The sequence below is a fragment of the Balaenoptera musculus genome, chromosome 3, assembly GCF_009873245.2.
Source record: "Balaenoptera musculus isolate JJ_BM4_2016_0621 chromosome 3, mBalMus1.pri.v3, whole genome shotgun sequence".
NCBI classification, from domain to species: Eukaryota; Metazoa; Chordata; class Mammalia; order Artiodactyla; family Balaenopteridae; genus Balaenoptera; species Balaenoptera musculus.
The window spans coordinates 150061792-150311843 of record NC_045787.1 but is presented as its reverse complement, the minus strand read 5'-3'; the positions used below and the strand labels follow the sequence as shown (position 1 = coordinate 150311843).

Sequence of the window (250052 nt, the reverse complement as noted above, 5' to 3'; positions counted from 1 at the left end):
ACTTTTCTTCTATTTTCTTTCTTTTTATAATTGAGATATTGTTGACATACAGGCTGTACAAGTTTAAGGTGTATAGCATAATGATTTGACTTAAATATATCATGAAATAGTTACCACAATAAGTCTAGTAAACATCCATCATCTCATATAGATAAAAATTTAAGATAAAGAAAACAATTTTTTTCCTTGTGTTGAGAACCCTTAGGATATACTCTTAACAACTTTCATTTGTAACATATAGTAGTGTTATATTTATCATATCGCACATTACATCCCTAGTACTTACTTCTGTTATAACTGGAAGTTTGTACCTTTTGACTGCCTTCATCCAGTTCCTCCTCCCTGCATCCTCCACCTCTGGTAACCACAAAGCCAATCTCTTTTTCTCTGAGACTTAGAAAAAAAATTATTTTATTGAAGTATAGTTGATTTACAATGTTGTGTTAATTTCTACTGTACAGCAAAGTGATTCAGTTATACATATATATACATTCTTTTTCATGTTCTTTTCCATTATGTTTTATCACAGGATATTGAGTACAGTTCCCTGTGCTATACAATAGGACCTTGTTGTTTATCCATTCTCTATATAATAGTTTGCATCTGCTAATCCCATACTCCCAATCCGTCCCTCCCCATCTCCCCCTTGGCAACCACAAGTCTGTTCTTTATGTCTGTGAGTCTGTTTCTGTCTTGAAGATAAGTTCATTTGTGTCATATTTTAGATTCCACATATAGGTGATATCATATGGTATTTATCTTTCTCTTTCTGACTTACTTCACTTAGTATGATAATCTCTAGGTCTGTCTATCCATGTTGCTGCAAATGGCACTATTTCATTCATTTTTTTATGGCTGATTAGTATTCCATTGTATATATGTACCATATCTTCTTTATCCATTCATCTATTGATGGACATTTAAGTTGTTTCCATGTCTTGGCTATCGTAAATAGTATATTTACGATAGCCAACACATGGCTATTGTTAAGACATAGCCAATAGTATAATTGACCTATAGCACTATATTAGTTCCCAGTATATAACATAGTGATTTGATATTTGGTATATATTTCAAAATGATCACCATGATAAGTCTAGTTACCATCTGTCACCATTTCTTCTATTCTCTTGAACATTTTAATAATAGTTATTTTAAAGTCCCTTTCTGACAATTCTCAATATCTGACTCACTTGGTGTTTGTTTTTGGTTGTACCGCTCGGCTTGCAGGATCTTAGTTCCCCGACCAGGGATTGAACCTGGGTCCTCGGCAGTGAAAGCATGGAGTCCTAGCCACTGGACTGCCTGGGAATTCCCTATCTGACTCACTTGTTGAATAGAAATGTATTTCTAGTGTTTGTTTTATTCTTTTTTTTTTAGCATGTCTCATAAGTTTTCATTGTACGGGACATTGTGGGGGAAAAAAATGTGAGATGTTTTTGTTTATATTATCTTACTCCCAAGAGGGTTTAGATTTTTTCCTGGCAAGAAGATAAGATATTGGCATGTTACCTTGATGCTGTGGATTCTTGGTTTTACTGTGTATTAGGACTGGTCTTCTTCAGTTTTGCCCTTTCTCCTAGGAAAATGCTGTTTAAAATATGGATTGGTGGGGACTTCCCTGGCAGTCCAGTGGTTAAGACTCCATGCTTCCAATGAAAGGGGCGTGGGTTTGATCCCTGGTTGGGGAACTAGGATCCCATATGCCGTGTGGCCAAAAAAAAAAAAAAAAAGGATTGGTAATCTCTTTATTTTCTGCTCAATCCTTCAGTGACTCTAAACTGTTCTAAAAAACAGTCTATCTAAAAATATGGTTTGTGAGGGAGTTCCCTGGTGGTCTAGTGGTTAGGATTCTGCACTTTCACTGCTGTGGCCCGGGTTCAATCCCTGGGCAGGGAACTGAGATCCCACAAGCCAACGTGGTGCATGGGCCAAAAAAAAAAAAAAATCAATATATATGGTTTGTGGTGTGGTGATGGTCCATGAGCTCTTCTTAACAATCTATACTAAGGTAGTAAGTACAGAAATTGAGGGGAAGCATCTACAAGATTTTTTTAGCAAATTTGCTGTTGCCACAGTATCCAGTGGCACAATCAGTGGGTTGTCAGGATATAGTCCATTTCACATGTTGTTGGACTTTTGTGGTGAAGTACATGTGGTACAAGCTGCATACTAGTCATGCACACTAAGACCAAGCTGTAAGGGTTGGAAATTAACAAACAAAACAAATCTTGTCCTCTGTCACAGATAGTTTGAGATGCATTGGTGGCTTTTTTGTGGTGATGTGTAGCTTTTATCTCTATTGGCTCTGTTTTCCTTTAACTGTAAGTTATATCTAAACACTTGGCGTATTTAAGTTAAACGTGCTGACTAGACTACATCTAAGGAAATGTTGTATGATTCATGTTGAATCACATCTGAAAAATGTAATAACATAATATCTGGTTATTTCACCAATAGTGAAGCTAAGATTGACCACTGGATTATGGTGGTAGCAGTTTGATCTCTCCATTATGTACTTTTTTCCTCCCTTGTGATCAGAAAGTATCTTTGTGGTGTTTTTTGGCATTCAATGCTTATACAATTCTCTAGCAACCATTCACATAATGGTTTAAACATCAGTTGATAAGCCTTGTGAGTCAATAATTTAATTAGGATTTGTAAAGTTATATTTTATTCCTTCTGTGCTTTATTAGCTGGCATACTACTGTGTGGTACAGCTTTCCTTCATGAACTGGGACTATTAAGTTACCCTGAAATGTATTTCCTACTGTGAAAGGGGTATAAATGCTTAACTCTTTACTTTTAATTACTAATTTTTAAAGTAAGAACTTCTTTAAACATCTACTTTGGGCAGAAATGGGTTTTTTTCTGTTTTTTGAAAAGTATTGTTAGAGAATAATTGATTTTTTTCATTGATTCAAGGTGTTTTAATCTTTAATTAACAGAATCCTTGATTTAATCCCCTCCCGCTTCTGATACAATCCGAAACGTGTAGGAAAGTTGTAAGCATGGTACAAAGAACCTTTCCTGAACCATTGAGAGGAGTTGCTGATCTGATGTCTCATCCTTCTCAAAACCTTGGTGGTATTTCATACAAACAAGGATATTCTCCCAAATAACCAAAATACAACCATCAGAATCAGGAAATTAGCTATTTGAATTTTGCCAAATGTCCTCATAATGTCCTTTGTAGCAAAAGGATCCAGTTTAGAATCATGTGTTGCTTTTAGTTGTCATATGTTTCATTTCTTTCCCTCTGAAACAGTTCCTTAGACTTTCATTATGTTTCATCACCCTGACACTTTTGAAGATTACAGGCCAGTTATTTTATGGAATGTTCTTCAGTTTTAGTTTGGTATTTTCTCAGATTATGCATCTCTGGTAGAAATATTAGAAAAGTGATGCTGTGTTATCATTGTATCCTTTCACATAGTATACAACCTTGATATATCTTATTACTGATGATGCAAAATTAGTCTTGTAATTTATAATCAATAAGTGTATTGCTTGTAATCAATAAGTATATTGTGGGAAATTACTTCGAAGCCATGTATAAATATCCTGTTCTTCATCAAACTTTCCATTTATTCATTTATATGCAAATGGGCTCATGGTTTCCTATTTTATTCAGTGAGTTATAATCAGTTACTATTATTTATTTTGATGCTCAGATTTTCCCAGATTTGGCCAGTAGGAGTCCCTTTGAGCTGGCTCCTTTGTCCTTTTCACAGTTTCCTCATTATGTTTTGCTTTTTGGCATAACAAGATGCTTCAGGCTCATCTCATACCCTACCTGTTCCAGCCATATAATGGAATGGAGTCAGCCATTTCTCCAAAGAATCTTAGATCATTTTCGTGGAGAATGGTATTTAGTAGCCACAGACTGGGCACTGGGAGTGCTCATTGTCATTGGGGTGTTGGTGCTCCCTGGCCTTCTCAGTAAACAGAGCTAGGGCACTAACACATCCCATGTTGTATCGCCTTTTCTTACCCTGCTGAGACTCTGTATCCCCAAATGGGCTGCCCCTCTTTGGGGGAAACTTCCTCACTCCAGTCAGGCTCTGACATCTCAAGCTGGGCTGGCCCCCTGTGTGGACAAACTGCTCATACTGGTCAGGCTCTGATACTTTGCTCTAGGCTGCTGTTCTGCCAGGATGTTCTTTTTACCCCATTATGGATTCTCCTCTCCTCACCTGGCAACTCTCTCACATGGACGCTCTCCTTACCCCTTCAAAGGCTCCATCATTACATTCTTGGTTAGTGTAGCTCTTCCCATCCCAGGTACAACTGCCTATCTTGTTTTGTACCAACTAATTGCTTTGGAACTGAATTGTTCAGGAAAGGAGGGGAAAGATGGTGGATGGAATGGAAAAGGGTGAAGGGAAAAGGTATTATTCTTTTTGAGCCTCAAACATTCATAAATCTGGCCTCTGATTGATCATCATTCCAACAGTTTTTTTTTTCTTTTGCTCCAGATTCATCTTGTGCTTTTCCATGTACCAGACTTTGATTCAGACATTTTTTTAAGGAGCCCTGTGTTGTTTGTTTGTTTGTTCAGTTTTAGTGGGGAATGATATTACACACCACAATCTGGATGATAGAAAACCTTTTGTTAATGTGGAGACATTGCTTCTAGTCCATTTTGGTGGATAGAATTTAAAGATACACATTAAAAATAATTAGTTCATATTGGTATTATCCATTCAATTTTAACATTAGGGTATTTTTATTTGGTTTCCTTATTTATTATTTTTATTTATTTTTAAAAATTTATTTATTTATTTTTGGCTGCATTGGGTCTTTTTTGTTGTGTGCGGGCTTTCTCTCATTGCGGCGAGTGGGAGCTACTCTTCATTGCGGTGTGCAGGCTTCTTATTGTGGTGGCTTCTCTTGTTGCGGAGCACAGGCTCTAGGCACGCGGGCTTGGTGCTTGTGGCTCATGGGCTCTAGAGTGCAGGCTCAGTAGTTGTGGCACACAGGCTTAGTTCCTCCGCAGCATGTGGGATCTTCCTGGACCAGGGCTCAAACCCATGTCCCTTGCATTGGCAGGCGGATTCTTAACCACTCCGCCACCAGGGAAGTCCCTGATTTTTAAATTATATATATTACATATAATTTAAATAGTATATTTCTCTCATTGAAAATGTTGATTCCTAATATCATTAACATAATTATTTCTTTGCTTTAACCTACAATATAAAGACAGTCGAAAGTGATAAATCTGAAATTACTACAAACAATAAAACTGCTGAGGGGAGTATAAAATTTCTTTGTAGATCTTTTTGTTCTTGGATTGTGTCCCACTTAGGATGTGCAGTCAAAATACTGTGTTGTAAAGTCTTTGAAGTAATCCTTTCTTTATGTAGTTACCAATTTAAAACTCAGTTTATTTTATTAAATTTTATTTATTTTCAATTTAAGAAATTTTTAAAAATTAGGCTTTTTCCCCCAGGGGATGGAATTTTAAAAATTGAGATATAGTTGATATACAATATTATATAAGTTACAGGTGTACAACATAGTGATTCACAATTTTTAAAGGTTATACTCCATTTATAGTTATTATAAAATATTGGCTATATTCCCTGTGTTGTACAATATATCCTTGTAGCTTATTTATTTATTTATTTCCCATTATGGTTTATTACAGGATATTGAATATAGTTCCCTGTGCTATACAGGAGGACCTTGTTGTTTATCTGTTTTATTTTTTAAAATTTTATTTATTTATTTAAGTAAATTAAATTAATTAATTTATTTATTGGCTGAGTTGGGTCTTCGTTGCTGCGTGCAGGCTTTCTCTAGTTGCGGTGAGCGGGGGCTACTCTTCGTTGCAGTGTGCAGGCTTCTCATTGCTGTGGCTTCTCTTGTTGCAGAGCACAGGCTCTAGGCGCACAGGCTTCAGTAGTTATGGCATGCGGGCTTCAGTAGTTGTGGCTCGCAAGCTCTAGAGCACAGGCTCAGTAGTTGTGGTGCACGGGCTTAGTTGCTCCGTGGCACGTGGGATCTTCCCAGACCAGGGCTCAAACCCGTGTCCCCTACATTGGCAGGCAGATTCTAACCACTGCGCCACCAGGGCAGCCCCTGTTTATCTATTTTACACATAGTAGTTTGTGTCTGTTGATCCCAAACTCCTAAAAAACCTAAGTTTTTCTTTGACTAGGTGAAGCGTATAAATAATGCAAAGGTCAAAACTGCCTTTTGTCCGTTCCTGCCTCCTTCCAACCCCTTTGTCCTATTCTTTAAATGTATTTTTGTTTATTTATCCTTTCATCATTTTTTGCAAACACAAGCAAACATATATATTCTAACTCTCTCCTACTTTTTCTTATATATAAAATGTAGCAAACTATGTATATCTGATCTTTTAAAAAAGCTTTATTGAGGCATAATTTACATACCTTAACATTTACCACTTAAAGTATACACTTCAATGATTATTAGTATATTCACAGAATTGTGCAACCATCACTGCAGTATAATTTTAGAACATTTCTATCACCCCAAGAAGAAACCTTGCATACTTTTATGTCACTCCCACTCCACTCCCAGCTCTAGGCAACCACGGATCTATTCTGTGTCTCTCTTGACTTGCATTTGGCCTTTTCTACTTAGCAGTATATCCTGGGAGGCCCCTATATATGTCTGTTTTAAAAAAATGTATACCTGTTTTACTCATTTAAGTAAATTTTTATCGAATTATGACATACATACAGAAAAGTGCACAAATCATAAATGTATGACGATTAATTTTCACAGAGTGAACACTCTTGTGTAACCAGAACCCAGATCCAGAAACAGAACATTACCAGCACGAAAGAAGCCCTTCTTGGGTCACCTTCTCATACTTCCCTCACCACCCTAGGGTAATGACCATCGTGATTTCTAACACCATAGATTAATTTTGCCTGTTTTGAACTTTATGTAAATGGAATCATACAGTATGTTTGTATGTGTATGTCTGCTTTCTCTTTCCCAATATTATATTTGTGAGAATAATCAGTATTATTGCATACAGTTGTAGTTTGTTCATTCTCATTACTATATAGTATTCTGTTGTATAATATTCCACAAATAAATTACGCATTATACCACAAATGGATATTTGATTTGTTTCCAGTTTTTGGTTATTATGTATACTGCTCCTATGAATATTCTTGTATGTGTCTTTTGGTGAACTTTTGTGCTCATTCGCCTAGGAGTGGAATCACTGGGTCATATGGTATGCATATGTTCAACTTCAGTAGAAACTGCCAAATAGTTTCCCAAAGTAGTTCTTCCAATTTACAGTCTTAGCAGCAATTGTTCTACATCCCCATCAACACTTGATATTGTCTGTCTTTTTCATTTTAGTCATGATGGTGGGTATGTAATAAAATTACCTGTGGTGGAGTATTTGCATACATAGTGACTAATGCAGCTGACTACCCTTTCATAGGTTTATTTGCCATTTGGTATCCTGTTTTGTGAAGCACATGTTTAACTCTTTTGTCCATTTTTCTATTGGATTATCTGCCTTTTTCTTTCTCCCAAGGAGAAGGACACTGTGAACAAATACTTTGTGGGCGAATATATATATATATATTTTCACAGTAAAATATCTTTTCCCAGTCTGCTGCTTGACTTTTCACTGTCCTATTATGTATTTTGATGAATAGCAGTTTTTGTCTTCCAGCTTTGTTGAGATATAATTGACATGCAGCACTGTATTAGTTTAAGGTATGCAGCATAATGGTTTGACTTACATGCATCATGAAATGATTAGCACAGTAAGTTTTGTGAACATCTGTCATCTCATATAGATACAAAATTAAAGAAATAAAAAAAAATTTTTTCCCTTTATTGAGAACTCTTGGATTTTACTCTCTTAACAACTTTGACATATAGCATCCAGCAGTGTTAATTCCATTTATCATGTTGTACATCACATCCCTACTACTTATTTGTCTTATAATTGGAAGTTTGTACCTTTTGACTGCCTTCATCCAATTCCCCCTCTCCCAACCCCCGCCTCTGGTAACCACAAATCTGATCTCTTTTTCTATAAGTTTGTTTGTTTGTTTTTGAAGTATAATTGACCTACAAATAAAAGTTCTTAATTTTAATATAGTCCATTTTTCTATTTTTTTATGGCTCTCGCTTTGTGTCCTATTTAAGAAATATTTGCTTACTCTGAAGTTTTGAAAATATTATCCTATGTTTTCTTCTAAAAATGTATTATTTTACCTTTCACAGATTAAAAACCACCTGGAATTGATTTTTGGGTATGGTGTGAGGTAGGAAGGAAGATTCACTTTTTTTCCCATGTGGATATTAATCTGATCCTGCACCATTTATTGAAAAGACTGTTCTTTCTCCACTGCATTGAGGTATCAACTTCGTCATATATCAGGTGTCCATAGATATGTGGGTATGTTTCCAGATTCTCTGTTCTGTACCAATATTCTGCTTGTCTACCTTTGTGCCAAAACCACACTGTCTTTTTTTTTTTTTTTTGGTCATGCCGCAAGGCTTGCGGGGATCTTAGTTTCCCAACCAGGGATTGAACTTGGGCCCTAGCAGTGAAAGCACTGAGTCCTAACCACTGGACTGCCAGGGAATTCCCCACACTGTCTTAATTATTATAGCTTTATAATACATCCTAATGTCTGGTAGCATATTTCCTAAAGCTTTGTTTTTCTTCTTCGAGATTGCCTTAGCAATTATATTCACCATGTAAAATTGGAATCAGCTTGACAGTAATCTTATGCAAGGACTTGTGTATTGTTCATATTTTATTCTTACCACTTGACATAGTGCCTGACGGTGTATGCTCCATAGAAATTTGTTGAGTAAATGAATGAAGGAATTAGAATGTAATCAATGAAATACAAGCACTAGGAAGGCAGGGAATTTTGATTCTTGATCCTTGATATGTCCAAAGCATCTGGCCCATAGTAGACACTCAATATAATTAATTGGGTAAATGATGATGAGTAAGAACTGATGTTTGGCTCTAGGTTCCTGATTATCTTTCAGCTTAAAGCTTAAATATATTTCCTCAGGGAAACCTTCCCTAATAGCTTCTGACAAAGTTCTCTGCTTATATTCCATAGTTTCCCATAATTTGCCTTCATAGCATTTAACAGGCTTGTAATTTTTTTTTGTACTATTTTTTATTCCCTACTAGACTGTTAGGGCCTGGGTCTGTCTTGTTTACTGTAACCTTAGTACCTTGTATTAGGGCACATAGTTGGCCTTCAATTATTATTGACTGACTGATAGAAGAAGTAACCAAGTGTCTTAGAATGGGAATCAGGGAGGTTCTGTAAGAGGAGGAGATGTTGATTCTGAGCTTTGGAGGATGATTAAGAATTCTTTATATGGAGGAGAGAAAGTTAATTTTAGATAATGGGAAAACTATGTGTAACAGATGGTAAGGCGTCAGTATGTGTGACACTGTGGAACGGCAGCTGGAGCCTAGTGTAGGAATTGATAGGAGCTAAACCTGGAAAGTTAGGCTGGGCAAACTTTGAGAGAGCTGTGCTTATTCTGTGGGCAATGATGAGTTATTAAAGGTTTTTATGCAGAAAAATGATAGGATCGGATTAGTGTTTTGAACATAACGCTGGTGATAGTGCATAAGCTATTGCAGTATTCCAGGTATGTGACAGGAGAGGGACCTGAACCAAGGCAGAGGCAAAGGAGGGAGTGGATCTAAGTGTCTTTCTAAAGTCAAGATTCTATGACCCATAGAATGTGCCCAGGGTGGTGGCCCAGGAGGCTTATAGTTTGAGGGAATAGGTAGATAGTATGTAAAGCCATTAACAGAGATAAGGAATATATTAGGAATATATTACAGGTTTAGAGGTGAAGACAATGAATTTTTGGTTTTTTCCCAACTTTTTTTTATTGTGGGAAAATACACAGAACATAAAATTTCCTATCTTAACCATTAAAAAAAATATTTTTATTTATTTATTTTGGCCATGCCATGAGGCTTGTGGGATCTTAGTTCCCAACCAGGGATTGAACCTGGGCCCTTGGCAGTGAACATGGAGTCCTAACCACTGGACTGCCAGAGAATTCCCCTATCTTTTTAAGTGTCCAGTTCAGTGGTATTGAGAACATTCATACTGTGTAATCATTATCACCATCATTTCTAGATCTTTTTTCATCTTGTAAAATTGAAACCCATTAAACAATAACCTCCCATTTTCCCCTCTCCTGGCAATCACCATTATACTTTCTGTGTTTATGATTTTGACTACTTTAAGTACCTCATATAAGTGGAATCATATAGTATTTGTCTTTTTGTATCTGGCTTATTTAACTCAGCATAATGTCCTCAAGGTTTATCCGTGTTGTGGCGTATGTCAGGATTCCCTTCCTTTTTAAGGGTGAATAATACTCCATTGTATGTATACACTACATTTTACTTATCCATTCATCTGTCAATGGACACTTGGGTTGCTTTCATGTTTTAGCTATTGTAAATAATGCTGCCTATGAACATGGGTTTACAAATATCACTTTGAGACCTTGCTTTCAATTCTTTTGGGTATATACCTAGAAGTGGAATTGCTGGATCATATGGTAATACTATTTTTAATTTTTTAAGGAATCTTGATACTATTTTCCACAGTGGTTATACCATTTTACATTCCCACCAACAGTACACCAGGGCTCCAATATATCCACATCCTCACCAACACTTATCACTTGTCTTTTTGATAAGAGCCATTTTAACAGATGTGAGGTGATCTCTCATTGTGGGTTTGATTTACATTTCCCTGATGATTAGTGATATTGAGCACCTTTTCAAGTACTTGCTGGCCATATGTCTTCTTTGGAAAAATGTTTTTTCAGATATTCTGACCATTTTTTAAATTGGATTGTTTGCTTTTTTCCTACTGAGTTGTGTGAGTTCTTTATATATTTTGGATATCATGAGTCCCTGCTTTCAATTCTTTGGGTTATACACCAAGGAGTGGAATTGCTAGATTGTATGGTAATTCTGTGTTTGTCTTTTTGAGGGACTACCAAGCTGTTTTCCACAGTGGCTATACCATTTTACATTCCCACTAGCAATGTAGTAGGGCTCCAATTTCTCCACATATCCTGGATAACATTTGTTATTTTCCATTTTTTTTATAACAACCATCCTAATGGATGTGAAGTGGTATTTCACTGTGGTTTTGATTTGACTAGTAATGTTGAATATGTTTCCATGTGCATATTAGGCATTTGTACATCATCGTTGGTGAAATGTCTATTCAAGACTTTCGTCTATTTTTGGATTGGGTTGTTTGTGTGTGTTGTCATCGTTGAGATGTAAGAGTTTAAATTATATATGTATTCTGGACATTAATCCCTTATCAGATTGCAAAATTTTTTCCCCATTCTGTGGGTTGTTTTCTTACTCTCTTGATGGTGTCCTTTCATGCACAAAAGTTTTTAATTTTGATGAAGTCAGTTTATTTTTTGTTGCCTGTGCTTTCGATGTCATATTCAAGGTATCCTTGCCAAATCTAGGATCATGAGGATTCCCCCCTGTGTTGTCTTCCAAGAGTTTTATAGTTTTAGCTCTTAAGTTTGGATCTTTGATCAGTTTTGAGTTAATTTTTGTATATTGTGTGAAGTAAGTGTCCAACACCAGTTGTCCCTACACCATTTATTGAAAATACTGTTCTTTTCCCAGTGATCTTCTTTGGACCATCCAATTTTGGTCCCAAGGCTGGGTTGAAATAAATTGCTCATAGAGGGACTTCCTTGGTGGCACCGTGGTTAAGAATCTGCCTGCCAATGCAGGGGACACGGGTTTGAGCCCTGGTCCGGGAAGATCCCACACGCCGCGGAGCAACTAAGCCTGTGTGCCACAACTACTGAACCTGCGTGCCACAGCTACTGAAGCCCATGTGCCTAGAGCCCGTGCTCCGTAACAAAAGAAGCCACCGCAATAAGAAGCCTGCGCACCACAACGAAGAGTAGCCCCTGCTTGCCGCAACTAAAGCCCACGTGCAGCAACAAAGACCCAACGCTGCCAAAAATAGATAAATAAGTAAATAAATTTATTAAAAAAAATTGATCATAGATATATGGTTTTATTTTTGGCTTCTCAATTCTATTCCATTGATCTGTGTGTCTGTTCTTTTCCCAGTACCACACTGTCTTGATTATCATTGCTGTGTAATAAGTTTGAAATAAGAAGGTGTGTTGTTTTGGCCATTTTTGGTTCTCTATATGAATTTTAGCATTAGCTTGTCAATTTCTACAAAGAAGTCCACTGGGATTCTGATAGAGATGGTGTTGAATCTGTAGATCAATTTAGGAGCATTGCCATATTAAGTGTTAAGTCTTCTGATCATGAACATGGGATGTTTTTCTAATTATTTAGATCTTCTTTAATTTCTTTCAACAACATTTTACAGTTTTCAGAGTATAAGTTCTACATGTCTTTTGTTAAAGTTATGCCTAAGTATCTTATTCCTTATGATGCTATTGTAAATGGAATTGTTTTCTTAATTTCATTTTCAGATTGTTCATTGCAAATGTACAGAAGTATAGTTTATCTTTGTTTACCGAACTTTTACAACTTTGCTGAACTTATTTATTAGTTCTAATATTTTTTTAGTGGATCCCTTAGGAATTTCTATATTCAAGTTCATTGCATCTGCAAATGGAGATCATTTTACTTCTTCCTTTCCAATCTGGATGGCTTTTCTTTCTTTCTTTTCTTTTTCATTTTTTAAAATAAATTTATTTATTTATTTTTGGCTGCGTTGGGTCTTCACTGCTGCGCATGGGCTTTCTCTAGTTGCGGCAAGCGGGGTGTACTCTTCATTGCAGTGTGCGGGCTTCTCAGTGAGGTGGCTTCTCTTGTTGCAGAGCACAGGCTCTAGGCGCGCAGGCTTCAGTAGTTGTGGCATGCGGGCTCAGTAGTTGTGGCTCACGGGCTGTAGAGCACAGGCTCAGTAGTTGTGGTGCACTGGCTTAGCTGCTCTGCAGCATGTGGGATCTTCCTGGACCAGGGCTCGAACCCGTGTCCCCTGCATTGGCAGGCAGATTCTTAACCACTGCACTACCAGGGAAGTCCCTTTTATTTCTTTCTAATTGTCTTGGCTAGAACCTCCAATGTAATTTTGAATAGAGGTAGCAAGAGTGAACATTCTTGTCTTGTTCCAAATCTTAGTGGGAAAGCATCTAGTTTTTTACTATTAAGTACGATGTTAGCTGTGGATTTTTCATAAATGTCCTTCATGAGGTTGAGTTAATTCCTTTATATTCCAAGTTTGTTGAGTTTTTTTTTTTTATCATGAAACAGATGTGGTGTATTATATTATTGATGTGATGTATTATATTAATTGGTTTTCAGATACTAAACCAACCTTGCATTAACATAATAAATCCCAGTTGGTAATGGTGAACAAATCTTTTTATAAAATGCTGTATTTTGTTTGCTAGTATTTTGTTGAGGATTATTGCAATCATATACATAAGAGATATTGGTTTGTAGTTTCCTTTTCTTATGATGTCTTTGTTTTTGGCATAAGCGTTATATTGGCCCCATGAAATGACTTGGGAAATATTCTCTCGTTTTCCATTTTTAATTTTTTTAATTTAAAAAATTATTTTATTTATTTTTAAAATTTTTTGGCCGTGCCACGCAGCACACGGGATCTTAGTTCCCTGACCAGGGATTGAACCCATGCCCCCTGCAGTGGAAGCGCAGAACCCTAACCACTGGATCGCCAGGGAATTCCCCCCCTCCCTTTTTTTGTTCTGTTTTTTAGAATAATTTTTGAAGAATTGTTATGAATTCTTTAAATGTGTGGTAGAATTCAGTGATGAAGCCATCTGGGCCTGGACTTTTCTCTCTGGGAAGTTTTTTGATTACTATTTCAATCTCTTCACTTACTGTAGATAAACTCAGATTGTGTATTTCTTCTGGAGCCAGTTTTGATAGTTTGTGTCTTTCTAGGAATTTGTCCATTTCATCTAATTTATCAAAATTTTGGCCTACAGTTGTTCATAGAATTCTTTTATTTATTTATTATTATTATTATTTTTAAAATATTTTTTATTTTTGGCTGTGTTGGGTCTTCTTTTCTGTGCGAGGGCTTTCTCTAGTTGTGGCAAGTGGGGGCCACTCTTCATCGCAGTGCGCGGGCCTCTCACCATCGCGGCCTCTCTTGTTGCGGAGCACAGGCTCCAGACGCGCAGGCTCAGTAGTTGTGGCTCACAGGCCTAGTTGCTCCACGGCATGTGGGAATCTTCCCAGACCAGGGCTTGAACCTGTGTCCCCTGCATTGGCAGGCAGATTCTCAACCACTGTGCCACCAGGGAAGCCCCACAGAATTCTTTTATGATCTTTTTTTATTTCTGTAAGGTCAATAGTAATGTCCTTCTTTTATTTCTGATTCTGGTAATTTTTTTTAATATTTATTTATTGTATTTATTTATTTTCCTTATTTTTTTGGCTGCATCAGGTCTTAGTTGTGGCACAAGGGATCTTTGTTATGGCGCACAGTCTTTTCGTTGCAGTGCTTGGGCTTCTCTAGTTGTGGCATGCGGGTTTTCTCTCTCTAGTTGTGGCGCGCGGGCTGCAGAGCACGTGGGCTCTGTAGTTTGCGGCACGCAGGCTCTCTCATTGAGGCAGGCGAGCTCAGTAGTTGTGGCATGTGGGCTTAGTTGCCTCGCGGCATGTGGGATCTTAGTTCCCCGACCAGGGATCAAACCCAAGTCCCCAGCACTGGAAGGCGGATTCTTTACCACTGGACCACCAGGGAAGTCCCATGATTCTGGTAATTTAAGAATTTTTTAAAATCTTGATTAGTATTGCTAAATGTTTGTCAACTGTGTAGATCTTTTCAAAGAACAAGCATTTGGTTTTTACTGCTTTTCTCTGTTGTTTTTATATCCTCTATTTTATTAATTTTCTGCTGTATTCTTTTATTATTTTCTCTTTCTGCTTGCTCTAGGTTTACTGTACTCATCTTCTTCCAGTGTGTTGAGGTGGAAGTTTAGATTATTGATTTGTGATCTCTCTCCTTTCTTAATAGCACCATTAGAGCTGTAAGTTTCCCTCTAAGTACTGCTTTAGTTGCATTTCATAAGTTTTGGTATTTGTGTCTTGATTTTCATTCATCTCAAATTATTTCCTGATTCCCCTTTTGATTTCTTCTTTGACCCATTATTGTTTGGGAGTGCATTGCTTGATTTCTATGTATTTGTGAATTTCCCAAAGTTTTTCCTGCAGTTGATTTCTAATTTCTTTCCATTGTAGTGGAGAACATATTTTGAATTATTTCTAACCTTTTAAATTTATTGAGGTTTATTTTTAACGGCCTAGTATAAGATCTATTCTGGTGACTGTCCCTTGTTCCCTTGAGAAGGGCGTGTATTCCGTTGTTGTTGGGTGGAGTGTTTTATAGTTGTTTGTAAGGTCTAGTTGCCTTATAGTGTTGTTCAAGTCTTATTTTACGTCATCATATGAGTGTTGTTTTATCTGTTGTTGAAAGTGGGGTATTGGATTCTCCAAATTTGATTGTTTAGTTGTGTATTTCTCCTTTCATTTCTGTCAGTTTTTTTGCTTTATGTATTTTAGTGGTCTGTTATTAGATGCATTTATGTTTGTAACTGTTATCTTCTGATGTATTGATATTTAATCATGATAATATCCCTCTGTGTCTCTAGTAACCTCTTTTTGTTTTAAAGTCTATTTTGTATGATATTATTATAGCCATTCCAGCTTTCTTGTAGTTGCTGTTTATATGATATGTCTTTTTACATCCTTTACTTTCAGTTTTTTTGTATGTTTGAATATAAAGTGTGTCTCCTAGAGTCAGCATATAGTTGAATCATGCTTTTTTTATCCAGTCTGACAATCTCTGACTTTTGATTGGATTTTTTTAGCCCATTCATATATAATATTATTGATTGTCATGTATTTTTTGTTCCTTTATTCTTCCTTTATTGTTTTTTTTTGTTTTTAAGTATTTTCTAATGTAGCATTTTAATTTCTTTACTGATTTCCAGTATATTAAAAATTTTTTTTCAATAATTGCTCTAGGGATTGCCATATACCTCTTATCAGAATCAGCTTCACATTCTGATACTAGCTTATTCTAGTGATAATAAGCGTTATTATCTAGAAGCGTTATTCCTGTATAGCTCTATTCCCCTTTTCTCCTTTTTGTGGTGTTATTGTTATACGTATTACACAATCAATGTTGTAAACCCAACAATACATTGTTACTTTACCGTATATAGTCATTTCCTTATCTCAATACAGCTTTCCTCCCACCCATTTTTTTGTGCTCTTATTAGCAAATATATAACATGTATATTACATTTCTATATGTTATAGTACCAACAGTACATTATATCATATTATACTATACAATATTTTTATATCAGTTAAGAAAAAGAAAGGAGAAAAAAGAGACATTTACAGGCATATCTTGGCAATATCTCAGATTTGGTTCCAGACTACCACAATAAAAGCAAATATTGCAATAATACAAGTCATACAAATTTTTTGGTTTCCCAGTGCATATAGAAGTTATGTTTACACTATACTGTAGTCTGTTAAGTGTGCAGTAGCATATGTCTAAAAAAACAATGTATGTACCTTAATTAAAAAACACTGTTGCTAAAAAATGCTAATTATCATTTGAACCTTCGCATGCCATAGTGTTTTTGCTGGTGGAGGGTGTTGCCTCCATGTTGATGGCTGCTAACTGATCAGGGTGGTGGTTGCTGAAGGTAGTGGTGCCTGTGGTAATTTCTTAAAATAAGACAGCAATGAAGTTTGCTGCATCAATTGACTCTTCTTTTCACTTAAACACTTAGAGGCCATTGTAGGGTTATTAAATGGCCTATTTCAATATTGTTGTCTCTCAGGGAATAGGGAGGCTGGAAGAGAGGGAGAGAGACAGGGAAATCGCTGGTAGGTGGAGCAGTCAGAGCATACCCAGCATTTATTGATTGAGTTCACCATCTTATATGGGTGTGGTTTGTGGCACTCCAAAACAATTACAATAGCAACATCAAAGATCACTGATCACAGATCACTATAACAAACATAATAATAATGAAAAAGTTTAAAATATTATGAAAATTACCAAATGTGATACAGAAACACAAAGTGAGCAAATGCTATTGGAAAAATGGCACCAATAAACTTTCTCAACACAGGTTTGCCACAAACCTTCAATCTGTAAAAAATGCAGTATCTGTGAAGTGCAGTAAAGCAAAGAGCAATAAAATGAGGTATGCCTGTACACTGTCAAATAATTACATAATTGCCTTTACCAATTCTTTTTTCATGTAGTCTCGCATTCCCATCCGGAGTCACTTACCTTCAGCCTGAACAACTTCCTTTAATATTTCCTGTAAGGTGGGTCTGCTAGCAACAGTTCTCTGTTTTGTTTATTTGTTTGTTTGTATTTTTAATCTGGGAAAGTCTTTATTTCACCTTCTTTGTTGGAAGATAGCTTTGCTGGGTATAAGATTTCTGGTTGACAGGTTGTTTTCTTTGTGTGCTTTGAATATGTTATCCCAGTGCCTTCTGGCTTCCATTGATTCTGCTGAGAAGTTGCCTGTTAATCTTATTAGGATTCCCATGTATGTAAAGCATCATTTTTTCTTGCTTTTTTCAAAAATTTTCTCCTTGACTTGCAGCATTTCTATTATGAAGTGTCTGTGGATCTTTTTGTGTTTATCCTACTTGGATTTGTTGTGCTTCCTGGTTGTATAGGTTATTATTTTAAAATAAATTTGGGATGTTTTCAGCCATTAATTTCTTCAAATACTTATTCCTTTCTTTTCTCTCCCTCCTCCCCTTCTGGTACTCTAATTATATGTTTGTTAGTGTGCTTAATGGTGTCCCACATTTCTCTCAGGTTCTGTTTATTTTTCTTCATTCTTTTTTTCTCCTTTTTCATTTTGAATAGTTTCTATTGATCTATCTTCAGATTTGCTTTATTCTTCTTCTCATGATTCATATCTACTGTTGTGTCCCTCTAGGGAATTTTTAATTTCAGTTATTATACTTTCAGCTCCAGAATTTCCAGCTGGTTCTTGTTTTATAATTTCTATCTCTTTATTGCTATTCTCTGTTTGATGGGACAGTGTCATCATATCTTCTTTTATTCTTTAATCGTTATCTTCTTTGGTTCTGTGAATATGTACATAATGGCTTCTTTAAAGTTTTTTTTTTTTCATATATATCTGACATCTGGTTGTGCTCACAGTTTCTGTTGCCAGTTTTTGTTGGTTGTGTGGATCATACTCTCCTGTTTCTTTGCATGCCTTGTAATTTTTTTGTTGGAAACTGGATGTTTTAGATTATTTCTTATAGCAACTATTATGGTTAATTTTATGTGTCAACTTGACTGGGCCATGGAATGTTCAGATGTTCATCATACATTATTCTGAATGTTTCTGTGAGGGTGTTTTTATTTGAGATTAACATTTATTATTGGTAGACTGAGTAAAGCAGATTGCTCTTCCTAACGTGATTTGACCTCATCCAGTCAGTTGAAGGCCTGAGTAGAACAAAAAGGCTGACTCTTCCTGAGTAAGAGGGAATTCTTCATATATGACTGCCATCAAACAGGGACATTGGCTTTTCTCCTGCTTTCAAACTCAAACCAAAACATTGGCTCTTCATGGATCTCAAGTCTGCTGGTCTTTGGATGAGAACTACACCATTGACTCTCCTGGTTCTCAGCCCTTTGGGCTTGACTTGGAACTAAGCCGTCAGCTCTCCTAGGTCTCCAGCTTGCTGACTCACCCTTGAGATCTTAGGACTTGTCTGCTTTCTTAATTGTGTGAGCCAATTCCTTAAAATAAATGAATCTATCTATCTATCTATCTATTATCTATCTATCTATCTATCCATCCATCTATCACCTATCTACACCTTATTGTAGATAGAAACTGAAGATAGAAACAATGGCAAGCTTCTCTCTGAGTGAACCCCCACTTTAGGATCTGAGGACTTGGTGTTGAGGGAGAACAGCAGCCTGAGGACCTCTTGGCTTACCTATACTGATGTGGAGTTACATGTCTGATCACTGCGGTGTGGGTGATCCAGGGCCTTAGTATTCTCAGTGTGATGTACCCAAAGTTAGAGCCTCAATTCCATGAGCAGGAGCTGGGTGGAAGAAGGGAGCCTCAACTTCTCAACTCTGTTTGCCTGGGACTTAGCCTCGGCAACAGGGGCAGAACGAGAAACACGGATGTCCTGTTTCTCATTGTAAGACAGCCCTTCAACTGGGAGCTGTGTTCTTGGCTGTAGCAGTCTGGAGGGGAATCTGTACCTCACTGAGCTGGGAGGGTGGGGAGAGGGAGTGGTCATGGTTCTAATACCATAGACTCTCACTTTTCTTACCTAATTTTTTTTTTTTTTTCCCGCACCACGCAGCATTCAGGGATCTTAGTTCTCTGACTAGGGAATAGAACCTGTGCCCCCTGCAGTGGAAGTGTGGAGTCTTAACCACTGGACCGCCAGGGAGGCCCCCTTTCTTACCTTATTTTTGTAGAATTTTTTGGAGTAGGTATTTCTTTCTTTATTCTTTGCCCTTTGGATTCTTTCCAGAGGCTTGAAATGGTTGCTTTTAAAATAATTTTCACCAGTTTTGCTGGGGGTGCAGGTCAGTGGAGCTCTTCACACTGTCTTGCTATGAGTTGATCCTCTAAGTAGGTGAATTTTATGAAGTTGTTAATTACATCTCAATGAAGTTGTTTTAAAAAAGAAAGTGGAAACATGACACAATGTTCTGTCAGAATTGAGGGGTTGTAGTCACTGGCTTCTGGCCATGGTCACCCCTCCCGATTCTCCTTTACATGGGTTTCATTATATAATAAAAGTCATATTTTTTTAAAAAAGATTCCCCCACAAAAGATTTCAACTTCAAATCATCTACTAGTTATAAGTAGATGTTCCTTTGATACCTACATACAAATTTTCTAATAGCTGTCAGCACTGTGTATGGGTTTCTTGGGATTCCATTATGTTTAGCCTAACCTTACTTGACAGGGTATTTGCCTCATTTCTACAAGGTCCTATTGTTGCTATTTCTGGTGGTAATGTAATAATCTGTTACTGTATTGCTCTACCATGGCCCGTTTCAAGTTAGCCTTTCTCCCATGGGTGAGCATTTGTATTGTTTCTAGTTTTTAGCTGTAACATACTGTTTGGCTATAATCATCTTTGTTCAAATCTGTTCTTCTCTCTTTTGAATCATCTCCTTGAGATGCATTTCCCAATGTGGTTGACAGTATGATCATTTTTATGACTCTTGACAGTTATTGCCAAATTTCTCTCTGGAAAGATTATACTTGTTTATAGTGCATTCTCAGTGCAGAAATATACTTTTTTCTCACAGTTCTGTTAGCATTGAGTTTTGTCTGTTTTATTTGTTTTTGCTAATTTAGCAAATGTGCTGTGGGACTTTTATTTTGTATTTGTTTAATTATTAGTGATGCTGTAATTTTTTTCCTAGTGCTTCTTTATTGTTAACATTTTTCTTATGGTTAACTCTGTGTGTTTGACAGTCCCAACATTGTTTATAACTGTGTGACTTTGGCAAGTCACTAGTCACCTTTCCTCCTTGTGATTCAGTTTCTCAAACAGTAAATTGGAAAAGTTGAGTAGATCAGTAGTAGAACTCTTTTTCAAACATGAACCTATATAGATTTCTAATGTTTGAAAGGGATAAAAGTGGTAACTTATTAATAACAGTTATTTTATAAGTTTAAAATTATAACAGTTATTTATAAAATCAATTAATTAGAATAATGAGGTAGTCTAGATAAAGGCAAAATTTTGAACTTGGGTATTATAGGTGGCAAATGAAGTCTTTTAATCAGAATAATTATTTAGTATACTCCCATTCTTTTTTTTTTGGCTGCATTGGGTCTTCGTTGATGTGCACAGGCTTTCTCTAGCTGCGGCGAGCTGGGACTACTCTTCGTTGTGGTGCGCGGGCTTCTTATTGTGGTGGCTTCTCATTGCGGAGCATGGGCTCTAGGTGTGCGGGCTTCAGTAGTTGCAGCACGCAGGCTCGGTAGTTGCAGCACTTGGACCCTAGAATGCACGGGCTTCAGTAGTTGTGGCACGCGGGCTCAGTAGTTGTGGCTTGTGGGCTCTAGTAGTTGCAAGCTCAGTAGTTGTGGTGCATGGGCTTAGTTGTGCCATGGCATGTGGGATCTTCCCGGACCAGAGATCAAACCCTTGTCCCCTGCATTGGCTGATGGATTCTTAACCACTGGTGCCACCAGGGAAGTCCTACTCCCATTCTTTTAACTTCAGAGTTATAGAAAAGTTGATTGAATAGTACAAAGAATTTCTATATACTCTTCATCCAGATTTCCCAGATGTTAGCAGTTTATTATTTTACTTCTATCCTTTTCTCTACATTTGCTTTAGAACCATTTGAGATCAAGTTGCAGAAATGATGCCAGTTTACTCTACATCAGTGTAAAAACAAGGACATTTTCGTACATAATCACAGTACAGTTCTCATTAAAAATTACATTGACACAACAGTATTATCTAATCTATAAACCTTATTAAGATGTCACTAATTGGCTCAATAATTTCTTTTATAGCAAAAGAAAATTCCAGATCATAAGTTCTATTCAGTTGTCATGTCTCTTTAGTTTCCTTTAGTCTGGAAGAATACCTCAGCTTTTGTCTTTCATGCCATTGATATATTTGAAGAGTACAGACCAGTTATTTTGTAGAATGTCCCTCGGTTTCGGTTTATCTCTGTTTCTCCATGATTAGTTTCAAGTTTATGCATTTTTGGCAGTGTTACCATAGGCATCATATCAGGTTTACATGATGTTGATGTGTCTTACTACTAGTGATAGTATCTCTGATCACTCAGTTAAGGTGCTGCCCATCAGTTTTCTCCATTGTAAAGTTAGTTTTCCCTTTGTAATTAATAAATATCTTGTGAGGAAATTCTTTGAGAGTATATAAATATCCTGTTAGTCAACCTTGCAGCCACTAGTTCTAGCATTTATTGATGGCACTTGCCTTAATTATTACTCTGATGGTTGCCAAATGGTGCTTTTCTAATTTCATCATTCCTTCTACATTTAATAGTTACCATTCTGGGACTTCCCTGGTGGTCCAGTGGCTAAGACTCTGCACTCCTAATGCAGGGGGCCTGGGTTCAATCTCTGGTCAAGGAACTAGATCCCACATGCCGCAACTAAGAGTTCCCATGCCACAACTAAAGATCCTGCATGCCACAACTAAAGATCCCAGGCCGCAATGAAGACCTGGCGCAGCCAAATAAATAAATAAGTAAATATTAAAAAAAATAGTTACCATTCTACTTAATGGAAGAGCTGTTCCTTCTTATTTATTTATTTATTTATAAATATAGACTCAAGAATTATTATTTTATTCAATGAGTTATAATCCATGGCTATCATTATTTATTTTGATGTTTATGTTGTCCCATATTTGACCCTTAAATTTGGCTTCTATGTATGTTTGACATGTCCTCATCCTTCTTTGAATACTTCTTTACTTTCTTGCACAATAAGATGATCTAGGGGGACTTCCCTGGTGGCGCAGTGCTTAAGAATCCGCCTGCCAATGCAGGGTTCATGGGTTCGAGCCCTGGTCCGGGAATATCCCACATGCCACAGAGCAACTAAGCCTGTGTGCTACAACTACTGAGCCTGTGCTCTAGAGCCTGTGAGCCACATCTACTGAAGCCTGCGTGCCTAGAGCCCATGCTCCGCAACAAGAGAAGCCACTGCAATGAGAAGCCCGTGCACCGCAATGAAGAGTAGCCCCCATTCACTGCAGCTAGAAAAAGACCTTGTGCAGCAATGAAGGCCCAACGCAGCCAAAAAAAAAAAAATGATGATCCAGGTTCATCTTGTACTTTTCCTGGAGTCAGCCTTTCTTCTGAGGAGCCCTACTTCTACATAGTAGGAAATAGTTTTTTATTTTTGTTTTTATTTATTTATTTTTTGAAATTTTTATTGGAGTATAGTTGATTTACAATGTTGTGTTAGTTTCAGGTGTACAGCAAAGTGAATCAATTGTACATATACATATATCCACTCTTTTTTAGATTCTTTCCCTTATAGTCCATTACAGAGTATTGAGTAGAGTTCCCTGTGCTATACAGTAGGTCCTTATTAGTTATCTATTTTATATGTAGTAGTGTGTATATATCAATCCCAGTCTCCCAATTTATCCCTCCCCCCCATTACCCCTGGCGACCATAAGTTTGTTACATCTGTAACCCTATTTCTGTTTTGTAAATAAGTTCGTTTGTACCCTTTTTTTAGATTCCACATCTAAGTGATAGCATATGATATTTGTCTTTCTCTGTCTGACTTACTTCCCTCAGTATGACAATCTCTAGGTCGATCCATGTTGCTGCAAATGGCATTATTTTGTTCTTTTTTTATGGCTGAGTAATATTCCATTGTATATATGTACCACATCTTCTTTATCTATTCCTCTGTTGATGGACATTTAGGTTGCTTCCATGTCCCGGCTATTGTAAATAGTGCTGCAGTGAACACTGGCGTGCATGTATTTTTTTTTTTTAATTAAAAAAATTTAATTTATTTATTTTTGGCTGCGTTGGGTCTTCGTTGCTGCGTGTGGGCTTTCGCTAGTTGTGGCGAGCGGGGGGCTACTCTTTGTTGCGGTGTGTGGGCATCTCATTGTGGTGGCTTCTCGTTGCGGAGCACGGGCTCTAGCTGCACGGGCTCCAGTAGTTGTGGCACGCGGGCTCAGTAGTTGTGGCGCAGGGGCTTAGTTGCTTCGCATCATGTGGGATCTTCCCAGACCAGGGCTTGAACCTGTGTCCCCTGCATTGGCAGGCAGATTCTTAACCACTGTGCCACCAGGGAAGCCCCTCACCCAAGATTTTAAAACCTAGCCATCCAATTCTATTGTTATGGAAATGTTCTCCAGCTATAAACCCAACTCTTCCATCCATGTCTGTCCTGCTATCTGCTTCTCCCGTGTGGATCCTTCTTCCTTCAGGTAGTGAGTTAGGGTTTGAGCACAAATAGGTAGCTGGAATTCTGGCTTAGGAGGGACCATTACAAAGTGCTGGGGTGCTTTAATGCCAATTCTTCATCCTCCCAGTTTGAGTTCACACTCTCCTTCTGTTGCTAAGGAGAGGGTTAGGCAAGAGACATTAGAATTTTCTTCAGTAGGAAAATGAACAATTCTGACTCTGTACATTACCGTGCTGCTGAGCCTTGGGTCTCTGGTAGAAGGCCATTTTCCATCAGGAACTTGGCTAAAATTCCTTATGGGATGGACAAAGGGGTTGCTGTGGTCCATGATGGACTTAGCTTGGGGTAAATAAATCCAGCACTCTGTCAACTGAGTGGAGGAAGCAAGAGTTTGTGCAATGCGAGCCAGGGAGTTGTCTGTCCATCCTGTGGATAAGGGAAGTAGGCATAGAAAAGCTAAGACAATTAGTAGCTTCATAGACATATCAGTCAGGGTCATATTTAAATCACCCAGCATGGGCAGAGAAGTTCAGTGAATTCTGAAAGCAAGGGTGAGAGCAAAGAAGACAATAGTTATCAAAATCTACCAGAGCATATCAATTATTCTGTAAGTGGATTGGAGTGCTGGAAGGGAAAAGGAAGATAGTGGCTATGGGTACTTAGCCTAGGGTCTAAGAAATCTTTCTGTCCTTTTTTTTTGTTTGTTTGTTTTAAACATCTTTATTGAAGTATAATTGCCTTACAATGGTGTGTTAGCTTCTGCTTTATAACAAAGTGAATCAGTTATACATATACAATATGTTCCCATATTTCTGTCCTTTTTGAATAAGAGCTTCAGGTCTTGGAGTGGCTCACTCATCCACCTGGAATTTTCAGGCTGTCCTGGGTCCTCTGGATCCTGTGGAGACTCTGAGGAAGGGGTGGATCCACAGGGATAGCTGGAATGTGGGTCTTCAGGTTCCTGTAACATTATCGGTGGAGACAGGTTTAATCCTGGACAGATGAACCCAGCTGGTGACCCCCTGGAGTTTAACTGCTGTAGGAGTGCTCAGCAGGCCTTGGTAAGGACCCTTCCATTTCGGGAGTAGCTGGTCACCAGGGGACTCATTTTTCCAGGTCTTTAAAAGTACCCAGTCTCCAGGGTTTACAACATGGCGATTGGGACTGTCATCTGGGGAGGGCGGTACTCTGTTGCCATGCTCTTGTATAGCCTCTGGACCTGGCCTAGGTTTATAATGTATCTAAGATGAGCCTGGGTTTCTGGGTCAGTTAGCATGTCCAGAGTAAGGAATGGCCTTCCATATGTCATTTTGAAAGGGTTTAACTTAGTGATTGCTTTAGGGGCTGCTCTGACCCTTAAGAGGGCTATTGGCAACAGGCAATACCACGACTCTGACGTTTCCTGACTGAGTTTGCCTAAGGTTTTCTTTAGAGTATGATTAGCCTGTTCTACTTTTCCTGAGGACTGAGGTCCCCCAGATGAATGGAGGTAGTATTTAATTCCTGAAGCTTGTGAAAGCTGTTGTGTGACCTTTGCTACAAACGAAGGTCCATTGTCACTCTGAAGATGACGGGGCAACCCAAATCTAGGAATAATTTCCTTTAGGAGTGCCTCAGCTACTTCAGTTGCCTTCTCTGTTCTGATAGGGAAGGCCTCTATCCATCCAGTAAAAGTATCTATAAAGACTAGTAAGTATTTGAAGCCCTGGAAAGAGGGCATCTGAGTGAACTCTATTTGCCAGTCCTCTCCTGGGTAAGTCCCACGTTGCTGGACTGGGCTAACGAGAGGGGGAGGCTTGAGGTTGCTTCCTGGATTATGAGTGCCACAAACAGCACAGGCTTGAGTAACTCTTTTAACTGTCTCCAGGAGCCCTTTTCCTGTAAAAAGTCGGAAAACAATTGTAGACATCGCGGACTTCCCTGGTGGTGCAGTGGTTAAGAATCTGCCGGCCAATGCAGGGGACACGGGTTCATGCCCTGGTCCGGGAAGATCCCACATGCCGCGGAGCAACTAAGCCCGTATGCCACAACTACTGAGCCTGCACTCTAGACCCCGCGAGCCACAGTTACTGAAGCCTGTGCGCCTAGAGCCCGTGCTCCGCAACAAGAGAAGCAACCACAATGAGAAGCCTGTGCACCGCAACAAAGAGTAGCCCCCACTCACCGTAACTAAAGAAAGCCTGTGCGCAGCAATGAAGACCCAACGCAGCCCAAAATAAATAAATAAATAAATTTATTAAAAAAAAAATTGTAGACATTGCATCTTTCCCCAGATGGAGAGAATCATATAGCCCTTTAATAATTGTCCATTGGTCAGAGAGAGGTATGAGCAATTTCTGATCTATGTGCCACCAGCCATCTGTTCCCTTAGTTCCCCCTCTGTCTCGTGCCCAGTTCTCTTCGGAAGTCGAGTACCTGGGTATAACGTTGGAAGGGGTAAGGGATGGGATTAATGCCATTTCTGTTATGGGCATCAGGGCTGCTTTCTTTGCTTCCCTATCTGCCCTGTTGTTTCCTTGGGAAATTTGAGGAGTTCCCTTTTGGTGCCCACGGCAGTGAATGACTGCTACCTTTTGCGGTTTTTTGAACTGCTTCCATGAGATGTAAAATCTCAGCCCCATATTTTATAGGGGAGTTTCTTGCATTTAGAAGTCCTCTCTCTTTCCATATAGCTGTGTGGGCATGCAAAACAAGGAAGGCAACCTTGAGATCGAGTACAGTAAACCATTTGGCGTCCTCAGGGATTTGGATTAATAGGTTATAAGGATGGCCATGAGGGGATGTATAGGGACCACTGTGTCGTTTACTGCTCTAAGGTCTTCTACATCCTATATTCCCCATTTGGCTTAACAACTGGCAGAACAGGAGCACTGCACGGAGACTGGCAGGACACCAAGAGACCATGCCTTAAGAATTTATCTATGAGGGGTTGTAAACCCTTATTCGCTTCCAGCTTTATGGTAGATTGTCTTTTGTTAGGATAGGCAATTTCTGGCCTAAGGCTAATTCTTACAGGTTGGGCATTATGGCCCTTCCAGGGATTCCTTTGTCCCATGCTGAGGGGTCCACTGCCTGTAGAATATGGCTGGGAATAGGACCTTGCTCTTCTGGCTGGTCCGTCTTAGTCAGAGTTAAGATAAGGGGCGGCTCGGGGCCTCCTAATCGGAGTATGGCCCCACGGGAGCTCAGAAGGTCTCTCCCCAGTAGTGGGGTTGGACACGCAGGTACAACTAAAAGGCATGTGAAATTAACAGCTGCTCAAATTGGCAAGTGAGAGGCCCAGTAAAGTAATGGGTGACACCAGTCACGGTACAGCTTTTGGAGGAAGGAGGTCCAGTGTGAGAAATTAAGACAGAGTAAGTGGCTCCCATATCAATTAAAAAATTGATTTTCTTACCTGCCACATCAAGGACTACCCGGGGCTCCTTGACAGAGATAGATATCTTGTTGGGGGGAGGTGCCAGAATCCCCGGGCTGCCTCAGTCGTCCAGCATGGCAATCTCGGGAGTGGGCCTTCCTCTTCGGGACTGAGGGCAGTCCCTCTTCCAATGACCTGTTTGTTTACACACTGGGCACGGCCCGGGGGGCTCTTTCTGGCAACCTCAGGCCCAGTGGCCAGTTGACTTGCATTTGTAGCACTCCCCCTTGTTGGTCTTACCCCCAGACCGATAGTTCGACTTTTCTTGGCCCCCTTGGGTTATCCTGAGGTCGCAAGCCATGGCTGACAGCAACAGCTATCAGTTTTGCATGAGCCCTGACCTGTCTTTTCTCATGTTGGGTTCTCTCTTCTTCCCCAGCTTGATCTCAGTTATTAAGTACCCCAAAGGCCACATCTAGGAGTTGGGGCATGGGGGCTTGTGGGCCAAATTGTAACTTCTGGAGTTTCTGTCTAATATTAGGTGCGGACTGGCTGATGAAGTGTTGTCCCAGAAGGGACTGACATTCAGAAGTGGAGGAATCTATGTTGGTATACTTTTTTTTTTTTAATTTCTTTATTTTATATATTTATTTATTTGGCTGTGTTGAGTCTTTGCTGCTGCACGTGAGCTTTCTCTAGCTGCGGCGAGCGGGGGCTACTCTTCGTTGCGGTGCATGGGCTTCTCATTGGGATGACCTCTCTTGTTGTGGAGCACTGGCTCTAGGTGTGTGGGTTTCAGTAGTTGTGGCACGTGGGCTCAGTAGTTGTGGCTCACGGGCTCTAGAGCACAGGCTCAGTAGTTGTAGAGCACGGGCTTAGTTGCTCCGCAGCATGTGGGATCCACCTGGACCAGGGCTCGAACCCGTGTCCCCTGCATTGGCCACTGTGCCACCAGGGAAGTCCCCAAATTTCCAATTCTTAAGGATACACTCCAGAGGTGTCTCTTCTGGCTTGGAGGGGGATCCTCCCATGCTGAGTAACCTGCAACCGAGAACATGAGAGTACTCCTAGAATGGAATCCGGTGTCCCGGAAACATTTACCAGGAGGCTTTAACCTGAAGGGGTTCAGGGTGTCCCCCAAATTCCCTTCGAACCTGATGGGGTTTCAAGCGACCTCTACTCTCCCATCAATTTTTGACCAGACGTCTCTGGCCTTCCTTTGTACCTTGTGCAAGGCATCTCCCCCAGCACGGCCAGAGAAGGGCTTTTGAATCAGTGCAGACCGGTTGCCAGGGCTTTCCTTAAGAGGGATCCCTTGTCTACAGAGCTTATGTCCTATGATAAGTCTTCCAACGCTGGGCTGTATTCCTCGCGACTGAGCATCTACAAAGTTTGTAATTCGGGCTTCTGGGTAGCGGCCAGCCCGATAGGCTGTCTGTAGCAGTGTGTAGTCTGTCAAGGCCTGGAGTGATGGGGCTGATAGATGCAAAGACAAACCCTTGGAAAAATTGGAGTTGGGCGCTATGGAAGATGGCATGGGTTTCAAGGCTCGAGGGCCGGGAGGTATAGAAATTCTCATAGTAAATCTCTGGGCATTGAGTGAGGTGAGAGACTAGACAACAGAAGAATCCAAAATCCTTTGCCCTATCTGTCTGGCAGCTAAGATAGAATTGGGAATTGTCTGACAATGTTGTCTGACACAGGCAGCACTGGGTTTGGCAGGGGCAGGGATGCAGTTTAGGAATAATATCCAGGAAATCCTTCTCTAAAAGGGCGCGGAGATACGAAGTGAGAAAGAGATCTTGTTGTGCGAGTAAGGTGGGAAGGAAAGGCGTAGTGGAGGGTTCCTTACGGGACAGAGAAAGGGAGAACAAGAGAGAGAGAGACCCCTGGGGCTCCTGCACGGTCGGAAATCACGTTTCCACCATGTCCCAAAGGACAGTGTCACCTGTCACCCAAGCGTTATTTGAATCTGCATGGCCTGGGAAATTCCCCTGCCACCCCCTATGTTGTTGCGGGGAGCCACGAGGCTGTGAGCGGACAGAGCAAGAGTGAGTCAGGGGCCTCAAGCCATAGCTGGGCGAAGCCCGCGGTTTACCTTGACTTCCCGAATTCCTGGGTTTCGGCACCAAATATGATCACGTGTGGCCTTGGCCTGCAGTGGCTTGAAGCAGGATTTCAGTTCCTGGCCAGTGATTGAGGTCGGGTCCCGGCAGTGAGAGCACCGGATTCTAGCCACTAGACCGGTGGTCAGTGACAAAGCCCTGGCCGTACGGCTTTGCAGAAAAAGAATTCCCACAAAGACAGAAAGTAGTGAAACAAGTAAAGTATTTATTAAGAGAAAAAAAGAGTACAGTATGTGTGGATAGACACATGGACGGGCTCAGAGAGAGAGTCGCACCCTCATGGCAGCTTGAATCACATTTATGGGGCATTTCTTCCATGTTTCCTTTGACCAATCATTTTGATTTGCCTGGTTTAGGGTCCATATTTGGTGTATCTCAGGATTTTCCCATGTGTGCATGCACATCTCTTAGCCAAGATGGATTCTACTGAAGAGGCCTATGGGTAGTGAGCATTAGTTGCCATCACTTAGCATCACTCCCCTTTTGACCTCCAAGGAGCCTTTCTGTGCACGTATAGTTGGGGAGGTCTCCTGACTTCAAGAATGAGGAATATAGGGACTTCCCTGGTGGCACAGTGGTTTGGAGTCCACCTGCCAATGCAGGGGACATGGGTTTGATCCCTGTTCCGGGAAGATCCCACATGCCGCGGAGCAACTAAGCCCATGTGCCACAACTACTGAGCCTGTGTGCCACAACTACTGGAGCCCACATGCCTAGAGCCTGTGCTCCGGAACAAGAGAAGCCACTGCAACGAGAAGCCCACGCACCGCAACGAAGAGTAGCCCCCGCTCGCCGCAACTAGAGAAAGCCTGCGCGCAGCAAGCAACAAGACCCAATGCAGCCAAAACTAACTAACTAAATAAATTTATTAAAAAAAAAAAAGAATGAGGAGTATGTGGTCTCTTATCGTCTATCCCAGGAGGGCCTAGCCTCCTCTCTCAATTTTTCTGTTATTTCCGTCTTGGAGTATCGGTCCACAAGGAACGAACTCAAACCATTTGCCCTGGGGGCCCATGTGTCTCCTGCCTCAAACTGGGGTTAGAGGAAGCAGAGGAAGAATTGACTGAGCTGGATTTTGGCGGATCAATTGGAGGTAGATGAGTTGAGGGAATAGGAAAAGGGCATTCCAGAATAAAATGTTACAAAAAAAGTACTAAGAATAATGTACCTATAGTTCAGCTACCCAACTGTTAACATTTTGTTTAGTTTTCTTCTTTTTTTTAAAGAAATCATGACAGACCTGTCAGAAGTGCTCTTTATTCCTCCTTTCCATTTATCCTGGCTTCCACCCCTCCCCACTCTCCTGCCGTCATATTATCACAGCGTGTATTCATATATTCATCTAGTTCATTTTCTATACTTTACACACATATATTTTCCATAATCAGTATGTACTGTCATTCTATGTATTTTAAAATTTACATAAATCATTTCACATGTACACGTAACAGAGCCACAAGGCTAAAACTAACGAATGATTTCTAAAACTGTTTTTCCCATTCTCTGCCTCCTTTGCTGGGAACTAAAACTTAAATTCTTTGTTACTGTGCGTTCTTTGTTACTGATTAACATGGGCGGGCATTCTTGCTGTTTTTGCTTGTTCCTCTGATCTTAACCCCAGCCCCAAGACTTTGCTTTAAATACACCAGCTTTCTCCCCAGAAGGCAGGTCATAGTTTTCAAGGCGCTAGTCTGCTACCCTCCTCATTTGCTGGCAAATCAATACATTTCTCTTTCCTTTATCCTCAAAACCTTGTCCTCATTATTCTCATTTGGCGAGGGGACAAGGACGGAATTTTTGGTAACATATTCGTTGGCACGTTGCTATTTCAACAACTCTTAGAGCTGTCAAATGTTGATACTTATAGGACTCATTTATTAGTTTTATTTGTTGTAATATTTTATTGTAGGAACATACCACATTTTATTCATTCATGTCTTATTGTACATTTCCTTTGTTTTCATTTTTCACAGGGAAGTGGGCTTGAACATGAACATTTCTTCTGCACACCTGTATACATGAAATTGCTGGGTCATAAAATGCACATTTTAAATTTCACCAAAAGTGGCTATTCTAATTTTATGCTTCCACCTGGCATCTCTAAGAGTTTCCGTTTCTCAGATTTCCTTCTTCCCCTGAAATGGTCAGACTTTAACATTTACCATCCGGAGATAGTTTTCAAGTGGTCTTGTCAGATAATTTCAGTCTAACTTTATTTATTTATATAAATTTATTTATTTAGTTTTGGCAGCATTGGGTCTTCTTTGCTGTGCACAGGCTTTCTCTAGCTGCGGCGAGCCGGGACCACTCTTCATTGGGTTGCACGGGCTCTAGGCGCCCGCAGCCTTCAGTAGTTGTGGCACACAGGCTCAGTAGTTGTGGCACGTGGGCTTAGTTGCTCTGCGACATGTGGCATCTTCCCGGACCAGGGCTTGAACCCGTGTGCCCTGCGTTGGCAGGCGGATTCTTAACCACTGCGCCACCAGGGAAGTCCTCCGTCTAACTTTAGATACATGCAAAGACAGGGCCAGAGGAGGCTTGATGTGGCAGAGAAGCCTTTGAAGGTTTCACTGTAGGGTTTCGGGGACCCTGTTACTACTCTTTGGTTTCTCTCAAAGCACTAGCAAATGATAAAGCAAACGAACAAACTGCGAGACCACCGGGAGGTGCCCAGTCTGCCCTTGGAGATGGAATCCACCTCGCGCTGATGGCGCCCCCCACCTCACACGGTTGGTATGTCCTGGCGGCAGTCTCCCCCCGCAGTGCGGGTTGGTTCCGTCCCCGGACGCCCGCGCATGCGCCTGCCCCGAGAGCTCGTCTCCCCGCGGTACCTCAACCTCGCGTGCGCTCGCCCGCAGCTAGTTCCTAACGTGCTGCGGACGCTCGTGACCCGCGGCACCCGAGAGGAGGGGCTCAGCGAAGCGGCGGGGACCAGTCGGTGAGTACTTGCCGCTTCGGTACACCTCCCGCCCGCCTGCTTCCCGCCTCCTTCTCTCCCTCAGGGGGGCCGCGGCCCGCTCCTCTCCCGGATGGGCGCCTCTGACTTGGGGTTAGGGCCCTCTCGACGGTGAGGCGGGTCTCTCCGGACGCCGAGGTGGGCGCCTCCTGAAGGGACGGTCCTTTGGGACGGCGGGGTAGGCCCCTTGGAAAACCGGGGATGGCCCCTCAGGGTACTGGGCGCCTCCCGACGCCGGGTGGGCCCCTGGTGACCCCGGATGGGCTTCCGCCCTCGGGTCCCCGGACCGCGCCCCTCACACAGAGGGTGCGGCCTTCATTCTCCCCGGGGTCCCCCGGCGAAGGGCTCTGGTTTTCGCCAGCCCCTCGAAGGCGTCTTCCTCACCCTGAGCACCCCGCGAGCGGCCTCCGGCCGTGCCGCCTCCTTCCGCGGGGTCTCACAGCCAGGACTTCTCGTGGAGTCAGGGCGACTGGGCCCCTCCGCTCCTTTCTCCTCACGCTCCCTCCCTCCTCCAGGCTACTGTTTTGTTGGTGAGTGATCTAGTTTTTTTGCCCAGATATAAAGATGTTCCTTGGGAATCCTTACCATCATTTACCACTTTCCTTCCAACAGAACTAGTATGTTTCCGCGCTGTACGGTGATAGTGTTTCAGGCCTTTTACATGTACACATTTGTTGAATCTTCACGACAATCTTGTGAGATAGGTACTGTTATCCTCCTCACTTTACATATTAGATAACTGAGGATCGAAGACACACATGGCGTAAGTCGTTGAGCTGGTTTTGAATCCAGCCAGACTGACTCCAATGTTCTTGTTCTTGTTCTTGTATTTAGTCACTGAGAATGATAACACACAGGAAAAAGTGAAAGTTTATGCAACTGTCTTTATTTTTTCCTGTTAGAGGCAGTGCCTTTTCGTTGAATCCAAAAATGTGTCTCTTTGGAATCAGACACATCGCGCTTCAATTCCCAACTTGCCCTTTTACGAACTTAAGAAATTACCAGCTGTTTGATTTTGAATGTTTCCTAAGGTGTAAAATCGTGATAAAAATAACGTAAAATAATGATGCCTACCCCATAGAGTTATTGGGAGGAGTAACCTCTATAATGCATGTGAGGTACCTAAAATAGTGTCCAAGGACTCAGTAAATAACTAATTATTTCTCAGTGTGTTTGGATTCTGTTTTTACACACTTGTGCTAAACTGAGGCTGAGTATACACTGGAATATAGAGCATCAGGTGTGTGTGTGTGTAGATGTCCGTTTACCTTTTTTTAAATTGGAGAAACAGTCAAGCTGATCAGTTGATGAAGAGCTTGGTACCAAGTTTCTTGAATGGCGACTTATTTAGGCGTAAGAGTCAGTCATTCATAGAGGACTGTTAAGGTCGCTATGCCCCCAAGCTTTCAGAGCAATTTTGACAGGTTTGGTAGGGAGAATGTCAAGATTTTAAATTATCTTGTCAGTGATTGTTCTTCAGATAGATCAAGATGGTGGAAGTGCTGAACAAAAAAGAAAAATAATATCTTCCAAATTGGAGATTTTTCAAGGACACTACCAACCTGTGATGTAACAAGTCTCATTTTGGGGTCACCTTTCCTGCTTGTGCATTCTGTAGAGACATTTTGTTTCTAACTGTCGTGATTAAGAAGAGACTGTTGGCATCTAGACACTGTTCCTTCTTTGCAGACACAGTGGTAATTCATTCTGTAGCCTCTGTTCAAGTAATTGAAGATAAGCCATTATTTTAGTGATTTTTATTTTTTTTTTCATTTTGAAGGGTAGCAACTTAAATAGCAGTTGAAGTATATGTTAGGTTGTTCGTTTAAATTGGCTGAGCAGTGACCTTTTTACTCTTAGAATTTCTGTGGAAATAGTGTGGCTAAATCTCATGAAGCACTGGAATTTTGAAATCTGTGGGGTGCCTCTACTTAACACTTCTTACTGATCCCTTATCTGCTGTGATTCTTTGAAAACCCATTTTGAGCCTGAAGGTGGTTCTGTGCTAGCAAGAAGAGTTTTTACTTATTTAAATATCTTTAAGGAATTACATGTATTTGGTGGTGTAGCTACCACTGGTTTAAATAACTAAATGTACAGGAAACACTTAAAAAGATGAAAACTATTCCTTACAGGATGTTTTCCTAGGGCACTATGATTCCTCCAGTCTTCCCCCATACTTATCCCTACCTATTCATGATATTCTCTTAGATTCAAGGATCACCTTAAGTCTTATTATTCTCCATATAGCTTCCTACAGCATATAATAATTTTAGCCTTCTGTGCCTTTATATAGCGTTTAATAATTTAAATATATATAATTTAAATGTATATTTTATTGAATTATATTTAATAATTTAAATATATAAATTATATGCTATAATTTAAATATAAGCATAAAGTATAATTCATCGAATATTTATGTGTGCATACCTTACATTAGGCAGCAGTTCTAGTTGGAAGAAATCCAAAGATTAAGTCATGGAGTATTGGAGTCAGGATTTGGAGTTGAGAGACAGATGTGCAAGTGCCTGCTTTGTGGCTTTGGGCAAGTTACTTTTCTGAACCTGTGTTTCCTCATAATAATTATATATACTTCTTAGGTTTTTATGAGGATTAATTAAAATATTCATTCACTCACAAATATTTATTATTAAAAAAAGCCGTTCTTAAAAAAGTATTGTTGACATACAATGAAATGAACCAACCTTAATTGTATAGCTCAGTACATACATCCATGTAACTGCCACCCAAATAAAGATATGGAACATTTCCAGCACCTCACTCAGAAGGGTCGCCTGTGCCCTTTCCCAGTCAGTACCCTCCAGAGATAACTAGTGTTCTAACTCGGTCACAGTAGGTTAATTTTTTTTAAACAGCTTTATTGAGATACAATTCATATACCATACAATTTACCCACTTAAATGTACAATTCAGTGGCTTTTAGTATTTTCACAGAGTTGTGTAACCATCACAACAGCCAATTTTAGAGCATTTCTTCACCCCAAAGAGAAACTCTGTACCCCTAAGCCATCAGTACCAATCCCCCTGAGCCCTAAGCAATCACTGATCTACTCTCTGTCTATATAGATTTACCAATATGGATATTTCATGTAAATGGAGTCATACAGTATGTGGTCCTTCTGGCTTCTTTTTACTTAGCATGATGTTTTCAAGCTTTATGTATGTTGTTACATGTATCAGGCTTCATTCCTTTTTATTGCTGGATAATTTTCCATTGTATGGATGTGACATTATTCCTTCATCTGTTGATGGACATTTGGGTTGTTTCCATTGTGGGGCTCTCATGAGTAATGCTGCTTTGTGAACATTTATGTACAAGATTTTGTGTGGACATAAATTTTAATTTCTTTTGGCTATTTACCTAGGAGTGGAATTGCTGAGTCGTATGGTAACTCTAATTTTAACATTTTGAGGAACTGCTAGACTGTTTTCCAAAGAGGCTTCACTATTTTACATATCCACCAGAAGTGTATGAGGGTTCAATTTCTCCATATCCTTGCCTACACTTGTTATTGTATGTCTTTTTTTATTTTATTTTAAAATTTTTAATAAGTTTTAAAAAATGTTTTATTTATTTTATTTTATTTTATTTTTATTTATTTTTGGCTGCGTTGGGTCTTCGTTGCTGCGTGCGGGCTTTCTCTAGTTGCGGCGAGCAGGGGTTACTCTTCGTTGCGGTGCATGGGCTTCTCATTGCGGTGGCTTCTCTTGTTGCGGAGCATGGGGTCTAGTCGCATGAGCTTCAGTAGTTGTGGCTCTCGGGCTCTAGAGCGCAGGCTCAGTAGTTGTGGCGCACGGGCTTAGTTGCTCCGCGGCATGTGGGATCTTCCCGGAACAGGGCTCAAACCCATGTCCCCTGCATTGGCAGGCGGATTCTTAACCACTGCGCCACCAGGGAAGCCTTATTGTATGTCTTTTTGATCATACACCCATTCTGGTGGGTGTAAAGTGGTATCACATCGTGGTTTTGATTTGCATTTCCCTGATGGCTATTCGTATTGAGCATCTTTTCACGCATTTCCTTGCCATCTGTAAATAATCTTTGGAGAAATGTGTACTTCGATTCTTTGGCTAATTTTTTTTTTTTTTGATTGTGGAAATCGTCCATGTTTTATTCAGTATGAGAGAAAAAGCAACAGGAAAGAGATTACATTCATTGTGATTTTCAGCATCCTAGAAACACCATTATTTATGTAGAGCAGAGATAAAGTTGTAAGCAGATAATGTGGCAATGGATTTCACCTTATTCTGGCACAACCTAATTTTGACTGCCTTACCAGGTGAATCCAGTAAACAGAGACCCTCTTTTCAAACCAGTTTTAGGGGACGTGCTACCATTCTTACTACTGTTAACCTCTTCTCATCAGGTCACCCTTTATTCCTGTAGCCCTATCTACTCACTAGTGTTTCAGTTTTCTGCTCTCTGAAGGTTCCAAAAGAGTCTGTCTATTGATTTCATCACCCAAAACCGAGGTATATGGATGAGTCAGTGTGTGTGTGTGTGTGTGTGTGTATGTGTGCGTGTTCATGAAAGAGAGATAGAGCAAAGACATAGCAGAGGGAGAGAGAAAGAGAGAGAGGGAAAGTTATAAAAATAATCCCTTTTACTTTTCCCCTTTTCCGGTTTTGTTTTTCAAGTATGGGACTATGTTTTTTTTTTTTTTTTAGTTTGTTTATTTAATTAATTTATTTTTTTGGCTGCATTGGGTCTTCATTGCTGCATGCAGGCTTTCTCTAGTTGTGGCGAGCGGGGGCTACTCTTCATTGCGGTGTGCGGGCTTCTCATTGCGGTGGCTTCTCTTGTTGCAGAGCACGGGCTCTAGGCGCGCGGGCTTCAGTAGTTGCAGCACATGGGCTCAGTAGTTGTGGCATGTGGGCCCTAGAGCACGTGGGCTTCAGTAGTTGCCGTGCATGGGCTCAGTAGTTGTAGCTCGCGGGCTCTAGAGCACAGGCTCAGTATTTACGGCGCACGGGCTTAGTTGCTGTGTGGCATGTGGGATCTTCCTGGACCAGGGATCGAACCCATGTTCCCTGCATTGGCAGGCGGTTTCTTAACCACTGCGCCACCAAGGGAGTCCCCGGGACTATGGTTTTGGATCAGCATAGTCTCTCTGGATTTTTTCAACCAAAATATTTTCTAATAAAACTCCTCCAAATTTTGCATATTTGGCATGGGATCACTTCTCTAGTCGTTAGTGATGATTTGAAAATTCCTGTTTTTTTTAAAATTAATTTTTATTGAAATATAGTTACTTTACAATGTTGTGTTAGTTTCTGCTGTACAGCAAAGTGAATCAGCTATATGTATACATATAGCCCCTCTTTTTTGGATTTCCTTCCCATTTAGGTCACCACAGAGCATTGAGTAGAGTTCCCTGTGCTGTACAGTAGGTTCTCATTAGTTATCTATTTTATACATAGTAGTGTATGTATGTCAGTCCCGGTCTCCCAATTCATCCCACTCCCTCCTTCCCCCCCTGGTATCCATACATCCATTCTCTGCATCTGTGTCTCTATTTCAGCTTTGCAGATAAGTTTATCTGTATCATTTTTCTGGATTCCACATATAAGCGATATTATATGATATTTTTCTCTTTCTGATTTACTTCACTCTGTATGACAGTCTCTGGGTCCATCCACGTCTCTGCAGATCGCACAGTTTCATTCCTTTTTATGGCTAATATTCCACTGTGTATATGTACCACATCTTCTTTATCCATTTTTCTGTTGATGGACATTTAGGTTTGCTCCATGTCCTGGCTATTGTAAATAGTGCTGCAGTGAACATTGGGGTGCATGTATCTTTTTGAATTATGGTTTTCTCCAGGTATATGCCCAGGAGTGGGATTGCTGGGTCATATGGCAGTTCGGTTTTTAGTTTCTTAAGGAACCTCCATGCTGTTCTCCATAGTGTCTGTATCAATTTACATTCCCACCAACAGTGCAAGAGGGTTTCCTTTTCTCCACACCCTCTCCAGTATTTATTGTTTGTAGATTTTTTTGATGATGGCCCTTCTGACCGGTGTGAGGTGATACCTCATTGTAGTTTTGATTTGCATTTCTCTAATAATTAATAATGTTGGGCATCTTTTCATGTGTTTATTGGCCACCTGTATGTCTTCTTTGGAGAAATGTCTATTTAGGTCTTCGTCCATGTTTTGATTGGGTTGTTTGTATTTTTGATATTGAGCTGCATGTGCTCTTTGTATATTTTGGAGATTAATTCCTTGTCAATTGCTTCGTTGGCAAATATTTTCTCTCATTCTGAGGGTTGGCTTTTCATTTTGTTATAGTTTCCTTTTATGTGCAAAAGCTTTTAAGTTTAATTAGGTCCCATTGTTTATTTTTGTTTTTATTTTCATTAGTCTAGGAGGTGGGTCTTTTAAAAAAGATCTTGCTGTGATTTATGTCAGAGATTGTTCTGCCTATGTTTTCCTCTAAGAGCTTTATAGTGTCCAGCCTTAAATTTAGGTCTTCAATCCATTTTGAGTTTTATTTTTGTGTATGGTGTTAGGGAGTGTTCTAATTTCATTCTTTTACATGTAGCTGTCCAGTTTTCCCAGCACCACTCTGGCTAATTTTTATTGCGTTATTTGTCTTTTTATTTTTGAGTTATAAAAGTTTAAAAAAATATATGTTCTAAGTACAAGTCCCTTATCACATATGTGATTTGTAAGAATTGTCTCCAGTTCTGGGGGCTGTCCCTTTGCTTTCTTGATAGTGTCTTGAAGCACAAAAGTTCTTAATTTTTGATGTCCAGTTTATCTAGTTTTTCTTTTGTTGCTTGTGCTTTTGATGTCATATCTAAGAAACCATTATCTAATTCAAGCTCATAAAAATTTATGCATATGTTTTCTTCTATGAGTTTTATAGTTCTAGCTCCTACAGTTAAGTCTTTGATCTATTTTGAGTTAATTTTTGTATAGTGTGAGATAGGGGTCAAGTTTCATTCTTTTGCATCTGGCTGTACAGTTTTCCCAGCACCATGTGTTGGAAAGACGATTCTTTGCCTATTGAATGGTCTTGGCACTGTTGTTGAAAATCAGTTGAGTGTAAACGTGACTATATATTTCTGGACTCTCAATTCTGTTCCATTAATCTATATGTTCATTCTTATGCCAGTGCCACACTATCTTGATTACTGTAGCTGTGTAGTAGATTTTGGAATCAGGAAGTGTTAGTCCTCCAACTTTTTTTTTTCTAAGATAGTTTTGATTATTTTGGGACCCTTGGATTTCCATGTGAATTTTAGGATCAGCTTGTCAATTTTCACCAAAAAATCAACCAGGATTTTATTAGGGATTGCTTTGAATCTGTATGTCAATTTGAGGAGTATTGCCATTTTAATATTGTCTTTCGGTCCTTGAACATGGAATGTCTGTCCATTCATTTATTTATTAAAATATTTATTTATTTGGCTGTGCTGGGTCTAAGTTGCAGAATGTGGGATCTTTAGTTGCAGCGTGCGAACTCTTAGTTGTGGCATGTGGGATCTAGTTCCCTAAACCCGGGCCCCCTGCATTGGGAGTGCGGAGTCTTAGGCACTGGACCATGAAGGAAGTCCCTCTCTCCATTTATTTAGATCATCTTTATTTTCTCTCAAAAATGTTTTGTAGTTTTTAGAGTATAAGTTTTGCATGTCTTTTGTTTAAGTTATGTCTAAGTATTTTATTCCTTGCGATGCTTTCGTAAATAGAATTTTAAAAAAATTTTATTTTCAGATTGTTCAGATGAATGTATAGAAATACAATTTATTTTTGCTTATTGATCTTGTATTCTGTAACCTTGCTGAACTTTATTAGTTTGATAGTTTTTTAGTGGATTCCTTAGAATTTTCTACTTAAAAGATCATTGCATCTTAAGATATAGTTTTATATCTTTCTTTCTAATCTGGTTGCCTTGTCTTTTTCTTGCCTAGTTGCCCTGACTAGAACCTCTAGCACAATGTTGAATAGAAGTGCTGAGAGTGGACATCCTTGTCTTGTACCTGATCTAAGGGGAGAACTTCCATTCTTTTACCATCAAGTCTAATATTAACTGTGGATTTTTTCTGTAGATACCTTTTATCAGGTTGAGGAAGTTCCCATCTATTCCTAGTTTATTGAGTGTTTTTATTATGAAGTGGTGTTGAATTTTGTCAAATGCTCTTTCTGTGTATAAATTATGTTGTGTTTGCCCTTTAATCTATTGATATGGTATAATTAATTGATTTTCAGATCTTAAACCAACCTTGCATTCTTTCGATGCATCTTACTTGGTCATGGAGTATGATCCTTGTTATACTGGTTTTGGTTTGCTAGTATTTTGTTGAGGATTTTTACATCTATATTCATATGAGATATTGGTTTCTTTTTTTCTTCAGTTGTCCATGTCTGGTTTTGGTATCAAGGTAGTACTGATCACATAGAATGAACTGGAAAGTATTCCCCCTCTTCTATTTTTTTGAAGAGTTTGTGAAAGATTGATAATTCTTCAAATGTTTAGTAGAATTTCACAGCAAATTAGAAATGGTAGGACTAGAGATGAGCTGAAAGGTGTAGGTGCAGTTGTACATCCTGTAGTCATTTGAATTGAGTTTGTAATTGAAAGCCCAAGAGTGAATGCCATTGCAAAGTGACAGAGTAGAGACAGAAAGAGATGAGTACAGAATACTGGTAAATACTTTTATTTAGGTGAGAGGAATGGAAAGAAGAGGCAGAAAAGGAGAGGTCAGAACTAGGAGGAAAACTCAGTTGAGCAGTGTCACAAACACTAAGTTACAGTATCATAAAGAAGGGGTTCACCAAAATGGCTAGTGGAATGAAAGCTGAGGAGAGGCATGTCAATTTGGTGGCGAGGAGATCTTTCATGATCTTAAAGGGAAGGCAGATTCAGAATATATAGCATATGAAAGAGAGAAGAGGGTGATAAGTGGAGGCAGTGGATATGGAATATGCTCTTTAGAATTAATGTCAAAACTTCAAATTATTTCCAGAGTGTACAAGTTTGCTAAAGAAAAACGAAAGTAATATTTGCACATGGTTCAAAATCCAAACAGTAGAGAAAATCTCTTTCCCTATTCTGTCCTTCAAATTCCCTCTCACATTCTTGGCAGTTTCTTGTATATTCTACCAGATGAATTTTAAAGCAGAAAGCTGTGTGTGTGTTTTACTTTATACAAATAATATCATTCCAAACATGTGGTTCTGAATCTTGTGTTTTAAATTAATAATTGGTTTGGAAATTATTCTGTGTCAATGTATAGAGACCTGAATAAAAAATTTGATGATAAAGCAGAGTAGAGGTAATTTTATTGTTACTAGGATTGGTTATTTTTAGGCTTACGAAGTCTTGATAATGCTTGTAGCAAGGGAATAGAGTGGATCTTGAAAGAACTTAAATATTGATGTAAGAATGTTTGGGAGGAGCTTATTGGGAAAGAGTTGAAGGCAGAAGTGCCTTAGAAAGGATCAGTGAAAAAGTAGTTGGCTTGATATTTGAGTTTCTCCAGGAATCTTATCTTTTAAAAATTTATTAATATTAAAATTTGAATTTATTTATTGTTTTCATTCAGGTGTGATTGATTTACAAAATTATATTACTTTCAGGTGTACAAAACAGTGATACAAAATTTTTGTAGATTATACTCCATTTACAGTTATTACAAACTATTGGCTGTATTCCCTGTGCTGTACAATATGTCCTTGTAGCTTATTTATTTTCTAAATAGTAGTTTGTACCTCTTAATCCCGTACCCCTGTCTTGCCCCTCCCCCTTCCCTCTCCCCACTGGTAACCACTAGTTTGTTCACTGTCTGTGAGTCTGTTTCTTTTTTGTTATATTCACTAGTTTTATTTTTTAGATTCCACATATAAGTGATAACATGCAGTATTTGTCTTTCTCTGTTTGACTTACTTAACTTAGTATAATATTTTCCCAGGTCCATTCGTGTTGTTGCAAATGTTAAAATTTCTTTTTTTTTTATGGCTGAATAGTGTTCTATTGTATATGTATGCCACATCTTCTTTATACATTAGCCTGTCAGTGAACCTTTTAGGTTGCTTCCATATCTTGGCTATTGTAAATAATGCCGCTGTGAGCATTGCAGTGCATGTATCTTTTTGAATTAGTGTTTTTGTTTTCTTCAGATATACGTGCAGGAGTGGGATTGCTGGATCATATGGCGGTTCTATTTTTAGTTTTCTGAGAAACCTCCATACTGATTTCCACAGTGGCTGCACCAATTTACAGCCTCATCAACAGTGTACGAGGGTTCCCTTTTCTCCACTTTCTTGCCAACATTTGTTATTTGTGGTCTTTTTGATGATAGCCATTCTGTCAGGTATGAGGTCAGGAATCTTACCATGATAGCTGGGAGCAAGAAGTATTTTCCCAGGGTTAGGGGTTTTTAGAGATTCCTCTCGAAATGGCTGACTATGGGACCCAGGAGAGGTAGCAAGTTATGAGAGGCAAAATTGTGGTTTCTTCTTTAGTGTTGAGTACAATGCTGACTATCATTTGGTTTCCTTAATATAAATCCTGCTTCTTTTTCTTAAGGTGGAAAAGTACTTAGAAAAATTATTAAACCTTAAGCTACTTGAACAAATTACATAAGAAAGACTTTTTAAATTCAGTTTTTTAGTTAACAGAAAATTTTTCCTAAAAATTACTTTTGGACTAGAGTCATGGTTGAAGGTTGTAAACTGAATTATTTCTATTTTTGATGGCCTGATAAAAATTTATCAATGCCATTTCTTTTTTTTCTTTTACACAAAAGATATCATGCTTTATTTACTGTTCTGTTTCTTTTTTTCATTTATTGATATGTGTCTTGGAGATTTTTCAATGAGGGTATGTAAATATAAGCTTTTGCTTTAAAAAAAATTGTGATAAAATATACATAACACAAAATTTACCATTTTAACCATTTTAAGTGTACAGTTCATTGGTATTAAGTACATTCACATTCTTGTGCAACCATTACCACCATCCATCTCTAGAACATTCTTCATCTTCCCAAAGTGAAATGCTGTACCATTAAACAATAACTCCCCCCATCTCTCTCTCTCCCAAGCCCCTGGCAACTCCATCTACTTAATTATTCTTGCCAGGACTTTAATGTTGAATAAAAGTGGTAAGAGTTGGCATCCTTGTCTTGGTCCTGATCTTAGAAGAAAAGCTTTCACGTTTTCACTGTTGAGTATGATGTTGGCTGTGGACTTGTCGTATATGTTCTTTATTATTCTGAGATATGTTTCCTCATTACCTACTTTGTTGAGAGTTTTTATCATAAATGGATGTTGAATTTTGTCACATGCATTTTCTGCATCTTTCGAGATGATCATATGATTTTTATCCTTCATTTTGCTAATGTGGTTTATCACGTTGACTTGCAGATGTTGAATCATCCTTGCATGCCTGGACTAAACCCTATTTCATCATGGTGTATGATCCTTTCAGTGTATTGAATTCAGTTTGCTAATATTTGGTTGAAGATTTTTGCATCTATATTCATCAGGGATATAGGCCTGTAATTTTCTTTTCTTGTGGGATCCTTGTCTGGTTTTGTTATCAGGGTAATGCTGGCCTTGTAAAATGAGTTTGGAAGTGTTCCCTCCTCTTCTGGTTTTTGGAAGATGTTGAGAAGGATTGGTGTTGAGTTCCCCTTTAAATGTTTGGTAGGATTCACCAGTGAAGCCATCTATCTGGCCCTGGACTTTTGTTTGTTGGGAGGTTTTTGATTAGTGATTGAATTGCCTTACTAGTAATTGGTCTGTTCAGATTTTGTATTGTTTTTTTAATAAATACTTTTTCCTTTTCTTTTTTTTAATATTTTTAAATTTTATTTACTGTTTATTCTGGCTGTGCCGGGTCTTAGTTGTGGCACTCGGGATCTTCACTGCGGCATGTTTAGCTTTGGCCTGCAGGATCTTTAGTTGCGGCATGCAGGATCTTGGTTGTGGCATGTGAACTCTTAGTTGTGGCAGGCATGTGGGATCTAGTTCCCTGACCAGGGATCGAACCCAGGCCCCCTGCATTGGGAGCATGGAGTCTTACCCACTGGACCACCAGGGAAGTCCCTAGATTTTGTATTTCTTAATGATTCAATCTGGTATGTTGTATGTTTCTAGGAATTTATCCATTTCTTTGATGATGTCCAAGTTGTTGGCATATAGTTAGCAGTCTTTTATGACCCTTTGTATTTCTGTGGTATCAGTTGTAATGCCTCCTCTATCATTTCTGATTTTATTTGAGCCCTCTCATTTTCTTAGTGAGTCTAGCTAAAAGTTTGTCAGTTTTGTTTATCTTTTAAAGAACCAGCTCTTACTTCCACTGATTTTTTTCCCTTGTGTTTTTAGTCCTTGCTTCATTTCTTTCTGCTGTGAACTTTGTCTCTTATTACAGTCTTTGTCTTATAAAGTCTATTTTGTCTGCTATAACCATAGCTGCCCCAGCTTTCTTTTGGTTTCCATTTGCATGGAATATCTTTTTCTCCATACCTTCACTTTCAGTCTGTGGGTGTCCTTACATCTGAAGTGAATCTCTTGTAGGCAGTATATAGATGGGTCTTTTTTTTTTTTTTTTTTAAACCATTCAGCCACTCTCAGTCTTTTGATTGGATAATTTAGTCCATTTACATTTAAAGTAATTATTGATAGCTGTGTACTTATGGCCGTTTTGTTAGTTGTTTTCTGGCTGTTTTATAATTCCTCCGTTCCTTTCTTCTCTTGCTCTTTTCTTTTGTGATTTGATGATTTGCTATAGTGGTATGCCTAGATTCCCTTCTCTTTATTTTTTGTGTGTCTTCTATAGATTTTTGCTTTGTGGTTATCATGAGGCTTACATAAAATAACTTAGGGGAGTCTGTTTTAAGTTGATAACAACTTAAGTTTGAACACTTTATAAAGCTTTATATTTTTCCTCCTCCCCACGACACTCCCTGTCTCACTTCTTGGAATTTCCTGATAAAACTTTGACTCGTTCTTTGGTTTGTTGCTTGCCTCATATAGGACCCAGCCACAGGCTATTGACCAGTAAGATAGACTAAAAATGTTCCAACCTAGTGAGTTCCCTCCAGCTGTGAGAGTGAAATTGTTGATAGGCATGTCTTGCCCTTCCTGGGTTCATAGATCTAGGGGAGGAGGGTATATGGGAGAAGCTCTTGGTATGAATTGCAGAGACTCATGGTATTCTTACCCAAAGTTAAACAGTTTTCGTGAATAAATATTTTTAATTTTGTTGTATGCTTTTGGTCAGTTTCCAAGCTGAAATAGTTGTTTTTGACTATTTTGTCAGCTTTTTAAGTTTATTCTTGAGAAAAGATTTATTAACCTCTTTATTTGTCATGACAAGTAAGTGGAAGTCCATGGTTGAATTTTAGTCAAGGTATCCACCTGTGTAACCACCACCATAATCAAGATACAGAACACTTATCTCAGGAGGTACCCTTGTGCTCGTTATCAGTCATTTCTCTCTCTCCCCCAGTCTGCCCTGAGGCAATTACTTGTTTGTTTTCTTTTCACTATTGATTATATTAGTCTTTTCTAGAATTTCATATACAGGCATACCTCAGATCTTGTGGTTCCTCACGCTGGTCAGAATGACTATCAAAAAGTCTACAAATAACAAATGCTGGAGAGAGTGTGGAGAAAAGGGAACCCTTTTACACTGTTGGTGGGAATGTAAATTGATGCAGCCACTATGGAAAACAGTATGGAGGTTCCTTAAAAAAGTAAAAGTAGAGATACCATATGATCCAGTAATCCTACTCCTAGGCATATATCCAGAAAAGATGAAAAGTCTAATTTGACCTGCTATATAAAACAAAAAACAAAAAACAAAACCTCTAATTTGAGAAGATACAGACACCCCAATGTTCATAACAGCACTATTTACAATAGCCAAGACATGGAAACAACCTAGATGCCCATCAATAGATGATTGGTTTAAGAAGATGTGGTGTGTGTGTGTGTGTGTGTGTGTGTGTGTGTGTGTGTGTGTGTGTGTGTGTGTGTGTAGAATGGAATATTACTCAGCCATGAAAATGAATGAAATAATGCCATTTGCAGCAACATGGATGGCCCTAGAGATTATCATACTAAGTGAAGTCAGACAGAAAGACAGTATATTAATACTTATATGTGGAATCTAAAAAATAATACAGATGCATCTGTATATAAAACAGAAACAGGCTCACAGACATAGAAAACAAACTTATGGTTACCAATGGGGAAAGGGAAGGGTGGGGAGGGATAAATTAGGAGTAGGGGATTAACAGATACAAACTACTACACATAAAATGGATAAGCAGCAAGGATTTACTGTATAACACAGGGAACAACAATATTTGGTATCTTATAATAACCTGTAAGGGAAAGTAATCTGAAAAAAAAAACTGAATCACCTTGCTGTACACCTGGAACCAACACAGTATTGTAAATCATCTATACTACAGTAAAAAATTTATCTATTAGCTTAATATTTTCTTTTCTGTGTGATTTCTTCTATTTCTTCAAGACTTAAGTCATTTAAAAATATGCATTAAGAATAGAAATTTGTTTGTGTTTAGCTTCCATTCTTTTTTTTTTAAATTAATTAATTAATTAATTTATTTATGGCTGTGTTGGGTCTTCGTTTCTGTGCAAGGGCTTTCTCTAGTTGCGGCAAGCGGGGGCCACTCTTCATCGCGGTGCGCGGGCCTCTCACTGTCGCGGCCTCTCCCTTTGAGGAGCACAGGCTCCAGACGCGCAGGCTCAGTAATTGTGGCTCACGGGCTTAGTTGCTCCGCGGCATGTGGGATCTTCCCGGACCAGGGCTCGAACCCGTGTGCCCTGCATTGGCAGGCAGATTCTTAACCACTGCGCCACCAGGGAAGCCCTAGCTTCCATTCTTATGATAGGGAATGATTTTGTGAATGACTCTGGATTGGAAGTGTTTGGGTGTACATTTTATTACCATCCTTCCTTAATACTAGGATTGTACAGACTTTTTTTGATAATAAGATGTAACATTTCCCTTAGGAGTAATTGGATGATTAAACAATTTGAGAAGTTTGTAACACAGTTAAGGTTTTTCTTTTTATTTATTTTTTTAAAAATTGCTTTGCCTTAAAAAAAAATAATTAATTTGGTTGCGTTGGGTCTTAGTTGCGGCAGGCGGGCTCCTTAGTTGCGGCATGCAAACTCTTAGTTGCAGCATGCATGTGGGACCTAGTTTCCTGACCAGGGATCAAACCCGGGCCCGCTGCATTGGGAGCATGGAGTCATATCCACTACATCACCAGGGAAGTCCCTAAGGTGGTTCTTTTTTTTTTTTAAAATAAATAAATTTATTTATTTATTTATTGGCTGTGTTGGGTCTTCGTTGCTGTGCACGGGCTTTCTCTAGTTGTGGCGAATGGGGGCAACTCTTCGTTGTGGTGCATGGGCTTCTCATTGCGGTGGCTTCTCTTGTTGCGGAGCATGGGCTCTAGGCCCGCGGGCTTCAGTAGTTGTGGTACTCAGGCTCAGTAGTTGTGGCACACGGGCTTAGTTGCTCTGTGGCATGTGGGTCTTCCCGGACCAGGGCTCGAACCCGTGTCCCCTGCGTTGGCAGGTGGATTCTTAACCACTGTGCCACCAGGGAAGTCCTAAGGTTGTTCTTTTTAAATCAGTGACTATTTAAGTTATTGAGTCTCTGCTTTGGTTATAATGTAAAATCATCTGGGGAGGTTTTTTTTTTAATTTAGGTAGAATTCATAGAACATAAAATCCAACATTTTAGTCATTTTCAGGTGTATAATTTAATAGCTTTTCGTACATTCAAAATGTTGTGCAGCTATCACCAGTTTCTAATTTTAAACATTTTCATCACCCCAAAAAGAAACCCTATAGTCACTAAGTAGTCACTCTATATTTCTCTTTCCTCCAACTTCTAGCAGTCTTAATCTGCTTTCTGTCTCTGTAGATTTGTCTATTCAGGATGTTTCATATAGACAGAATCATACAATATGTGGGCTTTTGTGTCTGGCTGCTTTCATTTAACATTGTTTTCAAGGTTTATCCATGTTGTAGCATGTATCAGTACTTTATTCCTTTTTAAGGCTGACCAGTATTCCATTTTATGGATGTCCCACATTTTGTGTATCCATTCCTCATTTGGGTTATTTACATTTTTTGGCTATTACGATTAAGGCTGTTATGAACATTTAAGTACAAGTTTTTTTCTGAATACTTTTCAATTTTCTTGGGTGTTTACCTGGGAGTAGAATTGCTAAGTGTATTTTAACTTTTTGAGGAATTGCCAAGCTATTTTCCACAGCAGCTGCAGAATTTTATATTCTCACAGTGGATGAAAGTTTTAATTTCTCTGCATCCTTGGGACTTCCCTGGTGGTGCAGTGGTTAAGAATCTGCCTGCCAACGCAGGGGACACGGGTTTGAGCCCTGGTCCGGGAAAATCCCACATGCCGCGGAGCAACCTAGCCCATGTGCCACAACTACTGAGCCTGTGCTCTAGAGCCTGTGAGCCACAGCTCCTGAGCCTGTGTGCCACAACTACTGAAGCCCACATGCCTAGAGCCGGTGCTCCGCAACAAGAGAAGCCGCCACAATGAGAAGCCCGTGCACTGCAATGAAGAGTAGCCCCTGCTTGCTGCAACTAGAGAAAGCCCTCACGCAGCAACAAAGACCCAACACAGCCAATAAATAAATAAATAAATAAATAAATTTATAAAAATTCTCCACATCCTTGACAACATTTGCTGTTTTCTTAAAATAAAAAAAAAAAACCACAACTTTGAGATATGATTCACTTACCATATAATCCACCCACTTAAACTATACAATTGAAATTAAAAAACAGAACTGCCATATGATCCAGCAATTTCACTTCCGAGTATTTACCCGAAGAAAACAAAAACACTAATTTGAAAAGATATATGCACACTAGTGTTAATTGAAGCATTAGTTACAGTAACCAAGATATGGAAGCAACCTAAATGTCCATTGATAGGTTAGTGGATAAAGAAGTCGTACACACACACACACACACACACACACACAGTGAAATATTACTGAGCCATAAAAAAATGAAATGTTGCCATTTGGAACAGCATAGATAGATCTAGAGAGTATTATGCTAAGTGAAATAAGTCTGACAGAAAAAGACAAGTACAGATGTGTGATCTCACTTATATGTGGAATCTAAAAAACAAAACAGACTCATAGATATAGAGAATAAACTGGTGGTTGCCAAAGGGGAGGGGGATTGGAGATGGGGCAAAATGGATGAAAGGGATTGAGGTACAAATCTCTAGTTATAAAATAAATAAGCCATGAGGATGTAATAGCATAAGGAATATGGTCAGTAATATTTTAATAGTTTTGTATGGGGGCAGATGAGTTACTAGACTTATTATGGTGATCATTTCATAATGTATGCAAATGTCAAATCACTATCTAATATACCTGAAAATAACATAATATTGTACATCAATTATATTTTCAATTAAAAAATATACAGTTGAAAAGTATAGAATTTTAAAACGTTTTATCACCTCAAAAAAGAAATCTCTCTGTCCCTTAGTGGTTACTCTTCAACTCTTCCAATCCCCCCGTCCTTGACAACCAGTAATCTACTTTCTATGTTTATAGATTTGCTCTTCTGGATGTTTCATATAAGTGAAATCATATAATATGTGGGATTTTGTGACTGCCTTCTTTGACTAAACGTGTTTTCAAGGTTTATTCATGTTGTAGCCTGTATCAATACTTCATTCCTTCTTTTTTTCCCCCACAGTGACTGCACCATTTTACATTCTCATCAACAATATACTAGGATTCCAATTTCTCCGTATCCTCGTCAGCACTTGTTATTTTCCATTATTTTTTTTTTATAGTGATCATTAGTGGGCTTTGCATTTGCCTGATGACTAATTATGTTGACCACCTTTTCATGTGCTTACTGGTCATTTATATATCTTCTTTGGAGAAATGTGTGTTCATATTCTTTGCCCATTTTATAGTTGGTTTATTTGCCCTTTTACTGTTGAGTTGCAAGAGTTCCTTATATATTCTGTATACAGTTTCTTTATTACATAGATGTTTTGCAAATATTTTCCCCATTCTTTATTATTTTTTTAAACTTTTCTTAAAATTATGGTTTGGAGCACAAAGGGTTTTTAAAAAATTTTTTAAAAAAATTAATTAATTTATTTTTGGCTGTGTTGGGTCTTCGTTTCTGTGCGAGGGCTTTCTCTAGTTGCGGCAAGCGGGGGCCACTTTTCATCGCGGTGCGCGGGCCTCTCACTATCGCGGCCTCTCTTGTTGCGGAGCACAGGCTCCAGATGCGCAGGCTCACTAGTTGTGGCTCACGGACCTAGTTGCTCCGCGGCATGTGGGATCTTCCCAGACCAGGGCTCGAACCCGTGTCCCCTGCATTGGCAGGCAGATTCTCAACCACTGCGCCACCAGGGAAGCCCCCACAAAGGTTTTTAATAAGATGAAGCCCAGTTTATCTGTTCTTTCTTTTGTTGCTTATGCCTTTTTAAAAAATACATTTGTTTATTTTATTTATCTATTTTTGGCTGCATTGGGTCTTTGTTGCTGCACACAGGCTTTCTTTAGTTGTGGCAAGCGGGGGCTGCTCTTCATTGCGGTGCGTGTGCTTCATTGCGATGGCTCCTCTTTTGCAGAGCATGGGTTCTAGGCATGCAGGCTTCAGTAGTTGTTGCACGTGCACTCAGTAGTTGTGGATCACGGGCTCTAGAGTGCAGGCTCAGTAGTTGTGGCGTGTGGGCTTAGTTGCTGTGTGGCATGTAGGATCTTCCCGGACCAGGGCTTGAACCCATGTCCCATGCATTGGCAGGTGGATTCTTAACCACTGCGCCACCAGGGAAGTCCCATTGTTGCTTATGCTTTTGATGTCAAGTTTAACAAACTATTGCCTGTCGAAGATGACAAAACTTTATGTATATGTTTTGCTTAAGAATTTTATAGGTTTTGCTCTTTCATTCAGGTCTTTGATCCATTTATTTCGTGCAGTTCTTTATTATGTGAGGTAGAGGTCCAGTTTCATTCTTTTGCATTTGGATATCTGGTTGTCCCAGTTCCATTTGTTGAAGAGACTTATATTTTGTCCATTGAATTATCTTGGTACTTTTGTCGAAAGCAATTGATAGCAAATGTGTGGGTGTTTTCTTGACTCTCACATAATGAATAGTTCTTCTATTCCATTTATCTTTATTTCTATTCTTGTGCCAGTGCCACACGGTCTTGATGATGTAGCTTTGTAGTAAGTTTTGAAATTGAGATGTGTGAGTCCTTCAGCTTTGTTCCTTTTTTTCAAGATTGTTTTGGCTATTCTGGGACCTCTGTTTTTCCATGTGAATTTTAAGATCAACTTGTCTATGTCTACAAAAAAGCCAATAGGAATTGTATTAGGGATTATGTTGTATCTGTAGAGCAATTTGGGGAATATTGCTGTTTTAACAATGTCAAGTCTTCCAATTCATGAACATGGGATGTCTTTGCATTTACTTAGAACTTTTATATCTTTCAACAATATCTTAAAGTTTTCAGTTGCAGGTCTTGCACTTTTGTTAAATTTTGTTAAGAATTTTATTATCATTATTATTTAAGAATTTTATTATTCTTGATGGTATTAAAAATGGAATTAAAAAATTTCATTTTTGGATTATTTATTGCCAGTAGATAGCAGTATAATTGATTTTTGTATATTTACCTTGTATCCAGCAATCTTGCTGAACTTGTTCATTAGTTATAACAGTTTTTTAGTGGATTTCTTAGTTCTTTTTTTTAAAATACAAGATCATGCCATCTACAAAAGGCAGTAGTTTTACTTCTTCCTTTCCTATTTGGATGTCTTTTATTTCTTCTTCTTGCTTAATTGACCTGTCTAGAGCCTCCAGTATAATGTTCAATAGAAATGATGAAAGCAGACATTCTTGTCTTGTTCCTGTCCTAAGAGGAAAGCATTTTGTCTTTCACCTTTAAGTATGATATTAGCAGTGGGTATTTTGAAGATGTCCTTTATTGGGTTGAGGCATTGGTATTAAAAAAAAACTTTTAAATAAATAATAATATACAGTCAAGAGAACCAGTTATTTAAGTTAATGTTTAAAGAACTAGGATAAATTATTGTATTTTTCCTATTGAAATATTGCTGAAGAGATGAGATTTATATATTTATATATGTATTTTTTCCTTTATAGAAAAAATACAAATCTTAATGAGTAGTAGAAGAGTTCAGAAATCCAGTTTTACTTCTGTTAGATGCGTATCTTTTTTTTTTACATGACCAAATTACAAATAGCATCTAAAAAACTTATACTTTAAGTAAATTATTTTTCCTTGTATTTCAGACAAAAAGATGCCACGGAGAAGGAAAAAAGTTAAAGAAGTCTCTGAAGCTCAGAACCTGGAGAAGAAAGATATAGAAACTACCAGTTCTGTCAATGTGAAGAAGAAGCGTAGACTTGAGGATGCATTCATTGTGATATCTGATAGTGATGGAGAGGTCAGTATTATGAAGAGTAGAGCTCCAGGTCTCAAACTAGGCCTCCTTATCTATGACTAGTTTGTTTTGTGAGACTATACCTTAATGACACCATGCAGTTTTTTTTTTTTTTTTTTTAATTTTAAAAAAAATTTTAATTTTTTTTAAGGTTTGTTTTTTTTTTTTTTGATGTGGACCATTTTAAAGTCTTTATTGGATTTGTTACAATATTGCTTCTGTTTTATGTTTTGGTTTCTTGGCTGTGAGGCATGTGAGATCTTAGCTCCCCGACCAGGGATCAAGCCCACACCCCCTGCATTGGAAAGCGAAGTTTTAACCACTGGACCGCCAGGGAAGTCCTGACCATGCAGTTTTTACTTAGCTTCATTTTGATTTGTAAATGGAATTAAGAATTACTTAAAAGAAAGAAATCATACTGTTTGGCTGAGGATGGATCATAGTTCCTCAGTTTTATATTAACTGAAGGTGATATTTTAAAACTATTTGAATAAATTAGATGTGAATCTTAATTTTCATATGTCTGGAAAATGAGAGAAAGACAGTGGAAATGCCTTTTAAGTCTCTAGATGTACTCTGTCCAATGTGGTAGCAACTAGTCACCTGTAGCTATTTAAATTTAAATTAATTAAAATTAAATACAAGGAAAAATCAGTTCCTCTCTTGCACTAGTCACCTCTAGTACCTGCTGTGTTAGCGCAGGTATACAACATTTCCTTCATTGTAGAAAGCTTTGTTGGACAGTGCTGTAATAGATCTTAACATCTTTCCTTTGTTCCCTATTTCCATTTGTTAATTGGAGATTTGTACCTGTCTATAGGTCACATCCAGTAAGGCAGTGAAGTAAGTCATAGTTTTTTCCTCTAAGTTTACCTCTCGCTCTTTATCTGCTATCTCATTTGATGGTAGAACCACTCATTTACCTCAAGTTATAAAGCTCAGAATTATCCCTAACTCTTTCCTCTATCTCATGTTTTATACCTAATCATTCACCACAACCTTTAGCTTTTTTAATATGATTTTTCTTTTTTTTTTAAAATTTAATTTATTTTTATTTTTGGCTGTGTCGGGTCTTTGTTGCGGCATGCGGGATCTTCGTTGTGGCGCTCAGGCTTCTCTCTAGTTGTGGTGTGAGGGTTTTCTCTCTCTGATTGTGACGCATGGGCTCCAGAGCATGTTGGTCTTTGTAGTTGTGGCTCTCGGGCTCCAGAGCACGTGGGCTCTGTAGTTTGAGGCACACGGTTCTCTAGTTGAGGTGTGCAGGCTCAGTAGTTGCCCTGTGGCATGTGGGATCTTAGTTCCCGGACCAGGGATCAAACCCGCATCCCCTGCATTGGGAGGCAGATTCTTTACCACTGGACCAGCAGGGAAGTCCCACATCCTTTAGCGTTTAACCTTTTAAATGACACTCAAATCTGTCCTTCCTGTTCCATTTTTCATTTCTTTTCTTGATCATTTGTTATTTGAGTTCTTATAGCAGACTCTTAACTTGCTTCTCTGCCTTCAGTTTTTTCTCTCTAAATTTCACGTAGCTTACTCCAGCTTTCTTCTAAGAATTTAAATTTTAGATCTTTGTACTTGCTTGCTTAGAAATCCTTGACTCCATAATCCCCACAAAATCAGTTTAGAATTTTAATGTGGTATACTCTATCAGAACCTTTACAGTCTGAATAGTCTCATTTATATTCTTATCAGCAGTGTGTTAATTTCCTTGTTCCCTGCAAAGACTATTATGACATTTTTTATTTTTCCCAACTTGATAATCAGAAGTATGTTTTTAATAATAAGCAAGGTGGAACATTTTTTCATATTTCTGTTGGATATTTGTTTTTTTTGGTGGGAACTTTCTTGTAGTCTGATTTTTAATTAGGATTTTGTCTAAATAGTTCTTTTTTAAAGTATAAAAGTATAAAGAAGAGAACAATCCATTGATTCTACTATTTGGATAACTAAACTTAATATTGACAAGAATAAAATAGTTATACACATACAGATATATTAAAAAGTTATATACATACCTGTTAAAAAATCAAAACAGAATAAAAACAGTTCAAAAGTGTTTGAAAATAAAACAGTATAGAAAGGTATAAAATGAGGATGTACACCTGAGTCAGTGTACATTTAATGAAAGGTAACAGTTTCTTCTGTATTTTTCCAGAAAAAAAAAATCTTTATACAGAATACCATCAATAAAAACTTTTACAGGAAAGGAATCATGTGACACATAATGTTTTGCTTTTTCACTTAATATTACTTGTAGATCTTTCTATAACAGCACATACAGATTTATCTCATTAAATTTTTAAAAATTGTCAAATATATTGTATGTACAGGAGAGTGCATAATATGTAAATGCATAGTCTAAAAAAAAGAATCTGAACACCTATAGTCACCATATTTGAAACCCTCTTGACTTAGTGTGGACCCTCCCCAAATGCATCTCTTTCCACACATACAGAGGTAACTACTATATTTATCTTTCCATTCTTTTCTTTACATTGCTACCACATTTACATGTATCTCTAAACAGTGTACATATATATTGAAAAACTTGAGTCTCAGTGGTTAGGCACTTCTACCAATGTTTTTCAGCAATCTGTCCTTTCTCCAAAGATTTGAAATTTCACCTTTATTGTAAACTAAAATCTTGTCTGTAAATAGGTTAGTTTTTGGATTTTCTATTTTGTTCCATTGATCTATAACATATTTTTGAAATAAATATTCAGTTGATTATCTTATGTTTTTTAGGTAGGCACTTATATCTGCTAATAATGATAATTTTTCTCTTTTCCTTTCTAGTGTTTACAGTTAACTTTTTTGCTTGTTTTATTGCATTGACTATAGACTCCACAATAATGTTGATTGATAATCAGTGATAGAGTACATCTTTATCTTGATCTTGAATTTAATTGTGGAAGTATTCTGATGTTTTGCTATTCGTTTCATATTTCTGTTCTTACGTTTCAGAAATATTCTTTAACTGCTTATTTACTATTAGTATTTTTAGAAATGTATGTTTAATCAAATGTATAATCAAATTTCATTATTTAGCAAGATGATGATACAGTTTTTCTCCTATTATCAGTTAATATTATATGTTAATACATTTTTAGATTTTGGAACATCTTCGCATTTCTGGAGTAAATCTTACTTGGTCATGATGTATTACATTAACATAATATTGAATTTTCTTTCTCGGTATATCATTTATGAGTTTGCATCTGTATTTCTAGTGGCGTTTGTTTTATGTAATTGTCTTTTTTTGGTATTGTTTTCATCAGATTTTAGGATTAGGTTTATGGTATAAAATAGAGGAAGCTTTTCATTATTTTAATGTTCTACCAGTTTAAATAGTAAAGGAATTTTCTGTTCTTTAAGGTTTACTAGGATTTGTTCATAAAACTGGTCTACCAACTAACTTTTAATATTACTTTATGTTCTTTTAGTATCTCGGTATTTTTGTGCATTTTTAAAAAAGACTTTGTCTTACAATGCAAAAAAGTAGTTGGTAGAGTCATTCTTTTGGCCTGTGAGTTTAAAATTAAATGAATTACTTGATATTTCTTCTGCTCTTTGCACTGCTGACAGCACTAACTTTAATTTATTCTTCAGCTTAGTTGTCAATTTCTGGGGGGGGGGTGGTCCTTGCAGATCTTCCAAGACTGGGGTCAGTTGGCCATCTCTTGTGCTTTCATAGAACCTATATTTCTGTAGTATTGATTGTCACACTGTTTTGAAACTGCCGCTGTGTTTTTCTGCCTTTAACACTAGACCATGATTTCCTAGAGGTTAGGAATTTTGTATCTTAAATACCTAACAATAGTGCTTGGCCTATATTAGTAGATGTTATCAAAAAATACCTGTATTAAGTTTTACTTGTTGGTGCTGCTGTTTTATTTATTTCAATATTTCTTCAAGAAAACGTTCTAGTTCTCTGGTGCAAAAGAAGCCAGGAAATGTCTTACTTTTTCCTTCCTTCCTTCCTCCCTCCCTCCCTTTCTTTTTTAAATTGAAGTATAATTGATTTACAATGTTGTGTTAATTACTGCTGTACAGAAAAGTGATTCAGTTTTTTATATATGTATGTATATATACATTCTTTTTAAAAAATATTCTTTTCCATTGTGGTTTATCGTAGGATACCAGATATAGTTCTCTGTGCTATACAGTAGGAGCTTGTTGTTTATCCACTCTATATATAAAGTTTACATCTGCTAACCCCAACCTCCCACTCCATCCCTCCCCCAACCCCCTCCCCCTTTGGCAACCACCAGTCTGTTCTCTATGTCCGTGATTTTGTTTCTGTTTCATAGATAGGTTCCTGTTGTATTTTAGATTCCACATGTAAGTGATATCATATGGTATTTGTCTTTCTCTTTCTGACTTACTTCACTCAGTATGATAATCTTTAGTTGCATCCATGTTGCTGCAAACGGCATTATTTCGTTCTTTTTTATGGCTGAGTAGTAGTCCATTGTATATATGTATCACATCTCCTTTCTCCACTCATCTGTTGATGGACATTTAGGTTGTTTCCATGTCTTGGCTATTGTGAATAGTGCTGCTATGAACATGGGGGTGCATGTATCTTCTTTTTAATAAATTTATTTATTTTATTTTGTCTGCGTTGGGTCTTCGTTGCTTCACATGGGCTTTCTGTAGTTGCGGCGAGCGGGGGCTACTCTTCGTTGTGGTGTACAGGCCTCTCATTGCGGTGGCTTCTCTTGTTGTGGAGCACAGACTCTAAGTGCGTGGGCTTTAGTAGTTGTGGCATGTGGGCTCAGTAGTTGTGGCTCGCGGGCTCTAGAGCACAGGCTCAGTAGTTGTGGTGTATGGGCTTAGTTGCTCCGTGGCATATGGGATCTTCCGGCCCAGGGATCGAACCCATGTCCCCTGCATTGGCAGGGGGATTCTTTTTTTTTTTTTTTAAAGTTTAATTTTTTAAATTTATTTATGGCTGTGTTGGGTCTTCGTTTCTGTGCGAGGGCTTTCTCTAGTTGTGGCAAGTGGGGGCCACTGTTCATCGCGGTGCGCGGGCCTCTCACTATCGCGGCCTCTCTTGTTGCGGAGCACAGGCTCCAGATGCGCAGGCTCAGTAATTGTGGCTCACGGCCCTAGTTGCTCCGCAGCATGTGGGATCTTCCCAGACCAGGGCTCGAACCTGTGTCCCCTGTACTGGCAGGCAGACTCTCAACCACTGTGCCACCAGGGAAGCCCCTGGCAGGCGGATTCTTAACCACTGTGCCACCAGGGAAGTCCTCACAAGAATTTTGAGAGAAATTAAATGAGGTGATGTATTTAAAGTACCTGACACATAATAAGTCTGCAGTACATAGTAACTGTTTATTAAAAGCTTCTATTTTATGATATAAGCGGTAGACATATTGTAAGAAACACATTTATATAAGAGAGTACAAAAAGCGTGCTACATCATGAAATCACTTCTTTGATACCAGTTGGATCATGTGCCTCACTGCCTGAAGAAAGATGCACATAAGGGTCAGTAACCAGTTGGATTCTGTTGGTCCCAAAACGATCCATGGGGCCAGTTAATGAATTGGATCTACAGTTGATCCTTGAACAACACAGGTTTGAACTGCGTAAGTCCACTTATACATGGATTTTTTTCAATAGTAAATATTACTGTATTACGTGATCTGTGGTTGGTTGAACCTGCAGATGCAGAAACGCAGTTACGGAGGATTTGCAGATATGGAGGAACCGTGTATATAAAGGGTGCCGCCTGTAAGTTATACACAGATTTTTGACTCTGCGGAGGGTCGGTACCCATAACCCCCCTCGTTGTTCAGGGTCCAACTGTATTTATTCTTGTCTTCTTCAGTCTTCAATTCCCCATTTTCAAGATTCTCAGTTGTAAATTTGAAGTATTTCAGTTGGATAAGTTTTAGCTTTCCTGGAAATGGAAAGATAAATTCCTGTCTGCCATTTTTTCTCCATCTTTTAGAGAATAGTTTTTTGAATCTCGTAGCATTTGTTTTGTTGTTAGTATCTGTTCAACCCTTTATGAAAGAGAGCTTAGGCATCACTATGTGCTCTAAAAGTAAAACCATCTGAGAGTTTTTTTTTTTTTTTTTCATCTGAGAGTTTTAATCAGGAATGGGTATTGGATTTTGTCAAATGTTTTTTTTTTAACATCTTTATTGGAGTATAATTGCTTTACAATGGTGTGTTAGTTTCTGCTTTATAACAGAGTGAATCAGCTATACATATACATATATCCCCTCCCTCTTGCGTCTCCCTCCCACCCTCCCTATCCCACCCCTCTAGGTGGTCACAAAGCACCAAGCTGATCTCCCTGTGCTATGTGGCTGCTTCCCACTAGCTATCTATTTTACATTTGGTAGTGTATATATGTCCATGGCACTCTCTCACTTCGTCCCAGCTTACCCTTCCCCCTCTCCGTTTCCTCAAGTCCATTCTCTATGTCTGCGTCTTTATTCCTGTCCTGCCCCTAGGTTGTTAAGAACCATTTTTTTATATTCCATATATATGTGTTAGCATACAGTATTTGTTTTTCAAATGTTTTTTCTTAGTGTATGACATGAAGTTATAATTTTTCTTCTTCAGTCTGGCAGAGTGCTGAATTACATTGATCTTTGAATATTAAATCAATCCAGCATTCTTGGGATAAACTTCCCTTGCTCCTGATGTTGGATTTGATTTGCTAAAATTTCATTTAGGATTTTTACACGTATCTTCATGAGGATTATTGGTTTGTAGTTTTCTTATAATGTCTTTATCTGGTTTTGATGTCAGGGTAATTTTGGCTTTATAGAATGAGTTAGGAAATGTGTCCTCTTCAGTTTTTTAGAAGAGTTTATATTATTTCTAACTTAAATGTTTGATAGAATTTGCCAGTAAAATCATCTGGGCTTGAAGTTTTGTTGTGAAAGGATTTTAACTACAATTTCAACTTCATTAATACATATAATGCTATTAAAGTTATCTCTTTTCTTGAGTAAGCTTTGATTGTATCTTTCAAGGAATTTGTCCATTTCAACTACATTGTTGAATTTCTTGTTATAAATAGTTGTTTATAATATTTCGTTGTTATACCTTTTGAAATCTGTAGAATGTATGGTGATAACACCTCTCTTATTCCTGATACAGCTCTTTCTTCTTCATCTTGATCGGCCTGGTTTATCACTTTTGCCTTCACTGATTTTCTGTTTAATTTTTCTGTTTTCAGTTTAATTGATTTCTACTTTGATCTTTATTTCCTTTCTTCTGCTTATTTTATTTTTAATTTTTATTATTTATTTATAAAAATATTTGTTTATTTTGGCTGCACCGGGTCTTAGTTGCAGCATGCGGGATCTTTAGTTGTGGCATGCAGACTTCTTAGTTGCGACATGCGGACTTCTTAGTTGTGGCATGCAGACTGTTAGTTGCAGCATGCATGCGGGATCTAGTTCCCCGACCAGGGATCAAACCCGGGCCCCCTGCATTGGGAGCGCAGAGTCTTACCCACTGGACCACCAGGGAAGTCCCTCTTCTGCTTAGTTTAGTTTTCTCTTTTGATTCTACTTTCTTAAGTGGAAGCTAAGGTCAAGCTAAGCAAGAGACCTTCTTTTCTAATATAGGTGTTTAATGCTGTAATTTTTGCTTAAGAACTACTAAAGCATCCCACAAATTCTTTACATGTTGTGTTTTCATTTTCATTTAATTCAAAATACTTTCTAATTTCCCTTTGATTTCTTCTTTGATCCATGGGTTATTTAGAGGTGCAACATTTAGTTTTTAAATACTTGGAAATTTTTCTAGGTTTTTCTGTTAGTTATTTCTGATTAAATTACATTGGTCATATATACTTTGTACATTTGAATCCTTTTTAAATTGATTGAAACTTGTTTTATGACCTAGAATATCATTTATCTTGGTAAATATTCTGTGTGTACTTGAGAAGAATGTGTATTTTGGGTGATGTTTTCTATAAATGTCAATCTGGTCAAGTTGGTTGATAATGTTGTCAAATTTACTATATCCTTATTGTTTTTCTGCAAATATTCTACAAATATTTTGAGGGAAGTATTATAGCCTTTGACTATAATTGTGGATTTGCCTATTTCTCTTTTCAGTTCTGTCAATTTTTGTTTCATGTACTTTGAAGTTTTGTTATTAGGTGTGTGAACATTTAGGTTTTTTGTCTCTTCTTGATTGAGCCCGTTATTGTTATGAAATAACCTTTTTTTAATCACTGGTGATAATCTTTGCTCTGATATTTACTTCTTATGACAGTAATATAGCTTCTCCTGTTTTTTTTTTTTTTCTTTCTTTTTTTTTTTTTTTTTTTTTGGCTGCGCTGTGTGACTTGCGAGATTTTGCTTCCCCGATCAGGGATTGAATCCGTGTCCTCAGCAGTGGAAGCGTGGAGTCCTAACCACTGGACTGCTGGGGAGTTCCCTTCTTTTTTATTGATAGGGGAATTTTTTTTTTTTTTTGCCGTGCCGTGCGGCATGCAGGATCTTAGTTCCCTGACCAGGGATCGAACCCATGGCCCTGCAGTTGAAGCACGGAGTCTTAACCACTGGACTGCCAGGGAAGTCCCCATAGGAAAATTCTTTAATAAAAACAAGTTTACATGTTACCATTTGTGGCTTAGCTGGAATAAATCTGTCCAAGTTAAAATTTTATTAAGGACCAAACATAGAATGACTGGTTTTTGTATAAAGTAATGGAATTCCCTCAAAACAATGGGTCTACTTCCATTTTAAGACCTCTGAAAAGCAAAATATCTAGTTATTAAAATAATTAAAACTTTTCACCTGTAGATGAAAATAGTTATCTATGAGGTTAAAGCATACAATGCATGTCACATGCAAATACCCTTTTTCTGGAACTTACAAACTGCAGGCCTAAAATTATAATTAAGCCATTTCCCCACATTTATTTAGTTTCAAAACATGAGAAATATCTTTTAACTATAGAAAATTACCAAATGACCTAATGTTCAAAATAATATTTTAGAAATGCTATCTTGTGTTAATATTGGTTCATCCTGATATGTAGTGCATATATGTTAATATTACAGACTATTAAATACTAGTCACTCTTACTTTTTCTGCTGCCTAGAAGAAATAAATATTTCCATTCTTTGCAATTCTGTCACATATATAATATAGGACTGAGAATAAAATTCCCTTCTAATATAGCCATGTTTTGAACTAGCTTAGTTTCTTTATATGGTATTTACCTAGATTTACTGTACAGGCATCATGGATTGATTTTTTCCAGTTTAAAAAATACTACTTCAGTGACTTCCTTAATGAGTGTTCCTTAAAAAAAAAAACCTTCAAAACTTGAGACATTTCTCAAAAATAGACTTTTATCGTTTAGTTTTGAATTTTGTCCATTAGTGCTTATATAGGATCTTAGATGGTTGACTTCAAGAAGGTTAATAACCCTAAAGCCAGATTCATTCCTATAGTCCATTCTGCCCACTGCATGAAAGTCATATGATTTTACAGAACTCCCCAAATTGAAATTGTCTTCAGAAATAAGACTTTTGTATTTTGTAGGATTGTCACTTCAACTTTAGTTGGTTATCTGGTTGTGATACAAAAAGGCATACAAACTACACATTGTTACAGAGAAGCAGTATAATGTAACACAATGTAGGAGATTAAGATGAACTTTTGATAAAAGGTAGAGAATCATTACTTCTATAGAAACAACGTTTTATCTGTCAAAATTCTTCAATTTCTGTAAAACCTATAATTTGTGAAAAGACAGTCTCTAAATCCAAGATTCTTAAAAACTATGCACAGGGACTTCCCTGGTGGCGCAGTGGTTAAGACTCCATGCTCCCAATTCAGGGGGCCCGGGTTTGATCCCTGGTCAGGGAACTAGATCCCACATGCATGCCACAACTAAGAGTTTGCATGCCACAACTAAGGAGTGGTGAGCCGCAACTAAGGAGCCCACCGGCCACAATTAAGGAGCACATGTGCTGCAACTAAGGAGCCGGTGAGCCACAACCAAGACCCAGTGCAACCAAATAAATAAAATAAATATTAAAAAAAAAAACTATGCACAAAAACCATAGTATTTGGGAAAAATGTTTATATAAGTAGTTTTAAAAATGTAACTTCTGCTACTTTTGCTACTATGAATTACACATTAACTAATTGAAAATATGCCACAATGGTAATTCTGGAAAAACAATTTATTTTCTAAATGGATTTTCCCCACATTTACTGTGTGACGTAGCTGTTAATACTGCACAAGTACAATTAACAATAATGTTTAATTACTTCTAATGTTTAAGCAGTCGAGGGATTTTTCTCCCTTAAAATAAGTTTTAAACATCAAAACCTATGCCTATAAAATTCAAAACTTTCAACAGTCCCAACATTTTGAATGAAAACTATTATAAACCATTATAAACTTCTCAAATGTTCCTTATATTATAGGTGTGTCAACCTCGTTACCTAGTGTAGAATCCTTCAAAGGTTTCTCTGTCTCTTCACTGGGTGACTTTTTCTAAGTGCAGCTCATGTGTGTGTTTCCTTTGTTGTTATTTCCATTATGCTGTGGCCATCAAACTTTCTTTTGACTTGTTTTACTGTAGTATTTCTGTTTTCATCCTCTTATTTTGAATCTTTTCGTATCTTTACATTTAAATGTAATTAAAATTTTTCTTTTAAATTACATTTAATTTTAATTTAAGGATCTCATTTAAATGTAAAAGAAATGTGAATTTCTTGTAGGCAGCACATATAGTTGAGTCTTTATTACCATTCTGACAGTCTCTGTCTTTAATTTGGGTATTTAGACCATTCAAGTTTTATGTGATTGTTGATATAGTTAGATTTGAATATATTGTCTTGATGTTTGTTTTTAATTTGTGCCATCTTTATGTCCTTTTTTGATTTTGGGGGCACCTTTTTTGGATCACTCAAGTTTTGTTTTTTTTTTTTTTAATTTTTTATTGAAGTGTAGTTGGTTTACAATGTTGTATTAGTTTCTGGTGTACAGCAAAGTGATTCAGATATGTATATATATATTCTTTTTCAGATTCTTTTCCATTATAGGTTATTACAAGATACTGAATATAGTTCCCTGTGCTATACAGTAGGACCTTGTTGTTTATCTGTTTTATATATAATAGTGTGTAACTGTTAACCACAGCTCCTAATTTATCTCTCCCTACCCTTTTTCCCTTTGGTAACCATAAGTTTGTTTTCTATGTCTGTGAGTCTGTTTGTTTTATTTATTTTATTTTTTTATTGAAGTATAGTTGATATACAGTGTTGTGTTAGTTTCTGGTATACAACAAAGTGATTCATTTATATACATATGTATTCTTTCTCATATTCTTTTCCATTATGGTTTATTACAGGATACTCAGTAGAGTTCCCTGTCCTATACAATAGGATCTTGTTGTTTATCCATTCTGTATATAATAGTTTGCATCTGCTAGTCCCAAACTCCCAATCCAACCCTCCTCTATCCCCCACCCTGGCAACCACAAGTCTGTTTCTGTTTCATAGATAAGTTCATTTGTGTCATATGTGAGATGACACATTGAAGTGATATCATATGGTATTTGTCTTTTCCTCTTTTTTTTTTTAGTATTTATTTTATTCTTGGCTGCGTCAGGTCTTAGTTGCAGCACTCGGGGTCTTCGTTGCAGCATGCAGGATCTTTCATTGTGGCGTGCAGGCTTCTCTCTAGTTGTGGCACGTGGGCTCAGTAGTTGCAGCGTGGGGGCTGCAGAGTGCGTGGGCTCTGTAGTTGCAGAACACGGGCTTTCTAGTTGTGGCTCACATGCTCAGTGGTTGTGGTGTGCAGGCTTAGTTGCCCTGCGGCATGTGGGATCTTAGTTTCCTGACCAGGGATCCCCTGCATTGGAAGGCAGTTTCTTTTTTTAAAAAAAAATTTATTTATTTTTGGCTGCGTTGGGTCTTAGTTGTGGTGTGGCATGCGGGCTCTCTAGTGTGGCACGCGGGCTTAGTTATCCCGTGGTATGTGGGATCTTAGTTCCCTGACCAGGGATTGAACCTGTGTCCCATGCATTGGAAGGCGTATTCTTAACCACTGGACCACCAGGGAAATCCCTTTTTCTTTCTGACTTACTTCACTTAGTATGATAATCTCTAGGTCCATCCATGTAGCTGCAAATGGCATTATTTCATTTTTTTATGGCTGAGTAATATTTCATTGTATATATATATACCACAGCTTCTTTAACCATTCATCTGTCGATGGGTATTTAGGTTGCCTTCATGTCTTTGCTGTTGTAAATAGTGCTGCTATGAACATTGGGGTGCATGTATCTTTTCAAATTATAGTTTTGTCTGGATATATGCCCAGGAGTGGGATTGCTGGATCATATGGCAACTATATTTTTGGTTTTTTGGGGAACCTCCATGCTGTTCTCCATAGTGGCTGCACCAATTTACATTCCCACCGACAGTGTAGGAGGGTTCCCTTTTCTCTACACTCTCTCCAGCATTTATTGTTTGTAGACTTTTTGATGATGGCTATTTTGACTGGTGTGTCTGTTTAGGTACTCTGCCCACTTTTTGTCCATCAAGTATTTTTTATAATCTCTCTCTCTCTCTCTCTTTTTTTTTTGCTGCGCCGCGCAGCTTGTGGAATCCTAGTTCCCCGACCAGGGATTGAACCCAGGCCACGGCAGTGAAAGCACCATGTCCTAACTGCTGGACTGCCAGGGAATTCCCTATGATCCCATTTTATCTCCCTTTTTGACTTGCTGGTTATAATGCTTTTTTATTTTAGTGGTTATTTTTAGTACACATATTTAGCCTATCACAGTCTACCTTCAAGTGATACCATACCACTTCGTGTATAATATAATCATCTTACAATAGTTTACTGTTATCATCCTCCCCCAACTTTGTTACAGTTGTCATGCCTTTTACTTGTACATGTATTGTAAACCCCATAATACATTATTATTATTTTGTTAAATAGTTATTGTTTGAAGATAAAGAGAAACAGTCATGTAGTTATTCATATAATTTCCATTTTTGGTGCTTTTCATTTCTTTGTGTAACTCTGTATTTACATCTGGTGTCATGTTTTTCTTATGCCATAGGCTAGGTAGCTTAAACATGTAAATTTACTTCCTAACAGTTCTGGAGACGTCCAAGATCAAAGTGCCAGAAGGGTCAGTGTCTGGTAAGAACTCTCTCCTTGGGTTTCAGATGGCTACTTTCTCACCATGTACTCATATGGCTTTTCTTTTCTGCGTGTACTGGGAGAAAGACAGCAAGCTCTCTGGTGTTTCCTCTTATAAGGGCATTAATTCCATCATGAGGGTCCCACCTTAATGACTTCATCTAGTCATAATTACCTCCCAAAGGAGGCAACTCTAAATACCATCACATTAGGGGTTAGGGCTTGAACATAAGAATTAAATGGAGGGAGGCCCACAATCCAGTCCTGCTGCCTGAAGGACTTTGTTTTTTGTTTGTGGGTCTGCTGGCAATTAATTCTTTCAGTGTTAGTATATCTGAAAAGTCTCTGTTTTGTCTTTTTTTTTTTTCAATAAAATTTTTAGTTTGGAATAATTTAGATTTGTTAAAATGTTGGAAAGATAGTACACAGGTTTCTTTATACCATTCACTCACTTTCTTCTAACGTTAACATCTTTTTAACATTATAACCATGGTGTATTTCTCAGAACTAAGACATTAACACTATTGCATTAACTAAACTCTAGACTTCATTCAGATTCACCAGATTTTCCACTACTAACCTATTTCTGTTCCAGGATCTAATCCAGGATATCATATTACATTTAGTAGCCTTCATTTTTTTTTTTTTTTACCTTTAAATTTTTATTTATTTATTTTTATTGAAGTATACTTGATTTACAATATCATGTTAGTTTCAGGGGTACAGCAGAGTGATTCAGTTATATATATTCAGTTATACATATATATATTCTATATATATTCCTTTTCAGATTCTTTTCCCTTGTAGTTTATTACAAAATATAGTTCCCTGTGCTATATAGTAGGTCCTTGTTGGTTATCTGTTTTGTATATAATAGTGTGTATATGTTAATCCCAACCTTCTAATTTATCCCTCTCCCCAGCCCCCTTTCCCCTTTTGTAACCATAAATTTGTTTTCTATGTCTGTGAGTCTCAGCCTTCATTTTTGAAAGATTTTGCTGGTAGGTTTAAGAATTTTAGGTAAGTTAACTTTCTTCTTTCAGTATTTTAAAAGATTTTGCTCCCCTATCTTCTTGCTTATATTGTTTCCAAGAAATCTGGTATAATCTTTATTTTTTCTCTGTGTTCATTTTTTTCCTCTGGCTTTAAGATTTTTCCTTTATCACTGTTTTTTGTGTTTGTTTTTTTTTTTTTCATCTTTTTTTTTGGCTGCTCCATGAGGTTCCAGAGATCAAACCCATGCCCTCTGCAGTGGAAGTGGGGAGTCTTACTACCAGGAAAGTCCCTATCACACCGGTTTTTAACAGTTGATTATGATATGCTTATTTATTTATTATTTATTTATTTTTGTATTTTTTTATATATATTCTGACTAGAAATTCTGTGAGGTATGACAGCTCTGTCAGAGTGACTTGCCTTTTCACTCTTTTTTAATTTTAATATTTATTTATTTATTTATTTTTGGCTGTGTCTTAGTTGCAGCATTTGGATCTTTCATTGCGTGTGGGCTCCAGAGTGTGGGGGCTCTGTAGTTGTGGCTTGTGGGCTTAGATGCCCCACAGCACGTGGGATCTTAGTTTCCCGACCGGGGATTGAACCTGTGTCCCCTGCATTGGAGGGCAGATTCTTAACCACTGGACCACCAGGGAAGTCCCACTATGCTTTTTTAAAAACATGCTTCTTGTGCCTGTGGGTTTTAGAACTTATTGGATCTGTGGATTTATAGTTTTCATCAAGTTTGGAATGTTCTCAGTCATTATTTCTTCAAATGTTAGTTTGTTCCTTGCCCTGTACAAGGACTGTAGTTACCTGTGTATTAGGTCACTTGAAATAGTCCCACAGTTCACTGATATTCTTTTCATTTTTGTGAATGCCATATGAGTCACATTTCAAGTGCTCCGTAGGCACTAGTGGCTACCATGTTTGATCCTGCTGATATAGAACATTTCTGTCATGGCATTGGCTAGTACTGCTCCTTTAAGAGATAACCAGGACTTCCCTGGTGGCACAGTGGTTAAGAATCCACCTGCCAGTGCACGGGACACGGGTTCGAGCCCTGGTCTGGGAAGATCCCACATGCCGTGGAGCAACTAAGCCCGTGTGCCGAAACTACTGCACCCGCACGCCACAACTACAGAAGCCCATGCACCTAGAGCCTGTGTTCCACAACAAGAGAAGCCACCGCAGTGAGAAGCCCGCACACCGCAGCAAAGAGTAGCGCCCGCTCACCACAACTAGAGAAAGCCTGCATGCAGCAACGAAGACCCAACGCAGCCAAAAATAAATAAATAAATAAAATAAAATTACTTCAATCAATCTCTCATTAAAAAAAAAAGTTTAAAAAAAAAAAAGATAACCTGGACTAATCCTATCTTGCCTTAAATCTGCTTACCTTGGACACCCCCAAGAAATTCAAGCTTCCCATAGCTTCTCTCATCACCTAGATTCTCATCCCATGACTCTAATCCGTCATCTGGGGGCACTTTTCTAATATGACTCAGTCTCCCACTCCTGCTGTCAAAATGACTCTGCCCTCTGGAATTTGGGTCAGTGATCCAAAAAATCCTCGACATTCTTAACCCTCTCTGTGGAAGTTCTCTTCATCTTCTTGCTCGAACTGAAAGATGGCTGTCCTCTGAGCGTACTGCTTCTTCTTGTACCTTCTCAGGTACTGGCTGTTTCTTCTTCCTTACAACACAATACCACTGACCTGGAGGTGGGGTAAGTATCCTCTTACTCCTCGTTGTTGCTTCCAGACTACTGGAAAACCTAGTTTGAAGCACAAACCATTCTGCTACGCCTGCTACTCCACCTTGAAGAAGTCATCTACTATCCTCCTGGTCACCCATCCCACCCCCTTTCCTGGCCATTTGTTAAAAATTTTAACATATCACTTGCTGTCTTTCTTTTTGCCAGTCTTGCCATCATTCTTGGTGATTTTAATATGTACATATTAGACTGAAGAATATGAAAGTTGCAGTTTCTGTAGTTCAACCTAAGCTGTGATTCATTATCTGTCCTCTCACTTCCTTTACCTTTTGGCTATCAGCTCCCATGGATCATACCATCTCAGCCTTTCTCAAGTGGGATTTCTGAGAGAGAAGTAAGCCTAATGTCCTCAGGCATCCATTGTATGTAATGCATTAACCTCTGTCCTCTGCATCTAGAATAGTACCAACCAGTTATGTACCATCCTTGGGAGAAGTAAGGAAAACATTCGATTCATTTTCTGTGTTCTGTGGTTCCAGTGAGGAACCCTGATTGAGCCTGTCAATAATAATCATGCCACTTTCAAGATCACCACCACCTATCTTTTCCAACTCACTCCTTCTAATATCCTAACTCCAATAATCCTTCAGCCCCACTAGGACGTCTAATTCCAGGCTATCACCTTCTCATTGTCCATCATCCTGTCATGTCCTCACTTTCCTTCTTACCTAACCTAGGTCTCATGGTTATACTAACTATTCACTTGAATATTCTTTCAACTTCTTTTTTTTTTTTTTAAATTTTTAACTGAAGTATAGTTGATTTACAGTACTGTGTAAGTTTCAGGTGTATAGCACAGCAATTCAGTTATAGATTATTACAAAATATGGAGAGTAGTCCCCTGTGCTGTATGGTAGGTCCTTGTTGGTTATATATTTTATGCATAGTATTGTGTATATGTTAATCCCAGGCTCCTAATTTATCCCTCCTCCACCACCCTTTCCCTTTTGGTAACCATAAGTTTGTTTTCTGTGTTTGTGAGCCTCTTTCTGTTGTGGAAATAAGTTCACTTGTGTCTTTTTTTTTTTTTTTTTTTTTCACATATAAGCAATATCCTATGATATTTGTCTTTCTCTGTCTGGCTTATTTCACTTAGTATGATAATCTCTAGGTCCATCCATGTTGCTGAAAATGGCATTATTTCATTCTTTTTTTATGGCTAATATTCCATTGTATATATATATACCACATCTCTTTATCCATTCATCTGTTGATGGACATTTAGGTTGCTTTCATGTCTTGGCTATTGTAAATAGTGCTGCAGTGAACATTTTGGTGCATGAATCTTTTAGAAATTATGGTTTTCTCCGGGTATATGTCTAGGAGTGGGATTGCAGGATCATATGGTAGCTCTATTTTTAGTTTTTTAAGGAACCTCCAAACTGTTCTCCATAGTGGCTGTACCAATTTACATTCTCACCAGCAGTGTTAGGAGGATTCCTTTTTCTCCACACCCTTTCCAGCATTTATTTGTAGACTTTTTGATGATGGCCATTTTGACTGGTGTGAGTTGATACCTCACTATCCTTTTTTTTTTTTTTTTTTTTTTTTTTTGCTGCATCGGGCCTTATTGTGGCACGTGGGATCTTCGTGGTGGCATGCAAGATCTTTCTTTGCAGCACACGGGCTTCTCTCTAGTTGTGGCGTGCAGGCTCAGTAGTTGTGGCACAAGGGCTCTCTGGTTGTGACGTGTGGGCTGTAGAGCACTGGGCTCAGTAGTAGTTGCAGTGTGTGGGCTTAAGTTGCCCCACGGCACGTGGGATCTTGTTTCCCCGACCAGGGATCGAACCTGGATCTCCTGCATTGCAAGGCAGATTCTTAACGACTGGACCACCAGGAAAGTCCCCTCATTGTACTTTTGATTTGCATTTCTCTAATAATTAGTGATGTTGACCATCTTTTCATTTGCCTTTTGGCCATCTGTATGCCTTCTTTGGAGAAATGTCTGTTTAGGTCTTCTGCTCATTTTTTGATTGGGTTGTTTGTTTTTTTGATATTGAGCTATATGAGCTGTTTGTATATTTTGGAAATTAATATCTTGTTGGTTGCATCGTTTACAAATATTTTCTCCCTTTCTGTAGGTTGTCTTTTTGTTTTGTTATAGTTTCCTTTGCTGTGCAAAAGCTTTTAAGTTTAGTTAGGTCCCATTTGTTTATTTTTATTTTTATTTTCATTACTCAAGGAGATGGATCCAAAAAGATATTGCTGCGATTTATGTTAAAGAGCATCTTGCCTATGTTTTACTCTAGGAGTTTTATGGTATCTGGTCCTATGTTTAGGTTTTTATTCCATTTTTTTTTTTAAGGAATTCCTTTATTTTTATTATTTGTTTATTTATTTATTTATTTTTGGCTGTGTTGGGTCTTTGTTTCTGTGCAAGTGCTTTCTCTAGTTGCGGCAAGCGGGGGCCACTCTTCATCGCGGTGCGCGGGCCTCTCACTATCGCGGCCTCTCTTGTTGCGGAGCACAGGCTCCAGGCGCGCAGGCTCAGTAGTTGTGGCTCACGGGCCTAGTTGCTCCGTGGCATGTGGGATCTTCCCAGACCAGAGCTCGAAACCGTGTCCCCTGCATTGGCAGGCAGATTCTCAACCACTGCGCCACCAGGGGAGCCCATATTCCATTTTGAGTTTATTTTTGTGTATGGTGTTAGAGAATGTTTTAATTTCATTCTTTTACATGTAGCTGTCCAGTTTTCCCAGCACCACTTATTGAAGAGACTGTCTTTTCTCTATTGTATATCCTTGCCTCCTTTGTCGTAGATTAATTGACCATAGGTGAGTGGGTTTATTTCTGGGCTTTCTATCCTGTTCTGTTGATCTATATGTCTGTTTCTGTGCTAGGACCATTCTGTCTTGATGACTGTAGCTTTGTAGTCTAGTCTGAAGTCAGGGAGCCTGATTTCTCCAGCTTCGTTTTTCTTTCTCAACATTGCTTTGGGTCTTTTGTGTTTCCATACAAATTAAAAAATTTTTTGTTCTGGTTCTGTGAAAAGTGCCATTGGTAGTTTGATAGGGATTGCATTGAATCTGTAGATTGACTTGGGTAGTATGGTCATTTTGACAATATTGATTCTTCCAGTCCAACAACATGGTATATCTTTCCTTCTGTTTGTGTCTTATTTGATTTCTTTCATCAGCGTCTTACAGTTTTCAGAGTACAGGTCTTTTGCCTGCTTAGGTAGGTTTATTCCTAGGTATTTTATTCTTTTTGATGTGATGGTAAATGGGATTGTTTCCTTAATTTCTCTTTCTAATCTTTTGTTGTTAGTGTATAGAAATGCAGTAGATTTCTGTGTATTAATTTTGTATGTTGCAACTTTACCGAATTTGTTGATGATCTCTAGTAGTTTTCTGGTAGTGTCTTTAGGATTTGCTATGTGTAGCATCATGTCATCTGCAAAGAGTGACAGTTTTACTTCCTCTTTTCCAAATTGGGTCCCTTTTATTTCTTTTTCTTCTCTGATTGCTGTGGCTAGGACTTCCAAAACTATGTTGAATAAAAAGTGGCAAGAGTGGACATCCTTGTCTTTTTCCTGATCTTAGAGGAAATGCTTTCAGTTTTTCACCATTGAATATGTTATTAGCGTGGGTTTGTCATATGTGGCCTTTTTTATGTTGAGGTAGATTCCCCCTATGCCCACTTTCTGGAGAGTTTTTATCATAAATGGATGTTGTATTTTATCAGAAGCTTTTTCTGCATCTATTGAGATGATCATATGGTTTTTATTTTTCAATGCGTTTTTTTTTTTGGCTGCATTGGGTCTTTTGGCTGCGTTGCTGCGCGCGACCTTTCTCTAGTTGCAGCAAGTGGGGGCTGCTCTCCATTGCTGTGTGTGGGCTTCTCATTGCAGTGGCTTCTCTTGTTGTGGAGTGCAGGCTATAGGTGCTCGGGCTTCAGTAGCTGCGGCATGCGGGCTCTAGAGCGCAGGCTCAGTAGTTGTGGCACATGGGGTTTGTTGCTACGTGGCATGTGGGATCTTCCCGAACTAGAGATCGAACCCATGTCCCCTGCATTGGCAGGTGGATTCTTAACCACTGTGCCACCAGGGAAGTCCTTATTCTTCAATTTGTTAATGTGGTGTATCACATTGGTTGACTTGTGGATATTGAAAAATCCTTCCATCCCTGGGATAAATCCCACTTGATGATGGTATATGATCCTTTTAATGTATTGTTGCATTCAGTTTGTTAGTATCTTGTTGAGGATTTTTGCGTCTATGTTCATCAGTGATATTGGCCTGTAATTTTCTTTTTTTTTGTGGTTATCTTTGTCTGGTTTTGGAATCAGGGTGATGGTGGCCTCATAGAATGAGTTTGGAAGTGTTTCTTCCTCTGCAGTTTTTTGGAATAGCTTCAGAAGGATGGGTGTTAACTCTTCTTTAAATGTTTGTTAGAAGTGGCCTGTGAAGCCATCTGGTCCTGGACTTTTGTTTGTTGGGAGTTTTTAAATCACAGATTCAATTTCAGTACTTTTAATTTGTGTGTTCATGTTTTCTATTTTTTCCTGGTTCAGTTTTGGGAGAGTGTACCTTTCTAAGAATTTGTCCATTTTTTCTAGGTTGTCCATTTTTATTGGCATATAGTTGCTCGTAAGTTGTCTCTTATGGTCCTTTGTATTTCTGTTGTGTCGGTTGTAATTTCTCCTTTTTCATTTCTGATTTTATTGATTTGAGCACTCTCCCTTTTTTTCTTGATGTGTCTGGCTAATGGTTTATCAATTTTGTGTATCTTTTCAGAGAACCAGATTTTAGTTTCATTGATCTTTCTGTTTTCTTGGTTTCTATTTCATTTATTTCTACTCTGATCTTTATGATTTCTTTCCTTCTGTTAACTTTGGGTTTTGTTTGTTCTTCTTTCTTTAGTTGCTTTAGGTGTAAGATTAGGTTGTTTCTTTGAGATTTTTCTTGTTTCCTGAGGTAAGCTTGCATTGGTATAAACTTCCCTCTTAAAACTGCTTTTGTCATGTCCCATAGGTTTTGAATTGTCATGTTTTCATTTTTATTTGTCTCTAGGTATATTTTGATTTCCTCTTTGATTTCTTCAGTGATTCCTTGGTTGTTTAGTAGCATATTGTTTAGCCTCCACATGCTTGTGTTTCTCTCAACTTATTTCTAATTTCTACTGTACTCCCTGGGAAAACCCAATTTTGGTTAAATCCAATTCTCCACCTATTATGTGTCCCTACCTAAGGAGCACAACAGTGCTCATGTTATATTTAAGAGCACAAACCTCAAGTGGCCCCTCAGTATTGCCTAGCAATCCTAATATGTTTCCATAGTCGGTTTTATTGAGATAGTTACATATTATATAATTCACTAAATTAAAGTATAATTCTTGGTTCTTAGTGTGTTCACAGAGTTGTACAACTATCACCACTATCAATTTTATAACATTTTCATTAACTAAAAAAGAAACCAGTTCCCATCAGCAGTCATTGTCCTTTTCCCCGCAAACTCCCAGCCCTAGGCAACCACTAATCTGCTTTTTGTCTCTATGGATTTGCCTATTCTGGGCGTGTCTTATAAATGGAATTATACAATATGTGGGCTTTTGTTACTAACTTCTTTCACTTAACATATGTTTTCAAGGTTCATCCATATTGTAGCATGTAACAGTACTTCATTCCTTTTTTTCCCCACAGCGACTGCACCATTTTACATTTCTATCAACAATGTGCTGGGGTTCCAGTTTCTCTTTGTTCTTGGTAACACTTGTTATTTTTTAATATTTAATTATCATAACCACCCTAGTGGGTGTGTAGTGGTTTCTTATTGTGGTTTTGACTTGCATTTCCCTAATGGCTAATGAGCTTGAGCATCTTTTTTGTACTTGTTATCCATTTGTATAGCTTCTTTGGAGCAACGTCTGTTCAAGGCCTTTGTCCATTTATACAGTGCAGTTTGTCTTTTTGTTGTTTGGTGGTTTTCTTAATAGTTTGCATATTAAACCTATCAGGTATATTAATTGCAAATATATTCTTTCATTTTTGGGGTTGTCTTTTCACTTTCTTGATGTTTCTTGATGCACAACAGTTTTAAATTTTAATGAAGTCCAGCTTATCTGTTTTTTCCCCTTTGGTTGCTTATGCTTTTAGTATCGTATCTAAGAATCTGTTGCCAAATATAAAGTCATGAAGTTGATCCCTAAGAGTTTTTTAATTTTAGTGCTTATGATTTGGTCTTTGTTCCATTTTGAGCTAATTTTTGTGTATAGTATGAGATGTTTTGTGTGTGTGTGTGTGTGTGTGTGTGTGTGTAGTGGTAAAATATATATAACATAAGATTTACCATTTTAACAATTTTTACGGTAAGTATATTTACATTGTCATTGAATTGTAGGAGTTCTTTATATGTTGTGGATAGTTAGCCCCTTGTCAGATATATGTTTTGCACATGTATTCTCCCATTCCATAGATTGCCTTTTTACTCTGTTGATATCTTTTGATGCACAGTAGTTTTAAATTTAGTCCAATTTATCTAATTTTTTCTTTTGTTTCTTGTGCTTTGGTGTCATAACCAAAAAAATCATTGCCAAATCCAGTGTCATGAAGCTTTTCCCCTATGTTTTCTTCTAAGTGTTTTAAAATTTTAACTCTTATATTTAGGTCTTTGATCCATTTTGTGGTATTAGCTTTTGTATATGGTATAAGATAGGGGTCTAAGTTCCTTCTTTTGCTTGTGTGTATCCAGTTTTCCCAGCACCATTTGTTGGTATTTTAACTTTTTTAAACATACATACATACATACATTCATTTATTTATTTATTTATTTATTTATGTATTTATGGCTGTGTTGGGTCTTCGTTTCTGTGCGAGGGCTTTCTCTAGTTGTGGTGAGTGGGGGCCACTCTTCATCGCGGTGCACGGGCCTCTCACTGTCGCCGCCTCTCTTGTTGTGGAGCACAGGCTCCAGACGCGCAGGCTCAGTAGTTGTGGCTCACGGGCCTAGTTGCTCCGCGGCATGTGGGATCTTCCCAGACCAGGGCTTGAACCCATGTCCCCTGCACCGGCAGGCAGATTCTTAACCACTGCGCCACCAGGGAAGCCCCCGGTATTTTAACTTTTAACCTAGCTATGTCTTTATTTGAGTTTCTTGTAGGTAGCACAGAGTTTGATCTTTCTAATTTTATACCGGCTGACAATCTCTCCTTTTTTAAACTGATGTGTTTAGACCTTTTATATTTAATAAAGTTCTTGAGGTACTTTAAAATATACCGTCCAACTGATTGTTTGTGCATTGCTTTTTAGTTTTCTTCCCATTCTTGTTGATTTAATTTTATTTTTGCATTCTGTAGAAAGTTTGCTTTTTTGAACAAATTAAGTCTGTAGAGAAAGATATACTGAAATTATCTTGCTTTTCCATCCTGTACTCCCTATTCCACATCCCTCACCCCTGTTGACAACCAGTTTTATTGATTTCTTTTTTATTCTTACATTGCTTTAAAGCAAAAATAAGCCCATTCATGTTTTCTTAATTCCACTTCTTTTTATGTGAAATGCAGCATACCTATTTTCATTTTGTTCTTTTCTCTGCGCTATCCTATAGGTCAGTGGTCCCCAGCCTTTTTGGTGCCAGGGACCTGTTTCGTGGAAGACAGTTTTTCTACGGCTGGGGGGTGGGAGGGTGGGCGGGGGATGGTTCAGGCGGTAATGTGAGCAGTGGTGACCGGCAAATGAAGCTTCACTCACTCGCCTGCTGCTCACCTCCTGCTGTGTGGCCTGGTTCCTAACAGGCTGCAGACCAGTACCGGTCCACGGCCCAGGTGTTGGACACCCCTGCTATAGGTTAGTCCCTTCATTTTCTCATTGTTTTCTTGTATTTCTTCAGTGACTCTTTTAGATTTTTACTTGTATAGTTTTTCTTTGGAGACCCATTTTTATTTTTTGAGATGGTTTTATCTATTTTCAGTTTTTTTCCTGAATTTTATCAACTTTCATTTCATTTGTTCCTTTTTTTGTCATTTTATGGTTTGAGTTTTAAATTTCTGATTCTAGGTTTTTTAAAAAATTAATTAATTAATTAATTAATTTTTATATTTGGCTGTGTTGGGTCTTCGTTTCTGTGCGAGGGCTTTCTCTAGTTGCGGCGAGTGGGGGCCACTCTTCATCGCAGTGCGCGGGCCTCTCACTGTCGCGGCCTCTCTTGTTGCGGAGCACAGGCTCCAGACGCGCAGGCTCAGTAGTTGTGGCTCACGGGCCCAGTTGCTCCGCGGCATGTGGGATCTTCCCAGACCAGGGCTCGAACCTGTGTCCCCTGCATTGGCAGGCAGACTCTCAACCACTGTGCCACCAGGGAAGCCCCTGATTCTAGGTTTTTCTTAACCTGGAGACGATTCTTTCAAATTTGTTTGGAATGTGTTAATTTCTTTTTCTGGGTTGGTGATTAGAGGAGAATGTTCATAAACTGAAATGTTTATTTTGCATTTTCTGTTTTTGTTTTATAGTTGCTTAGTTTGGAATTTCTTCTTTTATTCTTATCATTTCCTGGACAAAAGCTTCCCTTTTGTCACTTTAGTGTACTTCAGTCTAGTGAAGTACAGTTTCTTTTATGGATGGTATTGTTGATATTAGTGTACTGGGAGGGTGGGGAGGAGAGGTTGGAATGTTTCAGTTTTTTTCTTCAAGACCCTTCATTTTTTTTCCTCCTTTCTTTGTCTTCCATGAATCTGAGGGGTACCACCTCTTCTTTGTGTATCTCCCTCTTTTCCAGTAGCGGTGCATCTCTGTGGTTGCCACTATTGTTCCTCTCACTTTCAAGCCCTTTAAAATGTAGCTGACTGTGTGAAGTACCACATCTTGGACCAGTGTTTGGCCTTAGTGTGGGACATTCTAATTCTGAAGGTGATTTTGTCTGTGCTTTAAGTTTTTCATCTCTTTTTCTTATTTTTCATGGAGTCTCTTAAGCCTTCCCTTTCTCTGTTCTGTGTACTCACAGACTTGCAGCAGCAGTGGAGCTCTGTTAGAATTGGTTGTTTATTTCTCTGCTCGCTGGTTATTTGAAGTTTGTGGTATGTTTTGTCTCCTAATAATGCTGAAGGCATTGGTTGTAGATGGTGTTATTTCTGGTCCTTGTTGGTCTTGTGGTTTTTTCTGGGATGATATGTGGAGAGATTCAGATTTAGGTGATTACCATTATCTTCTAGACCTTTCATTTTCAGCCATTCTGGATCACTTTATTATAACACAGTCTCATATATAGCTTTGAGTTGAATTTTCTTAGATTCTGTTATATTCACTATATTTCTTTTTCTATATTCTTTGATTTTTGGTGCTCTGCTTTTGGCGTACTTTTTGGTGTATGTTTTTTGTTTTATTTATTTATTTTTAGGAAAAATAATTCAATTTCAAGCAGATGAATAAAACATCAAAGTGTCACACTGGATGCAAATCACCAAACACAGTTGATAGAGTTTTCCAATTGATGATGTATATCAAGAGGGCTCAGAGCAAGTGAAGTAGGGCAGAAAATTAATATTGTTCGATAATGTTGCTTTATATTAATGCATGTTCCCTTATGTAAAACTCCATATTAAAAAATGCATTTTCCATGATTTTTTCAAGAATCTTCATACAGGTGTTTGCCCTTTATTGAAATATGAATTATTTTAACATGCTTATGAAACTTAGATTAAGTTGACTTTAACATATTGGAAAGTATAATTTTACATCTTTGCACAATATTTAAAAATAAAATTTCTTCCCATCTCCTTCACCTCCCTCCTTCCCTCACCCCCCACTGTTAACAGATATTCACTTCCATGTTACAGGAATTATTCTTCCTATAATTTTGTTTTTTGTTTTAGAGTTTATCTTTTTTTCTTTTAATTTATTTATTTTATTTATTTATTTTTGACTGCATTGGGTGTTCGTTGCTGTGCGTGGGCTTTCTCTGGTTGCGGCGAGTGGGGGCTACTCTTTGTTGCGGTGCGTGGGCTTCTCATTGCGGTGGCTTCTCTTGTTGCAGAGCACGGGCTCTAGGTGCGTGGGCTTCAGTAGTTGTGGTGCATGGGTTCAGTAGTTGTGGCTCGCGGGCTCTAGAGCGCAAGCTCAGTAGTTGTGGTGCACGGGCTTAGTTGCTCCGTGGCATGTGGGATCTTCCCAGACCAGCGCTCGAACCCGTGTTCCCTGCATTGGCAGGCGGATTCTTAATCACTGAGCCACCAGGGAAGCCCAGAGTTTATATTAATGACTTTTATAGCTCCTTTCTTCCTTATTTTTAAAAATTTAGCTTTCTGTGATCTGGCTTGTCAGTTGTAAATAGTATCCCTTGACTTTCACTTATAGTGCATGCAATAGTCAATGAACTTATTCTGTTTTCCACTTCTGTCTTCTCTCATTTATTAGTTGCATTATCTCTGCATATAATATTTACATGCTTTTTTCTGTTCTCACCTGTACTTTTAGGCTTAGTTCTAAAATTTAATATATTAAATATTCACTATCAGTTCTTTTGCCAAGTTTCTCTAATCATTTTTTAGTTGAATAGTGCTTGTTTTTAATTAGATTTGACAAGTAGGCCTTGTGAGTATAGTATTTCCTGAGTTCTTATGTGTTTGGTACTGTTTTTCTATAGTCTTGATATCTGAAAGACTGCTTGTTGGAATCCAAAATCCTTCGTTTAAAAAAATATTTTTCCCTTGAGTTTCTTTAAAATGCTGCCTTTTTGTTTTTTTGCTTTGTATGTTGCATTTGATAAGTCCAGTTTATTTTCCTTTTTTTGGTAAGTGATTAGGCCTTTTTGTCAGTCTGCATGCTTTAAGAATTTTTCTTGGGTGAGATAGGTATATTAGTATATGTCTGGAAATTGACTGTTCAGGGTCCATTTTCCCAGATAAATCGTATATACTTTCAGTTTGTAGATTCAGGTGTTTTCTCCCTTATAAATTATTTTTGATTATAGTGTTTATGTTAGTCTTTTTCATTGTTTTGTTTTCTTCTTCAGAGACCCCAATTATACACTTATTGGATCACCTTTGCCTGTATTCTTTTTTTTCATTTTTAATGACGTTTGTTTTCTTCCTCATTTTACAAGCAATACCTGTTAATTGCAGGCAATTAGAAATACATAGAAGCCTAAACTAAAACATGATAATCACCCATAATCCCCACCCTCTAGACATAACCACCATTATCATTTTTTAATTATTATTATTTTTTAAAGATTTATTTATTATTTATTTATTTAATTTATTTTTGGCTGTGTCGAATCTTAGTTGCGGCATGCAGGATCTTTTGTTGTGGTGTGTGGGCTCTTCATCGTGGTGCGTGGGCTTCTCTCTAGTTGTGGCGTGCAGGTTTTCTCTTCTCTAGTTGTGGCACGCGGGTTCCAGAGCGCGTGGGCTCTGTAGTTTGCAGCACGTGGGCTGTAGTTGAGGCACGTGATCCCAGTAGTTGTGGCACATGGGCTTAGCTGCCCCACAGCACGTGGGATCTTAGTTCCCTGACCAGGGATTGAACCTGCGTCCCCTGCATTGCAAGGCAGATTCTTTACCACTGGACCACCAAGGAGGTCCCACCATTAGCATTTTTTTTAATTAATTAATTTATTTTTATATTTATTTTTGGCTGTGTTGGGTCTGCGTTTCTGTGCGAGGGCTTTCTCTAGTTGCGGCAAGCGGGGGCCACTCTTCATCGCGGTGTGCGGGCCTCTCACTATCGTGGCCTCTCTTGTTGCGGAGCACAGGCTCCAGACGCACAGGCTCAGTAGTTGTGGCTCACGGGCCTAGTTGCTCCGCAGCATGTGGGATCCTCCCAGAGCAGGGCTGGAACCCGTCTCCCCTGCATTGACAGTTAGACTCTCAACCACTGCGCCACCAGGGAAGCCCACCATTAGCATTTTGATGCATTTCCTCCCAGTGTTGACACACACACACACACACACACACACACACACACACACACACACACACACACACACACACACACACACACACACACACACACACACACACACACACACACACACACACACACACACACACACACACACACACACACACACACACACACTAATTGAAGTATAATTCACCTACAATGCTGTATTAGTTCCAGGTGCACAAACTAATGATTTGCATCCATTGTATTCCATCAGTGGTATGAGAGTACTTGTTTCCCCACAATAAGTGTTTTATAAAACATTTTCACTTTTACTATTAGTATAGGTTTAAAAAAGTATCTATATAATTATGATTTGCATACTTATGAGCCCCTTGTGTATGTTTTTCTATGAAGTGTTTTATCATATTCCTTGCCTATGGGAGGAGGTTAAATATTGGTCTCTGTATTGATTTATAAGAGCTCTATATATAAGGAAAATTAGCCCTTTGTCTGATAAATATGTTGCATACTTTTCCTCAGTTGTTCTGTTGCTTTTAAAAGTACTGATTTAAAATAAGTGACTATGCACTGAGTTTAAACTTTATTATTGATTTTTAAACCTTGCATCAAGCTTTCTCTGAACTTGGGTGCGTACTTGCTGGTATTTTGCAGATGGACCAATTTTACATGAGCTTCTATATGACAGATAATTACGTGAGTATATTATGATTTTTAATTTTTATTGGTTCTGAGTCTACATTTTCCTTTTTCTACCATAAGAATCTTTTTCTGATGTTTTCTGTGAACATTTACAACCACCACTGATTCTTCAGAGGCTCAGTGGCCTCTGTTGGCTGTAGAGGAGGTAGAAAGAGTACTACTTTTAATGGCAGTCGCCCTGATCATATTTCTTGTTTTGCAACAGGAACCAAAGGAGGAGAATGGATTGCAGAAAATGAAGACAAAACAGTCGAATAGAGCAAAGTGTTTGGCTAAAAGAAAAATTGCACGTATGTTTTCACTTTTGTGTTGAGAATGGTTTGGAAATTACAACAGTCATAGACTTGACACTGGTTTCTTCATTAGGAAGAGGTTTCTCTGAATAAGGTTGTGTGTGCTTCCTGTTAATTCTGGGTTCCATTAAAATTTGTAGGGATCACAGTTAACCTATAGCATATACAACTGACTTATTAAAGACAATGTTGAAATTAAAAATGTGACCTTCAGAGTTAGGCACACTTGGATTTGAATCCTTGCTTCACCTTACTATGTGGACTTTAGGCAAGCCACTACTTTCAGCCTACCTCTGTTTCCTCATCAATAACATGCAGATAACACTTAGAAAGTCACTTAGTGGCTCCAATAATGGTGTGTTTTACTCTTTTGTTCATTAAAATTTTTAGGGAAAAACTCTTCTGTGTGTTTCCTGTATTCTTAACACTTCACTCTGGTCATCAAATGTGTAGGGTTTTTTTTTTCCCCACACCAAGCGGTTCTCCAGCTCTCTGGCAGACACTGGGTGCCCTACAATTTAAGGAAATCTGACACTCTCAGATCCCACAAGTTAAGAGCTTAATTCTGCAGGACTACCCCTTCTTTTAGACAGCAGTTGCAAGTCCAGGTTGTTACCTGTGCTTCTGACTGACTTGCTATAAATCAGAGGTTCCCATGACCCCTTTCTTGGGTTTGATTAATTTGCTAAAATGGCTCTCAGAATTCAGGGAAACAGTTTACTTATTAGATGACTGGTTTGTTATAAAGGGTATAACTCAGGAACAGCTAGATGGAAGAGATGCATAGGGCAAGATATAGGAAAAGGGGTGCAGATCTCCATGTCCTCTCCAGGTATGTCACCCTCCCAGTACACACACATATTCACCAACCTCAAAGCTCACTGAACATTGTAGTTCAGGTATTTTTATGGAGGCTTCATTTTGCAGGTATGGTTGATTAAATCATTGGCCATTGGTGATTGGTTCAACTTCCAGCCAGCCCCTCTCCCTTCCCTGGACGTTGGGAAGTTGGAATGAAAGTTCTAATCCTCTAGTACCTTGGTTGGTTCCCCTGGTGACCAGCCCCCATCCTTAGGGTCTTTCCAAAAGTAAGTTCATTAACATAGTCTCTGGTGTGCCGAAGAGGGGATTGTTATGAATAACAAAAGACACCTTTATTTGCTCTTTTCATTGAGGAAATTCCAAGGGTATTAGGAGCTCTGTGCCAGAGCCAGGGGCAAAGATTAGGTATATATTTATTATTATAAATCACAATATCAGAGAAATCCTTTGTTGGAAGTTTTTTCTCTTCTGACTTTGTTACTCAATTGTGAAGTCGTTTAATAATTACTGTATTTTTGCATTTTAATGTCATGTGAGATGTTTATTTCAGTGAAGTTTTCAAAAACTATGATAACTAGCTGAAATTATTACAACAGTTGAAGATAAAGAAGGATGTTTTTCACTGTTAATTTGAATTTTGGTGATTTAAGGTATAATTCTCAGCCTTATAAAATTAACCATAATTTTTGTTGTTGCTAAATCATTGTGTTATATCTAGAGGTGGCTGTCACTATGGTTAGATCTGTTGAATGTACTCAAGTTATTTTCAGTCTTGAGAATTATTGATAATAGTTACTTTTTGAGGTGCAATAATCTTTATCAATTGATAGTTAGGTTTTTGTTACCATTGGTAGACTCTTGATAGTTGTTTGCTTGCTATCTGTGTTTCTCATTTTTGTATAATTGTGTCATGCTTTTTTTCCCAGTCTTACAGTCTTTTTAATTTTTTTTAAAATTCAGCCTGACAATTTCAGTCTTTTTAATTGTCCTTTACGTTTATATTTAATGTAATTATTGATGTAATTGGATTGAAAGCTGTTTACTTGTTCCAATTGTTCTTTGTTTCTTCTTTTTCTGTTCTTTTTTTGTATTTGTTGAGTATTATTTTATGATTCCATTTAATTTCTACTATTTACTTACCTTATATCTCTTTTTAAAAATATTTAGTGGTTGCTCTAGAGTTTACAGTATACATGTTTAATTAATCACAGTTACCTTCAAATAATGTCATATTGTTTCACACGTAGTATAAAGATTCCCTAGTATAAAGACTCCCGATTCCTTTCTACCCTCCTTTGTGTTATTTTTACCATACATTTTACTTTTGCATATATTATAACACACAATACATCGATACTATTTTGCTTTAGATAGTTAAATGACTTTTAGAGCAATGGAAATAAAAAATAAAGAATTCCATATTTTCCTTTATTTGTACCATCAAGGGCTTTTTATTTCTTTGTGTAGGTCCCAGTTTCTGTCCAGTATCATGTTTTTTCTGCTGGAAGAGCTTCCTTTATCACTTATTTTAATGTAGACCAATTAATTCTCTATTTTATTTTTGTCTGAAAATGTATTTCTCCATTTTTATGGTAATTGCTTTACTGAGATATAACTCACATACTCAATTTATTCATCATATAATACTTTCATCATTGAAAGTATACAGTGGGTTTTAGTATATTAACAGAGTTGTGTAACCATCACCACAGTCTAATTCTAGAATGTTCTCATCACTCCAGAAAGAAACCCTATACACTTAACCAGTAACCCAAAGCCCTCATCCCACCCAACCCTAAGCAACTATTAATTTACTTTCTGTCTGTATAGATTTGCATATTCTGGACATTCCATATAAATGGAATCATGTAATATGTAGTCTTTCATGACTGGTTTTTTTACTTAATTTTTTCAGGTTCATCTATGTTTTGGCATGTATTAGTACTTCATTCCTTTGTTGCCAGATATTATTCCACTATATTGCTGTACTGTGTTTTGTTTATATAGTCATCATTTGATGGATATTTGAGTTGTTTCTCCTCTTTGGTTATTGACTAAAGTTGCTGTGAATATTCAAGTACTCGTTTTTCTGTGGCTGTATGTTTCCATTTCTCTTGAGTAATATAGCTAGGACTGGAATTCCTGGGTCATATGGTAACTCAATATTTAATTGTTTGAGAAACTGCCAGATTGCTTTCTGAAATGGCTGCACCATTTTACATTTCCACCAGCATTGTATGAGAGTTCCAGTTTCTCCATATCCTTGCCAACAGTTATTTTCCTTTTTCTTTTTTTCCCCATTACAGCCATCCTAGTGGGTGTGAAATGGTATCTCATTGTGGTTTTGATTTGCATTTCTCTAATGACTAATGATGTTGAGCATCTTTTCATGTGCTTATTGGTCGTTTCTTTGCTTATTAAAAATATTTTTATTGTAAAATACACATAACATAAAATATACTACTTTAACCATCTATAACCATTTAAAAATGTTTTTATCATGAAGCAGTGTTGAATTTTGTCAAATGCTTTTTCTGTGTCTATTGAGATGATCATATGGGTTTTGTCTTTTGTCAATTTGGTGTATTAATTGATTTTCATATGTTAAGTCAGCCTTCCATTTCTGGGATGAATTCTACTCTGTCATAGTGTGTAATCTTTTTATATTATTTCTAGATTTGGTATGCTAACATGTTGAGAATTTTTGCATTTACATTCATAAGAGATATTGTTCTGTAGTTTTCTTGTGATGTCTTTGTCTGGATTTGGTATCAGGCTAATACTGGCCTCACAGAATGAGTTGAACATTGTTCCCTCCTGTTCTATATTTGGAAAAGATTGTGAAGATTTAGTATTATTTTTCTTTAATTGTTGGACAGAATTCATCAGTGAAGCCATCTGGGCCTAGGCTTTACTTGGTAGATAGTTTTTGATTACTAATTCAATTTTTAAAAAAATGTATTTATTTATATTTGGCTGCACTGGGTCTTCATTGCTGTGCGCAGGCTTTCTCTAGTTGTGGTGAGCAGGGTCTACTCTTCGTTGCGGTGCGCAGGCTTCTCATTACAGTGGCTTCTCATGTTGTGGAGCACAGGCTCTAGGCGTGTGGGCTTCAGTAGTTGTGGCGTGTGGGCTCTAGAGTGCAGGCTTAGTAGTTGTGGCACACAGGCTTAGTTGCTCTGAGGCATGTGGGATCTTCCTGGACCAGGGCTTGAACCCATGTCCCCTGCATTGGCAGGCAGATTCTTAACTACTGCACCACTAGGGAAGTCCTCAGTTTCTTATCTTTTGTAGTTCTGTTCAGATTTTATATTTTTTCTCAAGTCAGCTTTGGCAGTTTGTCTTTTATTTTTGTATTTGTTAGTAATGTCTCCACTGCCATTCTGCTTTTAGTTATTTGAGTCTTCTTTTTTCCCCCTGCTCAAATCTAACTGAAAGTTTGTCAATTTTTTTAGTTTTCAAAAAACCAACTTTTCATCTCATTGATTTTTCTTGTTTTAGTATTTTTTATTAATTTCTCCTCTATTATTTTGGGTTTTTTCTGTGTTCTTTAGGTTTAGTTTGCTCTTTTTTTTTCTGGGTCTAGTGGAAGTTTAGGTTATTTGTTTGAGATCTTTCTTTTTTAATATAGGCATTAGATAGATGTCAATTTCCCTTTAAGTATTGCTTTAGCTAAATCGTTTAAGTTTTTAAGACATTTTCATTTTCATTCATCTCAAAGTATTTTCTACTTTCCCATTGTAATGTTTTCTTTCACCCATTGGTTATTTAGGAGTGTTTTGTTTAATTTCCACGTATTTGTCCACTCCCCAAATTTCTTCCTTTTGTTATTTATAATTTCACTCATTATGTTGGAAAACATACTTTGTATGTTTTTTATCTTTCTGTGTTTGTTGAGGCTTGTTTTATCACCATCATATGTTCTATCCTGGAGAATACTTCTTGTGCACTTGAGGAAAATGTTTATTCTGCTACTTTTGGATAGAGTGTGCTGTAGATATCTATTTAGTCTGGTTGGATTATAATGTTGTTTGTCTTCTATTTACTTGATGTTCTGCTTAGTTCTCCTTTTTACTGAAAGTGGTAGATTGAATCTCCTTCATTTTTGAGAAATACTTCCCTGGCTATAGGATATGGTTTGACAGTTTTTTCTTTCATCATTTTTAAGATGTCACTTTATTATTTTCTGGCTGCAGAGTTTTTAATGAGAAGTTGGCTTTAATCCTCATCTTTCTTCTTTTGAATGTAACATGTTTTTCTCTCTGGCTTCCTTCAATATAGTCTGTATCTTTGTTTTTTTACCAGTTTGAATATGATGTTTAGGTATGAGTTTTTTGTGGGGGTCGTGGAATGTATTTTTCTTGATAGTCCTTTTGGATCTGTGATTTGAGGTCTGATTTGAGATCTCTATTTACTTTGGAAAATTCTCAGCCTGTATGTGTTTGTGTGTATAACTTTCTTTAGGACTTTATTTTATTAGAGCTGTTTTAGGTTACAGCAAAACTGAGGACAAGGTACAGAGATTTCTTACATACCCTCTGACCTCACACATACATAGCCTCCATTATCAACTTCTATCAAAGTGATAGATTTGTTACAATTGATGTACCTACATTGACATATTATAATCACCCTAAGTCTGTAGTTTACACTAGGGTTCACTCTTGGTGTTATACATTCGATGGATTTTGAGAAATATATAATGACATGTATCCATTATTATGGTATCAAACAGTATTTTCACTGCCTTAAAAATTCTCTGTGCTCCACCTATTCATCCCTACCCTACTTCCCCTGCCAGTCTGTGACAACAACTGATCTTTTCACTGTCTTCATAGTTTTGCCTTTTCCAGAATGTCACACAGTTGGAGTCATACGGTATATAGCCTTTTCAGATTGGCTTCTTTCACTTAGTAATATGCATTTAAGTTTCCTCTGTGTCTTTTCATGCTTTGGTAGATCTTTTTTTTTTTTTTTTAAGCACTGAATAATATTCCATTGTCTGGCTCTACCATAGTTTATCTCTTCACCTACTGAAAGACATTTGGTTGCTTCCAAGTTTTGGCAATTAACAATAAAGCTGGAATAAACATCTCTGTGTAGGTTTTGGGGTGGACATGTGTTTTTAACTCCTTTGGGTAAATACCAAGGAACATGATTGCTGAGTACGCTAAGAGTGTTTTTAGTTTTGTAAGAAAGCGCCAATCTCTCTTCCAAAGTGGCTATACCATTTTGCATTCCCACCAGCAATGAATGAGAGTTCCTGTTACTCCATATCCTCACCAGCATTTGGTGTTGTCAGTGTTCCAGAACTTGACCATTCTAGTAGTTGTGCAGTGATATCTCCTTTTTTCAATTTGCATTTTGCTGATGATATATGATGTGGAATATCTTTTCGTATGCTTGTTTGCTCTGTATATCATCTTGGTGAGTTGTCTGTTAAAAGTCTTTGGCCCACTTTTTAGTTGTGTTTATTTTCTTACAGTTGAGTTTTAAGAGTTCTTTGTATATTTTGGATAACAGTCCTTTATCAGATATGTCTTTTGCAAATATTTTCTCCCAGTCTGTGGCTTGTTTTCATATTCTTGCAACATTGTCTTTTGCAGACCAGGAGTTTTTAATTTTAATGACATCCAGCTTATTTACTTCTTTTATGGATCATGCCTTTAGATATAATCTAAACAGTCATTGCCATACCTAATGTCATCTAGGTTTTCTATGTTATTTTCCAGGAGTTTTATAGTTTTGTGTTTCACATATCAGTTTATGATCCAGTGAGTTAATTTTGGGAATGGTGTTAGATCTTTGTCTAGATTCAGTTTTTGGTATATGAAATGTCCAGTTGTTCCAGCAACATTTGTTGAAGATAATCCCTTTGCTTCATTGTATTGTCTTTGCTCCTTTGTAAAAATCAGGCGACTATATTTATGTGGGTCTATTTCTGGGCTCTCTCTTCTGTTCCTTTGATCTATTTGTTCTTTCGCCAATTCCACACTGTTTTGATTACTGTAGCTTTATGTAGTAGGTTTTTTGTTTTTTTAAATTAATTAATTAATTTTTATTTTTGGCTGTGTTGGATCTTCGTTTCTGTGCGAGGGCTTTCTCTAGTTGCGGCAAGTGGGGGCCACTCTTCATCGCGGTGTGCGGGCCTCTCACCATCGCGGCCTCTCTTGTTGCGGAGCACAGGCTCCAGACGCGCAGGCTCAGTAGTTGTGGCTCATGGGCCCAGTTGCTCCGCGGCATGTGGGATCGTCCCAGACCAGGGCTTGAACCCGTGTCCCCTGCATTGGCAGGCAGATTCTCAACCACTGCGCCACCAGGGAAGCCCTATGTAGTAGGTTTTAAAGTCAGGGAGCATCAGCCCTCCAACTTCGTTCTTTTCCTTCAATATTGTGTTGACTATTCTGGATCTTTTGCCCTCTCCATATAAACTTTAGAATAAGTTTGTTGGTATCCACAAAATTACTTGTTGGAATTTTGATTTGGAATGCATTGAATCTACAGATTAGGTTGTGAAAAACTGATATGTTGACATTACTGAGTCTTTCTGTCCGTGAACATGGAATATCCCTTTATTTAGTTAATTCTTATTTGATTTTGTTCATTAGAGTTCTCTAGTTTTCCTCTTATAGATCTTGTACATTATTTCATTACCAATGTAAATGCTATTGTGTTTTAAATTTCAAATCACACTTGTTCATTGCTGGTATATGGAATGTGATTGGCTATTTTATATTAACCTTGTATACCATAACCTTACTATAATTACTTAATAGTTCCAGGAATTGTTTTGTAGATTCTATTGGATTTTCTACTTAGATGATAGTGTCATTTGTGAACAAAGACAGTTTTATTTTTCTCTTTACTAGTCTGTATATTGTTTATTTCCTTTTCTTGTCTTATTGCATTAGCTGGTATGTCCAGTACAGTGTTGAAAAGGAGAGATAAGAGGGGACATCCTAGCCTTTTTCCCGTTCTTAGTGGGAAAGCTTTGAGTTTTCACCATTTAGTATGATGTTGGCTGTAGCGTTTTTATAGATATTCTCTATCAAGTTGAGAATGTTCTCTATTCCTAGTTTATGGAGAATTTTTATCATGAATTAGTGTTTGGTTTTGTCCAGTGCTTTTTCTGAATCTATTGAATATGATCATGTGATTTTTCTTTTTTGTCCTGTTTATGTGTTGCACTACATTAATTAATTTTTGAGTGTTGAACTAGCATGCACATCTGGGATAAATCCCACTTGGTCATGGTGTATAATTCTTTTTATACATTGTTAGATTTAATTTGCTACTATTTGTTGAGGATTTTTGTATCTGTGTTCATGCAAGATACTGGTCTGTAGTTTTCTTATAATGTTTTTGTCTAGTTTTAGTGTTAGGTTTAATGGTGGTCACGTAGAATGACTTAGGAAGTATTCCCTCTGCTTCTGTCCTCTGAAAGAGATTGTATAGAATTTGTATAATTTCTAACTTAAATGTTTGGTAGATTTCATTAGTGACTCCATCTGGGCCTGTTGCTTTTAGTTGTGGAAGGCTAATTATGGATTCTGTTTCTTTAATAGATATAGGTGTATTCAGACTGCCTATTTCTTCTCATGTGAGTGTTGGCAGATTGTGTCTTTCAAAGGGAATTGGTCTGTTGCATCTAGGTTATCAGATTTGTGGGCAAAGAGTTGTTCATACTATTCCTTTATTATTTTTTTAATGTCCATGAGATCTGTAGTGATGTCCTCTTTTTCATTTCTGGTACTAGTAATTTGTGCCCTCTCTTTTTTTAGTCAGCCTAGCTAGTAGTTTATCAATTTTATTGATTTTTTTTTCTTTTTTTTAAAGAACCAGCTTTTGGTTTGGTTCATTTTCTCTACTTATTTCTTGATTTCAATTTCATTGATTTCTGCTGTAATTCTTATTTTTTTTCTGCTTACTTTGTATTTAATTTACTTTTTTTTTTTCTGGTTCCCTAAGGCAGCAGTCCCTAATCTTGTTAGCACCAGGGACCAGTTTTCTGGAAGACAGTTTTTACATGGACTGGGGAGCAGGGGGGTATGGTTCAGGCAGTAATGCGAGTGATGGGGAGCAGCAGATGAAGCTTCGCTCACTTGCCTGCCGGTCACCTCCTGCTGTGCGGCCCGGTTCCTAACAGGCCATGGACTGGTCCGCGGCCCAGGGTTTGGGGACCCCTGCCCTAAGGTATAGACGTAGACGATTGATTTTAGATCTTCTTTCCCAGTCTGTGCATTTAATGCTGTAACTCTCCTCTAGGCACTGCTTTTGCTGCATCCTGCAAATTTTGATAAGATGCCTTTTTCATTTTCATTTGATTCGAAGTATTTTTATATTGCTCTTGAGATTTCTTCTTTGACCCATGAGTTATTTAGAAGTATGTTGTTTAATCTTCATGTATTTTGGGATGTTCCTGTTTTCTTTCTGTTATTGATTTTTAGTTTAATTCCACTGTGGTCTGAGTATAGACGTTGCATGATTTCTCTTGCTTTAAATATAAGGTGTGTTTTATGGCCCAGAACGTGGTTTGTCTCGGTGAATGTTCTGTGTGAGCTTGAGAAGAATGTGTGTTCTGTTGTTCTTGATTGGAGTAGTCTGTAGATGTCTATCATATTCAATTGATTGATGGTGTTGTTGAGTTAAATTATATCCTTACTGATTTTCTACCTGCTGGATCTGTCCATTTGTGATAGAGGGGGGTTGATATTTCCAACTGTGATAGTGGGTCATCTATTTCTCCTTGCAGTTCTATCATTTTTTGCCTCACCAATGACTCTTTTGTTAGGCACATACACATTAAGGATTGTTATGTCTTCTAGGAGAATTAATCTCTTTATTATTATGTAATGTCTTTCTTTATTCCTGATAACTTTTCTTGCTTAGAAGTCTGCTCTGTCTGAAATTAATAGAGTTACTCTTGCTTTCTTTTGATTAGTGTTGGCAGGGTATATTTTTCCATCCATTTACTTTAAAATTATTTATTTATTTATTTATTTATTTGGGCGCATCGGGTCTTAGTTGCGGCACCCGGGATCTTTTAGTTGCAGCATGTGGAATCTTCAGTTGAGGCATGTAGGATCTAGTTCCCTGACCAGGGATCAAACCCTTGCCCCCTGCATTGGGAGCATGGAGTCTTAGCCACTGGACCACCAGGGAAATCCGCATCCATTTACTTTTTTTTTTTTTGGTTGTGTTGGGTTTTCGTTGCTTTGCACGGGCTTTCTCTAGTTGTGGCGAGCGGGGGCTACTGTTCGTTGCAGTGCGCAGTCTTCTCATTGCGGTGGCTTCTTTGGTTGCAGAGCACGGGCTCCAGGCATGTGGGCTTCAGTAGTTGTGGCACGCTGGCTCAGTAGTTGTGGCTCGTGGGCTCTAGAGGGCAGGTTCAGTAGTTGTGGCTCACAGGCTTAGTTGCCCGCGGCATGTGGGATCTTCCTGGACCAGGGCTTGAATCCATGTCCCCTGCATTGGCAGGTGGATTCTTAACCACTGCGCCACCAAGGAAGCCCCATCCATTTACTTTTAATCTATATTTCTCTTTATATTTAAAGTGGGTTTCTGGGACTTCCCTGGTGGTCCAGTGGTTAAGAATCCGTCTTCCAATGCAGGGGGCATGGGTTCGAGCCCTGGTTGGGGAGCTAAGATCCCACATGCCGCGGGGCAACTAAGCCCACACGTTCTGGAGTCTGCACGCCACAACCAGAGAGAAGCCTATGCACTGCAACGAAGAGCCCAAGTGCCACAGTGAAAGATCCCATGTGCCACAATGAAGATCCTGCGTGCCACAACTAAAGACCTGAGGCAGCCAAATAAATTAAAAAAAAATAATAATAATGTTTCTTTCTTTCCTTCTTTCTTTTTTTTTTTTAAACATATTAGCTTTATTAATTTTTTGGAAGAATCAACATTTGTCTTTATCAATTTTCTCAATTTTTTTTTTTTTTTTTTGGCTGCGCCATGTGGCATGTAGGATCTTAGTTCCCCAACCAGGGATCGAACCTGTGCCCCCTGCATTGGGAGCACAGAGTCTTAACCACTGGACTGCCAGGGAAGTCCTTAAAGTGGGTTTCTTGTAGACAACATATAGTTGAGTCTTATTTTTTGATCTAGTCTCTGTCTTTTAATTGATACATTTAATCCGTTGACATTCAAAGTGATTACAGGCATGCCTTGTTTAATTTTGCTTCACTTTATTGAGGTTTGTAGATAATTTTTTTTTTTTTAACACAAATTGAAGGTTTGTGACAACCCAGTGTCAAGTCTGTTGGGTGCCATTTTTCCAACAGCACTTGCTCACTTCATGCCTCTGTGTCACATTTTGGTAATTCTTGCAATATTTCAACCCCTCCACAATCAAAAAGATTAAAACTTTTTGAAGGCTCAGATGCTGGTTAGTACTTTTAGCAATGAAGTAATTTTTTTCAGTAACATTTTTTTTTAACTTCTTTATTGGAGTATAATTGCTTTACAATGGTGTGTTAGTTTCTGCTTTATAACAAAGTGAATCAGTTATACATATACATATGTTCCCATATCTCTTCCCTCTTGCATCTCCCTCCCTCCCACTCTCCCTATCCCACCCTTCTAGGTGGTCACAAAGCACCGAGGTGATCTCCCTGTGCTATGCGGCTGCTTCCCACTAGCTATCTATTTTACGTTTGGTAGTGTATATATGTCCATGCCACTCTCTCACTTTGTCACAGTTTACCCTTCCCCCTCCCCATATCCTCAAGTCCATTCTCTAGTAGGTCTGTGTCTTTATTCCCACCTTGCCACTAGGTTCTTCATGACCTTTTTTTTTTTTCTTCCTTAGATTCCATATATATGTGTTAGCATACTGTATTTGTTTTTTTCTTTCTGACTTCACTCTGTATGACAGACTCTAACTCCATCCACCTCACTACAAATAACTCCATTTCGTTTCTTTTTATGGCTGAGTAATATTCCATTGTATATATGTGCCACATCTTCTTTATCCATTCATCCGATGATGGACACTTAGGTTGCTTCCATGTCCTGGCTATTGTAAATAGAGCTGCAATGAACATTTTGGTACATGACTCTTTTTGAATTATGGTTTTCTCAGGGTATATGCCCAGTAGTGGGATTGCTGGGTCGTATGGTAGTTCTATTTTTAGTTTTTTAAGGAACCTCCATACTGTTCTCCATAGTGGCTGTATCAATTTACATTCCCACCAACAGTGCAAGAGTGTTCCCTTTTCTCCACACCCTCTCCAGCATTTATTGTTTCTAGATTTTTTGATGATGGCCATTCTGACCAGTGTGAGATGATATCTCATTGTAGTTTTGATTTGCATTTCTCTAATGATTAATGATGTGGAGCATTCTTTCATGTGTTTGTTGGCAATCTGTATATCTTCTTTGGAGAAATGTCTATTTAGGTCTTCTGCCCATTTTTGGATTGGGTTGTTTGTGTTTTTGATATTGAGCTGCATGAGCTGCTTGTAAATTTTGGAGATTAACCCTTTGTCAGTTGCTTCATTTGCAAATATTTTCTCCCATTCTGAGGGTTGTCTTTTGGTCTTGTTTATGGTTTCCTTTACTGTGCAAAAGCTTTTAAGTTTCATTAGGTCCCATTTGTTTATTTTTGTTTTTATTTCCATTTCTCTAGGAGGTGGATCAAAAAGGATCTTGCTGTCATTTATGTCAAAGAGTGTTTCTCCTATGTTTTCCTCTAAGAGTTTTATACTGACTGGCCTTACATTTAAGTCTTTAATCCATTTTGAGTTTATTTTTAACTCAAACACCGTGGAGCAACTAAGCCCGTGTGCCACAAGTTAGGAAGTGTTCTAATTTCATTCGTTTACACGTAGCTGTGCAGTTTTCCCAGCACCACTTATTGAAGAGACTGTCTTTTCTCCATTGTATATCCTTGCCTCCTTTATTAAAGATAAGGTGACCATATGTGCGTGGGTTTATCTCTGGGCTTTCTATCCTGTTCCATTGATCTATATTTCTGTTTTTGTGCCAGTACCATACTGTCTTGATTACTGTAGCTTTGTAGTATAGTCTGAAGTCAGGGAGCCTGATTCTTCCAGCTCCGTTTTTCTTTCTCAAGATTGCTTTGGCTATTCGGGGTCTTTTGTGTTTCCATACAAATTGTGCAATTTTTTGTTCTAGTTCTGTGAAGAATGGCATTGATAGTTTGATAGGGATTGCATTGAATCTGTAGATTGCTTTGGGTAGTATAGTCATTTTCACAATGTTGATTCTTCCAATCCAAGAACATAGTATGTCTCTGCCATCTGTTTGAATCATTTTTAATTTCTTTCATCAGTGTCTTATAGTTTTCTTCATACAGGTCTTTTGTCTCCTTAGGTAGGTTTATTCCTAGGTATTTTATTCTTTTTGTTGCAGTGGTAAATGGGAGTGTTTCCTTAATTTCTCTTTCAGATTTTTCATCATTAGTGTATAGGAATGCAAGAGATTTCTGTGCATTAATTTTGTATCCTGCTACTTTACCAAATTCATTGATTAGCTCTAGTAGTTTTCTGGTAGCATCTTTAGGATTCTCTATGTATAGTATGTCATCTGCAAACAGTGACAGTTTTACTTCTTCTTTTCTGATTTGGATTCCTTTTATTTCTTTTTCTTCTCTGATTGCTGTGGCTAAAACTTCTAAAACTATGTTGAATAATAGTGGTGAGAGTGGGCAACCTTGTCTTGTTCCTGATTGTGAGGAAATGGTTTCAGTTTTTCACCATTGAGAACGATGTTGGCTGTGGGTTTGTCATATATGGCCTTCATTATGTTGAGGTAGGTTCCCTCTATGCCTACTTTCTGGAGAGTTTTTATCATAAATGGGTGTTGAATTTTGTCAAAAGCTTTTTTTGCATCTCTTGAGATGATCATACTGGTTTTCTCCTTCAATTTGTTAATATGGTTTATCACATTGATTGATTTGCATATATTGAAGAATCCTTGCATTCCTGGGGTAAACCCCGCTTGATCGTGGTGTATGATCCTTTTAATGTGCTGTTGGATTCTGTTTGCTAGTATTTTGTTGAGGAGTTTTGCATCTGTGTTCATCAGAGATATTGGGCTGTAGTTTTCTTTTTTTGTGACGTCTTTGTCTTGTTTTGGTATCAGGGTGATGGTGGCCTCATAGAATGAGTTTGGGAGTGTTCCTCCCTCTGCTGTATTTTGGAAGAGTTTGAGAAGGATAGGTGTTAGCTCTTCTCTAAATGTTTGGTAGAATTGGCCTGTGAAGCCATCTGGTCTTGGGCTTTTTTGGAAGATTTTTAATCACAGTTTCAATTTCAGTGCTTGTGATTGGTCTGTTTTTATTTTCTATTTCTTCTTGGTTCAGTCTCAGAAGGTTGTGCTTTTCTAAGAATTTGTCCATTTCTTCCAGGTTGTCCATGTTATTGGCATAGAGTTGCTTGTAGTAATCTCTTATGATCCTTTGTATTTCTGCTGTGTCAGTTGTTATTTCTCCTTTTTCATTTCTAATTCTGTTGATGTGAGTCTTCTCCCTTTTTTCTTGATGAGTCTGGCTAATGGTTTATCAATTTTGTTTATCTTCTCAAAGAACCAGCTTTTAGTTTTATTGATCTTTGCAATTGTTTCCTTCATTTCTTTTTAATTTATTTCTGATCTGATCTTTATGATTTCTTTCCTTCTGCTAACTTCGGTGTTTTTTTTTTGTTCTTCTTTCTCTAATTGCTTTAGATATAGGATTAGGTTGTTTATTTGAGATTTTTCTTGTTTCTTGAGGTAGGATTGTATTGCTATAAACTTCCCTCTTAGAACTGCTTTTGCTGCATCCCATAGGTTTTGGGTCGTCGTGTTTTCATTGTCATTTGTTTCTAGGTATTTTTTGATTTCCTCTTTGATTTTTTCAGTGATCTATTGGTTATTTAATAGCATATTGTTTAGCCTCCATGTGTTTGTATTTTTTACAGATTTTTTCCTGTAATTGATATCTAGTCTCATAGCATTGTAGTCGGAAAAGATACTTCATACAATTTCAATTTTCTTAAATTTACCAAGGCTTGATTTGTAACCCAAGATATGATCTATCCTGGAGAATGTTCCATGAGCAGTTGAGAATAAAGTGTATTCTGTTGTTTTTGGATGGAACGTCCTATAAATATCAATTAAGTTCATCTTGCTTTTTTTTTAATGTATATATTTTTAAATTTATCTATTTTATTTATTTATTTTTGGCTACGTTGCGTCTTTGTTTCTGTGCATGGGCTTTCTCTAGTTGCGGTGAGTGGGGGCTACTCTTCATTGCAGTGCGCGGGCTTCTCATTGCGGTGGCTTCTCTTGTTGCAGAGCATGGGGTCTAGACGCCTGGGCTTCAGGAGTTGTGGCGCACGGGCTCTGGAGCACAGGCTCAGTAGTTGTGGCACATGGGCTTAGTTGCTTCATGGCATGTGGGATCTTCCCAGACCAGGGCTTGAACCCGTGTCCCCTGCATTGGCAGGCAGATTCTTAACCACTGCGCCACCAGGGAAGCCCTAGTTCATCTTGTTTAATGTGTCATTTAAAGCTTGTGTTTCCTTATTTATTTTCATTTTTGGATGATCTGTCCATTGGTGAAAGTGGGGTGTTACAGTCCCCTACTATTATTTTGTTAGTCGATTTCCCCTTTTATGGCTGTTAGCATTTGCCTTAGGTATTGAGGTGCTCGTATGTTGGGTGCATAAATATTTACAGTTGTTATATCTTCTTCTTGGATTGATCCCTTGATCATTATGTAGTGTCTTTCTTTGTCTCTTCTAATAGTCTTTATTTTAAAGTCTATTTTGTCTGATATGAGAATTGCTACTCCAGCTTTCTTTTGATTTCCATTTGCATGGAGTATCTTTTTCCATCCCCTCACTTGCAGTCTGTGTGTGTTTCTAGGTCTGAATTGGGTCTCTTGTAGACAGCATATGTACTGGTCTTGTTTTTGTATCCATTCAGCCAGTCTGTGTCTTTTGGTTGGAGCATTTAAGCCATTTACATTTAAGGTAATTATCGATATATATGTTCCTGTTACCATTTTTGTAATTGTTTTGGGTTTGTTTTTGTAGGTCTTTTCTTTCTCTTGTATTACCTGCCTAGAGAAGTTCCTTTAGCATTTGTTGTAAAGCTGGTTTGGTGGTGCTGAATTCTCTTAACTTTTACTTATCTGTAAAGGTTTTAATTTCTCCATTAATTCTGAATGAGATCCTTGCTGGGTAGAGTAGTCTTGGTTGTAGGTTTTTCCTTTTCATCACTTTAAATATGTCCTCCCACTCCCTTCTGGCTTGCAGAGTTTCTGCTGAAAAATCAGCTGTTAACTTTATGGGGATTCAGTTGTATGTTATTTGTTGCTTTTCCCTTGCTGCTTTTAATATTTTTTCTTTTTATTTAATTTTTGATAGTTTAATTAATATGTCTTAGCATGTTTCTCTTTGGATTTATCCTGTATGGTACTCTCTGTGCTTCCTGGACTTGATTGACTATTTCCTTTCCCACGTTAGAGAAGTTTTCGACTATAATCTCTTCAAATATTTTCTCAGACCCTTTCTTTTTCTCTTCTTCTTCTGGGACCCCTATAATTCGAATGTTGGTGCATTTAATGTTGTCCCAGAGGTCTCTGAAACTGTCCTCAATTCTTTTCATTCTTTTTCCTTTATTCTACTCCCTGGCAGTTATTTCCACCATTTTATCTTCCAGCTCACTTATCCGTTCTTCTGCCTCAGTTATTCTGTTATTGATTCCTTCTAAATTTTTAATTTCAGTAATTGTGTTGTTCATCACTGTTTGTTTGCTCTTTAGTTCTTCTAGGTCCTTGTTAAATGTTTCTTGTATTTTCTCCATTCTGTTTCTGAGATTTTGGATCATCTTTACTATCATTACTCTGAATTCTTTTTCAGGTAGATTGCCTATTTCATCTCCATTTATTTGGTCTTGTAGGTTTTTACCTTGCTCCTTCGTCTGTAACATATTTTTATTGTCGTTTCCTTTTTTATTTTTTTTTTGATGAGTGGTGCTGTATTCCTGTCTTACTGGTTGTTTGGCCTGAGATGTCCAGCACTGGAGTTTGCAGGCAGTTTGATAGAGCTGGGTCTTGGTGCTGAGATGAGGAACTCTGGCAGGCCTCGCTTGGATTGATATTCTTTGGGGTCTGAGGTTCTCTGTTAGTCCAGTGGTTTGCACTCGGAGCTCACACCACAACAGCTTGTGCCCGACCTCCAGCCTGGGAACCAAGATACTGCAAGCTTCGTGGTGCAATTAAAAAGAAAAAAAAAAAAAGGAAGAAAGAAAGAAAAAAAAGGAGCAGTACAATATCAAAGAATAAAAAACAAAATAAAATCAGAAAGGTAAAAAATATATTAGGAAAAAGAAAACTATAATTGAAACAACAGCAACAAGGTGAAATAAAACCACAGCAAAAAAAAAAAGAAAAAAGGGGGGGTGGGGCAGTGAGCCAAAGGAGAGATCACTAGCGAATTATAAAGAATAAAAGTTAGAAAAATAAAAGATTTATTAGGAAAAATAAAAATATAAAAGAGTCAACAATGAATCAGCAAGGTAAAACAGAACCTCAATGTAAGAAGAATAAAGAAAAGAAAAAAAAGGGAAAAAAAAAAGGCTAGGCTATGGGGGCGGAGTTTAGGTAGGGGGTGGAACTTAGGTGGGAGCAGGGTTTAGGATGGGGTGGGTCCTAGGCGGGTGGGGGGTGATGTTTGAGCGTGGGGCGGGGCCTAGATGGGGCTACGTTTAAGCGTGGGGCGGGGCCTCTGCTTAGGACCTGCACAGAAGAGGAGAGGCAACACCTTGAGAGGAGGGCCTCTGGAGTGTGGGGTTCCGGAGTTTGGAGGTAGGGCCCTGAGTGAGGGTGTGTGAGTGGGGTTTAGGCCCAGCTCTTTGGAGGGAGTCTCCGAGTGTAGAGGTAGGGCCCTGGGCAGGGGTGTAAGGGTGGGGTTTGGGCTCTGTCCAGCAGAAGGGAGGCTCCGAGGGCAGAGGATTAGGCCTGGGAGCCCAACAGGCTTCCTGGTGCCTAAGTGGACAGGGAAAGCACTGGCCTGGTTCCCTTCCGTTCCTTCGTGTCCCTCCCCCACTGTCTCCCCCAGGGTCTCCCCTGTTGCCCCTCACCTCCTAACCATGGGTGGGTCCTGCTGAGTGTAGGAACTCCTTCCCTCCCCCAGCCACCCCTTGGGGTGCCGTCCTGGAGGTCCGGCCTTTACTTTTGCTCCCTCTTACCTCCTTCCCACTCCCTCAGGACCCACCCGGCTGGAGGGGGCCTAGGTGGACAGAGGATCAGGCCCGGGATCTCAACAGATTCCTGGGGGGTCCAAGTGCGCAGGGGAAACCTGGCCACGCTCCGTTTTGATCCTCTGCCCTCCCAATGGTTCCCCAATTTATCCCTTCCCCTCCCCCAGCTGCCCCTTAGGGGCGCCATTCCTATCTGGCCTCCACTTCTCCTCCCCCTTCACTCCCCCAAGCCTCACGTCCTACCCTATCACTGGGGTTTCCTCCTGTCCCCTTAGGTGTCTGTGGTCCCCCACGGGTGCCAGGTAGGTGCCCTAGTTGTGAGGAGATGCGAATTATGCTGCCTCCTAGTATGCCATCTTGACTCTGCCCCACCAGACTTTATCATTTTTATATGTCTTCATGATTAGTATTTTGATAACAACATCTGCGTTTCTTGAGTTAACATGCCACAATGTACTTAACCATGGCCTTGTCTTTAGGTATCTAAGTAAGTCACCTTATAGGTTATAGGGTAATGAACATCTTCTTGTGTAACACTTTTCTCCTTTTCAGTGATTGTTCAGGATAAATTCCCAGAAGTGGTGTCACTTTGTTTAAGAAAGCACATCTGTACGGGTTATGACACAGTGCCTTGATTATTTCAAAAGTGTTTTATAAATTTACATTGTAACTGGCCATATATAGATATATCAGCTTTACCATAGTTGCAGAGCTGTATCTGTTTTGGAAAAGGAAGTTCTTAGGAAAAGATCAGGGCAGGAAAATAATTTATCTTTTGTTGTTGTTGTTACATGAAATGTTCTCTTTCAGCCATTTTGAACAACTGCAAATTATTCAGGTTCTCTATCTAGTTTTGTGTTCTGGATTGTTTGGATTGTTAACAGCCTGTTTGCACATCTCAGTGGGAGGCTAACCTGAATGTTGGGAGATGTTAATCATCATAAATTATGACCAGCATAATCACCTTCACACAAATTGTGTAGTACTTTGTGTTTAGAATCAGCAGAATCATTTGATAAGGTGAGTCAAGCCAATTCAGTTAGAGAGTCTAAGGTTGGCACTTGCTGACATTTTCCTTTAAGGAGCATGCCTCCTGGATGGTATTCCAGTTTGTTTCTCCCTTTCTTCTAATGGTTGGGTTCTTATTACAGTAGAGAGGTCAGGTAAAATGTGTCCTAGTCAGCAGGGATGTTTATTGAACTTTAGTCTCAGATCATGGTTATATAAAAAATAAGAGATAGTAACTGGTGAGTAAGAGTGTCCTTTTAAAAAATATATATATATTTATTTTATTTTATTTATTTATTTTTGGCTGTGTTGGGTCTTCGTTGCTGCGCGGGCTTTTCTCTGGTTGTGGCAAGTGGGGGCTACTCTTTGTTGCGGTGTGCAGGCTTCTCATTGTGGTGACTTCTCTTGTTGCGGAGCACAGGCTCTAGGCGCATGGGTTTCAGTAGTTGTGGCTCGTGGGCTCTAGAGCCGCAGGCTCAGTAGTTGTGGCACACAGGCTTAGTTGCTCTGTGGCATGTGGGATCTTCCTGGACCAGGGCTCGAACTCATGTCACCTGCATCAGCAGGTGGATTCTTACCACTGCACCACCAGGGAAGTCCCAGGTCCTTTTAAAAAGAATTTTTTTTTCTCTCTGGGTCTTGTCTAAGAAATACTTGACTACCCAACAGTTACAAAGGTTTTTCACCTATGTTTTCTTCTAGGACTTTTATAGTTTTAGGTTTTACATTTAGATATATATTCCATTTTGAGTTAATTTTTTGTGTATAGTATGAGATAAGAGTTAAGGTTCATTTTTTTTCCTTATGGATTACCAGTTCTAGTACCATTTGCTGAAAAGGATTGTTGATGAAAATCAATTGAAAAATTGATTTGTGGATCTATTTCTGAATTTTCTATTATGTTCCATTAAATGAGCTTGTTGGGATTGTTATTGGGATTGTGTTGAATCTATAAATCAAGTTGGGGAGATGTGATATCTTACTTTCTGAATTATGTTGCTATTATTTTTTTCTTTATTCTTAGTTAGAATTCACCAGTGATGAATGTCAGATGGCCTTGGATTTTCTTTATGGAGGGGTTTTTAATTAGAAATTCAAATTGTTTAATAGATGTAAGGCTATTCAGATTTTCTGTTTCTTCTTGTGTCAGTTTCCATAATTTATGTTTTTCAGTGATTTTTTGGTTTTGTTTGTTTCAGTTAAGTCAGTGTTTCTCAGTCCTTTTTTCATTACTGTTCCCTGAAGGATCCTTTTTAGACTTTGTTTTCCTAGCCACCACTGTCCCCATGAAATTTTAATACCATAGATAATGCTGTATATCCTGTTTATGTACTGACTTATATATCCATTTTTTATATGTAAAGAGAGTAAGATTTTTTTGGACTTCCAAGAACCAGTTTTTGTCCACTTGGGGATGATATCATGCCTATTGAGAATGAATGATCCAGTTTGTCAAATTTATTGGCATAAAATTGTCCACAGTATTCACTTATTATTCTTTTCATGAGTGTAGTATCTGTAGTGGTACGTCCCCTCTTTTATTACTGTGTTGTTAACTTACATGTTTTCTTTTTCTCCTTCATCAGTTTAATTAGAGTTTTATAAATTTTATTGACCTTTTCATGGAATCAATTTTTGGTATTAATTTTTTTTTTTAACCTGAAGCTGTTTTTTTTAAAAAATAAATTTATTTATTTATTTACTTAATTTGGGCTGCATTGGGTCTTCTTTTTTGTGTGCAGGCTTTGTCTAGTTGTGGTGAGCGGGGGCTACTCTTCACTGTGGTGTGCAGGCATCTCATTGCGGTGGCTTTTCGTTGCAGAGCATGGGCTCTAGGCATGCGGGCTTCAGTAGTTGTGGTGAGCGGGTTCAGTAGTTGTGGTGAGCGGGTTCAGTAGTTGTGGCTCATGTGCTCTAGAGCACAGGCTTAGTAGCTGTGGCGCACAGGTTTCGGTGCTCCGCGGCATGTGGGATCTTCCCGGAGCAGGGCTTGAACCCGTGTCCTCTGCATTGGCAGGTGGAATCTTAACCACTGCACTGCTAGGGAAATCCCTAAATTTTTTTTTCTTTTTAATTTATTTTTGGCTGCATTGGGTCTTCCTTGCTGCGCCCGAGCTTTCTTTAGTTGTGGTGAGCAGGGGCTACTCTTCGTTGCGGTGCATGGGCTACTCATTGTGGTGGCTTCTCTTGTTGCGGAGCACGGGCTCTAGGCGCACGGGCTTCAGTAGTTGCAGTGTGGGGGCTCAGTAGTTGTGGTGTGCGGGCTCAGTAGTTGCAGCTCGTGGGCTCTAGAGCGCAGTCTCGGTGGTTGTGGTGCACGGGCTTAGTTGCTCCGTGGCATGTGGAATCTTCCCAGCCCAGGGATTGTACTGGTGCCCCCTGCATTGTCACGTGGATTCTTAATCACTGTGCCACCAGGGAAGTCCCTTTTTTTTCTTTATTGTATGCCATCTTCTATTTCATTGATTTCTGCTCTTTATATTTCTTTCTTTTTTCTTACTCTGGGTGAATTTCACTCTTCATTTTTTGGCTTTTTAAAGAGGAAAGCTTGGATCTCTGATTTTAAACTTTTCTTCTTTTCTAATATGATCATGTAAAGCTATACATTTCCCTGTAAACATTGTGTTAGGTACCTTCCACAGATTTTGATATGTTATGTTTTCATTCTCATTAAGGTCACTTCTGATTCATTTGGGTGCATTTTGTATGTTGAGATTAAATTTTAGGGATCCCTCATCCTTATTGATTTTATTTTACTTTTTAAAAATAGGTTTAACCTTTACCTAATTGAGTCAAGGATATACAAAAAGGTATATGCAAAGAAATGTCACTCCCTCCCTTACCCCTTCCACTTTTTGCCCAACTACCTGTATATAACCACTTGCATTAGTTTCTAATTTTTCCTTCCTGTCTTTGGAAAAAGTGGCATACTGTATACTCTTTTGTGTTTTTTTTTTTAACTTAATACCGTATCTTTGAAATCATTCTGTTCCCAGACCATAGATACCTTCCTTATTCTTCTTTACAGTTTTATATATGTATACCAGAGTTTATTCAAGCAATGTCCTATTGTAGTCATTATGTGGACTCTAGTGTTTTGCAAATTCAAACAATGTTGCAATGAAAAATATAGTGCATATTTACTTTTTAAAAAAATTGGAAATATATCATTAGAGTAAATTGCTAGAATTGGGATTGCTGTTTCATATATGTAGTTTGTTAGACATTGCCAAAATTCTCTCCATAGGGATTATACAAAATGGCAATATTCTCATTTTTTTTATATTGGAGTAAAGTTGCTTTATAATGTTGTGTTAGTTTCTGCTGTACAATGAAGTGAATCAGCTATATGTATACATATATCCCCTACCCCTTGGACCTCCCTCCCACCCCCACCCCCATCCCACCCATCTAGGTTGTCACAGAGCACCGAGCTGAGCTCCCTGTGCTATACAGCAGGTTCCCACTAGCTATGTATTTTACACATGGTAGTGTATTTATGTCAAACCTAATCTCTCAATTCGTCCCCCTGTCTCCTATCCCCCGTGTCCACATGTCCGTTCTCTACATCTACATCTCTATTCCTGCCCTGCACATAGGTTCATCTGTACCGTTTTTATAGATTGCACATATATGCGTTAATATACGATATTTGTTTTTCTCTTTCTGGCTTACTTTACTCTGTATGACAGACTCTAAAATGGCAATATTCTAATTCTATCATTTCTATTATATTTATTAGCTGGAATACTTCTTTAAAGAGAAACTTCTCTTCATCTGGTTGGTTACCCAGTAGTATAGCTTGTGTTGGAAGAGTAGAACAAAAGCTTGATTCTCTATCCTTTTATTTACCAGTTTTCAGAATAGTTGATTCACTAATATTCTTCAACAGTGACCAGTTAGTTGTGTTTTTTTTAAAGTACTATTATGAACTCATAGATTTAAACATATTTAGTGTGTTTTAATTCATTGCATTCATTATCCATATTGATATTCCAGTGGTCCCATTTTTGGCCATTGAGAACCTTTTTAAGTTGGCTCGTAAGTTCTTTTGATACGACCCTGGTTATATCAGATAGATTCATTGCTCACAGATATGATAGATATTCTAGTTCATCTTCTACAGATGCAGACTTGGAATCAACTATTTCTCTCCGAGGTAACCCAGTTGCTTTTAATGGGAAATGGTCTTTGGAGATGACATTCTGGTCATTAGAAATGTTCTTTTCTACTGGGTAAATCAGAGGATTCTGAAGAGTAAAATTATTCTGGTTAAATGTTGAGCTTGAAGCAAATATGTATAAAGTGATATGTAACAAAAAGCCCTGGAGTGGAAGTTAGTTCCTCCTATTTATTCATTCACCAGATATTTATTGAGTATCTACCAGGTGCCAGGTACTCTTTTCTTGTGCTGGAGACACAACAGTGAACAAAAATAGGCAGAAACTCTGCCTTCATAGGAGTTCACAGTCTAGTTAACCCAGGATTCTTGTAACTGCTGCTGCTGATCTTTGCCAGCACCTTACCTTTTGGGGCTTTCCTCATTTGTAAAATTATAAAATTGTACTAAATGGTCTGTAGTGTCTTTGCTTGAAAAGTTTAGTAATTCTGTTTCTTGTCTACGTGCTGATTCAATGTTTGTGGTGTCCCTCTCTCTCTTTTCCCGATCTTCTTACAGAAATGACAGAAGAAGAACAGTTTGCTCTGGCTGTCAAAATGAGTGAACAGGAAGCTAGGGAGGTGAACAGCCAAGAGGAGGAAGAAGAGGAGCTCTTGAGGAAAGCCATTGCTGAAAGCCTGAATGTAAATATGCTATGTTGAAAAAGTTTGTGAGGATTGATCAGCAGTAGTTTTTTATTTCTGCAGTGTTATGGCTGCATTAGGAACCAGTTATAGTAGTTCATATGGTTTTCAAGTAACAGGTATTTCCCATAATAATTTTTAAGTCTGTGTTGAATTGTTGATGAACTCAATTTGAAGTGTTTTGTTAATTCTGTATGAAAGTTTTCCACCTCACAGATTTTCAGTCCATGGCTTAAGAGAACCGTAGTAGTTGGCAGCTTCTGAAAAGAGTTATTGAGTGTCAAGAAACCAAAAGGGAGCAAGATAAGGTGCTTTACTTCCCCTGTTTTGTGGGGAGAGCAAAGGGAATGAGAACCAGAGGTGGGTTATGGAGAGAAAAAATGAGCAGTCTTAAAATTTTTCAAATAATATTTAATTGTGATTTGAATATGTGTAATTGAAATTATTTTAAATGTGAAAGATATTTGCCAGTGGCAGGTCGTGAGCCATCCTTTATGCCATTCACCTCTCTATATTAGAAAAGGGTTTAGTATAGTGATCTAGTATAGCACTTTGCACATAGTAGGCATGCAGTACATGTTGTAGAATTCATTTGAATTGAGCATCTACGTTTTGGAGAGGAGAATCTCTTAGGGATGGTGGACTCCCCTTTTTGTCCTTTCCTGTGACCCTTCCTGTATAGCTATCTTAATAATAAACCTGGTCTGGTGTGGGATCACTTGTTTCAGAGTTGCCGACCTTCTGATGCTTCTGCTACCAGATCTCGACCTCTGGCTGCTGGACCATCTTCACAGTCCCACCAAGAGAAAACCACAGACTTTGGGACCACTGAAGGCATGTCTCCCTGTTCTGGCTCCTTCTCATCAAGTATAACCATATCACAGGGATATCATGCTGAGAGTAGATACACAGAAATGTCCAGAATCCCTTTGGTGGTATTAAAGAGGTTAAATCAGAAAGTAGTTGAGATCTCACTAATATCCAGCATACTTTTATCTCCAAGGAAAAGCCAACCTTTGGTTAAACCCAAAGAAGAGCCTTTTTTTACCCACGTTATGTAATTCTTGATAACTTACCAAGCCCTCTTAATAAAAAATGGTTTGTCCTTAGCCCTACTTTTTCTCAAATACCTACAGGCATATGGCAGCTGGTACCTCCATCACTGTTTAAAGGCTCACATATCAGTCAGGGAAACGAGTCTGAGGAAAGAGAGGAGCCTTGGGACCGCACTGAAAACACTGAAGAGGAGCCGGTCTCTGGCAGCTCAGGAAGCTGGGACCAGTCAAGCCAGCCAGTGTTTGAGAATGAGAACGTTAAATGTTTTGACAGATGTACTGGCCACTTGGCTGAGCGCACACAGTGTGGGAAGCCACAGGAAAGTACTGGGAGGGGTTGTGCTTTTCACAAAGCTGCCCAGGGTAGGGGGGACACATCTAGGCACTGTCTGCCTACCCCAGCAGATGCCAAAGGTCTCCAGGACATTGGGGGCACTGTGCACTACTTCTGGGGTATTCCATTCTGCCCTGCTGGAGTAGACCCTAACCAATATACCAAGGTCATTCTCTGCCAGTTGGAGGTTTATCAAAAGAGCCTGAAAATGGCTCAGAGGCAGCTCTTAAAAAAAAAGGGTTTGGGGAGCCAGTGTTACCTAGACCTCCTTCTCTGATCCAGAATGAATGTGGCCAAGGAGATCAGGCTAGTGAAAAAAATGAATGCATCTCAGAAGATATGGGAGATGAAGACAAAGAGGAGAGGCAGGAGTTTAGGGCATCTGTCTGGCACTCAAAAACCAAGGATTTCCAAGAAAGCCCAATTAAAAGCTTGAAAGAGAAACTTTTGTTGGAGGAAGAACCAACAACCAGTCATGGTCAGGTAAGGGTCAGTGATGCTGTAATTAAGGATGATTAAACAAAGGATTATTTTAGCTATCTGTTCTTTCTGTGTTTTTGCCCCCCTGATTTTTAAAGTAGCATATGCTCACTGCGGAAAATTAGGAAAGTACAGAAGAGTGTAAAGAAAAAATTGCCCATAATCCCAGCACTAAGAGGCAATCATTATTATTTCTGTGCATATAAAAATATTTTTTTCTTTTTAATTTTTCAACAAAATGAAGACTCTTCTGTATAAACTTTGTTCCTTTCCCCTATTTAATAGCTTATCTTAGATCTTTTCCTATTATGTATACTTGAAAACATTATTCTATCAGATGGATATATCATAAATTTATTTTTTGTTTTAAAATATGTATTTCTAAAAAGTTAAGTTTTTGAATAGGTAATAATGTTCAACTGGCTCAAAATTCAAAAAGATATAAATAAAAAGTTTGTCTCCTATCCCCATCCCCAGCCAACCAGTTCCCCTCCCTGGAGTCAACATTTATTACTAGTTTCTAGTGCATCCTTCTAAGATATTTCATGTAGTACAAGCAAATGTGTATACATATTCTTTTCCTCACTTTTTACACAGCTGATAGCATATTCCACATTATTCTGCACATTGCTTTTTTCATTTACTATCTCTATGAGATCATTCTATAACAGTACCTAAAAATTTTCTTCTTTTTGGGTGGGGGCGAGGGGAATGTGTAATATGTCATGTATGGATGAGTTTATCTAGTGCCTCTATTGGTGGACATTTAGGTCATTTCCAAAATAATAGTTACAAACACTACTGCAGTGATTATCACTCTTTTTTTTTTTAATTGGAAGAGGATTATTACTCTTGTGCAGAAGATGTTTCATCTACATGGGAGATTTTGTAAGATCTTGTTGATGTAATTGGTGGACCAAAGTATATATATATTTACAATTTTGTTAGCTGTTCCTAAATTGCCTTCTGTAGAGGTTGTATGAGTACCAGCTTCCCCATACCCATACCAGTACAGTATTATCAGGACTTCTTGATCTTTGCCAGTCTGAGACATGAAACATAGTATCGCAATGCAGTCTTTTTTTTTTGGCTGTGTTGGGTCTTCATTGCTGCGCACGGGCTTTCTCTAGTTGCAGCGAGCGGGGGCTACTCTTCGTTGTAGTGCGTGGGCTTCTCACTGCGGTGGCTTCTCACTGCGGTGGCTTCTCTTGTTGCAGAGCACGGGCTCTAGGAGCACGGGCTCAGTAGTTGAGGCACGTGGGCCCTAGAGCACGCGGGCTTCAGTAGTTGTGGCGTGGCGGGCTCGGTAGTTGTGGCTCGCGGGCTCTAGAGTGCAGACTCAGTAGTTGCGGTGCATGGGCTTAGTTGCTCCGTGGCATGTGGGATCTTCCCAGAGGGATCGAACCCATGTCCCCTGCATTGGCAGGCGGATTCTTAACCACTGCTCCACCAGGGAAGTCCCACGATGCAGTCTTAATTTGCACTTTTCTCCTGTGTAGTTGAGACCCATTTGTATTTCCTTTTCTGTCTGTTTAGATCTTATGGGCATTTTTCTTTTACGATAGTCTTTTTCTTAGTGGTTTGTAGGCACCCTTTATGTATTAGGGGAAGTGGTCCTTTGTGATAGGAAATGCAGATAGTTTTCCAGTTTATTTTTTCCCTCACATAATGGTGTGTTTCTGATTTTGCTTGTGGTGATTTTCAGTAATTTACTGAAAACAGTTCCCTGTTTGGGGACATTTAGGTTGCCTTTTAAGTCTTTTTCTGAGATTCCTAGATAATATTATATAGATATATAGGTTGTATATGTAACAGAGTAAGCTTATATTCTATTTTTTTTATTTTTTTCTCTAAGTATTACAAAAACAATCATATCATTATGAATTCTTTATAAACTATAATTTTCAAGAGTATTCTGTTTTATTACTTTACTATTTTTTGTCACTATTTCTATTATTGGACTCTTGAGTTTTTGGTTTTGTTTTGCTATTATCCTGTTCTGTCTCTTTTATGATAAGGGTTCAAGAAATGGTAGCTATGAGAAATTTCATAGCATTGTGTAGAGAGCATGGATTTGGAGTTTGAATTTTGACTTTAGTGTTTTAGTGACTCTGCCTTTGAGAAAGCCATTTAGCCTCTGAATCTCAGTTTAAAAACATCTGTAAACATCTGTAAAATGGGAGTAGTAATTCATATATTTCAGTAGTTTTAATGATTAAAGTGAATTATGTAAATGTCTAGTATAATGCTTAGGAGATTATAGCCACTCAGTAAATGGTAGTTTTCTCTAAGGGACCAGAAGGTTATTCATTGAGAATATGTATGGGAATTATTCTTCCCTAACATCCTTTTTCATTCACATTCTAGAAACATAGCTGTGTGGGAAGAGAAAGCATTTTTCTTAACAGTTCTTCTAGTGACTTGCCTCTTTTCCAAAGGAAAGTTAGGTTATGCTTATGGTAACATTTTGCTTATTCATTGTGATTCAGAGATACTTCCTCTTAAAAGAATAAATTAACTCCACAGAGTGAACACTTAATGATTTACTGTAATTCAAATCATTAGCTTGAAAGATCCCATGGGCCAGAGTTCTAGAGCATAGACTTGTGTCAGGTTCTGAGGTTTGAAAGCAGTGCCTGTAGAATAGGCTGGAAGTGGTTAGAACCTAGTGGCTGGCCTTATTAGGTTGAAGTTCTCTAACTTCATGAACAGGCCACCAAATACTACACATGGTATTATTAATTGGTACTGTTTGGCTGTAACAAACTAAATCAAACTAGCTTAATTAAAAAGAGGACTTCATCATAAGGAAATAGGGTGCCTCATAAATTCTAAAACAGAATGGTAAACCAAGCCTGGATAAGGCACTAGGTCTGGAAAATTCGTCTGTATCTCATAGTTATATTGTGTCTGCTTCATTTTCCTCCCTGCAAACTGGCTTCCTTTGCTTCTCTGTTTCACATGGTAGGTGGAAGATATTGATCCTACAGTTCCCAAAGGTAAATACAGGTTACAGGAGATTTATTCTTTCCCAGTTCCAACTTCAAACTTCTAGGAAATGACTTATGGCCCATTTAGAGTTAGTAGCCGTCCCCAGCCCAGTTGTCTGTGGCCCAAAGGGGGTATGTTCCAAATTGTACAAATGGCTGTGAGCCCACTGCTGTCCTGCAGTGCCAGGGGTGAGGAACAGTCCTCAGTAAAAGGAGACCAGGTAGACAACCTAGTAAATATTCAGTTTAGTCATTAACATTATTTTTAGAAATCACTTAGAACTATTGAAAAATGCAAAAAAGTGTGAAGAACAAAGTTGAAAGTATCCACAGTCCTACCATCCTACCATCCAGTGATGTATTCCTTCATCTTTTTTTCTATACCTATTTTTTTGTATGGTTTATATCATATTACTGTATTTTTATATTTTTAAGTTAACATTATGTAAACTTTCTTACGATGTTAAAATTATAGATCTCATTTTTAATTACTATAATATTTTGGCTTATAAGTTTATGATAATATTTAAATCGTTTTCCTATTGCTGGGTATTTCAGTTGTGATAAACATCTTTCTAAGTAAAACTTTTATTTATTTAAGATTAGTGTCTTTAGAGATAGGGAGCCAGAAAAATGCTGGGTTAAAGAGTTAGGAACGTAAAAAAAAAAGACCTGCTATTTACTGCTAAATTGCTTTTAAGAAAGGTTGTTCAAATTTGTACTCTTTCCTTCCAGCAATGTATGAGAATGCCTAGTTCACTGCAGCCTTGCTGATGTAGAATAGCATCTTTAAAAAAACAAAACAAAGAGAAATCAACTTAACTAATTTTATAGGCAAATAATGAAAGTCTTGCAATTGTAATTTCTTGTCTTATCTTGGTCTTTTGCTTTCAGGAACTGTGGGTAGAAAGAGTTTATGTGTTTGTTAAACATTTTCTATTGATTTTGGCTTTGCTGGAACTGCCCACATTTGAGACTCCTTGGTTGATAGAGATAGCAAGAGAGTCCCAGAAATAGGGACTCAGAGAAACATTCACCCTGGGGCAAATTGCTTAGGTTATAAAAACTTCACATAGACTAAACAGTTTGGATCAGATGATAACTGGTTTCTGGCATCACTGCAGTTATAGGGAAGTTGTTAATGAAGATGGAGAGGTCATCTTGATGGCTGTACAGCAGGGAGAGGAGGGTTAGTATATTGATGTGGTCACTACTTTTTAGGGTCTGATCCTTAATTTTTCAGTCCAGGTACTGGGATTTCTTTCTCAGAAATGACCAGATTCTGTGGGAATGTGAGAACTGACTTTGATTAACCAAATTTCAAGCTGGTATGTATACCAAATGTCAGTTTGTTAATTTATTATGGAAGAGAGACATTTTCATTAACCAGAATACTCCAGCCCACCATCATACCTTTTTCTAGGATGAAGGAATCTGGAAGGCTGAAATAATAATCAGAAAGTGGAAGTTTTAAGGGGTGATTCAACTAGTCTTTGGAAAGACCTGATAAGCTACTAATGCCTGCAGCAGAGGACATTTCTGTGGTGATCAGATGATGTGTCTGTTAACTTTCACTTCCAGACCATGGTGTTGAAGACACTGCTTGATTCTGGGTCTTTGGATTTTTCTTTTTTGGATTTGTTGCAAACTATCCCTTTCCATTAACATAGTATTTGTTCAGGCAGAGTGCAATGTCTTGATTAGGCCACAGCTTCCTTAGTGAAAGTTACATTCCCGTCATGCTTCTCTGTTCACCTTGATTAGACTTGGATATTCTAATCAAATTTTGTCTGCTTGTTTTGCTCTGTTATTTTCATATTCTGGAAGAACCTTACTTTACCCGTGTTTAGATTACTGCCATTGAGGTGTAAGTTTAGGAATTAAAAATGATTTATTGAAATGAAGACAGTCTTGGGATTCTATGTTGAAATGGTTAGGAAGAAAATTATTTGACTAAACAACATAACTGTAGTGGTTAGAGCATGGATTTTGGAGTCAGAAAGGTCCAGGCTCCACTTTGAACAGCTCTATGATTTTGGGAAGATTATTTAACCTGTCCAAGTTTCACTTTCCTCATTTCTAAGATAATTTAATAGCTTCTACCTCAGAAGGTTCTTGTGAAGATTAAAGGAGATAATACATGTAAAGTGATTAGCATAGGCCTGGCACATAATAGGTGTACAATAATTTTTTCAAAAAATTACACTGGGAAAGGAAGAGATATGTTTAGCCTGAGGTAGAGGTGGAGGTATCTCATAACTTATTAATCAGTACCTTGTTTGCTTCTGAAGCCAAAGGCTTAGTTGGCTAGTCATTCTAACAAGGTAAAATTCTGTTAAATGGACACCAGGTGTCAGTATTTACCTTTTTTTTTTTTGAGATAGAAATAAAACTGTTTTGTCACCACTGAGTTCAAACAGTCAGGTGAAGTATTTATTTCTGTTGTATTTTAGTCCTTTTGACAGTTTTGTTCAGCCCTCATTTTTCGTAGTGACTACATTCCCAATCATTGTACAGCTTTATCTTCCGTTTGACTGAAGGCTCATCTAAGCTATTCCTGTTTTTAGTATATTTCATCATGTACCTGAGTGGTATAGAGGTGCCTAACTTGTTTAGGTTATTTATATCCTGTTAGGAGACCCTGAAAATTTCAGCCAGTAGCTTTACATCTATTGGAAGAAGCCTCACAGCCCAGGCACTTCCTCAGAAGTACCCCTAAGGCAGCAGTAGCTACTTTTTCCACACTCTGCTGTGCACCTACATTTAATGAGTTAACATTTGCACCAACTCTACTATTAATCAGAGAAAATAATTTTTTTCTTAGCCAGTCCCTATTTGTTATGTTTCTTAAAAGGTATCTTTGTGGCCACATATTAAAACCATAGTGGCAGATTTTTAGCAAAAGGAATCTTTATAACCCTTTCTTTTCGATAGCCTATGTTATGGCTTGGTTGTGCAAGAGAGACTTCTTCCCACTGAGAACTGAACTTTTCTCTATATCTCTTCCTTCCACAACAAAAGCTTCATAATTGCTTTTCTGAAATCATAATTCATTTGACTCGCCAATTAATATTTATATGTCTTGCATTTTACACAGTGCATCATATATATTATCTTGCTTAATTCTCACAATAACACTCTGTGAGGCAATTGTTAATACTACTTTAAGATGAGGAAGCAGATTCAGATGTGACTTACCCAAGATTACAAAGTTAACAGGTGGTTCACCCATGATTTAAATTCCAGTGTTCTGACTCCACAGGATATGTTCTTTTTACTTAAACTCACTGACTTATGTAAAATGTTTTATTCTTATTACTAATTGCTGAGTGATAATGTTGAACAATTAAATTTTTTTAAAAAGGAAGAGAAACCAGTTCATCTGTGCCTATATATTTAGGATGTTACATATTTCTTTGCAGTCTTCCCAAGGGCTGTTTGTCGAAGAAACTTCTGAAGAAGGAAATTCTGTACCTGCCTCACAGAGGTAAAATTATATGTCATTATGGGTCTGAATTCTCCTCTGATAGTACCAGAATAAAAGAGATGAGCCACATGAGTGACACTGTATAGGAACAGCTTGCCCAGGGACCTTTTGGCTCTTTTATACACACAGCCTAGGAGAAATCATTATCTCCCAGTTCTCAAATATGCATCTTATAGAAGTCTAGAATATTAGGCTGGAAGAGATCTTAGAGGTTTACTTGTCTAATCCAACCATCTTGGCACAAATTCCATCTGTACTATTCCTGAAAAGTGGTTACATCCTGCTACTCTCTTAACTAACTATACTAGCTTCCTATGCCAATAAGAAGGCTCTAGACTGATTTCTTCATGGTCCTTCTAGTCCTTTCTCCCCTTTCTCCCTTTGTTCCCTCTGCTTATGCTTATTTTATCTGCATATCTAAACCATACACATCTTTTAAGTCTGCTCTTAAGATTTACATTCTCTTTGAAGCTTTTATATTTTTCAGGCCACACAGAACCTGTATCACTGTCACTCCCTGTCCTATGCCACTTTTAATCTGATTTTGTCTCATCTTTCCTTAAATGGTTGTATTTGTATTACCTCCTCAGTTATTCTTGATGGTTTGATTGATGGGGTTACCTTCTTAAATCTTCTCACTTTAATAATATGTAGAGGTTGATTGGTTACAAACTACACTTATTAACTAGATCAGGCTTCCAATTACTTTTCCCTTTTATTGGTAGTTGACCTTTGAGGATTACTCAAGAGCTTAATTTTGTGTTAACTGACCTTCATCTCCAAACAGAAGTTGAGACCCAATTGCCATTTGTCATTTTGTAATTTAGTTGGTGTTCTTAGGCTTTTGGTTAAGTTGATAGTACTAGGTATTTCTTCCTGAGCTAAAGAATATGGCTTTGGTTTGATTCTCCTGCTGTTAAGACAGTTTTGGAAGTGGTTTTAACCAGAGTAGGCCTTCTGCTTCCTGCAGGCCACTCTGCTTTGTTGTGGTGAGCCTTCTGCAGAGCAGATGTAGGTTTTAATAAATGATTATATGCTTTGTCACCAGGAGAGAGTTGGAATTGCAGGCAATGCGGTTTGACTTCAAATTGATTAGCCCATTTTATAAATGTCAGCAAATTGTTTTGTGACGGAGCCTTTGAATAGAGCTCTAATGTTACGTGCCGAATAAACTGTCTCTGGCTTAGGTTTATAACAAATGCTCTGAGGTGTTTTATTTAGAGGGAGAAATCACTTGTGGTTTCCTATCAGGATTTAGTTATTTATCATGTATCAGTGGTGGTTATTCTCTCTTCTTCGTGGTTCTTGGTTGATGTGAGGATTTGTGATTTTAAGCGTTCTCTTGCATACTTGATCAAACTAATTGTAAAGCTCTGTGAAGCATGACAGGTCTAGCTCAGATACTCAGATCTCTCAGCCATGTGTTCCTATGTCAGGAAGAGATTGCACTCCATGAACAGGCAGGGTAAACCAGAAGGTTGCATGAGGGGAGCCATTCATAATTATGTTTTTCTCAGAAGAGATATTCAAATTGGTTGGGCAGATTTTTGTTGTAGGGCAGTTTGGAATTGAATCTTATTTTTGTTGCTTGGAGAGCCATATCTTGAGATAAAGAGGAAATTTAACTGCAAGGTGAGGGGAAAGCTATTGTGTTGTCAGAAGAATCTTCATATCTTCTCTTATGAGTTTACAAATCTCTAGCTTTCAGAAGGCTGAGATGGAGGCTATGAAACACTTTTGACATCCTTATATTAGAGTGGATTTTTTTGTCTGATAGTCCTTACCCTTCAACCTTCCTTTGTGAAGACTTCAAAAGGGGGTTCTTTTCATTCAGTGATTTCACTGGAACCAAAGTTGTAAGCATATTTATTTTCCCTGTTTTTGGCTTGGAGTTTTCACTACTGATTCCTTGCTTCCCTGTTGTGCTTTTGTGGTATTGGACAGCAGGTATCAGATTACCTGTGGCTTTGTGAATGACTAACCATTGCTTTTGGCCCCATGTTCTGATTTATTTTACTGGGAATTCACTGGGGGTTTGGTTCTCTTTTCAGCATTGCTCCTTTGAACAGTATGAGAAGCTCAGTCCTTATGCCAGAGAGTTCTGCAGAGGAAATCACTGTGTGTCCTGGTAAGTACCCCACTGTGATTTTACTAGTTTCTGATCCCTAGCTATCTACCTTTTTGTGCCTTTTAATTTTTCTGACTTTTCCAACCCACTCTCAGGAGGTTTACGTGTGATTGATTTGTGTGTGTCTCTCCACACACATACATATATATACACACACACACACACATTTTTGATGGACATTGGCTCTGCTTCTCATCTTTTCTCTTCTTAGAGATAGTTTAGTTTGAAATTAACATGGCTCTTTTGTTTGCTTACTAGCCTCATCAGAGATGGCAGCAGCAAAGCATTAGGAATGGCATTTAACTCTACATTGAGAGCCAAGAGGACTTTATGTTTTGGTTTATGAGTTCTCAAAGTGGGTTGTCCTCAAATCTGCCTGTCATTAAGCAGTTTTTTTCCCTGAGGCTTTTACTAGTTAGTTTTACATTGCCATTCATGGTGTCTATTGCATAGGGAGTCCAGAAATTGAATTTTGTGCACAGTTCTGTCACTGACTTATTCGTAATCTCAGAACAGATACTTAACCTGGTTAAGTATCATACTTTGCTTTTTGTTAACAGTGGTGTTGAGAAGACACATGTATCAATACTTTGTTTAAGGTACGAGAGAGATGTTCATTGAAAGTTGCACATGAATAGGTTTTGATACACAAAATAATTTAAAATGAACTAAAATATCCATTATCTAAGAGAACTCTTGAGTTGAATCATTGTATAATATGAAGAATTATTTTGTGATTATGAACCACTACTTTTTAAGGAATTTGTTTTAGCTTCTATATATATTTTTGGCTTTTCTTAAAAGTGGGGTCTAATATATTATCAGTAACCTTATTCATGTGAGATTAAGGAACTTCCTCTTAATGTTTAAACTCTTTGGGCAGCAAGTGTTGGACAAATGTTACCATAAGTCATATCTAGTTTTCCCTTAGGTTGCGTATAACCTGTCGGGGTCAGAGAGACTCGTAGTTTTCTTGTTTTGGTTTCTTCCAAGTTTTTTTTTTCCACAGAGACTCATTTAGTTTACACATTAGTCTAGGAAAGTCCTGTAACTATTTTTAAACAATTGGCAGCATATTATAAAGGTCTTTCTGTACTTACTTTTAAAGTTTAACTATGTTGTTTTTATTGAAAGTGGTTTCTTAATTCATTTGAAATTTATTTGGATTGCTGCCTAGTGATACCCACTAAGAGACCCCTCTACCAATTGCTGTGATTTTGGCAGGAGCTGTCAGGAATGCTGTGTTATTTTTGTGAAAAGATAGCATTACTCCCTCTCCATCTGGGACTGCTGACTTATGCCATCCTGCTAGGAAGTCACCCAGTAAGTTTAGGATGATGGCATGTGACATCACCCTGGGATCTTGCAGCAGGAAACTACAAATACTGTTGAAATCCCTAATGAGAGAAAAGTTAATGAAAAGCAAGCCCTTCATCACTGTGGTTAGATAACTTTTGTGATCATGACTTGCTGTCATTAGCCTGCTAATTAAGTCCAACTCTTTGCTGATATAAACCACTTCTAAATGAGATCACAAAAGGTTTCCCTGACATTACTGTTCCTTTTGCTAAGAAAGTGTAACTACTTCTCCATGGAGTCAGACTCCTCAGTCTCTTTAATTTAGTGGCTTAAAGACTTAAACATAAGACATGACACCATAAAACTCCTAGAAGAGATCATAGGCGAAACATTCTCTGACATAAATTGTACCAATGCTTTTTAGGTCAGTCTCCCAAGGCAATAGAAATAAAAACAAAACTAAACAAATGGGACCTAATCAAACTTACAAGCTCTTGCACAGCAAAGGAAACCATAAACAAAACAAAAAGGCAGCCAACGGAATGGGAGAAAATATTTGCAAACAATACAACCAACAAGGACTTAATTTCCAAAATATGCAAACAACTCATACAACTCAACAACAAGAAAACAAACCCAATCGAAAAATGGGCAGAAGACCTAAATAGACATTTCTCCGAAGAAGAAATACAGATGGCCAATAGGCACATGAAAAGATGCTCAACATTGCTAATTATTAGAGAAATGCAAATCAAAACTATAATGAGGTACCACCTCACACTGGTCAGAATGACCATCATTAAAAAGTCTACAAATAACAAATGCTGGAGAGGGTGCGGAGAAAAGGGAACCCTACTACACTGTTGCTGGTAATGTAAGTTGGTGCAGTCACGTTGGAAAATAGTTATGGAGTTTCCTCAAAAAACTAAAAATTAGAATTACCATATGATCCAGCAATCCCACTCTTAAGCGTATATCCAGACAAAACTATAATTCAAAAAGATGCGTGCACTCCTGTGTTTATAGCAACACTATTCATAGTAGCCAAGACATGGAAGCAACCTAAATGTCCATCAACAGATGACTGGAGAAAGAAGATGTGGTACATATGTACAATGGGATACTACTCAGCCACAAAAAAGAACGAAGTAATGCCATCTGCAGCAACATGGATGGAACTAGAGATTATCATACTAAGTGAAGTAAGAAAGAGAAAGATAAATACTATATGATATCATTTATATGTGGAATCTAAAATATGACACAAATGAAGCTACCTACGAAACAAACAGACTCACAGACATAGAGGACAGACCTGTGGTTGCCAAGGGGGAAGGGGGTGGGGGAGGGATTGAGCAGGAGGTTTGGGTTAGCAAATGCAAACTATCATATATAGAATGGATAAACAACAGGGTCCTATTCTATGGCACATGAAGCTAAATTCAATATCCTGTGATAAACCATAATGGAAAAGGATGTAAAAAAGAATGTATATGTATGTATAACTGAATCACTTTGCTGTACAGCAGAAATTAACAAAACATTGTAAATCAAGTATACTTCAATAAAAAATAAAATATATAATTTAGAAGCTGTGTATAAAAATTTGTCCTAAATGGGTGAAACACAGATTGAGTATAGTAGTCCATCTTACCTATTTTGTTTTGTCTCATATTTCTGGCAGTTCCAAGGGTCTGTTATTCAAAATTATAACATCATATTAGTGAAGAAGCAGGATTACAGCCTTATGCCCATGTTGTGCATGATGCTAGCATTATTTACTTCTATGAAACTAATGTCCTCTTAATTTGTCTCTATAGTTGAACATTTCAGCCAGAGAAAGCTTAATTAAAGACTTTTTATTGTTACAGTAGTACAAGCAGTGAGCAACTCTTATTTTCTAACAGACTAAATGTCTTTTTTGGTTATATCTCTGAGGGAAGCTTGACAAAGAAGATTTTGAGGTTTATGCACTATAAGTCTTTTTCCAACAAGGTGGTAAAATCTGTGTGTGCATCCAGTTTTCAAAATATTATGATGTGTTAAAATACAGTTGACACTAGAAATGTATATAATCATTCTTTGATGATTGAGAAGATACCTCAGTACCTTTCAGGTATACTATTTGCCCAGCATTGGCCACTCATTGTATTTGTGAAGCACAGAAATATAATACCAGTTAGATGTATAGTGTGTATAGTGTAGATAACAGAGAACTTACTGGATTGTGTTCTCAGATAAATATCTAGATTTATTGTCATTTTTTGAAATATTGTTAGTGTTCTTTTGTTATATCAAGTGATAGATGTCTAGACCAGAAGTCGGCAAACTTTTTCTATAAAAAACTAGATAATAAATATTTTAGGCTTTGTGGGCCATACAATCTGTTGAAACTACTCAGCTCTGCTATTTTAACTCAAAAGTAACCATAGACAGTATAAAGAAGAATGAATGTGGCTGTGTTCCAATAAAACTTTATTTTCAAAAACAGGCAACTGGCTCTATTTGGCCCATGAGCTATAGTTTGCTGACCCCTGACTGAGACCATGAGAGACTTCATCTTACATCTCCATATTGCTAGTAGCCTGTACAGTACCTGGAACTTCTTCCATAAATATTTGTTGCATTAATGTTGAATGAATAAATGCTGCTTAAAGAATAATTAAAGAAAGACATATCTTTGTTGAGAATGTATTTTTATTTCTGCTCCTGATTTTTGTCTTCTCTAATCATCCCTTTAACCTCAGAATTAGCATCGGCAGTGTTTTGTTTTCTGTCAAAATAAATATACTTTAAAACCAGAACTATGCTGGAAAGAAGCCAAATGGATTAACTGATGAATGGATAAACAAATTATAATATATCCATACAATGGAATACTACTCAGCAGTAAAAAGGAATGAACTACTGATATATGTAACAACATGGATGCTTCTCAAACACATTATGCTAAATGAAAGAAGTCAGACACGAAAGATGACACACTGTGTTATTTCATTTATATGACATTCTAGGAAAGGCAAAACTCTAGGAACATAAAGTAGGTTGGTCATTGCAGAGAGCCAAGAAGGAGGAGGATTGACTGCAGAGGGGTACACGAGAACTTTTGGGGTTGTTAGAAATATTTTATATCTTGATGATGGTGGTGGTGATGTGGTATAAATGATACCATGTATACATGGTAAACATTTGTCGAAACTCACCATACTTTATACTGAAAATTGGTGAATTCTGTTGTATGTCAATTATGCCTCAGTAAAGCTTTAAGAAGAAACAAACTTGATCTGTATTGCCACTGCAGAATTATCATACCCTAAGCTTAAGAAAACAGGTGTTTGTTTTCTTTAACTATGAAAATACAAAATGAAAATTAATGAAGTTTTAATTTTTTAAATTACAGAGACACAGCTAAGTTCCCCTGAAAGTTTTGACCTTGAAAAAGAAGACTTTCCAGGTAGCAGAGAGACCGTGGATGAAGTAAGAATAATGGCAGATAAGGAGGTGAATATTACTTATAATTTTTCTCAGTGTTTTCTTTCTACTGGTAGTCCTCTCTCTGATGCAATATTGACCTTGGATGAAAAGATTTAGGTGACAGAGGGTTAGGCTTTTATCTCAGATTCTTAAAAATGAGTTCAGCACTATTTCTAAATATAACAGTAGTTACCAATTCTTCAGTATTTTAATATGCTTTATTATTTCTGGTACAGATGGGGAAATGGAGGTTTAGGATGTTTGCTCAATTTGCTCAAATTCAAACTGCTAATAATGGTAGAACCAGAATTTGAACACAGATTTGTCTCCAAAGTCCTGGAGTATTTTCCATTATATAGTGAAAAGTAGCAGAGATGAACAGTCTTGGAAAAAGTCACTACATTTATATTACGACCTAACTTTCAGCCCTAATTTTGAGACGTGATCAGAAATGCAAAATCAGGATAGCAGCATGATAAAATAGGCAAATCTCTATTTGCACTATTACCTTTCCTAACTTCACATATCTGACATTAACCATAAAGCTGATTGACACAAGTTCATACTTCTGATTAAGATTCAGTGTATATTTTTTCATATTGAGTCTGACAAAACAACTTAAATACCAAGAACTCTTTTTAAAAATTCAAAATCTTTAAAATTTGTTGTTGTGAAAAGCAGCCTGAGAATTAAACTAGTTTTTCTGTGAAAATAAATTTTTTGGTTACATATGTTTATACTATTTTATCCTGAGCAATTTAAAAAAGCTTCATTCTGTTATTCCTTTTTATACTCTAGGTTTTTTTTGAAAACAGTTTTTACAGTGGAAGTTAGATCCCCTTCCTAGTTTCTGCACTGCAGGTAACTGGGTAGAAATTCTGCTTTCATGAATCATGCACACTGTTTGGTTCCCTGGACCCTGATCTGTCACAGCTGACAGACCAAGATTCCCTGATGCCAGTGGTGTTAGGAAAGATGAGGACGCTCCCTGCATCAGAGCTACTGAGGATAGATCCTGCTAGATAATGTCAAAATGGCCTCTGGTTCTTTTCCTAGGGAGGGACCAGAACCTTCTAAATGGGGATAGGGGAACAGAGTGTTATTAACATAGTTATCCTAACATGCATAGGAAGTCCTGCAAGCCCTTAGTTAATTGAGGCTGATTTCTTACCCATCCGTGACTGCAAAGGAAACTATTCTTTGTTTGGGGCAAAGAGCATGAACCCTATGTAGAAGTTATATATGTCTGCAGCACTACACATAAAATGGATGGAATTGTATGGTCTTTTTCACATTGAATGTCCTCTCTTTGGTGTTGCTGTTTGCTGATATCTGTGGATACTCTAAATAGTCTTAGAAGTTTCCATTAAAAGAAGTTAGATACTGTAGTTTTTGAGTCATTGCACAATCACTAGTTACAAGTCACTTATTAGAAAGATAGAATCTGGGCATTTTATGTGTGCACAGTGATAGTATCATAATGGGTATGGACTCTTGCCCTTGGAATCTGTGTATCGGGTCATCTGCCCTAAAATTTCTTATTTATTGGAAGGCGGTATGGTGTAGTGCAAGGAGCTTGAGCATTGGAATTAGAAGACATCGCTTTGAATCCCAACCCGGCCACCTTGGGCAGGTTAGTTAATTGTTTTATTCATTTATTTGGCAGATATTATAGTGTACCAGTCATTGTTTTAGAGTCTTGAGTTATAAGGTAAATAAGAAAAAAACAATCCCTGCCCTCAGAGGGACACATAAACAGATAATTATAATGTGATCTGACAAATGTAATGTTAGAGAGATGCCTAGGGTATTAAGGGAACATAGGAGAGGAATGCTTCTTCATTTATAAAATGGAGACAAAAATAGCCTATTTTATTGGGTTGCTCTGAAGATTAAATTAGATAAAGAATATAAAACACATAGCAGGAGTTGGCACAAGTAGAAATATGCATGTGGAACTGCTTTGTAATGTATTGTGGCTGTTCAGTGATATTAGCTTACTAATGACAGAGAACTGCTTGACAGTATTTGAGGTATTTGGAATATCTTTGCCAGAACTGTAGTCCCTCTTGATTTGATTTTCTGCAATGGTCAGATTCCTTTGGAAATAATATTTTTGAAATAGCTTGCCTGAGAGTTTCCCTTAGTTGGGGTCTCAGATATTCTGTACTCAGAAGGGTTAATAGACTTTATTCAGACTCAAATACAGTTGACCCTTGAATAACGAGGGGGTAAGGGATGCCGACTGTTCATGCAGTTGAAAATCCATGTATAACTTATAGTGGGCCCTTGGTATCTGTATTTTCCCCCTGTCTGTGGTTCCACATCCGAGAATTCAGCCAACCGCAGATCATTTAGTACTGTAGTATTTACTGTTGAAAAACATTTGTATATAAGTGGACCTGTGCAACTGTAGTCAGTTTAGTCAGTTGGTTTTTAAGTTAACGGTGTTAAGTAAACTGTCTATAGTAAGAGGGGAAGATCTAAACAGTTTTCTAAGCTACAAATAAACCTGGTGGGGAATGGGTGGGGGAGTTGGTGACGATAGGACATACTCTCATTTTCATTGGGTCCATTTCTTGAGATGAGGTTTCTTTTCAGGCCAGAAAGTAAAGGCCAGCCTTTAAGAGATCATGATTTGGTGTCCAAGTACTTCTTTTGAGAAATATATGTATAGTATTTTAAAAGAAGTAGAAGCAGCTCTGCAGAGACCCAGTCCCTAACTACATAGTCCTCATAAGAGCTTCTTTGCTTGTATTTTTTCCTCTTGAGGCTTCTCCATTGTAGCTAATATTTAAATAGACCTTTTTAATGGTGCTGGGAAAAAACTTAGGTTAATATAAAAATGTTCAGAAACCTTCTGGGTTGCCTATGAATGTGATTGGAAGTGGGCTTGTATTCACAATAAAACAAAAATAGATTGATTCCTCCCTCTTGAATACTAACTACATTAATAGTTGGAGGTACCTTCTCTGCATTTTATAGAGCTGGTAATGAATACAAAAGGGTGTAGTACTGGGTGTGAGCACCAGTGACATTCATGTCATACAACATTTCTGTGCTTAGTGAACTTCAGAATGCCAAGTAACTGCTTAACTGCCACTAACTTTCAGTAACTCAAGACTACTTGCAAATTATAGGGTATATTGATTTTTCTCCCCTCTGCTCAGATGGCTTTGCATTCACAAGACAACTTTTTCTTGTAAAATTTGTGAACAGAGGAACCTGGGTTTGTAAGAATCTCAGTGACTAAGCTTGGAATAAAAAAACACCTAGAACTTCCAGACCCACTGGACTTGCCCCACATACTAGAGAAGAATAATAGAACCAGAGAGTCTCCCAATACCTGGCAGAGTCAGCTTCCAGAAACAAAGTGGAGAGGAGGGGTGCTTTTTGTTTTTGCCACACCATGGTGGAATACTGAGAGTTTTGATGCCACAAAGGCCTGGGTTTGAGTCTACATTGTCCAGTTACTCACTTTGTGATCAGCAGGTTACTTTGCCTTTCCAAACCTCAATTTCCTCTTCTATAATACTGGAGCTAGTGATACCTGTGCCAGTTGGGTTGTTGTGAAGGATAGTTACGGAAAATGCTTGGCCAAGCCTGGCATAGTATAGGAACTCAACCACTCTTAGTTCCTTTCTCATCTTTCTTTTTCCCCTTCCTTTTAAAGTAAAAGGCAGGTATGTGTTGAAAACAACGTTTTCTGGTAGTTGTAGAATCGTTTTACTTGGTATTTATTTAGATGACCTGTTTCCCTCTCTGCTGGATTACATTCACAGGTGGTAAATTTTAGGGATGGCCTAAACTTAGAGACTAAAAGAAAAAAAAAAAAAAAACCACCCCAGTTGGCTCAGAGCTCAAATTATCTAACCTACTGCAGTTTTGGTCCTATTTTGTTCTTGTATCAGAAGAGGGTTTATTTTTTTTCCCGTAGTAAGGCATAATGACGGCCCAGGTGCTCCTTGCTCTTAAATGGAAGCAGTGACTATGCAGGACAGTTTCACGTTGATTGGATAGGACATGCTGTCCTTTGAATCAAGTGTTAGGCAGTAGTGCTGCAGCGCTCACACATACTATAGAATTAATCACTGCAGAGTTCTTGACTCTGACCTGTAAAGGTAAAATAAAACTGCCTCTGAGAGACTGGGAACTGTAGGAAAAACGATGACTACAAAACACTGAGAAGGGAGTAAGAATGACTTTGTCAGGATTGTCTTAATGATTTCTTCAGGCCTTCTTAAATATTTGGGTCTTAGTTGTGTTTCCTCTTTCAACCCAAAAGTCACAAATAAAACACAAGAAGTGGTTTGTTTTACTGGTATAAGCTGAGACCTAGGTTCTTAACATAAATTTTAGTTGTGTTGCTTTTGCTTAGAGCTTTTTTTTCCCCCTAACTCTTGATATCCGAAATCACTTACAGTGATCACAGTTCTGTGTGTGTGTGTGCGTGTGTGTGTGTGTGGAACTAATTCCTTTTTGTCTTTCAGTTTTATTGAGATATAATTTACATACAGCACTGTGTAAGTTTAAGGGGTACAGCATAATGATTTGACTTACATGCATCGTTAAATGATTTTCACAGTAAGTTTAGTGAACATCCATAATCTCATATAGATACAAAATTAAAGAAATAGAAAAAAATTTGTTTTTCCTTGTGATGAGAACTCTTTAGGATTTACTCTCAACTATCTAATATATAATATACAGCAGTGTTAATTATATTATCACACTGTACATTACAGCCCTAGTACTTATTTATGTTACAGTTAGGAGTTTGTACCTTTTGACTGCCTTCACAGTTCTTTTGTGAGATTGAAAAAGTGTCTTTTTTAAAGAAATTTATTTATTTATTTTATTTACTTTTGGCTGCGTTGGGTCTTTGTTGCTGTGCGTGGGCTTTCTCTAAGTTGCAGCGAGCGGGGGCTACTCTTCATTGTGGTGCGCGGGCTTCTCATTGCGGTGGCTTCTCTTGTTGCGGAGCACAGGCTCTAGGCATGCAGGCTTCAGTAGCTGTGGCACGTGGGCTCAGTAGTTGTGGCTCGCGGGCTTAGTTGCTCTGTGGCATGTGGGATCTTCCTGGACCAGGGCTCAAACCTGTGTCCCCTGCACTGGCAGGCGGCTTCTTAACCACTGTGCCACCAGGGAAGTCCCTGAAAAAGTGTCTTTAAGATGCTGTTGATAATACAAACTGAAACACAGCAGACACAGCATACTGACCCAACGAGGACAGCACCTTGCAGTGTGATAGAGAGGAATGCTGTCAGGTTTTGGAGCCAAATAGTCCTTGGTTTGAATTTCAGCTCTGCCACTTATTTATTCTGTAACTTTGGGCAAGTTACTTTACTGTTTTGGACAACACTTTTCTCAAGTGTAAAAAGAGTGTGTTCGTACCTTTGTAAGATTATCATGAGGTTTAAATGAGTATTACATGCAGAGTGCTTAGCACATAGTAGGCAGGCACTGAATAAGTATTATTCAGTATAATAAATAAATATTAACTCTATTAGTGTATCTCCCAATCTGCTGTCCTGAATTTGGCAAACTGATTGGTATCGCCTCATTGAAAGTAAGTGGAATATAGGATGGAGTCTTGCAGTTCTTCTTGGGAAAAGATACTTTATAAAGTAAAGCTAATACAATTGCCATTTGTCATGTTCTTCAGGTTCTTCAGGTTGATAACAGGGAAGATGCTGAGAAGGAAATACCTACTACTACCTTCTCATCTAGTACCCAGGTATCCTGCCCACTATGTGACCAAGGCTTCCCACCCACAAAGATCGAGCGACATGCCATGTACTGCAATGGGCTGATGGGTCAAGATACAGGTAAAGCCAGATTCCTTTCTTCAACTGTGGTGTTTTTGTAATCCTATACGATACAGTGCAACAGACAACTCTTCTTCAATGTTAAAGTTTGTTTTTTTTTTGATCTAGCTAATTATCTAGTGCTTTTCACATTCTTTATTACTTTATACTATTTTGTTGCACATACCTCAGGACAAGGGGAAGGGAAAAATCTTTCATCTTTCAATGTTTCACACTTATTCTTTGCTATAGGCAGGCCAGAGATCATTGTTATCCCATGGACCTTGAATTTCAATTTATATATTCAAATATTGAAACTCCTATGGAACTTGAGGAACTAAGTTCTAGAGTTGCCCGTTTTTCATTTAAAATAAGTCCCGTGTGTGTGTGTGTGTGTGTGTGTGTGTAAATTCTACCTAAAGATAGTTAACAGCTGAAAAATATCCCTAATTTCCATTCATGTCCTACATGTCTCTGCTGCATCACCCTGGAGGTGTTGGTTCTCTCTCGAAGAGTGACAAAAGACCTTGGTTTTGGTGCAGTGTGACATATTGGGCAAGAGAATCTGCTTGTTCATCACAGCCCTTGAAATACCACCCCTGATCTTGCCTTTCTGTTGATGACTTTAAACTCTAAATAGAATCTGCACAACTCTGTGGTCTAACATGTTGAATGTAACCATAACTTAGATGATTAGAAGTGTTGCAACATTTTTCTCAGTGCTACTTGGTTCCCATAACTTAGAGATATTTAATCTGAAATTGTATTATTGTGAGGTGTTTTATATGTTAAGATTTCCAGGAAAGAAAGGCACATGTTATTTAATTTTTCTGAAGTTATACACTTCTTATTAATTAAATAAGGAAGTACCTAAACTTATAATTTAAATAAATTTGTTGATTTTTCTGATTGTAAAGTAGTACTTGTTCATTGTAGTATGAATAATAATAATGGCTTACATTTATTGAGTATTTGAAATGAGTCAGGAATTATTTACATAAATGAGACCATGCCACACGTGTGTAATTCTGCAATTTGCCTTTTTTTATTTATCAGTAAATTTAGATCTTTCTATGTGCAGGTATATTTTTTACATAGTTGAGATCTGACTGTATGTAAAATTCTGTTTTGTTTTTTTCTACTTACAGCATAAAAATTTCCCCATGTCACTAAAAGTTATGTGTAAAAATATTTTTAATGCTTATATAATATTCTGTAATCCAGATTGCCTCCATTTATTTAATTGTTGTGTGTTTAGAATGCTTCAAGTTGCCATGTTACATGACAGTGAGCTTTTTATGCCTAAAATTATGGCTGTATTTTGGGGTTATTTTCTAAGGATGTATTTTTAGTTTGGGTGATAGTAAAAAAAAGATGGGCTCTGGAGTCCAATCAGTCTGAGATTGAGTCCCACCTCTGTCACTTACTAGTCTGTGACTCTGCGCTAGTTTCCAGGCTTCCCTTCATGCATCTGTCAAACAATAGAAATGACCTTATTTGGTTTTTGTGAGATCGAAGGAGATATTTTAAGTAAAGTGTTCAGCACAACATAGTAAGTACTTAAGAACTTTCATCTGTGGAATTCCCAGTAGTGGAATTACTAGGTCAAAGATTTTGTCATCATTTTTAAGGGTTTTTATGAATAGCATTGTAGTCTTTTAAATACAATGAAAGTTGAAGACCTAAATCTGGTCAACTCCTTTAATAGAAGAGCACTGTAGGTCTAGGATTCTGGATGCAGTTTTACCTTGACATAGCTCTTTAGTTTGATTTTTAGTGGAGAGTTCCAGTGACTGAAAGAATTCTAGGGCTGGGCCTTTGGTGACCAGAGAAGGGAGAGACTATTTTGTCTATCTCACCAAACACCTTACCCAACTGGTATTAGTTACTGAGTCAACAATGCACTCAGCACTGAGGTCCAGAAATAAATGAGTTTGAGAAACTGAATCCCCATTGAGCTCTAGGAATAGATGACCTTCTTCCAGTCAGGAATCAAAAGGTAAAGAGTAGTATAGAGTAGCTCCTACTGATATCTCCCAGACTGAACGCTGATAGTTTGTGCTTAAACAGGAAGCTTTGGTATTCATCTCTGTCAGACATCTTTCAGCTATATGATATTTGCTTTTAAGCTTGTTCTTCCTTACAGGGGTGCGGTGGGGCAACTCACAGCCCCAAATACTTGATTCAGGCTTGTTTCTGAGTTTTCTCACACCTAATGCAGACTTATACCACCAGAACCAGGTTTTTCTCATTGAACTTGTTGAGAGGCTGACACCATCAGGAGGGCAAAGTAGACTGAGACTTGCATTGTTATCCATTCAGGACAAGCCTTTCAAGTTCTCTTTAATCCTTTAGGCCAAGTGTCAGTGATCCTGTGTGATGCTGCTCAGTTGGATTTACACTCTGGGTCTTGAGGACTCTTTAAAATATTATAGATATAAGTGTGCTTTTCTGATATAATTGGAAGCCCTTATTTTCTTGGCACTGTATGTCTTGTAGCCCTGATCCAAATGTCTCAGACCTCCATTCAAAGATGTCTGCTGTATCCTGAATGACAGTCGCTTTATTTTTTATGAGGAAATTTGTTTTAAAAATTAGTTCAGGGACTTCCCTGGTGGTCCAGTGGTTAGGACTCCGTGCTTCCATTGCAGAGGGCACGGGTTCGATCCCTGATCCCTGGGGATCCTGCATGCCGCTGTCCCCAGAGAAGGGTGGGCTTAGCCTGAGCTGGATAGGTTTGGACAAACCCATAGGAAAGTAGGGGGCCCTTTATCCTCTTATGGGTTAGATAAGATAGGAAGCAAGGGAAACAGCCACTAAATGACAGCTTCCTCTTAATCTTCCTAATAATGTTAGCTTACCTAAATTACCCTTTCTGAGAATGTGACATTTTAGGCCTTATGGAAAAGTTTGGAGCAGGGAGTCCTCACTGGAACTGTCCCACTCTCTGCTTACTACTCTACTTTCCTGCGGACAGAGCTTGGGGCTCTAGGTGGGGTGGGGGAAGTATTGATAGTTAGATGAATTATGTGAAACACCTACTAGTGTGCCTGGCATATAGTGGGTTTTCGGTAAATTTGCTGTCTTTATTTGGTTTCTCAACCAGTTTCCTGCCCCATCTTCCTTGCCAGGGATAGTAGTGATTGTTCTGGTTCCTCTCAGCTTTACGACTGAAGACAGAGGGCCGTCCACAACCTAATATTGTAATCTTTGGTAAAAGGAAGCCTCTCCTACAATGGAGGGGAAAGAGTTACACATAACCCAGGCTGGGAGACCATTAGCCCAATGCCTAAGGGGATGGAATAAGAGGGAGGACTTCCCTCCCAGAGCTAAGTATTCAGCTTTCCCCTCCTTCCTGTTTTCCCCTGAATCTGCTCCTAGACATGCTTGTTTGGCTGTGTAAAAGAAATAGTAATTAGAGTCATTTACATGAAGTGTCTACAATTTATGCCTAGTTACCGTGCAGCACAATAACAATTATGCATATCATTAAATGTGTCTGATTAACTTTGCTGTAAGTTTTATTTTATTATAATACTACACTCTGGTTAAGTTGGCTCAGTCTGCTCAGTTTGTTGCTCAATGACATGGCTATCTGTTCACAACTATGGAAAAATTAGAGGGAGTGTCCTTTAAAGGCATTGTTTGAAGGGAGATGATTTGCTAAAGTAATCTAGACTGGGACAAAAGCAGGTTGCCTTTGCATTTGCTTTTTGGAAAATGTCTTTGAGACCATTTTCATTTAAAAACCTAGGAAGAATAAAGGTCTTCATTTACTCATCCAGTAAATACTTACTAAATGCCTACTACGTGCCAGATATAGTGAACAGAGTATACAGAGTCCGTGTTCTCAGAGAGCTTATATTCTAGTAGTGGGATACTACTACAATAAACAAGTAAACATATAATATGTCATGTTGATAAGTATTTTAGAGGAAAAAAAGAAATCAGAGGAAGAGGGGAATAGGGAGTATTGAGGTCAGGAGGTGGCAGTTTAAAATAGGTGGTGTGGTGCTTCCCTGGTGGCACAGTGGTTGAGAATCTGCCTGCCGATGCAGGGGACACGGGTTCGGGCCCTGGTCTGGGAAGATCCCACATGCCGCGGAGCAACTAGGCCCCTGAGCCACAATTACGGGGCCTGCGCGTCTGGAACCTGTGCTCCCAACAAGAGAGGCCGCGATAGTGAGAGGCCCGCGCACTGCGATGAAGAGTGGCCCCCGCTTGCCGCAACTGGAGAGAGCCCTCGCACAGAAACGGAGACCCAACACAGCCAAAAATAAATAAATAAATTAATTAATTAAAAAAAAATAGGTGGTGTGGAAGTTTCCATTGAGAAGGTGACATTTGAACAGAGACCTAAAGGAAGTGAGGGAATAAGCTAAGAGAATTTCGAGTGGAGAGGAGAGTGTTACAGGCAGAGGGAACAGTAAGTTCAAAGGCCCTGAGGTGTGAGCAGGCTTGGTGTATATGGGGAATGACAAAGAAGCCAGTGCAGCTGCAGTAGTGTAAGTGAGGGAGAGATTAACAATGAGACCAGAGAGGTAATTGGGGAGGGGACAGGTAGACAGATCACATAGGGCTCTTAGGCCATTAGTGAGGACTTTAGCTTTTAAAGGAGGAAACATTGGAGGGGTTTGAGCAAAAAATGAATTAATATTTGAACAAGGGATCACTCTGGCTGCTGTGTGAATAGATTGTTGGGTGACAAGGGTGGAAGCTGGGAGAACAGCCAGCGTTTTATTTTTGGTAATAAGGTAGAGTGGGAGAAACATGGGCTTTGGAACTAGGTAGATCTGAACTTAAATTTCAGCTGTAATACTTGTCAGCTGGGTAATGCTTGACAAATTATCTTACTCTTTGAGGATCAGGTGCCTCATTTGTAAAATTAGTCTAACATCATTAGGATTGTCATGGGAATCAGAGATAAAGCACCCAGCACTGTGTCTAGATTGTTTTAGATACTCAATAAATGGTAGCTGCTGTTATTATTGAATATTTTTCTTGCCTGTGTAGTCTTTTTGAAGTCTGTGTTTCTGTGTTCTAATACAATACATAAAGGATAAGCCACCAGCCAGCTAGAGCTAAGGGAAAGATGAAAGGCAAGGAAAGGCATTAGAGTCAAAGTGCTAAGAATAAGTTTAGTGAGAAATAGATCATAGGAGAGTTAGGAAAGCTGAAGGCATTAACTGTATACACTTTGGGCCTAGATACAGAGGTGTGGATATTGCCAGGAGTGGATTTTCTTTCCATGGATATTTCTTGGAAACATAACGGTGGGTAAGTAGGTGGGTAGAGGTATCAAATCTCTTGATAGAGATTTGCCTGAGAGCTATCAGAGAAGGACTGAGACCTAGAATAGGCTTGACTTGGGTGAGTCAGCAAAAATCAGAAGACCCAATCATCTCTAAGTAACAAATTTCTTAAATTAGACAGAGTTGACTTTTTCTGTTTTATATATCTGTATTTGCCTACCTGAATGTAATTTGTATCCCATTCAGTCTTCTCACTTGTATTAATGTGGCTTTTGTGGTACCCAGGAGGATTAAGTATATCACTATTGACACCTAACTACTGAGGTATTAACAATTGGGAAGTAGCATAGGTTTAGTAGAAATAACATGGATTATGGAGACAGACTGACCTGTGGGAAGATATACAAATCCAAACAAAGTGAGATTACAGTGCAATTGGATAGATAAGACATACACATGAATAACTGTAATGCAAGGTCAAAACTACTAAGGGGCATAAAAATAAATTCCTGTGGTGTTTCAGAAGAAACGTGATTAGAGATTTAGAAGGAAGGGCATTAATGTAAAATAACAGTAGGCAAAACTCACATAAATAGAAAAACATGAAGGGTCTACAAGAAAGAGCATGCCATTCAGTGTGGGTGTAGTATGGGCATTATGAAAATAAATAGTGGGCAATTGGAGAATGACAAACATAACTTGAGTTATATGGGTTAATACAGGGCAAAGTTTTTTTTTTTTTTTTTAATTTTTATTTATTTATTTATGGCTGTGTTGGGTCTTCGTTTCTGTGCGAGGGCTTTCTCTAGTTGCGGCAAGTGGGGGCCACTCTTCATCGCGGTGCGCGGGCCTCTCACTATCGCGGCCTCCCTTGTTGCGGAGCACAGGCTCCAGACGCGCAGGCTCAGCAATTGTGGCTCATGGGCCCAGTCGCTCCGCGGCATGTGGGATCTTCCCAGACCAGGGCTCGAACCCGTGTCCCCTGCATTGGCAGGCAGATTCTCAACCACTGCGCCACCCGGGAAGCCCCAGGGCAAAGTTTTTTTCAACCTGTAAAATAATTATTTATGTGTTTACTCCAGTAGTATGTAGGACTCTTTTGGGTGCAGGTATTGGAAAAACAATTCAAGTAATCTGAAGCAAAAAAGAGAGGTTAGTTTTCATAATAATTGGGAAGCCTGGGATAGGCTTTAGGCAGAGCCGGATCTAGGAGCTGAGATGGTGTGTCTCTCCATCTTTTGGCTCCATTTGTCTCTATTCAATAGATAGGCTTTTTTTTTTTTTTTTTTTAAGGGGCAAGCAAAGTGTCTGCCAGCAGCCATAGGCTTTTAGCCTTTAATGGAAAGAAGGAGTTCTTTCTCCTGAGACCACAAGTTAGTCTAGAGAAAGGCTCTGATTGTCTTTATTTAAGTGTCCACCCCTGCTTTAGTCACTCTTACCAAGTGGATGGTTATGTATCATTTATAAGTCAGAACAAATAATGGAAAACCCTATTAGCATCTATCAGAAAATTCTATCATTCCTAATAACAGAAAACACTGTATTAATTAATGTAATTAATTATTAAATTGGTTTAACGTGTAAGGTTTCTTTTTCTCACATATCCAGATGTCTAGAGTGAGGCAGTGGCTCAGTGATGTAATGAGAACCTAAGCTTTTCTCTTTTGGCTCTACAGTCCTGTACTTGTAGCTTCTTGACTTATGGTTTCAAGATGGCTGTTAACATCTCTAGACCTTACATCTGTGTTCCAGGCAGGAAGAAGAACAAAGAATAAAGGGGTATGGCTGTAGATTGTGACTGCTGCAATCTAATAACTCATTCCTATAATCTCATGGAATTGAGTTTATTCCAAATTGTGGTAGAATTAGGTCAGTTATAAATTTAGTGTTCATGTCTTTATGTGTATAAAATTTAACATCTTTGAAGTCATTGATTAATTTGCTTCGTACAGTGATTCAACTTAAAAATTTTCATGTCCTGCTGTTAATGAAGTATTGTGTTAGGTGCTGGGAATGCTCACAAGGTAATAAGGTATATGATACAGAGCTGAATGGGACCCCAAATTTGTATTCAGGGAATTCACAGTCCAGTGAGACAAACAGACTTGGGAATGACTAAATATGATACAAATCATATTTATACTGCTAAAATAGAGTGCTAAAATAGAGGCACTAAGCACTCACAGAGATGGAAGGGATTATTACTGATTGGTGAGAAAAAGGACAGATTTCTTATTTAAATGTTCCCCTAGGATCAGGTATGGGTTTTTAACCCTTTTTCCCCCCTTTATTGAAGATATGCATCTAAAATAGCAACAAGCCTTGTAAGGTATAAATTGTCTGAGTTTCTGATTTTTTTCTTTAAACCGGATTACAAAAAGTGAAATTACCGGATTATATGTATAAAGTTTTAAGATTGCTTTCTGGAAAGGTTATACTCATTTAAATTCTCACTGGTAGCACGTGAGAGTGTTCCTTTCACCACACCATTACAAATACTGAGGAATATTACTTTTTCTTTTTTTGTTTTTAAAGCATGTATAGTCGATAGATAATCAGTGATATTTCATTATATTTTATATTTCTTTGACTAGTAAAGCTGAGGTTTTTTAAATTAATTAATTAATTAATTAATTTATTTATTTATTTTGGCTGTGTTGGGTCTTCGTTTCTGTGCGAGGGCTTTCTCTAGTTGTGGCAAGTGGGGGCCACTGTTCATCGCGGTGCGTGGGCCTCTCACTATCGCGGCCTCTCTTGTTGCGGGGCACAGGCTCCAGACGCACAGGCTCAGTAATTGTGGCTCAGGGGCCTAGTTGCTCCGCGGCATGTGGGATCTTTCCAGACCAGGGCTCGAACCCGTGTCCCCTGCATTGGCAGGCAGACCCTCAACCACTGCGCCACCAGGGAAGCCCGAGTTTTTTTCTTTTTTAAAAAAGCCAATTTGTATTTCTTTTTTGAGAAATTGTTCTCTGAACTTGCCCAGGTATCTATTGGGTTCTTAGTATTTTTCTTATCAATTTATATAAGTTCTTCACAAATTATATTTTCCCTTTGCTTCAAAGGCTTCAAAGGTGCTTTCCAGGTTCTTTCCACCCACCCATCAGTTCTTACCAAGGTTCCAGTTTTATGCAGCCTGGCACAGCAAGCCCGTTCTTGTGTTTGAACAGTCAAAGCTTTCATTTCTTAAAGCAGAAGCAGTGCTGATCCTGCAGAAGGATCTGATCAGTGTGAATAGTAGTGGCACTGATATGGGGAAAAAAGTATTGGAATCCATGCAGAACTGGGGAGGAGAGGAGGGTGGGTGGGCAGCAAGGAGAAAGGATAAAGAATTCATTGCTGTTGATAATGGGAGGAGGAAGCTAACAGGTGGGAAGAGGTGGTGGCCTGGTACAAGGGTCAGCAGGAGCTGGATGCCCAAAGTGGTATATCTAAAGTGGATTCTTCTTTGATAGACTTGACCCCAGACCTTTTGGTGTTTCTGTAGAGACCATCATCTTATTTGAATGCCTACTGACATAGAAATATATCATAACTCTTAGCCACTGGATGAACTCTTAGACCAAGTACCTCCACTCCAGACTTGTGATGTTCCACTGCTTGTAACCCTCTCCTCTTGTATTAATAATGTAGCAGAACTGTGTGGTCCTGTCCCATCCCTCCACCCCTGTCATCTGAGTTGTCTTCTAATAATTTTTGTTTAGCCTTTCTGTGGAACATTTCCTTGTATTAGCTCCACTATGATGCATTAATAAGGTTACTGTATGATATGGCATGTGAAAATGGCAGTCTGACTGCAGTCCATGTCTACTTGAGTCCTCAGTGTCTTCACTCTTCCCATTTTGTTCCTCTTAACCTTGACTTTGTTTTACTTACCCCTAATCGTTATGCCTTGCTGCTAAAGAGCCAGGCCTCGGGATTTCTTTTAGCAGGTTTTTTTCCTGCTAGGTGTGCTTATTCCTTCCTTGAAAAAATAAAATAGCTCTTATTAACACCAGAATAATAACCAAAGCATTATGTGTTGAAGGAATATTAACAGCTAAAAACTACTTAAGAGAAGTTCTCTCACTTCATGATTTAGTCACCTTTTAATCCAGGCATCTAGAGCATTTTAAGAAAGACGAAAGTTCAAGGAATTAATATTAGATCAGTCATCTCCATTATAACTATCACAGAGCCACAGTCAGGACTATAAGTATCTTAGAGGATAAGTGTTATTGTTATCTCCATTTTATCCATGGAGAATCTGGCATCAGAGAGGTTTAGTACTTGGGCAGCATCAGATAGTTAAGCAGCAGAGCCAGGGCCCAAGCCCAAGTCTGCCTGACTCCAGAGTCAGTCATTTTGCTTCATTGCTTTGTTCTGTCTTCCTGTGTGCAGAGATGGGGACACACACAGTCGGGGAAAGTATGAGGAGACTATATAAGCCTCAGTCAGTTTTAGGAAGACAGAGTACTAATAATCCTTCACCCCTGAATGCAGACATGAAATCTGATCTCATCAGAATTGACCTTGTCAGCTTTTCAGTTACCTAGAAGAAAACAGTTTGATGGATTCACACTATTTCCTGGTGAACAAGAGTTGATGTGACCGACATAAGTCATCTCTGTGAAAACATGTGTGCAAAGTCAAAGGATCAGACGATGATCAGAATTACTTCCGGTGGTGGCGGTGGAGACTGACCATTCACAGACTTGTTACTAAGGAGTTTTCTAATGGCCTAATATAAAGGAAGCACTTGACAGCAAGATGGATTTTTTTTCCCATTAAGTAAAAGGATTTAATTTGCCAAATCTTTATAAATCATACCTAGTATAGCTACCATTTATGAGCACCTGCTATATACCAGGAACTGTACTTTTTGTATATTCTGTTTTAATTCTCACAACAGTCTGTTGAAGTAGGAAACTGAGGCTTGACGGGAAAATAATTTCCCCAAGGTCACATACCTAATAAGTGGCAAGAGCTCACAACCAGCTACACAACCAGCTTTAATTCAAAAGCTTGTCCTCCAAAGAATCATCCATGAAATATTGAGATTTAAAAAAAAGTTTCAGAATACTGAATACAATATGGTAGTCAATGTATTGTTTTAAGAATTTGTAGTAAAACTGTGGTTTTATATAATAACAAAGTAATGATAATTTTGAGAATAAAAGCTTCTTGGTGGGGGTGGGTGGAGGCAGAGGATGGGATCAGGAAGAAGCACCGTTAGCTACTCAGTTTTGGTAATAGTCTACTTTTTAAGTTGGATGATTGATTTGCATATATATTCTTTTGTACATATTATAAAACATTTTAAAGAGGTTGTATGTTTCTGTTATGCTCCACTGTCATCCATTTCACTTTCATAGGAACCTTGATAAAGCAGCAACTAGTAAAATTCAGAGAAATTTAGTTTTTTTCTGCATATGGAACTCATTGAGTATTATCTTAATTTAGGCTGTGATGATAATATGTGACCACTGGATTTGATTGTCATTAATAGTCTTTAAGAAGCCTCTTGGGGTTCTTTCCAGGTCCTTTTATCTGTGCCACCTGTCTTTCATACCAGTTTCTTCAAAAGACAATGGCCAATTTAACTTTGATTATTGTCTTGCAAAAGGACCTTGTGTGAGTTTATTTTAATTACAAGAACATTTCAGACATAAAAATTGAAGGAATATTAGTGCCTTAAAACCCCCATGTGCCACCCAGTTATCAACTCATGGTCACTGTTGTTTCATCTGTATTCCATTCATAACTCCCACTCCCTGGATTATTTCAGATCAGATCCTAGATACCATTTCATTATTTTCCTCGGTATCCCTGAAAGATAAGGTCTCTTTTTTAATAAAACCCTAACTATAATACTATCATACTGAAAAAATTAATATCATCAAGTATCTGATCTGTTTAAATCTCCTTGAGTCTCATAATTGGTTTTTACAGTTGGTTTGTTACAGTCAAGATCCAAACAAGGTTCACACATTGCAGAGCATTTTTAATGCTAATATCTCAGGCTCTCTTAATTATAGGAGAGTCAAACCCAAAAGTGTTCCTTTTTTTTTTCCCCCATATTTTTTGGCTGCACCGCGCGGCATGCGGGAATCTTAGTTCCCAACCAGGGATCGAACCCATGCCCCCTGCAGTGGAAGCGCAGTGTCTTAACCACTGGACCACCAGGGAAGTTCTAAGTGTTCCTTTTTAAGACTGAAACATTCATGATTAATACCTATAAGCTCAGTAACAGTAACTGTGTCACAGTCGTTTTTATTCTCTCCATAGCATCTTAACATAGTGCTATGCAGGTAGGTCCTTCGAAAATGTACTCCTTTAAAGCAAAAGTTGACAGACTTTTTAAAAATTATTTATTTATTTATTTATTTATTTATGGCTGTGTTGGGTCTTCGTTTCTATGCGAGGGCTTTCTCTAGTTGCGGCAAGTGGGGGCCACTCTTCATCACGGTGCGCGGGCCTCTCACTATCGCGGCCTCTCTTGTTGCAGAGCACAGGCTCCAGATGCACAGGCTCAGTAATTGTGGCTCACGGGCCTAGTTGCTCCGCAGCATGTGGGATCTTCCCAGATGAGGGCTCGAACCCATGTCCCCTGCATTGGCAGGCAGATTCTCAACCACTGCGCCACCAGGGAAGCCCTGGCAGACATTTTTAAAGAGACAGCTAGTAAATATTTTAGGCTTTGCAGGCCTTAGGGTCTCTGTCACAGCTACTTGGCTGTTACAGTACAAAAGCAGCCATAGACAATATGTAAGTGAATGAGATGGCTTTGTTCCAATAAAAATTTATTTATAAAAACAGGTGGTCAGCCCATAACAATGACTACTATTACTACTGCTTTGTGCTAGGCCCTGTGTACTTATGTACTTATCCTTATCTCACCTGATCTTTGCAGCAGCCTTGCAATTTAGAGTATATCATCCCCAGGGAGAAGTAGGTGACTTTGTCAAAATCACTAAGCTAGTAAATTGGGTTGTTTGACTTTTTATTATCCAGATAGGAGTTTTCCATATGTCCTAAATACCAGTCGTTTGTCAAATAGTATGTTGTACAGATATTTTCTTCTAGTCTGTGACTTGCCTGTTCGTTTTCTTATAGGTGTGTGTCTTGAATGAGCAGTTTTAATTTTCAGGATGGAGTCTAATTTATTAATTTTTTTCTTTTATTATTGTTTTCTGTTCAGGTTTATGATATGTCTTGAATTGATTTTTGTATATAGTGTGAGGTAAGGGTTGAGGTTTATTTCTTCCATATGGATATCTAGTTATTCCAGCACTGTTTGTTGAAAAGACTTCCCTTTCTCATTGGATTGTTTGGTGCTTATGTAGAAAATCAAATGACTATGTAAGTGAGGACTTGTGTTTGGGTTCTCTATTATGGTTCGTTGATCTATTTGTTTATCCTTATGCCAGTACCCCAAATATCTTGATTACAGTAGCTTCATACAAAGTCTTGATGTCAGATAGCAAAAGTTCACTTTGTTCTTTTTAAAGATTACTGTGGATGTTCTAGTCTTTTGCATTTCCATATAAATTTTAGAGCCAACTTGTAAGTATGTTGTTTAGTTTCCAACTTTGTTTCTGGTAATATTCTTTTTCTTGAAGTGTATTTTATCTGATAGAACAACTAGACCTAGTTCTGGCCATTTCAGCTCTTTATGCCTACTGCTTGTCTGGTATATCTTTTTCCATACATTCACTTTTAACATATTTGTGTTTTTATTTTGAAGTGTGTGTCTTGTAGACAACATACTGTTGAGTCATGCTTTTTACCCATTCTGACAATCTCTAATTTTTTTTTTTCACACACACACACTGTATTTTATTTTTACAAGAGATAAATAGGCTGACACCAAGCATTGTACATGGATGACCACAACAAAAGCAACAATGATTGCAATTACCAAACATGAAACACACTCATACTATGTCATAATATTGACATTCAGTCCAGTAATCCTCCACTGTAACAGCTCCTTTACTTTGCAGTGAAAATTGGACAATCTCTAATTTTTAATTGGAAAATTTAGTTAATCATTTAATTATTGATGTGATTGGGTTTAGGTCTACCATTTAATATTTTAATTTTTGTCCCTCTTGTTTTTGTCTTGTTTTTTCTTTTCTGATTTCTTTTGATTATTTGAATATGCTATAGAATTGCCTTTTTTGCCCTTTACTTTTTGAAGCTATACTTCTTCCTATCTTTAGTGGCTACTGTTGGGGCAAGGTACGCTTTTACAGTCTACTTAGAGTTAATACCACTTTATGAAAAGTATAGAAATCTTACAACTGTATAGGTGCATTTACTACCTTCCCCTTTCTTTTATGCTGTAGTTGTCATATGTCACATGTACATCTACGTATATTATAAATCCCATAAAATAATGTTATAGTTTTGCTTTAAATAGTTGCTGTGGATTGTAAAGAAATTAAGAGGAAAATGTTCTTTACTAGATATTTACCATTTTTGATACTCTTCAGTTCTTCCTGATGATCTGAGTCTGTGTAGTGTCATCCCCTTCAGCCTGAAGAATTGCCTTTAGCATTTCTTACAGGGTGGGTCTGCTGGTAACAAACTTCCTTAATAATTTTATTATCTGAAAAATGTCTTGATTTCATCATCATTCTTTTTTTTAAAGTTTATATGCAAATTTTATTTGTCTGTTTTTTTATTTTAGTTTTAAATTTTTGTTATTTTTTTTTAACATCTTTATTGTGTCTGGTTTTTAAATCTTTCACTTATTTCTTAATCTTTGCCTTAACCATTCCATGGTTAAGATAAATGAATTAAGCAAATGCTATTTTATAACTAGTATGAAATTAAAAATGTGACTTTTTTCCAAAAGTTAATTGCTGAGCTTGGTTTTCAAAGAGAACCAATCAGATCAGATTTCATATTTTACCTCCTTATCTAGCTCTTCTTTCTGATTTTCTTAGTTCTGTTAATATTATATTGGTTTTGTCAGTCATTCAAGTTCAACTTCTTAGGATCAATATCGTCTGAATTATCAAATGCTGCTGTATTTTTTTCAAAAACTACACCTCTGTCATCCATTTAGTCTCCATCTGCATTTCTGAAATCCTGTTCATTGTGCACTGTTCTGTTCAAGTATCATTAATTGGATTCTATGCAATTTAATTCCGAAACACTTAATCCAACAAACATGTATTGAGTACCTCATCATCATTCTTGAAGGATATTTTCACTGAATATAGAATTTTGGGTTGATAGGTTTTTCCCTTTTAGCAATTTAAAGATTTTGTTCCACTATCTTCTGACCACCATAGTTTCTGATAAGAAATCTGCAGTCATTCGAATTGTTGTACCCCTATAAATTGAAAACAGGTCACATTTTCCTCATTCTCTTTGTATGTTAAGTAATTTTGGATTGTATCCTGGACATTGTGAATGTTATATTGTGGATATTCTAGTGTGTGTTTATTCCTCAGAAAAATATTATATTTTGGGCTTCCCTGGTGGCACAGTGGTTATGAATCCGCCTGCCAATGCAGAGGACACAGGTTCGAGCCCTGGTCCCGGAAGGTCCCACATGCCACGGAGCAACTAAGCCCATGCGCCACAACTACTGAGCCTGCGCTCTAGGGCCTGTGAGCCACAACTACTGAGCCCATGTGCCACAACTACTGAAGCCCGCGCACCTAGAGCCCGTGCTCCGCAACAAGAGAAGCCACCGCAATGAGAAGCCTGCGCACTGCAACGAAGAGTAGCTCCCGCTCGCGGCAAGTAGAGAAAGCCCGTGAGCAGCAATGAAGACCCAAATGCAGCCAAAAATAAATAAATTAATTAATTAAAAAAAAGAAAAATATTATATTTTGTTTCATCAGACAGTTAACTGGGTTGGAATCAAACTACACACTCTTGTTTAGGGAAGTAGTTCAAGTCTCAGTTTGGTTCTTTATCTTTAACTGGAGTCTGTCTAGTGCAAGAGTGGTTCTGGAGTCAGCCAGAGACCTGGGCAGAGTTTATTCACAGAATATGGGGTTTTTCCTCTCTGGTTTTTCCTCCCAGAATATTAGTCACTTTGGATTTGTCTGATGTTTTCTTATGATTAGATTTAGGTCAAAGCATTTTTGGCAAGAAATAATAACAAAGAGAGTGTTGTATTCTAAATGCATCATGGCTTTGTCAGTTTGGACTGCTCTAACGAAGTACCATAGATTGAGTGGCTTATAAACAACGGAAATTTATTTCTCACAATTTTGGAGTCTGGAAGTCTGTGATCAGGATGCCAGCATGGTTGGGTTCTGGTGATAGCCCTCTTCTGAGATGCAGACTTCTGACATCTTGCTGTGTCCTTATGTAGTGGAAGGAGAGAGCTCTGGCCTCTTCAGTCCCTTATAATGGCACTAATCCCATTCACGAAGGCAGACCCTCTCGACCTAATCACTACCCGAAGGCCCCATATTCTAATACCATCACACTGGAGGTTAGGATTTCAACATATGAGTGTTGGGGGAACACAGATATTCAATCCGTAACACATCATATCAGGGGGCAAATGATATCAGTTTGTGCTATTGGGGTTGTTAAATTTGATCCTCTCTCTAAGGTAATGTCTACCAGATTTCCTTCTGCAAATGTACCTTTCCCCTTTGTAATCAGTATGTCATCTGTGGGGTAATACTTTAAGGCTGTATGAACATCCTGTTCCCAAACAGGCATTCACCCATGGTTTTAGCATCCATTGGTGAGTCTTGCTTAAATTAATTGTTATTATAGTAGTAAATGGTGATTTTTGTATTCCTGCCATTCTTCTGCATTAATTAGCTGACGTTATTCTGTAGAAAGAAACTTTTCCCTTTCCCATTAATTTTTTTAATGTGGTATGGATTCATTTTTTTAAATTTAATGTGTCATAATTCATTCTTTCTAGTAGTCATTTTGTTGTCCAAATTGTTCCACATTTGACCGGTGAAAGTCCCTTCAGGTGTCTTCTGTAACTTTTTGTCATGTGCCTGTCAGTTTTTTGAGCACTTCCTTACTTTTTAGTACAAGAAGTTGTGAGGTTGCTGTGACTTTTCCTGCTTCAGTCCTGGAATTTTACCATTTATCCACAGGTTCCACTCTTAATCATTATGCTATTTTGCCTTCTAACAATTTTTTTTTAAGTAGTACATCTTCATTATAGAAGATTTAAGTGGGAAAAAGTTTTTTTAATTGAGGTAACATTGGTTTATAACATTGGAAAATTTTACTCAGAAAAATCTCATCCATGATTTGTTCCAGTTCAAGCCACTGTTAACAGTTTGATGTGTATCTTTTCCTTACTTTTTTGTTTTTATTTACAGGCATACCTTGTTTCATTGCACTATGTTTTATTGTGTTTTTTTACAAATTAAATATGTGTGGTAATCCTTTGTCGAGCAAGTCTATCAGCACCATTTTTCCAACAGCCTTTGCTCACTTCATGTCTCTGTTTCACATTTTGGTAGTTCTTGGCAATAGTTCAAATTTTTTCATTCTTGTATTTGTTATGGTGATCTGTGATCAGTGATCTTTGATGTTACTACTGTAACTCACTGAAGACTCAGATGATGGTTAGCATTTTTCAGCAATAAAGTATTTTTAATTAAGGTATGTACATTTTTTTTTTAGACATAATGCTATTGCATGCTTAAAAGACTATAGTATACTAAGAGCCTACTGTATAGCACAGGGAACTCTACTCAGTACTCTGTAATGGCCTATATGGGAAAAGAATCTAAAAAAAGAGTGGATATATGTATAACTGATTCACTTTGCTGTACACCTGAAACTAACACAACACTGTAAATCAACTATACACCAATATAAATTTAAAAAAAAAGATTACAGTATAGTGTAGATATAACCTTCACATGCATTGAGAAACCAGAAAATTTGTGTGGCTCACTTTATCATGATATTTGCTTCATTGCACTTGTTTGGAACTGAACCCACAATATCTGTGATGTTGCCTGTAGTTAGCTTTGAATAGCAGGTTTATTTTGAGACTGTTTTATTTTTATTGTTTAACAGTACAGTGAATCCCTATGAACCTGTTTTCCAGCTTCAGCAATTACCAACATATGACCAATCTTTTTTTATGTATAACATTCCTCACATCCACCTCCCACTAGATTTTTTGAAGCAATTTTCAGGCATATTATTAAATATTATAATATTAAAAGATAAGGACTATTTTTAAAAAAATGCAGCCACAGTACCATTGTCACACCAGTCAGCATCTCTCTTTCCCCAGTCATATCATAATTTCTTTTTTAATGGTTTGTTCAAATCAGGGTCCAAACAAGGTTCATGTGTTACATTTGGTTGAAGTCTTTCAAGTTTCTTTTAATCTGTTATCCTCCTCTCTTTGTTTTCTTTATAGTTTATTTGTTAAAAGATTGGCTTTTTGTCTTTCAGAATTTCCCTCCTGAATTTTGCTGATTGTACCCCTATTCTATCTTTAGCATGGTCTTTTTTTTTTTTTTTTTGGTGTATAATTGCTTTACAATGTTGTGTTTGTTTCTGCTGTACAATGAAGTGAATCAGCTATATGTATACATATATCTCCTCCCTCTTGAACCTCCCTCCCACCCACCCCCCTCAATCCCACCCATCTAGGTCATCATACAGCACTGAGCTGAGCTCCCTGCACTATAACACAGTTTCCCACTGGCTATCTATTTTACACATGGTAGTGTATTTATGTCAAACCTAATCTCCCAATTCATCCCACCCGCCCCTTCCCTCCAACCCCTTGTCCACACATCCGTTCTCTACGTCTGTGTCTCTATTCCTGCCCTGCAAATAGGTTCATCTGTACTATTTTTCTAGATTCCACATATATGAGTTAATATATGATATTTGTTTTTCTCTTTCTGACTTAACTTCATTCTGTATGACAGACTCTAGGTCCATCCATATCTCTACAAATGACCCAATTTCATTTTTATGGCTGAGTAATATTCCATTGTATATATGTACCACATCTTCTTTATCTATTCATCTGTTGATGGACATTTAGGTTTGTTCCATATCCTGGCTATTGTAAATAGTGCTGCAGTGAACATTGGGGTACATGTGTCTTTTTTTTTTTAATTTATTTTATTTATTTATATTTGGCTGTGTTTGGGTCTTCGTTGCGGCACGTGGGTTTTCTCTAGTTGCGGCGAGTGGGGGCTACTCTTCGTTGCAGTGCGTGGGCTTCTCATTGTGGTGGCTTCTCTTGTTGTGGAGCACAGGCTCTAGGCACACAGGCTCAGTAGTTGTGGCTCGCTGGCTGTAGAGCACGGGCTCTAGAGCACAGGCTCAGTAGTTGTGGTGCACAGGCTTAGTTGCTCCGCGGCACGTGGGATCTTCCCAGACCAGGGCTCGAACCTGTGTCCCCTGCATTGGCAGGCGGATCTTAACCACTGCACCACCAGGGAAGCCCCTACAGGTGTCTCTTTGAATTACGGTTTTCTGAGGGTATATGCCCAGGAGTGGGATTGCTGGGTCATATGGTAGTTCTATTTTTAGTTTTTTAAGGAACCTCCATACTGCTCTTCATAGTGGCTGTATCAGTTTACATTCCCGCCAACAGCGTAAGAGGGTTCCCTTTTCTCCACACCCTCTCCAGTATTTATTGTTTGTAGATTTTCTGTTGATGGCCGTTCTGACCGGTGTGAAGTGATACCTCATTGTAGTTTTGATTTGCATTTCTCTAATAATTAGGGATGTTGAACATCTTTTCATGTATTTGTTGGCCACCTGTATGTCTTCTTTGGAGAAATGTCTATTTAGGTCTTCCGCCCATTTTTTGATTGGGTTCTTTGCTTTTTTTTGATATTGAGCTGCATGAGCTGTTTGTATAGCTTGGAGATTAATCCTTTGTCCGTTGCTTTGTTTGCAAATATTTTCTCCCATTCTTAGGGTTGTCTTTTTTGTCTTGTTTATGGTTTCCTTTGCTGTACAAAAGCTTTTAAGTTTAATTAGGTCCCATTTGTTTATTTTTGTTTTTATTTTCATTACTCTAGGAGGTGGGTCAAAAAAGATCTTGTGATTTATGTCAAAGAGTGTTTCTCATATGTTTTCCTCTAAGAGTTTTATAGTGTCTGGGCTTGCATTTAGGTCTTCAGTCCATTTTGAGTTTACTTTTCTGTATGGTGTTAGGGTGTGTTCTAACTCCATTCTTTTGCATGTAGCTGTCCAGTTTTCCCAACACCACTTATTGAAGAGACTGTCTTTTCTCCACTGTGTATTCTTTTTTTTAAAATATTTTTTAAAAATTCATTCATTTATTTATTTATTTTTGGTGTGTTGGGTCTTTGTTGCTGTGCGCAGGCTTTCTCTACTCTTCATTGCTGTGCGCGGGCTTCTTACTGCGGTGTCATCTCTTGTTGTGGAGCACAGGCTCTAGGTGTGTGGGCTTCGGTAGTTGTGGCTTACGGGCTCAGTAGTTGTGGTTCGCAGGCTCTAGAGCACAGGCTCAGTAGTTGTAGCTCACAGGCTTAGTTGCTCCGCGGCATGTGGGATCTTCCCAGACCAGGGATCACACCCGTGTCCCCTGCATTCACAGGTGGATTCTTTACCACTGCCCCACCAAGGAAGTCCCTCCACTGGATATTCTTGCCTCCTTTCTCATAGATTTGGTGACCATAGGTCTGTAGCTTTATCTCTGGGCTTTCTATCCTGTACCATTGATCTATATTTCTGTTTTTGTGCTAGTACCATACTGTCTTGATTACTGTAGCTTTGTAGTGTAGTCTGAAGTCAGGGAGCCTGATTCCTCCAGCTCTGTTTTTCTTTCTGAAGATTGCTTTGGCTATTCGGGGCCTTTTGTGGTTCCATACAAATTGTAAAATTTTTTGTTCTAATTCTGTGAAAAATGCCATTGGTAATTTGATAGGGATTGCATTGAATCTGTAGATTGCTTTGGGTAGTATAGTCATTTTCACAATATTGATTCTTCCAATCCGAGAGCATGGTATATCTCTCCATCTGTTTGTGTCATTTTTGATTTCTTTTATCAGTGTTTTATAGTTTTCTGAGTATAGGTCTTTTGTCTCCTTAGGTGGGTTTATTCCTAGGTGTTTTATTCTTTTGTTGCATTGGTAAATGGGATTGTTTCCTTAATTTCTCCTTCTGATCTTTCATTGTTAGTGTATAGGAATGCAAGAGATTTCTGTGCATTAATTTTGTATCCTACAACTTTACCAAATTCAGTGATTTGGTAGTTTCCTAGTGGCATCTTTAGGATTTTCTATGTATAGTATCATGTCATCTGCAAACAGTGACAGTTTTACTTCTTTTCCAATTTGGATTCTTTTTATTTCTTTTTCTTCTCTGATTGCCTTGACTAGGACTTCCAATACTATGTTGAATAATGCGGTGAGAGTGGACATCCTTGTCTTGTTCCTGATCTTAGAGGAAATGCTTTCACTTTTTCACCATTGAGAATGATGCTTGCTATGTGTTCGTCGTATATGGCTTTTATTATGTTGAGGTAGGTTCTCTCTGTGCCCACTTTCTGGAGAGTTTTTATCATAAATGGGTATTGAATTTTGTCAAAAGCTTTTTCTGCATCTATTGGGATGATCATATGGGTTTTCTCCTTCAATTCATTAATATGGTTTATCACATTGATTGATTTGCATATATTGAAGAATCCTTGCCTTCCTGGGGTGAACCCCACTTGATCATTGTGTATGATCCTTTTTTTTTTTTTTTTTTAAACATTTTTATTGAAGTATAATTGCCTTACAATGGTGTGTTAGCTTCTGCTTTATAACAAAGTGAATCAGTTATACACATACAATATGTTCCCATATCTCTTCCCTCTTGCATCTCCCTCCCTCCCACCCTCCCCACCCCACCCCTCTAGGTGGTCACAAAGCACCGAGCTGATCTCCCTGTGCTATGTGGCTGCTTCCCACTAGCTATCTATTTTACATTTGGTAGTGTATATATGTCCATGACACTCTCTTACCCTGTCACATCTCACCCCACCCCCTCCCCATATCCTCAAGTCCATTCTCTAGTAGGTCTGTGTCTTTATTCCCGTCTTGCCCCTTGGTTCTTCCTGGCCTTTTTTTTTTTTTTTCCTTAGATTCCGTATATATGTGTTAGCATACTGTATTTGTTTTTCTCTTTCTGACTTACTTCACTCTGTATGACAGACTCTAACTCCATCCACCTCATTACAAATACCTCCATTTCATTTCTTTTTATGGCTGAGTAATATTCCATTGTATATATGTGCCACATCTTCTTTATCCATTCATCTGTCGATGGACATTTAGGTTGCTTCCAGGTCCTGGCTATTGTAAATAGAGCTGCAATGAACATTGTGGTACATGACACTTTTTGACCTATGGTTTCTCAGGGTATATGCCCAGTAGTGGGATTGCTGGGTCGTATGGTAGTTCTATTTGTAGTTTTTTAAGGAACCTCCATACTGTTCTCCATAGTGGCTGTATCAATTTACATTCCCACCAACAGTGCAAGAGTGTTCCCTTTCCTCCACACCCTCTCCAGCATTTATTGTTTCTAGATTTTTGATGATGGCCATTCTGACCGGTGTGAGATGATATCTCATTGTAGTTTTGATTTGCATTTCTCTAATGATTAATGATGTTGAGCATTCTTTCATGTGTCTGTAGGCCATCTGTATATCTTCTTTGGAGAAATGTCTATTTAGGTCTTCTGCCCATTTTTGGATTGGGTTGTTCGTTTTTTTTGATATTGAGCTGCATGAGCTGCTTGTAAATCTTGGAGATTAATCCTTTGTCAGTTGCTTCATTTGCAAATATTTTCTCCCATTCTGAAGTTTGTCTTTTGGTCTTGTTTATGGTTTCCTTTGCTGTGCAAAAGCTTTTAAGTTTCATTAGGTCCCATTTGTTTATTTGTGTTCTTATTTCCATTTCTCTGGGAGCTGGGTCAAAAAGAATCTTGCTGTGATGTATGTCATAGAGTGTTCTGCCTATGTTTTCCTCTAAGAGTTTGATAGTGTCTGGCCTTACATTTAGGTCTTTAATCCATTTTGAGTTTATTTTTGTGCATGGTGTCAGGGAGTGTTCTAATTTCATACTTTTAGATGTATCTGTCCAATTTTCCCAGCACCACTTATTGAAGAGGCTGTCTTTTCTCCACTGTATATTCTTGCCTCCTTTATCAAAGATAAGGTGACCATATGTGTGTGGGTTTATCCCTGGGCTTTCTATCCTGTTCCATTGATCTATATTTCTGTTTTTGTGCCAGTACCAAACTGTCTTGATTACTGTAGCTTTGTAATATAGTCTGGAGTCAGGGAGCCTGATTCCCCCAGCTCCATTTTTCGTTCTCAAGATTGCTTTGGCTATTCGGGGTCTTTTGTGTTTCCATACAAATTGTGAAATTCTTTGTTCTAGTTCTGTGAAAAATGCCAGTGGTAGTTTGATAGGGATTGCATTGAATCTGTAGATTGCTTTGGGTAGTAGAGTCATTTTCACAATGTTGATTCTTCCAATCCAGGAACATGGTATATCTCTCCATCTATTTGTATCATCTTTAATTTCTTTCATCAGTGTCTTATAGTTTTCTTCATACAGGTCTTTTGTCTCCTTAGGTAGGTTTATTCCTAGGTATTTTATTCTTTTTGTTGCAATGGTAAACGGGAGTGTTTTCTTAATTTCACTTTCAGATTTTTCGTCATTAGTGTATAGAAATGCAAGCGATTTCTGTGCATTAATTTTGTATCCTGCTACTTTACCAAATTCATTGATTAGCTCTAGGAGTTTTCTGGTAGCATCTTTAGGATTCTCTATGTATAGTATCATGTCATCTGCAAATAGTGACAGCTTTACTTCTTCTTTTCTGATTTGGATTCCTTTTATTTCTTTGTCTTCTCTGATTGCTGTGGCTAACACTTCCAAAACTATGTTGAATAATAGTGGTGAGAGTGGGCAACCTTGTCTTGTTCCTGATCTTAGTGGAAATGGTTTCAGTTTTTCACCATTGAGGACAATGTTGGCTGTGGGTTTGTCATATATGGCCTTTATTATGTTGAGGAAAGTTCCCTCTATGCCTACTTTCTGCAGGGCTTTTATCATAAATGGGTGTTGAATTTTGTCGAAAGCCTTCTCTGCATCTATTGAGATGATCATATGGTTTTTCTCCTTCAATTTGTTAATATGGTGTATCACATTGATTGATTTGCGTATATTGAAGAATCCTTGCATTCCTGGGATAAACCCCACTTGATCATGGTGTATGATCCTTTTAATGTGCTGTTGGATTCTGTTTGCTAGTATTTTGTTGAGGATTTTTGCATCTATGTTCATCAGTGATATTGGCCTGTAGTTTTCTTTCTTTGTGGCATCTTTGTCTGGTTTTGGTATCAGGGTGATGGTGGCCTCGTAGAATGAGTTGGGGAGTGTTCCTCCCTCTGCAATATTTTGGAAGAGTTTGAGAAGGATAGGTGTTAGCTCTTCTCTAAATGTTTGATAGAATTCACCTGTGAAGCCATCTGGTCCTGGGCTTTTGTTTGTTGGAAGGTTTTTAATCACAGTTTCAATTTCAGTGCTTGTGATTGGTCTGTTCATATTTTCTATTTCTTCCTGGTTCAGTCTTGGCAGTTTGTGCATTTCTAAGAATCTGTCCATTTCTTCCAGGTTGTCCATTTTATTGGCATAGAGTTGCTTGTAGTAATCTCTCATGATCTTTTGTATTTCTGCAGTGTCAGTGGTTACTTCTCCTTTTTCATTTCTAATTCTATTGATTTGAGTCTTCTCCCTTTTTCTCTTGATGAGTCTGGCTAATGGTTTATCAATTTTGTTTATCTTCTCAAAGAACCTGCTTTTAGTTTCATTGATTTTTGCTATTGTTCCCTTCATTTCTTTTTCATTTATTTCTGACCTGATCTTTATAATTTCTTTCCTTCTGCTGGCTTTGGGGTTTTTTTGTTCTTCTTTCTCTAATTGCTTCAGGTGCAAGGTTAGGTTGTTTATTCGAGATGTTTCCTGTTTCTTGAGGTAGGCTTGTATTGCTATAAACTTCCCTCTTAGCACTGCTTTTGCTGCGTCCCATAGGTTTTGGGTCGTCGTATCTCCATTGTCATTTGTTTCTAGGTATTTTTTGATTTCCCCTTTGATTTCTTCAGTGATCACTTCGTTATTAAGCAGTGTATTGTGTAGCCTCCATGTGTTTGTATTTTTTACAGATCTTTTCCTGTAATTGATATCTAGTCTCATAGCGTTGTGGTCGGAAAAGATACTTGATACGATTTCAATTTTCTTAAATTTACCAAGGCTTGATTTGTGACCCAAGATATGATCTATCCTGGAGAATGTTCCATGAGCACTTGAGAAAAATGTGTATTCTGTTGTTTTTGGGTGGAATGTCCTATAAATATCAATTAAGTCCGTCTTGTTTAATGTATCATTTAAAGCTTGTGTTTCCTTATTTATTTTCATTTTGGATGATCTGTCCATTGGTGAAAGTGGGGTGTTAAAGTCCCCTACTATGATTGTGTTGCTGTTGATTTCCCCTTTTATGGCTGTTAGTATTTGCCTTATGTATTGAGGTGCTCCTATGTTGGGTGCATAGATATTTACAATTGTTATACCTTCCTCTTGGATCGATCCCTTGATCATTATATAGTGTCCTTCTTTGTCTCTTGTAATAGTCTTTATTTTAAAGTCTATTTTGTCTGATATGAGAATTGCTACTCCAGCTTTCTTTTGATTTCCATTTGCATGGAATATCTTTTTCCATCCCCTCACTTTCAGTCTATATGTGTCTCTAGGTCTGAAGTGGGTCTCTTGTAGACAGCATATATATGGGTCTTGTTTTTGTATCCATTCAGCCAGCCTGTGTCTTTTGGTGGGAGCATTTAATCCATTTACATTCAAGGTAATTATCGATATGTATGTTCCTATTCCCATTTTCTTAAATGTTTTGGGTTTGTTATTTTAGGTGTTTTCCTTCTCTTGTGTTTCTTGCCTAGAGAAGTTCCCTTAGCATTTGTTGTAAAGCTGGTTTGGTGGTGCTGAACTCTCTCAGCTTTTGCTTGTCTGTAAAGGTTTTAATTTCTCCATCACATCTGAATGAGATCCTTGCTGGGTAGAGTAATCTTGGTTGTAGGTTTTTCTCCTTCATCACTTTAAGTATATCCTGCCACTCCCTTCTGGCTTGCAGAGTTTCTGCTGAAAGATCAGATGTTAACCTTTTGGGGATTCCCTTGTGTGTTATTTGCTGTCTTTCCCTTGCTGCCTTTAATATGTTTTCCTTATATTTAATTTTTGACAGTTTGATTAATATGTGTCTTGGCGTGTTTCTCCTTGGGTTTATCCTGTATGGGACTCTCTGTGCTTCCAGGACTTGATTAACTATTTCCTTTCCCATATTAGGGAAGTTTTCAACTATAATCTCTTCAAATATTTTCTCAGTCCCTTTCTTTTTCTCTTCTTCTTCTGGGACCCGTGTAATTCGAATGTTGGTGCGTTTAATGTTGTCCCAGAGGTCTCTGAGACTGTCCTCAGTTCTTTTCATTCTTTTTTCTTTATCCTGCTCTGCAGTAGTTATTTCCACCATTTTATCTTCCAGGTCACTTATCCTTTCTTCTGCCTCAGTTATTCTGCTATTGATCCCATCTAGAGTATTTTTAATTTCATTTATTGTGTTTTTCATCATTGCTTGATTCCTCTTTAGTTCTTCTACGTCCTTGTTAAATGTTTCTTGCATTTTGTCTATTCTATTTCCAAGATTTTGGATCATCCTTACTATCATTATTCTGAATTCTTTTTCAGGTAGACTACCTATTTCCTCTTCATTTGTTAAATCTGGCGTGTTTTGACCCTGCTCCTTCATCTGCTGTGTGTTTTTCTGTCGTCTCATTTTGCTTATCTTACTGTGTGTGGGGTCTCCTTTTCACAGGCTGCAGGTTCGTAGTTCCCGTTGTTTTTGGTATCTGTCCCCAGTGGCTAAGGTTGGTTCAGTGGGTTGTGTAGGCTTCCTGGTGGAGGGAACTAGTGCCTGAGTTCTGGTGGATGAGGCTGGATCTTGTCTTTCTGGTGGGCACGTCCACGTCTGGTGGTGTATTTTGGGGTGTCTGTGGCCTTATTATGATTTTAGGCAGCCTCTCTGCTAATGGATGGGGCTGTGTTCCTGTCTTGCTAGTTGTTTGGCATAGGGTGTCCAGCACTGTAGCTTGCTGGTCGTTGAGTGAAGCTGGGTCTTGATGTTGAGATGGAGATCTCTGAGAGATTTTCGCCGTTTGGTATTACGTGGAGCTGGGAGGTCTCTTGTGGACCAGTGTCCTGAAGTTGGCTCTCCCACCTCAGAGGCACGGCCCTGATGCCTGGCTGGAGCACCAAGAGCCTTTCGTCCACACGGCTCAGAGTAAAAGGGAGAAAAAATAGAAAGAAAGAAAGAAAGAGGCTATAATATAGTGAAGTAAAATAAAGCTATTATAAAGCAGAGCTATACAGACAAAATCTCACCCAGAAGCATATACATATACACTCACAAAAAAAAGGAAAAGGGGAAAAATTAATATATCCTGCTCCGAAAGTCCACCTCCTGAATTTGGGATGATTCGTTGTCTATTCAGGTATTCAACAGATGCAGGCACATCAAGTTGTTTGTGGAGTTTTAATCCGCTGCTTCTGAGGCTGCTGGGAGAGATTTCCCCTTCTCTTCTCTGTTCGCACAGCTCCTGGGGATCAGCTTTGGATTTGGACCCGCCTCTGCGTGTAGGTCACCTGAGGGCGTCTGTTCCCCGCCCAGACAGGACGGGGTTAAAGGAGCAGCTGCTTCGGGGGCTCTGGCTCACCCAGGCCGCGGGGAGGGAGGGGTACAGAGGAGGCGGGGCGAGCCTGCGGCGTCAGAGGCCGGCGTGACGTTGCAGCAGCCTGAGGTGCGCCGTGTGTTCTCCCAGGGAAGTTGTCCCCGGATCACGGGAGCCTGGTGGTGGCGGGCTGCACAGGCTCCCGGGAGGGGCGGTGTGGAGAGTGACCTGTGCTCACACACAGGCTTTTTGGAGGCGGCAGCAGCAGCCTTAGCGTCTCATGCCTGTCTCTGGGGTCCGCGCTGATCGCCGCGGCTTGCACCCTTCTCTGGAGTTCGTTTAGGCAGCGCTCTGAATCCCCTCTCCTTGCGCGCCGTGAAACAAAGAGGCAAGAAAAAGTCTCTTGCCTCTTTGGCAGCTGCCGACTTTTTCCCGGACTCCCTACCAGCCAGCTGTGGTGCGCTAACCCCTTCAGGCTGTGTTCACGCCGACAACCCCAGTCCTCTCCCTGCGATCCGACCGAAGCCGAGCCTCAGCTCCCAGCCCCGCCCGCCCCGGCGGGTGAGCAGACAAGCCTCTCGGGCTGGTGAGCGCTGCTCGGCGCCGAGCCTCTGTGCAGGAGTCTCTCCGTTTTTCCCTCTGCGCCCCTGTTGCTGTGGGATCCGCGCTGTTAGCCGCGGCTCGCGCCCGTCTCTGGAGTTCGTTTAGGCGGCGCTCTGAATCCCCTCTCCTCGCGCACCAGGAAACAAAGAGGGAAGAAAAAGTCTCTTGCCTCTTCGGCAGCTGCAGACTTTTTCCCGGACTCCCTCCCGGCTAGCTGTGGTGCACTAACCCCTTCAGGCTGTGTTCACGCCGACAACCCCAGTCCTCTCCCTGCGATCTGACCGAAGCCGAGCCTCAGTTCCCAGCCCCGCCCACCCCGGCGGGGGAGCAGACAAGCTTCTCGGGCTGGTGAGTGCTGCTCGTTGCCGAGCGTCTGTGCAGGAATCTCTCCGCTTTGCCCTCCGCACCCCTGTGGCTGCGCTCTCTTCCGTGGCTCCGAAGCTTCCCCCCTCTGCCACCCGCAGTCTCTGCCCGCGAAGGGGCTTCCTAGTGCGTGGAAATCTTTCCTCCTTCACAGCTCCCTCCCACTGGTGCAGGTGCCGTCCCTATTCTTTTGTCTCTGTTATTTCTTTTTTCTTTTGCCCTACCCAGGTACGTGGGGAGTTTCTTGCCTGTTTAGAGGTCAGACGTTTTCTGCCAGCGTTCAGTGGGTGTTCTGTAGGAGCAGTTCCACGTGTAGATGTATTTCTACTGTATCTGTGGGAAGGAAGGTGATCTCCGCGTCTTACTCTTCCGCCATCTTCTCTCCTCTCCTGTATGATCCTTTTAATGTGCTGTTGGATTCTGTTTGCTAATATTTTGTTCAGGATTTTTGTATCTGTGTTTATCAGTGATACTGGTCTGTAATTTTCTTGTGATATCTTTGTCTGGTTTTGGTATCAGGGTGATGGTGGCCTCGTAGAATGTGTTTGGGAGTGTTCCTCCCTCTGCAATTTTTTTGGAAGAGTTTGAGAAGGATAGGTGTTAGCTCTTCTCTAAATGTTTGATAGAATTTGCCTGTGAAGCCATCTGGTCCTGGACTTTTGTTTGCTGGAAAATTTTTAATTACAGTTTCAATTTCAGTGCTTGTGATTGGTCTGTTTATATTTTCTAATTCTTCTTGGTTCAGTCTTGGAAAGTTGTACCTTTCCAAGAATGTGTCTGTTTCTTCCAGGTTGTCCATTTTTATTGGCATACAGTTGCTTGTAGTAGTCTCTTATGATCCTTTGTACTTCTGCGGTATCAGTTGTAACGTCTCCTTTTTCATTTCTAATTTTATTGATTTGAGTCCTCTCCCTTTTTTCTTGATGAATCTGGCTAAAGGTTTATCAATTTTATCTTCTCAAAGAACCAATTTTATTGATTTTTGCTATTGTTTTCTTCGTTTCTATTTTATTTATTTCCTCTCTGACCTTTATGATTTCTTTCCTTTTACTAACTTTGGGTTTTTTTGTTCTTCTTTCTCTAGTTGCTTTAGGTATAAGGTTAGATTGTTTATTTGAGATTTTTCTTGTTTCTTGAGGTGAGATTGAATTGCTATAAACTTCCCTCTTAGAACTGCTTTTGCTGTGTCCCATAGGTTTAGGGTTGTTGTGTTTTTGTTGTCATTTATTGCTATGTGTTTTTTGATTTCCTCTTTGATTTATTCAGTGGTACCTTGGTTGTATATTAGCATATTGTTTAGCCTCCATGTGTTTGTGGTTTTTATAGTGTTTTTCCTGTAATTGATTTTTCTCTTAAATGCCCTTGGTATTGTTTTTTTTAAAACTTATTTATTTTAATTTATTTATATTTGGCTGTATTGAGTCTTCGTTGCTGCACGCAGGCTTTCTTTAGTTGCCGTGAGCGGGGGGCTACTCTTCTTTGTGGTGTGCAGGCTTCTCATTGTGGTGGCTTCTCTTGTTGCGGAGCACAGGCTCTAGGCACACGGGCTTCAGTAGTTGTGGCATGCAGGCTCTAGAGTGCAGGCTCAGTAGTGTGGCACACGGGCTTAGTTGCTCCACAGCATGCGGGATCTTCCCGGACCAGGGCTTGAACCTGTGTCCCCTGCATTGGCAGGTGGATTCCCAACCATTGTGCCACCAGGGAAGCCCTCCTGTAATTGATTTCTAATCTCATAGCCTTGTGGTTGGAAAAGATGCTTGATACAATTTCAGTTTTCTTAAATTTTCCAAGGCTGGATTTGTGACCTAAGATGTGATCTGTCCTGGAGAATGTTCCATGTGCACTTGAGAAGAAAGTGTATTCTCCTGTTTACGGGTGGAATGTCCTATAAATATCAATTAAATCTATCTGGACTATTGTGTCATTTAAAGCTTGTGTTTCCTTATTTATTTTCTGTCTGGATGATCTATCCATTGGTGTAAGTGGGGTGTTAAAGTCCCCCACTGTTATTGTGTTACTATTGCTTTCCCCTTTTATGGCTGTTAGCTTCTGCCTTATGTATTGAGGTGCTCCTATGTTGGGTACATAAATCTTTATAATTGTTACATCTTCTTCTGATTGATCCCTTGATCATTATGTAGTGTCCTTCCTTATTTCTTATAACAGTCTTTATTTTAAAGTCTATTTTATCTGGTATGAGTATTGCTACTCCAGCTTTCTTTTGATGTCCATTTGCATGGAATATCTTTTTCAACCCTTCACTTGCAGTCTATATTTGTCCCTATGTCTGAAGTGGGTCTCTTGTAGACAGCATACATATGGGTCTTGTTTTTGTGTCCATTCAGTGAGCCTGTGTCTTGGTTGGAGCATTTAATCCATTTACATTCAGGATAATTATCTAGATGTATGTTTCTGTTACCATTTTCTTAATTGTTTGGGGTTTGTTTTTGTGGGTCTTTTTCTTCTCTTGTGTTTCCCACCTAGAGAAGTTCCTTTAGCATTTGTTGTAAAGCTGATTTGGTGGTGCTGAATTCTCTTAGCTTTTGTTTGTCTGTAAAGCTTTTTATTTCTCCATCAAATCTGAATGAGATACTTGCTGGGTAGAGTAATGTTGGTATTTGGTTGTAGGTTTTTTCCTTTCATCACTTTAAATATATCCTGCCACTCCCTTGTGGCCCTCAGAGTTTCTGCTGAAAAATCAGCTGATAACTTTATGGTGATTTCCTTGTATGTTATTTGTTGCTTTTTCCTTGCTGCTTTTAATATTTTTTCTTTGAACTTAATTTTTGTTAGTTTGATTAATATGTGTCTTGGTGTTTTTCTCCTTGGGTTTATCCTGTTTGGGGCTCTCTGCACTTCCTGGACTTGGGTGACTATTTCTTTTCCCATAATAGGGAAGTTTTCAACTATAATCTCTTCAAATATTTTCTCAGACCTTTTCTCTTTCTCTTCGGCTTCTGGGACCCTATAGTTCGAATGTTGGTGTGTTTCATGTTGTCCCAGAGGTCTCTGAGACTGTCCTCATTTCTTTTCATTGTTTTTTGTTTATTCTGCTCCTCGGCAGTTATTTCCACCATTCTATCTTCAGCTCACTTATTTGTTCTTCTGTTTCAGTTATTCTTCTGTCGGTTCCTTCTAGTGTATTTTCCATTTCAGTTATTGTGTTGTTCATCACTGTTTGTTCTTTTTAAATTTATTTATTTATTTATTTATTTTTCACTGTGTTGGGTCTTCGTTGCTGCGCCTGGGCTTTCTCTAGTTGTGGCGAGCGGGGGCTATTCTTCGTTGTGGTGCGCAGGCTTCTCATTGTGGTGGCTTCTCTTGTTGTGGAGCACAGGCTCTAGGCGTGCGGGCTTCAGTAGTGGTGGCTTGCGGGCTTCAGTAGTGGTGGCTCACGGGCTCCAGAGCTCAGGCTCAGTAGTTGTGGTGCATGAGCTTAGTTGCTTTGTGGCATGTGGGATCTTCCCATACCAGGGCTCAAACCCGTGTCCCCTGCGTTGGCAGGCGAAGTCCCAACCACTGCGCCACCAGGGAAGTCCCCATCACTGTTTGTTCTTTATTTCTTCTAGGTTCTTGTTAAACATTTCTTGTGTTTTCTTGATCCATGCCTCCATTCTATTTCTGAGATTTTGGATCATCTTTACTATCATGACTCTTAATTCTTTTTCAGGTAGGTTGAATATTTCCTCTTCATTTATTTGGTCTCATAGGTTTTTACCTTATTCCTTCATCTGTAACATATTTTTTTGTTGTCTCTTTCTTTTTTATTTTTGATGGGCGTGGCTGTGTTCCTGTCTTGCTGGTTGTTTGGCCTGAGGCGTCCAGGACTGGAGTTTGCAGGCAGTTGGGTAGAGCCGGGTGTTGGTGCCGAGATGAGGAACTGCAGGAGACCTCACACCGATTAATATTCCCTGGGTTCTGAGGTTCTCTGTTAGTCCAGCAGTTGGACTTGGTGCTCCCACCGGAGAAGCTCAGGCCTGACCCCTGGCCTGGGAACCAGAATCCTGCAAGCCACGTGGCGCAGCAGGAAAAAAAAAAAAAGGCAACAAACAAAAAGGAGCAGAACAATAACAAAGAATAAAAAATAAAGTAAAACTAGAAAAATAAAAAATGTATTAGAAAAAGTAAAAATATAAATGAAACAACAATAACAAGGCATAACAGAACCACAACAGCAAAAAAAAAAAAAAAAAAAAAGCCAGAAAAGGCCTTGGCATTGGGGGTGGGGGGGTGCTTAGGCTCAGGACCTGTGCAGCCAGAAAAGGCCTTGGCGGGGGATACAGAGCCTAGGCTCAGGACCTGCACAACTGGAAAAGGCCCTGGGGGGTCGGGGGGACAGGGCTTAGGCCCAGTGTGGCCGGAGGGGGCCTCAGAGAGCAGAGGTTCAGGCCCGGGATCCCAGCAGGGTCGCTGGGGCCTGAGCGGGCAGGGGAAATGCTGGCTGAGTTCCCCTCTGATACCCCGAGGGTCTCTCCCTGTCCCTGCTGTTCCCCTCGCATGAGTGGGCTCCTCCGGACACGGGAACCCCTCCCCTCCCCCAGCTGCCCCTCAGGAACGCCAGCCCCGTCCGACCTCCACTTCTACCCCCTCTCCCTACCACATCCTACCTGGTCACACAGGGGTTCCTCCCGTCCTCTTAGGTGTCCAGGGTCCCCCACCAGCACCTGGTAGGTGCCCTAGTTGTGAGGAGACGTGAACTCTGCGTCCTCCTACTCCACCATCTCGACTCCGCTGCCCATGGTCTCCTGTTCTAAACTATAATTTCTGGAAACTTCTATTTTGATTTGAGGCTTGATCAGATTCCGTTTAGATTTTTTTTTTGACAAGACTAGTTCATAGGTGGTATTATATATTTCACACTGCATCAGATTGTGAGAAACATACTGTCTGGTTGTCTTTCTTTTATGATGTTAAGATTGACTAGTGGGATCAGCCTAATCCATCCATTAGAAAGCCCAGCTTTCAGCTAATAGTCATTGATGATCATTGCCCAGATCTGTTATTTGATTAGGGGTGTCTCTCAATATTAAAATAATTTTTTAAATTGTAAGAGTAGTCTATGCTCATTGAAAAAAATTTGCAACATAGAAAGATAATCATCCAAAAATTCCCCCTAATTCCCCTACCCCAATTACAGTTAATATTTTGGTGTATTTCCTTTCAGTCTTTATTTTGAATTTCTGCATAGTATTTCATTCTGTATTTGAATACTGGGTTGTTTAAAATTTTCATTATTATAAATAATGCTTTGATAAAATATCTTTGTCTTATGATCTTGTCTAAATGCAGATGATTCCCTCAGAGTAGATTCCCAAATTTTAATTCATGGGTCAGAAAATATGAATTATTTAAAAATTCTATATATATATTGTCAAACTGCTTAAATAAAAATGCCAGCTGTTAAAGAAAAAGATTGTGCTATAAATATTATGCACAAGTATTAGTAGGAGCTAGACAAGTGACTGTTTTTCTAAGGTCTCTAAATTATTCAGTACTTCATAGATTGAGGAATTTTGTTCATAAAAATATAATGGTTGTATACCCTTTATTTCTATATCCTAAGTAGGAGTTTATGGTTTAAGGGTTTTTCTCAGTATTAATTCTTTCCTTGAAGTCTCAGGGTGGTGGAGGCACTGCCAAGCTTTTTTTTTTTTTTTAATTTATTTATTTTTGGCTATGTTGGGTCTTTGTTGCTGAACGCGGGTTTTCTCTAGTTGCAGCGAGCAGAGGCTGCTCTTCATTGCAGTGCGTGGGCTTCTTATTGCTGTGGCTTCTCTTGTTGTGGAGCATGGGCTCTAGGCACGCGGGCTTCAGTAGTTGCAGCAGGCGGGCTCAGTAGTTGTGGTGCACGGGCTTAGTTGCTCCATGGCATGTGGGATCTTCCCGGACCAGGGCTCGAACCTGTGTCCCCTGCATTGGGAGGCAGATTCTTAACCGCTGTGCCACCAGGGAAGCTCCAAGCATATTTTTATATGAGTACTTTTGCCTTCTATGGAAAAGTGTTGAGGAAACCAGGCTAACACTTCAAATGCAGGGGTCAGCTACAGCAGCAGTAAAGACTAAGGTCAAGAGCTCAACATTCAAGTGTACCTTCTTGAGGAAGCAAGCTTATCTCTAAACTTGAAAGGAAATTGCTACAACTTGAGCAGGGACAGGGCGCTTGTGTGGCTTCTCTGCAACAAAGAGGGCAGTTTGGTATTGTGGTACTGGCTTTGGAGTCTAACAGACTTGGAATCATATCTTAGCCCAGGTATTTACAGGATTGAAGCCTCTGAGCCTTTATTTGTTCATATGTTTATTGGACCTAGTGATGCCTGCGTTTTTTAGGGTTGCTTATACTTAGGAAGTATCAACATAGTCATTAGGATTTTTTAGTTAAAAGCTATCACTAGTAGAATAAGGTTATTAAGTCTAGTACCTGAGAGAATAAGAATTTGTTTATTGAATGGAATGAGGTATATAGGGTCTTTTTATTTCAAGAGTATTTCAAATCAAGCTGAAGGGACATTTTCATCTAAGTTATAAAAATATTCTATTCTTAAAGCCAAGAAAAGATTCCACCGAACTTGTGAATAAGAAACTACAAATTGATTCATTAAATATACACTTAAGGGCTTCCCTGGTTGCTCAGTGGTTGGGAATCCGCCTGCCAGTGCAGGGGACATGGGTTCGAGCCCTGGTCCAGGAAGATCCTACATGCTGCGGAGCAGCTAAGCCTGTGTGCCACAACTACTGAGCCTGAGCTCTGAAGCCCACGAGCCACAACTGGAGCCTGTGCGCCACAACTGCTGAAGCCCACACGCCCGAGAGCCTGTGCTCCGCCACAGGAGAAGCCACCACAATCAGAAACCCATGCACCGCAAGGAAGCCCCCACTTGCCACAACTAGAGAAAGCCCACACGCAGCAACGAAGGCCCAATGCAGCCAAAAATAAATAAATTAAAAATAATAATAATAAAAATTATTTTAAAAATATACATTTATATTGAGTGTCAATTTTATGCCAGGAATATGGAATACTGAAGTGATTAAGAAACAGTATGCTGGGGGAAATAAATAGGTAAAGCAATAATTAAAATGTTGTGTGAGAAATACTGTGATGTATGCATGTAGGGTCTTATTCAGTTGTAGAGATTGGGGCCTTCTTGGATACGGGAAGGCTTCCTGGCTACTGCCAACTGGTAATGGTGGGCCTAAGTTATTCTTGGATCAGTATGGTAGACAGACTAGAGGGATTGAGATTAGATAGAAATAAGGAGACAAGTAATGAAGCAGTGTCATGGGAGTGGACAGATTTGAGAATCTTCTGGTGAAAGAATCAATCAAACTTTGTGACTGAGGGTCGGGATGAATAAAGGCAACTTTGACTTAGGTTTTTGCCTAAGCCCACTTAGCACTTACAATTCAGTGGGGGAAAATATGTCTTTTCAAGAAATGGTGCTGGGACCACTTAATATCCACATGCAAAAGAAGAAATTGAACACCTACCTCACACCATATACAAAAAATGTATTGAAGACGTAAATGTAAGTACTAAAACTATAAAACTCCCTTAGCGGTAATTTTTTTTTTTTTTTAACAATTCCTTTTTGAATTTTATTTATTTGGCCACACAGTGCGGCATGTGGGATCTTAGTTTCCTGACCCAGGATCGAAGCCGCATCCCTTGCATTGGAAGCAGAGAGTATTAACTGCTGGACCGCCAGGGAGGTCCCTAGGGGTAAATTTTCATGACCTTAGATTTGGCAGTGGATTCTTAGATATGACACCAAAAGCACAAGCAACAGAAGAAAAAAATAGTTAAATTGGACTCCATCAGAATTTAAACTGTTGTGCATCAAAGAACACTATCAAGAAAGTGAAAAGAAAACCTGCAGAATGGGAGAAAGTATTTATAAATCATATATCTGATAAAAGTCTAGATTTCAGAACATATACAAAATTCTTACCACTCAACAACAAAAAGGACTCAGTTAAATCAAAACACTTGCATAGACATTTTCCCTAAGAATATATACAAATTGCCAGCAAGCACATGAAAAGATGATCAACATAGTTAATCATTAAGGAAATGTGAGTCAAAACTATGAGATACTACTTCATCCCCACTAGAATGGCTATTAAAAAAATGAAAATAAATGTTGGTAAAAATGTGGAGAAATTGGAACCCGGGTACACTGTTGGTGGGAATGTAAAATGGTGCAGCTGCTATGAGAAAAAAAGGAATGAAGTACTGTTACATGCTACGATATAGATGAAAACATATGTTAAGTGAAAGAAGTCAGTCACAAAAGCCCACATATTGTATGATTCCATTTATAAGACACGCCCAGAATAGGCAAATACATAGAGACAAAAAGCAGATTAGTGGTTGCCTAGGGCTGGGATCCTGGGGGGAAAAGGAGAATGACTGCTAATGGGAACCGGTTTCTTTTTTAGTTAATGAAAATGTTATAAAACTGGTAGTGGTGATAGTTGCACAACTCTGTGAATATACTAAGAATAAACTAAGAGCCATGAACTGTAATTCAGTGAATTATATAATATGTAACTTTATCTCAATAAAGGTATTATATTGAAACAAAAAAGAATAGTGACAGCAGAGTCAGGATGGATATTGAAAGTTTGAAGATAGCAGAGAAGATGTGAAACAATCTCTGGGAGAGTAGAATAACAATAAACAATAAACTGACTGTGGAGACATATTAGGATTGCTAGGCTGTATTGAGGGGCCACTTGAGGTTTTTGGTCTTAAATATAATGTGAGCACCGTCAGCACTATTGTGCTGCTTAGGTAGGGACACATAATAGATGGAGAATTGGATTTAACCAAAATTGGGGTTTGCTAGGGAGTACAGTAGAAATTAGAAATAAGTTGAGAAAATATTCAGGGGAATGGTTGGTAGAATAACCTTGAGATCTAAGTTAAGTAAGAAGGAAAGTGAGGACATGACAGGATGATGGACAGTGAAAAGGTGATAGCCTGGAATTAGACATCCTAGTGGGGCTGAAGGATTATTGGAGTTAGGGTATTAGAAGGAGTGAGTTGGAAAAGATAGGTGGTGGTGATCTTGGAAGTGGCATGATTATTATTGACACGCTCAGTCAGGGTTCCTCATTGGAACCACAGAACACAGAAAATGAATCGAATGTTTTCCTTACTTCTCCCAAGGATGGTACATAACTGGTTGGTACTATTCTAGATGCAGAGGACAGAGGTTAATGCATTACATACAATGGATGCCTGAGGACATTAGGCTTACTTCTCTCTCAGAAATCCCACTTGAGAAAGGCTGAGATGGTATGATCCATGGGAGCTGATAGCCAAAAGGTAAAGGAAGTGAGAGGACAGATAATGAATCACAGCTTAGGTTGAACTACAGAAACTGCAACTTTCATATTCTTCAGTCTAATATGTACATATTAAAATCACCAAGAATGATGGCAAGACTGGCAAAAAGAAAGACAGCAAGTGATATGTTAAAATTTTCAACGAATGGCCAGGAAAGGGGGTGGGGTGGGTGACCAGGAGGATAGTAGATGACTTCTTCAAGGTGGAGTAGCAGGCGTAGCAGAATGGTTTGTGCTTCAAACTAGGTTTTCCAGTAGTCTGGAAGCAACAACGAGGAGTAAGAGGATACTTACCCCACCTCCAGGTCAGTGGTATTGTGTTGTAAGGAAGAAGAAACAGCCAGTACCTGAGAAGGTACAAGGAGAAGCAGTACGCTCAGAGGACAGCCATCTTTCAGTTCGAGCAAGAAGATGAAGAGAACTTCCACAGAGAGGGTTAAGAATGTCGAGGATTTTTTGGATCACTGACCCAAATTCCAGAGGGCAGAGTCATTTTGAGAGCAGGAGTGGGAGACTGAGTCATATTAGAAAAGTGCTCCCAGATGACGGATTAGAGTCGTGGGATGAGAATCTAGGTGGTGAGAGAAGCTATGGGAAGCTTGAATTTCTTGGGGGTGTCCAAGGTAAACAGATTTAAGGGAAGATAGAATTAGTCCTGTTTATCTCCGCAGTGCTAGTCAGTGGAACTGTCTGCAGTGACAGAAATGTTCTTTATTAGTAGACTCAAACATGGTAGCCACTAGTCACATGTGGCTATTGAACGCTTGAAATGTATAACTCATGTGATGAAGAGCTGAATTTTAAATTACATTTAGGGGGCTTCTCTGGTGGTGCAGTGGTTAAGAATCCACCTGCCAATGCAGGGGACACGGGTTCGAGCCCTAGTCCGGGAAGATCCCACATGCCACGGAGCAACTAAGCCTGTGCACCACAACTACTGAGCCTGCACTCTAGAACCCGTGAGCCACAACTACTGAAGCCTGTGCACCTAGAGCCCATGCTCCGCAACAAGAGAAGCCACCGCAATGAGAAGCCCGTGCACCGCAATGAAGAGTAGCCCCCACTCATCACAAGTAGAGAAAGCCTGCATGTAGCAACGAAGACCCAATGCAGCCAAAAATAAAATAAATAAAATAAATTTATTAAAAAAAAGAAAAATAAATAAATTACATTTACTTCTAATTAAGTTTTAAATTTAAATAGCCACATGTCTCAGAATGGTAGATAATGGTTAGTTCTATTGATAGCCTTTTTGTTGGGACTACTCTCGTAGGAAGGCTGGCAGCATTGAGGCAGGCAACATGCAGGTGGAGCAGGCCTTCCCTTTTTCCTCTAACATCCCACTGAGAAAGTGCTAAGTTGGAGGATTGGCGGTCTTAGCAGGAACATGAACAACTCTGTGGCCTCCCATTATTTTCTGCTGATGTGGTTTTGAGGTTGAGGGAGACAAACTGAGAGTAACTACTGTCATTCTGCCAAATCTCTCTTTGTATATATAATTTTCACTTAACTCAGGGAGCCATTGTCTTCACTGTTTACAGTTCAAGGCCATATGTTTTTATTTTTGATTGCTTGTCCACTTAGGGTTTTGGAAATAAGTGTGATGTTTACATAGTATTGGTAATTGTTCTGTAATGCTTTGGTTATTTACTTGTTCATTTTGTTTGTTCAAATTAGTATGGGAACCACTTAAGACTAAGACCTAACGCAAATTACAGACAGGCTGGTAGGTGTGTTCTAAAGATGGGCCTAAATCTTTGGCTAAGACTAAGAAATAAATTTGGAAGACTAATAATGAGAATTATATAATAATAAACAACTAATGATAATCTGAGTGCTTTCTGTGGGCTGAACACTCTTACAACTTATTTGGATTATTTGATGTGATCCTTACCAAAACCCATAAAGATAGATGCTATTATCATGTCATTTTGTGGGTAAGTCACCTGATACTCAGAGAGCTTAATTAACTTGCCTAAGGGAACACAGCTAGTCGAGTCCTAGCTTGGAGACCATTTTGTCCAACTCTAAAGTTGGTGCACATTATTCCACTGTGTGCCACTGCTTCTTTGTATCTTAACAGTGCCAAGCCAAGTCCGAAGCGCAGTTCCTTAGGGCGTTTTCCATCCAGTGGTATATAAAGGCCTGAGTTAATGGTCGTAGGCTTATAGGTGGCTCTCTCAGCTCTCAGTCATGTTCCTCCTTTCTGTTCTGCATACCTTGCCCAGGTAGTTGCTTTCCTGGTAGTTGTCTTCAGACTCCATCGTTCCCTTTTGAAATCTTTGGCTGTTGTCACCAGCAACTGAGTTTTTGGATTTAAGTTTCATACTAAATTCTCTGCCTGCAGCTTAGTTAAAATGGCTCTCTCAACACTCATAAACCAGAGTAGCAGACTCCTTTAGAGCAACTTACACCTTTCTTCTTTGTAGGGGCAGTAGTTTTTAAAGGAAAAATGTAGCAGTAAGGGCCAGTCCGGTCTGCTCTGATCATAACATTTAATAATAGAATTAGCATGTAAGTCTCAGCCATCTGCCAAGTCTCTTTTCCACCTGCCCACTTACCACTTATCACTTCCTCTTTTCCCTCTTACCCTCTTTTTCTCTTTCCCTTTACCCTCTCATTTCCCAGGAGAGCAGCCTACTCGTATAGAAGAACATATATTTCTTTAAAGTAAAGCTCATATTGCATTTCTGGTGCCATATTTCTTTGTTATTTTAGCTTTGTGATCTTGGTCCGTTTATTTCATCATCTATAAAAGAGAGCTAGCGATATATGCCTTGCAGGACCGTTGTAAGGATTAGAGATTATGTTTTTTAAGTCCCTGGCACAGAGAAGATTCTCATAAAACAAGAGCCCCTCTTTCCTGTGAATCCATTGCTATGATTTAAATTGACAAGTATTTATTAGCATCTAGTCTGTGCTAGACTCTGCTGGGGATGGTGAAGAGATCAAGACAAAACCCAGAATCTCTGAATTCAGAAGGTTGTGTGATGTAGAAAGGAGACTGACATATAAACAAGTAACAGAAATGTGCTAGGTGCAGAGGTATATATAAAGTGCTATAAGCAATTAATTCCTTTTCCAGCCCTGTCTGTGGAGTGGTTTCCAAGTATTTCTTTTGGGAAAAATACTTGGTAGTCAAGATGGGTAATAAATAGAAAGAGAGAGAGAGGGAAAAAAAAAAAACAACCCTTAGAGGTTTCTGTAATCAGAGATGCAAAGATTTTAAGAATTGATTTCAGCAAGGCACTTGATAAAATCTCTCATAAAATCCTTGTACATAAGATGGAGAAATGTGGGCTGGCTGATAGAATAGGAGGTGGATTTTGAAGGTGGTTATACAACTATGTCCAGGATGTTTTTCTCCTGCAGTACTTTATTTTTATTTATAAAATCTCTGGGTTGGAGGGAACCTTAGAAATAGATCATCTACTCTAACTTGTGCCTAAGACCTTGCTGTAACCTGATCTCTTTTTCTCCCTTTGAATTTTTTTTTTCATACCTGTGATTCATTTATTTTGTAACTGGAAGTTTGTGCTTCTTAATCTCCCTCACCTCTCTCTCTCCTCCCCCCACAGCCCCCACCCCCCACCTCCCTGGCAACTACCTGTTTGTTCTCTGTATTTACAACTCTGTTTCTGTTTTGTTATGTTTGTTCATTTGTTTCGCTTTTTATATTCCACATATAAGTGAAATCATATAGTATTTGTCTTTGTCTGACTTATTTCACTTTGTATAATACCCTCTAGGTCCATCTATGTTGTTGCAAATGGCAAGATTTCTTTTTTTTTTTTATGCCTGAGTAATATTCCATTGTGTGTGTGTGTGTGTGTGTATGTACGTGTGTGTGTGTGTGTGTGTGTGTGTATATATATATCTCACCTCTTCTTTATCCATTCATCTGTTGATGGATACTTAGGTTGCTTCCATATCTTGGCTATTGTAAATAATGCTGCAATGAACTTGTGGCGCATATATCTTTTCGAATTAGCATTTTTATTTTCTTCAGGTAAATACTAGCCCTTTTAATTTTTAATTCAATAGTACAGAAAACTATATAGTGAAAAACATGCCTGCCTCCTCTTCCAGTCCCCAGGTGTCCCTGTCATCCTCCCTAGAGATAAGACACTATTAATAGTTGCTTCTGTGTATGATCATGTTTTATTATATGTATCTCTTTACACCTTGTATTATAGTTATTTGAATGTGTGTGCTGTCTCCCTTAGTAAATTGTAAGCTCCTTAAGAGCAAGAACCATGCCTCGTAATTTCCTGTATCTCCCCAAACTCACACATTGAAGATTCTCAATAAATATTTGCTTGATTAAGTATTTAAAGGAAATTTGGACTAGGGGAAGACAGGCTTCTCTGGTAACATGCCACAGTTTTCTGTGTCCTTGGCTGTATCATTAACAGTCATTTTTCCCCAGTGACTTGGATGAACATAATAGAAAGCATGCTTGTCGTATATGCAGATGACACAAACCTGGAAGAGAGAGCTGATAACATCAGATGACAGAATCAAGACTTCAGATGATCTCAACTGACTGGAATGTTCAACTGAAAAGAATAGGGATAAATATAAAGTCCTGTTAAAGCGGAAACATACCCAACAACTTAGTTACCCAAGTAAAGAATTAGGAGACCTGTCTTGATAACATTTTTGAAGATGATTTGGGAGGATAGGGGATAGATCTTAATTGCCTTTACGCTCAATTTAAGCCAGTAGAATACCAGGATTGTCAGTAAAGTAAACACAGCCTTGGCTGAATTAGTAGAATATGAGTCCAGACAAAGCAGCTTGTGGTTCTTGTGTTCTCTTTACTGGTCAGACTGCTTGTTGGAATATTGGGTCCATTTTGGGGTGCCACACATAAAAGACTGACAAATTGGGGTGTATGTAGAGGAGGTTAACTAGGAAGGTAAAACATGGGTATAGGAATCAGACAGATCTAGACTCTGTTCTGGGTTCTTCTTACTAGTTGTGATAGTTTGGCAAAGTCAGTTCCTCTGAGTTTGTTTTCATATGTTTAAAATAGGGCAGAATAATAATACCAATCTCCAGAGGATCATTAAAAGGATTAGAGCTACCCTAGGCCCTCAAAGGTTCTGCAGTCCAAGTCTTATTAGTGATTGGCTTAATGACTAGATATAGTACCTGTTTTGAAGGTGGTTACATTTTAGTGGGTCAGACATCTGAGTAAAACCAAGATTGTAATGCAGCTTGTTAAGTGTTCAAAGAGCTGACTTGTGGAAAAGGGGGTAAACTTACTCATACAGCCCCCAGTAAATGCAGATTAAGCCAGAATTGTTGTGTAGCAGTAAAATGGGTTTCCCTAGGAGGAAGTGACTTCTCCTCAGTGAATGGATATAGTCGAGACTGTATAATCACTTGTCAGGGATGCTTATAGAAGCATTTATATGAGTGGGAGGTTGGACTAGAAGGATAGGTAAACTATGGCCAGCCAGGAGTCAAATGTAGTCAGACATCTGATTTTATAAAGTTTTATTGGAACATACCACATCCAGTTATTTATAATGTTGTCTATGGCTGCCTTCCTGCTATAATTCAGAGTTGAGTAGTTATGACAGAGACCCTATCGCCTTCCAAGCCTAAAATATTTACTGTCTGGTCCTGTACAGAGAAATTTTGCTAACCCCTGGTCTAGGTAAATGCTTCACAACCTAAATTATTTTGTGGACTGATAAGCTTTCTAAATTCTCTGTCATGGGGATGTCAAGTGTCAGGAGGGACAAAGGCAATATTTGAAGTGAGATGGTCACAGTTCTTCTTGTTAACTCCAAGGAATGAAGACTGGAAAACCGTTGGTTAATTAACTTCCAAGACGCTTTAAGAGAGTATGATTTTATAAACAGACAGCTTTTGCTATGAGAAAAGTATTTGTATGCCACTTGGGCTAAAGTTGTCTATACCCACTAGAATTAGGAGGTGGTCCTAGTGTAGTGGAAAAGACTGGTTGTGTTAACTGTTCTGAGCTCTCATTTTCTCACTTGTAAATGGAACACTTTTCAGAGTTTTGTAAAGATTGGAGCTAATGTGGGCACTCAGATGTAGCTGTCATTGCTATATATCATAAAGCATCTTATTGGAGTATATGTGTCACAAAGACAGAGTTTTCAATGGGAAAGTATAAATCCTTCCCCCTAGTGCTGCAAGTTAGGATAGTACACAAAAACCTTTCTTGGTGTGGACTAGATCTTTAGAGCTAATGGCAAATAGAGGAAAAATAGATCTCATTAGCAAATATGGGACTGTCTTGCTGCTGGCAGTTTCAGTCCATATTATGCAAGTAATATTCTCTGTACTAGAAAGGCACAGGTTTCCCAGACAGTCACCTCTCCCAGTGGAATAGGATTTTAAACTTTTCTTCTTCAAGTACATTTTGTCTTTTATATTTAGAGTCTACTGCCAACTAACAGTTTTTCTTTTTTTGTTTTGTTTCTTCTTTTTTTGTTGAAAGTGTTGACTCAGAGACAAAAAGAGGCTAAGAGAAAGAGCAAGAGTGACAGTGGGACAGCTGCTCAGATTTCCCTAGACATTGACAAGTAAGTAGGTATACTGTGTTTATGGAGCTCTTGCTTATTAACACATACCATCACTTAGACCGAATAAGAGACCAATTTCTCTCTTACCCTGGGTTTCTTTGGCCTGGCAATCACTTTGTTGCTTTAATGCCTGTATTTCTTTTTCGTATTCCCAGTTTATGTCAGCATAGGTGGGTGGCCTCTGTATCCCTTTTTGTTACTCTGAAAAGACCCTGCCACCCACTCCACTTCCACATTGCTCTTAGCTTTCTGTTTTCTTTGAATTTGCATATTGGTGTTTGGTGCTTTGGGGAAGCAGTGAGCTATTTTGCAATGTAATGGTGCAGAAGTTGAGTTGCAAGAAGTTGGGCAATATTGAAGACTTCCTTGGGTTGTGGGTTGCAGCTTGACTAAGAAAACACATTCATTACAAAGGGAGGCAGGGGCAAGGGGTGGGTCAGGTATAAGTGCTGTCTCCTGAAAGTAAAGACATCACCAACAATACATTAGAGCAGTTAGTCATTAGAAACATTTATCTTTGAAACACAGATCTTATCTTAGACCCTAAATTTCATGGCTGCCTTCCCTAATCCAGTTGAGCAGAGCTCCACCTGCTCCTTTTGGAATCCTGCTGTCATGCAGTCATTTTTCTAGGACTGTATTCATCACACTATTGCAGTAATTTTTTTCCTTTCGTTTTTGACATTTCTGTCTCCGTGGCTAGTCTGTGAGTTACTTGAAGGCAGATACTTGCCTTCATTCATGTTTATATCCCCGGCATCTAATAAAATATGTGTGAGACAGCAATAACAATAATACCTGTTTGTTGAGCTCTTAATATTTTGTGCCAGCCGCTGTGCTGGGTGCTTTATTTACTTTGTAACTATCACAATAGCTGATAAGGTAGTATTCTTTCTTTTTTAAAAATAGATATAGAAACCGAAGAGAAATTATACGTAACTGGTTAAGATCATGTGGCCAGAATTGGCAAAGTCTACCTGACTCAAAAACTTATGCTTCTTTTACAGTGCTGCTGTCTCTCATGTAGTAGGGGCTTAATAAATGCTTTTTACATTAATTAATAAACCTTGAAAGGTACACTAGTCTAGCTTTTCTCATAAGTCAGAGTTTTACTTGTATTCTCTCTAATGATTAATTACTTGAGAGACTTATTTCTCCTATTTTAAAGACCCCCTCCAGAGAAATTTTTCCTTAAAGGCAACCTAAATCTTTCTGTAGTAACCGAATAGCAACGGCCAGAAGGAGAAGCTTTGGAAAGTTTTCTTTAGCTTCTTAAAACTAAGATGATTTTATGAGTCAGGCAGACCTGGCTTCTGACAGTTATTAGCTATAGGACTTGGAGGAGAATAGTACCTTCCTAATAGGGCCCACCAATTAATTGAGAAATTGTGTTTAAAGGGCCTTGCACCAGTTCTCACCACAGAGAAAATACTTCATAAATGTTCATTTTCTTCCTTTGTCTCCAGTGATTCCATTTTTACTGATGCCTAATAAACCTTACCTCAGGGACACAATTTCCTCTCTTTCCACAAACTCTATGATTATAAAAAGATAAAAATAACTATATATATGAAGTTATGCAAAAGCCTTTGGCAGAACCACATGGTTTAGTAACTTCCTAGTGGATGTTGCAGGTTGTAGAATTAAGGAAGTCAGCATATAGACAGACTTGATCTACTAATCAGACAAGTTCATCTACCATGGTAAAAATGTCATTTTGATTCAATGCTCTTGGTGTTCCCTTTTCTGTCTAAATTTTAACTTCCCTTTGAAGAAAATGATTACACTTAATTTGAGAAGAGTTTGACTGAAGTCTGGAGAGCAATTAGCATTGTTTGAGATAGTTAGAAGAGCTGATTTCATTATCATCCCACTGCCACAACAGCAGGGTAAGAGAAACAGCCAGGGAAAACCACTAATCACTCAGTCCTTTTGATTGGCATTGGGTTAGTTTTATTGGCGATCCTGCTGAGCGAATCTGCTTTGGTTGACATGTCTTCTTCACGGAATAACTTTAACACATAAAAACACAATTTGAGACGTATCTAGGAGCACAGAGGCAAAAGCAAATCTTAAAACTGCCTTTTCTCTCTTTCTTCTGATTGGCTAGGAATGAGAAGTGTTATCTCTGTAAATCCCTAGTCCCATTCAGAGAGTATCAGTGTCATGTAGAGTCCTGTCTCCAGCTTGCAAGAGGTGACCGAGGAGATGGGCCTGAAGAGAGTGATAGAGTATGCTCAGCTGTGGAGGGGAAGCGTCCACAACGGCTGAGGAACCCAAAGGTATGTGTGGAGTGTTTTAGGAAAGGTTACCTAACCCTCCACAGTTCTGTTCTGGGCTTTTTTCCTCCCTCCTTCCTTCTTCTGTTTATCTTGAAACAGGATTTGTGCTTTTTAAAATTATTTTTTCTTTTAATTAAAAAGTAATATATACTCATTGTAGAAAATATGGGAAGTTCAAAAAAAAGTATGAAGAATCGGGAAATTATCATCCATAAGTTAGTTACTCAAAGATGACATCTTCTAGTATTTTGGCCTATTTTTTTCTAGTCTTTTTTTAATGCATTTTAATGTAATTGACACCATACTATATATGTACATATATACATATGTGTACATATGTATACTTGTATGTGCATATGTATATATACACCATACTATATATGTACATATATACATATGTGTACATATGTATACTTGTATGGGCATATGTATATATACACTTACCATTGTAACATAAACACCTTCCTGGGTTTATTTTTAAGCTGTTTTTTAAATTACTCTTAATGTTTTTTGTATCACACAGTCAGTTAACCATTCTCATATTATTGGACATTCACATTGTTTCCAGTTCTTCTGTATTATAATGCTGTGTTTAAAACATTAATCAGTCTTTGTACCACTGATTATTTCCTTAGAATAGATTTCCTGAAGTGGAGCACTTAGGGCAATGGGTATAAACATTTTAAAATCTCTTGAAACATACTGCCAGATTACTTTCCAGAAAGTATATCCAGTTGTATACCCACTGCCAGGAACATACAGTCAACTCTGTTGAACACCTCATGTGCCTAGCCTTATTCAGAAACTGTAGGATCTGGTCCTGGTCACTGGGAAGATGTGCTTTCTGGGCTTTGTGATTAGAGATCAGGAAGAGCATGTCTTGGCTTAGAGATCAAAGATAAAGCAGCAGCTCCATATCCTAGGCTTACTGACATAGCAATCACTGAACACTAAGATGGAGAAGCCATTATCTGTCATGATGAAAAAAAAATATGAAGAAAAGTATGAAGAATCAGGGGAAATTATCTTTTCCTTATATGAATGGGGTGATGTTTAGGTGGTAATTTGGAGTTAGGCCTTACGGGTATGTGCTTATACCATAGAGCTAGTTTTTTCTCTGTCATCGCTGCCTCTAGAAGCTAACTTGAAGCTGTTATTTTCTATTTTAAATCTCTCCAAATCTATCATCGGTCAAAGGTTACTGTTCTCTAATATGATCTTGGTGGAATAATTTGCCTTGACTCTGGTATCCATTCTTAGATATATTCTTGGCATAAAGATGTATTCTTTTAATCATATTTGCTTTTTTACTGTGTATCCTCATTTATTAGAAAGCAAAAGACTTCCCTACAGCTGTGCCCCTACACCTCTTCTCTCCTGGAGATAGGTGTGATCTGGGCTAAGGAAGTTGTATTTTAGACTCTCTGTATAACCCTTTCATCTATTTTTCTCTGTCACAGGAAAAAGGCTTCAAGGAAGGCCGACTCCTCAGTCTCTTGGAACAGTCTGAGTACAAGACCACAGGTGAGGATCTCAGGACCAGTTTTCTGAGCTTCTCTCTGAGGCCATCTAGTAAAAATAGCCACTACCAACTCCCCTGACTTTTTGCTAGAGTTATGTGGGTGCACATTTGACCCAGTCAGCCAGCCTTTGAGAATTGGTCTAGATCATCTCTCCTTAAGGAAGATGAAATACTCTGTCTTATTTATCATGTGTTTTGTTTCAGCCTCTATAAAGCTTGAACTTTCTACTGCCTTTTGAACTGGGGAAAACACATTTCCAAATCAGAGGGGAATGTGGTACAAGCCCTAAGTACCTCCTAAAGGAATAGGCATTGAAAACTAGTCATTACTGTCCTCTCCTAATGTTTTGTGCATCATTCATGTTACCTTTAGCATAGTGTCTCAACCTATGCTCCTGAGGGACTGTAGGAAGTAATTCTGTCTCTGTGCCTAATATTTAAGGAGGAGTAGAGTGGATTGTTTAAGAGTATTGCATAGAGTTAGTAATACCAACTTCATAGATTGAAAGGATTATATCTAGTAAAGCTCCACACATATTCCCTGACGTACGTAGGCTCTTGATAAATGTTAGCTGCTATTATTACTGTTGTTGTTGTTAATAGTTGCTATTGTTAAAATTTACTAGATGTAGGTGGAAGAGGAACTTTTTGCTTAGGTCTGGTGAGATTTGCTTCCTATCTAGTTCTAATAGTTCATTCCCAACAAGCAAATGTGTTGTGCCTTCTGATGACTATAAAAAGGCAACCTCTCTGAGCCCCATAGCCTGCTGCCTTTAGGTCAGCAGGTTGTGGATCTCTTCAGGTAGCAGATTTCCCTTGGCAACTCCTTGTTGTTCAAGTCCAGATTTGAAGTAGATTTATTCAGTGGTTATTCATTCAAAAGTGTTCACCTCTGTACTTTTGCAGCTAAGCCTGTTGGATGCTAATGCTCACTCACATTCCATTGGTCTGGGGATTGGGGATCTGAGCTACCTGGGTAAGCCTGATGAAGAGCAGTGCCCAGGACATAGGAAGCACACGATCAGTGAAAAGTGTTATGATTACAACACCACTAACAACATTATTACTTTTTCTGTCCTATCACAGATGCGGAGATAAAGACCAAGTTTTCAGAAACAGGAGCCTTCAGGTGAATTGGGGTGTGCATTGAAGTGTGGCTGTCATCAGTTCTAGAAAAGTACAGCCCTGGTCCTGTGTTCTGTGTATAGTGTGATATTCAAGCTGTTGAAGTAGAAAACTGTGGAACTGTGTGACTGCTCTCTGTATAACTCTGTGCCTGCCATATATCTGGGCTGAGAATTGGATAACTACCTCAGTTCATTCATGGTGTCAAAACAAGCAGAGGAAAAGCTGTCTTACTCCTCTTTGCCTCTTTATCCCCACCCAACCCTCGTCTTCTGACTTAAAATTCAAGCAGCTTGGGGATTTGGGTCTGAATCCTCATTTCCTTACTGCCCAACTGTGTGGCTTTGGGTATATGATTTACCCAGTGTCCTCATCTGTGAAAGGGAAATGATAGTACTTATCTGATTGGATTATTCCAAAGATTACATGAACTAATAGTATATGTAAATACCCCTGGTACACATACTTAGTGCTTATTAGTAGGTGTATATTGAATTCTGATTTTTTTCTCCTTCTTTCTAGGGTGCCTTCACCAGGGGTAGAAGAGGCAGGTTGCAGCAGAGAGATGCAGAGTTCCCCTGCACATCTCGACTTAAATGAGTCTCCCATCAAGTCTTTTGTTTCCATTTCAGAAACCACAGATTGCTTAGTGGACTTTAAAAAGCAGCTTACTGTCCGGTCAAGTAGCCGGACACGGACCAAAGCAGGCAGAGGAAGAAGGAGGAAATCCTGAATTTCTAGGGTCCAAAGGTTGACAAAACCATTAACAATAGGGGTGGGCCATGTTCATTAAGCCTTAGTGGTCTCCAGTTCATTGTTATGCAAGTTTTGGCCCTGCAGTTTCTACCACCAGCACCCATTCAGTGTTCTGGTTTTTATGTTTTCTATGAGCTATACAGACAACTGTGTGTAGTATTCTGTTTTATAACAGTCTGTTTGAATTCACTTATGGTTAAAAAGAAAATTTAAATATATTTATCTATGTTTGTATGAAATCTTATTTCAATAAGATGGAGATTTTCCGTTTTTTCTCTGGGCTTAGGGGAGGGATATTTTAATTATGGAGCTAGTTCTCAGACTCATAAATTGCATGTTTTGGAATGAATTCCATTACTGGTCTCTGACATACTGCCTATATTCACAGAATGTGTAGTGCACAGTTCTGAACACTGTGTGGTTACTCTTTTGACTTTCTCTGACATCATTCTGGAAGATGCCAGGGCATTGAATTCTACTTCTATTCTGCTGTCCTTACCATTCAGTGACTTGTCATTTCATCTTGCTGCCTCACCCAGTTAAGAATTCTCAGCCAGAGCATAGGACCTTTGAGGGATATGTCTGACCATTCTTGCCAGGAATTTGTAAGTGAACTCTCAGTTATTAGTTCCTATACAATTACTTTTTCTTCCTAGATTAACCAGTGGGGATGCCTTGCATATTCATCTGCTAAAACTGAGATTGGTTCTCTTGCCATCAGAGGTCATAGCAGCAACAGGAAATAACTTCTGTTTCAGTTCATTAGTAGAGGAGTACACATTCTCAACCACATTACCCAGGAGCTTCCAGTGAAGAGCAGAGATGTGGTCTATCTTCAGTGCACAGGCAGACTCCAAAGATGAGAGGATGTTGAATGGCAGAAGCAACTGCCTGAGGGAGATGACCAAACAAGGATGTTGAGAAAGCTAGCTTTGGCCCAAGTTGATTTGAAGATATAGTGGGAGATGGTATGAGGTGGCTGCCGACCAGGAAAGGATCCTGGGACAAGATAAACGGGGCACCACTCACACTCTCCTAACTTCTGATTTACCAAGTCCAAAATTTTCTTTTCCTTTATTTTAAAACAAACATGAAGTGTGTGTTAGACTGGGGAGTTCAGAGATAGCTAGATGTAAGGCACAGCACAGGCCTTTAATGCATTGTTCCCTGCCTAGCTGCCTTTGCACACAAGCTCTTTGAGTTAGAAGGCAGGATGGCAGGCTCACTCTCTATTCCTTCCATGTCTTGGTGTTGGATGGCACTGACGTTGTGGCCAGCATCACATTAATATTGCTGTTATTTTTTGAGCAATTGCTATGGTTCAGGCAATGTGTGTAGCTTCATTTAATCCTCACAGCAACCTTATGAGGTAGGTATTATCCTCCCTAATTTTCAGATGAGGAAACAAAGGTTCAGAGTAACAAATAAAACCACTTTTTGTCCATGGAAGTGAGACCACAGTGCCCTGCCTCATCAGTCCTAATGAAAATGCTGTATTTTGACTCTAGTATTGATTATTTTCCTGTTTTCCTTCTGAGAAATAATTTGTCCCATCAACTTAACTCTCACTAGTTTTCTCTCAGTAAATGGCAATTTATTGGAGGTAAAGTTCCATAAACAGGGATGTTTATCTCTCTGCCTGAAGATAAGAAAAGATAAAGGGCTGATTCTAGAAAGTGAATTATTTAACTTAAAATTGAGCGGTCTCCCTAGAACATGGATCAGTGGCAAATTGCTGGAGGAGGGTGTGGATCAGCAGGACTAGTACTGGTCGGCTTATTTATTAACTAATGTGGAGTCAGGGGGAAACAGCCATCTCCCCAGGCCCTCCCACCTCGTCTTTGGTAAAAGCTGCTCATTAGTCTCATTCTCCCAATACCAGTGGTTTTGTGGGAGGGGCCTTAGTAAGGCAATGAAGAGACAAAGTCAGTGGAAAGAGTGTGACATCAACCTGAGTCTGAACCCCTGCTTCTGACACAAGTTAACCTCTGTGAGACCTAGTTTCCTTTTCTATAAAATGCGAAAAATCTTACAGGGTTCTAAGGAGTAAGATAATGTGGGTAAAAGCACAGTATCTATCTCATAGAAGGTGAGTGAATGGCAGCAGTCGTTACTCAATGTAATGCTAGTTTTGTATGTCGTAAGTAGTGTTACAGTGAGAGGTGGAAAAGCCAGAGAGAGGTGAAGAGCAGATGTGAGAGGATACAGTTCGAGTACCTTAGTTCCATCAAGCACCAGCCTTCCACAGCAAGCTCAGGTGTTTAGAGCTTGCCTAGGACCCCTGGGTTTTTGGGTTTTGTTTCTTGTTTTTGTTTTGCTTCTTCCGAAAGATGGGAAGCAGCTGTTCTGCTGATGTTGTCAACTCATCAAGAGCTGGGAAGCTCCAAGAACTTCAAAAGCTATTGTGATAAATTGGGAAAGAGAAGGTAACTTCTGTGTTAGGCCCTGTGGTTGTGTTATTTAATTTCATCCTTATAACAACCCTCTAGCAGAGGCTGTGCCTTGTCCATCTCCCCTGGGCACTCACTGTTCTATTACATACCCGCAGGATCCTATTGCAAGAACCTGTAACTCTCTGCCTTAGCACTTCTCTAGGCTAGTGTGTGGCACAGGCTGGGAGTGCCAGGGAGTGAGGGCCCCTGAGGCAGCTATCAGCCAGTAAAAGATGGAAGTTGGAGGATAAATTCTCCAGCTTCCTCACCTCAGGTGGATGCATTCTACCTGTCTCCCAGAGTTCCCCTGTGGGATTGAGCCTCAGTGGCTCCCAGCAGCAACTTAATTATGTATGCTCTATTGGCTTCCTTCCCTTCCTATCTCACTTCCAACTCCCCTGTCAGTGCTTCCTGGATCAGGCTGGGACTAGGGTGAGGGGCCCTCACTCTTGGGTTCATGTAAAGGCAACGTTGACACTTGTGTGAACCTAAGGGATTCTCTACATTTTATAGCTAGGCACTTCACATGCATTACCCTAATCCTAATCCTGGCCTGATTGCTTCCCAATTAAACCTTTTGCACTCAAATTAGGTCTGCTTCTGGAGGAGCCCAACCTAAGGCATTAGTCTCCATGTTTTATACATGGAAAACAGGCTCAGAGAAGTGAAGAAATTCACCTAGGTCATACAACTGGTAACTGAGATGGGATCCAAACCCAGGTCTGTCTGACACCAGTGCTGATTCTCTCTACTATACCACACTACCTCCTACTTCTCACTTGAGTCACAAAACTCAATGGAAATTTTAAGTTTGGGTGGGCTCATTCTCACCTGTGAGGCAGAGAACTGTGGCCCTAAGTTGATTTAGAAGATGGGAATTGGGGTGAGGGGAAGGCAGGTAAGTAAGTAGATGGTAGTACCAAGTGGGAAGATGGAAGAATGTATAAACCCAGAGTGGAAGGGCTGCTGAAGCCATATGTACCAGGAAGGCAGGAAGAGGTTACTTATTTCCTCTCAGTTTCAAAAGCCCTGGACTATTGAGGTTGTGGGAGAGCTCTTCAATTTAACAAAAATTAACTGATATCTATCCCACGTTAGATCTAGAACTGGGCCCCGGGACGCCAAAGATAAATAAGAATCATTCTTTGGGAGCCCATAGTACAGTGGGGGGAGACAAACAGATTCTTTTAATAGACTGTAGTCTATGCAATGATACAAGGAGATCAAGACACTATGGGATCAATAGGCTGCTACTCGGCTGGGATTAGGGCCAGGAGGAGCTTGTCTGGGAAGGCTCCCAGCAGTGGCGATGTCTGAGGTGTAATTTAAAGGATGAGGAAAAGTTAGGTGGAAAGGCTGGAGAGCACAAAGGGAGAGTCATTCCAGACAGATCAGCGTAAACAAAAAACTAACAGTAAGAAGCAGCTTGATGAGTATAGGAGAGCTGCAAGGCACATTGGAGTAAAAGGGCATGGAGGGAATAGCAGGAAGCTTATTGGGGCCTGTGTGCCTGGCCGTGGGGCACTGTCAGCTGTGAGAAGCAAGCCTGTGAGCAGATCGGAGCAGGGAGGGCCTGACTGTCTTCCCAGCCGTTGTACCTGGGCTACAGCCCACCTTTCCCCCAGTTAACTGCCTCTCCCCATTCCTTAGTTCCTCCTGGACAGCTGAGGATTGGCACTAAGGGGCTATGAGGAGCCTTGTGAGGACTTGTCCTTCCCTTTTTTGGTCAGTGGCCATCTGGTGTCCGAAGAGAGCTGCTCATCCTTGCTATGCCTCTGCTACTCCTTGCTGTGCCTCTGCTACAGTTACGGCTGTCATAGTTGTTAACAGATCTCAAGCCCAGACTGCCTCCTCCCTCCGTAGGCCCTGACACAGACCTTCCCTGACACTCTACCTAGGGTGCTGGGACCCCTGCTGCTGGGGAAATAGACATAGCTTTCTAGAAACAGACAAAGAGCCCTGGCATTGCTTGTCAGGGGTGTATCCTCACCCTGGCTCAGGAGACTGCAAACTGACTGTCAGCATGAATCACATTCACATTTAGTTCCATATTGTCTCCCCACTAAGAAGTTGAGAGAGACTGGAGCCCCAGGCTAGGTAGGATGCTATGTTGTGAATGATGGCCAGTCTATCCTCCCCACCCCCATTCCCAATCTCAGAGCCTACATGCCTGATTGCTACACAGTGAACTGTGCAGAAGGGCTGATATGTGGCATGTTTCCAGAATGCCAAAACTGATTCAACAGCCATCATCCCTGGTCTCCATCCTGGTGTCATGTGGAGGCAGAGTACTGTTTATGGTTAACGGTAAGGTTACTGTTGATGAGATAGCCTGGAGTTTTAAAGTATCTGCTCACCAGTTTCCCTGGAATGAAAATTGGTGCAGTGTGTCTAGTCTCCTACCATGGCGAGTATCTTAGTCCATTTGGGCTGCAATTAAAAAGTACCACAGACTGAGTGGCTTATAAACAATAGAAATGTATTTCTCACAGTTATGGAGGCTGGACGTCTGAGGTCAGGGTGCCAGCCTGGCCAGATGGTCAGATGAAGGCCCTCTTCCACGTTGCAGACCGCGAACTTCTTGTATCCTCACATGGCAGAAGAGGCAAGGGAGCCGCCTGATGAGGGTACTAATCCCATTCATTAGGGCTCCACCCTTATGACCTAATCACCTCCCAAAGACCCCACTTCTTAATACCGTCACCTTGGGCATTAGGTTTTCAACATAAGAATTAGGTGGGAGGGGAACAAAAGTATTTAGACCACAACAGTGGGCACAGTGATACCCCAACTTTCTGTACATTCAAGAAGACTAGTTCAGGGAAACCAACTTGGTGGCCAACAGCCCCACTGCAGCTGAGATTCCTCTTCCCCTTCTAGTAGAGAAGCCCATGGTGTGAACCTACTCTTCCTCCTCGGCCTGGAGACTAAAGGCTGAACTCCACAGCCTGGCTGCCTCCTCTCCCACCATGTGTCCTCACCTACATGTATCCTCTTGAGGTCCTTGGAGCTGCACCCCGATTCCATGAAGGTGCCTGTGCTCCACAATTCTGTACATACAAGGACATACTGCCACTCTTCCTTCAGGGCTCAGCTTCCTCAACTTCTTCTGCCCACTCTGGGGCAGAGTTAGCCTCTTCCTCTTGTGCTCCCATATCGCCTCTTGTTCATTTAGTAAGTCCTTACACATTTTGGAAAATTGTCCATTGGACTACATATTTCCCAGGCTATGTTCTTCTAGCTCCTTTCCAGGGGTGAACCACTGTGGACTCTGAGTGTTTGTAAAATGGATGGAGCTCCCAGCATTGCAGAGGGGATATCCTGGGCTCCTTGACCCAACTCAGGACTCCCAACTTCCTGTGGCGATCTTGGTTAAGTTTGCACCATGGCCCTGCCTAACCTGGCCTCCTCTTAGGGCAGACTCAGAGGGGAGTGCACCTTCCTGAATTAGCTGGTGTCTAGTGAGAGGGTGGGGCTTGGTGACATTATAAGTCAGATTACTCATGAGTTTCACTTTTGAGTGCAAAGCAGTTCAGTGGGACGTCTCATATTGAGAGAGAAGAGCCCAGGTCTGAGGAGAGTGACCAACTGCTGCTTCTACCAGGTAAGATTCTCCTCTAATTCCTGCCTGCCTCAGCTCTAGCCCCTTCCTTACCCTCATCTCTCCTGCTTAGTCCATCCTGGATGAGTGGAGGCTGGAAAGACTAAGCTGGTTGGTCCTCGATAGTGGTTCCTATCCTCGGCAGAGGTCCTGGGATACCTTTCAGAAGGAAGGCTCGTTCCATGTAGCTGATTCAGCTGAATTGAGCCAAGAGGGCCACAGTTATTCAAACATGTGTAGACCCTGGGCTGGGTTCTGGGAATCTAGTGATATGGGAGACATGTCCCTCCCCACAGGAACTCTTAGCTGGAAGAGACAGAAATGAATATTTACTGGGAGTGTAAATACTGGGGTTACTTGGGGGAAGCTTCACAGTCTCTGGTATGTAGAAGTGCTGAATAAATGTTGAATAGAAGAAGAAATGAATAAGAGAGCGAATGAATGAGTGATTGAGCTAGCTGGGCCTCGATAGGAGAGTGAGATCTCACCATGTGTGTAGCCCTAGGCCCTTCCCAAAGGTAATTGCCTCAGTTACCCCATTTTATCCTCAAAACAGACCTCTAACATATATGGAACATATATTTGACAGATTTGACAGAAACTGAGTGTAGGTATATGTGACTTTGGGGAGATTTTTTGGAAACTGATTTCTTGGTTCTCTGAATAAGAACTCCCCACCTCTCAATTTTTCAAAGCTGTACTAGTACCTACCTATGCCAAGCCCTGTGCTGGGCATTGAAGAAGCAGAGATGACTCAGCAATTCCAGGGAAGGCTGTGAATGAAGGCTGAACAGCAGGAGACAAGATGAAGCTCATAGTCAATGTGGCTGGAATATGAAGGGGAGTAGCAAGAGAGGAAGCTTGGGTTGAGGACAGTGTGAGGGGGTTGCAAAGTCACAAAGCGTTTGGGACTTTTTTTTTCTGCAGTAGAAGTCATCACAGTGTGACGGCTTACTTCCCATTGTGGGGAATGACATGATAAAACCTATTTTTGCACAGTCACTCTGGTAACATGTTTGGTGTGGGTAAGGTGGCGAGATGGACACATGGGAGCACGAATATCAATTAGGAGGCTGTTGGAATAATCAGATGGGTGGAAGGTCTAGGACAGTGGCTGTGGGAACTGGGAGGTGGAGACACACGGGAGCTCTTTCTGCTCTCAGCTCTTTCAGCCTGAGAACTTATTGCGTAGGGGAAGTGAGGGTCAGGGATGTATAGCGGCAACATGAATGCCTCCAGCCAAGGTGAAGGACAAGAGAAGAATTTCGTGGGGAAAAGTGAAGGAGGAAATGAATGTGGCTTTGACCGTTGAGTTTGAGGAACCTTCTCCAGCATCCAGAAATGCTAACAGACCATTGGAATTTGGGACTTGGCTCAGGACGGGGGTAGATTTGGGAACCTTCACACAGGTTTTAATCAAACCTTGGGGATGAGTGAGATAAAGAGGGAGTGTGGAGAAGAAGACTATGGCCAGAAACTTGGGAGCCCCATTGTTTAAGAGGAGAGGAGCGAAGGAGTTATTGACGAAGACTATGAGAGACTCAGGAAGGAGGCCCAGGGAAGACTGACTGTCGCAGCCAAGGGAGAAGAGAATTTTGCAGTGAAGAGAATTCTCATGGCTTTGCATGCCTGAGAGAGGGTGAAAGCATGGGAACTGAAGAAAAGGCTGGTATTGGGCAGTCAGGAGATCATAGGTGACCATGGGGAGGGCAAATTCATGGACATGAGGGGAGTGGCAGGTGGGGAGGGGTTGCAGAGGTGGGAAGGTAGCTTTCCTGAAGTTTTGCTGTTAAAGGAGGAGAGGTGGAATAATTCAGTAGCCAGATGCCTTCTGCCCATCTTGGGCCCTCCACTGCATTTCCCTTTTCTTCCACCCCTGCAGGGCACCTGAATCATTGAAGGCTCCTTTGGAAACTTCCTGGTCCCCATTTTATTTACATGTAGATGAAAATAAAGTAGGCCTTGAGATGGAGAGACCTGGTGTGGCTGCTCTGTGAGGAGCTGCATCCTCAACTGTGAGCACAGGGCTCTTTCAGCTCAGCATCACCCCGCCTTCCAAAACTCACCCTGACGTTTATGTTGCACATTACAGTTCCCAAAGCATTTTCCCTGTTGTTACTCTATTTAATTCTGATGACAACCTTGTGAAGGTAGATATTATCTTCTCCTTTTTTACAGATGAAGAAACTGAAATGCAAAGAAATCATAAATGATTTGCCCAAAGTCATGGCATTAGTTGAACCCCTTTCTGAAGCACAGATCCACCCCTGTCCACTTCTCTCTTCAGCATGAAATTTACACACCTTAACTTGGCATGAAGGTGCCAAGCCAGCCTGCTTGCTTCTCCAGCAGGTCTTTGGCCCCTCCTTACCTCACACCCTTGGCTCCAAACCTTTAGCACATCCCTGAACTCCCAAGTACAGCAGCAAGTCCATCTCTGTCACTGCCTGTGTCAGTCATACTGTGATTATTGGTAAAGCTGTGAGGTCCCTGAGGGTGTGGCCTAGGTCTGCTTCGTCTGTACCCTAGCATGTGGCACATTAGGCATTAGGGACTGATAAATGTGAATGAATGACAGAATGAATGAATGGCATTGGGATTAGAAATCAGCCTTCCCAATGCTCTTTTGTTGTACATGCTCTGGAAAATGAGGGGTTTCTGGTTGTTTACTAAAGGATTTTGATGGTCAGAGATTCTGAGCTCTGCCCACATCTTCCTTCCTGGTTCCATTCAGAAGGAAGAAAGTTAAGGGTCTGCATCACAGCCTCCGAGGTTCATCACAACCTGTGGAGTACGTGGTTCACCCGGGAACCCTTTTCCCCCATAGGAGGTCACCCCCCACCGTGGAACCGCATGGACTCCATTGGGTCTCTAGGGTTGCAGCAACAGGAAGAAGCCCCCAGCTGCCCCCAAGAAGGCTTGCCCTGCCCCTCAAACAGCTCTGAGCTGGTAAGTTCAGTACTGGGTTCCTGTCTCGTGCCTATTCAAGGCTGTCAAGAGCAGGAGCAGCAGAAGATGCCATGCGGCCACTGGCTCACACCCATGCAGCCCTTTCCTGTTTACTGAGCCTTTCACGTCTGATCTAGTAGCTTTCTCCTTCAAGGCTCCACACCACTGCAAGGTGGGGGTTATCTCCTCATTTTACAGCCGAGGAAGGGGGCTTAGAGAGGTGACGTACCTTGAGTTTAAGGCACGACAGGAGCTTGAGCTGAGGTGTTTCATCTCCAACGTCTAGAAAGGACCCTCCAGGGTTTTTCTTGTAGAAAGCTGTGTTCTTAAAGCCCTTCCTTCTCCCACTTCTCAAGTCATTCCTGCACATCTTTCACCCCTCAACACGGCCACTGAAGTCAGGCACACAGAGAGGATTTCAGTGCTGAACTCAACTTGGAGGTTGTGCAGCAAGGTTATTGTGCCTCAGGTTAGCTCAGAGTGAGTTTCTCTTTTTTCTGTCATCTTGACCAAGATTTAGAAGCCCTTGTCTACCACACCCTCTAGCAGGAAACACTTGGGTAAGTCAATTCATATCTCTTCGTCTCTGTTTCCTCATCAGTGAAATGGAGGAAAATAAAGTCTAATCCTCCCACTCCTGGAGGATTAAGTGAGCTAATGGAGATACAGGACCTGCACAGAGGAGGCATCCATGAAAGGGTTCTTGAATTGTTCCCTGCAGTTTCTTTAGTTTTCCAGCCCATTCTGAAACCTGCTTGATTTGGCTTGTTGCCCAAACTAGAGGGGCGTCACCCCTCACTGCATTTCATGCTCCCACTTTACCCTTGTCCAACGTCTGCTCCAGACCCTGTAAACATTTCTTCTGTGCACAACCCCTAGCTGGGCCACAGAAGGGTACAATGACTGTGCCGCGGTGCCTGCCCTGCCAGGGCTTGCTCTAGGGCCTGCCACCATCACCTCTTTCACTTTACGCCACTCTCTCGAGACTCTGGCGCTGGTCCCACACCCACCCTGCTGGCTCTATTGCACACACCTGCAGTTTAGAGACAATTCTCTTCAGCTTTGGGGGAACTTCACATGGATGCCAAATTTCCTGTGGCCTTGGGCCCCCACTCAGCACTGCAGGCTTCTACCTCAGCTCCCCTTCCCATGATGCTCTAAGAACCACGTGTGGTTGGAGCCCAGTCCCATCTGAGTCCCTTCCTGGTGCCTTCTGCCAGGACTCTTTTTGTCACCAGAGGGGACATGGAGTCAGGCTCCCCAGGCTGGTTTTACTTTGTGCTCTGAGGAAAGGGAACCCATGTCCTATAGGGCAGCCACTGTCTCACCCCTTCACATCTACTGTCTTCTCAGTCCTCACAACATCGCTAAGAAGTGGGTGCTATTTTTGTTCCTGCTTGACAGAGGAGAAAACCTGCTCAGAGAGATGAGGTGGGCCCTGACTGTCCGACACAGCAAGTTGGTCAAAGGATCCAGCATTGAAGCCACATCGAATCCACCCTCTCTCTAATGCTTTGCTCCTCACTCTCCTGGCTGAGGTCTCTCCCCACTCTTCTTGGGGGAGGTTGAGGCGAGACTCCAGTAGCTTCTCCTGACTGCTGTGCACCCACCAGCGTCAGCCAGCGAAGTCCTCCTGTGTTTCTTGAGGCTTCTGCCATCTCCTAGTCACTCCTCTTGCACCTCTCACTGCAGCCAGGAGGAAAAGGAAGAAAAACATCGATCTACCCAAGCCATTGACTTCTCCATAACTCTGCTGTTGTCATTAAGCAATAATAAAACACCCCTCACATCTGAACAGCACTTTACACTTTCACATACATTATGCCCTTTCTTATGCCACCACAACCACTTAGTCAACAAATCCTGAGAGCCAGCCACTCCTTGTGGCCCTGAGATACAACCATGAACAAGACATGGCTCCTGGGTGCTTTTGAGTATTGTTATTCTCTTGTAAGTCTTAACCATGTCAGAGAGAAGTTTAACTTGCCCAGGGCCACATAGCCAGGAAGTGGCAGGGCAAGGACTCAGATGTAAGTTTTCTCATCCCACGTCCTATGGGGTTTCTTTGCTGCACACTTCATCAGCTTTGGGTTCTTTTCAGGTGTTTTTATTAGTTTTTATAAGGCTTCGCATTTATGTGGAAACATCTCTGCGGTCAGATCTGGGTTCAAGTCCCACTCTGCCCCTTAATAGCTGCTTGGATTAGGAAGATGACTATACCTCTCTGAGCCTCAGTTTCCTCATTTGTGACTCAGGAATAGCTCCTCCTAGCATGCATGGCTACTGGAAGCAGTAATGTGAATATGGAACTGAACATCTGGACTCCAGTTAGGATCATTTGCCTCCTTAGGGATCTGTTTCCCATTCTCTTCCTAAAGCAGGGGTGGGACTGAGTTGCCCCCATCTCCCTCAGTTGGCAGCCTCTCCTCCCTGGCTCTCCCTGCCTCCTTATCCAGGTGCCTAAGTGGTACTTTACAGATATGGGCCCAGTGTGGGGTAGCGGGTCGTAGGAATGGAATTCCTATGAGACAGGCAGTGGGGACCTGGGAAAGGCTAAGACTGGGAGAATGGAGTCGGGGGCTGGGACCCTCCGACAAACCCAGGGAGGCTGCTGAGGCCTCTTTGAAGGACAGGCCAGAGGGTTGTCCCAGGGAGGTTTCCACACAGAAGTGAGATACTGGAGCTTTTCTTAAGCTCCCCCAACTCAAGCTTCTGCTGGAAAAGAACCTGGTGTCCCATCCTCTGCTTTCCCTGTCTGCCCGCCACTCCCTTCACTCTGATCTGCCCCTGGCCAGCCTTCCCCAAAATCCATCCCCTTGCTCTGAAGAAAAACCCTTTGTGCTCTTCCCCCATATCTTCAAATGGCTCATTCCCTTCCTTCATTTAGGTCACCTCCACAGGGAGACCTTCCCTGACCAATATCCAAAAATACCTCTTCCTCCCCTGGTCACTCCTGAACTTCTATTTCTGCCTTTCTTTTCTACCAGTACTACCAGAACCATATTACATGTTTCTGTGCTTATTTTCTGCCCCCTACACTAGAATTGAGTTCCACAAGAGCAGACTCAGCTGGCTGTGCAGTGTATGGTGCTTAGAATAGTTCTGGGTACATATTAGGGGCTCAGTCAATGTCTGTGTGAAGGGTGGCCAACTGTGGGAGGACTGTCCTCCACGGTGTGGCCCCCAAACTCTCCTGGCTGGGCTTGCTCGGGCTCCAGAGTGGAGTGTGTCGGAAGAGGGAAGCCCCTGAACCTGAAGTTCATCCACACATTTGTTCATTCATTTGCTCATCTAACAACAATTCACTGAGCAGCTCGGCTCTGGGTCCTGGGGAACCAGAGCAAATCACTGGTGGGGTGACAGGGGAGAGGTCTTGCCAGCCCTGAATTCAAAGAAGTAGAGGGGGTTGGAGGGAGCTGAAAGGATCCACAAGGGAATGGAGCAGGAGGAAGTGGGTGGGTCTTCCCACCAGAAAGGAGCTTTCTGAGGGTGCAGGAGCTGGTGTAGGCTGTGAGCAGCAAGAAAGCCACAGTGTGTGAAGAGGCGAGGGGTGGGGCTGGGCAGGTGCCTGGGAGCACAGCAAGGCTCACAGTGGGCTCAAGCAGGGCTCAGGCCAGCCCCTGGGGAAGCTGAGGGAGGGGTGCTGGTCTGGGCTAGGGAAGGGAGGTATGAACTGGGCCAGGCTGGCCTCTGTCCTGGTTGGAGTGGGGGAACTTCGCTAGGCCAACAGGGCTCCTGCCCAGATGTCGGCCTGTTTCTCCTCAGGTACAGGAATGCCTGCAGCAGTTCAAGGTGACAGGGGCACAGCTGCGGCAGATCCAAACCAGCCTCCTGGACTCCATGGAGCAAGCCCTTAAGGGGCAGGCCAGCCCTGCCCCTGCTGTCCGGATGCTGCCCACATATGTGGGGTCTACCCCACATGGCACTGGTGGGTTGTATAGACTAACATGGGTGGCCAGGGCTGGTAAGAGGGTTCTGATCTGGGGGAGGGGGGAGTTCCTTACCCCTTTCTCCATCTCTAAGGTCCCCATCTCTAAGGTCCCCTGATGAGACTTCACAGGCCTTGGGAATGTTTCTGGGAAGAAGAGGGCTTGGTCTCACCAGCTGCGTGCCTTTCTGTGACCTGCTTTCCCACAGAGCAAGGAGACTTCGTGGTGCTGGAGCTGGGAGCCACAGGGGCCTCACTGCGTGTTCTGTGGGTGACCCTGATGGGCACTGAGGGGCACAAGATGGAGCCCCGAAGCCAGGAGTTTGTGATCCCCCAAGAGGTGATGCTGGGTCCTGGTCAGCAGGTGAGCACTCACTGCACAGGCTCTGGGCCCGGGGGCAGCTGGGGCTCCAGTGGGCAGAGCTAAGCCCCCAACCCACCCCACAGCTCTTTGACTTTGCCGCCCGCTGCCTATCTGAGTTCCTGGATGCGCTCCCCGTGGGCAATCAGGGTCTGCAGCTTGGGTTCAGCTTCTCCTTCCCTTGTCACCAGACAGGGCTGGACAAGGTGAGGCAGAGTGGCTACAGGGACAGTGGGTGGAGGGGCTGCAGCCCCATGAAGGTCGTTGGAGGACTGACCTGAATTTTCTGCCTCCAGAGCACCCTCATTTCCTGGACCAAAGGTTTTAGGTGCAGTGGTGTGGAAGGCCAGGATGTGGTCCAGTTGCTACGAGACGCCATCCAGAGGCAGGGAGTGAGTAGAGGCAGGGGAGCAGGGAGGGATGCCCACGTGGCCTGGGCCTGGGCCTGGGCCCAGCACATGTAGGCTGTGCCTATGCTTCTGGGAGGGCCTTCTTTCCTTTCCTGTTTATACCCTTTATCCATGTAACCTTTGGGTAAATGCCGCTACCATTCTCATTTTATAGGTAAGGAGACTGAAGCTAAGAAAGGTCAAATAAACGTTCAGGACTGTAGGGGGAAACAAAGATGAAAAGACTTGACCCTGTCCTCAGGGACCTCACAAGTCTAGTGGGAAAACATTCCAATAAAGATTGTCCCTGTTGAGAATGTGGTTCCGATGACTGTGGGAGCACAGGGAAGGGTGTACTACGACTTGAGCAGAGACTTGAAGGAGAAGTTTGCCAGGTGCATAAGCTGGGGCTGGGGAGGAAGGTCTAATTTCAGAGAAGGGCATATTCAGAAGTCTGGATGCCTGAGAAAGGCCGCTCTGGATCTGTGCGGACTAACCACCACGGTGCTGTGTGAGTAGCTGGAAGTCAGGGCTGAGAGGAGCAGGCCTGGGGAGCCAGGCCAGGACCAGGGTGAGCAAGCGAGGTGTCTACAGCGCAGCCTTCAAGGTGACATGTTTGCTCACCCTTGTCCTGGTCCTGTGGGGAGCACTGGTGTTCTGGAAGTGATGGCTGAGGCTGAGAGCCCCTGAGACCTCCAGGGCCTGAGCTGGGAGCAGAGGAGCCAAGGGGCAGGGGTGGGATGGGAGGAAAATCCTCTATAGGTTGGGAAGGCCTAGAGCATATGTGACGCAAATGTGTGGGGCATGCGGACACACATTTCAGGGACTCTGTGTGTCTCCATCAAAGCCAGGGCCCCAGCCCTGCCCATCCCCCAGGTTCCCTGACCTCTGTCCTCTCTGTTGTCCAGACCTACAGCATCGATGTGGTTGCCGTGGTGAATGACACAGTGGGCACCATGATGGGCTGCGAGCCAGGGGTTGGGCCATGCGAAGTTGGGCTGGTTGTAGGTGAGCCACAGGCATTTGTGATGGTGGATGGAGGGCCTGGAGGCCTGGTGGACAGGCCCTGATGGGGTGTCCCTGCCAGACACTGGCACCAATGCGTGTTACATGGAAGAGGCACGGCATGTGGCAGTGCTAGACGAGGACCGGGGCCGAGTCTGCATCAGCGTCGAGTGGGGCTCCTTCAGTGATGATGGGGCCCTGGGGCCAGTGCTGACCATCTTCGACCGCACCCTGGACCACGAGTCCCTGAATCTGGGTGCCCAGAGGTGGCCTAATCTTCTGCTCTAGTCCCTGTCACTGCTTTGTTCCCCTCCCGCTCTGTTGTCCCTGTACTCCAGACCTTAGGCCCCTCCCTCTCGTTTGCTCCTAGGCTCTCTGGGTTGCATCCTGGGGGGCCCTGGCCAGGCTCAAAGAAGGAATGGGTTCTAGAACGAAGAGTTTTTAATTCTTGGCCCTCCCTTATTCCTGACTCTGGCCAGCCCTGGCAGGGGTTGGGGATTGGGAGTAGCCAAGCAAAGAGTCTCCTACCCTCCTTGGGTCCTTCCACCCTCCAGGAGTCCCCATGAACCTAATCTAAGCCAGAGGGGGCAGTGGGGTCTGGGTAAACACCCAACTGTCTCCTAGGAGGCCATTTGCTTCTGGACCCTTCAGCAGGGACCGCAAAGCAAATGACCCCTCTTTGGGAGTTCTTGGAGGTGGGGCCAGGTGGGCTGAGGGCTTAGGAAAGGCTCTGTGCAGCCACCCTTCCTGCCTGTAGGTTTGAGAAGATGATTGGGGGCCTGTACCTGGGTGAGCTGGTGCGGCTGGTGCTGGCTCACCTGGCCCGGTGCGGTGTCCTCTTTGGCGGCTACACCTCCCCTGCCCTGCTAAGGCAAGGCGGCATCCTCCTGGAACATGTGGCTGAGATGGAGGAGTGAGTGCGGGGGGCGAGTGGGCTGCGACAGAGGGGTTCTTGACTTGGGAATGGGGAGGATGCTCTTTCCCTGAGGTAGCCATGGAGCTTTGGTGGGGGCAGGGAGCTTTGGGGCTACTTCAGCCCCAAAGTAGCACCCTGTCCCCGCCAGTCCCTCTGCTGGGGCAGCCCGTGTGCACGCTATCCTGCAGGACTTGGGCCTGAACCCGAGGGCCTCAGATGCCGAGTTCGTGCAGCACATATGTGCGGCTGTGTGCACGCGGGCTGCCCAGCTCTGTGCAGCTGCCCTGGCTGCCGTCCTCTCCCGTCTCCAGCACAGCCGGGAGCAGCAGACACTTCAGATCGCTGTGGCCACTGGAGGCCGAGTGTTTGAGCGACACCCCAGGTATTGGGAATACAGATGATCCTGTGTTAGCAGGTAGCAGGAACAAGTGTGTGTTTGTGATACACACCCAGAGGGCACTCTGGTACCACTGGTGCAAGCCTATGGATATGAATGGCACCCAAGCAAAGTGAGGACAGACAGGGGCTGGGGAGGCCAGAAGAGGTCAGAGGAGAGAAAGAGGCTTCTCTTGGGTGTGCAAGGGAGGGTGTCACTGGGGGCACTGGGCGGATGGTTGGTGCATAGATGGGTTTAGAATTGAATTGATTTGAAGTGAGGGAGCCCAGGGCTTCTGCAAGCCCTGGGGGTCAGGGCCAGGTGCCAAGCCAGGGTGCACCTGATGTGTGTCTGTGTAGGTTCCTCAGCATCCTGCAGGAGACAGTGAGGCTCCTGGCCCCCGAATGTGATGTCTCCTTCATACCCTCTGTGGACGGGGGTGGCCAGGGTGTGGCAATGGTGACTGCTGTGGCTGCCCGCCTGGCTGCCCACCGGTGCCTGCTGGAGGAGACCCTGGCACCATTCCGGTTGACCCGTGAGCAGCTGGCAGCAGTGCAGGCACAGATGCGAGAGGCCATGGCCAAGGGACTCCAGGGGGAAGCCTCCTCCCTCCGCATGCTGCCCACTTACGTCCGGGCCACGCCTGATGGCAGTGGTAAGGACTTGGCCTGAATGTGGGGCTGGGACATGGACTTCTGGGGGTCACAGCCTGTGTGGGGGTGGAGCTTCCAGCTCTGACCTGGCACTGAGGGTCTCTGCCCCACAGAGCGTGGGGACTTCCTGGCCCTGGACCTGGGGGGCACCAACTTCCGGGTCCTCCTGGTGCGTGTGGCCACTGGAGGTGTGCAAATCACCAGCCAGGTCTACTCCATCCCGGAGTGCGTGGCCCAGGGCTCTGGACAGCAGGTACCCACAACCCGGAGCTGATGTCAGGGGGTGGGAAAGGGCCAAGTGGCCCGTTCCCTGACTTGCTCCACCCCTCAGCTCTTTGACCACATTGTGGACTGCATCGTGGACTTCCAGCAGCAGCAGGGCCTGAGTGGGCAGAGCCTCCCCCTGGGTTTCACCTTCTCCTTCCCGTGTAGGCAGGTCGGCCTGGACCAGGTGAGAGAGGGAGGGCTGGGGGAAGCCGTCCTCAGGGGGCTTTCCACCAACATACTCTTCTTGGAGTGGGCAGGAGGCCTGGAGAGGGCTTCCTAGGCTAGGGAGAGGGCTGGGTGGAGGCACTGCAGGGCTGGGCCTGCACCCAGCCTCAGTTTCCCCAGATATGATGTGCCCAGGTGGATGGGATGCGGTGAAATGGCCTGGAATCCAGGGCCATGAAAAGGCGTGGGATGGAGAAGGACATGGTTACCCCTGGGGGCTGCCAGTGGGCAGGAGAGTGGAGCCAGCATTAGGTCTGGGCACTTGGGAGCAGTGCAGGCCAAGGTTGGGACTGACCGGAGGACACACCGGCTGTCTTACCCACAGCACTGTTGTAATGCCGAGGGTATCTGCAGGGAGCAGAGTTTGTTCTGTCTCTCAAAGGGGCTTGTGGTTGCATGGTTCCTTTGCCCTCTCTCCTATTCCCAGCCTTGCTGGTATCCTTCTCAGGGCCTGGTTGGGGTTGTCAGAGGGGCAGGCACAGGTCTAGACACAACACCCACTCAGCACACACCTCTGCATCCTTCATCAGGAATGCTAGACTTTTCATGCACACACCTAAGGCCTGCCATGGAGATGGCTCCTCCCAGACCTCTGATCCAAGCTCCCAGGAATCTCCTCCTCAACACCCCCAACTTCTGCTGAAAAGCTCCTGTGATGAGGAGCTTGCTGGCCCTGAAGGTGCCGACCAGGTTCTTCCACACCTGTGGTCTCTGGGAAGCTCTGCCTCCTCTACTCCAACCAGCCTTCCTATCGTTTTCGCCTACCCTCTGCTCCTGCTCTGACCTCTCAGATACGGGCCTCTGTGCTCTGCTTTCCTTTGGATCATGCAGTCAGCAGTGTCTCTTTGCTCGTCTGCTCCCTCCAGCCTGAGTTATTCTGGCACCTTTTGATTATTCCTTGTAAGGTGTGAGAAGCAGGTGGGACTCTGTGCAAAATCAGGCATGCAGGAAACCCGGTCCTATTAACAGAATTTAATTTCTATGTTGAGCCCACATTCTTTTCAGGAGTGAAAACTTAATGGTAATCAATTCAGGGACCCCCCTTATCCAGGTAGGGGCCCCTCCTTTGCTGTATAGAATGTGCAGACAAGCTGGGACGTGGGGGAAACATCCAGGCCCCAGCCATTTGGACTCTGCCTCTTGCTCTCTTGGGTCTTGACAACTCCCTTGATACCTTACCTTCCCCTCCGTGGAGAAGGAGGGCAGAGGCTGCCTCTGTTCTCAGATTATCCAAATCCCTTCTGTTTCCTCCCCTTCCCCACAGGGGCATGGCCAGGGTGGAGGGCCTAGGACATCTTTCTCAGGAAGCCATCCGGAACCTGGCTCTAACTCCTGCCCACCTCACCTTTCCCAAACCAGGGGGTCTTTCTCTCATCTGGGAGTGGGGAAACTTTGCTGTTACTCATGATCTGGCTCCCCCTCTCATTCACTCTCACTCTCTCTGGTTTCTGTTTTTGAGACAATGAGCACAGAATACTCCATCTTGTGGTTTTATGGGGAAAGGAATAAAAGGAAATATTACTGGGGGAAATGTCAGTTAATATGTCTAAAATCTCCTGCCCCAAAGATTCCCAGACCTGCTCTCCATGTGTCTACTTTGGGCAGAGCAGTCATTTTCTCCTAATGGTGGGTGGAATAGTTCCCCTGCCCCCTCCCTCAGAGGAAGCACAATAAGAAAAGAACAGCTAGGCCACCATTACTAAGTTCACAATTTAAGGCCAGTTTCTCACAGTAAATCGTCTTGTCCCCTCCTGTCCTGCCCCGGTGTCTGGTTTCTGGCTTTTCCATTCATCCTTCACTCGTATCTGGAACATGCATGTGAATCTCCCATTGACACGGCTCTGTCCCAACTCTGAGAATTCCTTCCTTTCAAGTGACTCTTGCTAGCTCTTTCTGGAAGAGCAGACTCTGCTGTCATTTGGACCTCTGAGCCTTCTCTGTCCTTCCCTTTCTCACACACAGCACTCATTTTACCAGATCTGTTCATTCCTAACCCAATTACAAAGGGCCATTCCTTCTGGGCAGATGTCTTAAAATGGCCAGACCCTCAAACTATCTGAGCATTCTGGCACTAAAAGTAGAAGACGTAGGTTGGATGGTTATTAATAGGTTTCTTCACACTGGAATCCTCCTGGGGAACTGGGAGGGGGCAGAGGGCAAGGTCCTTAATCGTATGACAGAGTAGACACAGAATCCTACCTGGGGAGGGAATCATATCCTGCATTCTGATGGGATGCAGGCTTTGGAGAGGCAAAGTGAGATTCCAAGGGACCTCTAGCTTCCTGCTTCCTCTTTGTCCCACCCCAGGGCATCCTCCTGAACTGGACAAAGGGTTTCAATGCATCTGACTGTGAGGGCCAAGATGTTGTGTGTCTGCTGCGGGAAGCCATCGGGCGCCGACAGGTAAGTAGCCTGCCTGCAGGGGTGCTTTGGTGCAACAGGCCTTGAACGGAGCAAAGGGTCTCCCGCTGCCTGATGTGGGGGGCCCTCTGTAGTAGAGACCTCTGGGTCCAGTGCTAGTTGCTGTGACGACCACGTTGCCCAGCAACTAGCAGCATCCTTTTGTGTGCAGGCAGTGGAACTGAATGTGGTTGCCATTGTCAATGACACGGTGGGGACCATGATGTCCTGTGGCTACGAGGACCCCCATTGCGAGGTCGGCCTCATCGTCGGTGAGGAGGGCCCTGCTCTTTTGTGCCCCTACTGCCTGTTGCTAATTTACTGCCTCCTGTTGATTCGGACATTCCCCTGGCCTTGGGGATGTGGCATCATTCCTACCTGACTCAGTGGGGCCCTGGAACACTCTATTGGGCTGAGGGTCTGGAGCTTCGGTGTCTAGCCCAGCTTAGCTACTGACTCACAGTTATTTAAGCTCTCTGAACCTCAGTTTGCCCATCTGTTAAATGAATGTGAGCTTTGGAGTCATACAGATTTGGGTGGAAATACTAGCTCTGCCACTTCCACTGGTATGACCTTGGGCAAATCACCAGAGCCTCAGTTTCCTCATCTCTAAGGTGGAGATCATAATAATGCCTGTCTTAAGGGGTTATGAGGATGAAATGGGAGGGGACAAAGTGTAGCATTATGCCTGGCTCATGGCCTACAGAGTATTTGGAATTGGATGGGACCCCAGTGATGGGGGTGTGTGCAGAGAATGAGTTGAGATGGTTCTTTGAATAGTCCAAGATTCTAAGTCCTTTTTTTTTTTTTTAATATTTATTTATTTATTTGGCTGCACTGGGTCTTAGCTGTGGCACGTGGGATCTTTAGTTGCGGCACGCGGGATCTTTTTAGTTGCAGCATGAGGGGTCTTAGTTGTGGCATGCAGGATCTAGTTCCCTGATCAGGGATCGAACCCGGGCCCCCTGCATTGGGAGCGCGGAGTCTTAACCACTGGACCGCCAGGGAAGTCCCCAAGATTCTAAGTTTTTATTAAGCACCTTTCCTGTGGCCAGTTGGGGGCTGGATGAAGGGACAGGAAGACACATAAAGAAGGGGAAAATATCTGCCTTCTCGGAACTGACTGTTTAGTGAGGGTTGAATCCAGAAGAGCATGTGGCCATCAGAGAGAGCTGAATCTGACTAAATGCCAGGGCAACAAGCCAAGATCAGAAAGGAAGGGGTCCCGACATGAGTGAGACTTGAAAAGAAAGCCTTTGAAAAAGGAATTTGGCTAGATGGGGGAGGAGGGATCCCATAGCTCCTTGGACATCCATCTCTTAGAGCAGGAGGTATGTGGCAGCCTCAAAGGAGACTGGGAGCTTCTTGAACATAGTGTCTGGCACCAGGAGGTGCTCGAGAGAGGCAGGCCCAGATTGCTGTGTGAATAAACAACAGGATGGATTAATTCCAGGGTCCAACACACCTGCTTAGATCTGATCGTGTGTTGGGGAGAAGAAGGAAAAGCCTTTACCCAGGGTATGCCTTCTGTCTAAGCTTCTTGGCTTCAAGGTCAAATCCAAATGTCACTTCCTCTCTGTAGCTTTTCCTGACTTTCTAGGCAGGAAGACTCACCTGTGCTTGGGTGTTCCATGATGCTTTTCTTTGCACTTCAATTTGGGCACACACAGGAAGTATCAGAGTTGGCTGCTCATTGCCCAGCCTCTGGCCACTGTGGAGCTCCTTGTGTCTCATTTTTATGTCCCCGGTTCCTGGCCCAGCACCTGCTGATTTGACTAAAGACCTGGAAGGCCAGTCCAGGAAGGCTTGGGCCTCTCACCTGTGTGACAGCAGGGGCTGTCACACATCTCTCAGGGGAATGATATGAATGACGGGCATTTTGGGAGCACCCTGGGGTAGCATGGGAGATGTGCTGATGGTGGTGCTGGTAGGGGAAGTAGTGGAGGCCCGGGGGGCTTGATGGTGGCAGGGTCTGAAAAAGGGATGCGAGGAAGGAAGGAGGACCAGGCCCTGGGCAGGCCAATGAGCATGGGGAGATGGAGAGGTAGGAAATGAGCCCAGATTTTGCTATCTCGGTGGGAAGGGCTCAGAGGGATCTTGTCTGCATCAGTAAATGGCTCCCACCCCATCTGGCCTCTCTGAAGGAACTGGCACCAATGCCTGCTACATGGAGGAGCTCCAGAATGTGGCAAGTGTGGCTGGGGACTCAGGCCACATGTGCATCAACATGGAGTGGGGTGCCTTTGGGGATGATGGCTCTCTCAGCATGCTCAGTACCCGTTTTGATGCAAGTGTGGACCAGGCATCCATCAACCCTGGCAAGCAGAGGTGAGGGTTGGGCTGGGCAGGTGTGACTGGTGGTGGCTGGCACTAGTGATGTGGCTGGTGGCTGGTGGTGGCACGGGGCTGGGGCCTCCTGCCCTGTGTGCACACACACTTTCATGCAGGTTTGAGAAGATGATCAGTGGCATGTACCTGGGGGAGATCGTCCGCCACACCCTCTTGCATTTGACCAGCCTTGGAGTTCTCTTCCGGGGCCAGCAGACCCAGCGCCTTCAGACCAGGGACATCTTCAAGACCAAGTTTCTCTCTGAGATTGAAAGGTGCTGAGGCCTGCATTATCTCCTTCCACCTCCCAAAGGACTCTATCATTGGGTGGAATGCTGGTTGGAGGGAGGTGCACCAGAGGACGGAAAAGCCATGAGAGGGGGGCGCTCATGCAGGATCCTGCCTCTCTGTGCTCTATTCCCTCCTGTCTCCAGTGACACCCTGGCCCTGAGGCAGGTCCGAGCCATCCTGGAGGATCTGGGGCTGTCCCTGACCTCAGATGATGCCCTGATGGTCCTGGAGGTGTGCCAGGCCGTGTCCCAGAGGGCCGCCCAGCTTTGTGGGGCAGGTGTGGCTGCCGTGGTGGAGAAGATCCGTGAGAACCGGGGCCTGGAAGAGCTGACTGTGTCTGTGGGAGTGGATGGAACCCTCTACAAGTTGCACCCTCAGTGAGTCTGGGTGCCAGGCTGGGCAGGGAGGCATGGCCAGGTGGGGCCCGGCTGACCTGGCCTCACCTCGGCCTCTCCCCCTCACAGCTTCTCCAGCCTGGTGGCAGCCACAGTGCGGGAGCTGGCCCCTCGCTGTGTGGTCACCTTCCTGCAATCAGAGGACGGGTCCGGCAAAGGTGCAGCCCTGGTCACCGCTGTTGCCTGCCGCCTTGCCCAGATGACCTGTGTCTGAAGAAGTCTCCAGCAACCAGCTTTGTTGGACCAGGGCTGGGACCCCATCTGTCCCCCAGCCAGGTCCAGACACCCAGGACTTCCAAAACAGCCATGTATGACCCCTCCATGGCCAATGGCCTGGACCCCTAGCTCTCCCCGAGAGAAGTAGCACTTGGGTTAGCAATATATATATATAATTTATTTACATTCACGTCCGCTAAAATCCCTACGCGCCCTGGCGGCCGGGCAAGGCTGTGTACATAAGGCCAAGTGTAAGTGCACGAATGCACTTAAAACAGAGTCAGGGCACAAGCTTCACATGACAGGCCCCGCACGGGGGCACCGGCCAGCCCCAGGAACGGGCACGCCACGGCACGCACACTCGCCATTGTCCAGCCCGGGACTCCCGTTGCATATTCACACGCCCCGTCGGGCAGGGCTCCTCGTGGCTGGGGGCAGGGGGGGGATCGGGGAGGAGGAGCCGTTGGGTGTCCCTGGGTGGGTGGGAGAAGGGCAGCATGTGAGAGGCAGATGTGGACTGACACTGGGCGTGAGAGACGTGAGCAGCCTCCAGGTGTACAGCATGAGATGCATGTGTGGGGGGATGCATGTGACAGGAGCACACGGGACATGCATGGCCACATGCCCGTGTGGTAGTTGTGTGCCTGAATCCAGGGGCCGCCCCCTGTTCAGCTGTGGCCCTCAGTCCCACAGGCTTGCAGCCAGGCCCCTCAGATGTGCCCCTACCCAGCAGGCACAGAAATGTTTGCATAAGGTCCAGCTCAGGCAGGAGCTCCGGGGGCCACGTCCCGAGCCCATCGTGCGCATGTATGCCTGTGTGTATGCGGCCCCCTGGCTGGGGCAGGAGGAGAGGTAGCATCACACGCACATACACACACACAGATGGGCTGCGCCCAGCCCGGGATCCAGGCACTGTCCACCCCGGGGCCCGGGCAGAGTCGGAGCAGGTGGCAGCGCCAGCCCGGCCAGGCAGGCCGTGGAGGGGAAGGAGTGCGGGCAGGGTCTGAAGGGCCAGTGTTAGGGGACAGCGTCTGCCAGGAGGGGGCCTGTCCACGCGGCTCTCCCCGGTGGTGGCTTCTGCCTGTCCCTGGCGGGTGCCAAAGCTGGTGAGAGTGTAGGCTTTGTGGGCCTCGCCGGCCTCAGCATTCGGCCTCTGACACTGTGAAGAGGCCAGCATCTGGCTGGCCAAGTCCGGCCACTGCTGCAGCCAGCTGGCTGAGGTTGCCGTTGGGGAAGTGCCGTGCCTCCCACAGGTTGAGGATCATGGCTGTGGGGCTGGGCTTGGAGGCAAAGAAGCTGAGATGGCTGCAGAAGGGAGGGGAGCCCATCAGTGGCCTGGCTTCCCTCAGGCTGCTGCCTCTACCCTCCTAGACCACCCAAGGACAGGGCCTCCCCTCACTCAGCCAAAGGGATGCCCCAGCTGCTGGTGGCTGGGGCACAGGCCCCAGAGTGCATCTTGTCCGCCCGCCCCCCATTCCTCTCCACCCAGGCTGGACTGCAGGTGGCCTTCACAGCCCCTCCCTGCCCATCTCCCACCCACCTGTCCAGGTGGAGTTTCTGGGCCAGAGTCCGCCAGTCGGCACCACGGCTACAGGGTGGGTCTAGGCTGGTAATGATCTTCTGCCGAATGAGGAAGGGGATCTTGAAGGCACTGGGGCCCACTAGGGCTGGGACCCCCCCTTCACTCTCCAGGGCCAGCAGCTCAGCGAATCTCGTGTCCTGGGAGTGGGGAGGGGTGGAGGTACCCATTAGAACTTGCCCAGACCAGCCCACTGCTAACCCCACCCCGGGGGAATGCGTGGACCACCTCAGGGCATGGGGACAGCGTGGGCACTGTTGCTTCCCGGTGGGCCAGGGCCCTGCTCACTGGAGCATTGAGGTGCAGTGACCTGCCCACAGTCACACAGCCAGTGAGCAGAGGAGCCTTCTGACCTCATTCTCCTTCCCACCCCATCACTCCTCCCTAGGTCACCTCTGCCACCCTCTGCTGACCAGCAGAACTCTGCTGATCACTCAGAACTCACTGCTGTCCTCTCACTGCCTCTGTCCTCCACACTCAGTTCCCTCATTGCTGCCTGTCTAACTCTTACTCATCCTTCCAGGCCCAGTAAAAGTCCCTCCTCAGGGAAGTCCTCTGAGGCCCCCAGGCCAGCTCCATCTCCCCCTCCCCTCCCTGCTGCTCCCACCTCCTCCTCCCCAAGTCCAACAACATCTGTCTGCATCTGTCTACGTGTGCATCTGCACCTCCCTCCCTGGGAGACTTGGAGGGAGCTGCCAAGCGGTTTCTAGGAGGTGGGCTTGGTGGCAGGGTAGGCCCAGTGGGGGAGCACATCATGGCAGTGCTGCCCACCTTGGTGATGTTGAAGTTGATGTTGAAGCTCTGCCCGTCGCCCTCCACCTGCCATACCCACACCTTGCAGGCCAGGTCGCTGGTGCTGGGGCTGACGCGCTCCAAGGTGAAGGTACAGTGCAGGTACTGCTGTGTGCCATTCCAGATGTGATAAAAGGGGATCTCCTGGGGGTGGGGGGTGACAGAGAGGCGGCATCAGGTGTGCCCAGCTCACGTGTGCCCAGCTCCAAGCACCTTGAGCGCCGCACCTGGTAGCTGACAAGGAGCTTGCTCTTCCACAGGGAGCTGGGCACGTCATGGATGGACAGGCGCAGGTTGTGGTAACTGTCCTTGAAGTGCAGGATGCGAGGCTCCTGGATCAGCTGTCCTCCCAGCTGCTTCTCCAGCTGCACCACCTCCTGCAGTGCCCCAGGTGTCAGCCAGGCCTGGGGGCTGGGAGCGCCCCTCTCTACTGCCCTCTCCCTAGGGCCAGGGGTGGTCAGCCGTCAGAGCCGGCCTCCCTGTGGCAGGGTGGGGCTGGAAGGTACCTTGAGTGCATCGTGGGTGTCATGCAGGCAGTAGACTCGGATGTTGTACTCGAGGGAGGTGCAGGCCACGGGGGCAAACAGAAGCAGCTTGAGGCGCTTGGCCGCTGCCACGCTGAGAGCCTCTCCCACCAGGGCGAATCTGCCCAACTGCTCCGTGAAGACATAGCAGGCGCCGGCCTCCAGCTGGCAGTAGTAGAGGTGGGAGGGTGCCTCCTCGCCGAGGTGTAGCACGTCCTGCAGGCAGGGCCCGGTGGGTCAGCTTGCAGCCAACCACAGCTCTGAAGAGTGGCCGGAGACTGGGGAGGGGGGGTGTGGCTCAAGGGCCAGGCAGGAAGCCAGACACCACTCTGAGCTCTGGGGGTGGGGTGGGGGTGTGAGGAGGAGGCTTGGGGCTCACCTCCCAGCTGCCTTCGCAGGACTGCTTTTTGAGGTGCAGGCTCCAGCTCTCGGGGCTGGGCTCCCCACAGTGGTCCATGGCGAGGATGACGGGCCGGGTGAGCAGGACTCCGGGGGGCCCACAGCTAACGATGGGACTCAGCAGGGTCTGACAGCCGGCTAGGGGCAACCTCAAGTGGGGAAATATGGGTGGGAAGGGAAAGGTGTCAGTGGGCCACCCTGGGACCCTGGGGTTAGGGGCTGTGGAGCTGGGTGGAGCTTAGGAGCCCCTCTTCCCCTGCCCTCCCTCGGGCCAGGCCAGACCAGGCCCAACAGTGGGGTGGGCAGGGGCGTCACGGTGACAGCAGGCAAGGACAGGACCCGCCCAGTCCCAGCAGCAGGGCCCATGCCCACACCTCACATCCTCCGGCTTGTGCAGCGTGAGGTAGATCTCGTAGATCTTTCCTCGGGGTATGGCATCTGGGGGGATGAGGAGGCTGATGCCTGTGACAGAGCGGGGGGACAGCCGGGGCTTACCAGGGCTGCAAAGACACCAAACACCTCACTCTGCCAGTCCCTCCCTGAGCCTCCCTCTGAGGACTGACTGGCGCCAGCCTGGCCTGGCAACAGAAGTGCCACTGGGACTGCCAGGCTGGCCAACCACCCGCACGGGCATGAAGCTGAGTCAGGGAGACCCCAAGAGTGGCTGAGGGAACGAACTCAGGTGGGAAATGCGTGCCTAGTTAGCCTGGGCACAGAAAACTCTGGAACCCCCAGGTATGCTGTACCTACATGCCCCATCACCCACTTAAAACCTTCCCTGCCTCCAGGGTAAAGTCCAGCTCCTTGGCCGGATATCTAAGGCCCTTGGCCTGTGGGCCTGGCCTGTGCTGCGTACTTGGCTGTTCTGGAGACACCACCCTAAGTGTGCCTCTGAGTGCTCCACCCTCCTGGCCTGCTCAAGTTCCTCCTCTCTCCCTCAGCTTGGCCACCTCTGGGTGGGCACCCCACCTCTGGTGACTTTGCTCCCTGTTGGGCAGTGGCCCCCTGCCGGTGGGGCCGGGGCCTTTAACAACCTTGCCCACTTTGGTAGCCCTCCCTAGTCTGGGTGCCGTTGCACACACGTCCTGTCTGGCTGATTCGCCTTTGTCCCAGCGTCTTGCAGGGGCAGCATCAGAAAGCATCTGCTGGGGGAGAGGTGGTTCCAGGGGAGAGGCAGGGGGCAGCACACGGTGAGGCCAGGGGCTGGGGAGTCACTCTGGGGATGGCAAGGAGCGGTCCTGCCCCACCTTCCTGCCCTTTTAGGACAGGGAGCCCCTACATCAGGAGGGGCCTCAGAGGCTCATGACAGGGAGAGGGGAAGAAAGTCTATGGCTATCCCACCAAGTCCAAAAGCATATGCATGCTCTCCAGAGTGGGCAGCTCTGAGGTGGGGTGGCTGGAATATCACTACTTCCCAGCAAGTGAAGCCCAGGAGAGAGAGGGAAGCCGGTGGTGGCGTATTTGCAGCTACTGCTCCCTTCACTATCCTGTGCTGCCTCCTGGTACCGGCTGCCAGGGTTGGTGATAGTCTCGGTGATCCACGTGTGAATGCTCTCTGTGGCGGGGGTACCCTCACTCAAATACTCATTCAGTGAATGCTAATGCTGAGTACTCAGGAAGGTGGGGAAAACCATGAGCCCTGCTCTCATGAAGCATTCAGTCCGCGGGGAGACAGATAAGTGGACGGCAGCAAAGGATGCTGGGTGTTGGGGGAGAGCAGGGTGGAGCACAGCCCACCTGGCCACTCGCCCCACCAGGGGAGTGAAGGGTGGATGGTCACTGAGCGCCCACTGTGCGCCTGCCTTTTTCTAAGAGCTTGACATGGACCATCTCACCTCATCATCCTAGCAGCCACATGAGGGGGACATGAGGCACAGAGGGAGAGCTACCAGACCCGAGGGAGAAGTAGCAGTTAAGCTAGTGGATGGGGGCAGAGAGACGGCGTGTACAAAGGGCAGCCCAGTGTATTTGGGTTCATGAGAGCCCACCGTGGCTGCCAAGTGCAGGAGAAATGTGCATGGGAGGGGAGGCCACTGCAGCTGGCCACAGGGGGTGAGTCCTTGTGGTTTTGTCATGTGGGCTTTGAAGGGAAAAGTGGAAGCCCCAGAAAGGGACATGATCAAGTGTGGCTCTAGTGAGTAAATGCTTGGAGCTGTGAATCAGACGAGAGGTGGGTGTGGTGGCCTACCTAGCCCAGGAGAGGCAGCAGGAAAGACAAGCAGGAGGATGCAGGAGCATTTGAGGAGAAAGAATGATGGGATCAGTGTGTGAATGAAGCTGGTGTGGAGGTGAGGGGGGAAAGTGAAGAAGGGCAGGAGGCCAAGGTGACCCCTAGTTTCTGTCTTGAGCAACTCGACTGTGCCATCCCTGAGGAAGAGAAAACTGGGAAGGAGGAGGTTCTGGGGGAGGGTGGGAGACGGTGCTGTTTTAGGCATGAGGAATCTGAGGTGCTGTGAGACATCCAGATGGAGCTGTCCAGGAGGCAGCTGGGTGTACGATTCTGTCACCCAGGAGAACTGTGGCTGGGGATGGAGGAATGGGAGTGATCTGCACAGACATGGCGATTAAAGCCATGGAGTGGGTGAGATCACTTGGGAAGAGGGCGCCAGGGTCGGGGGCGGAGGGGGGGCGGCGTGCTCTGAGGAACACCTACATTTAGGGAGCAGGCACCAGGAGCAGCTGGAGAGGAACAAGGAAGTCAGGGCCATGTGGGGTCACCTAAACTGAGGAAATAGAGAATTTCAGGGTGGGAGAGGAGAGTCACACCAGAGGCTGTGGCGCTTTCCCAAAAGATGACCATGGAAAGGGTCTGTGGATTCTCTGTGAAGGTGTCTCTGAGACCCTGTCCCAGGGGTTTCAGTGAGGTGGTAGGTGGAGGAGCCCCTGTCTAGGCGTTTTTCCTCTGCTGTCTCTCCACTAGTTCCCCAGCTCCCTGGGGCCTAGGGCCCGGCACACACAGGCTGGTTGGCTGTGTAAATGAATGGACAGTAGTCCTGTGTCCTTGGGCAACAGAAGGGAGATAGCTCTGGCCTCAGCCTTAGTGCCAGCCCCACTGCCAGCCAAGACTGGATCCTCTCCAAAACTCTTATCCTCTTTCCTTGCTGGGCTGGCTCAGCCCTCGGGGTGAGGCTGAGAGGCATAGGAGGAACATCAAGGCTGTCCCATCCTCCTCCAGGAGGGACACATGCTAGTCTTGTCTCTTAGAGCTCCCTGGGGCACTCTAGGGTCCTTCCCACCTGTATTAGGGATCATCAGCCGGCCCCCAAGGAAGTTGAAGGTCCCATAGGCCATGTTGCTGGAGCCGCGGGGCAGGGATCGGAAGTAATTCTGGGTGGAGAGGCGGGAGACGAAGTCCTCAGCCTCGGAGGCGGGTGAGCTGTGGTGCAGCGTGTGGCGGCCGCCACCCAGCGGGCTGAGCAGGTGCCCGTTGGTGAGCTGGAACTTGGGGCTGGGCCCATCTTGCCGGGGACACAGACTGCCCTGGTAGGTGGTGGTGGTGGTGCTGAGGTCTGGCTGGATGGTGAGCAGATGGGGATTGTCTGCAAGGATCAGACAGACTTAGAGAGTGGCATGGGGGGCAGCCCTGTCTGGGCGGCCCTTGGCATGGGGGTCCGGCACAAGTGCTGGGGACAGGGGCACCCCACCTGCTTTGCTGGGCTTGATGCTGACGGGCTGGAAGCCTGAGGTGAGAATGGATGAGTCGGCCACATCCGAGTCCAGTCCCTCCTTCTTGCGGCAGTACACAAGAATGAGGACGAGCAGCAGCAGGAGGAGGCACACGGCCACGGCTATGAGGCCCACGTAGAGGGCCACGTCCTCTGGGCCGGAAGCAGCTGTGGGAGAGAGTACAGGCTTGGGTGGGGTAGGGTGCAGGAGGCCGGGAAGGAGAGGTCAGCGGTCTACGCCCCAGGAGGATGAGGCCGCCACTTCTCGGGCATCAGCACCAGTGGAGCAGCAGACGCTGGCAGCAGGGAGCATGGAATCGGCACACATGCATTCCAGCCCTGCATCTGCCACCACCTTGCTGTGTCTCTCTGAGCAAATTTCAACCCTCATGAGCTCAATTCATGTTGAAGTTGCTGCTGATGGAGAGTGGAGGAGGGGAAGAGCCACTTTCCTGGGTGGCCTGGAACCAGGATGCTAGGCTGAACCTGCTCTTCTGGGTCCCAGGGCAGCTGAGACTGAGGGTGAGCTCCTAGGATCCCCAAAGCAGGGGATCTGCTTTCTGGGGAGGGGGGGGCGGTCTGCCATTCTGGTTCCTGGCCAGTCCCTGGGCCAGGAGCAGGGGTGCTAGGGCTCTTCTCCTTGTCTGCTTAGCCCAGGCCTGGGGCAGGGCTGAGGAGAGAGTGATTGACTGCCTGGAGGAAGCTATATTGATTTTAGAAGGGCTTTGCATAATGGAAGAAATGTCCATCAGAAAGGAATTGACACAGATAATTAGGTTTTTAATTGAAAGAATGGGGGAGGGTGTGTTCTAGAGACAAAATCCAACAGAGATCTTTAATTGTTAGTTATGGCCTTGTAATTAACAGGCCTCACAAGTCTGGTGTCCCCACAGGACTTGTGTGTGCACTTGGGGGACGGGGCGGAGGTAAAACTGCAGGAGAAGACAGGAAGGGGGTTGGGAGATGATCCCAGAGGCCGGGTGTGCACAGTAAAACCTCCAAATGTATGCATGTCTCAGGGCAGGTATGGGAGGTATTGGGGTGTATGTGGGCACATGTTGGGTGTGTTAGGGATGGGGTTCCCCAAGGGTCCTGAGCTTTGAATAGGGGGTGCAGCCTGTGGCAGGGGACTGATCCCTTAGCTACCACCTCCCCGGGGCAGGCTCAGGCCAATTCTGGCAAACTCAAGAGGATTCCCGGGTGGAGAGGACTCACTGTGCACGCAGAGGTCACTGGTACAATTGCGGGTGTCCAGGTCAGTGCCTCGGCACTCCTCACCTCCGTTGCGGGGTGCTGGGTCAGAGCACTCGCGGCTCCGCCAGTGGGTGCAGTCGAGCCCACAGGCCGACCACTTGCTCCACGGGCTCCAGCTGCCATCCACTAGATGCGAGACAGACATGGACAAAGAAGAGATGGCGTGGTCAGCCCAGGGAGCCAGTCCAGGCCGTCTGCCAGTGTGGCCCCGCTGGGCGTCCGGACCTGGTGCAATGTCAGGGCCAGGGCCAAGCCTGCCAGGCTGCAAGCCCTCTGGTGTCCAGCGGGCCTGGATGATGCATGCTAATGACAAGAGGCACGATGACACTGGGCCTGCTTGGTTCTACCCACACCGGGGGCCATCCTGGCCCTGGGGCAGTGAGGGCACTTGGTCGCACAATGACCCTCTGATCCCAGGCGCAGGTGGTTCTGCAGCACCAGGCTGGGGCCTGCCCCACACTGACTGTACCTGTCCTGACTGCACCTTAGACCCTGTGACTCAGCCCCTCTGCTGAGGCTGAGCCTGGACACAGACTGAGCCCTGCCTCCGATCACACTGAACCCCATCCTGGCCTCAGACTGTGAGCCTGGCCCTGCGTGCGGGCGGGTGGGATGGAGCCATGGGGAGCAGGCCGGTGGGCACGATGGAGCCAGGGCACGGAGATGGTGTGGTGAAGAGCGATGCGGGAGGCGGCAGCTGCTGGTACCTGGGCACAGGGTGGCGCAGGCTGTTTTCTGGACATTCTGCCCCTCACAGAAGGCGCCCCCGTTGAGAGGCGCCGGGTTGGTGCAGCTCCGGCTCCTTTTCTGCCAGCCGCGCCCACAGCTGGCGCTGCAGACGGACCACTCGGTCCACGTCGACCACCCACCGTTCACTGGCCGGACAGAGAAGGACTGGGGTCAGGGAGCGGGGGCTTCCTCAGACACACTGGCCCAGGGGCCGGGGCAGGAGGACAGAGGGGCTGTGAGCTGGAAACGGGCAGGCTGCAGCTGTGTTGAGAGAGAGGTCCTGGAGGGGAGACCATGCTTCTGCCCATTGCCCCCAGGGCCTGGCAGCACCCGCTCCACAGCCCCTTCTCCCCGTGGGCACCAGCCCTAGCTGCAACTCCCATGCTCCTCCAACCCAAACACCAGCCTTTCACGGGGGTTACTCCCGCACCCCTCCCTCTGTCTGCTCCTGGGGATGCCCAGGTCACTTTACTTCCTACCCCGGGGACACAAGAGCACAGGCTGTGGTCTGTCACTTTCCTAGACTCCCATCCTGTCCACTCATCTCCTTCTGCACAATGGCCTCCTGCCCACAAGTAAGCCAAGGGATGGTCCAGCCACAGATGACCACCAACCTGCCCCCCATCTCCACCCAGATATGCCCCTTGGCTCCCTGACAGCCACAGTAAGTCCTCTCCCTGTCCTTCCCAGTCAGGCCACGGTTTGGCTTGCCTGGTCCTGGCTCTGCAGGGAGCCAGCCACACGTGGTTGCCCTGAAGGCAGCCCCAGTGCCTCTCCTGTGCCCGGAGCCCTTCTGCCCCACCAGCACCGGGGCCCACCGTAGACGATGACAGCAGCGGAGGCGCTGCGGCGACGAGCTACGATGTTCTTGGCCACGCAGGTGTAGTTGGCCGTGTCGGCCAGGCGGGCCTGTCGCACCACCAGGCTATGCTCCCGCGTGATGTACACATTGGGGTCCAGGGATGGGTCCACCAGGTCCTCGTTCCGGAGCCACTCCACCTGGGGGAGGGAGCCATGCCGCTGCACTACCTGACTATGCTGGCCCTGCCCGGAGCGAGAGTGGCCCCTGGGGTGGGGGATCAGCCTGGAGGGGTGGGCAGGCGGGACCCGAGACCTGGGAGCACTGCCCACCTGTGGAGTGGCACTGGAGCCCCGCTCACCTCAGCTGGGGGGATGCCCTCTGGCGGGCGGCAGGGCAGCACGATGCCCTGCTCCAGGGACACCTCCTTGGCCAGCGGCTCCTGCTCAAAGTTCTTGCGCAAATCTGGGGGAAGAACACGAGTGTCCTCCAGGCTGAGTGCCTCACGCCAGGTCAGCCTGGCTGACCCTGTCCCCTGGTCCCGCAGGGGCCATGGCACATGCCAGAAGGAAGTGTCAAGTGCCCAGGGGGACATGGGGGTGGCTGGGCAGCGTCCATAGGCACTCCCTCCGCCCATCAAGGCAGGATCTGAGGATTTCTGATGAGACCTCCTCCCCCAGTGACACCCTAGGGCCACCTCCGCCCTGGACTCACAGGCAATGCGGATGTAGGCCTTCTGACTCTTGGTGGTGCCCGAGGAGCTCCACGCCACGCACTGGCACCAGTACTCCTCCAGCCCAAACACCTTCTCCACCTGCTGCCTCGAGACATTGATGCGGACCTCCATGGCAGGCAGTCCTGAGGGTGGAGGGGTGGGTAGCAAGGGCCGGGGCCATGCCTAGCCCCCAGGCCTCTCTGTCCAGTCCCCTGCCGGGCCCCTGCGCCACCGTAGTCCTCCCTCTGCTCAGCAGGAGAGTGGACGGACACTGGGGGCAACCCTCTGCCTGGAGGGAACACTGGGGGGCTCAGGGGGAGTCCCTTTATATCACCTGAAGGTCAAGAGTGGGTGCTTCCATTCATTATACTTTGTTACCCAAGGCCTGTCTCCCTGGAGTACTTACAAAAATATCACTACAGGGGCTTCCTGTGGTTTCAGAGACAAGGGCACAGAGGAGCTTTGGGCAGCAAGGGCTGGCAGAGGAGGTGGGGCAGATAGGCTAGCCCTGGGACCTTTGTGGGTAAAAAAAAAGGGTAAGGAGCGATCTGGCTCACCTCCTGGGGTTAGTAGGTAGATCCTGATGCGTGATAATATAATAACAGCTATTAACAAGATAATTACAGTGATTATGCTGTATGATAATAGACCCCTGGGGCTTAGCAAGTGTTTCCCACATGCTGGCTTATCTTTTTCAATCTGCTCCCTTGAAGGTATTGCTCCCACTCCATGGATGAGGAAACAGAGGCTCGGAGAGGCAGTGACTTGCCACAGGCGTCCAGGGCTGTCTGCTGTCTGAATCCAGAGTAGGTTCAGAGTGCTCAGAATCCAAGGCGTGCTCAGGGTTCACCAGAGGAGGGTGCTGGGGGTGCCCATCCCACAGGGAGAAATGTTGGCGAGGGGGAGGGGGCAGCTCACAGAGGGTAAGCTGGCCTGTGATGGGTGGCCGGGACCCTCTCTACCCTGAATGGACTGGGCTGGAGGAAACACCTTTCAAGGATGGACACAGTCCCCACATGTCTGCCACACCCAGAACCAGGTGTGGGGCATCTGGGGAGGGTCCAGACTTCTGAGGACCCAGAAGGGGGGATACCAGTCCTCCTCCAGGCCCCTGGCCCTCAGACAAAACCAGTGTCCCCAGGAGTAAGAAAAGACTGTTTCCAATTTCTCCTCCTCCTGACCCCAATTTCCCTTGGGTCATTGGCTTATCAGAAAGAGGGAGAGAGGCTGGTGTTTCCATTGTTAACAGAGAAATTCAATTAGGGCTGCATTGCAGGAGGAGCCGTGGCCCAGCTGAGCAGGTAAGCTAGGAGGCTGTTTTCTGTCTTAATTTCTCTAACGTGTCTTTCCCTGACCCCTGCCCAGACCCCTCCTCATGAGTCTCTCTGGCTCCCACACTGGGCTCCCTGATTTTCCTATCCCTCACCCCTGCCCCCTCGTGAGTTCTCACAGGAGATGGGGTGTGTGTATCACGTCTGCCTGAGGTCACAATCACTGGGCTAGATCCCTCCGTTCTGGGCACTGCCTACCCCATCCTCTAAGCGCTGGATGTGTACGTTCTAGTGGTGTGGGATGAGGGCTGAGAAGCGAGAAGGGGTCCCTTACAGGGTTTGTGCATAGGAGAGGGGCCCTGGGCACCAGCCAGCTGTCAAGCACACAGATTCTTGGAGCATCTGAGAAGGAGCTGTGCACATACTTGGGGGTAGAGACAGGGTCCTCCCTCTCAGCCTTTGGGGTTAGTGGTGGGAGACCTCCAGAACATTCTGAACTGGAAACTTTTCCTCTCTTGGGTGGACAGGTCTATGGATGGACTGCTCCATCCCCCATGGTGGTTGGGGGAGCTCACGCACTACCCAGGCAGCTCAGCTCAGGGAGAACAGCACTAAATTTAAGTGCTCCTGGGACCTCCTTGGTGGTCCAGTGGTTAAGACTCTGCCTTCCAATGCAGGGGACGCGGGTTCCATCCCTGGTTGGGGAACAAAGATCCCACATGTCTCGGGGCAACTAAGCCTGTGCGCCGCAACTACTGCGCTTGCGTGCTGCAACAAAAGATCCTGAGTGCCGCTACGAAAATCCTGCGTGCTGCAACTATTTGGCTGCAACAGCCAAATAAATAAATATTAGGAAAAAAATCTTAAAAAAAAAAATTTAAGTGCTCCTATTTCTTTTTCCCTGTCTCCTCCCCACTTCTGTCCTGCCATCTCATCTCCTTCTTGCTGCCACGAATAAGGGCCAAGTTTGTCCATGAGGTCTAGATCCAGGCGGTGCCCTGGAGCCCCACAGGCTCTGGGAGGTGGGGAGACCCAGAGCCTGCCCTGCTGGTCCTTGAAATGAGGGGCTGTGCCCTCCCTGCTGCAGATCAATGAGCAGCCTGGCTCCTGGGAGCAGTTTCTGGGCACGGCTGTGTCCGCACCTGCCTGGTAAATGTGAGCAGATACTAGCCTTGGGGAGGGACAGGAGGATGGAGGGGTCCCTGCTGGCCCAGGCCCAGGAGCGTGTTGGGTGTGTGCAGGTGTGTGAGTGCTGTGGGCGTGTGGGGAGGCCCTGGTGTGGGCATGCTGAGGGTTTCTGGGAGGTGGAGGGGTGGGGGTAGGGGGCTCTGAGGGCAAGCGAGGGCTTAGGGTACCTTCTTACCAAACTGCTTCTAATAACCAGTCGGTTTGTTTAATTCATGATAAATCACACTCCCAGACCGGACTCCAATGCTTGGTTTTGCAAATTTCCAGCTTTTACACTATCAGTGGGTTTGGGATCAAGAGATTTCAGGCTTTGGTCCCCTCCCCCTGGCCTTCTGGATGGAGAATGGGGGCGAGCAAAGGGGAGATCAGGTGCTCTCTCCTGGGGTGTCCACCCTGCCATCCCCACCCCCATGCAGAAATGGGTGGGGCTGCAGATTTGGGCTGACCTCTGACCCCGCCATACCTGCCTGACCACAGAGCATTCCTGGCTCAGGGTCTTGGGTCTGTGTGTAGCATGGTGGTGCCGCCCATGGCCTGGGCATCTGTTTGTGGGTAAGTGAGAAGCCTATCTCTTTGCCTCAAAACACTCAATGGCTTTGGGTTGAGAAGTCAATAAGATCAATGAAAATTCAGATGTGCAGGCCATGGGAGGCCTGAGGTTGGATGCTCAGAGCAGGAGGGGGCCCTGGTGGCTATGGGTAGGACGTGTCCCCGTGAGCTCTGCTCTCTGCCTGGCTTTGAAGGGAGCAAGGCCAGGAGAGCCTGTTGGGGAATGTGGGCTGAGGGCTGGCCTGGCCTATGACTGCTATGTAGGCAAGAGCCTGGGTCTCAGCCAAGCCATGGATTCCAGACCTCGTGATGGGAGGAGACAAGGAGGGGTGTATGTGGGAAGCCAGGAAGGGGAGGTGTGAGCAGTTTGGGGCTGGCCTGGCACCTTCCAAGAGGTTCCAGGACAGGCTCTCAAGGCTGTGGGGAGACAGGTCTCTGGCTGTGGCTTGCTCTTCCTCACCTGTCCTTTCCTTGGGGGACCTAGCTCAGCAGCAGGAGGACTCATAATGCTGCAAAGTGGTGCTGGGCCCTAGGCGTGGGGTAGGGAGAGAGGAAAGACCTGCGGCTGGGCTCCACCTGGGTGTGAGAGATCTCACAGCTTCCCTCACCAACCTGCAAGGAGGCCATCCTCATCCCCATTTTACAGATGAGGAAACTGAGGCCCAGGGAGGGAAGGGGGGCTTGCCGCAGGGGGCACCAACCCCATGCATTCCCCTCCTGAGAGTGGGAGGCAGAGCTGGATCACCTGCAACAAGAGCCTTGTGGGCTAAATTCTTAGCGCCTCACCCAGGCCTGGCACAGAGCAGGTGCTCAGTTAAGACCTGAGGACTGCAAGGAGGACACTGCCAGCAGCAGGTGTGTGTAAGGCCAGGACAATGCAGGGCTCAAGGACCTGGGCAGGAATCACTCACTAGGGGGCTGACACTTGGAGGGAAGAAGACCAGCCCCTGGTGACCCTGGCAGGGGAGGATGGGGCGTGACTTTTGTGGACCAGAACGCCTGGTTGGAGCCCTGGACGAGTCAGAGCCATCTGTAATAGGACAGGCTGGCTCTGAGGACTAAATCACACGCTGACGAAACTCAGGGCTCATCTGCTCACATCTGGGTTCTTGTGAGAGCTTCCGAGTTCACCAGGGCAGGGCCCCCTCCTCCAGTCTCCCTCTGCCTGGCACCAGCTTCCCACAGTGCAAGTGTGGCTGCAGCTTCCTCGTCTCGCCGACCACCCCCTCAACCCCAACTTCTGCCACTCCAAACTTGGGCCTCTGGCCAGCCTGCCGTTCCCTGCATTTGTCCTTTGGCCTGATAAACAGCCATTCCAGCTGGTTTTAAGACTGAGGTTGGATGTTACCACCCCACACCACCCCCACTCCAGGAATCCTTCCTGGGCTGCCCAGTCCCTCCCACCAGGAGCATGGGCCACCCCTCTGGGCCTGTGGTCCCCTGCCTGCCCTTGGCATCAGTGTGAGCTGTTCTGGGTGCCACCTGCTTGCCCCTGTGACTCAGGCCTCACTCAAGTGGCCGTACCCGGCACAGGGTCTGTGCGCTGTGTGTCTCAGGCTGGCTGAGCCTCGGTGGGAAGGGGCTCAGGACTTAACCTGAGGGCTCATCGTGTGTGTGGGCTCCACAAAGCATCAAGGCAAAGGGGTAGGAAAATGAGCTTAACTGGGGTCCAGTTAGCGAGGAGGAGAGGCTGTTAGCTCTGCCGGGCCTGTTCTCGGGGAGCATGGAAACCCAAACAATGGCTCTCTGCCCCCATCCCCATTGCCTACTGCCTAAGGCCAGGGCTGGAGGTGGGGAATGAGGTGTCCCACAGAAGGGGCACTTCTTGGGTCTGCCTCCCCTGTCAGCCCCCCACACTGGCCCCGAGTGTCACCCATAGCTCTGGTCATGTCACTCGGTAGCTTGAAATCCCACAGGACTGCGACCTCACTCCAGAGCTGGACGGGTGAGGCTCCTGGATGCACCACTGCCCGCTGCACACACTCCACACCCTCCCTGCTAAGCCCCGACCCGCACGCCGGCCCATCTGCCTCCAGGGCTTTGCTTGTGCTGTGTCCCTTTCTGGGGGCGCCTGGGACGCCCTTCTCCTCTTCTCGTCCTGACCAGGTTTACATATCACCTTCCCCGAGGAGCCTCCCTGGGCAGCCACAGATCCCAGAACTCAGTGAGAGGTCACTGTGCTGCCCCCATCTCCATGGGGCTGTGTCTCCAGCTCAAGGGTGGGTGCTCAGGGAACGTGCCAACGAACGGACCAACGAATGAACCAACAGATGCACAAAGAAAACAATCACGGAATGTGAGGTCCGTGAGCTCTTCCATCATCTGGGATCCACTCTTTTCAAACCTTTCTCTGCTGGCGCCACTTGCCAGGCTGCCTCTGGGTCTGCCTGGGCTCAGATGCAGCGGCAGGGTCCTGCCCCCGCAAACCCACAGAGCACCCTGGGGCATTTTGGGGCGGCTTCTCTTTTTCTCACTCCCCCACCAAGTGATGAAGTCTGGTGAGGGTGGGCCTCCCAGGAAAGGCCTTGGTGTGTACACAGTGGGTCCTAGGTGTGGGAGTCCTGCCTCTCCTGGGGACCTGGGGTGGTGCACACAGAGTGGTGAGTTTCACCCTGGCCTCGGCTCACAGGCATGCAGCAGGGGCAATGGCAGGCCCCTCTCTGGGCCTCCATTGCCTCTGAGGCTGAGACTCGCTCCCCCTTCGAGTGACCCCGCCTGGCGCCCCAGCCTGGTCTCACCGCTGCTCCCATCCGTGCTGCGCTCGATCACGTGGTCCACCTGGCGCACCCACTCCCCGTTGCACTTGAAGAAGATTTGCGTGGCGGGCATGGCCTTGCACACCAGCAGCACCGGCTTGTTCTTGACGATGTACACGTCCTCGGGCTCCACCAGGAAGTCGGGAAGCAGGTCTGGGTTAGAGCCGGGCACCGGGTTGGCCACCGTGGCACTCTGCTGGGCCCCTGCAGCAGAAGCAAAGGGGGCAGGTGAGCTGGGGCCTCTGCTGGACTTGTGGGGTCCTCCCGGGGTTACCTGCCTGTTCAGGGGCTGGGACTGAGCCAAGAGGAGGCAGCCAGTGGGGCCAGGCTCTGCCGCTTCCAGCCCAGCAGGCTGGGTCCCCTTCCATAAAATAGGGGAAGAAGCAGCCCCCTGTGGAGACAAATACGGAAGTGCCAGCACACAGCAGCGGTCAGGGCTCATTACCACCCTGGTAGAAAGAAGTTCAGGTATCTGGTGAGGCAGCCCACTGCCCTGGAAGGCCCCGGGGGGAGAGAGGGAGGGAGGGAGAGGGCCCTGGGCAGCCTGGGGCTAGGGAGGGCAGGAGTCCCTTCCTCTGGTGCCCTGGCTGCCTCGGGGGCTACTTCCGGGTTGCTCCCCATTCCTGGCCCCTGCATGTAGTAGGTGCTGAGAAAATACCAAGTGAATGACGGAGGGGAAGAGGCTCTGGCGAGTGCACATGTGAGGGGTGTTGGTGGCAGTGCTACAGGAGAGGCCCCCGAGAGGGGCGACTTGGGGTGAGCCTGGGCTGCTGGGTGGGTCTCCGGGAGGGTGGGAGCCAGGAGGGTGTGTCTGGGAGCCTCAGGGGCCCCGGCCATGTCCCACCCTTCAAGGAGACCAGAATATGGGTTTCCTTCTAATTTTAACTGCAAACCACAGCCATCCCACAAGTCATTTGTTGCTAATTACACAGGTAATTGGCTCTGAGGCTTTGGTGGAGGTAACCCTCCACAGCAGTCTAACCGTCTGCTCGACCAGCAGGACCCTTGAGAGGGTGGGGAGGGGCGGGGGGGGGAGTGGGAGGATGGAGAGTGGGGGCACCCTCAGCCTCCACACCCACCAAACAGGCCCCTGACGGCCTGGCCTCTCTCGGGGCTGCAGTGATTTCCCCCAACACACACTCACAACCAACAGGGGGCTCTGGGCATAAAGAGGGAAAAGCTTGGGCTTCAGAGACCCATCTGCTCCCTGCTAGTGGTGACCTTAGGCGGGTTACCCATTTTGTTGCCTATGACACCTATGGAGGTCCTGTCTGCCCCGTGGGGGAGTCTGGAGCTGCCTCACGCAGTCGGCCTCCTGGCTCCACTACCTCCTTACGGGCAGCCCCAAACCCATGGAGGGCTTCTAACAGGGAGGCCTGGCTCCTCGGGCCCAGCGGGCATCCATGCTGCCCCTTCTCTCTTGCTTGCACAGGGACCCTCTCTTTCCAATGTGGGAGTTTGCCCTCTCCACCCCAAGACTGTGATTTTGGGGAGGGGATCTGTGCCTGGTCCTGTAGGCGCCGGGTGGGTGAGCTGGGAATGTCTGCAGAGGCTGAGAAACCTGGTGTGACTTCAGGTAACCCCTGCTTGTTTCCTTGCCTGCAAAATGGGGGATGGTACCCAATTCTTAGGGCTATCATGAGGATGAAGTGAAAAAAGGCACAGTGCTCGGTAAATGTTGGCTGCTAGCCGTACCCAGTGCTTTTGCACTGACAGTGGCAAAGGGCTCCATCTCCTTCAGTAACTCTCCTAGCAATCTCTTCAGGGGTGGGGACTGATGAGGAAACTGAGGCACAGAGCCAGCAGGTGTCTTGCCCTCAGTGTCTGCAGCAGTGGGCTCATCCACCCCTCCTCCTCCACATCCACCCCTCCTACTCCCACCCTGGCCTCTCCCCAGCCTGTCTCCCCCCTACCGCCTGCACTTTCTGCTGCTCCGTAATGAAGGCTAAGCTGCCAGGGAACCACGCTTGCAGTTGGGAAGACAAGCTCCCCTTGTCCCGCCCTGCCCCATCCTGAACCGCCTCCGTGGGGCTCTGCCACTCCTCAGGCCTCTGTTTTAGGTCTCGTGTTTTAGGCCACGGCATCTTTCCAGACCCCAGGGCTGCACAGAGGAGGGCTAAGCTTGACCCCTGAGCAGGGCCCACAGGGAGCTGGGGGCAGGCATCACAGGCTCCAGAAGGGCACGCGAGACCTCAGTGTCAGCTTCCAGGCCTGCCCACGCCTCGCCTCGCAGAGGCTCAGTTTGATGGCCTGTGTCTGCCTACTGGCTGGGAGCTGGGAAGGCAGGGGTCCCAGCTGGGGGTATGGGCAGGGAGAGGGCACATGGCCCCCCCCCGACTTCCCTATTGATCACCGCGCCAAGCACTGCTCGTGTCAGCCACCCGCTGAACCCAGCACAATCCCTCATGTCTGCATTTAACTGCTAATGAAAAATAAATGTACTGTGACCAATAAGGGACATAGCTCACTTCTCCTGGGCCTCCGCCACGCCACGCTGGCATGGTCTCCCCTCCCCATCCCCCTGGGGGGGCATTTATTGGGTGGACCCAGGGGCCCCCTCCAGGCTGCAGTTATCCCGCTGGCAAGGACACTCTAAGGCCATGGGTGGGGGTAAATTCAGCCCCTCTTGGGGCTGCTGGAAGCTTCCTGGGTGGCCAGAGCTGGCTTCCCCTCCCTCTGGCCCCTTTGCCCACTACATGACCTCCACCCTTGTGGTCGGCACCTGCAATCTGCCCACCCCCCTCACCGTCCCAGTTAGGTCTCTCACTTGGACTAAAGCACAGTGAGAGCCTTGGGTCTCTCCCTCTCCACGTCGCAGGCCACTAGCATGAGCTATCTTTCCCTTTGACATGAAAACCTGTTCTTGTCTATCAAAGATAACACCAAGCAGTGCATGCTCAGTGTCAAATGATATATGATGTTTTCAAAAGGGCACGGACTCTAGTTCACTGAAGTCACCACCACTCCCTAATGCCCCCTTTCTCCCTGCCGGCACTTTCCTACCTTCTCCTCAGGGCCCAGTTCTATCGTCACTTCTTCTGAAAGAGGACTCCCCCACCTCACTCTCTCAGGAAACCACACATGCCATTTTGCCCCCTCTGCATCTAGGACCTGTCCTCACTGGTTCTGTAGCTCTTATCACAGGTGAAGCAAGCGTGTGGCTGAGGGCTGCCTAGCGCTGGTGTTGGTGAATGGGGACTTGGATTTGGGTGCCTACTTCTGCTCCCTTCTGGCTGTGAGGTGATGAGCATGGGAGGAAGGCTTTGCAAAGCAGATGCACTGGGGCTGCGGGAGAGCAGGCAGGGGCAGGGCCTGCTGGCCACACAGGCCCTGCTGTATCCCGAACTCCACCCCTCAGCTCGCCAGAAGCTCCGTCCACCACACCCTCGCCAAGTCTCTCTTACTTGCCCAGCCACCCCTTTGGAATTCAGTTAGAAGACTTCTTTCATTTACTAGCAGATCCCTGAGAACTTGGTCACTGAGAACTGCCGATGGGGCTGTATGGACGCTCAGGGCTTGAAGTGGGAACCCCATTACCAGTGAGCCTTGGGGCTGGCCAGCTGGCTCCCACCTGTCTCAGGAGGGCACTGGCTGCCCGATCAGCCCCAGCCGGCACCCCTGCTCTGGCTGCCCATGAAGGGTGGGAGCCCCAATCCTAGCAGTCCCCACCTACAGTGTCTTCTTAGGGGTAGCAAGGGAGACCACGTCGTGTGTGAGAGGGGTGTGTGTGTGTGTGTGTGTGTGTGTGTGTGTGTAGGGAGGCTGGGGGCCAAAGGGGGATAAGAGACCCCTGGGTAATGGGTCTTGGCCAGAGCTGAGCCTGGGACAAATGCTACCTTCTCCCTCCCCTCCCATGGTGCTCTTATGACCTGAAATGTATTCATTCATTCATTCTTGCATTCATTCAGTGAATACTTATTGAGTGCCAGGAACTGTTCTGGGATTTTGCAGTGAGCAAGAGAGACACATCCTCTGCTCTCAGCCACTTTCATTCAAAATGGAGAAGCAAAAGAAAATAGAGGATTCAGAAGTTGCCTAGGGATCTGAAGCAGGTAAAAAGGGGGTGCTATTTTGTAAAGGGTGTGGGTGCAAGGGCTCTAGAGGGGAAGAGGGTTTGGGGTAGGTTCCTCTGTGGAGGTGATGTCTAAGTGGACCCCTGAGGGCCAAGGCCCTCCCTGGCCTGGAGAAAAGTGCTTTAGGAGAAGGGAACAGCAGAGGCCGTCCGACAGGAAGGAGCTGGGTTTGTTGTGAGGACAGCGAGGAGGGTGGCCAGGGCAGAGGGAGTGCAGGGGAGACAAGTAGGAGGTGAATCAGAGAGGGAGCAGCGGCCTGATTTGGAGTTTTATTGGGAAGGGGTGAGGAGCCTCTGGGGGGCTGTGTGCAGGGGAATGCTGAGATCTCCCTGCATGAGGAATGGGTGGAGGGAGGCAGGCGTGGCAGTGGAGAGTTGGATGGGGAGGCATTCTGTGGAGTGGACCATGGTAGGCCCGTCCCATGAGGTCTATCTGGGAACTCCCACCCAGACGTCCAGTCTCAGCCAACAAGCCACCTCCTCCAGGAGGCCTTCTTGGATCCATACTCTTTGTCACTTTGCCCCTGTGCCCACACTGTCCCCTAAGCCTCCCTCCAGGGTACATGCCATATTCAGGACTGGGCACGCTGCCTCCTCCACTAGACCGTGAACTCGCTCGGAGCAGGAGCCCAGGTCTGACCTGGATACTGATGGAGTGTTTGTTGAGTGACTGAATGACCGCCCCCTTTTTTCCCTTGAACTTCAGAAGGTTTGCCTAAGGGTGGGCCCCTTCACTCTTGTCCTGCAGGGAGACCCAGAGAGAGCTCAGAGCGGCCCACAGGCAGAGTTGTGGGCAGGGAGAGGCTCTGTGCTCCAGCCTGCCCTCCGCCATCCCCCAACATGCTGCTGCTCTGAGGTTGAGCCCCCCTTTTCTCACCAGCAGCCTGGGATGATAAGGCCTACTCGTGTAACACTGAGGCCCAGGGTGGGTATGAAAGTGCTTTCAAATGTTTTATTTTTCAAAGCACCATGAAAATATGAGGTGTGATTAATCAAGCTATTAATGAACTCGTGTTTTCTGAGTGAGGACTCAGTCTCACGGAGCAGGGTAGGAGGGCTGGGGGCAGGGTGTCATCTGGCCTCACTCATCTGGGAGTAGAGAGCACTGCTTCTCAAGAACAGCCCTGCTGAGCCCCTGTCCATAACTTGACAGGGGCTCCTTTTTATCCCTCCAACAGCCCCGGTCTGTGTCAATGGCAAAGGGGAGGGGCGGCAAGCCCCTGCTTTCGCTACTTCCCTGAGAAATGTTCTGGATTTGAAGTGGGGTGGAGGAGGGAGAGGGGGCTGGGGGCCTGGCAGCCTCTGTCTTTCTCTTCCTGGCTGTCCACCCAGCATTGCACCCCCTCACCCCTGGGCACCTATGCTCCCAGTCTCCCTGGCTCCCTGGCCTGGAGATATGCATTTGGTCCGTCCGCTTGGGGCCTGGGTGTCCTGCTCCACAGGCCCAGGCGGGGAGAGGAGAGTCCACAGGATGGCGCACCACGCCCTTCACCTGGCATTCGAGGCTCTACTGGCCCAGGGCCTGAGCTGTCACCTGGCCTTGACTTTAGGGCCTCCCTTCAAGTATGTAGGATGGCATCTAGACTACTTTCAATTCTGCAAAGGCTTGTGCATACTCTGTTTGGGACCCTGCCTCCCTCCCCTGTCTGCCTAACAGTACCCGCTTTTCTGCAGGGAATGCCTGGCCCTCACCCTACTCAGTCCATACAGTCATTCGGTCCCGGTGGGCTGACCCCATCTCTGGCCCCAGAGGTGGGTATACTACACTGACTAGTTCCCAGACAGGAAGGTCACCCCATCCCCATAGATGGGCCTTCAGGATTTGGGTTGGGCTGCTGGGAAGAGAGAACCTCTCTTTCTGCTGGGCCGGTCCCGCAGGCTTTGCAGGCCATAGGAGGCCAAGTGAAAGGGGAGGCCATCCACGGGTCTGAAGCAGGAGCTTGGAGAATGGAGACAACCAGGGAAGAAAGAGCTTGACTCCTCGCTGTGTTGAAAGCCTGGGATCCCAAGAAGCCAGAAGGCAGAGCTACCCCTGGATTCCTTTCTTTGCCTAAAGCTAGCTGGAATGAGGATCCTTTCATTGCGTTGATCTACCCCCCTTCTGCTCTCTGCCTGGGTGACTTCTACTCGTCCTTCAAGGCCTGCTCAAACATCCCCTCCCCCAGGAAGCCTTCCCTGACCCCCAGACAGAGCTGGCTACACCTCCCCTGAGCTCCCACAGCCCCTGGCCGAACTCGCCTCAGTACCTCCCACATCATATGGCCACCACTTATGAATCTGTCTCCCCATGCACACTGTCAGTGCCTTGAGTGCAGGGATTGAATGGTGACGTCCCTCCCAACCCTTGAGCATCCCCAGAGCCTAGCCAGGGACTGACACATAGTGAGTGCCCAGCGAGTGTTTGTTGAATGAATGTTGAATATCATTACCTTGACTGGGACCAGAGCCCAGAAAGGAGGGCTGAAAGAGGGGGACACACACTCAAATTTGGCTGGGAGCCAGCTCTGTTTACCTTCCAATCAATCAATCAATCAATTCTAGAAACACCCGTGCTGGACTGTGGGGAGATGGACCAAGGGGACTGTGGAGAGGCTCACGTGCAGGGTCCAGGGGAGACAGAGGGGGCTGGGAGCCATGGCCACAGTGGTGGGGGACAGAGGGGGTGCAGACACACAGAGGAATGGGGATTTGTGCCCTCCTGCCCATCTACACCCCTGTGGCCTGAGACGGCTTCGTTATTATTTTTTAAATGTGGGCCTTCCCTGGTGGCGCAGTGGTTAAGAATCCGCCTGCCAATGCAGGGGACACGGGTTCGAGCCCTGGTCTGGGAAGATCCCACATGCCGCGTAGCAACTAAGCCCTTGCACCACAACTACTGGGCCTGCGCTCTAGAGCCTGCAAGCCACAACTCCTGAAGCCTGTGCACCTAGAGCCCGTGCTCTGCAACAAGAGAAGCCACTGCAATGAGAAGCCCGCGCACCGCAACAAAGAGTAGCTCCCACTCGCCGCAACTAGAGAAAGCCCGCGCGCAGCAACGAAGACCCAGTGCAGCCAAAAAAAAAAATGATGAGGGAGCTTCACTAGGAGGCTCTGATAAGCAGGGTTGAAATCTGCATTTGCTGTTGGAGACACACAGACAGCGGCGGGGTGGAGGAATGGTGGGCAGGAGGCCCCAAGACGACAGATCTGGGGGGCACATGAAGAACCCTGAGGTTCCAGGTGGCAACTCAGAGGCGTGGACCTGCCTGCAGGTGACGACAGGGTGCCATGAGGCCAGAGCAAGCTGGGGGGTGCGGCCCAGAATTCTTCCAAATCCATCATGTAAAAAACTCTGCTCTGCCCACCAGCTGCTTCCGAGGCTCACCGACTGCTGCAGACCCCTGTGCCGCCCCCTGTTTCTTGAGCCTCAGTTTCCTCATATGGGGCAAATAGCACTGACCCAGCCCCAGGACGAGGTGGGTCAGGAACGACATCTTGCCCAGGGCCTCCAGGCGTCCACCAGTGCTTCTCTTCTTTCGCTTCCCGGCCCCATGGTCCATCCCTCAGTCATCTGTCTCCCTGGCTGTGGCTCCAAACGTCTCAGGACTTCCGGGAGGGAAGGGACGGGTCTGAGTGCAGGCTCTTCCGCCCCAGCGCACAGTCAGTGAACAAGGGAAAGGACGACTGCAGGACCTCCTGTCGGGGAGCACGCAGGAGGTGGAGGTGGCAAGGTGGGGTGACAGCCCCTCACGGTGTCCCTTGGAAGGGAGGGCTGCTCCCCTGACCCGTGCTCACACACAGGCGTGAGCGGCACTCCGGTTTCTATGGTAATGTGTGCACGAAAGCGTCACAGAAGCGGCAGCCACCTTCCCCAAGATCGGAGGAAAGTCACCCTCTTCCCCAGTGGGCTCCAGGGGCCTGGTCACAAGGACAGACACAGGCGTCACGAGGAGGACATGCAGACAGGCTGAACTGCAAAGAACAAGGTGGCTGGGGCTGGGCACGCTGCCACCTTACCCGTGTGGCTTGTCCTCTGGCATCTGCACTCAGGTGACTTCTACCCGCCCCTCATTTCACAGACAAGGAACATGAAGCTCACGACTTGCCTAAGGTCACACAGACACAGAGGGCAGGTGCGCTCTCCACGCCTCCCGGCCCAGGCCAGCCTAGGGCAGGAGTTATGGGCCTTTCCTGGACCAAGGTCTGGCCCCACCCACCACACCACCCCTTGCTCACTTGGCTTACCTGCTGACCCTTCTCTGCTTCTTAAACCCTCCGAGCTCATCCCACCCCAGGGCCTTTGCACTTGCTCTTTCCTCTGCCTGCAACACGCTGCCCCCCGCTCTTCCACAGCTGGCCCCCTCTAAACCCTCAGGTCTCAGCTTCAACTTTATTTCCTCCAACAGGCCCTCCTTGACTGCCGTGTCTGAAGTAGGCCCTTCTTTTGTGTTGTTGTTTTTTTTTTTTCTGACCATGCCAAGCGGCTTGCGGGATCTTATTTCCCCGACCAAGGATCAAACCCACGCCCCCTGCAGTGGAAGTGTGGAGTCTTAACCACTGGACCGCCAGGGAAGTCCCTGAAGTAGGCCCTTCTAACTCAGCAACGCCCCCCTTTCCCAGTCTATTTTCCTCATAGCTCTCACCGCTATCTGATGTCATCTTGTTTGTGTACTTGTTTGCTGGTTATTGTCTAGGTCCCCTTCCCCTGAAACGTGTCATGACAGCAGGGACCGTGCTTGTCTTGTTCACAGCTATAGTCCCAGGCCTGGCGCATAGTAGGTGTTTGATAAACATGTGCTGAATTCATGAATGAACAAACTCGGTCTTCCAACTCTACGCCCAGAGCCCACGCTGGGCGCCACACTCCTGCCACTGCTAAGAGTCCCTAAACCCACCAGTGAAGGGGACTTAGAAACTATCAGGATGCCCAGGGAGAGAGTGCTTGATGCGGGGGACAGGCCTCCAGGGAACCCCTCCCAGGGCCCCTTCTGGCCGCAGGGCCTTGCTTTGGACCAGAGAAATAGTTAATAAAGCTGAGGCTTAAATAAGCATTTGATTAACAAATGATAAAATAGCTATTGTGTCCCCAAATTAAGCTGTAATTGTGGCTGATAATTGGCTGGTTAGAATTTAATAAGCTGCAATTAAATAGAATGGAATCCAGGGTAATTATGTGGTCGCACAGCCCAGAGAGAACCAGGGAAGGAAAGCTTTTTCCTGCTTTGGAATCTTCTGCTGGTGCAGTGTGTGTGCTGTGGGTGTTTCTGGTGGTGGTGTGTGTGCACGGCAGGCCTCCTCCACTTTTCACCTGGAAGAGGCGGGCAGGTTGGTGCTGGCCCAGCCCCCTCACCACTGCTCGGCAGGAGATCGTCACGCAGGCTCTGAGCCCTGCCAGGGCCTGTGGCAGCTCCAGCTGAAAGAGACATAAAAGGATCCCTGGCACAGTTCCCTGCAGGGTGGGAGGCCGTGGGAGGGTGGCCAGAAGGGCACTGGGAACATGGGGGAGGCAGGCAGGCGGGGAGAGGGTCTGCCTTTCTTCCTAATGAGAAAACTGGGGCTCAGAGAGGGAAAGAACTTGCTCAAGGTCACACAGCGATCAGTGGCCGGGCTGGGCCAGATTTTCAGGTTGCCTTGTATCCAGGGTAATTCCGAGTGGCCAGGAGGCTGGAGGACACTCCCCTCTCCCCACCGCCCCTTGCCAGCTCCCGAGGCACCCCTCCCCATTTCCATCCGTGTCCTTCACCAGGTAAACACACAGGCTAAGTAAGGATGGTGCAACTGTTCCACACATGCACCCTTAAGACAAGCTGCCCCCCATGCCCCCATTTCCCTCTCCCGTGGCCGGCCTGCCCGCCGGAGGCCCTGGTGGCTGCAGAGCTCCCTGGTGCCTCAGCCTGGCACAGCTAACCCTGCTCCCAGCCCAGGTGTGGCCCCCACAAGTCCAAGGGGATGATGAACAGCACTGCTCAGGCACCATTTATGACCCCATCAGCATTTTTACAATGTTGCCAGCAATTAATTTAATTAAGGACCCTGTCCTGGATATGCTGGCATTTCATATCTCACTGGTTTAATGTGAGCCCGGCCTGAGCAGGGGCCAGGGGTGGTCCAGGAGCGGCAGCTCTGCTCTGCACCCTGGGCTCAGCTCAGGGTGCACAGGGCAAGGCAGTCGCACCCCTCCCCCCAACCCCGGGATGGAGCCCAGAGACAAAAGGGGGGCCACCCAGAGGGAGGCCACCCAGTGATCTGCCCTTGGCCGGTGGGAGACACTGCCCACAACCCCAGCCAGCACGAGCACGGGCACACAGGCTCACACACACATGTGCACGTGTGCACACATGCTCACACATGCATACACCCATACACAGTCATACCATGATAATAGTGGCGAACTTTACATGGATTGTCTCATTTGACCCTCATGACAATTCTAGGAGCCAAACTATTTTAAACCTCCAACTTCCAGGCGAAGAAACTGAGGTGGGGACAGGTGAAGTAAGTGGTGAGTGATAGATTCCTACCCAGGCTGGCTACTGTGTCCCATGCCCTTAACCAGGTCACACTGCTTCAGCAAATGTGCTGGACATGAGCCACAGAGCAGTGCCCAAGCCAGACTCATGTCCCTGCCCTATGGAGCGTCCAGTGGCCACAGCCCCACCTGGGAAGTCCTGGGCACAGTGTCCCAGAATTACGTTTGCCACGCCAGTGCTCGGGCATTTGTGGGCACACACACCAAGCCCCCTGGGGACACAAATGTGCACACCAGCACTGCCCACTGTCCTCCGGGCTAAATCTGACCAGGGCGGCTGATGCCCTCACTAGGATGGTGACCCTGTAGCCACAGGTCACCTACAGAACCTACAGGAAAACCCTGTACCAGATCCAGCTCCTACCAGCAGTGGCGGCGGCCGGGAGCAACCGCAGCTCCTCCTCTGTCCCTTGTCCATGCAGCAGCTTGGCTGTGCTCTGCCCTCTCCTGGGGCCCCTGTTTCCATAGCTCCTCACCCTCCCACAAGCTCCTGCTCTCCAGCTGGGACCCCTCATCCCCGCTCGCAGCTGAGCTGCATCCTGACATTTTCCCTGCCTCTGGATGCCCCACAACCTCACCCCGGGCACTTCCCAGGCTGGGCTCGGGGGCTCCCCCAAACTTCCTGCTCCCAGAGCTTGCACTCAGCCAGCAGGGCCACGCCCGCAAGGAGCCTCAGCAGGAGTCTCAGAGCTGCTGGGCCTTCTCACCTCCTCACCGGCCACTATTCTAGCCCCCCCAGCCTCTCTCCCACCCACTCCCTCCTCTCTTGCACTTTGGGGGTTACCCCCTACCTCCAGCCCCCAAAACTTATCCTCCTGGTACCACCTCCCGGCTTTGGTACCATCAACAATGCCACCACAGTGCTATTTCTAGAAAGAAAATCTGATCCCACCCTTCACGCCCTGCAACGGTTCCCACTGACCGCAGGGTAAGGGTCGGTTCCCCATACACCCCACATCCCCCAGCACCCCCGATGCAGCAGCCTCATCTCTTGGCACCAACCCATACCCAGCAGTCAGCTCAGCGCATCCACTAATCCCCTCTCCCAGCACGCCCAGACCCCGCCCCTCACCCCAACTTTCCCCTGCACCTGCAGGGCACCCCAGACACCCCAACGTCCCCCAGCCCTGTTAATTGATAACTCAAGGTGTCACCTCCTCCGGACACCCTCCGCAGCTCCTCTCTGCATAGGGGCTGCACCGCCCTCCTGCGGCTCCCCGGCTGAGAGAGCATTACCCACTGATGTAGGCCGCTGGTCGGGGGCTGCCGTGCGCCCTCACGGGCATGCAGCAGGCCCGAGCCACCTCTTCTCAGCAGTGTCCAGCTCAGGCACTGACAAGCTGGGGGTCTGGTACAGTTGAAATCTCCCCCGTCACTTGACAGCTCCTGGGCTGGGCCCTGGGCTGTGCCTGCCAGTGACAGGTCCAGGGCACGGACTCGCTGAGGGCAGAAGCAGAGCCTTTGGCTGGGCATCAGGGGACTGGGTCTCCAGTCCCCGCTCTGCCTCTACCTGGCTGTGTGGTCTTGAGTAAGTCATTGCCCTCTCTGGGCCGCAGAAGGGATGGGACTGCATCAGGGGTGGCGAACTCAGGTGTCTTCAGGGGCTGATGAAGCCCAGGAGAAGTGGAGAGTGAAGATGCCCGTCCAAGGGGCCAGCTCAGCTCAGCCAACCGCTGCCAGGTGGCAGGCCAGCCGGGAGGTGCTGGAGTTTATTTCTTCCAAGAGAAGCTAGAAATCATTTTTATTTGAAATTTCCTATTTTAAAATGTTGACAACTAATTTAAACATTTAAACACCGTGTGGGCCAAACAAGTTGGCAGGCCAAAGCCAGACTGGACAATGTCCAAGGTCTCCTCTGACTGTACAGATCTAAGAACTGGGGTCACAGCAGGGCGAGGTGGAGCCCCCCTCTCTGTCACTGCTCTGCTCTCCTGGTTTCCTCCCCTCCCCCACTCTTCCCACCCTGGCCAGCACCCACTCCATCATCCTGTCTTCTCCTTGGGACCCCTCTTCATCATGGCCTCCTGAAGGAGGTCCCCTGGGGCCTGGCAGAGGCCGGAGGGGTCATCTGTCCATCACCCCAGGTGACTTGGATTTAACTGTCATCACAAGAGTCCACCCTCAGCTGAGGCCTGAGGGCACTGCCCCTTGCCCAGAGGCTGAGGGTCTGAGAACTGGCAGTGAGCTGCTCCCGGCGCTGGATAGTGGTGGGGGCAGACAGCAGGCTGAGGGCTGCTCTGCCTTTCCTGCCTTTGCTCTGGGCCTCAGATCTTGAGCCGGGGAGCAGGGAGAACGCTGCTGGAGACCAGGCAGGTCAGGGGTGGGCACTCCATAGAGGAAATCCTCTACTACGATCCCCCCAAATCTGGGCCGGCAGGAGCTCAGGCCTGGCTGCGACCTTACAGCTGGAAGAGGGTGTCTGACCACGCCCGCCCATCATACCCCAACAAGACAGTAATGAGCCCTCACCCCATTTTAATTACCTGCTGTCCAAATAATTACCAGCTTGTTTATTTCACTTAATGGCAGCGGTACTTTTTCCTCCTGATATTGATTTCATGTTTTCCTGGTTTGTTCATTATCTTTCCTGCCCCTTTAATGGGCTCGGAGGTCTTGCGGGTGGAGGAGAGGGGGCTGGAGGAAGCAGGAGTATGAGGGAATATGGAGGAAGGAGAGATAACCTGGGCCTTGCTGTGCAGCCTGAGGTGAGCCGCTGCCCTCTCTGGGCCTTGAGTCCCAGAATCCCAGACCCCTGCACACCCTCTTGTCCTTGACGTAATTAGGGTGGAACATTTTAAAATGAAAGAAAGGAGGGAGAGGGCAGCAGGGGAGAGAGAAGCTGATGTACTTCCTCCCAAGGGCCCCTAAAGGAATGGGCAGAGACTCAGACAAGCGTGAAGGTAGGAGGGGTACTGAAAAGGGTGGGGTGGAGTGACACTAAGGCCAGAACGAGGTGGGCAGGGGGTGCTCCTGGAGACCAGCCTGGAGGAGGCTGCAGTGTGGAGGTCATTGGCCAGTGGGGGTGCAGAGGGGGCCGGTGGGTGGCCTCCTCATCCCTGTGTCCCCCAGGTCTGATGGAGGAAGGAACAGGAGCCTCTACCTTCAAGAAACCCAGCCCCTCCGTAGGCCTGACCTCTATCCTTGGCCTCCGCCTCACCTGCCTGCCATTGCCATGGAAACATCGGTGATGCTGTGATGTCATCCAGGCTGCGAAAGAGCAGCTCAGTTCTCTGATTTGGGTTGGGGTGGGGGGGCAGCAGTAAGGAGAGATGGGGGTGAAGGGGGAGGGGAAGGCCAGGGCTTCTTTGGGTGAAGATTTAGAGAGCCTCTTGAAGGGGTCATTAGCTCTTAATAAATCACTAATAATTGCAAGAATATTTAAATCTTAATAAAAAAAATACAGTAGGCCCAGTGAGTCTGCCTGTGTGGGTATTTATTGCTATCAGTCTGGAATATGTAAAAGTTGGTATTGGTCTGACTGAACTGCTGTTATCGCCACAGCTAAATGGGTAATTGGGAGTGAGAGACGCTATCAGCAGATATAAATTACATACAGTAAACTGAGGGCATTAAACGAGGGTTTATTATCAATTATCTCTGTGCTTGTTCCCCTTAAAACGAACTTTAAGAATATTAATGAGAAAACTTACAGGTCTTAATGAATTGAGGGAAGCGAGAGGGTGCAGAGGGCCCCCCATTTCGGCCCCCGTATGGTGCTCTCTCTGGGACCCTCTGGCTCTCTCTGGAACAGTGGCCTGTTCCTAGGGGGCGGTCCTCCCCCCAAGGGAAGCCCTGGAAGGAGGGCTCTTGGGTCAGCCCGCCAGGTCACAGACACCTGCTTTCCTGCTGGGACCAGCGGGGAGAGCCGGTCAGTCCCTGAGGCCGGCCCTGTCTCTCTCCAAACCCCCATCCCAGAGAGGGGCGCTGGGTGGGAATGGGGTGGCTTCATCCAGGCAGCCTTTCTTCCAACAAAGACCCCGCCAGGGCCTGATCCTGGCTGTTGGATGCGGAGAATCAGCTGGGGCCTGACTTCAGCTCGATATGGATGAGGCAGACCTTCATCTGCCCCCAAACCAGGACGTGGGCGTCACCATCAGAGCAACCCAAATGGAGTGTGAGGGGGGTGGGAGGCGGAGAGGGAATGTGAGTCTGGGTGGGGCTGGGGGTGCCCCTGTGGAAGCTCCGCGGGCAGAGTATCTGTGCAGCATCTGTGTCCACCCTGATCCGGAGCACGTCTGCCCCCTGCTGAAATGCTGGCTTACTTCAAGGTCGGCACGACCTCCTGGGCCAATTCACCACCCAGCAGCCTCGGCTCTCTCCAGGCCTCCCCGCCAGGGCTGTGCCGCTTTCCCTGGCATCCTCGGCCTCTCCCGCCAGGCCCCGGGTAACGACCTGGATTTTCCATGAAGGACAAAATCAGGCCCCTCTCTCAGGAGCTTACTCATGGGAGACAGACACTGGCTAGGTGTCAGGGCCATAAGTCCAAGGTTACAACCCATAAGTCAGAGTTCTGTCAGAGAAGCACTGGTGGCATGAGAGCACATAACTGGGCAGGGCGGGGCGGGGTGGCCAGTGCTGATCTGAGGTGTCCAACAGGGCTTCCTGGAGCTGGTGTCACTGAGCTACGTAAAATGCCTGGATGACCAAAGGGTGTCCAAGGATGCTCAACTCCTCTCCATCAAAGACAAGAAAACCATTTGTTTAACTCTTTTGCCCCTTTCCAGCACAGGTCCATTCTCTCTTTTCCCCTCTGGGCTCCCGTTCTGCTCTCCCTCACCCTGTTCCTGACTCAGCCCCTACAGTCGGGCTTTCACCTCCACTTCTCCCATCTGCCAAGGAACCCCTCTGTCTGACTTAAGAGCTCCTCCTGGCCTCTTCCTTGAGGGCTCTGCCCAGGCTCCTCCCTCCCTCCTGTTCCTCTCATCTGCTTTCTCCTCGTTCCCGGAGAACAGCAGGCTTCAACGAGGACGTCAGAGCAGAAGACTCCAAAATCCCCACTGTAGGACCTTCAGGCCCCACTCTGCAGGATGTTTCCTCTCAGCCATCCTGTGTGGCCCCCCGTAAACAGTCAGCTCCCCATGCAAACAGCACTGTCACTGCCCTGGCTGGAAACCTGCTGGCTCTGCCTCATCTCTCTGTTCCCTGTCCCTTCAGATGTCACAGGCCACTGTCCTCTCAACTCACCAACACCCGGCCTTTCATCTGTTCTTCTGCCCCTTCAGGCTCAGTCCTGCCTCAGAGCCATTGTGCCTGCTGTTCCCTCTCCCCTACAGCTGAGGGTGCTGTAGCTCACTTCCTCTTCATTGTCCTGGTCTCAGCTCACGGCACCTCCTCAGAGAGCCTTTCTCTGAGCGCCCCATCCATCCAAGAGAGCGCGCCTGTCATCCTCTAGTGCCCACCGTGGGTGGCCTCTGATGGGTTCCCTATTTGACTTGTTTCTTTGTTGTCTGTTTGCCTGGAACCAGAGGCCCTGTCACTACATATTTCTGAGTGAAGGAATGATTATGTTTCTGGAGAACCTGCTCTGTGCCAGGCCCTGAGCTCTGGGGCTGCAGAGGGTCTTTGGGGCGCACACCATCTGGCCGGGGTAGGCACAGAATGCAGTGTGCATGCCCTGCTGCAGGGTGGGTGGGCAAGGGAGGGGAAAAGGCAGCGGCCTGGAGGGAGCAGTAGGGAAAGGCATCCTAGGCTGGGGGAACAACAGGAGCAAGGAATTTCAGGCAGGACATATCTAGTGGCAGCATGGATTGGATTAGAAAGGGTTTGAATCTGTGCCAGGACACTGAGCATGGAAAAGCAGGGAAAGTTCTGGAGCAGGGCCGATGGGATCAGAGAGCTGTAGAGAGATGGCTCGTTGGGGAGGGAAAGGAGAGTGAAGGCCGTCACCACAGTACAAGGAGCTGTCTGACCCTGAACCGGCCTCTGGAGAGGAGGAGGATGTTAAAAGCCTCGCAGTGGGGCTGGGGGCAGGGTAAGGAGAGTCACCATGCCGGCTGGGAGGAAGGCAGGCGGGGAGCAGAAGACGACTCGGTCATTTCCTGCCTGGCTGACTGGGTAGATGGCGGTGCAGCCAGGCGTAAATACCTGGAAAAGCCTTGGCCCACCGCTCACACACGCGGGAGGGCAAGATCGCTGCCCTCTGGACAAGCTGAGAGCCACAAACCCGCCCTGCCGCAGACACAGGTGTGCGATGGTTGCTGTCTGTTGGGGGCACGGGGTGGGGGTCCGTGGCTGGACCGAGCCCTGCTCGCTGCGAGCAGGGCCAGCCGAGGGCTGAGTTGCTGAGCCTCAGCGCTGTTTGGGCCTCTGTCTTCCAGTTGGAACAACGGGAGGCCAGGCTGGCTTTCAGAGGCTGCAAACCGCTGGCCACAGGCCCCTAGGTGTGCCTTGTAGGTTTAAATCAACTTTTAGAGACTAGGAAGTTTCACATCAACGTTGGTATCTACCCCCACTGAAGAATAGGAAGCTAGGGCCACACCAGGCCTTTGTGTCCGTGAGCCACCATTGGCAACACTCTTCTGGTGTGGCACAGTTCACCGTGTCCCCTCTGGGCCTTCCCTGCCTGGCCTGCTAGAACCAGTGGGCGCCCACAATTGGCTCAGGTCATCCCCAGCATCCCTTCTAGCTCAGTCTGGACACCGCTGTCACCTCACACACACCTCACCCAGAGAAGCCTGGTGGCCTGCGGGATCCCGGTCCATCTCAAGGACATCATAAGGCCTGGGGCCTCTGATCTGTCTACTGAGACACTTCCATCAGCTTGGACCTGCGTTTAGTTACGGCTTTTATTAAAAACGTGCTTCTAGGGCTTCCCTGGTGGCGCAGTGGTTGAGAGTCTGCCTGCCAATGCAGGGGGCGCGGGTTCGAGCCCTGGTCTGGGAGGACCCCACGTGCCACGGAGCGGCTGGGCCCGTGAGCCACAGTTAATGAGCCTGCGCGTCTGGAGAGGCCGCGATAGTGAGAGGCCCGCGCACCGCGATGAAGAGTGGCCCCCGCTTGCCACAACTGGAGGGAGCCCTCGCACAGAAACGAAGACCCAACACAGCCATAAATAAATAAATAAACAAATACTTAAAAAACAAAACAAAACAAAAACGTGCTTCTACTCCCCCCAAACACCGCCCCATTTGCTTCACTCTCTCCAGCCCTCCACTTGTTTCCACGCCTCCGGGCCCCTCTCCCTCCCTGCTGCCTCCTGCCTCTGTAAATAATCCTCTCCTCTGTGCCTGTAATTAGCCCCAAGTAGAATAATTCATAACAAACTTTATTTCTTGTTGCATCTTTCTTGCTAACGTGTCATTGAGCACCTCCCAGGATCAGCAGGAGGGAAACCAGACTTCGGAAACAGCTGAGCACCCTCCCTGAGCTCCCCACCCGGCTGTCTGCACCCCTGGGAGCTGGGTCAGCAGGGAAGACCCAGTACGTCCTCCTCTGCCAACCTGAGCAGGAAGGTGGGGCAGGGCTAGGGTGGATCCAGGGTGTGGACGACCAATCCAGAGACTCTTCCCAGGGTAATCATAATTGTAACAGTAATAATAATAATAATAATAATAATAAAATGGCAGATAACAGTTATACAGCATTTACTATGCCCCTGGCTCTGCTTTTTAAAGAGCAGTGTTGTCTTTTTATTTTGACATATAAAGTAAAATTTACCCCCTCTAAATCTATAGTCTGGTGAGTTCTGACAAACGAATCCAACACCACAATCAAGATAGAGAACAGTTTCATCCCCCCAAAATGTTCCCTGCGTCCCTTTGCTATCAATCCCTCTGCCAACCTCAGCAACCACTGATCTGCTTTTTGTCGCAATAGTTTTGCCTTTTCTAGAATCTCATAGAAATAGAATTATACAGTATGCAGTCTTTTGTGTCTGCCTTCTTTCACTTAGCACAATGCCTTTGATGTTCATCAATGTTGTCGCCTGAATCGGTAGTTGGTTCCTTTGGATTGCTGAGCAGTATTCCATTTTATGAGTGGACTGCAGCTTGTTTATCCATTCACCGGTACTGTTTCTAGATTTTGGTGATGACAAAGCTGCCTTTGGTGGACACGTCTTCATTTCTCATGGGAGTGGGATTGCGAAGGCAAATGGTAAGCATGTATTTAACTTGATAAGAAATTCTCTCTTTGTTTCATATACTATACATATTTATATATAGCATCTCACTTAATTCTCACAACAACTTTATGAGTTAGGTACTATCATTATCCCCATTTTACAGGTGACAAACGGAGGCTCAGAGAGGTGAAGTAACTTGCCCAAGGGCACACTGCTAGACATGGCAGAGCCAGAAGTCTGGTTGCAGAGTCTGTGCCCTAAGGTCCCTGCTGTACTGCCGCTCACAGCTCTTCTGGGCTCAGCCCTGGGCAAGGCCCGGGGTGGTGGGCAGAGCTCTAACCTGGGAGCTGAAAGCCAGAATCTGAGCCCCAGCTCCACCTCTGGCTAGTAGTGCGCCCACGGGAGACCCTCTGCCTCTGGTGCATCCCTAACTGCAAGTGGCACCCACAACTGCCTACGTCACCGAGTACTCTGCGGTTCAAGGAAATAAATTGGAGCAGACATTTGGTGCCCCTACAACTTCAGCTCTGTGATAATTACCAGCCTGTCCTGACCCCAGGACCTTACAAGTTTAGCAGAAGGGACAGGAACGGTTCCTGACACACCCACTGCCTCCTCTGGCTTTCGACACATGACCAAGTCACACTGCATCCATTCAATGCCTAGTTGTTCATCCTCCTCTGCTATAGACTGAAAGTTTGTGTCCCCTCAAAATTTATATATTGAAATCCTAACCCCCAGCATGGTGGTATTAGTAGGTGGGCCTTTGGGAGGAGATTAGGTCATTAGTGTGGAGCCCTCAGGAATCAGATTAGTGCCCTTGTAAAAGAGACCCCACAGAGCTCCCTCGCCCCTTCCACCATGTGAGGACACCGAAAGAAGATGGTGTCTACGAAACAGGAAGCAGGCTCTCACCAGACACCAAATCTGCCAGTGCCTTGATCTTGGACTTCCCAGCCTCCAGAGCTATGAGAAATAAACTTCTGTTTACAAGCCATCCAGTGTGTGGTATTTTGTTATAGCAGCCCAAATGGACTGAGATGCCCTCCATCTGGTGGATGGAGTTTTCCAGTGAGGAAACCAAAGCCCATATACCCAGAGTGAGGGAGTCAGCGGGCAGCAGCCCTCCCGTCCTCAGCCCTCAAGGGTAGTGGGGGCACCCAAGAAGAGGGCAAAAGTGGAGAGGCAGGAAGCTCTCCCCAGCCCCATCCCCACCTGCCTTTTCAAGGCTGTCAATGTGGGGTCACCTAGGCAGGTCTCTCCAACATCTGGTCCCGTTTGTCCCACTGAAGAATGAGATTTCTCTGAAGTTGGCTTGGATGTAATACCTCCCCTTGGTTAGTGATTTAGAAGATGATCGACAGGGAGGCCTGGGACAAGAAGCCTCTCTCTTGTCCTGCCCCCTAGCTGTCTCTAGGAAGTGCTCACGGGGCTCACAGGGGACAGAGAATCCCCACTAGTCCCTCACACGAGCCCTCGGCTACCCTGAGCTCTGCTCCAGACCAGCAGCCCCTGGACAGGGTGAGGATCCCCATCAAATGGGGAAAGAGATCAGGAGATGCGGCCAGCCCCTTGCTGAGCCCAACTTGTTATTAAAACAAGAGCACGGAAAGGCAAAGTGCTGACGTGAGTGTCACATCACTGAGGGAAGCTGTAAGGCTCAGTGGTGGGAATGAATAGTGGCTCTGGCCCCTCCCCAGACTCACAGCCCAGCCCCTGTCACTGCACCCCCTCAGATTTACCCACCCCACCCCGTGCCTCTGAGTTTCTTCCCTCCTCCCTCCGACACTCAGCTCCAGTCTCCTCTCTTTTAAACCAGCAGGTGCCTTACAAGTCCTTCCTCTCCCCCAACAAGTCCCTCACCCCTGGCCAATGCCAGAGACGCCTGAAGAAGGTTAACACTTTGAAGAGGAGGCAGTGTAGCCACAGTGGGAAAAGGAATCCAGGGTGCTGCCAGCATCCTAGTGTCTGCTCTCTCGGGACCCCACTGACCATCCCCCAAGTGCCACTACTCTCAGGCGAGGCCACCTCCTCCATGCACATCCTCTGCCTTCTTGTCACATTTGGACTGGCCCTGCCAGGGCAGCTTCAGTGGCTAAGACTCTATCCACAGATCGGGCAAGTCCAAGCTTTCACTGGGGGTGACGACAGGGGACAGCCCAGGCTGTGTGGACCTGGGCACCAGGGACAGCCCAGGCTGCCCAGCCAGCCAGCTCTCCTGGCCTGCCTGTGGCTCAGTGGTGCTGTTATCTCACCCCACTGAGCCAACGTGACAGCGGCCATCCGTCACCCAGCTCCAGCACACGTGCCCTGGGATGCATGTCCACTCCCCTCACTGCCTGCGGATCAGGGAATGGTGAGCAGACAGAAGGGAGAAGTAAGCACAGTGCTGGGAGGGATCAGAAGAGTCAGAGACAGGAGTGGTGTCGGGAAGGCAGGAGCCCTTGAGAAGAGCCTTGAAGGTGGCACAGGGTATCAGTAGGTGGATTAAACAGGTGCAAAATCACAGAATCAGAAAAAAACCCAGCACGCTCAATAATTGGACACCTGTTAACTGCCCTTCCAGCCTCCATCTTTCCCATTTCCCCAATAGCAGCTCCATTTCTTTGGGGATCCCCTGTTGTTCCATATTCAGTCATGTGGTTTGGGTGGAAATGACCCCCACCCCACTTCCCAGCTCCAGAAGTGGGCCCTGATTGGCATAAGCCAATTGTCTTTCCTGCCCTGGCTGTGAGGGATGGTTTGGGAGAGGCATGGAAGCCAGTCAATGAGGTCCTTGGAGACATTTGCTCCCCTAAGTGGTGTGGGGCAAGGATGTAGGGATTAGGCTGCTGCAGTCATTCTGTTACCAAGACAGGGAGGCTACAGAGTTGCTGGGGGCAGCCCTGAGGAGGCCGAGGATGTAGCTGACACCAGAGAAGGCAGAGCAGAGAAACGGAGAGAGCAGTTCCAGAGTGACACTGCTTGAGCCAGTGGATCAAACCTTGCCCGAGGTCAGCCATACCTTTGGGCTTTCCAGTTACAAGAGTCAATAACATCCACTTCCTATTTAGGTCTGTTTGAGTTGAGTTTTCTGTCATGTTGCAACCAAAAGATTCTTTGAGAATCCAGTTTGGCTAGAGTGTAGGAAGCAGAAGAGAGTAAGAAGATAGAACTGGCAATATGGATCAGGAACATTTTACCAAGGGCTTGAATGACAGGTTGGGGAACTGCTATTTATTTCCATAGGCACCGGGGACTCATGGGGCATGAGTGGATCACACTGGGTTCCTAGAATCCTAAAATACCCTCTGAACTGGCCTCACCAATCCCTATTTCCTACCTCTCCAGCTCCCTTCCACCAGAGTTAAGCCGCAGAATCAGGTTTGCAGGAAGGCATAATCTGTTCACCCTCCATGGCCACCTTGCCTGGAACAAGCTCTGGGAATGTCAGTGGAAGCCTATGGGGTGGGAGTCCGTCCACACCTGGGAGAATGGAAGCTCCACAGGGCAAGTGTTCGCTTCATTCCGTAAAGTGCTGCCAACATCTAAAACAGTGACTGGCACACCATAGGTAGGTGCCCAATAATCTTGGCGAATGGATAAATGATTTCTCTGGAGATGGTGGCAGAGGTAGGTAGCCGAGGTTAGAGAGGCTCGGCTCCAAGAGCCAGCCGCGTTGGGCTGTCCATGGTGCTGAAATCCCTGTGGCGCCCAAGACCGCTATCCGTGGTGCTAAAACAGAGCTCACAGCTAGCTACACGGCCCATCCGTGGTGACTTGGAAAGGTCTCAAAGCATCTTAGGAACCACGGTGGGCAAGCAGACTCCATAACCTTGCCTCCCCTGCTAATCCCAGTCCCCCAAGACCTTCTGCACAAGACAGATAACCTGGCACAGACGCAAGCAAGCCTGTTTCCTGATGGCGACCCTTTCCCCAGTGCGGATATCAGTTCATCCTAACGTGCCCAAGCTCTCCAGGGTTGTGGGTCCCTGAAGGGCTTGAACATCAGCCTCTATTCAGCCAGCGTCTGCTGGGGACCCTGGGAGAGGCAGCCAGGCAGAGATGGACTCTGGGCAAGCAGCCGGAGAGAGAAGCTGCACGCCAACAGCATTAACCGGGGGGTCTGGCAGGAGATTCTGGTCCTCACCAGCTCATGCGCACTGCCAGGCAAGGCGCCTGTGCTAGAAGACAGCACACGGGGGGGGGTGGTGCTGCTCTGTGATGAGAGGTGAGCTGGCAGGGACAAGCTGGAGACAAAGGTTAGCACTGAGAGTGAAATTCTGGGAGTTGGGCTAGGGAACTCATGGAATGGAGTTTAAGGGGGATGTGGGAGCAGCAATGAGAGTGATGGACTGGGGAGGAAGAAAAGGGGGTTTCAGAAGAGGTGGACTGGTGAGAGGGGAGCTATCCCTATCAGATAGGAACAAGCTAGTCCTAAACACAGACTCACACACACACACACACACGCAGGGACAGCGCTGTTAGGTCTGGCCCAGGCGTTTGGCTCTGCTGGGGACTTCCTCTCTGACATCATCCCCACAGGGCAGAGGCCTCCTAACACGCTAATTCTGCCCAAGAACCACTCTGATTCTGATATCCATGAACTTATCTAAACCTTTCTGGAAGCAATTCCAGCCTGTATCACTTCTAGGGGAAATGATTTTCAAAGTTTATTCCCTGCTGAGTGCAGCAGGATTTCTGGTTATTGGTTTTAAACTTCCCTCTCCTGAGTTTTGGTGGGGGCCAGGAGTGGGGAGGGGTTCATTCTGTGAGGCTGGGATTTAGTGAAGGAGCCGTGTTCCCTTCTCTATGCCCTTTCTGATTTTATAGATTTCTACCATATTCCCTCTTAGCCTCTCTCTGCACAGTGAAGTTGTCCCAGGTGGGCTAGAATGACTTTATATGACAGTTTCCTTCTCATCACAACTCTCTGGATAACATCCACTCACAGCTGCACTGAACTTTACAGTTACCTACACATTGTCATCTGAGTGAGATCTCAGTCTCTGCCTCTCTGTGAAGCAGGTCCCCAGGGATCATTACCTCCATTTCACAGATGTACAAACTGAGGGTCAAGGAAGGGAAATGAATTACCCAGACCATGTGAGTCTGTAATAAAACCCAGGTTTCCCCAATCTTGGGCTGGTGCTCCCCTAAGGAGACATGACCACAAGCATGCCAGAGCGTTGGATGCAGGTATACCTCACTTGTGTGTTGGGAGGAGAATATTTTTGGCTCACTTCAAACTCCCTTCCCAACCATGCCCAGCCTTCGATTGCCCTTCTGGGTCCCTCTTTAGGAAAGAAGCTCCAAACACCCTCCCCGAGACACCATCCACATCACTTCTCCCGAACTGAAACTTGCTGGCCATTCTCTGCCCAGCCCATTGCCTGTCAAGATAAGAGTTTCCTAAAGCGTATCCCACACCAGCCTGGCATTTTACTACCACCCAGGAGAGTTCAGATTTAACTGCAAACTTGGTGATTTCACTATACACATTCTCTTCTAGATCTTTTATTTAAATGTTAAAAAAATAAAAATAAAAAAGATAAGCTCCAATTCTTGGCCGAGCTCACATCTTACACTTCTCTACCCAGAAGACTGTTTATTCATTCAGACCTTTTGTTTCCTTTCTTTGTCAGCTCCTTATCAATGATAAAACAGTTGCTACAAATTCCAGGTGAATCCATTTCTAAGACATACTTATACATGGAACCCACACCCCAGAACACTTAGGATACACTCAGAGGACACACACACACACACACACACACACACACACACACACAGACATACACCCTTTATCAAGGCACCTATTTATATTGGTGCTGGTGCCTCTACGCCCATGCTCAGGCACACAAGTGTCTGTCTACCCCCCACCCCTGCCACACTTCCCTCCACACTCACTCGCACACCTGCATGTTGAGGAGGAACTTGGCGCTGCTCTTTGAGGAATCCAGTGATTTCATATGTTTGACAGGAGGGAAGGGGATGGAGTTAGGCAGGGAAATGCCAGCACGTGAGAGAAATGGATCAGAGGCTCTGGAGCATCTGGAACTGTTGGGAGGGGATCAGGGAATTTCCTGAAATTTGGACCAGGGTGGTTAGAGAATCCTGGATGAGGACCTCTCTCAGGCATGGGCAGGGCGCCCAGCTGCCTCCACCTCGGGGCATTCATGTGAGTCTCATACGCTGAGCACACACCAGACCAGGCAGGCAGCCTCTGTTCACATTTTGAAGAGCAGGTGGCCCTAAGCCCCCAGGGGCTGGCCTTGTGGGGCAGTCATCCCTGCTTTCCAAGCATGCAGTGAGGTCACCTCCACCCACGAGCACATACTTCCTGGGTCACATCAATACTGATGTCTACCTCCAGGTGTACAAGCCAGCCCCTGGCCAGAGGCCCCATTCCCAGGCTCATGTGATGCATGAGAACATCCGTCACACCACCAAGCCACCCTGAGACCACCTCTCTCCCTGGCCATGCTGCCTGCTGAGTGCAGGGGTTGCCCACAGTGCCAGGCGGGGACCTGGAACTACCCAATGTTTTCATGAGAAGCAGCTGCTGCCCGAAATCCCAAACGGGTGATGACTTCCAGCCTAGACAGTCATATGAGCACCAACCAGGGCCCAGAGCACTGCCATCGACCTCTCATACTCCATTCTGTCTTGGGGCTGCCACCTGGCACAGGGTGGGCCCAGCCTGCCAGCCACTCTGGCTCAGCTACAGGAATGGAGCACAGCGAGTCTGGCCCGCACCGGAGCCCTCACAGCGCTCATGTGGCTCCTCAGAGAACTGGCAGAGACGAGGGAGAGACACCGGCAAATTGAATTGTCATTAGGGAACCATCTCCCAGCACCTGGGGACAGCTTCTCCCCGGGAAGGCAGGGTGGCGGAGCTCAGACTCCTGCAGGGGCGCAGGCAGAGGGTGAGAGGGAGGGTGGGAGGCACTTACACCGCGGGATAGATAGTTCTCTGAGCAAGCAGGGCCCTGCTCCCTTCTGCATCTGTTCTGCTGCTTGGGAGTTCTGAAATCAGATCTCCCTTGCTCTCTTTTTCGTCCTCTCCTGGCATTTTTCTTCCCCTCAGGGTCCTCAGAGGAGAAGACTCCATAGAAAGATCTTTAAATGAATGGCCCCTCCCGGGCCCTGGGGAATATATTAGAGTTCTGAAGTGATGGCCAAAATGGGGGAAGTAATCCAGGGAAGACAGGGAGACGTATAGGGCAGGCCAGGCTGCTAATGCCAACGATGTATCTTGGCAGGGCTGGGGAGCCGTGGGCACTTCTCATAGGCAGATAGGACAGGGCCTGAGAGGAGGAGGGAGGAAGGGGGACCCGTCTCATCTCCTTCTTTGTTCTCCTCCGCACTCCTGAAAACATGCAATTATTTCATTTCTTCATTTGTTCACTGGCTCGTTGCCCGTCTCCTCCACTAGAACATCAGCTCTGGGAGCGTGTGTGTACCGCTCCGTACTACTTCCTGGCACACTCAGGGTCCAGCTCAGACCCATCCCCACCCCCCAGTAGAGATGGTGCTCAACAATTATTTGTTGAAGACATGAGTTGAGAAATGAACAAATGAGTGGGTGAGTGAATGAATGAATGAGCAAATCCACCCAGGGCAGACTCACAGCCTGCACCTGAGCCCATCCAGAGACAAAGCCAGGTCCCTGAGGTCGCTCAGAGAAGCCCCACCCAAGTCCCCAGCAATGGCCTGAAGATTCTCTCAAGTTGGGCTCCTCCCTACTCAGACTTGGCCCCAGCCCCAGATGTGTCCACTGCTCCCTGGGCTTTAGCCAATTACCCATGTCCTGGAGGCGGGAGCAGCCACCGCTTGTGCTGGCCCCGTGCTTGGCACCAGGCAGGGAAGATCTAAAAAAGCATGAGTCTCCACAGAGGCCAGTCCCGTGCAGACCCTTGACGCTCCTCTCACTCCTCCTCTGTCCAAGTCATGACAAGCCCTGCCTGTTCACCTTCACCACGGCTGGAACTGTCTCTGCACAGTTGGGGTGCAGGCCTCGTCAGCCCTCATCTGGATCATTTTGGTACTGAGCTTTGCTCCCTCACCCATCGATCTGCCACTGGGCCACCATGATCCTTCTAAAACCCAGATCTGATCACATGGTTTTCTGGATTTAAAATCTTCAGCAGCTTCCCCACTATCTCTGGAATGGCTTGAAACTCCTTGATGTGGCATTAAGGGCCTTGCATAATGTGGACTCAACTTCTCTTCACAGCCTTAACTTCCACCACTATTACCGTGGAAACAGCAAGGACTGCAGCTAATGGGTCCAAGCTCTCACCATGCACCCTGCCCTGAGCCGCGCACGTGGCTTATTTGATCCTCTCATGCTATAGGATAGGCAATGGCTGTCCCCATTGTACAGATGAGGAAAGTGAGGTGTAACTAAAGCAGCGAAGTGATTTGCTCCAGGTTGAACAGCAATAACAAGAATTATTATTAGAGCTAAAATGTTTGGGGCATGAACTCTATTCCTGGCACTGTTCCAAACATTTCACAGCTGTTACTCCATGTAGTCTTCAGACCAGCCCTCTGAAATCAGACTGCCAGCCAAACGCTTGACTTGTCCATGCTTTGGTTTCCATGTCTGTAAAACGGGGAGCATGATGACAGCACCTCCTCAAAGCTCTGTCATGAAGCTTCAATGAGAGAATGTGTGAAAGAGCTTAGCACAAAACAGGCTGGTTCCTGAGCGGGGGTGTGCCATGATGGGCTTTGGGAAGATGCAGGCACAGCAGTGGGGCTGGGTTGGTTGAGGGCAGGACAGGTGAGGACCTCTGCCAGGAGGTGGCATTCAGGCTCTGAGAGGTATTGGGGGGCAGAGGAGGAGGAGACAGGTGCGAGGTTACAGGGCTTGTGGGGAGGGCTGGCTCTGGGCAGTGCAGAAATCCAAGATGGCAGCCAGGGCGCTGATCCTGTGTGGCTGGAGGATGGGGGGCCACAGCAGAGCAGGGTCGTGGGGAGAGGGCCTATTTAGGGAGACAGGCCCACCCACGTGCCAGCCCCAGCCCAAGACCGGCATGGCTTCTATGGAGTGGAAAGAGGGCCCGATCCAAGGTTCACCCTGCAGGGGATGCAGCCTCTAGGACACTCCTTGGTATGTGCTGTCTTGAGCGCTCCTGGGCTCTGAGGCAAGGACCCCTGCTGTGTCGCAGTAGAAGGTGATGGACAATGTCCCCTGGCATTGGAGACCTGGCCCCAGGGATGGGGAGAGGGGCCCGGGGGCCTCCATACCAGCTGACTGGAGTTGCCGGCTGCAGTCCCATAAATCGCACCCTGGCCCAAGCTGGCAGTCCATTAACATGAAAGATTTTATCACACTTTACAACCTCCCTGTCTTGTACGGCGACAGCAGGTAATTAAAACAATAATTGTTTTCTGATGTTGCTTCTGCTGAACGATAAAAGCTTCATTTTCCTTTTGCTGGGGTAGGTGGGGGAGGGGTCTGATCTGGGGGTGCAGGGTTGGGGTGCAGGGCCACAGAAGTTTGGGAGGCGCAGAAGGGTGACGCAGGGCCTCCTGTGTGACCCCCATGGAGCGAGGCCTGAAGGAGCCTGATTTCCAATCGGCCAAGCTCTGAGCATGTCCTGTCACACACACATGCCAGTGCACACCATACGTGTCCCCTGCAGGCCCGTCCTTCATGCCCAGACCTCAGCTGCCTTGGAGAGGGCCACCCTGCTTGGGAGCCCCCGGGAGGGAAGGAGAGGGTCCCTGGCTAAGAAGGCTGGCAGCGGCTGGGTCCTGGAGGAGCCGGTCTGTCCAGCGCCCTAGGGAACCCTCAATGGCTCCCATCCACTCGGAGAGGCAGGTACGGATAGGCTCTAAAGAGTGGGAGTGATGAGGAAGAGTGCGGGGGTCGGAGGCTTGTGAGTACCAGCCCTAGTGCTAATGAACTTGTACTTCCCAGGTGCCTGGAAGCCTGGTACATTAGAGGTGGCTTGCCTGAGAGGGCTGGTGTCCCTCAAGTCCCAGAGAGAGCTTGACTCAAGGATAACAGGATTCACGGTACAGCGAGGGGTCTTCTGTGCCCCCTGAACAATCATCTATCCTCCCCACTCCCATCCATCCACACACCCACCTACCCGTCCACCCACCCATTTACCCACTCATCCATCCAGCTACCCATCTATCCACTCTCCCGCCTGTCTGCCCATCTATCCAACAAATCCTGAGCTTCTACTTACTGCCAGGTATTGTTCTGGGCTCAGGGGACTCAGTGAGCAGTGAGCAGGCCACAGCCCCTCAAGAACCTTATGTCCTAATGTGGAGGGAAGTAGAAAATAAGTACACAAGTCAATAAAGAAGGTCATCTCTGATGCTGATAAGTGACACAAAGAAGCTAAGACAGAGTGACAGGCTGCTACTTGAGGTTAGGGGGGAGTCTCCACCTCTTGGTCCTGAGACTTGCCCACCCTTTGCCACCTGCAGCCTCATGCCCAGGAAGCCCGAGGTGGGCACGGGTGCGTGAGGGATGGTGACCGCTGTGATCTCTGCGCATGCTGGTACCTACAAATGACATCACACCTGGGGGCTCCTCCACCCCCTCCACAGCCCCCTAGGCCTGCAGTAAATCATCCTGATGCTTTAAAACAAATACTTCTTAATCACTAAAAATTGAAATGATTTCATGTGAAAATGTTAATGTATTCGGAATCACAACCGCGCATTGCGTCTGACAAATTAGCACCCAGCCCGCCGCATTGTTTGTAGCTACATTTATCCTGGTGACGAGACACACACACAAAACGGAGCAGAGGGGCGGCGAGGGCAGTTCCTGGCTGGGGGCGTGTGCGGAGGAAGAAGGGAGGGGTTGAGGGGAACAGAGTTCCAGAGGGCAGAAAGAGGCCTGACCTTTCCCTGACAGCCAGCCTGACCCACTGCAGGGCCACGTGCCCCCAGCTGCCCCTGTGCCCCCAACCTGCCCTTTGATGCCAATCCTGGGCCATGTAACCCACACCAGGCAGGGCTGGCTGGCCTGCTGGTGGCCTCCACATGAACTCAGGCACTAGCAAAGCTGGAGCACCAAGAGAGGAAAAAAACAATTTTTGCAAGAATTTAATGATTTCAAAAATAAGCATGAGGATGTGGAAAACTGGAACCCTCACACATTGCTGGTGGGAACATAAAATGGTGCAGTTGCCGAGGAAAACAGTCTGGTGATTTCTCAAGAAATTAGACCTAGAATTACCATATCACCCAGCAATTCCACTCCTGGGTAACAAACACTTGCACACAAATGTTCAGAGCAGCATTATTTACAACAGCCCCAACACTGGAAACAACCAATTGTCCATCAACCGATGATAATGGATAAACCAAATGTGGTCTACCCATACAACAGAACATTACTTGGCCATAAAAAGGAACGAAGCACTGATATGTGCTACAACATGGATGGACCTCGAAAACATGCTAAGTCAGAGAAGCCAGACGCTAAAGGTCACACACTGTATGATTCCATTCACATGAAATACCCAGAATAGACAAATCCGTAGTGACAGAAAGCAGGCTGGTGTTTGCCAGGGGCTGGGGAGAGGCGGGGGATTGGGGAGTGACAGCTAATGGGGTCTCCTTTGGGGCTGATGAAAGTGCTTTGGAACTAGATAGAGGTGATGGTTGCACAACATTGTGAACGTGCTAAATGCCACTAAATTGTGCACTTTAAAATGGTTAATTTTAGGGTATATGAATTTCACCTCAATTATATATATAATAACATACTTGAGAAGGGTGTGAATCTCAGCTGCATTGGACTCCCCTAGCTCATTTTACAGGGTCATACCTGATACTGGGAGGAGGTGGGGACAACAGGCACTGAGACTGCAGGCTGGTGCTGAAGGGGCCTGTCTTGGCTTCTCCCCACACCCTCCCTTCTCCCCGCCCTTAGCCCGCCCCTTTCCATTCTAAGGCCTCAGGACCAGCGCCATGACAGCCCAGGCCCTGGTCATCCTCTCCATTTCTCAAATGAGGCAGAGGAGTGTGTCTGGTCTGGGGCCACCCTCTGAACTCAGTGCAGGCCTGGGACCCAGGGCTCCTGACCCCCAGTCCAGGGTGACATGCAACCACCCCAGGCCTGGGCTCTCTTGCGTAATACCCACACCTCTGAGCCACCTTCCTCACCCCTGTGGATCCTATCGGATCTGCCTTCAGAGGGACTTCTAATCACTCAGCTCCTCTGACTGTGCCTTTCAGGAAGCTGAGGGGCACATAGCATACATGGACACACAGACAAATCACGCTTTCTCTCCACCCAACTCTACACTTCCCTGCGCCCAGACCACAGTGGACCTCCACGAACCATGCTCCTTCCCACCCCCAGGCTGCTGCCCCCACGGCTGGCTCCTTCCTGTCATTCGGGTCTCAGCTCACATGGCACCTCCTCAGAGAGGCCTGACCATCCAGGCTAACGTGCCAGCCAACACGCCTGCATCTGCTCACCCGGGGTCACAGGTCACGCGTCCCTCTCTGCCTGCCTTCCAAGTCGTGAAGAGCATTCCTCATTATCTGAATCTGTCTGCTTGTTTACGGTCATCTCCCCCCACCAGAATGTGAGTTCCTCAAGGGTGGGGACGGTGCTGGCCTGGCTCACTGTGTATCCGCAGTGCCTAATGCAGGGCCGGGCACACAGTAGGTCCTCATCAATGCTTATTTAATGACTGATGTGTCCCCATCTTCACTCGGCTTTCTCCCCCAGTCCATCCTTTTGGCTTCCCTCAAAAGCTCACTGGGGACCTGGGCCTTCTGCCCCACCGCCTTGCACAGACCTGTGCTCAGAGGGGCTGGGCCTGGGACCTGGCCTGCAGTGGCTGCCATTTGACTCGGGAAGTCACTTCCCCTCTGAGGCTGCCTGCAGAGAGCTGTGTGCAAGGGCTTTGCAAGCGCCGAGCAATCACACCTGTCCTGCCCCTGCTCCCTTTGCGCGGGCTCCTGCTCTGAAGCCCTCAAGGATCCCTTTCTGGCTCTAATATCTTTCCCTCACAGCACTTCAAATTCCGAGTGGCCCCTACGCCCTGCCCACTCGCTTCATCCCCGATCTCTGAGACTGGTTTCATGCTGCCGAGCACAGGCTCTCAGGTGGCAATTCCTGGTCCCGTCCCAGCACGTGCACCCTCCAGGCCTCGTCGGCGGGGCCCTTCCCTGCAGCCCTCCCGTGGCTGCCTCCCTGTCCTTCTCAAAACTTCAAACTCCTCCCCAGGCTCCCAGGCTCTCTCTTTGGCCTCCTTCTGGCTTCCTCGGAATCACTCCCCAAATCCTCCTTTTCCATCCCGGCCGCAGCCATCCCCCAGTCACTCCTTAAAACGGGACTTGAGCTCACAGTGCCCGTGACCAGCTCCTTCTGAATGGGCCTCTCATCTCTACTTCCCGCCCTCCCTGCCCCTCAAAGTGCCAGTCCCAGGTTTCCAGTAAGCTTTCAGACTTTCCACCTGACTAGCTGTTGCCTCCTCAACTGAACAGGTGAAATCTAAGGCCCCAAATGCAGTCTCTAGAGCCAGAAGGGAGGGGAGAAAAGGCTTCCATACAAGTTCTCAGTGTTGTGCTCAGGTTAGAATGCAGCCTCAGTGTGCCTGGGCAGTGGGGGTGTATGGGAGACGGGTGTACGCCTGCCAAGGTGGCAGCCAGGTCCCAGCCCCTACCTGCCCAGGAAAACAGGCTCTCAGTGCCCAGATCTAACTTTTCAAGGGAAGCCCCAAATCTGGACTTTTACGTGAACTCTCTATTGTCTAGAATGTTCTGTCTGCCACCTGGGGGTTGCAGGCCCTGCACACTGCCACCCAGCCACCTCTGGGTGGGTGCTTTACCCATATCGTCATATCTTCCTCCTGGGATCCTGCGCCAGGCCCCGTTCAGGTGCAGGGCACTGAAACCCAACCAAACTGGCATAAGCCTAAAGCGGGATGTTCTTGGCTCAAGTGCCGGGAAGGCTAGGGGACAGCCCACAGGATTGAGAGAAGAGCTGCGGGCTCCTGAGCCTCCAGGGCCTCGGGGCCACCAGACATTCCCCCCCTTCCGCTTGTCTCTGTGTGTTGGCCTCACTCCCCTCTGCAGCCTGGCTCTCTCCATACAAGGGGGAAATGGCTGCCACTGGCCCAACATCTCTGCCTGCATCTTCATAGCTGCCAACCCCAGGGGCAGAGAGGGCAACTCCTCCACCTCCAGGTGGTAAAAGCCATGGGAAGGATCCTGATTTGCTCAGCCCAGGTCACGTGGCCACCCTGGACCAATCACTGTGCCTAAGATCTCCACTAGGATTTGCCAGCCTGGTCAGGTGTTTTCTAGGGGCAGGATGGGGCCCCATGATTGACCACATGGTATTGGAGAGGACGTCACCTAAGGAAGTGTGCTGTGCTGGTGAGAACGTGTGTTGAGCAGTCAAAGCAACAAGCACTAAAGAAACTACATAATCCCACGAGATGGGAGCCCTCCAGATAGCCCAGTTCCCAATGGGTAAGAAACTTCTCAAGGCCAACCAGTAAGAGTGGGCTGAGAGTGGAGCCGAAGTCATTTCCAAAGCTCCATCCTTTCCCCTTTACCATGGAGCCTCACCAAGGCCACCTGCCACCAGTCCACAGTCTCCCTGACAGGTCCTGACAGGGTCTGTTTCAATAGCCCCACAGACGGGGAGCTCCCTGCCTGCCAAGGCCACCGGTGTCACTGCTTGTTAGGAAGGTCTTTCTCAGCCTCCGGTGTCTCTGACCTGCTGGTCCTGACCCTACCCTCTAAGGCTACACAGAACAAAGCAAATCCACTTTCCCCTCCTGCCTTCGGTGCCTTGAATTACACAGGACAGCCCCATCGTCACACTGACCTTTTGAGAACTTCTCTCCTAGGACATGACTTTGCCTGTCCCTTGGTTACCCACTGAACCTGACCACCCTTGTTACATTCCCTTTGCTTCACTTGACCAGAGCCAGTTTCTGCTACTTGTGGCCAAAGTGCCTGACTGATGTCCACCCTCTAGGTAGGGCCTGGCAGGGTGAAGCTCCCTCTGGGTGAAGCGCACAGCTCTTGGAGCCCTGTTGCTCTTTAAGCTTCTTCCCCGCTGAGGCTCCCCGTCCATTTTCTGTTTCTGACATCACTTCCCCAGGCTTGAAAGCTCTGAATCATGTTTGCCTCTTTCCCGTCCCTCGCCCCCCACATGCAACATCCAGAGGCTCCTCCCTTCAAATGTCTCCCACATCCATCTCTCTGACTCCATCCCCGCTGCCTGCTCCCTGAGAAGGGAGGCCTCGTCATTTCTTGCCTGGATGACCGCTGCAGCCTCCTGCCTGCTCTCCTTGCCTCCAGCCTCTCCCTGCTCTCATCCATCCTCCACGCGCTGCCAGATTAATCTTCCTTAAATACCGCTCACTGCCTGTCACTCCCCAGCTCAACGATGTAGCCAGCGCTGTCGCTCACTGGTCCCCCACAGGCACTGTCTGCTTCAGCCGGGCTGCGCCTCCCAGCTCCCCTGTACACACGCTGTCACCAGGGAATGCCTGTGTGCTCTTCCCCTTCCCTTCACTGTCTGGCCAATGCCACCACATGCTAAGGTGCTAGGCAGAGTCCCTCTCCTCCTCTGGCCTTGGGACACCCAGAGTTGGGAGTAGAAGAAGAGGCGTGGCCAGGGACCAGCCCTGAAGCCACGATCCAGTCTGCAGGTCAGCAGATGGATTGTCCTTGCCTGGCCTGTCTGGGCTCTTGAATGTTGCTGTGACCCCTGTCACCTCTCTACTCTGCATGTCCTGGGAACCCACCCCAGCTTCCAGGCTGTCAGGAGTCATACCTGGTCAAGTCCTCTGGATGAGTCATCTTTCACTACATCAACCTTCCTTCTCAAGCCCTCTCATGAATGCTCATCACCCCAGCATAAGCACCTTCCCGAGATTCTAGATCTGCAGGGTCCTGCCTTGATGCTCTCTGCCAGTGCTGTCAACCAAGAACCCTGCTCCCCCCACCACTTCAGGGGGTGTCACAGAGGGAGGCCAAGAGTGAGCGTCCACACAGCATCTGCAGCGGTCCCATTTATGGAGCGTTCACCCTGGGTTTGGCATTGGGCTAAGTGTTCCACACAGAGTAACTCATTTAATCCTCACAATCTTACGAGGTAGGAGCCTTTCATTATCCAGATTTTCTGGATGAGGAAATCAAGGCACAGAGAGCTGAAATCACCTGTCTTAGGTCACCCAGCTTAGGATTCTAACTGTTCCAGGGCCCCAACTCTTAACCACAATCCTCTAGTGCCTGACTGCCCACCCCATAGCTCACCAAAGAGCTGGGGAGGTCAGTGGGTCCTGCAGGGAGAGGC

At 43.5% G+C, this 250052-nt stretch overlaps 3 protein-coding genes across 3 annotated transcripts; 2 read left to right on the top strand and 1 right to left on the bottom strand.

Moving 5' to 3' along the window:
* The first annotated feature begins 32280 nt into the window (after positions 1-32280).
* Positions 32281-176385, top strand: UIMC1 (ubiquitin interaction motif containing 1). Its single transcript, XM_036847772.1, is given in 17 exon segments — positions 32281-32422; positions 52805-52959; positions 81632-81716; positions 105445-105569; positions 106298-106403; positions 106706-107185; positions 107188-107441; positions 113851-113915; positions 115967-116043; positions 120743-120843; positions 122369-122449; positions 126482-126644; positions 170398-170482; positions 172593-172764; positions 174225-174288; positions 175373-175415; positions 175934-176385. Coding segments are annotated over 16 exon segments (2259 nt in total). The 5' UTR covers positions 32281-32422; positions 52805-52812; the 3' UTR covers positions 176145-176385.
* A 5464-nt stretch (positions 176386-181849) lies between these two features.
* Positions 181850-199085, top strand: HK3 (hexokinase 3). The gene is made up of 19 exons (XM_036849368.1): positions 181850-182203; positions 185028-185149; positions 188915-189077; positions 189287-189441; positions 189525-189644; positions 189735-189830; positions 190736-190835; positions 190915-191098; positions 191590-191745; positions 191897-192130; positions 192484-192779; positions 192891-193030; positions 193109-193228; positions 195577-195672; positions 195842-195941; positions 197814-197997; positions 198117-198272; positions 198432-198665; positions 198753-199085. Exons 2-19 carry the CDS (start codon positions 185054-185056, stop codon positions 198895-198897), a joined length of 2775 nt encoding a protein of 924 aa, XP_036705263.1. The 5' UTR covers positions 181850-182203; positions 185028-185053; the 3' UTR covers positions 198898-199085.
* A 16-nt stretch (positions 199086-199101) lies between these two features.
* UNC5A (unc-5 netrin receptor A) lies at positions 199102-222730 on the bottom strand. The gene is made up of 15 exons (XM_036847309.1): positions 222631-222730; positions 215102-215323; positions 209355-209498; positions 209002-209105; positions 208660-208840; positions 207074-207238; positions 205838-206026; positions 205430-205732; positions 202568-202655; positions 202174-202342; positions 201777-202010; positions 201498-201647; positions 201250-201414; positions 200440-200618; positions 199102-200204 (listed from the first exon to the last, which is right to left on the bottom strand). The coding sequence occupies exons 1-15, from the start codon at positions 222728-222730 to the stop codon at positions 200039-200041; spliced, it is 2559 nt and encodes an 852-aa protein (XP_036703204.1). The 3' UTR covers positions 199102-200038.
* Positions 222731-250052: the final 27322 nt, after the last annotated feature.

Bases quoted from the DNA above. Each gene is read 5' to 3' on its own strand.
- HK3 (XM_036849368.1), top strand. From the start codon at position 185,054: ATGGACTCCATTGGGTCTCTAGGGTTGCAGCAACAGGAAGAAGCCCCC. The intron at 191,746-191,896 runs GTGAGTGCGGGG...TGTCCCCGCCAG, and splicing joins CATGTGGCTGAGATGGAGGA to TCCCTCTGCTGGGGCAGCCC. The intron at 198,273-198,431 runs GTGCTGAGGCCT...TCCTGTCTCCAG, and splicing joins TTTCTCTCTGAGATTGAAAG to TGACACCCTGGCCCTGAGGC.
- UNC5A (XM_036847309.1), bottom strand. From the start codon at position 222,730: ATGGACCATGGGGCCGGGAAGCGAAAGAAGAGAAGCACTGGTGGACGC. The intron at 201,648-201,776 runs GTACCTTCCAGC...GGGGCACTGCAG, and splicing joins ACACCCACGATGCACTCAAG to GAGGTGGTGCAGCTGGAGAA. The intron at 200,205-200,439 runs GTGGGTGGGAGA...TCCCTTCTGCAG, and splicing joins CAGAAACTCCACCTGGACAG to CCATCTCAGCTTCTTTGCCT.